The sequence below is a fragment of the Apodemus sylvaticus genome, chromosome 1 (assembly GCF_947179515.1).
Source record: "Apodemus sylvaticus chromosome 1, mApoSyl1.1, whole genome shotgun sequence".
NCBI classification, from domain to species: domain Eukaryota; kingdom Metazoa; phylum Chordata; class Mammalia; order Rodentia; family Muridae; genus Apodemus; species Apodemus sylvaticus.
The window spans coordinates 56,406,958-56,682,787 of record NC_067472.1 but is presented as its reverse complement, the minus strand read 5'-3'; the positions used below and the strand labels follow the sequence as shown (position 1 = coordinate 56,682,787).

Below are 275,830 nucleotides of genomic sequence, written 5' to 3'. Positions count from 1 at the left end.
TGGTCCCATGCCTCCTGGTACGGTAGGTGCTGGAGATGCCGACTGAGCAGATGGACGCTGTAGTCTGGCACTCTTAGGCCCAGACCTTTCTCCATCCCAGGTGCTAGCTTAGGATGGAAGGGGAGGGCAGGCTGGCCCTGGCCGGGGTCTCCTCCATCTGTCTCCACCAAGCTCATAAAAGTCTTTAATGGTTCAGGGAAATGTCTCAACTCAGAGCACACGCAGCTCTCTCAGGTCCAGTGTCTTGACCCTGTTGACTTGAGGTCTTTCTGCAGCAGACACTGGACCTATGAACAGCTCTCCTTGCCGGCTCCCTCCCGCTCTCCTCACAGACACCTCACTGCCTCCAGGACACCTGCCAGTGTCCCTAGAAACTTGTTTGAGTCACTTGCTCCATCTGCTTCCCTGGTGCAGGTGGCCTATTAGTGACCCTGTCACACCCCATCACTAGTGTCTATTTCCTTTACAACCTGTAGACCCTTGGGAGGGACAGTCATTGACTTTGTTTCCTGTAGTCTCAGAGACTAACACAGGAAGTACTTAATGTTTATTGGAGGACCCATCACTTGTGTGAATAGATTCCTGGGGAGAAGTTATGAGGAGGGGTTGGCATAGTGCCTGGGGACAGAAGATCCCGAGGCGCCATTGGCTGTCTTCCCCACCACTGTCAGCAAGGCACACACTGAGCTGCTATGCTAACTGAGCATCCCAGGAACATCCTGACTCACATTCCCATAGTTAAGGACTGGCCAGTAGGGAAAGGTGTCTGAGCTGGACGAACGTGACCATGAAGCATCCCTGAGAGATAAATTTGAGTTCAGCTTTTACTGCAGTGAAGGGTGGCAGTAGGCCAGGAGCACAGACATACAGAAAGGGGAGAAAGCCACCAGACCAGACAGCTCCTGGAGGCCGTAGCTTGCTTGCCCTTCTGCAAGCCTCACTCCCTAGAATCACCACCAGGGGGCGCCCAAGACACCTCTACCAGCTGGGCCTCTTCCTTGCCCCAAGACACCCTTTCTGCTGTTTCCTAAGCCAAGGACAGCATCTCCCCAGGGTCTCTCCTGGCACCTCTGAGCTATACCCAGCCACGATTTTGTCATCCACTGAGTGGGTTTGAAAATGCAACCTAGTGTAATAACCACATACCGGGTGGCCACTGTTTATATACAGGGAGTGGTGTGGCTGGGTCTGACCAAGTTCCCCTAAAGTTTATGAAACCCTAGTTTATTCTTTCACTACTGGACAGAATTCCGTTATATGAATGAAAATACAATTATTTTTACATCTTCAGAATAAATGGACTTAGGACCTATTCTCCTTAGGGCTAGCAGCAGCAGGAGCCCAGAAATCAGTCTCCACCTTGGGAGGAGGGTACACCTAGGTTCAGGCCACTTTGTTTTTCTTTTTGAAAATTGTGAAACTTCGGAAATGTTGCAAGAACAGAACAATCAACAACCATGGACCCTATATTTGGATTTGTGGACAGCTGGCGTTCTAGGGTAACATCTGCTTCCCCTCTCTCACTCACACACATATTTTTCCTGAAATACTAGAGACCAGCATACAGATCATGACCCTTCACCGTGAGATTTTTCAACATGTATCTACTAAGAAAATATGATACCCTTACACAACCACAAAGTTGCCAAATGTAGGTCCGCCCCACTGACGCAACCCTGTTCTCACTTCACAGTCGGCTTCTAGATGTCACCGGGTGCCCTGGCCAGCTAGGGCCTGCTTGGGTTCCCTCCTTAGTGCCCCCCCCCTCTTGTCTTTTAATCTGAAACCATGAGATTTCTGATTTTTAAATCCCTTGTTACTATAATTAATAATATAAAATAATCATCATCATCTTATGTATACTGTAGCTGTATGCTGCCCATTGTACACACCAGACACACCAGCTTTAGGCACACCAGACAAGGGTATCAGATGTCAGTACAGATGGTTGTGAGCCACCATGCAGTTGCTGGGAATTGAACTCAGGACCTCTGGAAGAGCAGTCAAGGCTCTTAACCACTGAGCCATCTCTCCGGGACATTATTTTTTAATGCTGAAGGAATAGAGACCAGACTCTACTTCCAAGTCCATCCCACTAACAGCAAGGCTGTTTCCTCACCACAGTGGGAATGATATTACAGCTCCATTGCCTTGTCTAATGGCTGCCGGATCCCCTCTCTGCTCCTCAAAACTCTGCCTTTCTTTCTAGGCTGTCTCCATCTTCAAATCAACATGAAGAAATGTTCTTAGCCCTGCAGCATCAGGGGTGGAACCCAGGTCTCCTGCAGACAGATGGCCACCCAGTTGCACCCCACCCACTCTATCTTTTAGTTAAAGTTTTAAAAAATATATTTTATATGTATGGTTTTGTGTGCATGTATGTCTGTACACCATGCATATGTAGGGCCCCAGGAAGCCAGAGAGGTTGTCATGCACCCTGGAAAATGAAGTTATAGATGGTTCTGAGTTGCCACGTGTGTGCTGGCAGTGGAGCCCAGCTCCTCTGCAAGGGTTAAAAATGTGCTTTACCTCTGAGCTGTCTCTTCAGCTCTTTAGTTTTTATTCACTAGTTACTATTTGTGTGTGTGTGTGTGTGTGTGTGTATGTGTGTGTCCTTGGTGGAAGGTTGCAGTTTCCTCTCTCAGATGTCACTGCTGCCTGTACTTCAGAGCAGGATAATCTGGTGGGAGGAAGGTTCTGTGGGACCACAGGGACGGTAAGCCAGCCGGCAGTCTGGCCAACTGCGAGGACTATTCATGAGCCATCTCACATTTGCAAAGATCAATCTCTGAAGGGGTGAGGGAGGGGAGTGTTGAGTCCATGGAGGGGCTGCACAGCAGCTTACACAGCCTGGCCCCTACTGAGGTGTGGCTGTGAGATCCTGGGCCACAGGGCAGAAGGGCTGCACTTGCCACGGGGCCCAGGTTCTGGGTCCTGGTGCTTTCTGTGACACATGACTGGAAACACAGCTACCCTATTCCTGAACTGTGAGCCTCACAGGGAAGCTCAGTGTAAGCGTTGACCTTGGAGGAGACAGGATGGAGAAGCCATGTTCACGGAGATGCAGAAGAGGGCAGAGACTGCTTTCATGAGCTCCTCAAGACACAGGCCAGAGCCACCCCCAGAGTGCCTGGAGGGGGCACGCTTAAACATGATGGAGCCGAGCTGGGAAGCCACCCCTGCACTTCATTTGTGTGTGTATACATACATACATACATACATACATACATACCATACATACATGTACACATACACACAATTTTTTTGAGACAGCATCTTGCTATGTAGTCCATGCTACAATCTTCGTACCTTGGCCTCCTATGAGCTGGGATCATAGGTGAGGACCACCAGAGCCCCCACAGCCGCCATCTTATCGTGTAAATTAACAGGACCCCAGGATCCTGCCCCTCCTTTATCTTAGAAGGTGGAATGTTCCTGTTTCAAACAATAAGGCACCACTTCCAGGAGTCCTGCAGGCTCCGTGCTGCACCCTACGCTGGTTCTGCTGTTGCTCCGGCTTCAGCAGTCAGAGGCCTAATATTTAACCTTAGCCTATCACTTAAGTGGTTTTGGGTTGGCCTTTTTAAAGATAGATCTCATGATCCTATCCAAATGACTGAAGGCTGGTTTTGAATTTCATAGGTAGCCAAGCCCTGAATTCCTGATGCTCTTGCCTCCACCCTCCAAGTCCATCTCCATGCCTGTTTTAGATACTGTGCTGGTGTACAGGAAGCCATGTTACATGAGGCAAGCCCTCCACTAACTGAGCGACTGGAACCCTGAACTGCCGCTTGGCTAAAAGCATTCAGAGGAGTCTAGTCCTTAGCTTCCCGAAGCACTGTGTGGGTGCATGTGCACAGTCAGGTACAGGTGTCACCTGGGGCAGGGGCATGTCAATGTGTGAGGTGCAGAGCAGCTGGTGAGCTTCAGGGCAGTCCCCTCTAGCCTGCTCTTTAGAAAGAGGCTCTAAACCTCTGCTTTTCCACCTGCAGGGCTGTGGGATGGGCCTCAGTGTAAATGGTTCAGATTCCAAAGGTCTAATTTCTCCTTCAGGCCTGTGTTTCTTAAGGCAAATCACCTGACCCCCGGTGCTCAGACTTTTTCCTTACTAGTATTTGAGAGCAACCAAGAATCCAGTCAGCACTGAAAAACCCATTATGTGGAGGAAGAACAGACCCCCTCCACCCCCACCCCCATCCCTTTTTGAGTACAGAAATCAGTCTCATCACATAATTCTGGCTGGTCTTCAACTCACTATGTAGACGAGGCTGGCCTTGAGCTCACAGAAATGCACCTGCCTCTGGCTGGGATTAAAGGCAAATGCAAGCACACCTGGATCCACGGTCAGTCTGTCAGTCTGCCATTTGTGTGTTTGTGCTCAGAGGTTGGAGGAGAGCGCCAGGTGTCACATGTCCATCTACCCCCCCCCCCCAACCCCAAGCAGGTCTCCTGTTGAACTTGAAGCCAGGCCTTCTTTGCTATCACAGCTCCGTGGTTACAAGCTTTATGAGTGGGTGCGAGGGAGGGATTTGAACTTAGGTCTTCATGCTTTCTTGGCAAGGGCTCTTAGCAGCTGAGCCATTCCTCCAGCCCTGTTTACGTTTTAATAGAACTGGTCCGCTGCCAAACCTACTCCCAACTGCGGGAGCAGGTCTGTGCTTCTGCACAGACTTCCTAAGTGGAAAGAGTGAGCCACTGCTCAGCAGGGAGAAACCTGGTTCTGGGCTTTCCCCAGCCCATTTCTTTTGCCATATTTGGAGAAAAGCTCCTCCACTTTTTTAGAGTTGTCTTTAGGGAGCCTGACATAGTGGCACACACCTTAAATCTCGGCACTCAGGAAGCAGAGATAGCTGATCTCTGAGTTGGGGGCCAGGCTGGTCTACATAGTGTTGGGCCAGGACTACAGAGTGAGACCATGCCTCAAAAGTGGCGCGGGGCAGAGGAAGTGGGACAAGATGGGCTGGCTCAGCGGTTAAGTACTAGATACTCCACAAGAGGACCAGGCTTTGATTCCCAGCATCCCACGATAGCTCACAAAAGTATCTTTAACTCTCACCCTCCCCCACACACACACATATCACTGGCAGTGGGCAGAGTTTGTGAGGTAAGGAAAATACTTGAATCTTGCCCATCTGTCCTTGACTCGGGCAGACAGAAGGCCAAATAGTAGAGAAAGCAAAAGTGGCTTTCTCACTTCTCCCCCCCACCCCCCCATAGAGTGCTGGCTCAGAAGTGGGAGGGGCTTAGGAGTGTGGCAATCTGGGACATTACAAGATAGGAAGGTACCCAGGACCTGGGCAAGTAGGGAATTGATTTCTGGGCCCCTGGAGCCTGTGTGAGGGAGGAAAGAGGAAGGGTGAGGATCCCTCTAGCCCTCTCAGTTCCCTGGACAGAGCTAGTGAACACATCCCATTTCATTTATAAATAACCCAGGAACATTTTGTTTTCAGCTTTCTGGGGCTGGGTTTTCTCAGCACACAGGACTCTGGGGAGACATGGAAACCGTGACTGGCTAGTGTGAGTGTTACTGGAGACAGAGCGTGTAGCTATTCAGCCGTCTAAACAACCACCTCATTTAGGATCCTCTGCCTCCGGCTCTTCTCTGATCCAGCCCTGAAATTACATCTCCGGGGTGGACCCTCATCTAGGCTGTGTAGGAGGCAGAAATCATTTGGCTTGCAAGGCTGACTGAGGTCTGGACTGGGCTTGCCTGAGGCTCCTGTCACGAGTTTCTTTCTAAAAAAGGGGGCCCATGACTTCTGTGTCTTACTGTGATGGATGGAAAAAAGGCTAATGTCGGGACGGTTCAGTGGGACAACACACTTGTCAGGACTGTAGAGACCTGAGCTCAGGTCCAGGGGGTGGAAGGAGAGAATCGTAGAGGAACATCTAAGTAGTATATGCACGCCTCACCTGTCGCCTGGCCTATGGGAGAAGAGGAGGCGGGAGATGCCTGGAAGACGGAAGGAGCAGGCACCTGAGCAGGGGAACCAGCCACAGGAAGATTTACATTACTATACATGGGCTATATTTACCTATGGCATAGTCAGAGAAGAGCCTAGCTTAGGGCCAAGATCTTTGTAAATATATTTTTTAGTTTTCATCTTATTTCTGAGAGCATGGGGCTGGGAGGAAGAGCCAGGGTCTAGCCTCAACAGAGAACTCCTGAAAGTTGTCTTCTGACTTGTACCATGGCACACTCACAACACCCCCATGACACAATCACATACACACCCATGACACAATCACCCCTCATGGCACACTCACCCCACCCCCCATGACACAATCACACTACTCCCCATGGCACAAACACACACCCATGGCACACTCACACCATGCACCACCACACAAACAAGGAGAAACTCCAGATCAAATAAGTCACGGCCCAGAGCCTGCAAGCAGGTTGGACTTTGCTCCTCTCCGGCAATGGTCTCTGAAGTGCATGACCAAACCTCCCGGCCTTGCCTTCTCTTGATCCCCCAACTGAGTTCCCTCGATATACACACTGCTCTACTTTCCAATGAGAGTCCTGTTTTCTCCTCCCAGCCTAGTTTCTTCCCCCACATAGGTGTCTAGCTCACAGGCTTCCAAATCTCTCAAAGCTATCAAGTTGGATCCAAGGCTTTCAAGTTCCCACAACTTTTTGTTGGTCCTAGTGGTGTTGAGGTGGGGGGGCGGGATTGGCTTGTGAGAGCTAGGCAGGCACTCTACCACTGTTAGCCTCGTTGATAAATTTGTGGTTTTGTTTTTGTTTTGTTTTTTTCTTTTAAAGACAGAGTCTGCTGCCAGGCTGGTCTCACGTTGGTGTGCTCAAGTGATCCTCCAACCTTTCCAAACAGATGAGACCACAACTGTGTGCTAATTCCTCAAGTGCCTTTTAGACTTCTCCAATGGCCCTTAGATCCTCCTGCCACTTGGGTGACCTGCTACTAGTTACCTAACAATCATAGTCCCCAAATCTCTGACATCACCCACTAAAAATTGTCACCAGCAGACACAGCCAAGGGGGCTTAGGTGTGGCCAGGGACGATGGCGGGGGCCATGAGCCCCGCGGAAGCGCTACCAACGGGAAGGAGGTTGGGACTCAGAACGGAACAAGAGATGGCACTGGTGGTGTCCCTGACAGGAAAGCGGAAATTTTGGGGCTTTTAATTTCCCCTAAGTTCCCACAACATTTAATTGTTGCTCAACACTTCCCCTCTCCCTCACAAAGGGAATTTCCGATTTCACTTCCTCCAAACTCATCTAGCCAGAAAGCTGCAACTTCTTTACCCCATTCTGCAGCTGACACCGCTTCGGTGAGAACTGCCTGCTAGGTCACGTCAACCGTGTCCATTGCTGTGTCCCTCTCCCATCAGCCTGAGTGGCGTCCCAGCGCACTCCTCCTTCCTTACCGAAATTCCTCTTCCCGGGGTCCTGCGCCCCCTCGGCTTTCCCTATTCCCGCTGTCCTGTCCCTCTCCAGAATCGCTAAAAGACCAAAGGGTGAGGCTCCCGGTGCTTTTGGGAGTTCCTAGCCAGTGGAAACACTGCAGTTGGGGGGCGCAGTTGAAGTACTTTGGGTGTCCATAAGTCCACAGGCGATAGTACATCTTGACCCCAGACTCTGGAACCTGCAACTGCGGCACTTCCGCGAGCCATCCCTCGAGGGGCGGAGCAAAACAGGTGCGGTTGCCAAGGCACCGCAGCCCACGAGCTCGCGATATTTGAAATCAGCCAATGGGAAGCAGGAGAGGACGTGGCGCGCGAGTGGGGCGGGGTCTGGAGGGTTCTTCCCTCGACTGCTCTCGGGCCGGCCCGAGGCGGCGGCCCAAGAGCCAAAACGCCAGGCTCCCGCTGGTAAAGGGGCCGCTCGGCGAGGCACGCGCGACCCTCAGCAGAGGGCGCTCTCGTGGTCCGCACGCCAGTCCTCGAGCCTGCGCGTGCGCGGTGCGGGCCGCGCCCCGCCCCCTGCCCCTCTGCCCTCCGCCGGCCGGCCGGCCCCTCCTCGGCCGCGCGCCCCAGTCCCGCTCAGCCGCCGCTCGGTCCTGTAGCAGCCAGCTCTGTCTCCGGCAACATGTTCAGCTGGGTGAGCAAGGATGCCCGCCGCAAGAAGGAGCCGGAGCTCTTCCAGACGGTGGCCGAGGGGCTACGGCAGCTGTACGCGCAGAAGCTGCTGCCGCTGGAGGAGCACTATCGCTTCCACGAGTTCCACTCGCCCGCGCTGGAGGACGCTGACTTCGACAACAAGCCCATGGTGCTCCTGGTCGGCCAGTACAGCACCGGCAAGACCACCTTCATCCGCCACCTGATCGAGCAGGACTTCCCGGGGATGCGTATCGGGCCGGAGCCCACCACCGACTCCTTCATCGCGGTCATGCATGGCCCCACCGAGGGCGTGGTGCCCGGCAACGCGCTCGTCGTGGACCCGCGGCGCCCCTTCCGCAAGCTCAACGCCTTCGGCAACGCCTTCCTCAACAGGTACCCTCCCCTTGTCCCCCAGCGCGAGGACCCCCCAAGGGCCTCCGGAGCCATTGCCCCCAGCCGGCCTTTGTCTCCGAGAGCCCCCGCCAGACCCTAGGCGACCACTCCCAGGGACACTGGCCTTGCTGAGTCCTACTAACTACCCGAGAGTAGTTAGGGAATACGCATCGTCCACTCTTCTGGCTTCAGCCATTCCCAGAACCTTCCAGGTTTTCTATTTAACTCTGAAACCCTCCTGCAGACCCCAGACCTACTTCCCACAGAGCAGGGGCCCGCTGTGAGAAGAGGAGCCATTGCTGTCCTCCCTTGCTTGTTCCTCATTCTCTCGGCAAGCTCCCTCCGCCGCCGCCGCCGGGGTCTGTGTTTTAAGCGTCATGGGAAACCCCGGAGACTTAGATGTTCTTTTTGCTGGTGTGTCACTCTCTGCTTCACATCTCCAGGGACCAGTGGCGTGTGTAGGAAGGGCAAGGAGGATATGCTTTGGTCTGCTGATTTGGGGGCAGCCCCTTTTGAAGGCAGGGATGACGGAGTCTCAGTACCCCTTCTACGAGCAGCACTTAAGTGAATTCCAAGCCAGCCAGGAGTACATGAGACAACCCTGTCTCAAACAAAACAAAAACCACAAAAAACCTTAAGGTGGTGTTGCTTCAAGAGATTTCAGGGGGTGGTGACACTGTGACTCCTAAATGACCAGACCCATACTCTACTATAGAGTTGATAGATGTTTATGTTCCTCCTGGAGTCGCAGCTTTACCAGTTAAAGGGGTGAGGTGAGTTAGATTCAGCCCCTCAGGATGCTATGAATGAGTCACAGAGCCTGCCTGAGGAGCTTTAACTCCCAGGAGTACTTTAAGGGCATTGGGGCATCCCAGACTCCTCCCCCAGGAGGTATGACAGGACTCGCAGACCCTGCCCTCTCTGCTCCCTCTTTCAAGGAGTGACTCTACGTGCCTGCATTCAGCCTAGGGGAACAGCCTTGGAAAGAATCTGAGTCCTGCTTTCCAGGTCTCCGCCCTGTGTGAGCGCATTCCTCTGCAGACACTGTCCAGCGGACAGGGCGGGTCAGCATGATCTCGAGCACGCTTGCTGCCAGGCCCGCCTCCTTTCACGGAGCTGATCTTTAATGTCTTTTTGTTCCTTCTAGGTCCTTTCAGCCTGTCTTGTTTTATGATGATGGTGTTTGCTTGAGCAGCATGGGTTGAGTACAATGCTCTCTAGGATGTTTTAGCTTTGCTGCCCCTGTAGGTGGGCATTGGCTCAGACTGCAGTTGGTGGAAGCCATGGGTCTTGTGAGAAGTTGGGCTGCTGGGCGAAGGAGCTCATCTATACTTTAGGCGTGTGCTTCAGGAGGGCCAGGGAGGCTGCTCCAAGTGCTGCTGTCCTGTGTCTTCCCCTCACGGTGAGGGCAGACTGCTTTTGAAGTGAGGAACATGGCACCTTCTCAGTTTCCCACCTGTGGAAATGCAGAGCTTAAAGAGCTAGAAGGCTCTCACATGCTACCCCAGCAGCCCCCGCTCAGTGACTCAGGAAGCCCAGGCCTGCGGAACTGTCAAGGCTAAGGCCGGTGCTGTGCACACACTACTACTTCTGTTCCCCCAACAGGAACAACTCAGGAGCTCCAGCCTGGGTCCAGGGATCCGAGAACTGTACTTCCATTTCTTGTCACTACCAATTCCAGAGGGTCTCTAAATGCTGGTGAAGTCCAAGACCGGAGCTGTGTCAGGATGTGCCTCTGGCCAGGGAGGACACAACAAAGGGGGCTTTTCTCTGACTGATACAGCTTTTCCTGGCACTCTTAAAGGGACCCATTGAGTCATGAACTTGATTTATTAGCCCCTCACCCACCCACCCAGGGCTGCTCAGAGATAGAGGAACAGATGGAGACAGGCATAAAGCAATCCCAAAAGGGGTTTGTGAACGCCCCTGCTTGCATAACTGGACCCACCCACTAGTCCTAAGGACTGAAGTCCCCATCCACGTTGCTAGGGAGCCATCTTTACAGCCTCCTGACTTTCTTGCTGTCCACTTACTGGGCCTTGCAGAGTAGTGGCTTCTCGTGGGCCTGCAGGTGCTCCTTATGGGACCTGTAGAGCCAGCTCCACTTCCACTGGGGAGCTGCTGTCATTCTCTCCACTGAGTATGGCAATGTCTTCCCACGAGGGGAAGTGAAGTCTGTGCAGTGACTTACAGCACTGCGGTCTGCTACACTCGGACACTGTCTTTTTACTGTGGCCTGTCTCTAGCCTGTGGGGAGACTTATCACCATCATTGGGGGGTGTGGCGCCACAGGAAAAACTCATGTGCTTGCTCGCCACAGGCAGACGTGGGTCTGTATTGTATTTGCTCAGAGAGGTTTTTTAAGGAGCCCTTTCTCTGTCCGCTAAAGAGCCCCGCCCTTTACAGCCGATAGCTGCTCTGAGCTGCTCTGCTAAACTCTTAGGTCAACATGAGCTCAGGTATGCAGCTAAGCCCTCAGCTAGGGCTCACCCATAGCCCTCTATTGTGGTTTCCTCTTCCTAGGCTGGTTTTGACTTTGAAAGAATGGTATGTCTGAACTCTTTCCACACCGCTGACTACTGGCGGCCCATTGTAGCTTCAAGCAGCTGGCCCCAACAGCAGGGCCTGTGGGCGCTCAGTGGTAAGGTGAGGACCTGCGTTCAGACTTCCAGCGCGCTTGTGCACATTGTAAACACTGGGATTGTATTTGCAAGTACAGGGGTTGTTGGAGTAGGGTAGCAAGCAGAAGAGACCAAGGTGCATCCTGGGGGCCACTCGCCAGTCAGCCCAGCTGACTCTGCGGGGGTTCTGACTTAGTGAGGTAGAGGAGACACTTGAGGCTGTTCTCTAGCCTCTATGTGCACCTCTACACAGACACAGAAAGAGCCACTCTTCTTTTAGTGTGTGGGAGTTTAGCCAGATGGTTGGGGTTTCTTTTGTTGTTGTTATTATTATTATTATTTTGTTTTTTTAATTTTTTTTATTTTTTGAGGGTCTCTCTACATCACCCTGGTGGTCCTGGAACTCACTCTGTAGACCCAGCTGGCCTCAAAGAGATTGCCTGCCTCTGCCTCGCCTGTGCTGGGCCTGCAGGTGCCCACCGTGCCCAGCTTTGTCGCTGTCTTTACGTTTATCCATTCTGTTGAGCACAGCTGCCCTGGCACGTACAGTCAGTGGATGCTGTGGAGCCGTTGTCTCCTTTCAGGGTGGCTCTGAGGACTGAACTGAGGTCATCGGGCTTGGTGGCAAGGGTCCTACCCACCTTCACTAGCAAGCTAGCATTTGGGAAGCTGAGCTCTTGAGCTCTGGGGGAAGAGAGTGGCAGGAAGGGAAGGACTGTGGCTCTGAAGTTGGACACTTCTGATAGTGCTTCCAGTTCGTTTGTCCCAGTACCTGGATTAGTGCCTGTCCTGCCCTCATGTCTCTGGCGTTGCTGTCCTGCAGGTTCATGTGTGCCCAGCTGCCCAACCCAGTACTGGACAGCATCAGCATCATCGACACTCCCGGGATCCTGTCCGGAGAGAAGCAGCGCATCAGCCGAGGTAAGCAGGCTCTGTTGGAGGGCCACACCCGTGCTGCCCTTCAGGCTTCCTCCAGCCCTAGGCTTTAAAACACTGTAGTGTGTTCAGGTGACAGACTTCTTACCTCATACCTCATCTACACAGTAGTGACCTGAGGGGCCACAGCCGCCTCGCTATGCTCAGGTGGCCGGAATAGCCCAGCCAAGATCACGGTCTATCCATGCTGGATGGCCAGACGCTTTTGATTGAACCCAGGCTTAGATCTCCGGCTGTGAAGCAAAGTAGCAGGACATTGCCTGATACTGGTGCCTAAGTGCCCCAGTCAGCACTGATGTCCCTTTGACCCCTTGTCTCTGTTTGCATAGGAACAGTTTGTCTCCCAGTGTCATATAAGTTCCTAGGAAGTTCAGCTAGAGTGCACCAGCCAGCAAAAGGAGAAACTTTTCAAGATGTGCGTGCAGCCTGCCCGGGGCAGGTGGCAATTTGCTTACATTTGCTTAGCCCTTGCTAGTCAGCAGACTCCAGGGCCATCTCCAGGCCCAGGGTTCCTGTCAGGCCCCAGGGCCTTGACCAGTCCAGTTGTTTCAACTGTGGCCAGCTTTGCCATGGTTTCTTTAATTGTCTCGTATATTACTATCCAGCCACAGTTTTCCCTCCCTCCTCTTCTTGAAGTCCCCTCCTCATGTCCCCTTTTCCCCAGATTCACTCTTCTTTGTTTTTTTTTTTTTTTTTTGGCGGGGGAGAGCGGGTTCAAGATGGGGTTTCTCTGTGGCCCTGAACCTTGCTTTGTAGATTAGGCTGGCCTCAGACTCATAGAGATCCACCTGCCTCTGTCTCCCGAGTGCTGGAGTAAAGGAGTGCGCCACCACCCCTAGCCTTTTGCCATACTGCTGCTTTTCCTTTTTCTTTTTTTTTTTTTAAGTGACATAGAACTTTATTTCTATAAACATAAAGATAGCACCTTTCAAAAGTACTTAGAAGAGGCTGGGAGGACTGTGGGTGTAATTCAGTTACACCCCAGCATGCAGAACCCTGTGAATGTCATAGCACATGCTAGAATTCCATCACGTGGGCTGGAATAGAGCGAGAGGATCCGTAACTCCTGAAGGATCCATTACACAGTAAGTCTGAGGCTGGCCTAGTTTACATGAAACCCTCATCTCAAAAACAAAACCAGACCCCATCTCAAAGAGGGGCTGGGGCCTCAAGAAAACAGTCCCCAGGATGCATTGCAGCACAGAGCACCGAGCAGGGGCCTCCCGGGTGGTGTCGCGTTGCTCGAGGTCCTGGTTCAGGATGAGCCTGTCTGTGCTTCATCCCTGGCCCTGTGGTAGAGGCACCAGCCATTAGGCTGCAATGCCTTCTAGGAGATTGCAGTCTGGCCAGATGTGGAGTTTGTGGACTTAGGCACTGCAAAGGAGCAAATGAAATAAACAGCCTTACTGGAGATGCAGCCCATGGGGAGAGAGAACCGAGAATACACAGGGCCCTAGGTTCAATCCCCAGTACTGCCGGAGACAGAGAGTCACAGAGAGGACGGGGTGGGGCAAGCCAGGATATAAAGGTGTCACACCTAGTGACCTAAGGTGAATCCTTGAAACCCATATCATGGAAGATGAACCAGTTCCCACAAGTTATCCTCTGACCTACATATGCATGCTGTGGTGTTCACACGCACGTATGCAGGTGTAATTTAGAAGTCTGAGAGAAAGAAAAGGGAGAGATACAGGAGCTTGATGGAGCAGCTCTAGTCTCGACGTTCATGAGGTTGAGGCAGGAATCTTCTGTCCATTCTCAAACTCTACACACACCAGTGGTTATAGTTTGTTTTTTATTAACTTACTCTTCCTTTGGTCTTGCTGTGCGGTGGGGGATGTTAAAGCCAGCGGCCTGCCACCAAGCGCTTGTCTCTGCCATGGCCGCCTGTGCGAGGCGTGGGCTCTCGCCTGTTTTCTACAGTTGTGGGGGCCCAGCCAGCATGGTGTTGCATCAGACTGCAGCGCAGTAAGCTGGCTGTCTCTAATCAGGTTAGAAGCTGCTAGATCAGCTTTTGCTTTTGAGACAGGGTCTCATGTTGCCCAAGCTGACCTCCAGCTCTATCCGTCTGTCTCACCGTCCCCCGTGCCGGGGTTACATGCGGCCTCTGCCTGCCTCTGCCGAAGCTTTCAGCCTCACCACTCTTCATGAGTGACTTTTTTGGAAGTTCAGGGGTGTAGATTTTGGGATCCTTTGCATCCTTTGGGGCCACATTTCTTCTTCAGTTATTCTGACCTGTTTTTAAGAGGCTGTGTATTCAGCAGGTAGCACAGCCTGTAACCCCAGCTACCCGGATGGGAGGATGGGAGACATCACAGGTAAAGGCCTGCCTGGGCTACAGTGAGCTCGCGCACTTCAGTGAGACCTTGTTCCCACATAAAAGTCAGAAGGTGGTTGGGGAGATGGGCTAAAGCTGGGTCTAGCTGGGTCTAGCTGGGTCTGCCTGTACAAGCCTCTGAGCCCGGTCCTGGACTAAGATGCCTCATGGCCACGTAGTCTAGTCAACTTAGCGAGTTCCCGCTTCAGTGAGAGACCCTGCTGCCAGGAAACAAAAAAGGAAGGCACCTGATACTGATCCCTGGACCCACAAATATATAGACTCCTTAACATGTCCACACACAGAGAGAAGGAAGGAAGACTGAAAATAATAGTGGTGAGCCTTGGCTAGAGTGCGTGAGGCTCAGCTCCCATCACAAAAACCAAAAGACAAGAACAAGCGTGGTAAGCACTGCACTGTTCTTCCTGGTTTTGTGTTTTTTGCTGGAATGCCATTGCTCAGGACCTTCAGGACTGGAGTTAGGATGTGGGAGGGAAAGGTTCTTACTGTCCTGGTAGGCTTATAAGACCAAAGTAATTCATCAAAGCCAGAGGAGAGCTGGAAAATCCAAGTAAATTGCTCTTAAATAAGAGAAGTGCAGGAGATGCTCACCCAGTCATCCTGGGAGGAGCTGCGCTGCTTGTTTGAGGCCTGCAGACTTATCTTTTGGCTGAACCAGACTCCCGCAGACTAGCTGTGTGGTGAGAGCTTAGCCTCAGATAAGGACAATGGCTTACCCTCGAGCCTTATCTTGCCAGAGCTCTGTTGTTTGTGCTGACTTCTGGCTTGGAGGAAGGGGTGCGGTATGGAGGGTTTAAGGTGGCCTGCCAGGCGTGGTGGTGCACGCCTGTAATCCCAGCACTTGGGAGGCAGAGGCAGGTGGATTTCTGAGTTTGAGGACAGCCAGGGCTACATAGAGAAACCCTGTCTTGGGGGGGGGGGGAGAACCAAAAAAATAAATAAATAAAAGGTTCTGAGAAGGTCTGCAGCATGCCTCAGTGTGGTGGTTCATCTGGTCTGCTGTCAGTGTTCTCAGGCAAGAACAGCTTGGACTTTATGCCCTGGGGTCCTCAGCAGGCCCCTGGGGCCACAGGGGTGTGTCCTTTCACAGTGCTTTCCTGTTAAGAGAGACTTGGCAGGATCGTGATGGAACCCAGAGCCTCCAGCCCTGCAGTGTTTTAACTGGGGCTAGAGAGGATACCAGCATACTTAGACTGGACATTCTCAAGGAGCCTGCAGGTGACGTGATACACTAGGCCTGTGGCTTACTGTGACTCCCAGGTGGCAAAGGTGTCCCTGTAGCCGGCTTATTCTATATTTGCAGAAGGCTCCCTCTGATTGAAGGTGGGTTTTGCAGTTTTTCTAAACCATTTTCCTCCATAGTCCTGTAGTCCCCATTTAAATGTTACCCAGTTAGGAATTGGAGTGAACTTTCTTTCTTTTTTTTAAAAATTAGACTTATTTATTTATTTCATGTGAGTACACTGTCACTGTCCTCAGACACACCAGAAGAGGGTATCAGAAACCATTACAGATGGTTGTGAGCCACCATGTGATTGCTGGGAATTGAACTCAGGACCTCTGGTAGAGCAGTCAGTGCTCTTAACCGCTGAGCCACCTCTCCAGCCCCCTGGTGGGGGGGAAGAGGCGGGTGAACTTTCTATGGTGGTAAGGAGTAAGATAGTCTTGTGACCCCAGTTAGAGGTGCTGTGTGGGTTCCAGGGTAGATTGCAAGCTTGTGGGTGAGGGCGGACCCTTCTCAGACCTTACCCACCAGTCCTTCCTGGTGTACACAGGGAACCGGGGGTGGGGTGTGGTATGGTGGGTAGGGGGTTATGAGCCTGTTCTCAAGTGGAAAGCAGGTGTTTCCCCTCAGGAAGGTAGGTCCTGAGGAACATGGGTCTACACAGATGACAGCCTTGCTGCAGTCTGTGGTTGATCTTAGGGAAACAACATCTCTGCAGAGGTCACTTGGACGTGAACCTTGCCAGTTCTCTGGGTTCATTCCCACTCCATTGTTTTCCCATTCCCCTCCTGATTTTCTATCCTTCCTCCCATGGTCCCTTATGTGTGGGAAATTCAATCTAGAGAGGTAAGTGGGAGTGGCATAGACCCCAGTGTCAAGCTACCCTGGCTCTGCTAGGGACCCCTGACATTTGTGTCCCTCTGGGGTCCCAGGCTTGGCTTGCCTGACCTGCTAATCTGCTGCTGCTTGAGAGATAACATTCTCTTGTGTCAGCAGGGAATGGTGGCCTTTGGGAGCACCATTTATTCCTGAGTGCCACCCGGGTGACTGATAAAGGGATCCAAAGGGCATCCCAGGCCATGTGAAGCTGGCGCACTTGTCTTCCAGGGTCATTTCTCTGCATAGTCACACCATGCTTAGGATTGGGGTCTTCTTGTATGAGTCCTCTGTGGGCAGTGGCCATGAACGTGCAAGTGCCCTTGTCACCATTGTCACTATATGACTGTGGCCGGAGGTGTAACTTTTGTGCCTTGCCTGACCCCAAGAAAATTATATCAGCAAAGGGAGTGTGGCTTCAGCTTGGGTTAACAAGTAGCATCCTGTCTGGCCTGGCGCCTGCCTTCTTGCTAGCATTGCTTGTCTGTGTGCCCCACTGTTTCTTCTGTAGCCCTGTATAGGAGGAAGCCAGTGTTTTTCTGATGGGCGCTCCATCTGAGGAGATAAGCCTGGGGGACGCAAACCTGGAGCGGGCTTGTTGCACACCTCTGTGTAGCCCAGAGAAACTGTGTCCTGGACTCTGAGCTGAGGGCAGGCCCTGGTGAGGCTGTTGCTAAGCTGGGCTTCTTAAACACAGGCCACCATGGGCTGACCGTAATCCAGAAAAGGAGAGAGGCTTTGGTGGCTATCCTGTTATCCTTTGTCGTCCCTCTGTGCCCTGCCTCTAGCCAGAAACCAACCCAGGCTCCACATGGAGCTTACAGAGCTCGACCAGCTCCCTGGGTTGTCACCGCCTTCCTACCCAGTGGTTCCAGACTCTACCTAAGCTGTTCTGGTCCTAGAGGTTGGATGGGGCTTGTGACCCAGACTCCCATGCATGCATCCTGGAGCCCAGGATCAGAAGCAGGGCTGCACCATGGGTAGCTTTTCTATTGCACCATCCCCTGAGATGCTTGCCGCAGACACGCTCCAGCCCAGTCTCAGGATGTTTAGTAGACCAGAGGACGAGCTGAGGGATCATAACTGAGCCAGGCTCAGTACTATATCCTGGTTCCACAGTGTCTCCCACATAGGGCGACACAGGTTTAGCTTCCAAGTAAGTACTGCAGGAGCCAAGTGACCAGAACACCTGGTCCTCTTAGAGCTGCTGATAACTGTGATGGGGACTTCAGTATGCTGGGCTCTTACCTAATGTTTGGCACATAACTAAGTGTGCAAAACGAATATCTGCCAGTTAATGATGATACTAAAAACTCCAGGGTTTCCCAGACTTCACTGTTTTCTAAGTAATGTCTCAAAGGAACCTTAGGCAATACTGCCTCAGCCAGCCTTCAGACTCCTCAGTCCCCTGAGGGCTGACTGGGCCCAAAGCCTTCAACCCCTGTCCTGCTCTGTCTCCCCCTCTCTAGGCAAGCTTGCTGCTTTGGCCTCGCTTTCTGCTGTGGGTGCGCCGACTGCCTGTGGAGGCGTCGTACCAGGCTGTGCTGGCCTTGGCACCTGTTCCTCAGGCTGCTAGTCGGCGGTGTACTAGGGAGCAGCTGGCCCGAGTGCCTGCAAATGTTGGGTTTATATTTGGGGTACAGCATTCTTTGTGCCCTAGACGCCGCCCTTGCCTACACATCCATCAGATATGAGCTCCTTGGGCCCAGTACAAATGCCTCAAACAAACAGGAGCAAACATTTACAAAGTGCCTGTCGTCTGCCAGGCACGCACTACACCCAACCCTCCCAGCAGCCTCGGGGTGGGAACTTGCTCTTTCCGTGTCACAGAGAAGGGTCTGGGGATTCAGAGAGGGTAAGTGACCTGCTGGAGTGGCCCGGATGCCTCCTGAGTGTAGGGAGTTGGAGGTTGAAATGTGGGCCCACTGGAGACCCCGTACTGTTACTTATTCCATTATGTTATAGGTATGTTAGATTATACCTATTCAGGGCCAGGTTACATGTTGATGAATCCTTTTTTGCAACAGCCATATCCCCCTGGCTACTAGGATAGAAGCATCCCTTGAATTGGAAACGTTCCCTGTGCAGTCCTCCTCTCCCTATCCCAGGACCTCAGTTGTCTTTGAAGCTTAAGCTTGCCTTTTCCAGAGGTCCCTTAAATGGAGGCAGACAGTATAGACCCTTAGTGCTGTTCATTTTCTTTGATGGCTCCTGACCCTTTTGCGATTCATCCATATGTTTAAGAAGGTCAGGGATTTGTGCCTTTCAGAAGCAATTGTTTCTGGGGATGGAATCAAATCCTGGAGCTTCATTTTCTTCCTAGAAGCTCTGACTGGTAGGCCACACCGCAGCCCTTCTCTCTGGAGAGGGTGGCTGTTCTCTCTGGAGAGGGGTGGCTTCCCCTCTGCATCGCCATGCGCTGTATCACTTCTATACTAGAAGGAAGTCTGGGCTGTCCGTGCTCAGATGAAGCAGTCTAGACTCAAGCTACCAGGGTCATCTGTGTCCTGGACTCACTGTGGACCCAGCTTGTTTCCCTGGGGCAGAGGCCCCTTGCTGAGCCTCTGTGCTGTTTGGAGTGAGCCTTCCTTAAGTTAATCAGGAGTCGTCCTCTCTGTGACGCGTCCAAAGTCTGGGCTCCTGTCTCCAGGGCCAGTGCCACTGGAAACTGTGATGTAGCTCTTTGGTGAGAAATATGAGACCCGTGCACTTTGAATGACAGGAAACAAGTGTATGGGAAACAAACACTCCATTGTTTTATGTTCTAGAAGTTTTTGGACTGTATGAAGCAACTCTCCCTGGCTGATGGAACTACCTGTGTTCGTTGGGAAGTGCTGCTGTGGGCTGGGTGCTTTTTCACCACCCAGGCTCCCAGCCCTGACCTGCTCCTGTCAGCTTCCTGACACCTAACTTGTAGGTGGGCCACCAGCGCCTGGGTGGGGTTGGGCTCCCTTCCCATGGTAGCAGCAGTGGGGGGCTTGCTTGGGACAGCTCCTGTGCCACCTTCAGTTCCTGTCCGCTCTCCCAGAGCTGCACTTCCCTGAGGCTCCACTCTGCTGCTCCTCTCTACTCCTCCTGCTCCCTGATGTGGATTTTATTTTTTTTAATTATTATTTTATGTTTGTGTTGCTTGTATGTATGTTTCTGTGACATGCCAGGTACCCTTGGAGGGCAGAGGAAGGTATTGGATCTATTAGTTCTGGGCTGCCATGTGAGTGCTGGGAATTGAACCTGGGTCTTTCAAGGGAGTAGCCGGTCCTCTCACCTGCTGAGCCATCTCTCCGGTCCTGATTTGTAATTTTTTATGACAGGATCATCCCTGGATGGCATCAGCTTGCCACGGGCTGAGTGGCAGAAATGTCGAGTGTGCACCACCATACCTGTCTTATGTTTGTGTTTGTGTTTTTAAAGACAAAAAGCCCTGTGTGGGGCTATAGGCCTTTAATCCCAGCACTTAGGAGACAGAAGCTGGAGGATCTCTGTGTTCTAGGCCAGCCTGGTCTACGTAGTAAATTCCAGGACAGCTACATAGTGAGACCCTGTCTTAAAAAACAAATGGAATGTCATACAGTCTGGGCTAGCCCTAACTACTAATCCCCCAAGGATGTCCTTGAATGCTTGCTTCTGCTGCCTCTGCCTTCTAAGTGCTGGGATTAGAAATATGCATCATCACACCTGAATTTCCTTTATTTTCTAATTGTGGAGAAATGTACCTAGTATATAAGCTGTACGGGGGCGGGGGGGGGGTGCTTCTGCACTGCTGTGAGCCATCATATCATACTGTCTTAGAAAGTTCCATTTTCTCAAAACTTTTTAGTAAACACTCACACCTTGCCTTCCACCCTGCACTGGCTCCAGTGTCCTCTCTGCATGTGACCCCTGGCTTCCTCACAGATGGGTCTGTGGTTGCTGGGGCTTGTCCTCATAGGCTGCTTTCTTTCCCTTATTTACACGGCTACTTGTTCCTTATCTGAGATGTCTCTGGTTGCCACTGAAGTCCCTCCCCCTGCAGGTTGGCTTCTCTGTCTCGCCCATTCTCTCAAGCTGTGTGTTCTGTATCCTTGGTGGAAACTGGTGTCCGCTCTCTCTAGCCAGATGGTGGTGTAGTTCCCCTGTTAGACGCTCTTTCTCCTTAGGGGCCACAGAGCTCCCTTTATGTTGTTGTGTAGGTGGGACTGACATGGTACCTGGTGTACCGGGAGGCTGAGGTCCAAGTCACCAGGTTTGCTGCCCCGTCACCGTTGCCTGCTGACCTCCTTGACAGAGAGTGCTATGAGGCTGCTCTGGCCCTGCGTGGCTCTCCTAAGCTCCACACTTATTGCCGCTCTCTGGTGGCCAGGGCTCCTGGACACCAGTGTCTTTTCTCTAAAGCCATATGAGACACCTCTGAGGTAATAAGGGACAGTAGGTTCAAGAGCCTCAGATGGAGGCCGGGCAGTGGTGGCTCACGCCTGTAATCCCAGCGCTTGGGAGGTAGAGGCAGGCGGATTTCTGAGTTCGAGGCCAGCCTGGTCTCATAGTAAGTTCCAGGTCAGCCAGGGCTACATAGTGAGACCCTGTCCCTCAGAAAAAGGAAAAACAAACCCCAAACCAACTAGCCTGAGAACTAGGCTTGTGGGATAGGAGCAGGGAAAGGACCTCCTCCCATTTCTCTCATTTCAGAGTTCCCTTCCCCCACCAGAGGGAAGATGATTGGGGCCATAGTGCGGAGGGCTTGGGAAGGTGACCTCAGCTTCCCAGCTGCGGGCCTGGCTGCCCAGCCAAAGCCAACGGGACCAGTGGTGCTTGGCCTGGGGTTCCCCTGTTCCCAGGAACTGGGATTTGGCCTCCCTGCTGCCTCAGCTGTGTGAAGTAGCTTCAGCTTTGGATGAGGCCAGATGAGCTGACAGAAAGGAGCAGAGGCCTCTCTGGGTTGAGCAGGAATGTCCTAGTTCCTGAGTCAGCTCTTCTTCAGCATTGCTGCGTTCCTAGACTCACAGACAGGGCCTCAGGGCCCCAGGCAGGCTCTGGGGCTTTGCTGGGGTAGAGCTCAGAGCCCTGGGCAACAACTGCCTCTCCTGGCCTCTGCTTCCCCACTGTTCTCTGCTCTAGACCTTCCCTTCTGGTTTTCTGCTGACAGCTCGCTCCTCGGGTGCAGGGAGCACAGAGGGCCTTGCACTTTGGACCTGGCTGCCTGCTGGGATGCAGTGTGACCTGACCCTTGCTGGAGCTGTGCACTGAAACCTGAAGCTCTGACACTCAACGAGCCACGCACAGGAGAGGCCCTTCTCTGTCAGTGTACCTCCGCCTTTGCAGTAGCCCCTGTTGGCTGACCAGTGTGCCCCAGGTTCCTGTGTGCCAGCACTACAGAGGTCACAAGACAACCTTGTAGAGAAGGTTCTCTCTCCACCTTCATATGGGTCCCAAAGATCAAACTTGCTGCCAGGCTCGTATGGAAAGTGACTGTGTCTGCTGAGCCGTCTCATTGGGATGGCTTTGTTTTACTTGTTTTGTGGTATCGTCTGGAATTGAACCCAGAGCTTTGTTCCTGCTTGTGCTGTCTAGCCTAACACCTCTTAAGTGCCACCACCCCAGCTTTATCCACAGGATGAGGGAGCATTGAGTGATGCCTCCCTAACTATACAATGCAGTCCCAGCAGGCCTTGATGAATGGGGCGGTGGGGGTCATGTGCCAGCATGTGTAGTCGGGGACACTGTCCTTCCCTCGGAACTTCCCCCTGTAGTCTTTCTGTCTTCTGCATCTAAAGATTGTGCATCAGCGCTCCTGAGGCGGGGCTCAGAGGGGCAGTTTTCCCAGACAGTGCTGGAGCAGTCTGTGAGGGAACAGCCCAGCTGGACCAGCCTGTCCCACACTGTCTTCTCTCTGAGTTACTTCTCTGGCTCATCCTTTGGGGTCTTGGCAACTTTCTGGAAAGTACTAAGTGTTGCTCAGAGAGCTGACCTACATTTGGTTGACCCAGAACCTGTGCATATTTGGTGAGTGACAGGAAACTAAATCCAGGCGAAGAGCGAGTGCAGATTCCACTGGAGAGGCCAGGCTGCTCTGAGGCTCTGTGCCGCTGTTTCCAGTCTCTTGGCTCTGCTGTGCTCCTGTGGAGACCAAGAGGACAGCTTTCCGTGCTGGCCCCTCTTCCTTCCTCTCTGGGTTCCCGGGTCATGTCATCAGCGCACACAGCAAGTGCTTTTCCACACTAAACCATCTTGCTGGCCCAAAGCATACTTTTTGGTAGGGGTATGTTGGGGGGGTGGAAGGGAATGAGGGATATTTTGTTTGAAACAGTTGCATGTCACTTAGGCTGGCCTTAAATTTGTTCTGTAGCCAAGGGCGACCTTGATCTTTCTGCCTCTGCTTTTCAAGATTTCCAGGATGTACTGGCCACCATGCCTGGCTCATAGTACTGTACTTAATGGGGAAATTCACGTATGTCTCTGTCATAGATGTCATAGATGACAAGGACACTTTAATTGGGATGGGAAACAGCATAGAGTAAGGTTTAGGGCTAGAGTCGGTAACTTGGCTTTAGGGAAGCATTTAAGACCTACAGAAAAGGGAAATGGTCTGTGGTACTTTTGAGGGCTTGTTGGAGAAGAAAGGTCAGCAAACCTTTTTCTTGAATTAATTTGTCAACTATATAGAACTTTTGGTTTCTGATGCAACAATCGAGCTCAGCTATTACAGACAAAAAGTTGGCTTAGCCATCTAACTGAGTGCCTTTGTTTCAATAAAACTTTATTCATACAAGCAAATGATAGGCCAGTTTGGGTCCTGAGCTTGCGAGCCCCTATTGTAGAAATGAGGGAGGCTTATACCAGGATCTGGCATTTGGACACTGGGTAGCTGGCAGCTGCAGGTACGGTGCTGCTGCTTATTGTCACTGCTGTTTAAGGCACAGAACTGGCAAGTTTCTCTGTGCTTGTGGTACTGTGCTGAGTGAGCTGTTGAGTGTAAACTTTGTGGCTTGCTTTGGCTGAGCATCTGTGCATGTTTGTTTGTTTTTTGTTTTTGTTTTTTTCGAGACAGTGTTTCTCTGTGTAGCCCTGGCTGTTCTGGAACTCACTCTGTAGACCAGGCTGGCCTTGAACTCAGAAATCCGCCTGCCTCTGCCTCCCAGAGTGCTGGGATTACAGGCCTGCGCCACCACTGCCCGGCTTCTGTGCATGTCACATGGGTAAAAATACCCCTTAAGGCGAGAAAGACCAGTGAGTCTGCCTTTGGGCTGCAGTAGTGTTCAGATCAGAGCATTTTAGGAATTTACAAAATAACCTCCGGCCTAGAACTTCCAGCCACACTGGTGCTCAGAAGCACTGGAGCAGCCTGGGCCTCTCCGAGCCATGCTCAGTCCTTTCCCACTCTTCCCTCAGGTTATGACTTTGCGGCTGTCCTTGAGTGGTTCGCAGAGCGTGTGGACCGCATCATCCTGCTCTTTGACGCCCACAAGCTGGACATCTCAGATGAGTTCTCAGAAGTCATCAAGGCTCTCAAAAATCATGAGGACAAGATTCGTGTGGTGCTAAACAAAGCTGACCAAATAGAGACGCAGCAGCTAATGAGAGTGTACGGCGCTCTCATGTGGTCGCTGGGGAAGATCATCAACACCCCTGAGGTGGTCCGAGTCTACATTGGCTCCTTCTGGTCACACCCACTGCTCATCCCTGACAACCGGAAACTCTTCGAAGCAGAGGAGCAGGACCTCTTCAAAGACATCCAGTCTCTACCGAGAAATGCTGCCCTCAGGAAACTCAATGACCTAATCAAGCGAGCCAGGCTGGCCAAGGTAGGTGCAGGAGCTCTGGGACTGGCAGTTTTAGGCCCAGTTTACCAAACAAGCATCACTTTACCTGTGTGTCCTGTACCACTGAGCAGTCTGTGACTCACTAAGGTCCTTTACCTGGGTCATCTGAACTTGTTCTTTCTGAGGCTTATGCCCTACCTAGATCAGAGAATGCAAAGAACATGCGTACACCTTAGAAACACCAAACAAGAAATTGCTACAGAAGGGAAGGAGGCCACAGCCAGTGGGGTGTGCTGGCCTGCTTGGCGTCAACGACCCCCTGGGGTATGCTGCAGACTAGTGTTCTCAGGTTGGTCCCCACTCACGCTTTCCTGGAAGAACAATGCACATACTAAGTAGAGCATTGGATGTTTGGTGCTGCTCAGCAGGCACAGGGTCTGCCTGAGGAGAGATCTGGGGAGCCATCCTGGCGGGATGGGATTTGGGAGGCCTCCGAGGGACCTGCTGTGTAAGCTGGGAGGGGAAGTAGCTAGAGAAAAGATGGTGCCAGTCTGTGGCCCAGAAAGTGCTGGTCCCTGGAGGCTGCCGTCTGCACAGGCCATATCTACACCTGTTTCCATGTGTGGAGTGAGGCTGTGCCTAGGCTCAACACAGCTTCTGAGGTGCATGCCGCCTGGGCACCTCAGTGAGAGCTCAGAGTGTCCAGAACCAGGAGATGGAGCTTAGTGCCACCAGCGGGCTAGGGTAGGAGGCTGCAGGGGCGGCCCGGATGACACTGGGGGACCGTCCGGTAATGGCTCAGGTGAGCCCCTTGAGCATGAAGGCCTGGCGTGCAGTGGATGCTAGGGGAGTGAACCAGTCCAGACAGCTAAGGTTCCACTGGCCCTTCTGGGTCTGGGACATAGTTCAGTTTCTTCAGAAAATGGATAGACTCTAAGCAGATGTCATAATGAACCCATCATTAGACTATTCTGGAGGCTGAGGCAGGAGGATCCCTTGAACAGTTTGAGACTAGCTTGAACAATATAGCAAGACACTGTCTCAAAACACAAAAGTGGGTTCTGGCCTGGCCCTTCTCTTGAAAGGGGTTGGCTTTCAGCTCAGAAGACCTGTCCTATGAGCTACCCTGTCTTCAGGATAACATCTCAAAGTGTGGGGTGTTTACAGCTGACTGGGTCACATAGAGGGGGAGAGATAGGCACCAAGTGCCTATAGCCATTGACACAATCCTCTCAAGAACAGAGAAGGTGCTCCCTTCCCAGCCATCCCTGCCCCACTGCTGTTAATATACTAGATCCCAGGCCCCCACCTCTGCTCAAGGCCATTCATGGAATATTTGGGAGTGCCTTGGTCAGGGAACCAAGGCTGATGCTTTGTCCTTTACTACTGCCAAGTGTCAGCCCTTGTCACTCTCAAGTACCCTGGCTGGCCCGGTGGCAGCTTATGGCATGTCCCATCGTCTTTACAGGGTCCGGGCTGGGGATTTTTCAGTATCTCCAAATGTCTAGACATGTCTGGCCACCTCGTGAGCTGGGCATAGAACTCATGAGAATACCCACGAGCCTGCCCAGGGTCCTAGGGAACTGTCAGCTAGCACTCAACTCTCTAGGCCACAGGCTTCACACCTGGAACCCCTGTGGTCTCCAGGCTGCTCCACATGCTCTTAGCCTTTTGCTTGCCTTTCCTGGAGGGAAAGTGACTCCTTAGCTTGTGCAGGCAGAGGTGTGACTGGGTTTGTTTGACCTGCCTACCATAGCTTTCTTGGAAGAACCTAGATGCCAGCCCCAGGATTGAGAAGGGCTGCCCCGGGCTGAGCAGAGAGCAGTGGAGGTGTTGAGGGGAGCTAGGAAAAGCTTTCGTGGAATGTTCCAGTCTTGAGTCGTCCTGGCCTCTTTTGATGGCACATGGCATATCATTCAAGTGCGATTCTGCTTGGGTCTCACACACACACACACACACACACACACACACACACACACACACACACACCCTTACCCTTGTACTGTACAGATCTGTCTGGCAGAGGCTCATTCACACACACACACACACACACCCTTGCACTGTACAGATCTGTCTGGCAGAGGCTCTCTCACACACACACACACACCCTTGTACTATACAGATCTGTCTGGCAGAGGCGTGCACACACACACACACACACACCCTTGCACTGTACAGATCTATCTGGCAGAGGCGTGCACACACACACACACACCCTTGCACTGTACAGATCTATCTGGCAGAGGCTCACACATACACACACACACACACACACACACACACACCCTTACCCTTGCACTGTACAGATCTGTCAGGCAGAGGCTCATTCACAGCAGTCTCTGCAGTCTCTGCAGTGTGTTGCTTATATTATTGGGATGGGGCAGCTCGGGAAGAACAGAGGATGAGAAGTGGGCAGAACAGAGTTGTAGTCCACTTTCTGCAGTCCCCATGGCAAGCCTTTGCCTCCGAGCCTTCCTCTGGCCACAGTAGATATGGATACATGAGAGGGGGTGCCTCTTAGGACAGACTATAGAGTTTGCTGTCTCTAGAATGTCACCATGACTACTTGTACAAGAATGGATTGGAGAGATGGCTCAGGAGTTAGCAGCATTCAGGTTCAAGTCCCAGCACCCACAACTGTCTGTAACTTTAGCTCCAGGGGATCCAGAACACAGGCATACATGCAGTCGAAACAGCAATGCACAGAAAAAGGAAGGAAGGGAGGGAGAGAGAGAGAGCGAGAGAGAGAGAGAGAGAGAGAGAGAGAGAGAGAGAGAGAGAGAGAGAGAGAGAAAAGAAAGAAAGAAAGCAGGCAGGCAGGCACACAGACACACAGACGGTTAATCCCAGTACTTGAAAGGCAGAGGCAGGCGGATTTCTGAGTTTGAGGCCAGTGTGGTCTATAGAGTGAGCTCCAGGACAGCCAGGGCTACACAGAGAACCCTGTCTCGAAAGACAAAGACAAGAAAGAGTGTCCATCATCTGCCCCCAGTTAAAGGTACCCTTTCCTCTCCTCTGTCCCTATGGCCATGAGCTGTCACCCCGACAGCACGGAGTGTCATCACCGGGTAGCTCCAGCTTCACTTGGACCTCTCTGCTTCCCTCTGCCCAAGCACTGAACGTGAGGCAGTAGGGCCTCGGAGACCCTGAGGGCAGCCAAGCAAGTCCTGATGCCCGCTGCTTCCTCCCTCAGGTCCATGCCTACATCATCAGCTCCCTCAAAAAGGAGATGCCCAATGTCTTCGGGAAAGAGAGCAAGAAGAAAGAGCTGGTGAACAACCTGGGGGAGATCTACCAGAAGATCGAGCGGGAGCACCAGATCTCCTCCGGCGACTTCCCAAGCCTTCGTAAGATGCAGGTACAGTCACCAGGCCAGCCTGCCCCGTGCTGGCTATGGTTCTGGAGGGAATCCCAGCTCTATAGGGCAGGGCCTCTACAAAAGGAAGCAGCTGGGTTAGTCACCAGTTCCCTATCGAGTCAGAGTTGACCTAGGTCGAGACACTGACACGAGCAAGGGGAATGTGGTGACTCAGCTTTCGGGTGGGGCATGGCTGTCGGTGAATCTTCATAGCAGCCCAGCACAGTGCTGCTGTGACCTCATGCAGAGGGAGGAGCTCAGGCCTGTAGCACTAGCTCAGAGGCCTGAACTGGTAAGTGGAAGCCCCACTCCCCCACCTGGATAGTCTAGCTCAGCCTGGAGTCTGGGAGACTGTCCCATCTAGGCCTCGCCTTCCTTCTCCTATGCTCAGGAACTCCTGCAGACCCAGGACTTCAGCAAGTTCCAGGCCTTGAAGCCCAAGCTGCTGGATACAGTGGATGATATGCTGGCCAACGATATAGCTCGGCTGATGGTGATGGTGCGCCAGGAGGAGTCCCTGATGCCCTCCCAGGCCGTGAAGGGCGGTGCTTTTGATGGCACCATGAATGGGCCCTTTGGGCATGGCTACGGCGAGGGGGCTGGCGAGGGCATCGATGATGTTGAGTGGGTAGTTGGCAAGGACAAGCCCACCTATGATGAGATCTTCTACACGCTGTCTCCTGTCAATGGCAAGATCACGGGTGCGAATGCCAAGAAGGAGATGGTGAAGTCCAAGCTGCCCAACACAGTGCTGGGCAAGATCTGGAAGCTGGCAGATGTGGACAGGGATGGCCTGCTGGATGACGAGGAGTTTGCCCTGGCCAACCACCTCATCAAGGTCAAGCTGGAGGGCCATGAGCTGCCTGCCGACCTTCCCCCGCATCTCATCCCACCCTCCAAACGGAGGCATGAGTGACTCCCACACCTGAGATGCCCCACAGCCCCAGGGCTGCTGGCACTTTCTATCCACCAGCTCCTTGTCTGCCCAGGTGGGCTGGGGCCTGGGGGCAGAGATGGGGGAGGGAAAGGGTCACCATCTTTCAAGGTCCATAAAGACTGAGCGGTGCTTCCTCAGCTCCTGAGTAGGAAAACCACCATCTTTCTTTAAAGCTGTCCGGGGTTCAGCGGGAGGCATGGGTGATGCTTGGATGTGAACAGTGGGATTTTGTGCACAAGAACCATGATATTTTTAATATATAACATTAGAGGCAGCCTTCTTTCTTGCCTCTTCTGTCTGACAGCCCCACACTCAGCCTCTCCCCTATCCAAGCCAGACAGCGACAGTGACTCAGAGCCACCTCTCCAACCCACCCTGGCACCCTAGCCTGATAGCCAGGCTGTGTGAGCAGGAGGCCCAGCTCCTTCGCTTTGTTTTCAGACTGGGGCTTCCTCATGGGGCGGCGGGGTGTTTCCTACTAGCTGTGTTCTGTGCTTGGGTACGCTGCTCCAATCCTCTGCTGTGGTGTGGGGTGCATACCTTCCCTTTGTCCACGTCCCCTGACACCCCAGCAAGCACAGCAGCCACAGGTAGAAGACCCAGCCACTGTTTATGTTGTGGAGGCTGGAGGAGGTGGGAGACAGTGTCTTCTAGGAAAATGTGTAAGCTAGTGTTCTGTAAAGTGACACTTTATACTTGACCAAGATTTGAGTAACATTTATATCACTTGTTCAGAGCTGTGATTTTTGTCTCCTCTTTCCTATTCCCCAGCCTTGGAGCATTCCACCCCACAGCCAGCAGAGAGCAGACATCCTTGGGCTTGAGTTTGCTTTCTGGCTGAGGGGAAGTCATCCCAGCTTCTGCTCAGAGGGCTCTGACATGGACCCCCTTGAGGTCGGCCCTTATGGCGGCTCCCTGGAGCCCATCTCTGTCTCTCGGCAGGCAGTAGCCCTGTGACCCGAGGGTAGTCTGCGGCTGGTAAGAGGAAGCCTGTGGCTCTGGCCTGGGTGTAGTGTCCATGCAGCAGGACAGGGGAAAACCCAGCCCCTTCCCTCACCCTGTCATTTCCTTCCTCTCCTCCTCTGCTGAGCCAAGGAGGTCTGGGTGTCCTGAGAGCCCAACCGAGCAAAGAGCCTGAGCTAGGAACGGCCACTTCAGTCGCCCGGCCTGGGCCGTGCCGGGCTGTCAGGGTGGGCTTTAGTGAGGGGGATAGGGCAGTGCAGCTGCTCATCTGGCACTGCAGGTGGGCTTCAGGGAGCTGCCTGCCATTCCCCTCCCCCCCACCCGCACTGGGCTGGGCACTGGCCTGGTACCTCCCTGCCTCGGCTTCCCTCCTTGGCTGAGGGTGAGTGAGCTGTCTTCCTCATAGGCTCACTGTTTAAAGTCCAGCGAGCTCTGTCCTCAACTGTAGGGAGAGCGGCTGAGTGAAGACTGTTTGTTTCTTGCATTAAAGAAAGTTTAATTGTGCCAAAGCTTCTCATGCTCCCTTGTCGTTTCCTGGCCAAGGAGGCACCCCTGGAGCCTTGCAAGGGACTCCCCAAGTTATCCATAACCAGCCATCTCCTGTGCATTGTTGGCAAGACTATCTGGAAACTGCCCTTGATGGTGCACACCCATTGTCTCAGCACTTGGGGTGTAGGGAGAGGATGGCGCTGCGTGACAGCCTGTCTCCAAAAGTCCAAACACCAGGAGAGGTTGATGACAGGATAATGCTGGGGCCACCTCCACCAGCTGCACGTCATCACCTCCCTCAGGACTGCCGCAGCCACAGACAGGATGGGCTCCCATCCCCAGTGTTGCTCAGACTGGGCTGTGGGATCCTGTAAACAAAGGGCCCAGGGCTCCTCAGGGCCCCAAGGCAGGTTTGGAGCCAGCAGAGCCAGCTTTGAAGATGGTAGAGGCAGACAGAATCCACAGTTCTGGGTGGGGTTGGTTAGAGCCAGCTGATGTCTCAGATAGGGGACCTGTTTATGACCAGAGAGGAAAGGATGACAAATTGGGAGTGACATGCCCGGAAGGGTGCAGCTGGGAAGTAAGCAGGGAGAGACCACTCCAGGCAAGGTTGGGACAGGAGCCTGGATAGACAGGTGTTTGTCTTCGATCCAGAGCTGCCTCCAGGGTCTAGCTGCTGTGGCTAAGGTGGCCCTGGTAGTCCAGGTAGACTTGGCACCTAGTGTCCCATTCCTGAGGAGACTGTCATGGAAACTCTTTTTAAAGCAAAGATCATTTCTGAATTGCTGAGCCCACTTCACACTCAACTGCCACTCAGGTTTTAAATGCCCCTGGAATGACTGAAAGCTGTCACTGCACCTGGGGTTTTAGATGCTTAGGACTACATGTCAGCTTGAGATGCCCTGTGCTTACTCAAGCTGTGGCACCAAAGAAAATGGGCCCAGGGGGCTCCCTGGAACGCTAGGACCCACCTTCACCCCAGCCTCCACCCGAGGGACTCATGGTATACTGTATGCTCAGCCCCCATCTCCGAGGTGATACCCAAGAGGGTGCCCAGATGGTGCCCACTGAATAAGTTTAAGAGCAAGTGAAGGCGGCCCCTAACTGCTGCCCCTCGACTCAGGTTTGGGTTTCATGATTCAAACTCCTCTGGGCCATGGTGGGAACTGAGGGAGAGATGTCCACTCAGAGGGCTGGCTCTTGCCCCTCTATTCTTTTCTTGTTCTCTAGAAACCAAGATCTATCAGGAAGCAAATACTTACCACCCTGCTCCCAACCCCTGGGATAAGAGGCCTTCAGGACAGTCTGCTATCCTAGCTCACAGCACCACACAAACCCAAGACCCAGGAGGCACTGAAGCCCACCTACAGGCTGCACTGCCAGCTATCTAGTATGCCGAGGTTTCTTGCAGGATCATTCTTAACCTGGTCATAGGACTTGCCTGAGACCAGTGGGCTAAGAAGGCGATGGGGAAAGAGCTGGTGAGAGTAGTTTAGAGCACTGGCTGCCCTTCTAGAGGATCTGGTTTTGATTCCCAATACTCACATGGCAGCTTACAACCATCTATATAACTCCAGTTCCAGGGGATCCAACACTGTCTTCTGACTTTCAAGACTATTTGAATGTGATACACAGACATAAATGCAGGCAAAACACCCATACACCTCAATAATAAAGAGGACGGCCAGCCATCATTCCTGTCCTCTGCTTTCAAAAATCAAAGCTGCAAAGCTTGAGCTAGGGTGATGGCCAGTAAGAAGACCTGAGTTCAAAACCCAGAATCTTATAACACAGCTTATATATATAGGACTTACAAAGACAATGGATTTGATCTCTCAGCGCTGCAAAAAACGAATAAATCCATTGTCATCTGTCAGCAGTTAGCAGTCTTGACCAAACAGCCCTGGGTTTAAATTCCAACTCAGTCACTTGCTGGAGTCAAGCCTGCCTTTTTCCTTTTAAGCCTGTTCTTTGGGCTCTGAAGAGACCCGTGCTCAATGGCTTCCTTCCCTAGGCGCCTTGGTTACAGCTAGTCAAGGGGGTGAGGTATGTGTGGAGCATGGTACCCCACCCAACACCCAGAACAAAACAGAAGGACCCACCCTTCCCTAAAGTAACTCCAACTGGGAGACGCCTTCGAGCTGCAGGGGTGCAGGGTAAGGGGCTTGGGCCTGGCTTCCTGCGCACCCGGAGAGACTGGTAATTGCAAAACCACATGGACTGCTGCTGAACAGAGCAGAGCGTGGGAGCTCCTGTGGTGAGCTGGAGCAGCCTAGGGGAGGATTTGGGAAGAAAACCCAGGATGATGAAACCACCATATGTCCACCCGTTTGGAATGTTGGACATTTCACAGGAAATACCCATAGTGCGGCAGGTAGGAAAGTGGTGCGGGAGCCGGCACAGGTTTAAAAGTGAGGGGTGTCCACTGGCCCAACAGAAACCTTCGAACAAGCCCGGAACAGTAAAGGCTTTCTGCCTCAGATGGCCCCTATGTTATTCCCAGACAGAAATGTTACAGACACCAATAGGAGACCCAGGAGGAAATCATGCTACCTAGTGTCCCTTGTGTCCAATCAGGTACCTCTCTCCATTGTCCATAGAAGATGTTCAGACAGAGGATAAGGAGACTGGCCCAGGGTATTATACCTGGGCCACAGTAAGCAGTCCCAGGGGACCCCACAACCAGCCTCCTGTCCCCAGCTCTCCGGAGTCGAGAGGGACAGACAGTCGTTCTTGGGATGCAGAGTCAGAGCTTTTGCACTACTTCTGAAACTCGGGCCAGGAGACTCCACCACCCCACCCCAAGGAGCTGAGCTTAGATGTTAGATGGGGAACTGCAAGCCTGCGCCCAGGAAGTCTGAAATGTGGTCACAGCAATTACAGGCACGTTTCTCCTGGCCCATCTTGTATCTGGGTTCCCTCCAGACTCAAAGGGTGTCAGAAACAAGGTCCAAGTCCCTTCCCCTTCAGGGTCTGTCCCTTCTGGGAACTTTGTCTATTTCTCCTGGGCCTGAGCTCTGAGGTGACAAGTTCCTTCTCTTTATCCAAAGCCTTTTACAGGAGCATTTACCAAGCCTGACTAGAAAGGCCTTGCTTTGTTCCTTTATATCCCACAGCCCATGGTACCCTCTTGCTGCTGGCAATGGAGAACCAGGCGCTCAGGGTGTGGACTACAGGAAGAGCGTAGAGCTGTTTGTCATTGCCTCCTGGCCTCCCTGTCAGTCTGTGAAGGAGGTGGATAACAATACACCTGTGAGGTAGAGATCAGAGATCTGTGTCCACTTTGAAATGACAAGGAGCTCCTTAAGAGGGCAAGGTGTTATCTGTGACCAGGGCCTCTCCCTGAGAGCTGGTGCCAACACCTCCACCAGAGACTTTTGGGAGACAAGGGAGGGCTGCAGTGGAGGGAGCAGGTCCCTCCTGCTCCCTGGTTGAGCCTCCAGGAGGCAATGGCCGCACAGTAAGCCTTTGGAAGAGGATGCTGCGGGAAGCGGATGTGTGACAAGAGACAGAGGACAGCGGCCTGACTGCTCAGACTGGCTGGGGCTGAGGCTCTGCTGCCGCCAGATTCGCTCATCCACTGGACTACAACGTGAGCCAAGTGTAGTGCTCTGCTGTGGGCAAGGCCAGCCCTCTGGCCCGGGAGCCTAGCTCAGAGATCAGAACAGAGCCAGTAGGACAAAGGTCCTGGGGCTTCTCTGAGAGTTTAGGTTAGAAGCCTGGCCATGTGTTGAAGCCAGAACAGGGTCCATCATAGAGTGAGTCCTTGAGGACTTTTTGATATGTGATGGGGACCACTTATACAGACAAGGAAGCAGCAGCTTGTAAAATCAGTGAGATAACTAATCCAGGGTGCAGAGGATGAGGCTCAGTAGGTTGAGGGATTCCCCTACCCTAGCATGAAAAAAGCCATGGATTTGATTCCCTAAAACTTTGTGACACAGGTGCATGGGAGGAGGTAGAGGCAGAAGGATGAGGTCACTGTCTACCTTTGCTATCTAGACTGTAGAGAATTAAGTCCAGCCCAGGGTACCCATGCTTCAAAATAAAAAAACTAATAAAGGACTGTGTGCTTGAGAGGTCTGGCGTGCCCAGTTGTTTATTTACTTATTGAGACAAGGTCTTTATATTTAGCCCAGGCTATCCTAAAACTCACTATGTATACCAGGCTGGCCTTGAACTCAGAGATCTTTCTGTCTCTGCCTTCAGAGTACTGAGCCACCATATCCAGTCGATCTGTTCAATTCAAATATGAGTCCTGGCTCTGGCCTCGGACTTAGTTTCTCTTCTATTCTGGTGTGAAGTTGAAACCTGCTTGGGGCTGGGATTTTCTCAGAATTCAGCTTTCAGAGAGGTTAAGAGTCTTGGGGAAGTTGATGCAAAGAGCTTGCCAAGCCCAGAGAACTGGGCAGCTGGTCCTTGACTGACCGTGTGGCTGGAGACTCAGCAGTCCAGGACTGGGCCTAGCCTACTAGTTCTCCATGGTGACTCTCAAATACTAGACACCAATTCCTCCCCTAGTCTCTGGCGCCTCCTTGTGGCTTCTTATCTTCTGTGGGCTCCATCCCTGCCCTGGGCTGGGAGGTCTCAGAATCCCTCAGGTGAGAGCCAGTAGGCTCCACCAATCCACCCTGTAATCTAAGAATCTAGGAAGTTGAAGCAGTACACTTGGGAGTTGAGGGAATTCTTGACTAGTGTGTTCCAGATAAGCCTAGTTTATATGAGATAACAACAACAACAACAAAAACCATAAAGCCAAACTCCAGCCTGTCCTCCCCATCCTCCCTTGGCAGTACCATGGGGGCCTAGCATTGAATTTGAGTCCTGAGTCTCCTTCCCAGCCTGATAGATCTGGGAAAGAAATGCATGCCAGTGTTTTCCCCACTTCAAATTGTGGACCCCATGGAGAAGGGGCTTCTATAAAGATCAAATGAAAGACCTGCAGGGTTTTGTTTTCTGTTCTTTGTTTTGTTTTGTTTTGTTTTGAGACAGGGTTTCTCTGTGTAGCCCTGGATGTCCTGGAACTCACTCTGTTAGACCAGGCTGGCCTCAAGCTCAGAAATCTGCCTGCCTCTGCCTCCTGAGTGCTAGGATTAAAGGTGTGTGCCACCACTGCCCGACACTGTTTTTTATAGGAATCCTCTGAGTAACAGCCCTGGCTGTCCTGGAACTCACTCTGCAGACCAGGCTGGCCTAGATCCCAGAGATCTGTCTCTGCCTCCCAAGTGCTAGGATTTTTGTTTGTTTTTGTTTTTTGGGATTTGGTTTTTTCAAGACAGGGTTTCTCTGTATAGCCCTGGCTGCCCTGGAACTCACTCTGTAGACCAGGCTGGCCTCAAACTCAGAAATCAGCCTGCCTCTGACTCCCAGAGTGCTGGAATTACAGGCATGGACCACTACTGCCCGGCAAATGCTGGGATTAAATGCATGCACTCCCACACCACTACTTGTCTTAGTCAGGGTTTTGTTTTTTGTTTTTGTTTTTGTTTTAAGATTTATTGATTATATTTGTAGGTACACTGTAGCTGTCTTCAGGCACTCCAGAAGAGGGCATCAGATCTCATTATAGATGGTTGTGAGCCACCATGTGGTTGCTGGGGTTTGAACTCGGGACCTTCAGAAGAGCACCTGTGAGCTATCTCTCCAGCCCCTTAGTCATGGTTTCTATTCCTGCACAAACATCATGACCAAGAAGCAAGTTGGGGAGGAAAGAGTTTATTCAGCTTACACTTCCACATTGCTGTTCTTCACCAAAGGAAGTCAGGACTGGAACTCAAGCAGGTCAGGAAGCAGGAGCTGATGCAGAGGTCATGGGGGGATGTTACTTACTGGCTTGCTTCCCCTGGCTTGCCAGCTTGCTTTCTTATAGAATCCAGGACTACCAGCCCAGGGATGGCACCACCCACAAGGGGCCCCTTGATCACCAACTGAGAAAATGCACACAGCTGGATCTCAACTGAAACTCCTTTTTCTGTGATAACTCCAGCCTATGTCAAGTTGATACACAAAACCAGCCAGTACACCACCCAACATACCCTCACAGTGTTTCTAAACCCTGTTTGGTGGGATTTGGGTATCCCACTCATTTAGCCCCTGCAAACATTCAGAATGTTTCCTCCCTCAACGCTGATAACTTGATCCTGTCACATCTCCAGCTTCCAGATGGAAGTCCTCTAAATAGGTCTTCCAATTAAAGAACAAGTTGTTTAAAAGGCACCAGAACACCTTTGGTATCTGGTCTGTCAAGGTTAAGACCAGCACAGATGGCCACAGATGGCCAGAAATCAAAACCTCGCTGGACACAGCTAGCACCTCCTCCTTCTTTGCCTCCATCAGCTCATCTCAAACTTCTTGTGCCCTCCACGTTCCAGTTCAGGGCCTTGTTCCTGCCAAAGCCTTAAAAATCAGTACCACCTAAGTTCACAGGAAAACCTAGTTTCAGAGACCACTACCCTCAGCTTTCCAAAGCCTCGGTATATTCATGCTAATTGAGTGTGCCCATCCTACCTCAACTACATGTCTCTGGGTTAGTTTTAAGGATTTAAAGGAGATCAGAAACTTTTGGGGTAGGTGGGTGTGTTGCCTTAGCAGCGCTTGCAAACCGGGGCGAAAACGGACTACAACTCCCATCCGGCTTCAGGGCCGCAACCGCCCCTAGACCCTCTGGCCTGGCTAAGAGACAGGCCGCTGGCTGGGTCGCGCGGGAAGTTGTGGTAGGCTCCATCTAGGTTAGTGTCTCATGAGGGTCTAGGTGGCGCTGGTACTGCGGTGGCACGGTGATCAGAGGGGCCTTTTGCGACCCCAAAGGACCCCTTCCAACCCCGCCCAGGAGTTACTTTTCGTGGCCCGCCCTCCCACTTCCTGGACGAGGGTCGGCCCCGCCCCCGCGCGCCTCCGCCTTCCCACCTTCACCTTCAGCCGCGGCTCCCATTGGCCGGCGCGCACCTGCCCGTCCGTCGGGGGCGGGCTTGGAGGGCGTGGCGGGCAGCCAGGTGAAGGAGCGCGGGTGGCGACCGAGGAAGGTGACAGCGGGGAGGGCGGGAGGGTGGGGGGAAGCCGCGCAGAACGAGCCACGGAACCACAGACGGATCGCCGGACAGACGGACGGACGGGGCATGCGGGCGGCCTGGCTCTAGCCAGGAGCCATGGAGCAGCGGCTGCGTGCGCTGGAGCAGCTGGTACGGGGCGAGGCTGGTGGCAGCCCAGGGCTCGACGGCCTCCTGGATCTGCTGCTGGGGGTGCACCACGAGCTCAGCAGCGCCCCCCTGCGCCGGGAGCGTAACGTGGCGCAGTTTCTGAGCTGGGGTGAGTGGTCAGGGCAACACCCGGGAAGGGAGGCTGGAGGGACAACACCTGGAGCTCTGTGCCTCCAGACCTTTTCCTGGGGATGGCATATTCCAGAAACTTCCTCCTGAAGTAGCACTATTTGCGCTGTATCTAACGCTTGCCATCGGACTCCACAGCCCGCTTGCTCACCTGCACCTTACCTCAACCTCCGAGACAGGTACATAAAGTACAGTCCCCACATACTCTCATTGCATTCCCTGCTACAGACCCCAGACATGTTGCCAATACACATCTTTCACAACGGTCACCTCATGCCCTACCCAGAACATACATTCAGGTGGACACCGTTTTGTGTCACATGAACATACAGACTTTCTCAATCTCCTTCGTTCTTCAAGAGATGGGCACTTTGTTCTGGGACCCCTCTCACCCGTCACACACACACACACACACACACACACACACACACACACGCAGACAAGTCTCCTTACTTCAGTCCCTAGCGGGGACTGAGAACCAACCTCAGGCCCTTTGGAGGATGTGGGGGTCTCATTACAAGTGTCTTATTTTTTATTTGAATCCTTGGGAATGGCTGACCTAGGGTGACCCTAAACCCAATGTGGGCACTGATGCCAGCACAAGGGTTCCCTGGACACACCTGGCCAGGCTTTGGTGCAGAGGGCATAGGAGTTGGGCCTGGAGAGTGGGGTGTTTGCCTAGTAGGTGATCAGAGTTCCTGGCGCTCCTGAGCTATGGGCAAGCACAAGGCTGGGCTTAGTACGGTTGGGGGTCTACCATCCAGTCCTGCCATTTCATTCTGAGGGGAGAGCAGTTAGAGGGCCCTGCCCCCATTGCCTACCTGACTCTTACGTGTTATACATGTGTATGATTTGTCATCACTCCCACATGACACCCATACCTCTGTGTGTGTGTGTGTGTGTGTTTATACATATGTGTGTTTCTCCCTGCCTGTCTCTGGCACCTCTGCTTAGGACCCCAACATAGGGGATGTCTGTTGACATCTCCCGAGGTAACTCCAAGGCCGGGCGTGACTCACGCCTCTCCTGCCCCAACTTGTCCCTGCTCCTGCCCAGAGCCCCCACCCCTTCTGGCAAGACAAAGGTACTAGGCATCCTGTCCAGGAGGTTGGGTCTGGGCACCAAGTCCGGCCCATGTGGCTGGTGGTCACCTCTGACAGCTCTACGGGCTGGTAGCCGTTCCTCCTCCCTAGTTCTGTGCATAAACCTGGGAAGAGACAATTAATTTCTGTAGCGAGGTTTCCACACCTCCCCCGCTGTGGGGGTTCTGCCTGATAAACCTGTGGGGCAGCTCTCTGTCCCACCCACAGGCCCGCCCAGCTGGCAGGGAGTTTACCTTCTGGCAGGGGGAAACTGAGGCAAGGTGCCAGATCATAGATGTCCCCCAATCCTCACTGGTCACTCCTGTCTTCATCAGTTTCCAAGACTCAGTGCCCTTCCCCTGGCCTAAGACCACTCCAGTTCTGGGGAGGGCCTGGGAGTGGCCGGACATAGCCCTTGTGAAGGTGGTGGTGGGGCGAACAGACTGTGATGCAGGAGGAGGTTCCTGCCTGTGTGCCCCGTCCAGGGAGGGAGGCAGGGCTCCAAGTGGCAGGGCTGTTGAGCCTGGAAGGAATCCTGTGTGCTCACACCCTCAGGTGCTGGCATTGGGCACCAGGTGAAGTTTTTGGCCCTGTTTGTGTGTCTTGTGAGTACCTGAGCTGACTGGTATCTGTTCCAGGCCCAGGGGCCCCACTTGGGGAGCACAGCATGTCTTTCTGGAGCACTGTAGAAACTGTCCTCCCTGCCCTCAGGGGCTGCCCCAGGCCTTACCTCTGGCCAGACTGCTGTGTGCCTACAGGGTCCCCAGATCCAGGCCCACAGTTCCTGGATGGCAGAGAAGCCTTTCTGGGTATAAAGAATGTCACCTGTCCAGTTTCCCAGATAGGCCCCTGGGCTGGCCTTGAGGGGTCAAAGGCTGTGAACTAGGGGTGAGAGTGGATTGTCTCTAGGGTAACCTGGCTGTCAGGATTAGGCCCCTGCTAAAGAAGACCACAAGGTCCCTCTGTGCCTCAGATGGAGACTACCTGGAGTCTGGAGTGCGTGCCCAGGAAGGCTCTGAGGTGGTCCACAGAGTCAGGACCCTCACCATGCTGTATCATGACCAAATGGCCCTGCTTCTGATCTGTCCCTTGACTGGGTTGTCTCTGGGAAAGTCATCCTTGTCCTGATCTCATGAGAGCTTATAGGGAAAAAAACAAAGCAAACCAAACCAAACGTTGTCCGCTCTGTCCCCTCAGCCAGCCCCTTTGTAACAAAAGTGAAAGAGCTGCGTCTACAGAGAGATGACTTTGAGATCTTGAAGGTGATCGGCAGAGGGGCCTTTGGGGAGGTGAGTCAGTCTTGGCACCAGTGGGCGAGGACAAGGGCCTTGCGCTCGGCCTGGTCTAACCCAGGCCTTGCTTCCTCCCCTCAGGTGGCTGTGGTGAGGCAGAGGGACAGTGGCCAGATTTTTGCCATGAAAATGCTGCACAAGTGGGAGATGCTGAAGAGGGCTGAGGTCAGTCTGGGGTCAAGTGCACCCTACCAGTGGGTGGGGGAAGGGATGCGTGCTGCCCGAAGACGGACGGGGCACAGCTGTCCCTCTCAGTGGTTACCTGTCTCCTACCCTTCACAGTAAGCTTTACTTACGGATGAAGGGATTGTCCCATTCTTTTTATGGATATACTGAGACCCGTTACAAGGAAGCCTGGGCTCAGGTTGGTCCAAGGCTAGCCCAGCCTGGGGCTGAGCAGAGCTGTTCCTTTGGTCAGAGCTTCTGGGCTTTTGAGTCCTCTATTCCCTGAGCTGGTAAAGGGGGAGTTCTGGGAGCTGGCCCCATTATACCCCTGCTCTCCAAACCTGCTTCAGACTGCGTGTTTTCGGGAGGAGCGAGATGTTCTAGTGAAGGGAGACAGCCGCTGGGTGACTGCTCTGCACTACGCCTTCCAAGATGAGGAATACCTGGTGAGGATCTTTGGGTAGTCGGGGAGCCTTGTCAGGGATAAAAGAAAGGACCACTCTTCCATCTCCTGGCCCTACACCCTCCTTCTTTAGCTTTGCTTAAGAGCTGCCCATCTCATGGGCATGGTGGGACACACCTTTTAGTCCCAGCACTTGGGAGAAAGAGACAAATCTCTGTGAGTTCAAGGATAGCCTGTTCTACATAGTGAGTTCCAGAACAGCCAGAGCTACATTGTAAGACCCTCTCTCAAAAAAAAAAAAAAAAGAAAGAAAAAAGGAGCCAGGCACTCTGAGTCCTCAGGGACCGCTCAGCCCTGCCTTCCCAGAGCCCCCCAGGAACCAATGTGAGGTCAACAGGTGTCCTCATCCCGAGTCTGACTCGTGGCTCTGCACTGCCCTCCAGTACCTGGTGATGGACTACTACGCCGGCGGGGACCTCCTCACACTGCTGAGCCGCTTTGAGGACCGCCTCCCACCGGAGCTGGCCCAGTTCTATCTGGCCGAGATGGTTCTGGCCATCCACTCACTGCACCAGCTGGGCTATGTCCACAGGTGGGGCCCCCAGCTCTGTCACTTCCTGGCCTTCCTCCCTAAAGCCCTCTGCTAGCGCTTGCCAGTGGGCCTATCTTACAGCTGAGGAAGTCAGAGCTCAGAGCAGGTAAGGCCCTGGCTCAAACCCACCCAACTCATGGTGGCAGAGGAGTGGCGTGTTACCCATTCAGGGGACATCTGACTCCTGCATCCCCCACAGTGCACTTTGTAGCCCCTAGAATCAACGGTTGCCTTTACTAACTCCCATGTGCACACACACAGGAACATGTATGAGCATGCACACACACACACACACACACACACACACACACTGAGGAACATATGTGAACATGTATACACAAGAGTATGTGTGAGCATTATACACACAGGAACATGTATGAGCATGTACATACACACAGGAACATGTGTGAGCATGTACATACACACAGGAACATGTGTGAGCATGTACACACGGGAACATGTATGAGCATGTACATACAGGAACATGTGTGAGCATGTACACACAGGAACATGTGTGAGCATGTACATACACACAGGAACATGTGAGAGCATGTACACACACAGGAACATGTGTGAGCGTGTACACACAGGAACATGTGTGAGCGTGTATACACAGGAGCATGTGAGTGTGTACACACAGGATCATGTGTGAACATGTACACATAGGACGTGTGAGAACATGTATGCACTGGAGATTGAGCATGCACATAGGACAGGAACATGGATGAGCATGTACACAGGACAGGAGCATGTACACGCATGCACACAGACATGTCTGAGCACACACACCTATCAAGCCTGCCATACTTCCGCCTTCCTTCAGGGATGTCAAGCCTGACAACATCCTGCTGGACGTGAATGGCCACATCCGCCTGGCAGACTTCGGCTCCTGCCTGCGTCTCAACAACAATGGCATGGTAAGGAGCCCACTTAGAACTGGAGCTGAGGATACAGGCCAAGTGCAGGGACATCGGGTCACAGGTAGGGACCTGGAGAGGAGGGTGCTGCCTCCAGGCCTGTGGCCTCATGGCGTCAACACCCCTGACACAGGTGGATTCATCAGTCGCAGTTGGGACTCCGGACTACATCTCTCCTGAGATCCTACAGGCCATGGAGGAAGGCAAGGGCCACTACGGCCCACAGTGTGACTGGTGGTCACTGGGAGTCTGCGCCTATGAGCTGCTCTTTGGGGAAACACCCTTTTATGCAGAATCCCTGGTAGAAACCTACGGCAAGATCATGAATCACGAGGTCTGACTATGTGGCCCTGGGACACCTACATTGTGTGGTGGCAGGTAACTTCCAGCCTGACCTGCACCCTCTTTGACCCACAGGACCACCTCCAGTTCCCCTCTGATGTACCCGATGTGCCTGCTAGTGCCCAGGACCTGATCCGACAGCTGCTGTGCCGTCAGGAGGAGCGGCTGGGTCGCGGTGGGCTGGACGACTTCCGGAAGCACCCTTTCTTTGAAGGGGTTGACTGGGAGAGACTTGCAACCAGCACAGCTCCATACATCCCTGAGCTGCGTGGGCCGATGGATACCTCCAACTTCGATGTGGATGATGATACCCTCAACCGTCCAGTGAGTGACAGCTGTCTGTGTAAGAGGCTTGGCTTGATCCTCTGAGCTATGGGAACCTACCCCAAATGTTCTCTAGAGCAGTGGAAAGGTCGAGGCCTCTGGACCCCTGAGGCTCATGAGAGCTGTAGCGTACCTTAAGAGGAAATTCCCTGCAGCCTCTTGGAGACCTTGAACTCAAAGGCTCATGGGAGTTGTGGTCCCTTTTGATGGTGGCTGTGTTATTCCCCAGGGATACACCCCAGTAAATGCCCAGCTCACAGGCCTCTTCTGGTTCTCACTTGGTCTGTGGCTCTGACTCTCCTTCCCACTTCTGTAGGAGACGCTGCCACCGTCCTCCCACGGGGCCTTCTCAGGCCATCACCTACCATTTGTAGGCTTCACTTACACCTCTGGCAGGTGAGTCTGGTCCTCACACCTGCTGGGAAGCCGGGACCTTGTGTGGTTTGTCACAGCCCCATGGGAAGGGACAAAAGGGCTTCAGCATTTGATAGTCGACACTCCTCAGTTCTCTGTCCTCAGGGTCCACCAAAGTCTTGGGTGGCTATGCCCCTGGGACATGTGGCTATACCAGTGTGACAGACTGTTGAGTGCACTAGATTCATAGCAGAGGCTACCGAGAGCCTCTCCTGTGCAGCCTCGTTGGCTCTGTAAAATGGGTGGGAGCATTACTGCCTCAGATACCTTGGGTTGTCCTGAGACCCAAGAGAGGCACAGATGGAAGGCGTGCTCTGCCGGCACCCTGAGGGCCGTTGGGGATTGGGTGTGGGGCAGCAGGCTCATCCAACCTTGTTAACTGGGTTGATTTTTTTCTTTACATTAACTTATTTATTTGCTTAATATACCTCTATGCATAGCATATGGGCATGATGTATCACCGTGATCTTGTAGAGGGCAGAGAACCACTGTGAGAAGTCAGTCAGTTCTCTCCTTTACCTTGTGGGTCCCTGGGATGGAATCAGGTGCTCAGGCTTGGCAGTAGGCACCCTTAACCAGCTGATACAGCTCACTGGCCCCAGGAACCTTTGCACGAGCCTTGTTTTTGATTGGTTGGTTGGTTGGTTGGTTGGTTGGTTGAATTTTTGAGACAGGGTTTCTCTGTGTAGTCCTGGCTAGAACTTTATATGTAGACCAGGCTGGCCTTGAACTTAGAGATCCACCTGCCTCTGCCTCCAGAGTGCTGGGATTAACGGTTTGTGCCACACTGTTGGGCAAGGCCTTGTTGTTACCTCCATTTTCCTGTTAGAAAACCAAAGTTCAGATTACCCATTGCTTTCCAAGGTCACTTGAGAGCCCCAAAGGCAGGGCGTGGCCTAATGGTTCTCTTCTCAGCAAAGAGCCTAGGGGCCTGGTCTGGAGCACAAGTGCCAGGGTGTCTCTTGGATGGATGGACTATTGGTCCATGAGGATGGTTTTCTGCCAACTGTGTTCCTTTGTCCCCTCTTAGCCCCATCGATGAGAAGAGCTCTGAGTTAATGACTGCTCCAGAGCGGAAGCCCCACTGTGTGAGCATGGAGCTCAGCCAGAAGCGTCAAGGTACAGGGCAGCTGGGCCAGGCTGAGGGGTGGATTGCTGAGGGCCTGGCTACTCACCAGAGGCCTTCCCTTGCCAGAGCCCCTACATGGCCCATTCCAGCCCCAGGAGCTGGTGCGGCTGCAGAAAGAAGTACAGGTTCTTCAGGAGAAGCTGGCAGGTATCACGCACTTCCTGTTCCTAGAACAGCTTCGATCCTTCCTGGGTCCCAGCCCTGTCTCCTGCTCTGTGTAGGCTGTGCGATTGTGGGGAAGTAGACTTTCTCCCTGGCTGTGGAGAAAGTTCTCTGAGATCCTGCACGCAGAATGCTTGGCTGAGGTGGCGTTGTTCTGTGTGCGAGTCTCAATGACTATTTCTGACAGAGGCACTGAGGGACAGCAAGGCCTCCCTCTCACAGACTGACGGCCTCCATGCTAGAAGTCCAGCCCCAAACATCCAACTACAACAGGAGAAGGACCGCCTCCAGCAGGTGAGCACTAGGTGAGGTGAGCGAGTGGCCTAGGGTTCCGTGTCTCTAAGGTCAGCGCTCTGACTTGGCTTTGCCCTTCTTACCCTGGTCGTCAGGAGCTGACTGAAGCTCGGGCAGCATTGCGCGTGCAGGATTCTGAACTGTGTCAAGCCCAGAACCGGCAGGAAGAATTCCTGCAGAGGCTCTGGGAAGCCCAGGAGAGAGAGGCAGCTGCAGCCAGCCAGATCCAGGCCCTCAACTCCCAGCTGGAGGAAGCCTGGGTTGTCCGGAGAGAGGTTGGTGATGGTAGTGCGAGAGGGCGCAGCAAGGAGTTCAGAGTTTTGGGAGCCCGTGTCTTTGGCATCCCATGTGGCGTGGCTGGTTACCTCAGACAGGGCCTGGGGGTGAGATGGGTACCTGGGGCTACCTGTGGTTGCTGCTGGATGAGTCTGTAAGTTGTCAGGATGACACGAAGAGGATTAGATGGTCAGGGTTGGCGTTACCTTGTCCCTGTGCCCTCACAGCTCGAAGGCCAGGTGGCCACCCTGAGTCAGGAGGTGACACGGCTCCAGGAACAATGTAAACAAGAGTCTTCACAGGCCAAGGTATGGAAGCTTCTGCCCTCTGGCAGCAGACAGTTTCCCTTAGAGTCGTAGGAGAAGACCCCTGTCCTGGGCTGGGGTGGACCATGGCTTCTCAAACCCCTGCCTTGCCCCCTCTCCACATTGTCAAGACCGTCCATGCAGCCCCTGAGACCAACGGCATAGGATCTCCTGAGGGTCAGTCTCAAGAGGCCCAGCTGAGGACGGAGGTGGCAGCTCTGAGGGAGCAGCTGGAGCGTGCCTGCAGCCAAGGGTGAGTGCATGCGAGGGGCAGCCAGGAGGGGACAGGGCAGCGCCAGACTGGGAGTCACCTCTTCTGCACGGCCTTCTCCCCCCAGGATCAGTGTTGGGAAAGAGGAGGTTTTGTGCCGACTGCAGGAAGAAAACCAGCGGCTGAGCCGGGAGCAGGCGCGGGTGAGAAGGGGACAGCCGGGGACAGGCTGGGTGCCAGCAGGGTCAGGGCAGAGCTCCAGGGCCCCGGCTGCTGACACACTGTAGCATGTGGGTTTCCACAGGGCTCAGGATGTAGGGGACCCACGGGGAGACCCGCAGGGGGTGGGCAACTTGTAGACCTCCAGGGCTGCGGGGGCCTCTGACTGAGCCCACCGTCCTCCGTGGCCTCAGCTGGCAGAAGAGCTGCAGCTGGAGCTGCAGAGTAAGCAGCGTCTGGAGGGTGAGCGGCGGGAGACGGAGAGCAACTGGGAGGCTCAGATCGCGGACATCCTCAGCTGGTAGGTGCGTGGTGCCTGGGCTGGGGGCTGGGCTGAGGGCCCAGGCTGACACAGAGCATTCCCATTCAGGGTGAACGACGAGAAGGTCTCGAGAGGCTACCTGCAGGCCTTGGCTACTAAGATGGCTGAGGAGCTGGAGTCCTTGAGAAATGTGGGCACCCAAACACTCCCTACCCGGCCTCTGGTGAGCCCTGTGCACACGGACCGTGGCACGTGTGTATATGTGTAGAGGTCACAAGACAGCTGACAGGAAGTTAGTTCTCTCTGTCTACCATGTGGGGCTCTAGGGATTGAACTGAAGTTGCCAGGTTCGAGCTGGGTGGTCGTGGCGCATGCCTGTAATCCCAGAACTTGGGAGGCAGAAGCAGGAGGATTTCTGAATTCGAGGCCAGCCTGGTCTACAGAGTGAGTTCCAGGACAGCCAGGGCTACACAGAGAAACCCTGACTCCAAAAAAAAAAAAAAAAAAAAAAGTTGCCAGGTTCGGCAGCATACCTCTGCCTTTGGAGCCGTCTTGTCATCCCCTAAAGCTCCAGGTTCATGCTGAGGGGTGAGGAGAGTTGGGTCTTTGAGTCTGGCCAGGCAGCATGCGAGGCACAGGCTTCAGCAGGAAGAAAGGAGGGGAGGGCGTCCTTGAAGCTGTCAGCCCCAGAGAGCATCTTTCAGGGGGATACTTGGTTTCTCCCAGGATCACCAGTGGAAGGCTCGGAGGCTGCAGAAGATGGAGGCCTCAGCCCGGCTAGAGCTCCAGTCGGCACTGGAGGCTGAGATCCGTGCCAAGCAGGGTCTGCAGGAGCGGCTGACGCAGGTGCAGGAGGCTCAGCGGCAGGCTGAACGGTGAGACCATGAGCGGCTACTACAGGAGCAGGGTTCATTCAGAGGCCTGTGGTGAGCCATTGCCCTCTTCCCCCAGCCGCTTGCAGGAGGCCGAGAAGCAAAGCCAGGCCCTGCAGCAGGAGGTGACTGAGCTCAGGGAGGAACTGCAAGCTCGGGGGCCAGGAGGTGAGTGCCCGCCTTGGGGCCAGTCCCCAGCTCCAGTCTCATGAGTACTAGGACACTCCCAGGACAGAGAAAGCCACCCCCCCCCCATAGGACCTGGCTGTCACTCAGCACTTCCTGACCACTGCTGTGTGCCACACCTGTATCTTACTGAGGTGGAAACCGAGCCCCCACCCACCCTGGTCCCTTAGTCCTGGGGCAGTGACCTCAGCACCTTCCGCTCTGTCCGCAGATGCCAAGCCCTCTGCCTCCCTCATCCCTCTCCTGGCCTTCTGGAACACAGAGGTAAGATCCAGGCAGACGGACTAGCTAGGGAGGGGTCCTGGTGAGAACCACGGTGACCCTGACTTTCTCCCATCTTCCTTCATTCCCAGAAGGATTCCGCCAAGGACCCTGGCAGTTCAGGGGAGGGCCCAAGGTCTGGAGCAGAAGCAGAGCTGAGGCCGGAGGGCCGCCGCAGTCTGCGCATGGGGGTAAAGATCTGCGCAGGTCCTTGGGGGGACAGGGCAGGGCCTCTCCTCCCGTTCCCTCCTCACTGGCTCGGTCATCTTCTGCAGAGCGTGTTCCCCAGGGTGCCTGCTGCCACCACTACCCCTGCAGAAGGTCCTCCTGCTAAGGTCAGTGGCCAGAGGGGCGGAACAGTGGGACACCAAGCCATTCAGCCCTTCCCCATAATCCCTCTGGGACCCTAGTGGGACTGTGTCAGGCCGTGTTTAGGGTGGTGCTGGTGCTGGTTTTCTGACATGGCCTCCCAGATGAGATGGTGCACCGGGTGCGGGGAGGGGCTGGGGATGCTGACAGCACGCCTTCCTTCACAGCCTGGCTCCCACACCCTGCGTCTCCGGAGTTTTCCATCCCCTACCAAGTGTCTCCGCTGCACCTCACTGATGCTGGGCCTGGGCCGTCAGGGCCTGGGCTGTGACAGTAAGAACCCTTCTCCATCAGGCTCTCCCTCACACCGTACCCCCGCCCCCCAGTATGACCCTGACACACCCAGGCTGTTCTCAACCCAATAGCACCCACGTCTCTTATCAAATTCTCCTACTTAGTATTCCTTTCTCACTCGATGGCATTGGGTGACAGTTCAGGTGGCATTAGCCCCGGGGGAGCTGTCTGGGAAGGCTCAGGCGGCCTGACCTGCTTCATCCTCCCAAACTCTCCATCTCTCCACAGCCTGTGGTTACTTCTGTCACTCAGCTTGTGTGGCACAAGCCCCACCCTGCCCTGTGCCCCCTGAACTCCTCCGCACAGCCCTGGGCGTTCACCCCGAAACAGGCACAGGGACTGCCTACGAGGGCTTCCTGTCGGTGAGCTGTGGCTGAGGGCTGAGGAGGACAGGCTGGGAGCCGAGGACCTGTGCGGCCAGCCCTCCATGCCGTCTTCCCACTAGGTGCCGCGGCCTTCAGGTGTCCGCCGGGGCTGGCAGCGCGTGTACGCTGCTCTCAGTGACTCCCGCCTGCTGCTTTTTGATGCTCCTGACCCTCGAGGCAGCCTGGCCAGTGGGGTCCTCCTGCAGGCCCTGGATCTGAGGTAGGTCCCAGACAGCACCACAGGACAAGTCATGGGTAGTGAGGAGTTCATTCAGGAGTGGTATCTCATGTGTCCTTTGTACCTCTCAGGGACCCCCAGTTCTCAGCCACCCCTGTGTTGGCCTCAGATGTCATCCATGCCCAATCCAAGGACCTGCCACGCATCTTCAGGGTGAGCGCTCAAGGGCAGGATGGACCCAGCCTCCATCTCTTTCCCTGTGCTGACCCTGTCTTGGTTCCTGGTGTATCTCCACTCTGTCCCTCTGCCAGCCACCTCACTCCACATGCTTTCTGTCTATAGTAACCATGAGCTTGCCACACAGCGATCTGGCTATTCCCTGCTTTGTTTACACACCCTTGGATGGCTTCCCAGCACCCCAGGAGGCTCTGAAGCGATAATCTGGGCCACCTAGCAATCGAGCCTGCAGATGCCCTCACCCTCAGCCCTGGACTCCTTAACTGCTCTGGCTGGACCTTGTTCCTTATAGCCTTGAGTTCCTGTGTAACTCCTCCCCAGTCTCATCTCTCTGCACAGCATTGCCAGCACCGCCCAGGCCCAGGACCTTGTCCCCAGGCTCACTAACACTGGGTGGTGGGCTTGTCCCCCAGGCCTGCTCTAGGGATTCGACTCTGCATTCCTGCAGTGCTTGTCCTTCCCGTGTGTGGAGCCCATCCCTGGGCTCCGGCCTGGCATTGCTTGTCCGGCCCCCTGCTGGCTTCCTCCCCATCTCCCACTACAGCCAGCTAGCTCACAACATCGTAGGGGAAGAAGGAAGGAGGACAGACGACTGGCTGGCTCTTGGCTGTAGCCCTCCAGCCTGACTCCCTGTCCACAGGTGACAGCCTCCCAGCTGACAGTGCCACCAACCACATGTACTGTGCTGCTGCTGGCGGAGGATGAGGGGGAGCGGGAGCGCTGGCTTCAGGTGCTGTGTGAGCTGCAGCGGCTGCTGCTGGATGCACGGCCGAGGCCCCGACCAGTGTACACGCTCAAGGAGGCCTACGACAACGGGCTGCCGCTGCTGCCTCATGCGCTCTGTGCTGCTGTCATTGGTAGGTCGCATGCTGAAGGGCTGTCACTCTTGAGTGGCCTAAGGTCAGGCCTGTAGGGAGGCACTGGCCAAGGCTAGTCACAAATGCAATAACCATCGTCTTAGCCCCAGCTGTGGGTCCCACCTTGCATAGGCACACAGCCTCTCAGAAGCCTGGCTTCTCGCCACTTCATTTCTGAGCATTCTGGTTCTCTTTTCTGTTGTTGTTTTGTTTTTTGAGATAGGATCTCTCTCTATAGCCCTGGCTGTCAAGGAACTCACTATGTAGACCAGGCTGGCCTGGAACTCACAGAGATTTGCCTACCTCTGCCTCCAAAGTACCGGGGGTGGGGAGTGGGGCTAAAGGTATGCACCACCACTCCCAGCTGGTTTTCCTTTTTCTAAGGGAATCTCAAGGAACAGAGGTTTTAGGGAGACAGAGATGACCTGGGAGGCAGAGGCAGAAGGAGAGTATAAAGACAGCTACATGTGGAGACCTTGTCTCAAAAACTCAAACCAGCAGGCACGGCCTGGTGCACAGGTGTATCCCAGCACACAAGAAGAAGGGGCGTGTCAGGAGCTCAGCTCAGCAAACAAACAAACAAAAACTGGGTTGGAGTGCTGTCCCAGTGGTTAAGCGTACTGGCTGCTCCTCAAGAGGACCTGGGCTCAGTTCCCAGCACCCACTAGAACATTCTTCTGTCCTCAACTGGCACCAGGCCACACACATGCACAGACATGCATGCCGGCAAAGCACAGCACACATTCATGTAAAGTAATTTTTTGAAAAACATTGTACACACAAACAAGTTGGACTTGGGAGCAGTCACTCACACACACACACACACACACACACACACACACACACACACACACACACACACACACACGTAAATCCAGCTCCAGGAGAATGAGAGTTCAAAGCCAGCCTCATCTGCATACTGAGTCAAGCACAGCCTGAACCATATAACACATGAGATCCTGCTTTGGTAAAACAACACCAACAACCAAACAGGAAGATTACCTCAGACTCATGCCAGCTCAAGCCAGCCACACAGTGAGTTGTAGGCCGGCCCGGAGTCAGACACTGTCTCCACAGAAGGCCCAGTGAGGCTCTGATGGCTTTCTTCCTGGCAGCGATTGAGCAAGGGGGCGGGTGCAGAGCTGTCGTGGGTTCACTGAGGCCCCGAACCAGCTCCAGCTGGCACGTACTCCAGTCAGGGTCACAGCAGAGACCGTGGGTCCCTGGGTCAGCTAGGAGCCAGAGATGGAGGTTTATATTGAGGCTTACCCAGAATCCCACAGCTCAAGGTAGTGGCCCTCAGCCCTGACCACAGTCACCAAGGCCCTTTTTCCTTAGAGCCAGTGTAAACCTTGATCAAGAAGGGCCTAAGGACGGGTGTGTCAGCAATGTGTGGGTCACCAATCCTACTGCCTCAAGAGAAACTGAAGACCAGTAAGGACAGGTGTCACTGGCAGGTGTCTCTGACCTCTGACCTCTCTTCCTTTATCAGACCAAGAGCGGCTTGCCCTGGGCACTGAGGAGGGGTTGTTTGTGATTCACCTCCACAGCAATGGTACCAGAGGGCTGGGCCTGGGTGAGTGTGGGCCTGGGCAGCACGGGCAGCTGTTGCTTCTTACCCACATGCTCCTCTCTCCTGCCCACACCACAGACATCTTCCAGGTGGGAGACTGCCGCCGGGTGCAGCGGCTGACTGTGAGCTGTGCCGCTGGCCTGCTGGTCGTGCTCTGTGGCCGTGGTCCCAGTGTGCGCCTCTTCTCCCTGGCCGAACTGGAGAATGCTGAGGTGACAGGTGCCAAGATCCCTGAATCCCGAGGCTGCCAGGCCTTGGTAGCTGGGCGCATCCTGCAGGCCCGGACTCCAGTGCTCTGTGTGGCAGTCAAACGCCAAGTTCTCTGTTACCAGCTGGGCCCAGGACCAGGGCCCTGGCAGCGCCGCATCCGAGAGCTGCAAGTGCCAGCTCCCGTGCAGAGCCTGGGGTTGCTGGGGGATCGGCTCTGTGTGGGTGCCGCAGGCACCTTCACCCTCTACCCGCTGCTCAATGAGGCCGCGCCCTTAGCGCTGGGAACTGGCCTGGTGGCTGAGGAGCTGCCAGCATCCCGTGGGGGCCTGGGAGAGGCCCTGGGTGCCGTAGAGCTCAGCCTCAGCGAGCTCCTGCTGCTCTTCGCCACTGCTGCTGTCTATGTGGATAGCGCTGGCCGCAAGTCACGAAGCCACGAGCTACTGTGGCCAGCAGCACCCATCGGCTGGGGTAAGGCTGGTAGAGGGCTTGGCAGGGTGGGGTCAGGCACTGGGGGTCCTGCGACTGTACTGTGTCCTGAGCAGCTTGTCTAGGGCTTTCCTCACGCCATTCCCTACCTGGCCCACGGCCGCTAGCTGCTCTGTGACCGACCTTCACATCCCAAGGGCTACCTGTGACCCCTCCCTCCCCGCTACTGCACTCTGACTCCTCTGCCACCTCTCGGTTCAGACCTCTGTCTGGGTCTCATCCTTCGCTTTGTGACTGTTTGTCACCAGGGCCTGTAGAGCAGGCTAGGGCTGGCTCCTTCAGCCTGCCGCCTGGGCAGGCACACCCTGGGGGCTGTGCTTGTGAGAATGAACAAATGGACGGAGGAAAGGCGTGGCTTGGTGTGGTCACTAGTGCCGACGTGGTGGGCTGGAGGAAGGAAGGAGACAGTGTCCTTTATGAGCAGAGGCTCGTCTGTGCTGAGGCCTGGGGTTGAGTGTGACAGAGACTGCCACTGGCCGCTGTCTCCTGTCCCTCACTAGCTGTATGACCTTGACCATTACTTTGAGATTTCCATTACCTCATCTAATGTCCAAGGTCAGGGTGATTATAGTACCTGCTCCACCTGGAGCTGCCGAGAGTGAAGAGAGGACAAACATGCCAAGCATTTGAACTGTGTGGGCATGTAGTGAGGGCTGGCTATTATCTCATCTGTTATGGAGTTGGGTGGAGCAGGTCTCCCTGTGGGACAGAGGAAACAGGCTCAGAGAGGGACCTGGCTTGCCCAGGGCTACACAGTACAGGCTGATTCTCACCCACAGGTTACACAGCGCCCTACCTAACAGTGTTCAGTGAAAACTCCATTGACGTGTTTGACGTGAGGAGAGCAGAATGGGTACAGACGGTGCCACTCAAGAAGGTGACAGTCCTCGAAAAAAACAAATCCAAAAAACCAAAAAAAAAAAAAAAAAAAAAAAGAAGCCAGGCCATGGTGGTGCACACCTGCAATCCCAGCACTTGGGAGGCAGGGGTGGATTTCTGAGTTCAAGGCCAGCCTGGTCTACAGAGTGAGTTCCAGGACGGCCAGGGCTACACAGAGAAACCCTGTCTTGAAAAAAACAAATCCAAAACAACAACAACAAAACAAAAAACAAAAAAAAAAAAAGAAAGAAAGAAAAAAAAGAAAAGGTGACAGTCGCCCCAGAGCACAGGTCAGGTGCCGTGGGGTGGGTGGCATGGCCAGACCTCTGTGTTTTCTGTCTCAGGTAAGACCCCTGAATCCAGAAGGCTCCTTGTTCCTCTATGGCACCGAGAAGGTCCGCCTGACCTACCTCAGGAATCCATTGGCAGGTGAGGGAGTGTATGCCTGCCTACATCTGTGTGTGTTCACAAGTGTGAGCTTGTGCGCCCGCCGCCGGCTGGGACACGTGAGCACCTCCCCGGCTCCCTGATTTTCCACAGAGAAGGATGAGTTTGACATTCCCGACCTCACGGACAACAGCCGGCGCCAGCTGTTCCGCACCAAGAGCAAGCGCCGCTTCTTCTTCCGGGTGTCTGATGAGCAGAGACAGCAGCAGCGCAGGTGCTGGCCTGTGGGGTGTGGCTGCTGGGTGGGACTTTCTGCTCTTGGGGCGGGGTGAGGTTCGCTTGTTCGCAGGCTCGCACGGCCTGCGCCTACCTACACCCGCTCTGCCTCCAGGGAGATGCTGAAGGACCCGTTTGTGCGCTCCAAGCTCATCTCCCCGCCCACCAACTTCAACCACCTGGTACACGTGGGCCCCACGGAGGGAAGGCCCGGCGCCAGGGACGGGACCCAGGTCAGTCCTCTGGAGCCAACTACAGAGCTCCCTGGAGTCGTTGATCCAATCACAGGGTTTGTCTGTTGATTGCTTGGCTGCTGAGGGAGATGACTCATCCCTCTGACACGGACCTCAGTACATCCTTGCCAGAAGCTGAGTTCCCATGGCGTGAGCTTCCTGGTCCTAGCCCTTCTGCACTGTCCCCTGACAGGCTCAGGGACAGAAGAGCAGAGGTGCCCGCAGCTCCGGATCCCAGAGACCCCACAGCTTCTCAGAGGCATTTCGGCGCCCAGTGTCCACAGACAGCGATGGTCTCCCTGGAGACACAGACCCCCGTAAGGACAGCCTTGCACCCTCTAGTTCTTGCCTGCCTCCTCTGCCTCACCCCCCTTCCGAGCCCTGAGATCTGACGCAGGCATTTTGACCTTCTATCTCCCTACTCTTGCCAGTAGTGAAGAGGAAACCTTGGACATCTCTGTCCAGCGAATCGGTGTCCTGCCCCCAGGGGTCCCTGAGCCCTGCAGCTTCCCTGACACAGGTGAGCCAGCGGTTAGGGCTTTCCTTCCCCCACTCAAAGTTTAGGCACTTTCTGGATGAGCTCTGCGTTGGGAGAGGACCCCGTCACCTCTGAGACAGGTGGACTCACCTGCAACGCTTGGCTCGCCAAGCCCTAGCTGTATGCTTCAGTCAGGGGGGCCACGCCCCCTGCGCCTGTCCTACCTGCACACTGAAGGTGTTCCTGTGACAGGTGTGTGAGGCGATGGTACCTCACGGTGCCATCTGGCTCTCTACCTGCATGCCAGAGCGCAGGGCCAGGCTTTCAGGTTGTGTGGCAGTCGCTTTATCCGCTAAACTGTTCTACCTGCTGAGCCATCTCCCAAGGCCTAGAATTAAAATTTTATATATATATGTATATGTATATGCAGTGCTGGGTTCAAACATAGGGTGTTGTTTATGCTAAGCAAACACTCTGCCGCTGAGCTGTGTTTTTTTGGGGTAAAGGGGTGGGATTGAGACCGGGTCACTGTATTTAGTCCGGGCTTTTCTGGAACTTGATATGTAGACCAGGCTGGCCTTGAATTGAAAGAGAGCCTGAGGGCTGGAGAGATGGCTCAGGGGTTAAGAGCACTGACTGCCCTTCCAGAGGTCCTGAGTTCAAATCCCAGCAACCACATGGTGGCTCACAACCATCTGTAATGAAATGAAATCTGACACCCTCTTCTGGTGTCTGAAGACAACTACAATGTACTCCTATATAATAAATAAATAAATAAATAAATAAATAAATAAATAAATAAATAAGTCTTTAAAAAAAAAAAAAAAAAGAAAGAGATCCTGAGCCGGGTGATGGTGGCGCACGCCTGTAATCCCAGCACTCTGGGAGGCAGAGGCAGGCGGATTTCTGAGTTCGAGGCCAGCCTGGTCTACAGAGTGAGTTCCAGGACAGCCAGGGCTACACAGAGAAACCCTGTCTTGAAAAAAACCAAATCCAAAAAAACCGAAAAAAAAAAAAAAAAAGAGAGAGATCCTCCTGCCTCTGCCCGAGTGCTGGTATTAAAGGCATGTGACACCATGCCTAGCCTGAGCTACATTCTTAACAGAGACCCAATCTAAAGACAGGGGGGGAACTCATACGGAAGCAGCCTGTGTTGTCTGGGGTCAAGGAAAGACCTGATGGGCGCTGGGAAGGCTCCCACTCACCCTCCCGCGACCCTCACAGTCACACCACAGCACTCGAGCTCCTGCGACCCTCACAGTCACACCACAGCACTCGAGCTCCCGAGACCCTCACACCACAGCACTCCGAGCTCCTGCGACCCTCACAGTCACACCACAGCACTTGAGCTCCGCCCGCCACTTTCTTTGACACACTCAAACTCTCCCTGCTGCCCCGTCTTGTTTGAATGCTTGTCCCGCCACAGCGCGATGCTCAGACTGCTGGCAACTTTACCTTTAACATGTTTCTGGCCACATGGTCGAGTGTCACTGCCACCGACATCTCCTCTACCATTTTGGCTCCTGTGCTGTGGCCTGCCTTCCTTCCTTCTTTCTTCCCTTCCTTCCTTCCTCTTCCCTCCCTCCCTCCCTTCTCTCCCTTTTTAAAAATGGTCTCATGTAGCTCAGGCTGGCCTTGAACATGTGGCTCTGTGCCTCCACCTTCTGAGTACTGGGATTTCAGACATGCACCTCTACACCCAGTTTGCCGAGATTTTTCTTCCATGCGTGTCTTTTGTTCAGCGGGGTCCATGGTGGTTGGGTCAGTTTTCATTCTTCTGCCTGCACTAAAGCATGGCTTCCGCTGAATGTGGAGTGCAGTGAGTGAAGCAGACTCTGGTTTGTGCGCTGCCGTTTTGGAGTCTGTGAGGACTCTGCCCACACCTTCAGTGTGGTTTCCTTTAGGGTCCTGCTACTGCAAATACTGGGTCCTTTGAGCCTCTGTCCCTTCTGCCAGCTAACTTCCTGTTCTTCCTCCAGGTCTCAGAACGACCCCGAAGTCTCCCTCCAGATCCTGAGTCAGAGAGCTCCCCCTGACGCCCTCTGGCAGTGCCCACCCCATTCCCCAGACAGAAGGACTGAGGAAGCAGAGAGCTTGCAAGACGCCATCCTCCGGCTGGTCCGGGGAGTTTGCGGGATGCCATCCTCCGGCCGGTCCGGGACATGTTGAAATTTAGACTCAGGGAGAGCCTGGGTGGAGGGTTAAGAAGATCAAGGCACACCTGGGCCCCCAGGAATAGGGGTCTGACTCCTTGCCCTATCCCTGCGTTTCCCCTGGGCTTCCAACACAGGCCTACACTGGCCTCTGGGAGTGCCATGGCTCTGGTGCCTAGGGAAGATTGTGCCAAAGCTGTGCTTCATAGGGTCAGTCCCAGGGACGCTGCTAGGAGTCAGCATGAGGAATGGAGGGGCGGGGCCGTGGGAGTATGCTGGTGTCCTGTCTACGCAGCACGGCCCCAGCTGAGGGTGAGACTGGGCTGTGGGCTCTGATTGACTGGGAAGGATAGAAGAGGGAATGAGGTAGGTGAGAGAGGAGAGAGGAAGGTGAGGGAGCACAGGGAGCAGAAGAGGGAGTGACGTAATCAGGAGATGGGTGCTAACCCGAAAAGAAGAGAGAAGGTCGAAACGTGATGAGGAGGACGTTGGAAAGACTGGAGGGGAGGAGGGAGAGTGAACCAGGGGAAAATCCCAGACCCGGGGACTTTTCTCTAGGGTGGGGCTTGGGACTGAGAGCAGGACTGTTGCTAGCTTATCCGTCCAGGAAAAATGGTCGCTAGGCAGGGAGGGGATGGGAGGGTATTTATAAGGGCTTCTTGGTGGGAGATAGACACCCTGCGGGGACCACTAGATATCTCCAGGCACACTTTGGCCCTTCCCAGCAAGGGGGCCCTTTTCTGGAAGCTTCAATCAACCAAGTGTATTAGGGGAACATAGGGGCATTTTACTATTGATCACAGTCATTATTATTGTTATTATATTGGTATTTTTATTAAACCTCACCCTGCTACAGGGTGGGGAGTGAAAGAAGTATTTATCTCTTTAAACGCCACATTCCCAGGAGGGATGGGCTCTGATGCCCTGAGATGTGGCAAGAAACAATAAAGCCAACTTTATAAGCTGCCAGCCTCCCTGCCTCGGTCTGTCCTACCATGCTAAAGTGGGAGTGTAGAGGAGAGGAGTGGTAGGAGCCCTGGACAGCTGAGAGCTGGCCTCTGTGTGCATGCCCAAAGCAAGGCCACAGGGCAACCTTGGATGGTCCCAGGCCACAGGGCAACCTTGGAGCCCCCAGGAGCTGTGATCTTGGGTAGGTTTTTGTTGTTGCTTGGTTCATTGGTTGGTTTTTGTTTTTGAGACAGGGTCCTAACTATGTGTCTCCGATGGCTAGTCTGGAACTTAGCTTATAGACCAAGAATATCTCAAAATGACTCAAAATGAGATATGCCCGCCTCTGATAGAATGAAAGATGTGCACCACTACACTGGGCCACATTGGGTTGTGAGATGGAATCTCTCCTTATTCTCAGAGTTGGTAGCATAGGCTGGCCCGCCGAACTATCCCAGGATTCTGTTTTCCCCTCTGAAGATCTGGGGATAAGATACACCACTATCCTGCTTTCTCACCTGTGTTCTAGGGACCAAACTCAGATTCTCAAACTAGCACAGAAGCATTCCACCAACTCGGCTTCTGCCCAGACCCCTGGCCTGATCTCCAAGAGTCGGATGACAGGCTGAAGAAAGGCTTCAGTGGTTAAGAGCACTGGTCACTCTCCAAAAGATTTGGGTTCAATTTCCAGCCATCACATGTGATTATATAATAATATAATCTATAATAACAGTTCCTGGGGACTTGTTGTCCTGACCTCCAGGCAGCAGGCACACACATGGTACACTTACATACACACAGGCACATAAAATACAAATAAACCTTAAAGCTACATACCTTTAATTCTAGCACTCAGTAGGCAGAGGCAAGCAGGTCTCTGAGGCCAACCTGGTCTACAGAACAAATTTCAGGACAGCCAGGGCTACACAGAAACTCTGTCTCAGATAGATAGATAGATAGATAGATAGATAGATAGATAGATAGATAGATAAATAGATAGATAGATGATAGATAGATAGATAGATAATAGACCTTTTAAGAAGAATCAGATTACATGCTCAAAGAGGGTAAATGGGTACAGTTTGATAATGAAAGGATGACTTACTTATGTGTACACAGTGTTAGGGAGCCTCCCCAGGAGAGTGGTACCCTAGAATCTTAGCAGGAAGGGGCTAGCGCCCCATACTGTTCATAGGAAGACAGTCGTGCTACCTGACAACTGTGGCCTGCCCAAGACAACCTTGGCTATGGCTGGGCAGGAAGTCAGGCCTGAAGGTTCGTCTCTCTTTTTACTCAGTGCCCACCCTCCCTTCTCTTGCTTTCAGGCAAACCCAGCCAGCATAAGAGGCCCTAGGAGTTGAGGTTTGCAGTTGGCAGAAGGCGTGGTCGGTGGAGAGGGTAGGAGTAGATCTGAGGCCTGTTAAGGGCCTCTGCAGCTGCCTTGCTCGCACATGTAAGGCATCTAAGTGGGAAGGGCTTACGGGTGCTTTACTTGTTCTTAGCCAGGGTCTCCATGAGGGGGTAGCATCTGGACCTCCAGACTGAGCTAGACAGAGACAGAGGGTAAGGTCTGAACCCTGGAACCAGGGCAGGCCATATAGCTGGAGGGAAAGAAGGTCAAGAAGATGTTGCGCCACCATCTGGTCGGGAATGAGATTGCAGATGCGCTGCAGAATTAGAGGCCTGCGAAGTGCTGGCTAGAGAGTCAGAGCCAGACTCTGTTTCAGCGCCCGCGCCCACGTGGTGACTCGCAACAATCCATAACTCTCTTCCAGGGGGTCTATTGTCTTCATCTGATGTCTGTGAGCAGCAGGCACACACGGTGCACATACAGACATGCACTTATACATGCAAAATAAAGTTCTATCTCAGCAGGTTCTGTGAGAGTCTGGTGCTGTGGCAATGCCAAACACTCCCAGGCTGTTCCGAAACTGTCTCTTCTATCCATTGGGGAACAGACGGTCTGACTGAGATGTGGAGCAGGGGAAAGGGATGGTCAGACCTCTAGCAAGCTAAGACCTGAACCCAACCCTCATCTAATTGTTGAAATGGCTGCTGCCCTGACAACCAGAGAAAGTTGGCCAAATTCTACTCTCGTTTCCAAGCTCTTACATTTCTTGTACTTTTAATTACATTTATTAAAAGATTTATTTATTTATTATATGTAGGTATGCTGTAGCTGTTTTCAGACATCCTGGAAGAGGGCATCAGATCTTGTTGTGGATGGTTGTGAGCCACCATGTGGTTGCTGGGATTTGAACTCAGAACCTTGGTGCTCTTAACTGCTGAACCATCTCTCCAGCCCCTTTAAATACATTTTAAAAATAGTATGTCTATGGCTATGTGTAAGATGTGTTTGTACTTGCAGGTATGAAGGTCAGAAGATAACTTTTGCAGTCAGTCCTCCGTAAGCTCTAAGTGGGCTCCAGGGTCAGAGTTAGCTCCTCTTGTCTGGCAAGTGTCTTAGCTCACCATTAGTTACATTTTTTTTTTGAAAAGTCAATTTTCCCAATTCTTTCTTTGCTTGTTTTTCAAAACAGAGTTTCTCTGTGTAGCCCTGGATGTTCTGGAACTGGTTCTGTAGACCAGGTTGGACTCAGACTCAGAGATCCGCCTGCCTCTGCCTCCTGAGTGCTGGGACTACAGGCATGCGCCACCCTGCTCAGCAGTTTCTCTGATCTTTACATACATCTCGTGTGTGTGGATATTTTGCCTTGCATCTGTGTGTGCATCATAGACATTTACTGTGCTTGGGCTTCAAAAGGGCGCACTGGGCCCTCTGGGACTGGATTTAGAGGTGGTCAGGAGTGACCATGTAGATTCTGGGAACAGAACCCAGATCCTGAAACAGCAACAAATACTCTTAAATACTAAGACATCTCCACATCCCCAAGAAGACTCTTTTTTTTTCTTTTCCTTATTTTACATTTTTAAATTTTTATTTTACACACACACACACACACACACACACACACACGAGTGTCCTGCCAGCATATATATCTGTGCACCACATACATGGACACCTGGTGGTTACTCAGGTCCAAAGGGAGCATCAGATCCTCTGGAAACAGAGTTACAGACTGATGTGAGCCCCCTGTGGGTGCTGTGAATCCAAATTGGGTCCCTGCAAGGACCACTGAACCATCTCTCCAGCCTGAGGACACATGTCCTCTGCGGCATGATTGCCTTTAATAAATAAGTGTTAGGAGGAGGAGGGGGAGGAGGAGGGGGGAGGAGGAGGGGGAGGAGGGGGGGACTATCCCTAAAGCAGAGCAGTTGTCTGTCTCTGCAATATATTCCCCTAACTGGGCTGCCTCGTCTGGCCTCATGGGAGAGAGGATGTGCCTAGCTCTACAGAGACTTGATGTCGGGGGGGGGGGGGGGGGGGGGGGTATTTCCCGGATAGCGGGCTCCACCCTCTCAGAGGAGAAGAGGGGAGAGGGAGACTGTGTGAGGGGGGACTGGAACGGGGAAGCAGCGATCGGGATGTAAAGCAAATAAACTAATATTTTAAAAGAGGAAAGGAGAAGGAAGGGGAGGAGGAGGAAGATGAGACAATGACATGGGGCCTCCCCAGCCGTATGTTATGTTGTCACTGAGGGAGGGCTGCTGCGCTGCCCTCAGAAGAGATTAGGATAATTCTGTGTGACTCTGAATTATTATTTTACACGATTAAGTTGTTAGGGTGTGCACCCCAAGGAAGCAGGCTCTAGTCAGACAGATAAAAGGTTCCTATGAAGCCAGGTGGTGGTGGCGCACGCCTGTAATCCCAGCACTCGGGAGGCAGAAGCAGGCAGATTTCTGAGTTCCAGGCCAGCCTGGTCTACAGAGTGAGTTCCAGGACAGCCAGGGCTACACAGAGAAACCTTGACCTGGGGTGGGGGGAAGAGTCCAGCTTGGGAAAATAAAAGAGTGCATTCTTTTTCTCTCTCTTTCAGTATGACCTTTTTTTTTTTTGTTTTTTTTTTTTTTTTGTTGTTGTTTTTTCGAGACAGTGTTTCTCTGTGTAGCTCTTGCCTGTTGGTCATTCTCAAGACTGGTTTAAACATACCAGCAGCATGTCACCCCAAGCATAGCATTGGCAGCTGTTTCTAACCACCATGCCTTCCTTTAGAAAGTAGGAAGTCAGTCGGGCAGTGGTGCACACTTTTTAAAAAAATATATTTACTTACTTATGTTTATGAGTACACTGTTGCTGTCCTCAGACACACCAGAAGAGTACATCAGATCTCATTACGGATGGTTGTGAGCCTCCATGTGGTTGCTGGGAATTGAACTCAGGACCTCTGGAAGTCAGTGCTCTTCCCCACTGAGCCATCTCTCTAGCCCAGTGGTGCACACTTTAATCTCAGTACTTGGGAGGCAGAGGCAGGTGGATCTGAATCCAGGCCAGCCTGGTCTACAGAGTGAGTGAGTTCCAGGACTGCCAGGGCTACACAGAGAAACCCTGTCTTAGAGAAAGGAAAAAAGAAAGAAAGAAAGAAAGAAAGAAAGAAAGAAAGAAAGAAAGAAAGAAAGAAAGAAAGAAAGAAAGAAAGAAAGAAAGAAAGTGCAAAGTTTGTCTTCATCATCCACTTCGGTGAGCTTCTGACAGCCGGTGCCTGAGAGGAGGTATTCAGCTTCGTCCTGGCCAACTGCCTAGGAGGTATACCAACAAAAGCTGTGTGAAGTAACTCAAGAGCACTCATGAGCAGCGCTATTACTGCCCCAAGTTTCCAACTCCCTGCCCACAAAACACTGAACATAGCAGAATCAATGCAAACCTGGGTTCAGAGCGCCACCTAGTGTAACAGCTGTGGAAGAGCATACAGATTCTGACCACAAAAGTCTAACGCATTTCGGGAAAGCCAGTTTCTGTGCCCATCCCATGTTCTTTCCAGGACTCGGACGCGACTGGTTTGCTGAATCTGACACACAGGACAGCTAACTGATCTTCTTCAGTAATGTGGAGTTATTCTAAGGCTGGCTGTAGCGGCACATTCTGTAGTTTCCTGTACTCTATAGTTGGAGGCTGGAGGATGGGGCAGGGGTGCAGGTTCAAGGTCATCCTCAACTACCTAGGGAGTTTGAGGCCAGGGGTCACAGGACTACTTCTGTCAAAATTAATGAACCTTGTCTAAAAAGAAACTAAGGGGCCAGAGAGAGAGAGCCCTGGCTTCTATGCCCCTTGCCTCTCTCTTCATTATGTCAGCTTTCCTACCACACTGTCATAAGGTGACAAATTCAAAGGGACTCGCGCCAGAATTGCCACCATGAGCTAAATAAGCTTATTTCCTTAATAAAGTACTCAAGTCTGTGACAGAGGTGAAATGGCATGGCCATGGCGGGCTGGTACATCATTTGGAAATACGTTGTAAACATTGTGAGCTTGGATTACCTATGTAGGATGTTAGGATAGACTAGAGACCTTGCTGGATTTGTGTATGTAAGCCCTTTTATAATAAATTAGAGGGATGGAGAGATGGCTCACAGGTTAAGAGCACTGGCTGCTCTTCCAGAGGTCCTGAGTTCAATTCCCAGCAACATGGTGGCTCACAACCATCTGTAATCTGATCCCCTTTTCTGGTGCATCTGGAGACAGTAACAGTGTATTTGCATAAAACACATCTTTAAAGAATAAAAAATTAAAAATAATTTTAATTTTTTAGTTTTTTTATTGTAGTTTATGTGTATGGGTGTTTTGCCTGCACGTAAGTCTGTGTTCCACATGCATCATGGAAGCTAAAAGAGGACATTGGATTCTTTGTTTGTTTGTTTGTTTGTTTCAAGACAGGGTTTCTCTGTGTAGCCCTGGCTGTCCTGGAACTCATTCTGAAGACCAGGCTGGCCTGGAACTCAGAAATCCGCCTGCCTCTGCCTCCCAAGTGCTAGGATTACAGGAGTGCGCCACCACCACCCTGCTGACATTGGATTCTTTGACACCTGAGTTACAGATAGTTGTAAGCCATCATTGGGACCTCTGCAAGAAGAGTCAGTGCTCTTAACAACTGAGTCCTTTCTCCAGCCCCAATTTTTGTGTTTGCTTTTTGAGTCAGGGCCTCACTCTGTAGCTAAGGCTGGCCTGGAACTTGTACGCAGAGTGCTGGGATTAAAGGTATGCACCACCATGACCAGCTCCTCTTCAAAGAGAATAATATATAGTTTATTCTAGAGCAAAATTTAAGTAACCAGGGTCCAGGAATACAGATTTAGGTTAATCCAAATTCCGTGTTCCAATATGACAGCAATTTCATAGTTTTAAGAACAAAGACACTTAAAAATCAAAGAAACTTTAAAATGCATGGGTAGACGTAGTCGGGGTGGTGGTAGTGGCACATGCCTTTAATCCTAGCACTCAGGAGTCAGACAGGCATGTGTCTCTGAGTTCGAGGCCAGCCTGGTCTACAAGGTGAGTTCCAGGACATCCATGGCTATGCAGAGTAAGCCTGTAAGCCTGTCTCAAAAAAAAAAAAAAAAAAAAAAAAAAAAAAAAAAAAAAAGAAAGAAAGAAAGAAAGAAAGAGAAAGGTTCTGTTTGTAATCTATGTGGGTGTCTTTGCACCTGTGTAAGGAGCTGCTCAGATGTGGAAAACAGAAACATCGAGCGTCCTCCTTTAGGACTCTGCCTTGTCCCCTTTACGGGCTCTCTTGCTGACCCACAGCTAGGTGGGTACGCAGGAAGCTCCAAGGGTCCTTCTCTCTTTAACCCCCACGCTGACCCCATCCCCCACCCATGCCCCACAATGCTAGGATTCCAGATGTGTAAGTGAATTCTGGGAATTTGAACACAGGTCCTCGTACAGGTACAGCAAAAGGCTCTTACTTGCTAAGTCAGCCTCATATACTGAGGTCTTGGTCTCAGACAAAAAGACTTCATTTTGGAAACAGGGTCATTATAGACTTGGAGAGTCGAGATGAGGTCATGGAGGCTTGGGGGGAGGGGGCTGTGCCGTGCGTTCCGATGGTGTGCATCTATAACCCCGGCATGGGAGGCTAAAGTGGAACAGTGTGAGTTTGAGGCCAGTCTGAACTAAAAAGCACGATCCTGTCTAAAGTAAAGCTGACCTTGAACTCCTGATACTTTTTTTCTTTTCCTTCCTTAATTTAATTTTCCATATGTGTGTGTGTGTGCATAAGGCTCCTGCCTGGAGCCTGCAGAGGACCGCAGAGAACATTGGACCTGGCTAAAGACCCAGTTGTGAGCACTTGTGTTCAGACTGGGAACCCAGGTAAGTGCTCTTAACTTGGAGTCATCTCTGCAGCCCACCCTGAGTTTCTTGCCTCCGATTTCAAGGGCTGGTATTGCATCATAGACAAAGCTGTCCTTGAGCTCACCAAAATCCTCCTCCCTCTGCATTCTTTTTAAGTGTGAATGTTTCATCTACATCTTTTCAGAGGTCAGAGAAAGGCATAGATTCTCTGGGACTGGAGTTACAGATGGTGAGCCACAATGTGGGTGTGGGGGCTTGAACTTGAACCCAGGTCCTTTGCAAGAGCAACAAGTGCTCTAAACAGAGAACAGCTGTTTAGAGCTGAAACAGGTCTCCAGCGTCCTAGTAGTATTTTAGAGCAACAGTTTCTCTCACATCTTTTTTTTTTTTGGTTTTTTGGATTTGGTTTTTTTCGAGACAGGGTTTCTCTGTGCAGCCCTGGCTGTCCTGGAACTCACTCTGTAGACCAGGCTGGCCTCGAACTCAGAAACCCGCCTGCCTTTGCCTCCCAGAGTGCTGGGATTACAGGCGTGCGCCACCACCGCCCGGCTTCTCTCACAGCTTAAACTGGCCACAATATACACTCCAGCGGCGCCCCTGTACCTGAGTTTAGTCCTAGGACCACAATCTCCCAGAAGGCACCGAGGAACCTCTGGCGTGATAGTACATGACCAATCGTTGAGGAGCTCTACTTACCCGCCCAGGACTAGCAGGACTACGTCTCCCATAAGCCACTGCGGGCTTGACTGTCATTTTCAGACTTAGGGCGTGGTGAGCAAGGATTCCTGTTTCCCGGCAGGCAGTGCGGCCATAGGAGGCGCGGGACTTCATTTCCCAGCAGGCTTTAGGCGGCGGGCGCCGCGGTGCCTTGTGTGGGATGTAAGCGCGGAGGTGGGCTCGGGGGACCGAAGCCAAGACTCTCCTTGGGACTTGTAGGAGGCTGGTTTGGGTTTGCCTTCTGGACAAGCTCCAGAGGGCTCGGTAGAGATTGTAGGGATCGGGAGGGGCGGCCTTTGAGGGTCCCCAAGAGGTCTTTGGGACGCAGCCTCATCGGGGCTGGGGGTCCCGGGTTTGTAGGGGACGAGAAGGCCCTACAGCCTTGGTTGAAGGGTCTCAGAAACCGAGCCGGTGCCCGCGAGCACAGGACGAAGCGGCTGGCGGAGCAGAATTGTGGCGGAGGGTAGCGCCTTAGCCGAGCCTGGGAGGGGGCTCTCTCGCCGAGCCCGACCCTCCCTCCCTCGGCTCGCCCGCAGGCCACCGCCCGCCGCCATGGGGCTGAAGGCCGCTCAGAAGACGCTGTTCCCTCTGCGCTCTATCGACGACGTGGTGCGCCTGTTTGCTGCAGAGCTGGGCCGAGAGGAGCCTGACCTGGTGCTCCTCTCCTTAGTCCTGGGCTTCGTGGAGCATTTCCTGGCTGTCAACCGTGTCATCCCCACCAACGTGCCCGAGCTCACCTTCCAGCCCAGCCCCGCACCCGACCCTCCTGGCGGCCTCACCTACTTCCCGGTGGCCGACCTATCCATCATTGCTGCCCTCTATGCCCGATTCACCGCTCAGATCCGCGGCGCTGTGGACCTGTCCCTCTATCCTCGAGAGGGGGGCGTTTCTAGTCGCGAACTGGTAAAAAAGGTCTCGGATGTCATATGGAACAGCCTCAGCCGCTCCTACTTCAAGGACCGGGCCCATATCCAGTCCCTCTTCAGCTTCATCACAGGTTGGAGTCAGACAGGTGGTCAGGGGAGCAAATGAATGTCTTTTACCTCTTCTCACGTCTGAACAATAATACGGTTTATAGTCCTTTTGAAACCTGTAAACCTTGTGTAGCCGGGCAGGTATTATTTTTCCTTCACAGCTGTGGAGAGAGAATCCCGAAGAGGGGAATGTCAGAATGACAGGGCTGGGACTGGAATCGGATCATTTGGTGCCAGATCTAACTCTCTAGTCTTTCAACACCCCCAGCCCTGCCATTGAATAGCCAGAGGAATCTGGCAGCCCAGCATATGGGGAAAGAGGGTGGTAGCAGACCGGGGAGGTAGGACAGGGGGGTGGATACATTTGAGACAAATAAGATGATACCTATGAAAAGACTGTGAAAGGAGTCTGGGCTGGAGCTCAGGCAGCACAGTGCTTCTGCTCTCCACACAGTGTAGAGCAGGCCTCTGAGGCCTCTCGTGAGCTTAGCAGGAGAAGAGTGCAGAGACAAATCAGGTAGGGGTGCGGTCCATAGGGTCATGGGTTTGCTCTCTCCCATACGGTCTAAGAGGTGTACACTAGACACTGGGTTAAGTCCTTATGTTGATAGAAGTACCCCGTGTAGAAAAGGGACAGTTTCTGGCTGGGTGGACCTGAGATCCAGGAAGGTCTCCGGCTGGGGTTGGGTTATCGGGAGGGAGATGCTGTGAGCATAAAAGGGTGAAGGCAATGGTAGAGTGTGAGGCTTGGACACAGGCTGGAGAGGTGGTAGAGGGGGCACGGCTCCCTTCCAGGACACAGCTCTCATTACTGCCCTCTTCACAGGCACTAAACTGGACAGCTCGGGCGTGGCCTTCGCAGTGGTAGGGGCCTGCCAGGCCCTGGGTCTCAGAGATGTCCATCTGGCCCTGTCTGAGGACCATGCATGGGTGGTGTTTGGGCCCGACGGGGAGCAGACAGCTGAGGTGACCTGGCACGGCAAGGGCAACGAGGACCGCAGGGGCCAGACGGTCAACGCCGGCGTGGCCGAGCGGGTACTGATTCCCTCCAGCTTGTCTTCCTCCTTCTGTGAGCCTACAGCATCTGAGGGGAGTCAGCTTCCCTGGCCAGGCTCCCCTCAACCCACCATCCCTCTGTGCTTATGTCCCAAGGGGGAAGGCAGATGAACTGAGTTATGTTGCCATGCCTTAGAGCAGGCAGAAGGTGGGACATCCTGAGATGTCTGCTTTTCTCCCTTCCCCAGAGCTGGCTGTACCTGAAAGGCTCGTACATGCGTTGTGACCGCAAGATGGAGGTGGCGTTCATGGTGTGTGCCATCAACCCTTCCATCGATCTTCACACTGACTCTTTGGAACTGTTGCAGCTACAGCAGGTAAGGAGACTGCCCCTGCCTAGGACCTCCCCTTTCCCGTCTGTAAAATGGGCTGATCCTTCTCAGTACACAAAGGAAAGTAGAGCTGAGGGCTCTGCGAGTCCTGAGTCCTAGCCCTTCTGTGTGGAGGGGCCCCATTCCTCTGCTCACCCCTCCTGATACGCAGCTCCCTCCTCCTCACTCCGCCTCTCTCTTTTGGCTCTAGAAGCTGCTCTGGCTGCTCTATGACCTAGGACATCTGGAAAGGTCAGTAGGAGGATATGATGGGATGGGCCTTGGGAGGATCAGGGAACTGAGCGATAGCCTGAGCCTGCGGTCTGTTCCCAGGTACCCCATGGCACTCGGGAACCTGGCGGACCTGGAGGAGCTGGAGCCTACCGCTGGTCGGCCAGACCCACTCACCCTCTACCACAAGGTGAGGGCATCTCAGTGTGCTGGAGGGTATTTCTTGCCTTTGTATGAGGCATGTGTGTAATGAGGGTAGTTGTGTGTTTAAGAAGAACCCTGGGTGCCCCAGCCGAGGACTGCCCGGGCCTGAATTTATCCCACGAGCCCTGCATTTTTCAGCTGCCCTGTATTATCCTGGCTGTAGCTGTGGTAGCACTGTGGAGCTGTTAGCTGGCTCATTGTGGTAGGAGGCTAGTTGGCCTTAGAAGTCTATATGGGACCATGTCGGGGAGAGACCTGCCCAGGCTTGAGTGTCTCCCTGCTTCTTGTTTTGTGAGGGGTCACTACTCCTACTGTCTGCCCTTGCTTTAGCAAGCAGGCTTGTAGATCCAGGTCTGGGATGGAGGTGGGAGGGAGTGGGGAATACCAGGCAAAGGGGCCAGCAGGGAATGGAGCCAGGGTTAGAGCTCTGCAGGGGGACCATTTGGTATCCTCTGTCTGTAGCATGTCAGTGCTGAGGCAGCCAAGGGCTGCCTCCCTGAAGTTCCTCTGCTCCATCCTCCAGGGAATTGCTTCAGCTAAGACCTACTACCAGGATGAACACATCTACCCGTACATGTACCTGGCCGGCTACCACTGTCGCAACCGCAATGTGCGCGAAGCCCTGCAGGCCTGGGCCGACACTGCCACTGTTATCCAAGAGTGAGGATTCCCTTGCCAGGGCCTCCAGCCTGTCCTTTCTCTCTGTGACTTTCCAGTCGGTCATCCAGTTAGGAGACCTTGTCTCAGGCTCTGTCCTCTTTGATCAGCCCCTATACAGCCAAGGCTACCATTTCTTGGGAAGTGAGAACCCCGGGTTAGCTCCTCCTCCTTGTGCCTTTCCTTCACTCCTCTGCCCAGTTTTCCTCCTTTATAGTTAGTTGTGTTAGCCATGGTGCCTCTGTCTCTGCCCAGAGTCTTGTCCGGGCCCCACATCCTGCTCCATAACCTGTCCTTGGACCAATGTGATTACCGTCATCTGGGTGAACAAGGATCCAGCCTCTCGCTCGCCCAGTCAGAGAGGTGTCCCACTGTAGGACAAGTGTCAACTGAACCCTGTGTGTTCTCACAGCTACAACTACTGCCGGGAGGATGAGGAGATCTACAAGGAATTCTTTGAAGTGGCCAATGACGTCATCCCCAACCTGCTGAAGGAGGCAGCCAGCCTGCTAGAAGCAGGCGAGGAACGGCCAGGGGAGCAGGCCCAGGTGAAGGGCTGGGCTCCATTGGTGCACCCTCCTCCTGGGCACACTGATGGCACTGCATGGACAGGATTGGGGATTCTCTTTGGCTGGAGCTGATATCCTGGGGAAGGGTTTGAAAGGACTTTAGGGTGTTTTAGAGCCTTTGGGGAAATGGGTTGATGGTCCATCTTGTTTTAACCTGGGCCAGGCTGTAGGTGAGGAGAGGCACCCTCCTCCCCCCTCACTCACACTAGGGTTGGCTTCATAAAAGGAAGGGGGTCCTAGCCTGCACTGCCTTCCCTGAAGCTAAGGTCTTGCCCAGGTGGAGGGAGCCTGGCCTTCACACTGTGACCTCTGATGTGCTTTCCCTCTTACCCAGGGCACCCAGGGCCAAGGTTCTGCCCTCCAGGACCCAGAGTGCTTTGCCCACCTGCTGCGATTCTATGATGGCATCTGCAAATGGGAGGAGGGCAGCCCCACGCCAGTACTGCACGTAGGCTGGGCAACTTTCCTTGTTCAGTCCCTAGGCCGCTTCGAGGGACAGGTGAGAGGGTCATACCCAGGGCATGGGAACTACAGGTGGTGATAGCAGCTGTGGGGGAGTGAGGTCCTTTTGCATGCTTATGGGTACTGATGAGAAGACACTCCTGGGGGGTGGCCAGGAGCTGAGCCGGGAGGTCCCGCCGGAGGTCCACAACCTCTCACTTGGCTTGCGCTTGGCTCAGGTGCGGCAGAAGGTGCACATAGTTAGCCGGGAAGCAGAGGCAGCGGAGGCTGAAGAACCGTGGGGGGATGAGGCCCGAGAGGGTCGTCGGCGTGGTCCCCGCCGAGAGTCCAAGCCTGAGGAGCCACCGCCACCCAAGAAACCTGCGTTGGACAAGGGCCCGGGCTCAGGGCAAAGTGCAGGGTCAGGACCACCTAGGAAGACGTCTGGGACTGTCTCAGGAACGACCCGCGGCCCGGAGGTCAGCAGTGCTGCTCCGGCCCCCGCACCTGCAGCATCGCCTCCCCCCGAGGGCCCAGTGCTCACTTTCCAGAGTGAGAAGATGAAAGGCATGAAGGAGCTGCTGGTGGCCACCAAGATCAACTCAAGCGCCATCAAGCTGCAGCTCACGGCACAGTCGCAAGTGCAGATGAAGAAACAGAAAGTGTCCACACCCAGCGACTACACACTCTCTTTCCTGAAGCGGCAGCGCAAGGGCCTCTGAACTCTTAGGGATTCTGTGACAAGGCCCCAGCCTGCCCACACTCCCAGCAGGCTTCACCCCAGCCCTCTAATTCAAGCCTAGACTGCCCACAGTCTTAGGGGCCCAGAACTGTCCCACAGTGACTGGAGCCTTCATTTAGCCCCTCTTCAGGCCCCAGAGCCCTGGCTCAGTTCTTAGAATTTAGGTTTCATCTCCCACCAGCCGGCCAATTGGAACCTCCTTGTAGGTCCCTGCAACCAATATTTACAGGTCCAACCCCTCCCCCCAATCTCCCACTCCCAAAAATTCAGTGGACCATGACAGGAACCCTAGTCAAGCCTGAACAGTTTGGCATTCCTTCCACTTAGGGGCTAGATTGACCTTAGCCCCAGAGCACAGTTGCTACCTGGAAATCCAGGAACCAAGGACTCTTCAGTCCCTAGGGGTAGATTTCCGCACTTTATAGAGTTCCATCCTTTGGGAATCCAAGTCCCTTACCCCAAAGAACTTACATATTGCTGCCTGAATTTGGAAATCTTCCTCGTTTCCCTAGCCCTGGAGTCCAGGACGTGAAGCTCCCGACTCTTATCTGTGAATACTGAGCCTCGCCCCCTTCCTGACCAAACTGGCCCAAGAACAGAGCAGGACCTTTTCCAGTCCTCTGGGAACCTCCCTGAAGGTCCCAGGAGGAAATCTGCACGGGGTGGGAGAGGGCCAGTCTCTTCCTGTTTTGTACATAGATTTATTTTTCAGTTCCAAGGAAGATAAATACATTTTGTTAAGAAAAAGAGAGAGATGTATGTGTTTCATCTGAGAAATGGGGATGGGGCGGGAGTGGATATACGCTTTCACTGTCTGAGGATTTTGAACTTCTTGTTCCGCACCTGTAGCGCGTCGAGAATTGGGAGGGGGACCTAAGCTCCGCCCCTACTTCGGGGACTTCCCCGCTCAACCAGGGCGCCTCCTCCCGGCGGAGCAGGCGGCGGGGCATCCCCGAGCTGGCCCCGCCCCGGACTAGCCCCGCCCCTACAGCCTCCGAGTCCCGGCGCTGCCCCTGCCCTCCGGCCCGCTTCGCCCCGCCCCACCCCGAGCCGCTCCGCGCCGGCTCCGCAGCTAGCGCCCGCCGGCCGGTCCGGCGCCGGGCCATGGCGCTGTTGCGGGACGTGTCGCTGCAGGATCCGCGGGACCGCTTCGAGCTACTGCAGCGTGTGGGGGCCGGGACCTATGGCGACGTTTACAAGGTGCGCTGCTCGGGGCTGCGGGACGGGCTGGAGCGCAGGAGGAGGGTGCATCTCCACGTCCCGTCGCGGGAGCCCCGGCCCCGCCCCCTCCTCACCCTGCTTCTCGCCTTGCGCCCCCAGGCCCGTGACACCGTCACGTCCGAACTGGCCGCGGTGAAGATCGTCAAGCTAGACCCAGGTGTGGGCCCGGGTGGGGCCTCTGTGCTCCAGGGAGGCGGGCGGGTGAGCTGGCGGGGGCGGAGAGTTGACATTTTCTAGACCCCCAGCGAAGCCGAGCCCAGGAGAAACGAAGGTCTGGCACCTGCTCGGCAAGGAGAGAAGAACTCTGCTCATTTTGCACGTAGGGACAGAGTCTGGGCTACCCGTGTGCCCCCCATAATGCCTTGTGCTCCCCAGGGGACGACATCAGCTCTCTTCAGCAGGAAATCACCATCCTTCGTGAATGCCGCCACCCCAATGTCGTGGCCTACATCGGCAGCTACCTCAGGTAAGGTTGTTTATCTTCTTACCCCAGACAGCCCTCGTGTGTCCTGCTTTGTGCCAGCCCTAGCTCCCTGTCTCCCCAGGAATGACCGATTATGGATCTGTATGGAGTTCTGTGGAGGAGGGTCACTGCAGGAGATTTACCACGGTGAGAGCCAGACTCCGTGGGACATGGCCTTTCCCAATCCCAACATAGGGGCAGAAGGGCATCCTTCTGGCTAAACTTGGACTCCTCTGTACTTCTGACTGGCTGTGTGACCTTGAGAGAAATACTGTCCTCCTCTGGGCTCAGTTTCTCAGCCTGAACCTGAAAGAAATGTGGCTAACATCCCTTTGCTGTAGTGGAGCCTGCTGTTTTCCACTGTGTAGGGTGGGTGGGGAGGGACAGCATATCTCTTAGGCTCTTTCTCTTCAGCCCTAATTCTGTATGTTTCAGCCACTGGGCCCCTGGAAGAACGGCAGATTGCCTATGTTTGCCGGGAGGCACTGAAGGTATGGGGCTCATAGACAGCACCCATTTTGGAATCCTCAGGAGTGTGGGCCCAACCCATCTGGCAAGTGGGCAATTGGGACCTTGGGATGGGCTGGCTCAGGGGATGTAGGTCCTAGCGGGAGGGGGCCCCAGTTCTGTTGCCGGAAGCAGCCTATTTCCCTCTTGGCTCAGTCACTTCCTGTTTGGGGAGAGGGGTGGAGGAAGCAGCTTGGGTGGGGGGCCCCAGTCCTGAGGAGGGGCTCAGAAGAGATAATTAGTGCAAAGTAGCTGTCCTCAGAGACTTGTGTTTGTCCCCAGGGCCTCCACCACCTGCATTCCCAGGGGAAAATTCACCGAGACATTAAGGTAGGGGTCAGCCAAGGGCATGGTTTAGATGAGGAGGAAGCCGTCAGCACCTGACACAATCCTTTCTGTGTGTCCCCCCCCTAGGGTGCCAACCTTCTGCTCACTCTGCAGGGTGATGTCAAGCTGGGTCAGTACTGGGGGATCCCATGTGGGTGAGGGTTCATCAGGAGCTCATAGCCCATAGAATTAAGTGCTGTAGATCCCATCACTTTACTGCTTGAGCCTGTTTCCCCACTTAGGAGATGTAGCATTATTACTTGCCTGCTGATAGTTGGCTGAGTGAGATTGGATTGGGAGGGATCTGACATGGGATTGTTATTAGACATGGAGGGGTGGTGACCACTCTCAAAAGAGGGCATGGCCTGGCTTGGGACAGTTGTGGCTGGACCCAAGCTCCACTTGGTATAGCCTGGGTCCTGGGGTAGGAGGTAAGTAAAGCCCTGGGGCTGGTAAGAGTCTCTTTCCTGCAGCGGACTTTGGGGTGTCAGGCGAGCTGACAGCATCTGTGGCCAAAAGGCGGTCTTTCATTGGCACTCCATACTGGTAAGATGGTACCCTAGCAATAGGGGTGGTTGCCACAAGAAGGGCATCCGGCCATCACGTGTGTGACCCTGATTCTAGGATGGCGCCAGAGGTTGCTGCTGTGGAACGCAAGGGTGGCTACAACGAGCTGTGTGACGTCTGGGCCCTGGGCATCACCGCCATTGAGCTGGGCGAGCTGCAGCCACCGCTCTTCCACCTGCACCCCATGAGGTCAGCCTTGCACATACCCCTCACCCTTGTCCTGCTGACCCTTGACCCATGAGTTCACATCCTCCCCAGGGCCTTGATGCTCATGTCGAAAAGCAGCTTCCAACCACCCAAGCTGAGAGACAAGACGCGTTGGTGAGGGTTCACCCATGCCTGAAATGCCCTTTTCCAGCCAAGCCCTATGGGATAGAGGCTTTTGCCAAGGATTGACCTTGGTTCCCTCTGTAGGCAGTGGGACAGGAGGGAAGGAGGGGCTGGTGGCTTGTGAGGGAGGCACTCCTGTGGCGCGACAGCAGTACTGCCCAAGCTGCTGCTCCTTTGGTGGCCAGCTGGGGCAATGGACAGGATGCTTCTTTGCAGAGCTGAACTTGGGTTTGGGTGGGTGGGGCTTTTGTACCCACCAGGACCCAGAATTTCCACCACTTCCTCAAGCTGGCCCTAACCAAGAACCCCAAGAAGAGGCCTACGGCTGAGAAACTTCTGCAGGTGGGAGGCACGGGGTGAGCCTGGGGATTTGAGACTCAGAGATAAGGCCTGGAGGACAGGGAGCAACCTTATCACCCCTTGTCCTCCAGCATCCATTTACAACCCAGCACCTCCCTCCGGCCCTCCTCACCCAGCTCCTTGACAAGGCCAGCGACCCCCACCTGGGGACCCTCTCCCCTGAAGACAGTGAACTAGAGGTAAAGGGAGGACTGGGGGCGGGGCGGGCTGGCCTGGTGGGACGGTGGCATACATCAGAACTGTGGTGGCTTGTGGGATCCCAGCAGAGCTTCTCTCTAGTCAAGCCCACTGCACATCCTCAGGTCCGAGCCAGCCATGACTGTGACTAAGCGGTCCTCCTTTCTGTGTGGCCTTTGGCAAGTGTCTTGATGTTTTTGTGCCAGTTTCCCCATCTGTGAAAGAAGGGCTGTTGTATTTCATAGTAATCTTAGAGGGCCGTCAGGACAACAGGACGCCTGCCTGGTGGGTGTCACGAGCTGGAGGAACTCTGGCGAGAGGTGAGCGCTGTGCAAGCCTGTGCTTTGTATTCTTTCTTAGACCCATGATATGTTCCCAGATACCATCCACTCCCGCAGCCACCATGGCCCAGCTGAGAGGACCCCCTCGGAGATCCAGTGTAAGTCTTCCGGTACAGCCGAATGCACCCACGAACCTGGTGTTATTTTGGGGGTCCATTCTGAAACTTTGACCCCATTTTAATCTAATACACTGGTTCCCTAGTTCACCAAGTGAAATTTGGTGCTCCTCGTCGGAAGGAGACAGATCCTCTCATTGAACCGGTGAGGCACGGCTGTGTGTAGAGGGAAGCTTGGGGGGCGCAGGGGGATTGGGTGTGCAGATGCAAGTGGAATATCCAAAATCGTGGCCAGTCTGAAGCAGGAGTTGCCTGTGTCACCTGGGGTCCTGGGCTAGAGGATCTCCTCCGCTTTAGACAGCACTGGGAAGTGGAAGGCTGGCCACACCTTTTGAAACCGAGGTTTCCCAGGACTAAGGGCTCCCCGCTTACTTACTTACTCCTCAGTCTGCCTGTCACAGGATCACGTCATCCCGTCTCCTCATACCGTCTGTCACTACTTCCTTTCTCTGCTCCCACGGCGCCCATCTCTTTGCCCTGCTGCCTTGCTGTCTCCCTCCATTTCCCTCTGTCTTTTCTCTCTTATTTTACTCATTTTGTCCTTTACAAGTCTTTGCTTGTCAGAGTATTCTCCAGTGTTGCTCTGCACTCTGCTGCTTTCTCTGTCTTTACTGTGAGCAGGATCCGCTAACTTACTCTAGCTGGCCTTGAACTCACGCTCAGTGTAGGCATGCCTTGAATTCCAGGTCATTCCTGGCTCTCCTCTTCCATCTCTTGAAACCCCTCTTTTTCTTTTTCTTTTGTTTTTTTTACCTCTCTTCTGGTGTCTCTGCCTTGGTCTCCTCCAGTGGGAGGAGGAGTGGACGTTCCTGGGGAAAGAGGAACTGAGCAGGTGAGTGAGCGGGGCTGGGGAAGCTGAGGCAGATTGGGTCTTATGGAAGACTGACCACTGACCCCTTCCTCTGGCCCAGGAGCCTGCTGCAGTCAGTCCAGGAGGCCCTGGAGGAAAGGTGAGGGACTTATACCTGGGGTGAAGAAGGGCCTCCAGGCCTGGGGGACAGTCCCTCGCACACCCCATCATGCCGTCTGCTGTGTCCCTATAGGAGCCTGACTATCCGGCCAGCCTTAGAACTCCAGGTGTGGACTGGAAGAGGGCAGAGCTGGGAAGTAAGCCGAGTGCTGTGGGGCAGAAGTGCATCCTGGGGCGCCTGCTAATAGCCAGGCTGTTTCTGACCCTCTTGACAGGAGCTGGACTCCCCAGATGATGCCATTGGAACCATCAAACGGGCCCCATTTTTGGGGCTGCCCCACAATGAGTCAGCATCTGAAGACAATGCCCAGTCCTGCTCTCCAGGTGAGGCCCAGGGTTGGCAGGCCATGGGGAATTCTAGGGTAGGCTGGGGCTTGGAGTCACTATGATCTGTGCATAAAGGTACCCTGTCCGCACCCCCAGCTGGGCCTGGCAGCCCCCCACTGCTGCCCACTGCCTGGGCTACTCTGAAGCAACGGGAGGACCGTGAGGTGAGAGGACAGGAGAAGGGTCGGGGTGGGGTGGGGCGGCAGGGGGCCACCTAGGCCCTGACTCCTTCCCTCCCTCACACACAGCGATCATCCTGCCATGGTCTTCCTCCGACCCCCAAGGTGCACGTAAGTGTTCACTGGCTGTCCCTAGGCCCCGCTGTCCTGGCACTGCCACTGGGCCCTCACCAGCTAATCACTTCCTCCCCAGATGGGCGCCTGCTTCTCCAAGGTCTTCAATGGCTGCCCCTTGCAGATCCATGCTGCAGTCACTTGGGTTCACCCTGTGACTCGAGGTGGGTCAGGGGTAGAGCAGAAGCATAACTTAGCTTGGGCCAGGAGCACTTGGCAGCCTCTGACCTTATGCCTATGCCTGCAGACCAGTTCCTGGTGGTAGGGGCCGAAGAAGGCATCTACACCCTCAACCTGCACGAACTGCATGAAGACACATTGGAGAAGGTGAGGCTTGTTGGCTTTGGGAGCAGAGGCTCAGGATGCTGGGTGCTGACCGCCTGTCTACTGTCTCTGGTCCCAGCTCATCTCCCAGCGCTGCTCCTGGCTCTACTGTGTGAACAATGTGTTGCTGTCACTCTCAGGTAGGAGGCGGCGGGTGCAGAGGCAGCCAGAGCACCATCACCCAAACTTTCTCTGAGCCCCGTGTTGTCTTCCCCTTCCGCCTCAGGGAAATCCACACACATCTGGGCGCATGACCTCCCAGGCCTGTTTGAGCAGCGGAGACTGCAGCACCAGGCACCCCTCTCCATCCCCACCAATCGCATCACTCAGCGAATCATCCCCAGGTCAGCAGGTATGGGGTACACAGGAGGTCCAGAATAGCGCCAGGCGAGTGGGACTCCACCCGCTCCTGAGACTGCCAGGGTCTTAGCTCATCACTTAGGCACTTCCTGGCTCTGAAGCTGTTTCCTCCTGGTCAGTAGCTGGTGGCCTCCCCTCCTGTCCACCTGGCTGGTTGAAATGCACAAAAGGATGTGAGTGTAAGTGTGCTCTGTGGACAGTGTAGATGGTGGCCCAGGCCTGGGCCTGGCAGTGCGTCAAGAGAAACAAGGGTCATTCATGGCGGACTGCCTGCCTGGGGGCGGGGGTGGGGGGGAGGACGTAGAGCTGGAGAAAGCCAGGAGGCAGAGACAGAATTAGAGGGTGCATTCTAAGGTTCCGGGAGGGGAAAGTGAGTACAGGTGAGACCAAGCAGCAAGGCCGGGAGAGCCTGTGGTATTTGGCCTGAGGGCTGAGAGCCGCACAGGTGGCTGAACCCTTCCTCTGTGGCCTGGGACTTGGATTCTGTCCAGTGTACAGCAGTGCTCTCGGCATTTCAAAGGATCTTATTGTGTTCTGGTCAGTATGCTTCCTGTGCTAGATGGTTTAGCTCACTGACTAAGAGCCAGGCTAGTGTGGTGGCTCCTGCCTGACATCCCAGCACTAGGGAGAATGAGGCAGGAGAATCTCAAGTTTGAGGCCAACCTGGGCTACATATGTGATACTCTGTCTCAAAAACAAAACACAGCTGGACATGGCGTTGTGCCTATAATCTCAGTTTCTGGGGGGTGGGGCGGGACGGGGCAGGAGCAGGAGAATCAGGAATTCGTGATCGTCCTTGCCTATTGAGTTTGAGGCCAGCCTGGGCTATGTGAGTTTCTGTCTCTGAAAACAGAATATACTGGCCATATCAAGAGCTACGGTAGGTCTGGTATTTGGGAAGCAGAATGGTCAGGTCTGGAGACTAGTGCAGAGGGGCCCACTGCAGAAGCTAAGTAGCCCAGCACTGGCACATGGTGTTAGGTTGCAGCTATTTAGCAGGTAATTATGCAGCCCGCTCCTTCCTTGTATGTTCTTGGCATTGTACAGAGCTCAGGGACATCCATGAACTGAGGGGACCTTTGCCCCTTCTGATGCCTGTGTGTGTATGCATGTGCGTGCGTGCGTGCGTGCGTGCGTGTGTGTGTGTGTCTGTGTGTGAAGGAAGTAGATGGGAGACCTAGAAAAATGAGGCTCTTTGGCAGTGATGGCTCAGAACATACACCATGAGAACAGGCTGAGGAGGAGGACTTTAAAAGGCTGTTTTGAAAGTCTTCAGTGAGAAAGTGCTATTAGAGCCAAGATGGAGGACAAGGCTGAGGCTGTAGCTAACTGGTGAGGTGAGGTGAGGCGGCTTGCCTAGCGTGTCTGAGGCTCTGGGTTTAGTGCCCAGCACTGTAGGAATAACTAGGACTTAGAGGCATGTGGGGCTGGCAAGATTGCTCAGTGGTTAAAGATGCCTGCCACCTGATGATGAAAGGCTATTCCCTGACCTCCACATGTGCACCTTGATATGTACACATGCACGTGCACACACATGTGCGCGTGAGCGCACACACACACATAGATGTGTGCTATGAAAAAAATTTTTAAAAAATCACTTTATGTGCATCGGTGTGAGGGTGCAGGTCAGATTCTCTGGGACTGGAGTTTCAGAGAGTTGTGAAATGCCTCATGGGTGCTGGGACTTGAACCCAGGTCCTCTGGAAGGGTAGCCAGTGCTCTTAACCACTAAGCTTTTCTCCAGCCCCAATAAATGTAATTTTCCAAAGAAGCTAGAGATCTGTAGGGAGGGCTAAGGAGAAGAGACGAGCAGCACAAAGGTCCTGGGGCAGATGCGAGCCCAGCTCCTCAAAGAGGCTGCTGGTGAGGTGTGACTGGCACCGAGGTCCTCACGGGATCTCTGCTGCGGGTGAGGACTGAGCCCCTGGGGAGGGAGGACGTCGGAGGCCTTGGGAAGCCTGTTGCAGTGGGAGCTGGCCAGCAATGGGGCTGTGGGCTGCAGTCAGAGTGAAGGAAGTGAGAAATGCTGCCTGGTTCTCCTTCTATTTTACAAGTGGAGCCAGCAGGATTTCCTGGTAATAGGTGGTGTTTGAAAGAGAAGGGGGTCAAGGCTGAGTGCAAGGCTTTTGACCTAGGTTGAAGGAAGGATGGAGCTGTCACCAGCCCTGAGTGACGTAGGAGTCTGGGCTTAAATTGGTTTTGCCACAATAAGTAAATTGTATGCCTGTCATCTTAGCAGTCAAGAAGTTGAGGCTAGAGGATTACTGGACATTTGATGCTATAGTATGAGACCCTTCTGAAAAGTCACATTTCAAAAGGTGCAAATTCTCTGTGAGTGGGACCTTCCTAGTCCATCGGAGGGAGCTGGAGCCCAGGAGAGTGGGCTGCAGCTCCAACTTTATTATGACCTGGTTGATGGGACCAGCAGCCCTGGGGACAGGACAGCCTTATCTACAGAGCTCACACCAGGCCTGCCTTGGTGCCCTGTGCCCTCTGGGCTCTTGAACCTCTGTTCTGACCGTAACCTTTAGGCAGAGCACTTGCCAGACTTGAACATTAAAAACATGGAATGCTTTTTAGAGGAAACAGCAGATGCAAAAGTATCAGTGCCAGAATGCCCGTGACCTGCCCAGATGCCAGCTGGGGATAGAGTGGGAGGAAGGGGAGGGCAGAGGTCAGCACAGGGGGGGGGGGAGCGGGACACCGGCTTCCTCCAGGGGCTCGTTCTGGCAGGAGCACAGACAGGACCTGAGTCACGGGGAGGAGACTGCAGTGTTAACAGCCCAGTTCCTCAGATGAAGAAACAGGCTCCAATGGTCAGTGCCCTGAGGGCATGGGGGACTCCCCATAAGACAGCCATTCACCTGCCCCACAGGGTCGGAGCCCCACCTAGGTGCAGAAGGCAGGCCATTTGCTGTTTGAAGTCTTTACAGCTCCTAGGCAGGGCCTGTTTGTCAGTCTTAGAAAGGGACTGAGTATACTCAAGCTGGGACTTGCCTCAGCTTCTGTCTCCACACTAGCTGCTCACCTGCCAGTGGGGAAACAGGTAGTCAGGGGACTTGTTAAAACTACACAGAACCTAGAGTGGTGGCTTTTACCAGGAATCCCAGCACATGGGAGACTACAGCAGGAGGATTGCTATAAATCCCAGGCTAACCTGGGCTACAGAGTAAGACTGTGTAAAAACCAAATGAGGGCTGGTACAGCAGCTTAGCTTGTCAGGAAAAGGTGCTTGTTGCCAACCTGATGGCCCAATTCAAGCTCAGGAACCCACATGACAGAGGGGGACTAGTCCTACAAGCTGTCTTCCAGATCTTTACGAAGGTGACAGGATGTGTATCCCCACGGTCAACCAGTCAAAGCAAAGAAATACTTTGTTTACAATTGTTTTAAATTTATTATTATTATTATTATTATTATTAACAGTAGTAGTAGTAGTAGTTTTTATTTGTTTGAGACAATGTCCCTCTTATAGCCCTGGCTGTCCTAGAATTCACTATGTAGACCAGAGTGGCCTTAAACTCACAGAGATCCTCCAGACTGTTCCTCCCAAGTGCTGGACTAAAGGCATTATTTGGGGAGAGGGGGTGATAACCTGTCTGCCACAGTGTGCAAGTGGAGGTCAGATGAGCCCTTACAGGAGTCATCTTCCTGGATATACCACACATACATGCATACGTATATGCATGCAAAGCAAACATTCAAATACACAAAAATAAACTTTAAAAAGAGAAACCCAGAATAAAAGAACAACTCTCCCCCACTCCGCAGAGTGAGTGCCAGGCTGGGGAGCCCAAGATGCCCACAGAACCTCAGGCCCTCACAGCTCTTGCAGGCCGAACCTCCCTGAGCCTAGTGTACCATCCATAAAGCCAGGAAGATGACAGTGACACCTCCCAGGGTGCAGTGGGAGCCTTGCCCGTGGACGGCTCCCGGAACATATGCTGATTTTGACTCCTATAGGCGCTTTGCCCTGTCCACCAAGATTCCTGACACCAAAGGCTGCTTGCAGTGTCGTGTGGGTAAGAGCTGGCTGTGCTGTTCGGGGCGGGGAGAGATGCTGTGAGGCTGAGCCCTGGCCCACCACCTCCTCCCCTCCTGCAGTTCGAAACCCCTATACCGGCAGTACCTTCCTGCTGGCCGCCCTGCCTGCCAGCCTGCTTCTGCTGCAGTGGTATGAGCCACTGCAGAAATTCCTGCTGCTGAAGGTAAGAGACCAGAGGACCCTCGGGTGGCGAGAGGCCTGCAGAAGAAACAGCCAAGCCTCTCTGCTGTCCCCAGAACTTTTCCAGTCCCTTGCCCAGCCCGGCAGGGATGCTGGAGCCGCTGGTGCTAGATGGGAAGGAGCTGCCACAGGTGTGTGTGGGCGCCGAGGGACCCGAGGGACCCGGCTGCAGAGTCCTGTTCCACGTCCTGCCCCTGGAGGCTGGCCTCACTCCAGACATCCTCATCCCTCCTGGTGAGCAGCAGAGCTGGGTGCTGAGGGAAGGGGTGCTTGAGAAAGTCAGAGAGCAGGGCGGGGCTAAGGCGCTTCAGTCCTGGCCCTCTGATCTGGACTTCCATGAAAGATTTCATTAGATTAGCCTGGCACAGCGGCACAGGCCTGTGATCCCTCTTTTGAGGCTGAAGCAGGAGGATTGCATGGACCCACTAATAGATGCCAGCCTGGGTAACATATCCAGCCTGGGTAACATAACAATCCAGTTTTTTGTTTGTTTGTTTTTATTTTGTTTTGTTGTTTGTTTTTTGGATTTGGTTTTTTCAAGACAGGGTTTCTCTGTATAGCCCTGGCTGTCCTGGAACTCACTCTGTAGACCAGGCTAGCCTCGAACTCAGAAATCCGCCTGCCTCTGCCTCCCAGAGTGCTAGGATTACAGGCGTGCGCCACCACAGCCCGGCCCATGTTTGTTTTTAAAGAAAATTAAAAAACAAAAAAAAACAAACGGCATGGTGGTATAAGCACTTGGCTGTCTGTGGCAGGAAGATCCTGAGTTTGAGGTCAGACGGGCTATATTGAGTTCAATGGCATGGGGCTGGAGAGATGGCTCAGCGGTCGTCCTGAGTTCAATTCCCAGCAACCACATGGTGGCTCACAGCCATCTGTAATGAGATCTGATGCCCTCTTCTGGTGTGTCTGAAGACAGCTATAGTGTACTCATATATATATATATATTTCAATGGCTGCCTGACCTACACAGTGTGGTGCAGTTTCAAAAATAAAACACGGCTAGGCATGGTAGCACATGACTTTAATCTCAAGAGACAGAGGCAGGTGGATCTGTGAGTTCAAGGCCAGCCTAGTATGTATAATGAGTTCTAGGACAACCAGAATTATGTAATAGACCCTGTCTTTAAAAAACAAACAAAACAGCCAACCAAACTAAACCAAAAAAATCTCATATGATTAAAGGGCTTGGCAGCCAAGGAAAAGCTGGCTGTGGTGCTTCAGCCGTAGGCAGCAGCAGCAGGAGGAGAGGCTCCCACTCTGCGTGGGGAAGGACACATCTCAGATGTGGAGAAAGCTCGGCAGTGGGCAGAAAAGGAAGGTGCCAGGAACCCCTTGGGATTTCATTCTTAATTCTGCTGCTTTTTTAAAACTAACATTTTTAAATTTATGTGTGTGAATGCTTTGCCTCCACGTATATATACATGCCATGTGCATGCCTTGGAGGTCAGAAGAGGGTGACGGCATTACAAGTGACTGACTGTGCGCTGTATGCGGTGCTGGCAGTTGAACTGGCATCCTTTGAAGAGCCGCCAATGCCCTTACCCACTCAGCATCTCTCCAGCCCCTCAGTCTTCTTTCTTTCTTTTTTGTTTTTGTTTTTGTTTTTTTGAGACAGGGTTTCTCTGTGTAGCCCTGGCTGTCCTGGAACTCACTGTAGACCAGGCTGGTCTTGAACTCAGAAATCTGCCTGCCTCTGCCTTCCAAGTGCTGGGATTACAGGCGTGCGCCACCACTGCCTGGCTCAGTCTTAATTCTGACAATGGCCCTGTAAAATAGGTAACTCATGTCGAGTTACCGAAGAGGAAAATGAAGTTCAGAGAAAGCAAGTGACTTGCACCAGCCACTCTGCATCTGAATCTCACAGCCTTGTCTGTCGGACCCTGGCTGCAAGCTCTTATAGGGTCCTGTAACCACTTCCTAGATCCTAAGAAACCTAAGGGCAAATCCCTGGTTCTGTCTGTGATCCCATGAGGCTGGTGTGAGGTGGAATAAACTGTTGTTTTAGGACTGGCTGTTGCAGGCCTCTCAGTCCCTCGAATGCTAGAGTGGATTGGTGCCTCAGCAAGCCAGGCCTTGCCTGTCTTCTCTGTCCACAGAGGGGATCCCAGGTTCTGCACAGCAGGTGATCCAGGTGGACAGGGACACAGTCCTGGTCAGCTTTGAACGTGAGTGGCCTAGGATCAGGATTGGAGGACAGTGGAGAGAGTGGTGGTGAGGAAGGCTTTATGGGTCCCCCAGCAGGGAGCCAGGTGTACCCCACTCACGAGCTCTCTCCATGTGCAGGCTGTGTGAGAATTGTTAACCTGCAGGGGGAACCCACTGCTGCACTTGCCCCTGAGCTAACCTTTGACTTCGCTATTGAGACTGTGGGTGAGTAAGCCAGATGTGGGCATGGGAGTATCCAGATGTGGGCATAGGAGTATCCAGATGTGGGCATGAGAGTATCCAGTCCAGAGTATGTAACTGGGCTTAGAGCTCAGGATTGGCCGTGGGACCACTGTAGATTCCATATTCTCTTTGGGGAACCACCCTGGACACCCAGCATCAGTGAGGACCCCTGTAGGTTGGTCTGTGTTATTTGGGGCTGGAGCGGCCACCGCACCTTGTGGCCAGGGTGAGGAGATTCGTGGCGTGCAGGGATGGTGTGGGCTAACGGCCCGTTCTTCCAGTGTGCCTGCAGGATAGTGTGCTGGCGTTCTGGAGCCATGGCATGCAGGGCCGAAGCCTTGATACCAATGAGGTGAGTGGCACTAGGTCCTAACTGCCTCCAACTCTGCCCCGTTTAGAAAGGACTGTTGGGATGATCTCAGGGGCCCTTATCTTCCAGGTGACCCAGGAGATAACAGATGAGACCAGGATCTTCCGAGTGCTGGGTGCTCACAGGTAGATGCCTTCAGTTTCAGATAGCATCCCAGGCTCGACTTGGGGTGGGCTCCCCTGGCTTTCCTGCTCACCTTGTGCCTCTTCCCCCACCAGGGACATCATCCTGGAAAGCATTCCCACTGACAACCCTGGGGCACACAGCAACCTCTACATCCTCACGGGTCATCAGAGCAGCTACTGAGCGACCTCCCTGATGGCGCCCAGGCCTCACTTAACACCTCCAACCTCTGCTGGGATCCCAGAGGGCAGACCTAACTCTGAGATGTGTTGGGGGGCAGAGAGGGGAGGTTGCCCACCCACCTCAGCAATAACCGGACCAGAGGAAGCTGTGAGCACCTACCTTCTGTGGAGAGTTGTCCCCAGTACAGGAGGCCCTGGGCAGGATGGGCTGCTGGCCAATGCATTCCACTTTCTCACTTTTCCTTTCCATTCTTTCTGCCAAGAGCCTGTCCCAGGTTCTATCCTGGGCAACATGTATTTAAGAGAGAATTATATTGATATTAAAGCTGGTTGGTTTTATCCCACTAGTCCCTCTGAGGTAGGGAAGTTGAACCCTTACTTTCTCTCCCTTCCTCTTTCTCTCCTTCCTCTTTCTCTCCTTCTTTCCTGCAGGACACTTTTCTTTAAGTACTTGGTTGGTCTCAGGTGTGCACCATGGAAGGACCATCCACTGGTGCTCTGTGGCGTCTAGGCTCAGGTGACATAAGCCAGTGGCCTCTGCCCCAGCACCCCCACTCAGTTGTGCAGATTGAGTCCTTTGCTGTAATTGGCATCTCATGGACACGTGCAGGGGACCTGTCAGCAGAGACCTATCCAGGGCAGCCTGGCTTCAAACAGGAGCTTGCTGTGGTCTGTGGGAGGATGCGGGGAGCTAGCCAGGGAGCTAGCGACCATGCCCACTCTGAGATCTGCACCCTGCCCCTGGACCTGTCAACTGCAGTGTCCCGTGACAGGCCTGTATAATACGGTGAAGAGTCAGCTTACATTGGGAAGATGGATGCGGCTTCCTTCAGTGTTCAGTCACTCTATACCAAGATACACCTCAGCACCCAGGAACCTCATTGGTAGGCCTCTCCCCTGTGGCTTGTGCTTTGTATTGTCCTCCCTCAGTCCCCTTCCCTGTGGTCCCAGACACTGGCTGAAGGCCACTGAAGAGGGGTGGGGCACAGATAAGGCCTGGCCTGGGAGAGCTAAGGGGATGTGTGGAGCAAAGGTCCAGCTCTGTCACCTTCCTGACATTCAGAACAAATGTTGGCAGAAGGTGACTGCTATGCTGGCTGCAAGTACTTGCCAGTTCAGTGAAGCAGTGGGTGGGTGACAGCTCATGAAAGCAGAATTGTGGGCCTTGTGGTTACTGTCCTCTTGACTACCCTCCTCCAAAGCTCTGCTCGGTTTCCAGTGACCAAGAGGTTTGCTTGACTGAAATAGGAAGCCAGAGGAAGGAAAGGGACACAGTGTTTGTCCTCAGGGAGACAGGCCCAAAGTCAGCTAAGGGGCCAGGGGAGATAGGGCTACAGAGCTTCCTATCTCCCTTCTATCGGGGGGATGCTGTGGTAGGGGTGAGAGGTGTTCTCCACCCAGCTAACAACACTTGATCCCAGCTGCCCTGGGACTTTAGACTTTAGAGCAGTGGGCTGGAGACAGTGACAGCTGGTGGCAGGAGTCCATCTGAGAAGGTTTGGGGTGTAGTATGCCAAAACGAGGGGCAGGTGAAAGGCAAGCTCCCCTGATAATGTCTGCTCCCAGCAAAGGTGGGCACCACAAGCCAAAGAGGGCAAGCCAGGAGTATGCACTGAAAGACAGTTTTATTTATGTATTTGTTTATAGCCCTTTTCAAATACAAAATAGATTCTAGGCTGGGCTATGGTTGATGCCTGTGATCCCAGTACTCAGGAGGCAGAGGCAGGACTGTCTGTGAATTGTAGTCCAGCCTGGTCTACATAGTGAATTCCAGGCCAGCCAAGGTTATATGTAGACAAGACTCTTGTCAAAAATAAAACTTGCCTTCTCATTTGTCTTCCAGTGCCTTCTGGAAGTATTTATAATATTTAAACAATTTGACATATTTTTATTCACATGGAAATATTCTATATATCCTTTTGGCTTTTTGAACATACATTCTAGAGATTTTTATCAACCTTGCATTTTTTTTTTTTTTTGTATAGCTAGTGCAGGGCTTTATGCATTTCAGGTGACTAATGTTAACTGAAAGATCTTTATTGATGGAATGTATTTCTACTTTAATATCACAAACCACACTGCAATAAATAACTCCTGTGTCAGAGCCACTCTGTTTGTGGGGATCAATTCCTGAAAGTCATTGCTGGGTTGGAGTGGCTGTGTTTGCCAGAGTGGTGTGCAGAGGTTCTCTGGATATTAGCTATGGGATGGGGCCGCCTTTCATTTCTGTGGATAGAGATACATCAGCAGTTATGGTGACTCAAACCTGTCACCCAGCACTTCAGACTCTGAGGCAGGATTTCCAAGCAGGGATTTTTTTTCCTGTGAGAAAAAAGCAGAACAGAGAACATGGGTGGGCTCGTTCGCGTGCTCAACAAGCAGGCCCGGGCTAGAAGGGCACAAGGCAAAGCCCTGAAGCTGCAGAGGAGTCTCTGGGATGAGAAAGTGATATGGCTCTCAGGGCAGGGGCCACGTTCCCTGAGTGTTCCTCAGGATGCGCCATTGGCTAAGGCAGGGCGATAAATAGTCAAGAAATGTTGAAGTCCTGTCTAGATCAGGTTGGCCTGTGGGCAGGTCTTTAAAAAAGAAGATTCAGCCCACTGCGAGTGGCACTACTCCCTAGGCAGGGGATCCTGGAGTGGAGAAGGCAATTCTTTCTCTGCTTTTGACTATTAATACAAGTGGTTTCTTCAAGTTCCTGTTTCAGTTTCCTTTAAAGGACAGACTAGCTGGACTGTAGAACACACCTTTAAGCACTCAGGAGGCAGAGTTAGGCAGATCTCTGTGAGTTCTAGGCCAGCCTGGTCTACAGAGTGAGTTCCAGGATAGCCAGAGCTATATAGTGAAAAAAAAAAAGAACAGAACCAACCAAACCAACCAAACCCAAAAAAACCCCGAAGGGTTGGGATTTGTTTGCTTGTAGAAAACTTGGCCTAGCATGCAAGAAGGTCTGGGATCCATCCCCCTCAGTGCTTAGAGAAAGCCCATAATCCTAGTACTCTGGAGGTGGTAAGAGGAGGATCCAGTAGAATTTATAGAAGTTTGAAGCTAGCCTGGACAAGAGACCCTGTCTGGGAAAAAAAAGGGCTGGGGGGGGGCAAGCTGGGCATAGCACACAGTGTTTTTGTTTCTTTTTGGTTTTTTGCTTTGTTTTGTTTTTTCAAGACAGGGTTTCTCTGTGTAGCCCTGGCTGTCCTGGAACTCACTCTGCAGACCAGGCTGGCCTCGAACTCAGAAATTCACCTGCCTCTGCCTTCCAAGTGCTGGGATTAAAGGCGTGCGCCACCACTGCCCAGCAGTACATAGCCTTTAATCCCAGAACTAGGGAGGCAGAGGCAAGATCATCTCTGGATCTCTGCGAGTTCCTGGTCAGCCTTGTGTATGCAGCAAGCTCTAGGTAACCAGGACTACATAGTGAGGCTGTCTCAAACAAAAAGCCCTAAGAAGATTCTACCCAATAAGCAGGAGTCTCAACATGTGACCTGCAGGCAGAACCTTCTCTCACTACTTGAACTTTTCTTTACAGCAGGATGTCCTATAGCCAGACTGGCTTTGACAGCCATCTCTGCCTCCATCCACCTCCTGAGTGCTGTGATTACAGGCATGTGCCACCAGCCCTTTGTTCTATTTTTGTAGCACTACAGATAGGACCAGCAGCCTGTGCTTTGTTACAGAGCTGTCAGCTTTTTCTATTTCAAAGGGGGGAGAGAAGCTCTAGGGAGATAGCTGTCAAGAACACTTGCTGATCTTGCCGAGGATCCAGGTTCAGTTCCCAGCACCTACATGGTGGCTCGAAGCTGTCTTATGATTCCAGCTCTAGGAGGATCTGATTGAAAGGCTGTCTGCTGGTACCAGGCATGTACATGGTATACACACACACACACACACACACACATGGTTTTGTCTTTTTTTTTTTTAAGATTTATTATATGTAAGGACACTGTAGCTGTCTTTAGATACTTCAGGAGGTCATATCCTGTTATGGATGGTTGTGAGCCACCATGTGGTTGCTGGGATTTGAACTCAGGACCTCTAGAGAGTAGCCAGTGGTTTTTTTTTTTTTTTTTTTTTTTTTTTTGGTTTTTTTTTTTTGGTTTTTTGGATTTGTTTTTTTTTCGAGACAGGGTTTCTCTATATAGACCTGGCTGTCCTGGAGCTCACTCTATAGACCAGGCTATCCTCCAACTCAGAAATCTGCTTGCCTCTGTCTCCCAAGTGCTGGGATTACAGGCATGCGCCACCACACCCAGCTTTTTTCTTTTTTTAACATTGCAAAAGGATTCAGAGATCCGCCTGCCTTTGTAAACTTAGCTTTGTAAATCTTGTCCAGAGGTTACCATTCTGACTACACCTAGACTTAAATTATCTCTGTCCCAGGCTGACCCTGAACTCAGGAAATTGCATGCATTTATAAGCATAAACAAAACACAAGAAAAACTTAGCTGAGTGGGATCTCCCCTTTGGGTCACCACTCTGTAAATCTTTTGTCTCAGTATCTTTCTGGCTCAGATAGTGCAGCTGCCTCTGTTCCTTTAGATCTATGAAGCCCCGTATGTAATTCATATTACACCCTTATATTTTTGCATAGTTGAGAAATTATATATTTTCAAACTCATGTTTTTAGAGTTCTTTTCCACAGCCTTAAGGGCTGTCCTAAAGGTCCTAGCTTTTACCAATCTGCTGAGACATTAGCTATACCTTCACCTCCCTGACTCAAGCTGTCTCTGAGTATCATGGAGGTATTAACATTGTTAACAGGGAGGACATTCAGAAAACCTGGGGCTTGTGAACAAACCCGTGAAGGTCCTTGCTGACCAACGGCTCCCAGGAACAGGAGACATGTCATTCTGTCCCTACCAAGGCCATGCCTGACTCGGCAGGATGATTGTTTCATTTCTCACTGTTCACTGCAGCACATGGTAAAAAGAAGGCAGCACTGTCCTTCGTCTGACACTGTTTCCAATGAGAGGGTACATTAAGTCTTTTGACCTAAACCCAGGGATAGATATGGGCAGATTAGAATATTATGCAAGACTTACAACATTGTTATCCTGAATTATGGAATTCCTATAATCACTGGGTAGGGTCTCATCTTGTAACTCTTGCTTGCCTGGAACTTGTTACATACACCAGGCTGGCCTTGAATTCTGCTGTGGAGTGCAGGAATTAAGAGTGGCTTGTCATCAAGTCCAGCTTTATAGTTACTTTTCCCATAGATGATCTCATGAATTCTAAAGACTGGAGCTAAGTCCCTAGTCTAAATATCTATCTAGGTATTATGAAAATATGTACACAGTGCTTATCTGCACCCATTAGCAAGTTGGGTTTTCTCTTAAGTAGCATAGTCAAGAACGGTCCCTTTTCCATCAGTACTGCTAAAAGTTATCTCAAGCCTTCTATCCTATACTAATTTAAGACAAGCATGTTAGACCAGGTCACCTCCCACTGATTTGGGGCCTGTGGGTGCTATGTTCACTCCTCAGTGGATTTCATGTAGTTCTCATATGCTTCTTCTCTCATTAGTTCACTCAGCTTTGAACAATCAATAACACAGTGTCAACGTTGGTCAGCCAAGGACCTTCATGGGTTTGTTCACAAGCCCCAGGTTTTCTGAAAGTATGTCCTTGACTTCAGTACCTTTCCCAACAGAGGAGAGCGCACATTTTCCAGAGCACCACACTCACCCGGAAGCACAGAGGGTCTGGTGTGCAGTACTATCCCTGGGTGGGCAGGCTGCAGACCATGGCCTGAATGCTCCTTGATGTTCCCAGTGCTGTGATTGATCGGGGTTCCAAGGGTTGCCAAGCTGTGCCTCCACCACCACGTACTTTTCTTTTTTTTTTCTTTTTTCTTTTTTTTTTGGATTTGGTTTTATCGAGACAGGGTTTCTCTGTATAGCCCTGGCTGTCCTGGAACTCACTCGGTAGACCAGGCTGGCCTCGAACTCAGAAAGCCGCCTGCCTCTGCCTCCCAGAGTGCTGGGATTACAGGTGTGCACCACCACCGCCGGGCTTCACCACGTACTTTTCTATTGCTGTGAAGAGACACTATGACACTATGAAGGAAAGTTATAGAAGAAAGCTTATTGCTTACAGTTCAGAGGGTGAGTCCATGACAACCATGGTGGGGAGTATGCAGCAGGAAGCAGGCATGCCTCTGCAGTAGTAGCTGAGAATTTATACTGAATCAGCAAGTACAAGCCAGAGTGAGGGAGACAGAGAGAGACAGCGACTAAGCCTGGTATGGGCTTTTGAAATTACCCCCCAGTGATACACCTCCTCCAACAATACTATGTCTCCTGATTCTTCCCAAATAGATCTACCAACTGGGGCTAAGCATTCATATAAGTCTAAGGGGCCATTCTCATTTGAACCACCACAGCCTGCTATGGCAGCTACATAATGGTTGCTTTCAGTATTTGGGATCAAACCAATGCCCTTGGCCATACTAAGCCAGTATTCTACTACTGTGCCTTTTTTTTTTTTTTAATCTTTAGATTATTTTTTTTGTGTATAGGTGTTTTATCTATGTGTATGTTTGTGCACCACCTGTAAGAGCAGTGTCTGAGGTGTTCAGAAGAGGGAGTCCAGATTCTCTGGAACAGAACTGAGATGGTTGTTAGTTGGTATGTGGGGGCACCAGGTCCTCTGAAAGAGTATCCAGCACTCTTAACTGCTGAGCCAGTCCCTCCTCTACTTAGTTTTAAAGGCTTCTTTGGGTATTACAGTTGGTTTTCCTTCTACTTTACAGGTCTGCAGATGTAATCTGGGAGTTGCATGTGCTAGGCAAGAGCTCTACCACTGAATTGTATTTTCAGCCCAGACATACACTCACTCACTCTCTCTCTCTGCCACTGTTTTATGGCTATTTCCTCTGTATCTGTCACAGTCTGATGACTTGTACCATCCACCATACTTTCCTGTCTTTGTAGTCTCTCAACTCCTAGATCACCCCAAACTTTGTTTTCTATATGTCTACATGTAAACTTTTCTACATCAATTTTTTTTTTTGTTTTGGTTTTTTGGATTTTGTTTTTTCGAGACAGGGTTTCTCTGTATAGCCCTGGCTGTCCTGGAACTCACTCTGTAGACCAGGCTGGCCTCGAACTCAGAAAAGGAAAATTTTGTTTCATTACTCTTATGTTTTATGGGGCCTCAGATTCATTTACAAGTTCCCTACCATTTTCATAGGTATGTAATTTTAAGGTAACTTAATGAAATTCCCAACACATTGAGATTTCGATGGAAGTGCACACTTTTTTTTGTTTGTTTGTTTGTTTTTTGGATTTGTTTTTTTTTTTTTCCTCCCAGACAGGGTTTCTCTGTATAGCCCTGGCTGTCCTGGAACTCACTCTGTAGACCAGGCTGGCCTCGAACTCAGAAATCCGCCTGCCTCTGCCTCCCAAGTGCTGGGACTACAGGCGTGCGCCACCACCGCCTAAGTAAGTGCACACTTTTGAAATGACCTTTCCCCCTTTCTTCTAAGAATGACCTTGAGCTCCTGATTTTTCCTTTACAAGAGTTAGGATTACGGGCATGTGCCATTGAACCTGGCTTTTTTTTTTCTTTTTTGAGACAGATATACTGTACCTCAGACTAGCCTCAAACTCATGTCAGCTGTCCTTTCTCAGCCTCTCAAGTTCTCGGGTAACAGGCTGCCTTGAACCGGAATAAAATCTTTAAACACACACACCAACTAGCCTATCTTAAAGCCATTCCGTAACACTACTTTTCAGAGAAAACAGGAAGTTCTTCTCTACCTGCAGCGCGACATATCCTGTTCCTCAGCTCGACCCCGCCCCTTCCCCCGCGGTTCCTTGTTACCGCTAGCACAATGACTAACAAGGCTTCCGTTCCGGCGGAGAGACCGCTTGCCCTCCCTACGCATGCGCACCTCCTGCTCCCCGCCTTCGTTCCGGCTTCTCCCGGTTTTCTCAATTCCCAAGCGGCTCAAATCCCCTCCTTGGGGGAGGGGAGTCGTTTCAGCCAATCCTGTGACACTACGACGCTGAGGCACTCCTTCAGCCAATGAGCTAGCCGTTCGCTTTACGTCATAGACTTTGCCCCATCCTATCCCCCACCACTCTGGCCTCAGAGCTCAGTCCGCGCAGTAACAAGAAGTGCGCGCTGCGACACCTCCCAGCTCCCGGCCCCGCCGCCATTTCGTCGCCTGGGCTAACGGTTCGGCCAATCCCGACGCGTATTGAAAAGAACTAGCGCTCCACCAATCCGAGGCCGTTGACTCCGACCTCACCTCGGGCCGGCCCAATCAAGGCCGCGGCCCCTCCGCCCCGAGCCCGCCCCCGCGGCGTCCTCTCTCCTCCCTCTTTGTGCGTCTGGCGCCGCCGCCCGCCGCGTGAGAGGACGGGCTCCCCGCGCTCTTCGGCAGCGTAGTTGGGTCTCCTCCCCCCCCCCCCCAACCTCCCGGAAGGTTCGTGAAGGAGAAGCCGCCGCGGAGGACGAGGAACCGCTACTGCCGGTCCCCTGGGGCGCCATGGCGACCGGAGCGAACGCCACGCCGCTGGGTAAGCTGGGCCTGCCAGGCCTTTCCCCACTTCCTGGGCCCAAAGGCAGCTTCGAGCCGAGCCTGTTGGCGCTCGGGCCGCCGCCGCCCGTGGGATCGCTGGGGGCCCTAACCACGGCGTTGTCCTTAGCGGCGGTGGCGCCGCCGCCGCCCCCAGCCTTGTACCCGCCATAGCAGCCGCCCCCGCTCTTTCAGCGAGGGTCGCCTCTGCGCCAGGACCAGCAGCCGGGCCAGCCCGGTGGCGGCGGAGGTGAGTCGGGCCGATAGAGCGCGAGAGTCGTCGGGCGGACCGGACCGGACCGGACCGGACCGGCCGACTGAGGGGCACGCCATCGCGGTTGTACGCGGCAAGGACGCGCGCGCGCGCGCACGGGAGGCTCGTGCGGACGCGCCACAGGGAACGCGCGGCCTGGTTTGGGAGGCTTCGAGTGCGCACGCGCGTCATGAGGGGCAGAAGGGCGGGAGGAAGCGTTCTTTGCGCAGACGCAGTGAGGCGTTGAGGCTTGGTGGCGCAATTCTGATAGTTTGTGAAGAAGCCACCTGTTGCCCCCTGAGGTCCTGGTATGGACAGGACAGGAGAGTCAGGTCCGTGTAACGATGTGGCGTGAGTGGCTCCCTTGATGGTTTTTAGGAGCCTGAAAAGGGAGGCTAGTCCCGGGACAAGAGTATCCTTTCACAATGAGGCGCGTTCGGAAGGCTATTAGTGATGTTTGAGTTCAATCATTTATTAAGGCTGTTTCTCCTTTTGTTTTCTAGAAGGTTCTCAGAGTGACCAGCTTTCCCCGTGCTGTTTTAAAAGGCCTTTTCTCTGGGCCTGTAATCTGAGAAGTAGAAAACCTTTGTGTGGTAAATGTAGGGAAGAACCTAATAAATCAGAGTTGTGATGATGAGTGTCCTGGTCAGGAAAACCGAATGCTGATGTTTCCATGTGAAAGGATGGTCATATTGAAGGATGCAATGTTTCCCACAGTGATGTGTAGCAAGAGATTTGTGGTGGCTTCTTGGAGCTTGACTTCCAATGCTTTGTGGGCCTCATTCCATCTCTTTTTTTTTTTTTTTCTGCCCCTTAAGGCATCCAGAATTGATAATATGTATCTGTTGACACTTCCATTCTGGGTTTCTATGCATTAAGACTTGGAAGCAAGGCCATGGTGGCTCATGCTTTTAATCCTAGCACTCTGGAGGCAGAGGAAGGTGGATCTCTTAAATTTGAGGCCAGCCTGGTCTACATAGTTTACAACAGCCAGGGTTCTGTAAAGGGACTTTTGTCTCAAAAAACAAACAAAAGATCCAAAGAGTTGGAGATATGCTTCAGTGGTAAAGCTCTTACCCAATATATGTATGTAAAGACTTTGATGTTGCCAGCACTACAAAAAAAAAATTGTTCCTAGATACATTCTCTTGTTTTTTCAGAATAAAAAAAAACTAAATGTGAGCTGTTCCTTAAATTTCTTGACAGGAGAACCTTTATAATGACTGCTTGTTTTCTCTGACCTCTGAGATTTCTTTCCTTTTTAAATTTTAGGTGATTTCTGTTTGGTCTTAATTATGAATTGCTTGTCATCTGGTTCATATTTCCACCTGATGGACTCTGTCTGTCTTTAGACTTCCCAAGTAAGAAGAGGAAGAGGAGCCGATGGAACCAAGATACAATGGAACAAAAGACAGTGATTCCAGGCATGCCTACAGTTATCCCCCCTGGACTGACTCGGGAACAAGAAAGAGCTTATATAGGTAAATACACGTTCTGCATCCAGGTGCATCTTCAGATTGTTACTGCTTATTCTGAGTGATGAACCTGTTGAAAGTGTAAGATTTTAAGTCATGGGAATAAGGAGTGACAAGCTATGCTTTCATAGCCGCGTAAACCGTGATTTGCTTGGCCAGTCCTGCATTTGTAGCTTCTTGTTTGGGCCTGCTCTTAGCAGCAAGTAGGCCTTAGCCCAGCAGCCTACTTCTCAGCTGCTGTTCTTGCTCATTGGTGAGGTGAATGCTATCTTCCTCTCTGGACAGCCCCAGTGGAGAACACGGCAGGTATTGTAAACCAGTTGTTTTGTAGCATGGCCATTCACCATAATGTCATGGTTCCCTTTCCCTAAAAATGTGGTTTTGTTTTTCATAGGTACAAAATAGTTTAAGCAAAAAGTGGCTTGGAAAGTATTTACAATTTACCCATTTTGTTGAATTTAATCCTTCCTTTTGGTATCCTTTTTTCTTTGGTCTTTAGAGAGCTGATTTAAAACAAAGGCTCTTGTAATTTACCACTAAAGGATTCTGCTAGGAAGGGTTTACTGTTTGATTTGAAATGAAGTGGTGGCAGAATTTTAAAAATTAGGTTACTGTCCACAGTAGAATGGAAGTTTTCTATCTGTCCTGCTGTCTCAAAAAGTGCACTTGATACACATTTTCAACTAACCAAGTAAACATCCTCTTTGGGGCAGAAACCTTGTGGGTCCATTAAGCTGTGGCCTTCTTAAACAGCTTGGTCTAAATCTGGAGGGTCTTCATTTCCTGGTTTTAGATTGCTGAGGATTTTGAGGTGTTGGAATGGTTTGCTTCTTACAGTACTACTAATACTACTTTTTCCTGCTGTTTACTCTTACCCAAGCCTTAGACCAGTGTTGGACCTTGTAACTTTGTGAGATATCCTTAGTGCTTCCACAGCCCAAGAACAGTCTAACAGTTAGTACTTTACAACTACCTCTCTTCCTCTGGAGGCCCAGTTAATGCATTAAGCCTTTAGATACTACATCTTTTATTGAAGTAAATAGACTAGTTAGAAGCTAGCATACGTTTTTACTTCAAGAGAGGTAGCAGTCTTTTCTGGTTTATTTTTCAGTGCTGGATGTTTCTTCAAGTTAGAGCCCACAAATTGAGGCTGCCCTATGGTATTTTTTTACATTAAGTTTCTGAGCTTAATGTCTGACTGCAAGCCTAGAACTTGTTGGAGTAAAGGAGCTGGGAGAGGAATGGTGTCTATCACTTTTTTTTTTAAATCAGTGGTTTAGCATGGAGATGTTGTATAGTCTTGTGAAACATGCTTTAATACAGATAATTAGAATTTTCTGTACTTAAGGTATGTATTAACCCTAATTGTAGGTAAACTGCAGTTACTGCCTTCTCAGAGACTTGGGTCATGATAGAGATAAAGGAGAAGCAGTAACACGTCATATTGAAGAAGCTACTCTAGGTTTGCTATCCTACTGCTGTGTTATATTTTGCCTGAGTTACTGGCAGCTTTTATGCATTCTCTTTGACCTTCACTTAGCATCTACACACCTTCCTAGGACATCAGTAGCTGGTCTGAAAATAAACTCATAGATGGTGAGGTAGTGCACACTTTTAACTCAGTCATTGAGGCAGAGGCAGGTGATTTCTGGTTCTAGGCCAGCCTGGTCTGCACAGTGCATTCCAGGACAGCCAGAGCTATGTTTTTTGAGACCCTATCTGAAAAAAAAAGGGGGGAAAATAATAAAGCTTATAACATCTTACTTAAAGGCCCATTGGATTATGAAAAAAGGTATGTGGTTTGTTCAATATTCGAGTGAAGGTGCAGGTATTGGGGGACTCTTAATATAGACTTGATTGTACAGAAAGTATACATATAAATTTTTAAGATGTTAAATTGGTTATTAAATGTCTTGCTTAAAGAGTTTTAAACCTGGTCTTAATAAAAATGATCTGATTTTTGCTCAACTGTTATTTTTGTTGTCCCATGTTAATTGAATAATTTTGGGCTGTGTTTAATACTTATTAAAGAAATAGAAATTTAAGTTTTGCCCTGAGTTTGATGGGAAGCAGGTATTGATGATATCTTAAATGCTGTTGGTTTGGGGTACCAATCGTAAGCAAGTGTTGGTGGGGAAGGGAGAGGTGAATACCTCTTGATAATTGCAATTGTAAGCTGTAGTGAACAGTCTTAACTGCTAACCCCTCTTCCAACAAACTGTTTGCTTCCTTAAGTGATAACCATTTTGAAGTGGAAATTAACTATAGATGTAGATGGACTCCTGCGCTAGGTGGTTGGGGGTTTTTGCCTCAGTGTGTCACTGATCAGTCATCCCTTTCAAAGTCTCCGAGTTCTTCATGCTTGTTATTGAGATTTGAGATGTTTTTTGGTAACATTGTCTTTTTTCCATCCTTTTTTTTTCTTTCCTAACCTGGTTTCTTCCAGTGCAACTACAGATAGAAGACCTGACTCGTAAACTGCGCACAGGAGACCTGGGCATCCCCCCTAACCCTGAGGACAGGTTGGGAAACAGTTTTAACCAGCTGACAGTAACGCTTTTACCTTTTTTCTCAATATGTTTTTACTGGTGGCAACATATTGTGTCAGTTCAATAAAATCCTAGTTAAGATGACTGGTATTCTGACCAGGATTTAATTAGCAGAATGTATGTTCAGTCAACAGTTAGAAAAGTTCTCTTAATGGGAGAATAAGTTCAAGAAAATGGGTAACTGGTTTCTAATTGGTAAGCATATAGATTTTAACCTGGTAATTTGCCCACCCCTAGGGACAGTGAGAGGTGGCCATTAACCTGCCTTTTCACTGGCTGCTTTGGCTGAAAGCACAGGGGGTAGTTTTTCTCATTGGGTATGTTATTCAGGGATTTGATAGTATTTTTAACCATCACTGAATTTAAGCAGGCCAAAGCTTGTTGAAGTCTTCCCTGCTTGTGGTTTTGAGATTGTTTTAAAATCAGGAGATTTCTAACCAACTTCCTTCATTGCCAATTAATTTTCAGCCTTGGCCATTGCCTGCGGGTTTTGGGAAGGGAAGGCAAGCAACCAACCCCCTAAATTATTACTTTTTTCTTTTTAAAAGGGAGTGTGGGCCTCAAACAGCTGTGGTCATGCCATTTCAGTTTACAGTTTGTCACACCTCTGAAAAGTTAAAATTTATGTGAAAGAGGAATGTTTTAAGTGGAATTTTATTGGCTGATAGGTATTGAACAGCTAAACTCTGGTCATTTAATAGACAATAAGCTTCCACTGAAATCTTTCTTAGTGCATATAGCATAGTTGAAAAGATTGCTTTGAAGGTGTTTCTGGCTTTTGTTATCCTGGTCACATGCAGTTCTACTGCCCCATTACCATGAAACAAATGATAATGATTTCTCCATTATTGACTTTCTTTTGCTTATCAAGTTTGTTATATTTTTACATATAGATTTTGGTTGGAAATTTTATATTTCTTTTTTGATTTGAAGATTTTTATTTTTTAATTTTTTAAGATTGACGTTATAGGTTATAGACCACAACTGTTTAGTGCCTTTTTGGCCTTTTCCCCTTTAATGGTATGTCTACAGGTTACCAGGCAATTCCTCCAAAGGTTGAGTTTTTAACAAACCTTGTTTGCTTCCTGGAAAACTGGGATTAGAGTGCAGTTGATGTCTCTGATGCCTCTTCTAGGTGAAGAAGTCCGCCAGTCTAACCTCTAGATTGCTAGCTTTTGCTTTTCACTTCCACAGTTTGGGAAGAGGTTAAATGGTTATGAAGCCTTTAAAAGGCTACTTTGGTTCTTGTACAATTTGGTAATTAGCCAGAAACACTGGATTCTAGATAGCAATGGGGTGGATATGCTAGAAATGAGTAAAACCAGGGCAGGGTTTTTCCTCCCTGTATATGCTCAATTTTGAAAGAGGCCCTAATGCCTGATTGCTTTTTAAGCCCAGGTTGGAGGGAAATACATGAGTTTCTTACCTTAATAAGATGATTTCTTAAGAAGGTGTATTTCAAAATAAAGCCACTTTGTGCTGTTTTGATGTTACTTGACTTGCACAGTTAATGTTTTAAAAATTGTTGTAGATTTAAATGTGTAAGATGACAGTCTAATGAGTTGGGGACATTTGTTTGTGTTCACTTTGACTGGATTGTGCTAACAGTTCATACAGATACTAGAAACGGAGGTGTCATTTAGTCGTCATTAGCCACGAACAAACCTGACCTTTTATTCCATCGTGTGTGTAACCTGGTATGACATGGTTCCCTTTAGGCTGAAGACAGTGGGAGCAGCCGAGTTCAGTTCTTGCTCTCCAACTAGGCACAGTTCTCTCAACTAAACCAAGGGTGTAGGAGTCGGGACTCTTTTCAGGATGTTTTTTAAAATAACCTGATCCACATGGTCTCTTCCCTTCTTGCAGCTGCTACTAAATTTTCATACAGAGTATCAAGCCTATGTCCTTTTTGTAATCTTAACTCAGTTCTAGGAGTGTAACTTCTCTTTTTTGTTACCGCAAAAGTCTAGCTGTGGTAAACTGACCATTTTATCATTACTATATATATACACATATTTTTTTCATTTTTGCTTGTAACATCAGCATTTTACTCCTTAAAAATGAGAGAGAAATTTCTGCTTTCTAGACTTGTAAACTCTGGTGGAGAATTGTAGTTCTTTCCCCCTTGCTGTTGGCAGGTTCAGACCCTAGACAAGTGTTTGACCAAATCTGCATTTGCAGCCTCTTCGCAGAGGCTGTGTTAGCACTTTAACGGTTTTCTCTACTCAGACTCCCCACCTCGAGCAGCCAGCCAGGCCATTGAAGGAAAAGCAGAGACGAAGCCTTGCACCATTTCTCTCCATTGTGGGGGCCAAGTAGCTAAAGTAGCTTGAGTCCCAGCTGCTTTGGGTGAACGAGCTTGTGTTCACTATGTGGCAGGGGGGTACAGATGCTCTTTCTGATAGGCATAGTTCACCTAAACTTGGGTTTCTGTGGTTCATCAAGTTTGGTTATTACATATTTTTTCAAATGAAAGAGTCATTTGGCAAGAAGCCTCCAGAGGATGATCCTGTTCTTGCCACTTGTGGTCCAGAGGTTTCTATTTAATAGACCCTTCCCTGGTCACTTAGAAGTAAGAGCATTTTCCCCTTTCTCACATACACCCCAGTTTGCTTAATGTTAAGTCAGATTCCATCTCCCGCATTCCACACGATCTTGAATAACACACGTTATGGTCGGTTCCTCCGAAGAGTGTTGCTAGGATCTGAGAGGCAGAGGGGCTGGGGAGACATGTTATAGTCCATGTGGGAGCAAGGTGAGTGGGAGTCAGAGCAGTAATGGGAATCTGTCTCCCACAGGTCCCCTTCCCCTGAACCAATCTACAACAGCGAGGGGAAGCGGCTTAACACACGAGAATTTCGTACACGCAAAAAGCTTGAAGAGGAGCGGCACACCCTCATTACGGAAATGGTTGCTCTCAACCCAGACTTTAAACCACCTGCAGATTACAAGTAAGCAGAGAACATATTGCAAGGGCACATTGAGTTCATATGTGACCTGCTGGGACAATTCTGGTCTACCTATTCACCTTTTGGCCCAAACTATCCTTAATTCTCACATAGTATATATACTCTCTTTATATATAAGTTAAAAAAGGAGCTTGGGTTGTGTGCCAGCTCCCAGAAATAGTGATGGTTAAATAGTGATGGTTTGTTCTTCCTTAGGCCTCCAGCAACACGTGTGAGTGATAAAGTAATGATCCCCCAAGACGAGTATCCAGAAATCAATTTTGTGGGACTCCTAATTGGGCCCAGGTGAGTAATTACTAGTCTATGGCACCCAAAACTTCCAGGATTTTAGGTTTTGATTATATTTGGGTTTTGTTGTTGAATTTGGTGTGGCATTTGTTTTGGCTGAATGATGATTAAACTTGATTTGTGTCAAGGCACCCCCACCCCCACCTTACCCCACCCCAATTTTCTGTAGAGAAGTAAAATCTTGATGTTATAACTGACCTTAGTGTAGAAGTCTCAACAGAGTCCTTGGTTAGGAGATCCCAGGCTCTGCATTTTACAGTTTCCCACTAATGCCTACTCAGCCCAGCCTTTTTACTGAAATAGGGGTTTGCAGAGGTGTTGTGTAAACAGTCTTTTCTGCCTTTGATAGAGGGAACACCCTGAAGAACATCGAGAAGGAATGCAACGCCAAGATCATGATACGGGGAAAAGGATCAGTGAAAGAAGGGAAAGTTGGGCGTAAAGATGGTCAGATGTTGCCAGGGGAAGATGAGCCTCTTCATGCTCTAGTCACTGCTAATACAATGGAGAATGTCAAAAAGGCAGTAGAACAGGTGTGTGGTGAGCCCAGGAGGGGGCCTCTTGTTGGAAACCTAGGTGATGGCCTCAAGTACTTTGACAACTAACTGCTGTTGCATCTTAATAGATCAGAAACATCCTGAAGCAGGGTATTGAGACCCCAGAGGACCAGAATGACCTACGGAAAATGCAGCTTCGAGAGCTGGCTCGCTTGAATGGCACTCTAAGGGAAGATGATAATAGGTTAGTGATAATGTTGAGAAGACTGCATAGAAACTTAACCTTTTGAAGTGGGAAGGTGGTCTCTACAGGTGTTTTAATTGATTTCTCCACCTCAACAGGATCTTAAGACCCTGGCAGAGCTCAGAGACACGCAGCATTACCAATACCACCGTGTGTACCAAGTGTGGAGGGGCTGGTCACATTGCTTCTGATTGCAAATTTCAAAGGTGAGGTCTGGCTGTTGAAGTGGCTCTCCAGCAGGCACTGGTATTCAGAATCTTTCTTCTTACACTGACTTATGCATGGTTCATCTCATGGACCAGAACAGCATCCTTTGTGGATGTCTCTATCTGGGTGATGTGAGTTAAAACTCAAGACTACAAATGTGTATTGCTCCCTTGGTGTTGTCTTTTTTTTGTCTTGTTCAGAAACTTACATTCTGGCTATAAATGTTTCCATTGGGTGCATTATTAGTTTACCTTAACTGCTTAAGTTATAAGACTAGGGTGTTTTTGTTTTTGTTTTTTTTTCCCATGAGGTCCTTTTTAGGGGAAGAGGGATATAGTTTCTCTAATAGTATAAATTCCCTTCTCTCAAAACAGAGAAGATACTATAGTTATATTCATTGAGTGTTTTGCCCACATGTATATCTGTACTGTGTGCATGCCTAGTTCCTGTGGAGATTAGAAGAGGGCTTTAGATCCCTAGACCTGGAGTTACAGATGGTTGTGAGCTGCTGTAGAATTGAACTCATATTCTTTGTAAGTTCAATTGTGGAATTGAACTCATATTCTTTGTAAGAACAATAAGTGCTCTTAACTGCTGAGCCATCTCTTTAGCCTCATTTGATAAAATGTAAGAGAGATAAGGATGGGGCTGGAGAAATGGTTCAGTGGTTAAGAGCTTTTCCAGAGGTCCTGAGTTCAATTCTCAGCAACCTCATGTTGGCTCACAACCATCTGTAATGGGATCTGATGCCCTCTTCTGGTGTGTCTGAAGATAACTGTAGTGTACTCATACGGGAACCTTGTATAATCATTGGACACTGGATAACTTTCCAGTAAAGGATTAGGAAAGGGGGTCACACTAGAGCTCAGTTGAGTATTTTCTTTTCCTTACTTTGTGTTTCTGACCCTACTTTAGGCCTGGTGACCCTCAATCAGCTCAGGATAAAGCACGAATGGATAAAGAATATTTGTCCCTTATGGCTGAGCTAGGGGAAGCTCCTGTCCCTGCATCCGTGGGTTCCACCTCTGGACCTGCCACCACACCCCTGGCCAGTGCACCAAGACCTGCTGCTCCTGCCAGCAACCCACCACCACCGGTGAGCCCCAGGACAGTTCTCTGGTCTAGCTTCCCTATTCTCTTCTGCAGAGAAAGGGAGCTATGGCCAAAGGTTTGGGGTAAAGCTTAGAGGTGGATGTAGTTGGCAACATTGTTTTTCTGGGATGTCTGACCTCTGTGGGGGTCTTTGCTCATTTTGGGAGGACTCTGTCCATATGTTCTTGGTCCTCTGACATAGTCAGAAGAACAATGTTGCCACCAGGGGGAGCAGGCATGGACGTTGGCAAGAAATGCTCTCATGTAGTCTCTCATGTCTACAACTCAGAGTCGCCCACCCTGGATGAATTCTGGTCCTTCAGAGAATCGGCCCTACCATGGCATGCATGGAGGTGGTCCTGGTGGCCCCGGAGGTGGCCCCCACAGCTTCCCACACCCATTACCCAGCCTGACAGGTGGGCATGGTGGCCATCCCATGCAGCACAACCCAAATGGACCACCACCACCTTGGATGCAACCACCACCACCACCGATGAACCAGGGCCCCCACCCACCTGGGCACCATGGCCCTCCTCCAATGGGTAAGTAAGTGTCAGACCAGAAACCTTGGGGTTTGGGAGGAGAAAATAGGTTCAAGTAGCTGAGAGCTGTAAACAGTGCTGATTGGCTAGCTAGTACTCTGAATCATGCTGAGGTCTAGGCCCATGGAAGATGTGAGTGGGGAGACCCATGAACTTTTGGGAGGCTAATGACTAATGACTCAAAAAGCTGAAAAGCTATTTGTGTGTGTGTGTGTGTGTGTGTGTGTGTGTATGTGTGTGTGTGTGTCTTACCTAGCCAGTTCAAATGTCCTGCTAAGTCCCTACTCTTTCCTTCCATCAAGATCAGTACCTGGGAAGTACGCCTGTGGGCTCTGGGGTCTATCGCCTGCATCAAGGAAAAGGTAATACTACTCACTTGAGATCTCTGTCTAGGATTAGGAACAATTGCTGTTTCTAGCCCAGGACCCTGGTCTCTAAAGCCCAGAACCCTGGTCTTTTTGTTGTCTGCAGGTATGATGCCACCGCCGCCTATGGGCATGATGCCGCCGCCTCCGCCACCTCCCAGTGGGCAGCCCCCGCCTCCTCCCTCTGGTCCTCTTCCTCCATGGCAGCAGCAGCAGCAGCAGCCTCCACCACCTCCTCCGCCCAGCAGCAGTATGGCTTCCAGCACCCCCTTGCCATGGCAGCAAAGTGAGTGGAATATTTTGGGCTTGTGGGGGTGGGTGGGATGTGGGCTAGGGCTGAGAGGAACAAGAACCTCATGATTTCTTCACGTGGGCTGGAGACACCTTCAGTGAGGAGACTCTGGTCTCCCAGCAAGGGCAGTGGGGTTGAAAGCCAGGCCGCCTGGCCCAAAGGAATGTCTTGGGGAGGAGAGCTGATGTTTGGTGTGGTTGTGTTTGGGAGAGACTTGGGAGGTCTGGAGGGGAGCTTGCTGTTATAGAGCACCAGAGGTCCAGGCTAAGCTGCTGAATGAGCTGCTGGTTTGGCCGTGCCTTGTGAGCAGAGTCCAGAGTGGGATGGTGCATGCATGTTCTGGAGGGGCTTGTGATTGGGCCTGAGAGACTGCAGAAGTAAGGGAAGGGGGCTGGTGGGGAGAGAGCAGCTGTGGGCTTGAGGTCGAATGTGCCGTTCGGTGGTGGCGGCGGCTGGGCGGAGGGATGTCAAAGCCGGTTCTTGTGTCTGGAACTTACCCCTTAGCCCCTCCAGGGGCATTGGTGACAAAGGGCTTACTTTGTTAAGCCCAGAGACCATGAGGCTGACCCCAGGGTAGTCCTGCCCACCCCTCCACTCCCATCACCAGGACAGCCCCGCCCGCCCGCCCCCCACCACCGTACAGCATGCCAAGCAAGGAACAGGCGCCCCTCATCCCCCCCTGTCCCAAGGCAGCAGCCGCAGAGAGCCGCGGTGTACCCCCGCGCGTGTGACCTTGGGCTTCTTTACTACCCCAGATACGACGACTACCACCACGAGCGCTGGCACAGGGTCCATCCCGCCATGGCAACAGCAGCAGGCGGCTGCCGCAGCTTCTCCAGGAACCCCTCAGATGCAAGGCAACCCCACTATGGTGCCCCTGCCCCCCGGGGTCCAGCCGCCTCTGCCGCCCGGGGCCCCTCCCCCTCCGCCGCCTCCGCCACCTGGTTCCGCCGGCATGATGTATGCCCCACCCCCTCCTCCTCCGCCTCCCATGGACCCTTCTAACTTTGTCACCATGATGGGCATGGGGGTGGCGGGCATGCCGCCCTTCGGGATGCCTCCAGCTCCCCCACCGCCTCCACCACAGAACTAGACTTGTTTTTTTGTTTTTTTTTTTTTAAGAAAATATATATTATATACATAGAGAGTTGGTCTCGTTTAAACACACGCCGAACCTCACCATATGGAGCCAGACATTGGGATGCACGCATGTGATTGTGTGTGCACGCATGTGTGTGTGTGCACGCACTGGGCTGGGCCAAGTGACTGGACTCGCTTGGGAACGGGCAGGTGGTAGTAGGGGCGCCAGCTTGGGCTCTTCTGGCGCCCTGTAGCATCGAGTGTCTTCTTTGTCTTCTCTCCTCACCCAACTCCCTTTGCCTCTCCCCAAACCGGGCCGCCAGGATCCCTCCCCGCGGCAGCGATGGCCCGAGCCATGAGAGTGAGGACTTTCCGCGCCCATTGGTGACCCTTCCAGGCAGACAGCCTCAGCAGCGCCCCTGGTGGACAGGATGGTTCGGCAAAGCAGCCTGAGTTATTTTTGTGGACGGAATCGGGAACACGCTGGCTCCATATCGTGAAATTTTTATTAATTTTTATCTTTTTCCTTTGTTATTTCCTTATCTTTTCCTTTCTTCAGACTCCGTCCAAGGAGATGCTCTCCCCGGTCTTCTGCTGCAGATAGGATCCTTCCCCTTGTCTCCATTCCTCTCCTCCCAAGGGGAGAGGGGCAAATGGTTTAGGCACAGGCTTTGGCTATTAATGTCAGGCTTGGGAGTGGGGGTGAGGGGTCCTATGGTTCTAATTGTTGAAGGGCCTCAGCCACACTCTAAAGAAAAGATAGGTGGTTTATTTTTGACATCTTTTAAAGAGTCTTGATAATTCTGACATTGTTCAATAGGGTTACTCTAGCAGTGGGATTCACATCTTCCAGCGCTCCTGCCAGCAGTATGCAAGCTGCCAAGCCACCATAGGCCAGCCTGGAGTCTTTTCCATGCTCTGATCACCTAAGCTGCCTCAGAACCCATTTGCTTCTCTCCTTCCTGGAAAGCTTCCCTTTGTTTTATTTTGACCCCAGACGTCCAGATGTTTTGCAGTGTCTGGGGCCTGTGCCCCTTGTTCTTCGTTCTGCTTCTTTGCCCCTTCCCTCTTCATGGAGTGATTATGTTGACAATAATGTATAACGCGCGTTCTTTTCACTGGTTTATCTACAGAAATTTCTCTGGGCCTTTTTTCTGTGTTTGATTCAACACTGCACTAAGGGGGGAATGTTCTATTGAATAAAAGAGCAGTGTGGTTTTCCGGGTCTGTTTCTTTTCTTTTAAAACCTCCTTTCTCGACCAGCAGCATCAAGCTTCCCCTACCTATCTTGTTTTAACACCCGGCCCCAGGTCCTGCATGTGAATTGCTTCAGCCCCTCACTTTTTCTAGTTTCTAGAAAGTTTCTAGTTGATAGAACTGGGAAGCAATCTCACTGCCCATCTCAGGTCTTTGTCATTTTGACAGCCTTTTCCTGAGACTCTCCGACCCCCGTATTTGATGAGCTCTAGTTATGATTTGTGTCTGCTAGCTGCTGCCTGACTTAAGGACCTGGACCTGGGAGGCATCAACACTAAAGGTCAGGCTAGCTAATCCTGCTTGTCAGGCACAGAGCTGCTAAAATTAAAACTGCCAAGTGGCTTTTTTTCTTTCTCTGCTGGTGGCTCTCAACCTGCCAACACTGCAGGCCTACAGGAATGGTGTGGATGGAACGTGGTGCCCTGTGCTAAGTGGGCATCTCTACAAAGGGTCTTCTGCAGTTATTCTATTTAGGGTAGTGGGTAGTGTGCAGATGGCACCAGGAAAATGGCCCCTTCTGTCTTTGTAAGAGCCACATCTTTGGGCATGAGGGTGAGGGTGGGCAGAGCTACCCTGCTGGTCTGGTTTGTCCAGTAGCTTGCCTGCAGTTACTGTCTACCCTTAGGTTTCCTAACCAAGTCCAAAACTAGAGGTTTTTCCTTTTGTTCTTTTTTTTTCTTTTTTTTCCTTTTGTTCTTAACAGTGTGGGGGCAGGGCCTGGCCACCCTTTTCGACCTTGGCTTTACCTCACTGCTTCCCTCAAAATATTGGTTTCCCTGGTGGGCTCATTGGGCGGTTAATTAGCTCTTTGAAGCTCTGGAAGCGGCAAAGTGGCGCTGTGTGGGTTTTAGAAGTAAAATCAATAAATGACTTAACCATGGCTCAGCCATCCTCTGGTCTTAACGCATTCCCTGTGCAGTGTGCTCTATGGCCCCTCTCACCCGGCTACCAGTCTTTGTTACAGTTTCCAGGAGCAAGTTTGAAAGCCTAGCTACAACAAGCACCTGTGTATAGTGTCAGTATTTAGGAGTTGGGAAATATCCATTTGGTCTATGACATCTTAGGAAACACACAGTCTTATTATGTCAGGGTTATTCATCACTAGATACCGGTTTTTGATGCTGGCAGCAGTATCCCTACCTCCTCAGACTGGCAAGGGATATACCAAGTAGAAACAGCATGAGGTCTCTGTTTATTTCTGAGACTAAGACAAGTACTTTGCAGAAACTCACCATTGGTTCAGGTAGGGAGGCCAGGTTTCTAATTAGAAGCAGACATAACTTCAACTTCGTCTGGGTTAGATTTATTTTTAGGATTCTGGGAATGAACTACCCATATCTCTGAGTAAAGAAAGGTAATGAGCCTGCAGGTCTTAGATAAGAGATAGGGTGTATAGAATAAAGGAAGGGAGAGCCCTGCTTTGGAGACTGCAGAAAGTCCTGGATAACATTTGTGGCAAGCATGTGTAGCCCTTAGACTTGGCAGGGCTGTCCATTGTAACATGATGTGGTCTGTAAGCGTATTGGGCTGTATTTACAGCTCTCTTGCTGTTGGGTTGCAGGTTGTATTAGAGAAGGCATGGGGGGCTGGAGAGATGGTTCAGCCCTTAAGGGCTGCTCTTCCAGAAGTCTGTTCCCAGCATTGTGCCTCACAACCATCTATAGTGTGATTTTTGTTGCCAAAAATGGAGTGTGAATTGGTAATATGGGTAACAAGATTTGGTTGGTGACTGAGGAAAAGCTCCTGCCACCTTAGCCCTCCTGGGGACAGTACAGCCAAAGCTAGCTTTAGAGTGATATATAGTAGAAACAGGCTGGAAACCATGAAATGATGGTCAGCTGGGTGGTAGCACTTAGGAAACAGGTAGGCTGGTAGACAGCAAGTTGCAGGGCAGCTAAGGCCACATGAGGAAATCCTGTCTCAAAAGCAGAAATCATGCTGCTTTGACTCTTCAAACGTTGCCAAGTATTAGGGTCTGTGTTTGGTTCTTAGAACCGAAATGCTAGTTCTAAAGCTGGTTGCAGGGGTGCACCCTTTAATTCCAACACTTAAAGGCAGAGTCAGGAGGATCTTTGAGGCCAGGTTAAGTTTTAGGCTGTTAAGAAACCCACCATGGACCAGGCAGTGGTGGCACATACCTTTAATCCTAGCACTTGGGAGGCAGAGACAGGCGGATTTCTGAGTTCAAGGCCAGCCTGGTCTACAGAGTTCCAGAACAGCCAGGGCTACACAGAGAAACCCACCATGGTCAGCACAAATTAATAGCAAACTTATGAAAAAGTTGCCACAAAATAAGGCATGTCCTCAAGAACTAATACATGTCTCCTACCTGGGGAGGTAGGAGACATGAGGATTCCTGCAGCTTGCTGGCCTGCTGAGGTATAGTTAGTTCAGGCCCCCCAGAACTACATAGTGGAATCTGCCCCCCTCCCCCCCCCAAAAAAATCACTGTGATGGCTTGCAGTGGTGGTGCATACCTCTAATCCCAGTACTCAGGAGGCAGATTCTAAGAACCTGTATGAAATTGGCAAATGCAAGATAGATGGAGTTTGCTGATCACTATCCTAACTCATTGTGACCTGTCCCAGGAATGGGGTGGAATGTGATGCAGCAGGATACTTCATCTCTAGCACGCACACAAAGTCAGGGAGGCCCTAAAACATCAAAAGCTGGAAGTGAAGAGGAAGCCTGTTTTGTAATGCTAGATGGCACTGTGCAGGCTGATGGGAGAGAACACTTGCAGCTGTGCAACAGGGACAGCCTCTTGGAAGTAATTAACCACTGTTTGAAATGTGAGACCTCCACAGGAAGAAATTCACATATGGTACTGTAAGCTTAGTTAAATGCTCATGATTAAGGAGAATATAGGTCCTACTTGGGAAGCAACTGCTGTAATTTAGTGAAATGGGTTGAATGGTCTCATCAAACTGCCTTCTAAATAATTGTGGCTATAGATTAGTGTTAAGGTTAACTTCAATTCACAGAGATCTGCATGGCCTTGAGTTGTAGAACTAAAGGTGTGTGCCACCATGCTCAGCAAGTTTACTTTTGTGTACACATGTGCCATATACAGCTGCCTGAGGATAACAGAAGTGGGCATTGGGTTTCCTGAAACTGCAGTACAGGAGCTACTGACAAGACATGGGTCCTCAGGAAGAGCAGCAGGTACTCTACCTGCTTGGGCCATCTCTCTAGCCCCAGAGGCTTTGTTTTGCATGAGAGGAAGGGAGCACAGTGGTTACTGCAGATATTCCTTACTGGTCAAAATGCTGAGGGTAAGTGACTTGAATGCTCAGTCATAAATGTATTACCCCAAGGCTTAGAGGACATGGGAGAACAGGGCACAGATAGGAGCTGGAAGATAGAGTGGGGTATCATTTCTTCAGGGCAGTTGACCTCCCAGCAGCTGTGATTTCCTACATAAGACTGGTTTTGCCAACATCCTGTTTTGGAAGGGGATGAGATTCACAAGGCCCTACCCCTCCCTGATGATAAATGAAGAGTTGGATGGTTGCTGAGGAAGGGAAGAGACATTTTCTACAGTGGTGTTAAGATGCCCATGCTCGGGCAGGAGAGATGGCTCAGTGGTTAACAGCACTGACTATTCCAGAGGCCCTGAGTTTAATGCCCAGCAACCACATGTGGCTCACAACCATCTGTAATGGGATCTGATGCCTCTTCTGGTATGTCTGGTGTGAAGGCAGCTACAGCGGACTCATACATAAATACTTTTTTTTTAAAAAAAGACATCCATGCTTCTGTAAGCCAGCAGCCTTAGTGCCCTAGTGGTTTTCACTGGAAGACAACACACACACACACACACACAAGACACAGAAGCAGACTGGTTAGTTGAGAATCAGATCAAAATACATTATATAATGAAAGCCATTATTACACATAGTGCTAATAAACATCTGAAAAGTGAAAATTATGGAAGACTTAATACGTGACTGGCAAGATGATTCACTGGGTAAAAGCTCAAGCCTGATGACTACCTGAATTTGGTCCCTGGAACCCAAGATGGAAGGAAAGAACCAACTTGCCAAAATTGTCCTTTGACCTCTCTATGTGTACCCCTCACTCAGTAGTAAATACAACTTAAAAAACTAAAAATGGAGCCGGGAGGTGGTGGCACACGCCTTTAATCCCAGCACTTGGGAGGCAGAGGCAGGTGGATTTCTGAGTTCGAGGCCAGCCTGGTCTACAGAGTGAGTTCCAGGACAGCGGGAGCTACACAGAGAAACCCTGTATTGAAAAAAAACAAGACAAACAAACAAACAAAAAACTAAAAATGGAAGTAGAGCTGGGGACGTGGCTCAGTGGTAGAGCACTTGCCTAATATGCACAAGATCCTAGGTATAAAAGTCTAGAGAAAAATGTTCATGTTACATTCCCACTCCATCTTTGTAAGCATCGGTGTTTTCTTCCTGGATGCTATATTTGATAACCTGGCTCCAGGATATGAGCAGGGCATTGTGCGCATGGTAGGGGCAGAGTCAGAGCTTAGCCTGAAAAGATCTGAGTGGCTTGCAGCTTTAGGTCACCCAGTTTGAGCAGTCTGGGGACTCCAGAATCCCACCTGCTGGAAGGCAGAAAGTTCTCACAAACTGCTTGGCTATCCCAGAGCCCAGTTCAATAGCATCCTGTAGTTATCCAACTTCTTGGCCTTCAGAGTAGAACACCCAGTTCTTCTCAGTCAGCCTGCTACTCTGGAGGCACAGCCAGCTTTTGAATTAGCCTGAGGGCCTAGGTTCTGTTCCTCAAAGAAGCAGGAGCTAATGTCTGTATTCCCCCCCCCTTCCCCAATTAGGAAGCAATAACTCATGAAGCAGGGATTTTATTCAAGAGTATACGTTTAATAAGGGAATCCAATATTCAGTCCAGTAAAACTGCCAGCCTATGGACACAGCAAGATAGTGTTGGGACCAGTCCATGAGCTGCAAGGGTACAGGAGAGCGAGCCTCGAGTCAGCTGCCTGCTATTGTTACCCAGGAGTGGGTTGGTTCTTTGGGTTTTGTGGTGGTAGAAACTTGAGTGCAGGACCTAAGCCAGCTCTAACATTGAACTATAGCCCAGCTTTATTATTTTGAGGTTGCTAGATGTGGCACAAGCCTTTAATCCCAGCACCTGAGAGGCAGAGGCAGGCGGATCTCTGAATTCAAGTCCAAGCCTGGTCTACAGAATGAGTTCCAGGACAGCCAGGGCTACACAGAGAAACCCTGTCTCAAAAAAACATAAGCAACATGAAAACTAGAAATAGGGGGCTAGAGAGATGGTTCAGTGGTTAAGAGCACTGACTGCTTTTCTGAAGGTCCTGAGTTCAAATCCCAGAAACCACACGGTGGCTCACAACTATAATGAGATCGGATGCCCTCTTCTGGTGTGTGTGAAGACTGCTACAGTGTACTTACCTATAATAAGTTTTGAAAGAAAGAAAGAAACTAAGAAGACATGAACTTATAGTCCTACTGTATCAGCTTCCTAAGTGAAATTCCAGGCTGGTGACACCCCATTTATCCCATGTCATGAACTCCTGGGGATTGTTGTCTATCACCCCCGCAGAACACACGACTATAGCTCCCAGTAGCCCCTGCAGCCTCAGCCAAAGTTGCCCTGTAATCCGACCATCCCTTTGGAAAAGGTCACTTTAGAGCTCCTTGAAGGACAGCGACAGGGGGAAGCTCAGAGGCGCTGGGCTTGGGTGGGGGTGGGGTGAAAGCAGTGGCTCTCTCCCTCAGGCGCCTATCCTCCCCCACAGCACTCCCTGCAACCCAGGGCCTTGGTCTCGTCACAGCTGCCAGCCCCTTCTGGACTAGCAGTACCTCTGTGTAGGACACACTCATTCTCAGCATGTGGCTCTCTTGCCCATGCTCACAACCTCCCTCTCTTCCTGCAGCCATGAACTCTGTTCCAGCCAAGTGAGAAGTGGCTGTGACCAGCTTAATAGCCACTTCATCGTGTCCCTGTGGCGGTACTCTAGGCACAAGTCCTGCTACTCAGAGAAAAGGAGAAAGTGTCCTGCACTCGTGACAACCCTTTGGCCTCTCTAAAGAGGGTCTATAATCCAGTCCCACCTTTCATCTGTAGCTCAAGAAGGGGCCCAGATTAGATAATGTCTTAGACAAAGTCTCAACCAGAATGCTTTAGGCAAGCCTCAGGCCTTCCAAATTAGTCCAGCTCTGTCTGAAGTACCCTACTTCAATCTTCCAAAAGCCAGGGGCCAGTAGACAAGGCCAGAAGGCTTAGGAAACCTGGAAGAAGTGGGTCAGCTGTGAACACACCCCTCCCTGGGCTATGGGGAGCTTGTTCCTCCCTCCTCTCCACTTGCCCCCAAAATAGCTCCCTGAGCTTCAGGGCCAAGACCCTCCCACGTCCGGGGAGGCGTGGCATGCTGCCCTGAGCCAGGCTTTAAATCCCCTCCACAGCTAAGCAGCTCCACTCCCTGGTTGGAGGCACTGAGGAGGAGGTCATCATCTCTCCAGTTCAGCCCATCCTCCCGCAGCCATGTCCAGGCCTCTTTCAGACCAGGATAGGAGAAAACAAATCAGTGTTCGTGGCTTAGCTGGTGTGGAAAATGTGTCTGAGCTGAAAAAGAACTTCAACCGCCACCTCCATTTCACCCTGGTCAAGGATCGCAATGTGGCCACTCCGAGAGACTACTATTTTGCCCTGGCCCACACTGTCCGGGACCACCTCGTGGGACGCTGGATCCGCACACAGCAGCATTACTACGAAAAGGACCCCAAGGTGCTACAGGAGGGGACACTCTGGGTGGGAAATTAACTGGGAGTAGGGCCTGGCAGGGAGCTGAGACATCTCAAGCATGTGGCAGTCCCTTCCTGAGGCCCAAGTTTTCTACAGCAAAATAAATTGCTGTTTTAGGAGCCTGGGATTGGAGGATCTAGGGGTGTTGGACAGAACACTGAAGAGAGAGACCTAAGGGTGCTCAGAGTAGGCAGGCTACACGTGCTAGACATGGGTGCAGGGGCTTCTGGTGGGCAGGAAATGTATACCCCTGTGGCCCTGTTTGGACTTGGCATGGAAGGACATGTCATCAAATGTATGCATGGCACAGTCTGCTTGTGCCACAGGCAGGGCAAAGCTGAAGCAGCTGGCGTGGCAGGTATCAAATATCTGGTAGGGTCACTGGTAAATGTCAGGAACCTAATACCCCACAACCGGAGTGGGGGAGGGGCAGGGAGAGACCCAGGGACCCGGGAGACAGTGCCTTCAGCATCTTCATGCTTCTGCTCATCTCCGGACTGAGGCTTAGGGGCCAGGGGGAATAGCATTGCACGGACAGAAGGCAGTTCCAGCCCTGAGTCACCGTGTGACCTTGAAAATGACTTTTTCCTTTGGGCCTTGGCAATGTCTTCTTGGGGAGCACTCAGAGCTGCTTCTCAAGGTCCTGACTTCCTGATGGAGGGTATGTACCTCAAAAGGGGTTGCCACTTGTCACAAGCACCTTAATCCCTGAGATTGGCCTGGCCAGCCTTACCCTCTAGAAGAGGAAACAAGCCAGAGGGAAGTGCATTTCAAAGGAATACAGGGACCAACCCCTTTCTTTTCTGTTGGGCCCCAAAGTCTGAAATAAATAGTTACTCTGAGCAGGCAGAAAAGAACTGATGACAGAGATGAGGCATGTGGCAGCAGGCAGGTGGGTGAGAGGTCCAGACGCAGCTGTTCCTGCCTGGATGTCAGTGGGGTGGCCCTGACCCCTCTTCCCTGTTTGCCTGTCTCTGGGCAGAGGATCTACTACCTGTCATTGGAATTCTACATGGGCCGGACGCTGCAGAACACCATGGTGAACCTGGCCTTGGAGAACGCCTGTGATGAGGCCACTTACCAGGTGGGGGAAGCACTTAAGGTTGGGGGGTTCTTATGCCGGCACTTGGGCCTGATGGCTGCTGCTCCTTCCCTTAGCTGGGCTTGGACATGGAGGAGCTGGAGGAGATCGAGGAGGATGCGGGCTTGGGCAATGGGGGCCTGGGCCGCCTGGCCGGTGAGTACACAGCTGTGGGGGTGGGACAGGATGCCTTCCATCGGATCTCCGATGCTCACTTCCCTGTACTCATAGCTTGCTTCTTGGACTCCATGGCTACACTGGGGCTAGCTGCCTATGGCTACGGGATCCGCTATGAGTTTGGGATTTTTAATCAGAAGATCTGTGGGGGCTGGCAGGTAAGCCTCCCAGACCCCAGCCTTGTGGTGCTTAGTCACAATAGAGAGGCTCCCCATCTGGTCATCTTCTCTGGATAGGTCCAGAGCCCACCCCAGCTCCCTAGATAAATATCCTTTTCTCCTGCCCCTTGCTTCAAAGCCTGGTGACCCCTGTGGTCCACCCCTGTGGAATGCTTGGGACATACTATGTCCTGCTGGGCGACCCGCTCTGACCCACTACCCACAGTATGTGAGTACCCGGACCTCGTGTCACCTACATTCTCCCCAATCCTCTAGATGGAAGAAGCTGACGACTGGCTTCGCTATGGCAACCCCTGGGAGAAGGCTCGCCCAGAGTTCACGCTGCCTGTGCACTTCTACGGTCGAGTGGAGCACACCAGCCAGGGTGCCAAGTGGGTGGACACACAGGTGAGGATGAGCATGGCCACAAGTTGTGGGAGAACTCAGTGACAGGCAGAAAGGAGGGGAGCTCCCTGAGAAAGCAGGACACAGGGAAGAGGTGATAGGGATGAACCCACTGCCATTTTACAAAGGAGGGCACTGAGGCTCAGAAAGGTCAAGAGAGTTCCTGGAGTCACACAGCCAGAGCAGGGAGATGCCAGCCAGGGTTATCCAGGAGGGCCGGCGAAGTTCAACCCTGGAAGGAGGAATGAACTGTCGATCCCTCTTCCGCCAGCACTTCCCCCTGGTGCTCCTCTCCTCCACACAAGACTTAGCGCAGTGATTGTAATCACCTCTGATGAAGGCAGCAGCCCCGAGAGAGGCAGGCAAGAAGATGGCAGGTTCTCATGGGTGGTACTGGCATGCTCAAAGCCACACAGAAAGTTGAGGGAGTCTGAAAGGCCACCTGTCACCTGAAGGATGCTCCAGTCCATGGCTCCTCCCACACGTGGCTCCAGTCTGTGGCTCCTCCCACGCGTGGGTGCAGTTATCAGTCTCCTCCGGGGCTGCATGGGAACCCCTGGACCTTCGGGAATGGTGTTTCCTGCTCTTTCATCTAGGCCTGGGCACAGTCGGGGCTGCTGGTGCTGCGCAACCCAGGCGCCCCAGGCAGCCTGGCACACTCAGTTCTGGCTGGGAAGTCGCAGGTCTGGCTCCCTCAGGCTTTCAACCGGCTGTCTGTTCAGACAGTCCCTCTGTCTCTCTCACCTGCATTCCCCTCTGCCCCATCGAGAGTGTCCCTTGGCGTCTGGGAGGCAAGCTGAGGCCCCATATAGGGACTCCGCTGGAGGTGCCACTGGCGTGATAGCTGGCAGTTCTGTGTACCAAATTGGTTCTTGTAGATCATGGGAGGTAGGGCTGGCTGGCATTGGTTACTGCTAACTAGCCCAGTGGCTACCTAGATGGATAGAACTGACCCTCTCCTGAGTCCAGTGCCCTCTCATTTGATCGGGCCAGGCTGTGGAGCAGCCACCAACAGAGAGAGCTTTGGTTTCTCCATTTGTTACTCTTTCCCTTTCCATAATCCTCATGACAGTCTGAGGTGGCAGGTGTTGGGCTTTCCCGTGGGGGATGCCGGGGAGGCCTTATGTACATACTTACTGCAGAGCTGAGGACTGAGAGGTCCTTGCCCCTGTTTGGCCTTGTACCACTGAGCTGTATCCTTAGCCCCTTTTTTATTTTTTACTTGACAAGGCCCCGCTGCATTGCCCAGACCAGTCTTGAACTCACCCGGTAACCTAGGCAAGCCTTGAACTTATGATCCTCTGGCCTTAGCTTCTGCAGTGGCTGGGATTCCAGGCCTGTAACAGCAGGCCTGACTTCTTTTTATAGATGAGGCTCCTAGAGGCTCCACAACTTGCTTCTGGGAACCCAGCTAGTAAGCCTCACAGGGGGAGCCGTAGTCTACCTCGGGCATTGGCAGAGTTCAGTGACAGCGATTTGAACTTCAGCCTCTTGGTGGGGAGGCTCCACAAACCAGACTCCGGAGCTGGACTCTGGCAGCTTGTCTGGCTTCTGACTCGGGTACCTCCTGTAGGTAGTGTTGGCCATGCCCTATGACACTCCTGTGCCCGGCTATCGGAACAATGTTGTCAACACCATGCGCCTCTGGTCGGCCAAGGCACCCAACGACTTCAACCTCAAGGACTGTGAGTCCCTCTGCTGGTAACTGGCAGCCTTGTTAGCCCTGCCTGGCCCATGCCCAGCCCTGGCCTCACCCTGACCCACTTTGTCCCTCAGTCAACGTCGGTGGCTACATCCAGGCTGTACTGGACCGAAACCTGGCTGAGAACATCTCACGTGTTTTGTATCCCAATGATAATGTGCGTTGCCCTTCAAACTGGAGACTGGAAGCCCAAATCCCTGGGGCGGGACAGGGGAGCGGGGGACCTTTGCAACTGTCCCAGTCCTTTATTACTGTCCCTGTGTGTCCTATCAAGTCCTTTAAGTAGGAAGACACCCGAGTCCTGAGGGAGGGGCTGGGGTATGACATTTCCTGAGAGCTGTTTCCCTGGCTCTCAGGACTCCTAGTTCATCTATGTCTTTCTGATACCATCTGCTATAGTTATTTGGTGGGACAAAGACCCCTGGGTCCAGAGGTGGGGGCAGTTTAGGGCTCTGGGACATTGTGGGGTAGGGGCTTTCCTGAACTACACCCAGTAGTTTAGGGTCCCTCTGCCATCTCAACTGCACTCTGCCTTGCACCTTAGTTCTTTGAAGGGAAGGAGCTGCGATTGAAACAGGAGTACTTCGTGGTAGCTGCCACCCTCCAGGACATCATCCGGCGCTTCAAGTCCTCCAAGTTTGGCAGCCGTGATCCTGTGCGCACAAACTTTGATGCCTTCCCTGATAAGGTAGCATGCTGGTCTGCAGGCCTCTGTCTCCCTCTCTCCAGTCCCTCGGTCTCCTCCTTCCAGACTCACTTCACAGATGAGTGGAGACTGGGAGTGTAGGGCGTGGCTAGCTCAGTTCAGGTTCTTCAGGCGCCAGGGATCCCACTGCAGTGGCCACGATGGTCCCAGCCCAGCCACAGAACTTCACCTGGCCTTCTGGGAATTCTGAAGAAGCAAGGAGCATTTCCAGTAGTCCTGGGTCTGGAACCGATCCTGACTGGCCACTCCTCCCTGACAGGTGGCCATCCAACTCAATGACACTCACCCCTCTTTGGCCATCCCAGAACTAATGAGGATTCTGGTGGACCTGGAACGACTGGACTGGGACAAGGTGGGTATCGGCCACTTCACCCCTACAGCAGCCACTCTGTTCCAGGGTCTCCTTCCTAGTGTGAGGAGGAAGGGCAGCACTGGGCTGCACGAGGACTGTGGACCAGAGGGCTCGCTGAAAGGCAGCTGGCCCCTGGGGGAGTCACACGCTGCACAGCGTGTGGACAACATCTTTCCCGACTTCCTGCATTGCACACCAGGCCTGGGATGTGACAGTGAAGACCTGTGCCTACACCAACCACACAGTGCTGCCTGAAGCCCTGGAGCGCTGGCCCGTACACCTCATGGAGACACTGTTGCCCCGCCACCTGCAGATCATTTACGAGATCAACCAGCGGTTCCTTAACGTGAGCTGGGGTGGCGTGGGAGTGGGGCCCCAGCCTTGAAGTCAGGAAGCCTATGGGCTTCGTGTGAGGGGTTGAGGGAGCCGGGCTGGAGGCCAAGCCTGGATCCGGATCCTGGTGTTAGCTCTTGGCTATTTGGGTGCACAGCGGGTGGCGGCTGCATTCCCTGGGGACATAGATAGGCTGCGGCGCATGTCACTCGTGGAAGAAGGAGCGGTGAAACGCATCAACATGGCACACCTGTGCATTGCTGGCTCGCACGCAGTCAACGGTGTAGCTCGCATCCATTCGGAGATCCTCAAGAAAACCATGTAAGCCTTTCTCCACAAGCCCCGCTAGACCACACTTCCCTGTGTGTAGGCCCCGCCCCTTCACCTGACCCCAGCCAGGATTTCCTGGGCAGACCCCTCCTCTGAGTGACCTTCCACCCTGTTTGGTGACCTTCCACCCTGTTTTGGCCACTCAGGGCAGACTTAGCAACAAACAACTATAACGTTGAGCCCTCTCGCCCCCTCACGGGGTGACCCATTCTTAGAACATACTACCATCTTTTCAGTACAATCCTGTCCCAGATGTTCCCCTCTTACACATAGCACCTCTACCTGCCCCAGGTCGACACCTGCATCCAAGCCTCTTTCAGGAAAAAAATTAAAGTAGGGGCCAGGTAGGAGGGTGCTTCAGAGGTTAATGGTGATCCTCGTCCAATCCCAACCTGCAGCTTCAAGGACTTTTATGAGCTGGAGCCTCACAAGTTCCAGAACAAGACCAATGGCATCACCCCTCGGCGCTGGCTGGTTCTGTGTAATCCTGGGCTGGCAGAGGTCATTGCTGAGGTGAGAGGCAGGACCAGTATAGGTCACTACAAGATAGTTAAGTGGAGCCGGGCGGTGGTGGCGCACGCCTGTAATCCCAGCACTCTGGGAGGTAGAGGCAGGTGGATTTCTGAGTTCAAGGCCAGCCTGGTCTACAGAGTGAGTTCCAGGACAGCCAGGGCTATACAGAGAAATCCTGTCTCGAAAAAACCAAATCCAAAAAACCAAGATAGTTGAGTGGGTAGCTCCCCATACAATGGGCCAGCTGAGGACTACAGTCTTGTTCTGGGTTCCCAAGGCTGGCATCCACTTGGAGGAAGGGGCGCTGCCTTCTCACTTGAACGGGCATGCCCTCTGGCTAATGGAAGACCTGGGTATATAGAGGCCAGCCTGCTGGAGTTCTCAGTCACATGTGGAACGTGTTGTCACATAGGAAGGGAGATTGCAAAGGGGCAGAGGTTTGGTGGGAAGCTAGACCAGGTCATGACAACAGAAGGAAGGGGCAGAGGTCAGGAAGCCTGCTGGGGTCAGGTAGAGCAGTCACCGGAGGGCTCAGTGTTAGCGCCGGGAGAAAGATGTCTGTAGTCACATTCCTCTGGCTAGGAGGCTTTGGGAAGAGAAGTCCAAGATAGAAGGGTTTAGTTAGCCTAGAGGACGGAGGCCAGGGTGGGGTGGTCTTGGCTGAAAGCTGCCTTCCCCATCTGCAGCGCATTGGTGAGGAGTACATCTCCGACCTGGACCAGCTGCGCAAGTTACTCTCTTACGTGGATGATGAAGCCTTTATCCGTGATGTGGCCAAAGTGAAGCAGGTGGGGAGGCCCCGCAGCCCAGAACCTGGTCATCTGGAGAGGACAGGAAGGGGCCTGACGGCTGGGTCAGGCATGGCCGCTGGAGCCCTTCTTGCAGGACATCAGTGGTGGGAGGCTATCTGCTGTCGTGGAGAGAATGCTGGCAATGATTAGTAATGTCTGCCTTGGTGCAGGGGCTGAGGGAAGTCGAGGCAGACAAGCTTCATAGCATCTGCTTTCCTGGGTCTGTGTGAAGGGAACAATGAGACGGGAGGGTTTTCTGAAGCTAAAGCTCCTGGTGAGTTCTCTGCCTCCTCAATTTGTAGGAAAACAAGTTGAAATTCTCCGCATACCTCGAGAGGGAATACAAAGTCCACATCAACCCCAACTCCCTCTTCGATGTCCAGGTGAAAAGGATTCATGAGTACAAGCGCCAGCTTCTCAACTGCCTTCACATCATCACCTTGTACAACCGTGAGTGCCTGGGACCACCCAACTGTCCCCAGGGCCTCGCCTCTCCCACAGTGCATCTTCTGGGGGCTGGTGACCACCCTTAGATGACGTGGTGGCATTCCCACATCTTAGTTTCATTTCCTGTTGCTGTCATAAAAGATCCTCCAACCAAAGCACTTAAGACAAAAAGGGTCTCTCTCCCTCCCTCCCTCCCTTCCTCCCTCTCTTTCTCTCTCTCTGAGGTAGGATCTTACTATGTAGCCTTAGCTTGCCTGGAACTTACTGTGTAGACCAGGCTATCCTTGAGCTCACAAAGATCTCTCTGTGCTGGTGCTGAAGGCATGCACTAACCTGTCAGATCCTCCATTTTTAAATACATTTTTAAATTTTTACTTATTTATTTTGTGTTGTGTGTATGTGTGCATGCCACAATGCGTCACACTGTGGAGGGCAACTTTCAAGGGTTAGTTCTTTCCTTCTACCTTGTGTGTCCTAGGGTTTGAACTCCGGTCTTTGGACTTGGCAGCCAGGGCCTTTCCCTGCCAACCCATCTCACTGGCTCTGCTTTCCCCACTCTCACATGGTACAGAATACCCCACTTAGGGAACAGGGTCATCCCTCCATTAATATAATCGAGACAGTCCCTTACTGACATGGCTGCCTCCCCCACACCCCCCCAGGTGATTATAGATTTTCTCAAACGAACAGCATTAACCACCACACCCCACGTCACAGAACAAACCGAGGCTTGGTGAAGGAGACTTGACAGACACAGGACAGAGTGGTCAGCCCACGCTGGCACTGCCTCCGTCGCAGCCCTGACTGCGGCTGCCTGTGGTGTTAAGCATCCAGGCCTGATGCTTCTCTTTTCCACAGGCATCAAAAGGGAGCCCAATAGGTTCATGGTACCGAGGACCATCATGATCGGAGGCAAGGTGAGAAGCCTGTGGCAGGCTGGCCCCAATCCTGGACATGTGCCTGGGCAGTCACAAGACTGACCCCAGGCTGCCCCACAGGCTGCACCCGGGTACCACATGGCTAAGATGATCATCAAGCTTATCACTGCCATCGGGGATGTGGTCAACCACGACCCCGCGGTCGGAGACCGCCTCCGAGTCATCTTCCTGGAGAACTACCGCGTCTCATTGGCTGAGAAAGGTGGGTGCTGCGTTGGGTGCATGGCAGCTCTGGCTAGTTCAGTGTCGGAGGAGGCTTTAGCCATCTTTTCCTGGCCAGTGGTCAGGGTAAAGAAGAAATCAGAGGGGGTGGGGAGATGGCTGAGTGGTGAAGACCACTGGCCGTTCTTTAGATGATCTGGGTTTGATTGCCAGCGCCCACGTGGCAGTTTCCAGCCTTCTGTAAATGCAGTCCTAGGAGAACCTATGCCCTCCTCTGGCCTCTACAGGCATGTGTGCATGTGGTACATATGCATGCAGGCAAAATGCCCCATCCACACAAAATAAACTAAAAAGTATTTAAAAAGTAATAAGATGGAAAATGACTGAGGAAGACTACACATCTACACACATGCACACACACACTATACACACAAACACGTATGTGTGCAGATGCACACCATACATGTACAAGGAAATCAAATAAAACCTGAAAAAACTATATCAATGAAAAGATCACACAATTTGTTTAAGGCTAGCCTGGTGCACACAGGGAGTTCCAGGTTAGCTGGGGCTGTACAGTGAAACTCAGTGTCCAACAACAGAAACAGTCGAGGGATAGGCTCAGGTTGGAATCTATAAAGGGGCTGGGTTGAGGATGAGTCTTGAATGGGAAGCTCTCGTAGGTCTGGGCCCTAACTCACCCCGGCAGGGCTCTTCCTGGGCTGACCTTGGGTTTCTGCCACCACCCTGCAGTTATTCCCGCCGCTGACCTCTCAGAGCAGATCTCCACTGCGGGCACCGAGGCCTCAGGCACTGGCAACATGAAGTTCATGCTCAACGGGGCTCTGACCATCGGCACCATGGATGGTGCCAACGTGGAGATGGCAGAGGAGGCAGGGGAGGAGAACTTCTTCATCTTCGGCATGCGAGTGGAGGATGTGGACAGGCTGGACCAGCGAGGGTATGGTCAGGAGTGCAACATCTTAGTTATGGTTGCTGGGACACTGGAAAACTAGGAAGGGAGCTGTGGCAAGCAGGGCTAGAGAGGGGAAGAAGGACGGAACAGAACAGGAGGAAAGAAAGCCGGGTGTTAGCATCGTTGTGAAATTGGAGGTAAAATCAAACCATTAGCTTTCTGGACGCGCAGCAGAAGGGACAAGAACCGTCGTGCTACAGTGACCCTTTAGAGCCAACACTTTCCTGGCATTATCTGTTTGTTGGTTTTTCTTTTTTTTTCTTTTCTTTTCTTTCTTTCTTTCTTTTTTTTTTCTTTTTGGTTTTTCGAGACAGGGTTTCTCTGTGTAGCCCTGGCTGTCCTGGAGCTCACTCTGTAGACCAGGCTGGCCTCGAACTCAGAAATCCACCTGCCTCTGCCTCCTAGAGTGCTGGGATTACAGGCATGCCCCACCACTGTCCAGCTAGATTTATTTTTTATTTTGTGTAAATGAATACACTGTAGCTGTCTTAAGACACTCCAGAAGAAGAAGGCATCAGATCTCATTACAGATGGTTGTGAGCCACCATGTGGTTGCTGGGAATTGAACTCAGGACCTTTGGATGAGCAGTCAGTGCTCTTAACTGCTGAGCCATCTCTCTAGCCCATGAAAAATTTTAATAATAATACTTGTGTGCCACTTAAATCACATAAAAAGCCAAACTCGGTTCCATCTCAGCTCTAGGACAGCAGAGGGAAGAGACCAGTCAGCCTAGCGCACTTGATAAGTCCCAGGCCAGCGAGAGGCCCTGGCTCAAAGATGCAAGCAACTTGAGGAACACCCAGAGTTGACCTCAGGCCTTCTACACATGCACAGCTCGCCACGAGGACCAAAGATTGGATTCCCAGCATTCATAAAAGCCAAGCATAGCAAAGGCCAGAAAGCCCCAAAGCAAGCCTGCCAGCTAGAATAGCTGAATTAGCTAACTCAGAGTTCAGTGAGAGACCATGCCCCAGAAATTAAATACACCTATTGTCTGCCTCTGGGTACGAATGCACACGCACACATACATCCACACATACATAGTGTCAATGAGACCCTGTCTCAGAAACAAGAAAGAAAGGTGAGGAGCCCCTGAAGCTGTCTCCCTGGTGAGGAATGCTCACACCCACGCAGAGACAAATGTGAGAGTCCCTACGTCTCTGGCACAGAGTCTCATATGCTTCTGGAAGGAAGGCTGGCACCAGGTTACACTTCCACAGCAGCTTCAGGGAGCTGGCATTTACTGCTGAAAGGGCTTTTTCCTAGAAATTTCAGACTCTGAATGGGGCACGGTGGCACACGCCTTTAATTCTGGAGGCAGGGGTAAGTGAATCTCTGTGAGTTTGAAACTATCCTGATCTACATAGAAAGTTCTAGGCCAGACAGGGCTATGTAGTAAGACCCTGCCTCAGGAGAAAAAGAAAAAAGAAAAAAAAAAAAGAAAAAAAAAAGGAAAACAAACCCAACAAATAAAAGAAATTTCAGATTTTATTTTCTGGGCCCAAAGGTGCACTGAGTGAGGCCTGGGTTGTTCAAGACCAGACTCCAGGCTTCAAAACAATCTGGCTGTAGAGGGCAGGGTAGCGTGCCAGTGTGGAGACTGCTTGAGCAAGGAGAGTCACAGAAGCCGGGCGATGTAGGGGTCTAGGATCACTGTTGAAGGAGAGTCAGGGTGGGAGGGCAGGCTATCTTTGTGCAGTGTTTAAGATAGGGGGTGAATGGACATTACCTGGAAAGTGAGGGAAAGCCGGTACCAGCCTGTAATGCGCTTGGTCTGATGGTGGGAGCTTAGAGGCCACATCCAAGGATGTGCCACTTGGAGATGGGTTTGGGACAATGGAGAAAAGACATTCATGGAAGGTTTTGTTTTGTTTTGCGGTAGAGCTGGGGATGGAAGCCAGGGCCCCTCACATCCAGGCAAGCACGCTGCCTGATCTCCAAGCACTTGGAAACCAAGACCTGTCTTTGTGTTTCCTTTTTTTTAAAAAATTAGGGGTGTGTTTGTATGTAGGCAGGTGCACTAAGCCATCTCTCCAGCCCCAAATTTGTCTTTCGTCCTCTCTGGGCTTGAGTGTTTCTAGCTACGAAGTGATTGGAGAAAAGCTACTGTGCATTGGAGCTAGGGAGGCCCTGGGCCTCAGGTCTTCTCTGGGAAACTGGCCACCCCTTGGCAGGGAGCTGATCACAGGTATGCTCTGGCAGGTACAATGCCCAGGAGTTCTACGACCGAATCCCGGAGCTTCGGCAGATCATGGAACAGTTAAGCAGTGGCTTCTTCTCCCCCAAACAGCCTGACCTGTTCAAGGACATCGTCAACATGCTTATGCACCACGACCGGTGAGCTGAGCCAGCGGGCGGGCGGGCGAGGCTGCGGGGAGGCCTGGGTGGGCAAGCGGGCGGGCTGGGCTTGCAGCTTCATTTACTCCTTCTGCACCTGTGCCACGAACTTGGCCTTTGACCTCCTGGAGCTCTGGTCTCTCCTTTCTCCTCTAGGTTTAAAGTCTTTGCAGATTATGAGGAATACATTAAATGCCAGGACAAAGTCAGTGAGTTGTACAAGGTGAGGCCCATCGGCCATGGCCCGGCAGGTCTTCCACTCTGCCTGGGATGAGGGGGAGTGGGGCCAGCCTGCAGAATGAACCTAGAGATTCCCTTGCTGTCTACAGAACCCGAGAGAGTGGACACGCATGGTGATCAGGAACATAGCCACCTCTGGCAAGTTTTCCAGTGACCGCACCATTGCCCAGTATGCCCGGGAGATCTGGGGTGTTGAGCCATCTCGACAGCGCCTGCCAGCCCCAGATGAGAAGATCTGAAGTTCCACGACAGACCCCATACCTGCCCTTGAGTCTGTTTGCTGTTCCTGGGATCAGGCCCACTCCAGGAGATGGGCCTCTGGAATTACATCCCTACCCTTCCCCCTTTGGAACCCACTTTCCCAGTCTCTAGGTCCTGATGCCCGGTGTGACTAAAGACCCTGCTCTCTTCATTCCCCTCAATTCCCTACCCCTTTTATTTATGTATGGGGTCTAACCAGGTGTACCCACTCCCCAATAAATCGACTCCCCCCCCCCCCACCAGCTTCCTTACTCTTCTCTCTGTTACAAAATATTTTTAGCTCTTCGAGAGCTTAGCAGCTGCTGCGCAATCATCTCCTTACCGCACCCCCTACACACACCGCGGCAGGTGCATCCTCTGTATGGGGAGAGAGGGGCGGCCCATAGGCGGTGTCTGGGACTCAGTCCCTTTTCCGGTGTCGCCCTCCACGCCTCTCTTCCCAGCACTGTGTCCATACTAGGTCAGCGGCCAGCTTAGTTAGTCGGGGGCGGGGCGTCTGTCTGGGTGGGGCCCACCGGGTCAGGGAGTCGGTACTCGGGCCGAATCCTCCCGGACTACGGAGCTTCCACGCTGTCTGGGGAGGGTCCAGAGGAGGCTTGGCGCCTTCTTGGCTCCGCCCCTAGCCCCGCCCCACTGCGGCGTTTTTTAAGGTCTTTTAGCAGGTGGCTAAAATAAATTAAAAACCAGGGGAGTGTCAGGGCTTAGGGCATTCGCAGACCGTATAGGCGAGAACAGAGGTATATTCCCGGTTCTGGAGAAACAGGTCTATAAGGGGCGTCTTCTGAGCCTCACATAAACCAGGATTGGAGTACAGAGGACTGCTTCCCTCGCCCAAGGCAAGGAGGGGCAATCCTCGGAAGGGGTTTTGGGGCCCTGGGTTTCACAGTGAGTCTAACTGGCCGGAAACTGTTACCTATTCCTGGGCTGGCGTGTGAAGGACCTAACTGCTTGTGGCTGCCCCTCCCAAGTTCCTCGCCTGGGCCCATGCATCCAAGGCTTCCAGTTCCGAAACTGCAAATCACCTACCCAATTTGTAGATGCCCCTTTCTCTCTTGCCCAGTGGGGTGTCCCTCGCCCCATCTCTAAACATCGAGCTTGGGTTCCCAGGGAGCCGCGTGTTCGTTCATTCATTCCTCGCTTTTTGAGGCTCCACTCAACCAAAACCAGCTCGCATTCAGTCCCAGCCCCTCCCCCAGGCCATCGCAAGGACCCGCAGCCCCACGCTCGCGACCTCCACCACGCCCGGGCCTCCGCTGCCCTCAGGAAGACGCCCGGGCCCGGGCAGGGTGAACCCCGTGGGAACGGTTTGTCTTGAAAACAGGAACCCGGACCGGGGGGCTGGGCGGGGCGCCCCTTCCCCACCGCAGTCCGCTTCCTGCCCCTCCCGGTTTCCTCCGTGCGACACCCAGGCGGGGCGCAGAGCCCGGGGGTGTCGCGGTGGGGGAGGGCTGCTGCACGCGGTCCCAACGCCACCAGTGGCGCAGCCCCCCGCCCGCGGCTCAGCTCTCTGGGGCGGCAGGGGAGGGGTTAAGCTGCTGCAGGGCCCGGAGCGCGCGGGGCGAGAGGGGGAGTCCCCCGTGGAGGAGGCGCGGCGCCGGCTGCAGGGGCGGGGAGGGGGCGGGGCGGCAGGGCGCTGGGCCGCGGCGCGGAGAGCGGGCAGGAGCCGCAGCCGCAGCGAGGCCAGCGGGCGGGAGCGCACGGAGGTGGCGCGGGCCGGGCAGGGTTCGGGCTCCGCGCTGCGGGTCCCAAGAGTGAGTGAGCGAGCACGCGCGCGGGCGTGGCGTGGGACACAGAGGGTGCGGCGCCTAGGGATCTCCTAGGGGCAGGCTGGCGGGGACTGCGGGTGGGTGGGGAATCTGCGATTCTGGGTGGGACAGAGCTTGCGGAGGGGGTAAGGCACTTAGAGCGGCCCGTAGGAGGGGGGCGTCTGTGGCATACCGGTGCTCATCTGAAGCGTCTCTACCAGGCTCTTCCCTGCAAGTCCCCATTTGACAGATGGGAAAATTGAGGTTCAGGGAGGCTAAATGATTCTCAAGGTCACCCGGCCAGGAAGCAACAGTCAGGAGGGAATGACTCTGAGACTCTTGCATTGAGGACTCCTTAATGTAGGGCAGTCTGTTTAAGGGCGAGGTCCCTTTCTTTGGGGCAAGGTTTTGGCGGAGTCCAGGAATGTAAACGCAGAACCCCAGGCTTTGGGACTGCGTGCCCTGGAGCCTGGTCGAAGGGGGAGGGGCGGCAGAATGGGTGTGTGCGCAACCACAGGGGTATGTGGATGCGTGTGGGAGTGTACATGCGTGGAGATGAACTGTCTTTGCGTGTGAGCACACGTGTTCAGATGTCAGAGCTACTGTGATCGATGGATCAGAGGCTGAGCTGGTTCGAGTGAACAGGTCTGGGAGGTGAACTGCTTTCGGGTTTGCATTCTGAAGTGAAGGAGTTGGGTATGTGTGGCTGGGGGGTTTCACTGCAGGTGTGCATGGGATGTGGGTGCCATTGTGTGTGATCAGGATGGGAGGTGTCTGTGACCCCGATGTGTGTGAAAAGGGTCTTCTTGCATTTAATGTAGGTCATTGGCCTCCGGCAAATACCCAGTCTAGAGAATAGGTGTTTGTTCCTGCATGGGTGCTTTTATAGTCCCCACTGATGACCAGGGTTATTAATGGTGTCATGCAGGCCATGGCGCTAGCGGCCCCTTCTGGGCACCCTACTCCATACTCTCAACCCCAATTTAACTATTCAGCAGGGTGGGTGGGAAGTCGGGAGCCCAGGTTGGGAAGATATATGGCAATTCTGGAAGGGCTGAGACGGGACTCCTGGGACCTTAGTACTTGTGGGTTGGGAGTCCGCGGTTCCCAGGCTCTGGCTTCCCACTGACGTCTCCCAGCCGCAGTGGGTTACCCCCACCCCCGCCCCAGGAATGTTCTTCTCTCTAGCCCTCCTCCCCAAGGGCAGGCCCCTGGGGGATGCTACGGCCCCGCCTCCCACTCGGGGAGCCCAGGAGGGGGTGATGTAGGCAGGACGCCTGGGTTCCCTCCTCCTTCCTTCCATCCTAGGGAGAAATTCCTCCGAGGTCCCCTCAGGCACTGGGTTCCCAAAATAACCCTGCGGGGGAAGGGAGCCTGTGAAGGGAGGGGAAGCGGGAGGAGTACAGAGTCAAGCTGTGGGGTGCTGCAGGTGCCTGTGGGGAGCAAAGGCAAGGAGAGGAGGGCCCGCCAGGAGGCTTGGGGCACTAACTAACCCCTGGGGTCCTGGCTCGTCCTCTATTCTCGTAGAACCCTACTACCCTCCCGCAACTCCGCGGGTGGGCCGGAAGCCTCTCAGCTAGTCCATTTCCCAACTAGCGAGTTGCACCATCCCGGGGCAGGACCGTTTAACCCCGGACGGGCAGCAGCAGGCAACTCCACCCCTGTCCAGCAGGGGGCGTGCCCACTCCGCCCCGATCCTGCGCGCCAGGCCGCTCCCTCGCCACCTCCCGCGCCTCTGCTGACTCCCACTTCTCCCAGGACAGGGGTCCGAATTGAGCACCGTGGGAGGCTCTGAGAGTGTAGCTTGGGTCTAGCCCACTGACACCGGCAGCCATGGCGAGCACTCTGGACCTGGACAAGGGTTGCACCGTGGAGGAGCTGCTCCGTGGCTGCATCGAAGCCTTTGGTGAGTTGCATGCAGCAGGAGGGGTCACGCCCAGTTGGACCCTGAACAAGACTCCGGGTCAGAACCTACCCAGGCTCCTATCTTGAAGTTTATTTAAGAAAAGCTCCTCGTCTTTGCCTCAATGTACCCCTTGTCCAGACGTCAAGGAAGGGGCCTCGGGGTCCCAACTCTGACCTGGGAGGGGCATTATCTGTCTCCCTGGGGGATCCGGAGGAACTCTCTATCTCTAGCCTGGGAACTGTTTCCGGCAGATGGGGGTTGGTTTATCGGGTGAAAGGGGTGCCCCTTCCCCCAACACTCAGGAAATGACCTCTGGATTCTTGACCCCGGGGAACCCAGGCTCCTTCCGCCCCAGATGGTTCCCCTCCGGAAGATGGGCTTGCTCCAAGCTCTCCTCCTCCAGCCTCTGGATCCTGTGTTACCCCTCGTCCACCCAGACTTATTTCTCAATTTTCACTCCTGGCTTTGGAGGGTTGGGAAACACAGTAGGTGGGTGGGGTCGGGAGTGCAGACCCAGGGACCTGTCACCGGACTGCAGACTAGGCTTAGGCATCTGAGCCTCCAGACCAAGGGTCAACTGGCTTGTTTTGGACTGTTGGAGCAGATGACTCCGGAAAGGTGCGAGATCCGCAGCTTGTGCGCATGTTTCTCATGATGCACCCCTGGTACATACCTTCCTCTCAGCTGGCTTCCAAACTGCTCCACTTATATCCTTGGCGGGGGTGTGGTTCAAGCTTGACTGCCCACGAGCCCATTCCGCTTGGCTTGCTCAAGACCCTGAGCATGGAGTGCAGGCCCTGACTATATCCCACATTCAGACACTGTCCGGTCTTCTAGGAGCTAGGCTTTGCCCGGTTCCTAGGTGAGGACTTGGGCTCTTGTTACCTAGGCTTGCTTCCCCTAAGGCCTTGGGTCAGCCCCTGCTCTGCCCCGGCCTTCTGTTGCTCTTCTTTGAGGCCAGGTCCTCCTCTCCATTTATGGTGAAATCCAGCCCTCTTCCTCCATCTATACTGCCCCCCAAAGAGTTCATATATCAGGGCTCCCTTTTCCCATGCATCCTCCTGGATTCAAAGCATCCCATGCCTCAGAGCCAGGTCCCTTCCCTTGGGGGCCCCTCTGCCCTTCTTCCTAACCATAGGCTTCGGTCTGTTGTCCTTAACCCTCCTTTACCTATCAGCAGTCCCGGAAGGACAACTCCAATTCTCTTCAGGTGAAAACGTGTCACCTGGTCAGGTGAGTCTGGCCCTGGCCCCTTCTCTTGCTGCCCTTTTGAAGCTTCCTGTGGGCTGCAGGAGTGGGCAGCATTTAGGGACCTACCAGGTGGGTTTGCTAGTGAACACTGCCCATGAGTGCTGCCCGCTGGCCTTGAGTGCCGCCCGCCGGCTTTGTCTTTTTCTGCTGGTTGTGGATGGAGAAGCAAAGATCTGGGATGAAGGGGTGGACATGGAATGCACCCATTCCCACCAGAACACAAGGCGCCTTGAAGATGCTTTGCCTTACTCTTTGGGGGTGGATCCCTTGTCCACTTGGGGGTGGTGGGTGAAGGAAAGGCCGTCTTAGATGACTTTTCCTGGGCCTGCCCCTCCCCTAGGTACTGGATCTCAGCTTTCCCAGCAGAGTTCGACTTGAACCCAGAGCTGGCTGAACAGATCAAGGAGCTGAAGGCTCTGTTAGATCAAGAAGGGAGCCGCAGGCACAGCAGCCTCATCGACATCGAGAGTGTGTGCGTGGGCGCGGGGCGCGGGGGCACCACGCATGCTACACCATTCGTGCTTAATAAATGTCTGTTCAATTGAATGAGTGAGGGTCATGTCACTCTCTTGCTTTAAAACCTTCCACGCCCCCTAGCTCCTCCAGAATGCCCGTCCAGCTCTTAAGGCCCTTTGTGATGCCAGGCCCGCCTGCCCTGCCTGCCACACAGTTCATCCTGCAGCTCCCGGGGTTCACTCCCCATTGTCTGTCCTGCATCCTTCCTCTTCGTGGTGCTCCCTCTTGTTACCCTGTCTCCTCCATTCTCACCAGACTCAGCACAAGTGTGAAGTCCCCTCCCGGTGAGGGTGCTCCCCTCTTACAGAGCAGAATTTGCGATTCTTTGCTGTATTTCCCCGGAGATATGCTCGGTGCAGAGTCCTGCCCAGAGCCCTCGTGCGTGGGTCCCGCTGCTTGGTGATAGTGTGTTTCTGTGTCTGTCTCCCCCAGTAGATTGTGAGCTCCTCGAGGGCAGGAACCATGTTCTGCTCATCTCCGTACCCCAGCGCCTGGCACAGCGCCTGGCACGGAGTACCTTGTCCATCAGTGTGTGTTTTGAGCTCCTGGTGAAGGGGACACGTGAGGGAGTGGCTGGGTCTTGGGGATATTAATACTTAGGATGGTGGCTCCTGCTGTTTGGGTCCCAAGTCAGTTTGAGTGGCATGTCTGAGTGAGAGTGGGGTCATCAGGAACCAGGGGACATCGCCAGCACAGGGCTCACTACCCCTGCCCCCCCTCCCCCCGCCCCCAGCCCTACCTACAAATGGAAGCGGCAGGTGACCCAGCGGAACCCTGTGGAACAGAAAAAGCGCAAGATGTCCCTGTTGTTTGACCACTTGGAGCCTATGGAGCTGGCTGAACATCTTACCTACTTGGAGTACCGTTCCTTCTGCAAGATCCTGGTGTGGCCTGAAGGCTTGTGGTTGGGGTGCAGTATGGGGCTGAGAAGGGAGTTCCGAAAAGGGCTAAGACTCGGGCGTGTGCTGGCTCCCAGGGATGGCTGGGTGGTTTCATCAAATAATAGCGGGGGTGGGGTGGGGTGGGGTGTGGGGTGGGGTGGGGTGGGTGAGCAAGGTGGACAGCGATGGGAGAGGCCAACAGGGCACCCAGGCCAACCCCACCTGTCCCCAGTTCCAGGACTATCACAGCTTTGTGACTCACGGCTGCACCGTAGACAACCCGGTCCTGGAGCGATTCATCTCTCTCTTCAACAGTGTCTCTCAGTGGGTCCAACTCATGATTCTCAGCAAGCCCACAGCCACGCAGCGGGCGCTGGTCATCACACACTTCGTGCATGTGGCTGAGGTGCCCATCTTCCCCAAGTGTCCGTCAAGTCCCGCCCCCTCCCTCCTGAGGGCTGCTCGGTGACAGTGACACGCCCGCCTCACCTCTCTAGCCTCCCTATTTGCCTTCCAGAAACTGCTGCAGCTGCAGAACTTCAACACACTGATGGCCGTTGTGGGAGGCCTGAGCCACAGCTCCATCTCACGCCTCAAGGAGACCCACAGTCATGTCAGCCCTGACACCATCAAGGTGCCTGGTTTCGGGAGGGGCCTGTGCTTCCCAGTTGCTGGGGTGTAGGCGCGCCTGTCCTTGCCTGACAGTTGAGGAAACAGGCTTGAAGGAGGGAGCAAGGCCTCTGACTGGACAGTGCAAGTGTCTGTGGTGGGCCCTCAGGCCTGCTTGGTCCCAAAGCTAATTTCTTCTTTTTATTTTATTGTATGTGTGTTTGTATAGTGTGTGTATGTTCACCGGTGCATGTGGGACACCGAAGCTTGACATTTAGTGTCTTCCTCTGAACTCCATCTTATCCTTTTAAAATCTAGAGATTTAAAAAACGCTGTGTCTTAAAAGGATGATTGGTGACCTCTGCCCAAACAGCAGGACTCAGGGTCAGAACCTCAGGACGAGAACTTTCCTTTTCTCCCTAGCTTTAGTGTGTGTCCTCCAGAGCAAAACTCTGGGGGGCTTTTTGTCGCCCATTTCCACCGTCCTCCGAGTAGACACGTGGGATTTTCCGTCTCAGATGGTTTCATTCTGTGTGGGTGGGAGGAGCTTTCTATCCTGTCCTGTGGTGATCATTCTTTTGTTGTTGTTGTTGCGTGTTACTGTCTGTCCTAATTTAGTATTTATTGTATTGTTGAAAATTTGAGGGTTTTCTTCTTTATTATTATTTTGTTTTGTTTTGTTTTTTCGAGACAGGGTTTCTCTGTGTAGTCCTGGCTGTCCTGGAACTCACTCTGTAGACCAGGCTGGCCTGGAACTCAGAAATCTGCCTGCCTCTGCCTCGCAAGTGCTGAGATTAAAGGCATGGGCTACCACTGCCCGGCTGGTTTTATTCTTTATAAATTAACTTGTTTAGTGTGTGGATGTTGCCCATACATGGGTGCGTACATGTGGCCATACCACAGTTCTTGTGTGGAGCTCAGAGGACAGCATGCAGGAGTCTGTTTCTTCCTTTTATGATGAGGGCCCTGGAGAGTGAACCAGGTCTTCACGCTTGGTGGCAAGCCTCTACCCACTCAGTCATTTTGCTTGCTTCCCCCTTCTTCTTCCTCCTTCCCTCCCTCCCTCTCTCCCTCTCTCCCTCCTCTCTCTTTTTCTCTTTATTTCTCTTTCTTTTTTTGGGTTGGGGTATCACTGTGTAGCTCCAGCTGTCCTGGAATTCCCTATGTAGACCAGGCTGGCCTCTGCCTCCCCAGTCCACATCAGGATCTTGTTTATTTTTGAGATGAGGTCTCATATATTCCAGGCTGTCTGTGAACTCACTGTGACCTTGTCCTCCTGCGCTATTGCCTTTACCTCTGGTCAGAGACATTGACCGCCATGCCACACCTGATTGATGAGGTGCTGTCGGTCAAGCCTGGGCTCTCTGCACAGTAGGAACCACTCTACCAACTGAACTGAGTTCCAGCTGAAGCATCTCTCCCCTCCCCCATCCCAACCACGTTTTGAGACATGGTTTTACAGTGTAAAATGTTGGCTACCTTGGCACTCACTGTAGATGGGGCTGGTTTTGAATTTACAGTTATCCTCCTGTGTCTGCCTCCCCACCGCTGGCATTTTGTGATCAGGCTCATCTTATTAAGTTATTTTCCCCCAGTGTTTGCCATCACCAGACACACTGTTAATAATATCCTTCTTGGTCAGTGAGCTGGTGTTTAAATGCTGATAACCATGCTTGTCCCTGGTGTGTATATGTATGTATGGTAGTTGGCCATAGTTGTTTTCTTGGACTCATGACCTGTGAGCTTTGACCCCTAGAGTTTGAGAGAGCAGTGCTGGGAGCCGAGGAGGGAGGATTTGACCTTCTTGCCTATCCTTGACCTTGCTCCCCATCCCTTCCCACGGTTCCAGGGCTGAGGTGGGAGGATGGTTGGGCGGGGTGCATGAGTGACACTGTGCCTTTCCCCCAGCTCTGGGAAGGTCTGACAGAACTGGTGACAGCTACTGGCAACTACAGCAACTACCGGCGCAGGCTGGCGGCCTGCGTGGGCTTCCGCTTTCCTATCCTGGGAGTGCACCTCAAGGATCTAGTGGCTCTGCAGCTGGCCCTGCCTGACTGGCTGGACCCAGGTCGGACCCGGCTCAATGGAGCCAAGATGAGGCAGCTTTTCAGCATTCTGGAGGAGTTGGCCATGGTGACCAGCCTTCGACCACCAGTGCAAGCCAACCCCGACCTGCTGAGTCTGCTCACGGTGAGGGGCTGGGCAGGGTGTCTGCGTTTGCATCTGGTGTGGCTGTGTGCTTGCTGGGTTCTGGAGAAGGAGCTGAGGTTTAGCTTGGGCTCCGTCTGGGGTCTGGGGCTTTCTCTGGACTCTGAGGTGATTTCAAGGTTGGTCTGAAACACAGGCCTAGGGTCTGATCTCAGGAGGCTGTTATGTGGTTCGTGGGCTTGGTCTGAAGCTGGGCCTGGGTTCTTGGTCCTGAGCTGAGCTCCTGGCAGTGGTTTATATTCAAAAGGTGGGGACTAACCTTGGATTTGTGGGTGACATGGGAATTTCTAACATGGCCCTGACTCCTGAGTGAGGCTTTTTTAGTATTTATTACTTTTGTTTTTGAGACATGATCTCACTTTGTAGCCCCGGCTATTCTGACTTATAAGGGAGCCCAAGCTAACCTTGAACTCAGGAGGTCTTTAGGCCAGGTTTTGACCTCTACGTCTTGGCTGATATTTTGGCAATGAGTTGTGTTTAAAGTTTGCTCTGTGGGCCGGCTGGCATGGACGTGGTTGTGGTGTTTTCTGGCCTTTGTCCTGAGTCTAGCTTTCGTCTAGCTTTCACATTAGGCTCTGGGCAGACTGGTAGTCCTGTGGCCCCGGGTTTGTGTCTCCTGTGTGAGAGAGGACCAGGGAGCAGAGTGTATGACCACACCTATGTGTCCCAGGTGTCCCTGGATCAGTATCAGACGGAGGATGAGCTGTACCAGCTCTCCCTGCAGCGAGAGCCCCGGTCCAAGTCGTCGGTAAGGGAGCCTCTTCACCCCTCCCTCTGCACTTTAGGATCCTAGGGTGCAAAGACAAATCCTATCTGCTACACTCACCAGCTTGCCCGACAATGGAATTCTGGGAGTGGGAAGTGGGGGTGGCTTTGGGCAGACTCTCTTTCCATTTCCTGGAGCCTTAGATTCATTCCTGCTCTGGCCCTGGCTCAGACCTGACCCTTTCCACAGCCAACCAGCCCCACCAGCTGCACCCCGCCTCCCAGGGCCCCTGTGCTGGAGGAGTGGACCTCGGTCGCCAAACCCAAGCTGGACCAAGCCTTGGTGGCAGAGCACATTGAGAAGATGGTAGAGGTGAGAGGCCTGGAGGCCGCGGGGTCTGCTGGAAAGAGGGGTCTGTGAAGCTGGTTTCCCCAGAGCCTTGCCCTGGAGCCACTGTTAGTGCCAGTGCAGACCACCCCCAGGTCACGCCGACCTCTGTAAGCTAGTTGCATTATGGGCTGGTGAGACAGGACAGAAAAGGAGCAAGGGAGACATCTCTTTACAGTGTAGACGGGGCTCGGAAGTTCCTTCTAATTCTCCCCTCTCCTGGCCTTGTGTCTTCCTCTGTAGTCAGTGTTCCGGAACTTTGATGTGGATGGGGACGGTCACATCTCTCAGGAGGAGTTCCAGATCATCCGGGGCAACTTCCCTTATCTCAGCGCCTTTGGGGAGCTGGACCAGAACCAGTGAGGAGGACAAGGGCCTGGGGGGGGTGGGGTAGAGGGAAGACATCAATCCACTTCCCCCTTGGGCTCCAGTTTCTGCGTGTGCAGTGCAGAGAGCAAGGCCTCACCCAGGGAGCTGCCCGTGCCTTGCCGTGCCGTGTGTGTGTGTGTGTGTGTGTGTGTGTGTGTGTGTGTGATGTTTAGGGGTGGAGGGAAGCGCCAGTCACAGAGGGATAGTGTTACTTTGCTAGTTTGGACAGATGGGGGAGCCCCACCTGAGCCTGGCGAAGAGAACACTTTTATTTGTAGAGCTAGCACATAGCTGCCAAGAGTGTGGGCAAGTGGAGCCCCTGGGTCGCTGGCTTTAATGAGCAGATAAGAAAGGCCGTCATTAGCAGCACCCAGTCGCTTAGCCACAATTCATAGGCTGACAATTTGGAAAAACATCTCGATCTCTGAAGCAGGTTGAATGTGCCCTCTGTAGCCATGTATGTCTATGCCCTATTTTTGCTGAGATGACAAAAACCCAGTCAAAATTTATAGTCCATCCCAGGTTGGTTTATTTTTAAATGTGACCTGTATTCAAAAATCTGTGGTTTGGGGACTGGGAATGTGTCTCAGTTGGTAGAGCATCTGCCCAGCATGTCTGAAGCCCTGGGTTTCATCTCTGATGGCTACTAAGGAGCAGACTGACACTCTCCTGGAATCCCAGCATTGGGGAGGGAGAAACAGGAGGGTCAGAAGCTCCAAGTCATCTCCAGCTACATAGCAAACTTGAAGCTAGCCTGGGCTACATGAGCTCCGTCTAATTGTCCCCACATTACAAAAATTTTTGGCAAGAACAAGATCTAAGTAATAAAATAAATAAACAAAGTGTTTAAAGTAAGCAAATATTAAAAAAGGAAGAAAAAAAGCAGGGCAGGGGTGGTGTAACCTTTGATCACAGCACTGGTTGGGGGAGGGGCAGAGGCAGGTAGACTTTGAGGATAACCTGTTCTACCTAGATAGCCTGTTTCGACACCCCCACTCCCATCCCTACTGAAAAAGTAAGCAAATGCTCCTTTCCTCATTATATAGGCTAGGATGAACTCATACCTCAGGCTGGCCTCAAACTCAAAGCCCTCCTCCCTTACTGTCCCTAGTGCAGGGATCACAGGCCTATGCCCCCATGCCTGGCTGCCTCCATCCTTTTTGGCATCCATGTAAAATGGATGTGGATTTTGTCTGAAGTGAGTTTTGTGGACAAACAGGAGTCACGTGTGGATCTGTCCCTACTGGTGGCTTTGTGGCTTCTACTAGACTGTAGCAGAAGTTCCCTGTTTCCTCCTTGGGTTGGTGGGTGTTTTTTGTTTTTGTTTTGTTTTTCTTGTTTAGCTTTTTTTGGGGGTCAAGGGGGGCTTATTCAGTGGGATGCAGCTCTTTATAACCTCGGAGGCTGTAGCTTCGGGAGTCTCTGCCTTAAGACACAACCTTATGTAAACCCGGACCACTGATTGGCCACCAGACGCCAGTATTGGGCTCATAAAGTGAGAGGAGGCCATTTACCTGGGCTTAGGTCAGTGGCAGCGTGCCCGCAGCCCTGGGTTTTACCCCCAGCTCCCTCAGAAGAAGAGCAGCCGGCTCCCCTTCCCAGGACTGACAGTGCCAGCTTACCGCCTCTCTTGAGTTCATTTTTTTATCCCTGCCTCTCCACCCCTTCTTCTTCTTCTTCTTCTTCTTCTTTTTAAGTTTGTTTGTTTGAGATTAAGACAAGGTCTCCCCATGTAGCCCTGGCTGTTCTGGAACTTGCTCTGTATATCAGGGCCAGCCTCCAGCTAGCTGTGGTGTTGAACTCCTGATTCTCTTGCGTTGGCCTCCCCCTCCCCTCCGGTGGAAGGTTTACAGTTGTGTGCCACATCTGGCTCCCGAAGTGCTTTCTTTGCTTCTGGAACTTGAAGATAGACTCCTAGCTCTTGCAAAAAACAAAACAAAACAAAACAAAACAAAACAAAACACAAAACAACAACAACAACAACAAAAACCAAATCCCTGTTGGTCAGTTCTATTATTATTATTTATTTACTTCATTTTTTTGGAGACAGGGTCTCACTCTAGACTACATTGGCTGGGACGTTACTATGTAGCCCAGGCTGGCCTTACAGCCTTAGCCACCAGGGTGTTGGGATTCCAGGGATGAACCATTATGGCCCACTTTTTAGTTATTTCTGCGCAGGGTATTGAACCCAGGGCCTATGCATGTTAGGCAAATACTTTCATCTCTGAGTCACATCCCAGGCCTGTTTTTATGTTTGCTTTCTGTTATATCACAAGCATCTTCCTTCCATGTGGATTCATGTAGGCGTGCACTATTTATTTATTTAGGGTTCTGGGTGTGGAAACTAGGGCTTACATGTTTCAGGAAAGCCCTCTGCCACTGGGCCGTGATATCCATATTATGTCATCCTTTAGAGGACTGCGCCGTGTGGCTGGCTGCCCCTCACCTGTGCCTCCTCCAGATGATGCACTTGTAGACCCGACCAGAGCTTTGCTGTATTTATTCGCCCTGCTGCTGGGGAAGTCTTTGTGTCCACTTCTTTGGGCCAATGTTTCAGGAGGAGAAATTCTTAGAAGTGGGATCACTGGATCCAAAGCAGCACACATTCTAAGTTAGGAGGGAGAGACTGCCAACCTGACCTCGGAGGAGGTTGTGCCAGGTTGCACCCCAGCAGCCGTGCCCAAGTGCCTGTGTCTCAGACTCCTTGCCAAGAGCGGCGGCGGCTATAATAAGCCTTACAGTTTTGCCAGTTGAGTTGGAAAATGGTGTCCTTGCTAATTTGCATTTCTTCAGTTCGATCGGGGACTGTCTATTCATATGTTTATTGGCCACTTATATTTCTTCTGTTAATTGTTCATATTCTTCGTCTGTCATCCTGCTGGGTTTGTGCGTCTCCTTCTCATTGATTTTTAGAATCTGTACTAATGGATGTTAACCCCTTGCTGTTGAGTGTGTTTGCAAATATTTTCTTCTTGTCTGTCACCGATGTTGTCTTTTTCCATATAAAGTTATTTTTAAAGCTTTGTGTGTTTGATAAGTCAACCTTTCCTTTGTGGCTTTTTTGGATTTGTATGGTGTGTAGAAAGGCCCCCTGCTCAAGGTCACGGAACGATTCTCGAATCTTCCTTTCATGGTTTTATGTACTCATCTTTGTCTCATTTTGGGAGAACGTAATTTCCATGCAGTTTGGATTATGTCATATAAAGTCTATATTTTAGTATTTGTTTTCTAAGTCACTAGGTGTCCCATTGAGACAAAGGCTCTCTAGTGTCACATCATAGAATATCAAGTTTCAAATAAGGGCCAGCTGGTGCACAGCCACCAAGAAGTGACCAAGGAGTGGGGTGTGGTGGCCACATGTCTGTAATTCCAGATTCTGAGAGGCTTAGGCAGGAGGATCAGGAGTGTTCAAAGCCAGACTGGGCAACAGTATCGAGTTTGGCCTCGGCCACAGGAGACCTGCCTCAGAAAAGGAGCCAGGCAGGGTGGCTCAGGCCCTTAATCTCAGCACATGGGAAGCAGAGGCAGGCAGCTCTCTGAGTTCTATCCTGGCTAGGAACATAAGGAGTTTCAGACCAACCAGCCTACATAAGGAGAGCTTGTCTCAAAAGACAAGCAAACAGAAGGCAGGGGCAGGTATCTCAAGTTAAAATGTAAAAAGTAGAAAGAAGAAAAGTGACCAAGGACCCACCTAGCCACCTGGACATTTTGTATGCATTTTCTCCTTTGACCCTCAACAATACACGAAGCCCAGGAAATAGGATTATGGGTAGATGGAACCTCAGGCACTGGGCGATTAGTCAGCCCCCGGTCACGGGGTTGTGAAGTAGAGCACGGATTTGTTTTTATTGCAGATGGGAGTGTTGAGACAATTTCTCTATGTAGTCCCGGCTAGCCTGGAACTCACTATATAGACTTGGCCAGCCTTGAACTCTCATCAAAGGCATGTGCCACCATGGCCAGTTAGAGCTGGGATCTAGAGTGAGATCTATGCCCAGAACACACATTCTGGCATCTAAAATACGTTACTAGATGAAAAGGGACCGTTGGGATGTTGGAAACCCCGGATCACAGGAGCAGCTGCTCCAGAGTACCCCAATTCTCAGGCGCCCTGCAGGTGTAGCGTAGCACACTGCCCCCCAGCTTCTTTAGCTGACGCCCTGTCCGCGAGAGTCCCATTGTCCTGAGGAGGAAACCCTAAGGATGTAGAGAAGAGGCCAGGCCCACACTAGTTAGTAACAGATGTTCCCTGGACTGAAGGAAGGTTCAAAGTCATGAGCGGGGTGGAGACCTTTTCCTCTGCTCGTGGGATTAGGGAGGCCGGCCCTTGCCCCAAGGGAGGACCCGAGCTGAGGTGCCCCCACGCCCACCAGGGATGGCTGCATCAGCCGGGAGGAGATGATCTCCTACTTCCTACGCTCCAGCTCGGTGCTGGGAGGCCGCATGGGCTTCGTACACAACTTCCAGGAGAGTAACTCGCTACGCCCGGTTGCCTGTCGCCACTGCAAAGCTCTGGTGAGCGCCCCGCTGCCCAGAATTGCAGCGCCTCCATCATCCCTCCAGACCTGGCCTGCCGGCCCACGCCCCGCCCTTCTGCTGCTCCACCCCGTCCATACCGGAACACTAGCCAATCCGCGGAACACCTAGAACTCAGACCCTGTCCTCCGGACCTATAAAACCCTAACCCCCAAGCATGGCCCCTCTCTTTATTGCAGATCCTGGGTATCTACAAGCAGGGCCTCAAATGCAGAGGTAAGATGGAGCGAATGGCTTCTCTGCTGGATCAAGCTTTGGGGGTGGGGGTGGTACTGTTGTAGGGATTTTTATTTTGATGGCGGCAATTTCCAGGAAGTGAAGTACATTGTAACCAGAGAGGCATCCTGACTGACAGGAGGGGGTTATCTTTTTTAAGAGGCTGTGGTGAGCCAAGCTGCCTAGGAAAAGAAACTTTGGAGAGTGCGTAGTTTGGTATTAAATGAACAGGAAGAGAGCAGCTTGGGAGGAGGAGGCTTGTAGTTTGATTGGGGTGGGGGTGGTTTCTCAGGAGTAAAGGGGGGCACTGGCTTGAAGGATGGGATGGAGAGCGTTCTGACCCAGGGCCTTTGCTGGGCTCCCTTCTTCCCTTCCTCAGCTTGTGGTGTGAACTGCCACAAGCAGTGCAAAGACCGCCTGTCAGTGGAATGTCGCCGCAGGGCTCAGAGTGTGAGCCTGGAGGGCTCTGCGCCCTCTCCCTCACCCACACATACCCACCATCGGGCCTTCAGTTTCTCCCTGCCTCGCCCAGGCAGGCGCAGCTCTCGGCCCCCAGGTAAGAGGGCCTCCAGGAAGGCCTATTAGCTTAGCCAGGATGGTGGCTGCTTCAGACATCATGGTATCTATCTATCTATCTATCTATCTATCTATCTATCTATCTATCTATCTATCTATCTATCTATCTATCTATCTGTGGGACTATAAAGAAGGGTTAGATAGGTAACAATGCCACAAAGTGCCCAAAGAACTTCTGACTTTCTGAGGATGGGTGGAGGGAGGCTCTGCTTCCCAAGTACTGGGATTAAAGGCGTGCACCCTAATTTTGAAGAAGCTTCAGGATCTCAGTTGTACTTCTGTTTGGTAAGGGGAATTGGCATTCCACCAGTCATTTGCATTTCTCTTTTTGCCTGCCATCGTAAAAGTCTCTTCCCCAATAACCTCTGGGTGATTCTCTTGGGGTCTCTGTTGGTTTTGATCAGTTTGCTGAATGATGATTTGCCAAATGATTATTTTCCCAAGGACAGTTAAACTGAGGTCCAAGGCAATTTGACCACAATCATTTGGGTTGGCGTAAGTCCTCAAAAATAGAAAAGAGAAAACCATTTGCAGTGAGTCTTCAGATGTGCTGGGCTCTAAACTGTGCAATATACACAAAATCGACATTTAAGCAAACTGCACCGGCAGAGACGTGGCTGTGGGAAGAGCTTCGGTAGAAAGGAACGAAGAATAGGCCTCAAAATGGGGCCGCTCGGTTGTTCTGAGAATTGATTTTTGGAGGCTGGGTCTGCTTCCAGGATGAGGGGGGGATGGGAGCCTCTTGTGATAGGAGATGGCTGCTGGGGTCACAGGGACCCAGGGTTGGGTTGGTGGACAACTCTCCCGTCCCTCTCCACAGAGATCCGTGAAGAGGAGGTGCAGACGGTGGAGGATGGAGTGTTTGACATCCATTTATAAGATGGTGAGCCTTCCCTTTGCCAGCTGCCGCCAGGGTCGCCCCACAGAGGGAGGGCTGCGGCGGCTTATCGGAAGGGCCTGGGCAGGTGGGCCATCTGACAAGAGGTTCCTCATAACTTCTGTTTTTTTCTCTTCTCAGCTGTGACTATCAAGGACTCGTTTTTTGCCTCGGAGGAGAGATTTGGAGCAGAGCAGGGGGCCAGGGATTCCGGGGCAGGAGGTTGGGGCTGGGGGTGGGGTGAGGGTGGCATGCACTGGACAGGGCCAGGGCGGTGTCGCTAAGGTTGTACAGACTCCTGTGAATATTTGTATTTTCCAGATGGAATAAAAAGGCCCGAATAATTAACCTGGACCGTCAGCCTAAAGCCCTCAGATGCTGTACTTCTAGCTTACACTGTTGCGGTCTAGAATCCCATAGGGTGGATAGATTGGAACCTGATTCTGGTGATGGGGTCTTAGGAGCAGAAAACCTCAGACACAAAGACTCTTGGGAAGAATGGGTCCCCTGAATCTTGGGGACCCGACCCTTGGAATTAGTGAGCCCTTGCACCCTAGAATTGCTGGTACTGGTGCAACTAGAATTTTCAACCCAGAAGCAAGATGCTCCTGCCTTCCAGATAATCTTTCAGGCTCTGGTTCAATACTCCAGTGACAGGACTTCATGGCAGGGAGAGGGCAGCCCAGCTACTGGCTGTGGAGCAGAGCTGAGAGCCAGGAGGGGTGGGGACAGCTGGAGCTGGTGTGCCTCAGGGCGGGGTTCGACTTCCTTGGTTTTGCAGCCTCCTGGCCTGGTGCTGCCGCCAGCCGGAAGGACAGCGACTTCCAGAGGAAATGCATATTGATCCTGCTCAGCTCGGAGGCCTCTCCTAACCCAGCTTGCCCTTCCCTTCTGAGCTGACAGCACCCCGAGAACTTGGGGGGCGGGGGTCACCACTAATTAAGGCCAAGGCCATTTCTAAGACTGCTTTGGGACAAGAGGGTCGACTATGGGAGCTTTCTAGAGGATCTAGAGCCTGACCCTGATGTCCCTGGGGTCAGGAGGTACCAGATAGCAATGCTGAATGGAAGCAACAGCCCCAGATTTCCACACTGCAGGGTGCCTTACAGCAGCTTTTGGGTTGTTCTGGGGGTTGAAAAGGAGCACCCTAAATCCCCCTAAATCCCCCTAAATCCCTGTCTGTACATCACTCTATTCTGTGGACCTGGCGGTGGCCTCTACTATCTTGGAGGGAGCACTGTCTCAGAGCCTCCAATTCCTGCCTGTCTTGACCTTTTTGACTTCAATTCTCCTGGTCTTCTAGTCCTTATTTTGGGTCACCTCATTCTCCTGCCCTGTCACAAGGATCAGCCCCAGCCCTGTCCCTTATAGAGTCCCCTACACTGCCTCTCCTTCTGTCCTCAGCCCCCTCCCCCTTCCCCCTCTTGAGGCTGTAATATCCGTTTCACGATTTGGGGGCTGAGTTGCTATAACAACAGACGGCGATTGTGTTGTGAAGAGCAGCTCTCTCCTGCTCTGCCAGCCTGCCTCCCGCTGCCTCCATCCCTGCAGCCTGCTCGGCTCCCCAGCCCACCCCAGCCCCTGCTCGGCCTCTTCCCAGTGTGTGGTGTGGCCTGGTGTTCTGCTCTGCCTCATTTGGGATATGACCTGTACCTGTCTTTCCACTGTCATTCAAATGTGTCAGAATCGGGTTTTTGGCCCTCTCACAGTGTGTGCCTGAGCATACGTGTGTGAAACCTGCACCTGTGTTTGCCAGGGTTTTCCTCCCTCTATATCCCTGTTGGCCTGTGTACCTGCCTAGAAGGGTGTTAGCTCTATGCTGCCCACCAATGCCCATATTGCGTGTGAGCCTGTGTATTTGAGGGGTGTGTTTTGAAGTGGTGGGGCCCAGCTGCCTTGAGGGATCTGAATCTGGGACCTTCCTTGTAGAGGACAGGGGCAGGGAGACGTAGCCGACTCTGGTGACCTTTCCTGCCCTTGATGGGAAAGGCTGAAGGACGGACAGGAGAGCGGTGTTCGTCCTTGCCGCCCTCCCCACGCAAACTCCCAGGTTTTGAGCCTTGTCACTGGGTCACTGCACCTGCTCATCTGTTCCTCTGCATTTTGGTGTGTGTATGTGTGGCCTGCAGGAGGAGGAACAGCAGAGCATGGGTGGGGCAGTGGGCTGTGGGGTCAGAGAGGCCTGACTCAGCAGTTCCTGTTCTGCTGCTTCCACTGGCCTTGGCAAGGGAGGGGGGCAGCCTGAGGGTCTCTCCAAGGTCAGAGTAGGCCCCAAGTCTGGGACGTTGCTCAGGAATCTTCCTTTCCACTGCCTAGAAAACACCCTCTGCAGCTAGGTCTCCTCCGATCCCCCTTCCAGGCTGTCAAAGGAGGTCCTCTCTAAGGAGGGGTGGGGGGAGTGTCTGCATTCAATAACTCAGGAATTGACCACTCTGCAAAGTACCTTCCGATGGCCAGGGTGACTCCATGGGCAGGTCCCCTGTGAGTGCCTTGGGTGTGGTTTACCCTTGATTGTGCAGGTACCTGTGTGTGCACAAGTATGCAGGTTTTTGAGTCAGTGTGGGTTTTTCCCCCTGTGATGACTTACCGTGGTGGGGCATTTCTGCAGTGTCCCTTTGTGTCTCTTGGAAACGCCGGGCACACATGGATAGGTGTGCATGGCTGTGTGCCCCCATGTTATCTGCATACATTAGTGGTTGGACGTGTTCTTGCATATTGCCTCTGGCTAAGGAAATGCCAACTGCTACCAGCTGTGCAGATCACAGGCCCTGCAACAGAAATCAGGGGCCTGAAGAGAACTGGCAAAATGCTCTGCCACACACCCACGGCCACACCCACGCCCGCACACTGCCTCATTGAGAAGCCCTGTGTCCAACTTAGCTAATACACACCTAGGCGCTGGATCTACCTTTTCTCGGTGGAGTAAGTGAAGAGGGGTGTGCCCTCCTCACACTCGGACACAAACACGGCGATGCAGACATTCTTACTGCAGAAGACTTGCACCCCAGGACCACACTGAAACCCACAGCTAGGGATAGGAGCTCAAAGGGAAAATTCTACTATATTTGCATTCAGTAACAGGGAGTGGGTAGCTTCTGCCCCGCCACTAGCCTTTTCCTACCCCAGCCCAGCCTTCCACAGGGGTGTGAGACTGGTTCCAAACTCTGGGATTCCCGTGAGTCTAGGCTGGGAAACCCCACACCCTCAGGTCTGTTCTGTCTCTAGCTCGGCGCCCCCGCCCCCCATTCCAGCTTCATCCTTATCTCAGCAAAGCCCCTAGCTCTACAGTTCCTGAGGCTTCCAGCTAGAAGATACTGAGACAGTGATTGGTAAGGTCTCTGCGAGCTACTGGAAAAGCCACTAGCAGTCCTGGGGTGGGAGAGGCTTCCTTGGCTTCGGTAGCCCAGGTCAGCCCCCAGACGCAGCCAGCAGAGGGCGCTGCGGCCCAGGCCCTGCTCAGGTTCTGCTCTCTCGGTGCCCCAAGTCGGGGTTCAGTCCTCTCCTTTGGTTGTCCCAGACCTGGGCACTATCTTCCGGACCCACCGGCAGGGGCGGGTGGGTGTGGGATCCAACAACCCAACCAAGGGTAGAGGGGGCTAGGGTACCTGGATCCTCAAGACCCCGAGGCGGGGGAGAGCACCTGCTGGGTTAAGAGGCCTGGACGTCCGGGCAAAGGTCTTGAGAGGTGGGAAAGGGCTTGGATGCCCTGAAGCCGGGACGACTGGGTCCTCGCGGAGGAGGGAGGCGGGTCATGGAGCCGCGGGACTGGTGGCTTCTGCACCTTCACATTGGCCGCGCCAATCGTCCGTCAGTGTTGCGTGGTCCAATGCGTGTGCTTGGGGGGCGGGCCCTGGTGCTGATGCTGCCGTCAGTCGGTGTTGCAGGGATGCGGCGGCGGGAGCAGCCGCCCTGACTCTCGGAGCATCCTCCTCGGAGCGGCACCGCGGCGGGGCGGGCGGGGACGCGGCGGGGACCAGGAGGCGCGAGGCAGCCGATACCGCTGGCTCCGGATCTGTTACCTGCCGTAGACCCAGCGGTCTCGAGGCTCGGATCCCCACCCTTCAGCTCCTGGCGCCCCCAGAACCAGGTATGGGGGGGGGCTGCGGCGGAGACGGGTGGGGGGCGGGAGCCAATCGGGGGAGGGGAGCGGGTCGGAGGGGGCGGCGGATGCAGAAAGGACGGATTGGGGGGCGGGGGCGCCGAGCAGATAGGGCTGGCTGGGTGACAGCGAGGAGGCGAAGCCGTTTGGGGAGGTTGGGGGACTCCCTGTGGAAGGGGCATTGGCCCTGAGCTGGGGCGAATGCAAGGTGGTGAGGGAGGGTCGATGGGGGAAGGGATGGGGTCTGAAGGAGGTGCATCCATAGGGCTGTAAGAAGGGCTCTGAATTGGGGGGAGGTCCCAGTCTATGGTGGTCCTAGCTGCTGGAAGCAGTGATTGACCAGAGAGGCTGCGAGCTGTTGTGGTCTGAAGGGTCTGCAGGGGAGAAACCCTGGTCTTAGTGGGAGAGGAGGCAGGCTGGAGAGAGCTTTGGGAAGTGGAGAGGGAGGTCTGGGGGCAACCACTGAAGAAAAGACTACTGGGGGATGGGAGCCAAGGGGAGAAGAGGTTATCAGGAGGGAGCAGAGGGGAAGATGCTCAGATGCTCAAGGCATAGATGAGTCTGTGACGGGGAAGAGCTGGACAAAATGGGGGGCCTGAGGGAGAGGAGAGAAGCTTGCTGGGGAAAGCCGGGGCTGACAGGGAAACCAGCAGGAGGAGGCTCTGCTTGGGTGAGAAGATACTTGAGGGCAGCGGTAGGGTTCTGGTCATAGAGTCCTGGAGGGTAGAGGAATCCTCTGGGCCCGGGGCTTATCCCCCCACCCCAAAGAGGTGGGGACCATTTCTGATGCTCCAGCCTGCTCCCCCAGAGGGAGGAGCAGCCTGCCTGGGTTCTTTGGGATGGGGGGTATGAGCCCTGGGTGGGCTCCTGGAGGTAAAATTGGATTTGTGTGTGTGGGGGCTATTGGGCTGTTACAGTCGCCTGTGCTGTCACCCCCCTCTTGAGTGCTAGGAGGCGTCCAGGGCCTTAATGAACCGGCAGGGATGGGAGGGGTAGTTTCTTGGTGCTCCACAGTGGAAGGGTGCCCAGCTCCGTAATGCTCAAGAAGATCTGAGGGGTGGGTCTTGGGTCTCCAGCCCCCCTTGACTGCTTCCGGCTTTCGTGCACCCTCGTTCTTTGCACATATTGTGGGTGGGTGGGGTAGACAAGGACCAGTCATCCCCACCCCTCCCTCTTGTCCACCTTCTCAGTGTCTGGGCGTTCCTTCTGGGGGAGAGCTCTACATCCTCTGTCTTCTGCTAGAAAAAGAGAGAGAGAAGGGAGCAAGAAGAAAAAAAGGGGGGGAGATCGGCCAGTCGGAACTGCATGGAGGGCCTTCTGCTTTGGGGGTGCTTCAGCTACTCAGGTCCCAGCTCGCCACCCCAAACCTGGGGAGGGCTCCGGGATGGATATGCCCGAGACAGAGTAACTTCCATCTGTAGCTGGGGGAGCAGGGTCTGGCTGGGAGGCCCCTTGCCTTTGCTAAGGGAAGTGTGCTCAGACTCCGGCCATCCTCAGCCGCCTGCCGCCCGGGTGGGCGGGACTGATCAGCTGGCAGTGGCTGCTGGGGAGCTGCTCCTTGGTTGAATCCACCTGACAGCTGCCCCTGAGAGGAAGGGACAGGGCTCTAAAATAGCCACTAGGGACCTCCGTGTCTCTCCAGGCTCAGTCTTGACTCAGGTTCAGCTGCTCTGTCCTGTCCACCCTTGCCAGTGACACAGACATCCTGACCCTGATCCACACACTTGGTGGCACTCGCCCAGACACACACCTACACAGGCGCACACACCTGCGTATACAATACAACTCCCTGGCAGCAAACCACCCACGCTCTGCTCCCCGCCCAGAGAGACTGCCACCTCCTGCCTGCCTCGGGGACCTCCTCCAGGAGCCCTACTTCAGCACGAGGCACACGCAGAGCCCCTAAGTGTCCCCAGGTCTCCTGACAAGGCACTGCCTGCCAGCCCTTGCCCTCAGAGGTGCACAGCGTCTGTCACTGTTCACAGAATCAGGCTCGCAGACGCCTCAGGCCCACTTGCCCTCCTGGCACGCGCTGCTTCCTCTCCTGAGCACACCACGCCTACACACTTTCCCAGACACACCAACCCCTGCCTGCCATACCTCACGCACCACATGCTATCCTGGAAGGTGGTCACGTCCTCTCTGCCTTGACCCAAACCCCACGACTCCCACCTAACTCCCTCTCTGTCACTCTCTTGTTGTTAATGTACTTCAAGAAAGCTCTTAAACCCACTCCTACCTCATCTTGACCACAGTCACTCCAGGCCGGCTTTGGCCTTCTGCAGAACCTTCCATTCTGCTCCAGCATTTGTTCCCCCACACAAGGCTCTCTGCCTGCCTGACACTGGAGACATAATGTCCGTCCCTTCAATTCAAGCTCCCGCTCAGCCCCCACGGGGACTCCCAGAAGTGTGTCCTCACACACCACCCACCCCTTGTGGTTCCATCTGTTGGTGTAGTTCTGTCCTGGTCGCTTCCACACAGACAGGCCTGTGGACTTGCTGAGATTCATTCAGTAATGCACATCTTACTGTCATCTTCTGCCACTGACACCATTCGACGTGCGTGGATGAGGGTGAGGCCTCACGGCCTGTGCCTGGCCCACCAGCGATCCTCTTTTTCCTTATGTGTAAAAGGGGTGTGTTCCCAGACACACAACTGAGACATGTCTCAGAGATTGGCTGAGAGGGTTTTGATGACTATAATCATAGTAGCCACAATTGTATTTAGTAGGCACTTAGTATGTTCCTGACTGGGAACTTTTCTTTCTTTTCTTTTCTTTTTTCTTTTCTTTTTTTCTTTTCTTTTCTTTTTTTTTTTTTTTTTGAGACAGGGTTTCTCTGTGTAGCCCTGGCTGTCCTGGAACTCACTTTGTAGACCAGGCTGGCCTTGAACTCAGAAATCCACCTGCCTCTGCCTCCCAAGTGCTGGGATTAAAGGCGTGTGCCACCACTGCCCGGCTGACCATGAACTTTTCAATCTGGTGTATTTTCGGGCCCTTGGAAAGTCCCTAATTAGAGACATGTGTTCAAATATTTTTTACATTCATTTATTCCTTTTTGTGTATGTGCACATCATGGTACACATGTGGGGATCAAAGGACAGCTTGCAGGACTTGGTTTTCTATTCTGTGTAGATACTGATGGCCACGCCCTGGGCCATCCTGCTGGACCAGCAGCAGCAAACTTTTTTTTTTTTTAATCATTATTGCATCCTTTTCTGCAGTGCACGCACACACCTGTCAGACACCTTCAAGAGCATTCCAACCACTTCAAGCTTACTCACGAGGCCACCCCTGGAAGCCGTCTGTCTCCTCTGCATCACTGGGGTGTTCTCAAGTCTGTGTGTCATAGGGATGACGTCCGTGCTCACCCCTCCCACCACTCACCCGGGGCTCCATACACTCGGGTTCCAGCCCCGTGCTGTCAGGCCATTCGCTGCACCCCAGCCCCCAGCCCAGCCACCACACAGCTCCACCCGCTCAGCAGCAGCCTCACCATGCACACACTCACAGCTGCCTCTCTTGCCCTCCGTCCCAGGGACACAGATGACACCTGTCACTCATGCTCACCTGGCCTCAGGTTTCTCCATCCTTTCTCCCTTCTTTCTAGGCATGATGAGATATTTAAGAGAATGGAGAAGGGCCCAGAGGCAACATAGAATCAAACCGGAGACTGTCCCAGCTCTGTCACTTAGCAAGTGCCACCCTGTGTGGCCCCATGTCTTGTAAAAGGGAAGCTCACTAGGATCCACTTTGCTTACACCCCTCATCAGGGGAGTTCTTTAAGGCCCTGGCAAGGATTAAAGTAAATACCAGACACATGCAGCTGTGAAAGGCCGAGAGGTTCTGGAAGTGATCATCAACACAACACACACTTTACCACACTTCAGAAATTTCAGCCATGCTGCATCTTACACATCTCCTGATGGTCAAAATACTTTGATTTACTTATTTATGTATTTATGTATTCATTCATTCATTCATTCATTCATTCATTCATTCATTCATTCGGTTTTTTGAGACAGGGTTTCTCTGTGTAGCCCTGGCTATCCTGAACTCACTCTGTAGACCAGGCTGGCCTCGAACTCAGAAATCCGCCTGCCTCTGTCTCCCAAGTGCTGGGATTAAAGGTGTGAGCCACCACTGCCCGGCAACAATACTTTGATTATTCTGAAAGAAATGGGAGCTGAAAGAGGCTAGCTAAGAAACTTGCCAGACGTCGCCCAGATTGATAGAGGTAAACCTGGCATTAGAAGCTAGGCTCCTGAGCTCTGACCATTCACACTCTGGCCTGTTTTGAGGCTGTAGTTTGGATGTCTGTCTGTCTGGGTCCTCTCCTGTCTTCCCTAGGTCACCAGGGCTATAAAGGAGAGTAGGAAAGAACACAAGAACTGTTTGTAGCCTGTGGATGCTGTCAGCCCTGCCTGGGGCTTTGGTGGGAAAGTGTCCTTAGAAACCATTATGAATCGAAGGGTACCTTGGGCCACACTGTCTGATGTCTGATGTCCCCTTGTTATGACTCAAGAGCTATCCCCTTCCTACGCCCGGAGTCTCTGAATAGCAGTCATCCCTCCTCAGTTTGTACACCTCCACAGATGGGGAGCTCATCCCCACCCCCTCTGAGGCGGCCTATTCCACTGTTGCGTGGCTTGGACCTCTGGCAAATTTCTGTAGCGCTTGAGCCAAATTCTTCCCCCTCAAAACACGCACTTCTCCCACCTGTCCGTGGGCTGTCTTCTGGGGTCACCAGAATGTGTGTAAACCCAGCTCTTCCTCCCTGGCGCCTGGGGGAGGCCCCTTCTGTGTCTCTCCCAGCTGGCATGAAGCAAGGAGAACCAGAGAGAGGCTGGCATTCGCAAGGCTGGAGGTGTGTGTGTGTGTGTGTGTGTGTGTGTGTGCGCGCGTGCGCGCGCGCGTGTATGTATGCATGCATGAATGTGGGGGCTGGCCAGAGAGCCAGCAGAATGGATGTTGGAAGAAGGCTGCCGGCCAGGCTGGGCAGGGAATTGGTATCTGTTTTGCTCAGTCTGCACTGGGAATTGTGGAGCCCAGGCAGGAGAGTCCAGTTGGTCAGGACCCGCTGGTCCAGTGGGAGTATTAGGAATAAGAGGCTGGTGAGCTCTGCTCTAGTCTTATTCCTGTGTCAGCACTGACACCCTGCCCCTCTCTGTGTCAGCACTGGACACTGCCTCTCTCTGTGTTAGCACTGGACACTGCCCCTCTGTGTCAGCACTGGACACTGCCCCTCTCTGTGTCAGCACTGGACACTGCCCCTCTGTGTCAGCACTGGACACTGCCCCTCTCTGTGTCAGCACTGGACACTGCCTCTCTCTGTGTTAGCACTGGACACTGCCCCTCTGTGTCAGCACTGGACACTGCCCCTCTCTGTGTCAGCACTGGACACTGCCCCTCTCTGTGTCAGCACTGGACACTGCCCCTCTGTGTCAGCACTGGACACTGCCCCTCTCTGTGTCAGCACTGGACACTGCCCCTCTCTGTGTCAGCACTGGACACTGCCCCTCTCTGTGTCAGCACTGGACACTGCCCCTCTCTGTGTCAGCACTGGACACTGCCCCTCTCTGTGTCAGCACTGGACACTGCCTCTCTCTGTGTCAGCACTGGACACTGCCCCTCTCTGTGTCAGCACTGGACACTGCCTCTCTCTGTGTCAACACTGGACACTGCCCCTCTCTGTGTCAGCATTGGGCACTGCCCCTCTCTGTGTCAGCACTGGACACTGCCTCTCTCTGTGTCAGCACTGGACACTGCCCCTCTCTGTGTCAGCACTGGACACTGCCCCTCTCTGTGTCAGCACTGGACACTGCCCCTCTCTGTGTCAGCACTGGACACTGCCCCTCTGTGTCAGCACTGGACACTGCCCCTCTCTGTGTCAGCACTGGACACTGCCCCTCTCTGTGTCAGCACTGGACACTGCCCCTCTCTGTGTCAGCACTGGACACTGCCCCTCTCTGTGTCAGCACTGGACACTGCCCCTCTCTGTGTCAGCACTGGATTCTCTATGCCTCTCTCTGTGTCAGCACTGGACACTGCCCCTCTCTGTGTCAGCACTGGATTCTCTATGCCCCTCTCTGTGTCAGCACTGGACACTGCCCCTCTCTGTGTCAGCACTGGACACTGCCTCTCTCTGTGTCAGCACTGGACACTGCCTCTCTCTGTGTCAGCACTGGACACTGCCCCTCTCTGTGTCAGCATTGGGCACTGCCCCTCTCTGTGTCAGCACTGGACACTGCCTCTCTCTGTGTCAGCACTGGACACTGCCTCTCTCTGTGTCAGCACTGGACACTGCCCCTCTCTGTGTCAGCATTGGGCACTGCCCCTCTCTGTGTCAGCACTGGACACTCTCTGCCCCTCTCTTCAGTCCTGAGCCATATTTCCAGCCCAGTCTCTGCTTCACTTTAGGGAAAAGATGAACTGAACTTCACAAATGGTGTCATCTTGAGGCGGGTTTTGAGTCTGTCCACGGGGAAGGCCAGAGGCAGGTGGACTTGGGAGCCTCAGGTCCTGCCTGGTGGCAGTACAACAATGAAGAATGCCATCGAGCTTGGCATCAGTAGACTCAACGTCTGTGCCAGAGACCCTGCCTCCGCCTTTGCTTGGTTTGTGAACGTGGGTGGGTGATAACACTGCTTCTTAGGGCCAGGGAGAGGCACAGGGTGGCACCTCAAAGGGCCAGCCTGGCAACTCACAGAGCAAGGAGTGCAAAAAGGGCTGCAGATCACACGATGCAATGGAGCAGACCTGGCTGTGAGAAGATGGAGGCTGTGTGGGTCGGCAGGATGAGTGAATGCCGTCAGTCACCCCCCAGCTCCCCCTGCACCACACCGTTTGCCTGTGTCTATCTGTGGGTGGGGGTCCTGGGATGATGGCAGGGTGCTGAATCCAGTGAGGCTACGGGAAAGGTCAACTCCCCAGAGGACCAGTGGCTCATGGCCAGAAGGGGCTGGCAGAATGGACATCTGTAAATAGGCAAGAGCCCCCGGGGGCTACTTTGGCTGGTGTCCCTGCATTGGAGAAAAAGCATGGGTCTTGAGGAGACAGTGCCTGGATACTGTGGGTCCAAAGCCCAGGAGAGGCGCCTTGCCTGTATAACTCTCTTAACACTTTTACCTTGATGTAGTTGTATAGGGCAGTGGAGTAGCTCTCTGGATCCTGAGTTGTTGAGGTTGTTGTCTGCATCCTGAGGAAGACTGTCATATCCCAGAATCCCTGTGCACTAGGAGTAGAGGTGTTTGGAGGCAGAGCCAGCAGAAGCAGATCCGGCTGAAGGAAACGCTGCAGGGCAGCCCAGAGCAGCAGGTGTCCCAGGCACCGTGGGGTGAGGCGGAGTGGAAAGGACCCAGGTGTCTGTTTTGCTCTCTCGGGGCTGTTTCTGCCTCCTCGCAAATCTGAAGCTGTCCCAAGGGCCCCTGGGTCCCCAGAGAGGGGACTCCAGGAGGGCTGGGCTTCGTTGTACTTGACCCTGGTGCAGAGTCAGGAGGCCTCTATTGCAGAACTGTGAGGAGAATGGACAATGAGCATGGGGGGTCTGCAAGCCAGCCCTTGCCCTCCCTCACTCTCCCTAGAGGGCCTGCACAAACCCAGCCTCTGCCCAACAGCTGCCTACACACAGGCGCTTGCACCTGGCCGTTCTCTATACAGACTGGCTGGAGTCACCCGTTTCTGGACTCTCAACCATTCTACATCCCGCTCTCAACCAGATAACCTGTCATTGGCTCTTAGGACCCAAGCCCCTACCTGGGGAGTCTCTGGAATCCTCCCCACCTTCCCCCACTCTATCCATCCACCCTCCTTCAACTCCTTGACTGGACAGACAGAACAAGACATCTTTCCTAGGCTTTTCCTCTGCTATTGCCCTAGAGGGCTGAGTCTCTGGGCTGTGAGCATGACAGGGGACTGGGGTGGGGGTGGGGCAGAGGAAAGCCACCCCTCCCCCCAGGCCGGGGGTTTGTGAGTGGACAACAGCACACAATCTCATTCCTTCCACCAGTGGAAATCAATAGCTAATTAATTCTCTCCCCAAAATAGTGTCCGGAGGTGGGGGTGGGGGCTAGGAAAGAGGCAGACAGAGGCAAGGCTGGGCCAGACTGAGACTGAGACCCTGGAAGAGGAGGGGGAGGAGATGAGGTGGGGATGGTCAGTCTTTTGGGCACCAGGGCTGGGCCTCTGCTGGGGGGGTCTCTGGCTGCCCCTTCTGGAGAAGAGGAGCTTTGGCTTTTTCTATGCTCCAGCTTCAGGGTCCCTTGTCCCTGCCCTGGGCTGGAGGTGCATGCGTGTGTATGTGTGTGTGTGGGGGGGGGGTGAGGGCGTCAATCAGGCTGGAAGCAGGTGCTGCATTTAATTTGATTGGCTAATTAGTCCGCGCATGCTAATTATCTCCATTACCCAATGAGGAGAAGCAGTGGCTCGCTATATATAACCAACAGCGTTTGCAGGGAAATGGGGGCTGCAGGCCTGGCTCTCTTCTCCCTGACTGGGAAGGGGCTGTCCTAGAGGGGCGCAGTGCAGGATACTTTGGTTCCTCCCAGTACCATCTTATCCTGTAGGACTCTGGGTAGGCAGCAGCAGAAGGGGTGAAAGAGCTGCGGTAGGGGACTGGCTTTGTAGCTGTATTTCAGTTGTCTGCCTAGCCGCTCCCGAGGGCTTCAGAGCCCTCTCTGCTCATCTTTCTTCTGACCACTGGTCACTTTGGCCACCTGCCTTCCCGTCACTCTCTGTACACCCTGGATGTGGGTCTTCAGTGTAGCCCTGCCGGCTTCTTTTTATGTCTCAGCTTCCTCCCAGGTAGCTCTCCGGTTCTCCTGCCCCGAGTCACTGTCCTTCCCTCGGGAGCTCACCTGTGGCTGTCCTGCTCTCTGTCTCTATCGTGGGCACTTGGAGTTGGACAGACTTTGGATTTGAAGCCTAATATGCTGTTGGGTGTCTGTGTGACCTTGGCCAGGTCTCTAGACTTCTCTGTAGGGTCCCTCAAGGGTGAACAGGAGTAATGGAACTCGTCGAGTGATTAAGTTAAACGACATTTGTAAAAATGCCCCGGATCCAGGGCCCTGACAAATGCCATTTGAATATGGAATTTAATTTTCTCAACCTTCTATTTCTTTTCTCCCCACCAGCCCTCCTCTCCCCTCCATTACTCTTCGACCTCCACCAGTTTTCAGGTGCTTCTCTCCTTCCTCTCCTCTCCTTTCCTCTCCTCTCCTCTCCTCTCCTCTCACCTGTCCCCGGCTCCTCCGAAACTCCAGCCCCTCCCTGCTCCTTTCCCAGGCTTCGTATCCCCTCCATCTCTCCCTCCTTCCCACCCTCCCTCCCCAAAATAAAATCAATGCAATATTCAGGAGGGTTGTTGGATATAAATAATTACGACTTGGAGTTTAACGAGATGCAAATTCCCCTCCCTGTCGTGGGGTATAAATTGCTCTCTGACAGCCCGTTACAAGGGTAATCATTTCAGAAAGGCAATTTTATGCAAATGAGCCTGCCTGCCTCCTGGTAGCTCCCCCCAGGCCTGGGTGGGGGGCCTGGAAGAGCTGAGTGCTGAAGAGAACCCCAGTTACTGGGACCTGAAGCTGAGGACCGGAATCTTGGGGAGGGGGAGGGGGACTCACCCTTAGCTTGAGAAAGACCTGGGCAAGTGGAAACTGAACATTTGACAGTGGGCCACCAAGTAAGGTTGGGAGTTCAGAAAGTGTGTTCAGGGAAAATGGAGGCATGGAATTGGATGTCTGTGCTCTCGAGTGGATGGATACCTGGGTCCTGCCTGGCTTTTCTCCCTTGCCCCTTCCCAGCCTGGTAACCCCGTGGTACCATTGACGAATTGGCATTTAATTAATCCCAATGAATTATTTAACAACTTCATTATCCAACACACCAAGAGCTGATGAAAGCCTGATCCCTGGCTGAAAGCGGGAGCCAGGCCCAGAGGTTAGGCAGCTCAGAGAGGTTGGCTGGGGTTAAACTGCAGGAGGAGTGCGCCTCGGCCCCGCCCCTCGGGGAGCTGGCCTGGGTGCTGACTCTTGGACTTTAGTGAGGGCTTCTTCATTGGGCTTCGTATAGACTCTCTACCGTGTTACTTTTCCGCCGGTCCACACCTCAAACCAATAATGCCCATATGAGCACCACCTCAACTGTTAGCCCCCCAGTATATCCAAGAATGATGCTTTCTCTATCTTGGAGCACCTGTGCAGGTCAAGGCGAGCTGAAAACCTCAAGGGAGCTGGCCATGCTGGACCAGACTTGTAATCCCAGCACATGAAAGAGGAGGAGGTGGAGGCAGGAGGATATCAGAAATTTCAGGTCATTTTCCGCTACATAAGGAGTGTGTGGGTGTGGGTGTAGCCTGGGCTAGATGAGACTGTCTCCAAAAACCAAAAAGTGCGAAAAGGAAACAGGTGGTCACCTGCTAATTTGAGATTGAGAGCCAGACACCGACGACACCCCTTGAATCTGAGCCCTCGATTAAACCTTTCCTCTCTGTTTCCCTGCAGGCGTCCCTCCCCCACTTTCCATCCGAGCCCGCCGCGGGGGAGGGGCTCCACCACCACAGCCGCCGTCGTTGTCTTCCGGGGACGTGGATACGTGAGCCCCGGCGGCTGGGTCCATGGCACTGTGAATCGGCGAGGGAGCCCCGCTCCGCGCGAGGGGCGCCCGGCCCCCTCCCCGCCCCATGCGCCCGCGGCTCTGAAGCCTGAGCGGGGCCGGGGGCCGGGCGGCGTCGGGGCCGCCGGAGGCATGGCGCTCGGGAGTCGGTGGCAACCGCCACCCCAACTGCTGCCGCTGCTGTTGCTGCTGGCGCTGGTGGCGGGCGTCCGTAGCTTGGAGTTCGGTGGCGGCCCCGGGCAGTGGGCTCGCTACGCGCGCTGGGCGGGAGCGGCGAGCACCGGCGAGCTCAGCTTCAGCCTGCGCACCAACGCCACGCGTGCGCTGCTGCTCTACCTGGACGACGGCGGCGACTGCGATTTCCTGGAGCTGCTGCTGGTGGACGGGCGCCTGCGGCTGCGCTTCACGCTGTCTTGCGCCGAGCCCGCCACGCTGCAGCTGGACACGCCGGTGGCCGACGACCGCTGGCACATGGTGCTGCTGACCCGCGACGCGCGGCGCACAGCGCTGGCGGTGGACGGCGAAGCTCGCGCCGCCGAGGTGCGTTCAAAGCGGCGCGAGATGCAGGTGGCCAGCGACCTGTTCGTGGGCGGCATCCCACCCGACGTGCGCCTCTCTGCGCTCACGCTCAGCACCGTCAAGTACGAGCCGCCTTTCCGCGGCCTCCTGGCCAACCTGAAGCTGGGCGAGCGGCCGCCGGCGCTGCTGGGTAGCCAGGGTCTGCGCGGTGCGGCCGCCGACCCCCTGTGCGCGCCTGCGCGCAATCCCTGCGCCAACGGTGGCCTCTGCACCGTGCTAGCCCCCGGCGAGGTGGGCTGCGACTGCAGCCACACTGGCTTCGGCGGCAAGTTCTGCAGTGAAGGTGAGCCCCGGCGCGGCCGCGAGGAGGTAGAAGGGTGCGTGGGCCGGGGCCTGCTAGGCTGTGCTGGGGCGGGAGGCCGAGTGAGAACGTGCTTCAGCCCGCCATGGTTGCACGGTGGTGCCCAGATTAGGTTTTACTAAACTGGCGCCAGGGCGTGAGGGTGGGTGCTGCTCTAGAGTAACCCTCCCCACCCCACCGCAGCGGATGGTGTGGGCGTGGCCCTGGGCGTGGCCAGGGTGAGAGCTAGCAAGACCGGTGAGGGGCTTGTATGGTGAGGTCCAGAAGGGGCTGAAGGCCCGGGACCTGTGAGTGGATGGATGGTAAGGTCTTGCGGGTGGGACCTGTGCAGGCCGTGGCTGTGGGAGGGCCTGTGAGACAGAGTAGGGACCGGTACCTGGGGCGGGGGCTTGTGTGGCCTGAAGCAGGGTTCGGCCTTTGATAAGCGGTGGAGGGATCTGAGTGACCCAGGCCTCTGAAGAACTGGGGTACTGGCGGTAGCCACTGTCTTGTGAGAAGGACTGATCTGTGAGACTCGGACAGAAATCCGCTTGAAGACCTACACCGGAGGGTGAAGAGGGAGGTGGGGACAGAGAGATTCTGTCATAGAAATCTCCAGAGTTGCATGAGAGGGTGGCTGAGGTTCCTGACTAAAAGTTGACCTTTTTGGTGATGGGTCTGGATGCCACGCAGTCTCTCCCAGGTTTGAGAGCGGGAGGGGAGGATTGTGTTTCCAACTCGGGAGCGCTTTCCAGTTTGGGGCTGGGCTGGAGATGACAAGGCTGGATGAGCCTTGCTGACACCCTGGAATAAGGTGGGACAGAATATGGGGACTTGGAAGGAAGGCATTGGGGCCTCTAAAGCACCCCAGTTTGTAAGAGAGGTCACATGGCTGAGCCCACTGGCAGGCAGGAGAAAGAACAGAGGTTGAATTGAGGGCAGCTAGGCTGTGCTTTATAGGGACAAAGGAAATAGCTGCTTTTATTTTGGTGTGACTGGTCAGAGGAGAAATTTTCTGCATTGATTTCAGGGTGGCAGCTCATCATCCAGCAAGTGTGTGTGGTAGCATTTGTTTTTCTGTCTCTACTGTACAAGTCAGGGGTTGGTTTGCAATTGTGTGTGTGTGTGTACACGTGTGTACATGTACATGTGTGCACCTTCAAAGAGGTGGAGTCTTTGAGGGAGTATTTGTCCTCAAACTAGTGTGGCCCTGGGGATGGTGTCCCTGAGGGTGTGTGTCTTCAGTCAGCCTGGGGAGGGTCCAGGTCTGCAGATACAGCGCTGTTACGGGAAGCCTGTTCTTCAGCATTTCGATTGTGTATTTGCAGCTATGGTGGGTGAAGGAGCCAGGTGTGTTGGCGCACATGTATAATCCCTGCGTTTGAGAGGCAGAGGCAGGAGACCAGGAGCTTGGGGTCATTTTCAGCTCCTTAGTGAGTTTGATGGCAGCCTGAGCTATATGAGACTGTCACAAACAAAGCAAAAAGGCAAGCCAACAGAAAACTTAAGGCGGGGTTTAGGATTTTGTGGAACTATGTTCGGGACACATCTTTAGGAACTGAGTATATTAACATGACACCTTCTCGCCTTTTCTCCAAGGAGCTCAGGCGCTCCCTAAACTGTGAAACTGTGCAGAGGCCCCGAGCCTGCCACCGTGGTTTTGGGTGCCTATGTGTGAATGGGTCCATTTGAGTGTCGCTCTGACCGCCTGGAGACCAGCACCTAGCAGAGTGGCCAGGGCACATCCAGGAGGGGCTGAGGCCCTGTGCAGGTTCCCATGTGTGTGTTTCACTGAGGGACTTGGACAAGACATTTGGAACTTATGAGAAATTTCCAGAGCCTTAACTTTATTCTCCAGTTCCTATGACCCCCTCCTCACCTAGCCTTCCTAAGAAAACAGGATGAAGTCTGGGTAGTGGTGGTGCACACCTTTAATCCCAGTACTTGGGAGGCAGAGGCAGGTGGCTCTGTGAGTGCAAGGCCAGCCTGGTCTACAGAGGGAGTTCCAGGACAGCCAGGGCTACACAGAGAAACCCTCTCTCAAACAAACCAACACACACACACACACACACACACACACACACACACACACACACACCCTAACACCCCCCCCCCCCCAAACAGGATGAACTGCCTTTCTAATTTAAGGGAGGGGAAATTCGAGCCACAAAGAGGCGGTAGTAACTGCTGCACAGTCCCGCCACGGTGGAATTAGGCCTCAGTATATGGGAATTGTACTCAGAGGCATCTCTGCCAATCCATTCACTGAAAGCATCCATTGTCCGATGTGTCCAAGTTTTTGTAGGTGAGAGAGATGGTTTTGTTGAGTGGATATGCGAGAGTTAAATAAATGTTTGGGTCGGCAGAGCTAAGAAAGATGGCTATGTGCATCTGACCCACTGTTGGTGACAGTTGGCATGGGTAGGGGTGGATGTGGTGTGTACATATCGCTGTGTGTGATCCGTTGAGAGAGGTGCTTTGTCTGATAAAGGGCAGGTTGTGTCTGTGTCTCTGCACTGAATCGAGCGCACGGCAGCTAGTGGGTGTTTGATTAAGACTTGGGGAATGAATGGAGAGATATTAATAAGTATTTGAGAGAACAAAGACTTGTGGTAAAGCCATATGTGTTGACGAAAACTCACAAGTGTATGTTTTGGGATCTGCGTTGTGGGTGGGCGTGGGGTGGAAGACACTGACTGTGTGCACCTGGAGTCGGCAGGTGCAGCAGGAACTCCTGACCCCTCCTGCCTCCCCCTGCCCTCAGTCTGCTCCTTCTTAGGCTTGTTCCTGAGTCCCTAAGCAGTCTTTGTAACGAGCAGTGCTATCACTTCTAGCTCATTCTTTGTGTGTGTGTATGTGCGTGTGTGTGTGTGTGTGTGTGTGTGTGTGTGTATGTGTGTGTCTGTGTGTCTGTGTCTGTGTGAGTGTGTGCTTGTGCGCCACTCTTGCTATGTAGCCCAGGCTGGCCTCAAACTCATGCTTTTTCCACCTTGGTTCCCCAAGTGCTGGGATTGTAAGTGTGGGCCATCTTGTCAGGCTTTTCTCTAAGACACGCTGAGGATGTCAGAAACAGCATCTGCTTCTTCATTAAAAATTAAGATTTTATTTATCATTAGTGTGTGTGTGTGTGTGTGTGTGTGTGTATACACACGCATGCCCAAATGTATGTACGTGCACCATGTACATGCCTGGTTCCCTTGGAGGCTAAGATGTATGTCAGATCTCCTAGAGCTGGAGAAACAGAAGGTTTTGAATGAAGCTGGGAACCTAATTCAGGTCTTCTGGAAGAGCAGTAAATACCACGGACCCACCTCCCCAAACCTCCATTTTATTTTATTTTTTTAAATCCCACTAATTTATTTATTGTGTGTGTGGGCACTCATGCCACAACACTTATGTGCTTGTCAGAGCACAGCCCACGGAGTTGATTCTCTTTCCACCATGTAGGTCCCAGCGATGGAACTTGGGTCATCAGGCTTAGAAGCAAGCACTTTTTATCTACCAAGCCATTTTTTCTGTCCTTCTAGCACATTCTTATCCACCCAAGGAGGAAGAACATGGCCTCCCACTGTGAGTTACTGGGGCTGGGGGCAGGAAAGCTGAGGGGACCAGATCCCGACAGATCTCTGAACACTCAGAGTCAGGGTCCTTACCCTCCTTTGGAAGCTACAGTCACTTCATTATTACCTGCTTTGAGTGCTTTCCATCTTTTTCAGAAACCAAGGACATTTTTAAAAGTCAGTAATTCACAGTACAACCTTCCAAAGAGTTAGTTATTATTTTTATATGTGTTTATTGGGAAAACAAATGACTCTAAGCTCTCATGAATTCAGAAAAGCTTTTAGATGACTTTGATGTTGTATTCACCATTGTGGTTAATAAAATATACATTAGGAGAAATAGTTTTAGCTTTATAGGCAAGATGTACCAAATTGCCTTGAGATGTTTGTATACATATGGATCTGCGGATCTTTTGGAATCTCCCTGTAATTTCCTGGGGTCTTGGCTTACCCAGCGACCGAGAGCCCACATGGCGGAATGTTTGCCGCTTGCTTTCTCTGGGGCGACTGGGCACATGTAATTGCTGACAGAGCTAAGGATGGCTCGCCGAGCATCAGTGTTCCTGCTGCTGACGGGGTGACAAGGTTGGGGTAGTGTAGACAGGGATTTTGCCATCTGCACTTCCCCATGTCATGTGTGCATGTGGAGAAGAGCAAGAATGGAAGAGAAAGAAGGGTTGTGCAGGCAGGTGTGGGGACCCCAGATGGAGTCAGGGCGCAGATGCACTGGGCCGAGTGTCAGGTGCTCACCTCGATCAGGAGACAAAGGAAGAGACTGTCACTGTGCATGCTGCGGAGATGGACACTCTGTGTTGTTGGTTGGCTGGCAATTTAATTCAACAGGTGGTGATCAAGGCCCCTTTGTAGTGTGCGGGGCTCCGGCGTCGGAAGTTCAGTTGAGGAAGTAGATACAGAGGCAGGGAGTGCTTAAGCAACTCTGCATTCAGGCCTCTTGGCCAGTGACTTCATGGCTTACTTGAGCACCCATCTGTCTGTCTGTCTGTCTGTCCGTCCGCCCGTCTGTGAGGTGATGTAATAATAGTACTTGCCTCAAAGAGTCGCTACAACAATCTTGGTGAGTTCATATAAAGTCCAGAGAGTGGCATGTGGCACAGAGAAAATGCTCAATAAGTACAGGCTTCAGTCCAGAAACCTCAAGTCTAAAGTGCTCTAAAGACTGAGATGCTGAGGGGTACGGACATGATTGCAAGAGGAATCTTCTACGCCAACCTCATTTGATGGACTAAAGGGTAAGAAAAAATGGATGGAGTGAAACCACTGTATTAAGTCACCTGCACACTATATGCATAGGTGTATTAAAGGAGTGAATATCCCAAGACATCTCATTATATATATTCAGCCTTCCTAGAATTAAAAAAACAAAAACAAAAAAAGAAAACCCCAAAATCCTGAAATATACTTCCAGACTCAAACATTTCAGATAAGAAATAATGCTTGGCTTGGGACTGCAGAGACAGCTCAGTGGAGAGCATTGTTCTTGCAGAGGATCCAGATTTGGTTCCTAACACCAACATAAGGCAGCTCACAGTCCCCTCAAGCAATTCCAGCTCTAGGGAAGCCGAGGCTTCTGGCCTCTGTGGACTCTTGCATACATTTGACGCACAGAAACTCATTCAGGAATACGCACATACATAAAAAGAAATAGATACATACTTTTAAAAAGAATATTCAACCTCCAATAACAGTAAATAAACTAAATCCAAAGGCGCAATTCACAGTGTGTTACTTGCCTGAGATATGGCAGGCGCGGTAGGGTAGCGATTCCACAATAGATTGCTCTCCAGGTATGGTGTATTACTAGCATTTGGGGACCACTGCTGAAGAAACACTACACATTTGAAGCCAACTTAGGCGACATGGCAAGTTCCTCCCCATCCTTAACTATATAATGAGACCCTGTGTCAAAAACCAAAATGGCTCCACAGTAAAGGTGCCTGCCACCAACCTTGATGACCTGTGAAATCTCTAGAACCTACATGGGAAGGAAGAACTGACTCTTGCTGGTTGTCCTTAGACCACTGTGCGAGTGCTGTGCCAAGTGTGGATGGATGGATGTGCACTAAGTAAAGTCTGTCTCTTGTAGGCAGCATAGTACTGAATCCTGTATTCTTTTTAAAGCTCATAGGGATAGACTCTAAATAGATTTCACCATATTTATTTATTTATTCATTTATTCATTCATTCATTTATTTATTTATTTAAAGAGAGAGAGAGAGAGAGTGTGTGTGTGTGTGTAGTATGTATATGTATATGAGTGGTAGATAATTTGTAGGAGTAGAGTTTTAAGAATTTTTATTTTATCAGTATTGGGGATCGAACTCAGGGCCTAGCACACGTTAGGCAAGGGTTCTAGCAGTCCGCTAAGATCCTCCTTGCCATTCCTGTAAACAAAGGACTCTGGGGTCTCAAGGATGGAGAGGGTTTACAAATCAAGAGGACTGCTAATCGGGTGGTGAAATATTACTTGGGACTGGCTCAGGAGAGGCCAAGCCAGGCAAAGGGACAGCTATTAAAGAGGCATGGGAGGGAGGGAACGGGCGTGCCATCCGTAGAGGAGGAGAAGCTGAGGCCAGGCCTTGGGTGGCTGGTTCAAGTCACTCATGTGACAGTAGATGTGAACTGGCTGTGGAGACTGGCGAATGCACACAGGGTCTGAGCAGGTAGGCGATGAAGGTGAGAGCCGTATGTGGGAAACAGGCAGTAAAGCGTAGAGGGACTCTGTACAGCAGTTAGATGGGGCAGAAACCATTGGAAGAGAGTTTGAACGAGGTTTTAATTACATTTATTTGTGTATGTGTCTATATGCACATATATGAACGCATGTGCACATATATGCATGCAGCCCCAGGATAAACTCTAGTGTCACTCCTCAAGTGCCATCTACCTTGCCATTTTTTTAAGGCACGGTCTCTCTCTCTCTGGTTCTAGAATTTGCTGATTAGACTAGGCTATGCTTTTACCTGAGTTCTGCAGAGTTGAGCTCATGTCTAATGTTGTGTGTTAGACACACTTTACAGAGACGCCTCCTGCCCTGAATGTTGATTGTTTTGGAGTAGCCAGGAAGGGTGACAGCAGCTGTGGTGGCCATTGGGATAGCTGCAGTGACAGACAGAGACTGAAGCTGCGAGCTGACCCCGCCTCTGTGGTGGAGGTGGGAAGGGAGGATTCAGAGAACAAGAAGCTTCCGTTTTGCAGGTTGGAAGGGTGGTAGAGAGGTGAGAAGGGGAGGGGTCCGGAAGGGCTTGGGTTTGCCCGTGTGGAGTGGAGTGGCCGTGGCCTTCCTTAGGCACAGCTATCCCAGTGCTCTCATTTCTCTTGCTGTGATGAAAGCCCTGAAAGGGTTTATTTTAGCTCATAATTTCAGGTTATAGTCCATCACTGGGCAGGGTGTGTGTGTGTGGGGTGGGGGGGCGGCAGGAACTTTTTTAATTTAATTTTTTTATTTATTCATTTTACATTCCTCAATGCCCCCTCCCTCATACATTCTTCCCCTCTTCTCCTCTCCTTCTCCTCTGAGTGGGTGGGGGCCTCCCTGTGTATCCCCCCACCTGGCACTTCAAGTCCCTGCAAGGCTAGGGCCTTCTTCTTCCACTGAGGCCAGACAAGGCAGCCCAGCTAGAAGAACGTCTTTCTTTTTTTTTTTCTTTTTCTTTTTTTTTTAGGCATGGTCTTTTTTGTTGTTGTTGTTGTTGTTTGTTTTTTGTTTTTTTGGATTTTGGTTTTGTTCGAGACAGGGTTTCTCTGTATAGCCCTGGCTGTCCTGGAACTCACTTTGTAGACCAGGCTGGCCTCGAACTCCGAAATCTGCCTGCCTCTGCCTCCCAGAGTGCTGGGATTACAGGTGTGCGCCACCACCGCCCTGGCTGGTCTGGAACTTACTATGTAGACCAGGCTGGCCTTGGACTCACAGAGAGTCCTGGGACCAAACACCTGCACCACCATGTCAGCTGTGTGTGGATGTTTTAACTGCATGTTTGCGTACTACCTGGTGCGGCACCCAAAGAGACCAGAGGATTTGTTGGATCCCTGGAACTGGAGCTACAGAGAGCTGTGAGTCACCGTGTGCAACTGAACCTGAGTCTCTGGAACAGCACCAGTGCTCTTAAGTGCTGAGCTGTCCCTCTGGCTCCGTGGCTATTGGCTCTCCTTAGAGGTAACATTTCCCCAGAAGCCAGTGACTGCTTCAGATCTCAGGGCCACAGGTTCTCCCCTAAGCCAGGCATGCGCAGGGCACCCGTGCGCTTGTGGGCCTGCTGGGCTGTTTCAGAACGGCATCCATCCCTGTGGTGCAGAAGCAGGAGAACCTGTGTTCTGAGCTCTTGGGAAAGAACTCACCCTGGAAAGCCAGGTCATCACACTGAAGCACAAAACTCACCAAGGCTGAGAATGGCTCAGTGGGGGAGCTTATCACCCTCTCTGCCTCCCTGAGCGTCCCCCCTGAGGACTCAGGGAGGCCATGAGTTCCCTCAGGTGTCACCATGGTTTCTCCCCTGGATGTGACCCTTCCTGCTTGGCTGTCCTTTTCTGAGGACATTGTTTTTAGCCCTCCTCCCCACTTCCCCCACCTTCACTGATGTCCATAACTATCTGCCGGAACTCTGGGTTCCTGTTAGATGAGACAGTGCTGTCTCTGTCCTCAGCCAGGTCACCGAGTACACAGGCATGTGCAGGTTGGGATTAGATCAGAAATGTGACAGCAACAGCTTCCAGGGGCGGAAGGGATGCCAGGCAGAAGGGGCGGGCCTCTCTGGGAGTGGCGCAGAGCTGAGCAGGGTGTTTTCAGGGAAAGGCACAGGATGGCTGCAAGGGCTGGCAGCTTCGAGGCTTCAAGGCTCCATTCTGCTACTTGCTGGCTCTGTGAACCTGAAACTGACCGAGCCGGAAGTCGATGCTCTGGCAGCTCGTCCTGGAGATCAGTAGGTTCAGGAGGCCTTGAGGAAGAGGTGGTACTAGGCTAGACCAAGAGGGCAGAAGGACGCCAGGGCTTCCTTGCTGGGGGTGTGGGGTGTGAGGGAATTGGTGTCTCCAGCAATGGTGAGGTGACAAGATTGGTTGTGCTTTGTGGGAAAATACAGTGTGGATTAGCACTCCAGAAGCTTCTAGCAGTTTTGACTTTTAGGTTAAGAAAGTATCTCTCAAGATGCTTCCATTCCAGTTGGGTGGTGGTGGCGCACGCCTGTAATCCCAGCACTCTGGGAGGCAGAGACAGGGAGATTTCTGAGTTCGAGGCCAGCATGGTCTACAGAGTGAGTTCCAGGACAGCCAGGGCTACACAGAGAAAAAAAAAAAGTGCTTCCATTCCATATTGGGTCAGGGTAAGGCTGGGTAGGAGATGGGACTCAGGTTTGTTTTGTAGTTTAGACTAAGCTCACATAAGATATGTGGTCAGGCATGACCTTGAGCTTTCTAATCCTCCTGCCTCCACCTTCTGAGTTCTGGGATGTGCCACGGTGTCTCGTTATGTAATCGGGGACTGGGGTCAGGCAAGCATTCCTCCAGCTGACCCGTAGCAGCCCTTGCTGCAAGCTTGAAGCTTAGGGGATTTAGATTAAGTTTTGTTGGTGTTTTTTTTGAGACAGACTCTCTCGACTTAGCCCTGGCTGTACAGGAACTCACTCTGTAGATCGGGCTGGCCTTGAATTTACAGATATCTGCCTGCCTCTGCCTCTCAAGTGGTGGGATTAAAGGCACGTGCTACCATGCCCAGCCTTGGATTAAATCAATTATTGATTTTAAAACTTTAAGATATGTATTTCATTTTATCTTATGTATATGAGTGTTTGTCTGTGTACCACATGCTAGCCTGGTGCCCCCAGAGGCCAGATGAGGGCATCAAGTCCCCTGGAACTGGGGTTATAGTTGTCAGCTTCCATGGGGTGCTGGGAACTGAACTCAGATCTCTGGAGAAGAAGTCACCGCTTTTACCTGCTGAACCCTCTCTTCAGACTTTGAGATGTTATTAAAAATTATAATTATGTGTGCACGCATAGTGTGTATGTGTGCACGCATGTATACATGATGTATGTTGGAGTGTGTACACCATGGCACTCATGGAGAGCAGAGGGCAGTCATTGTGGAATTAGTTCTCCCCTCCCATCTTTGTGTAGGTTTCAGGGATGCGACCTACTGAGCCATTTTGCTGGTTCTCCAGATTCAAATTTGATTGCCACCAATAGTGTGACCTTAGATAAGTTGCTTCTGCATTTTCCCCCATATGCGTGTATGTGGTATTCGTGTTTGCATATATATACATACATATATATACACATACACACACACACACACACACACACACACACACGCCCACATGCACACACACACACACACACCACACACACTTCCTCACTTGCTCTCTACCTTATGTACAGAGGCAGGGTCTTTCACTGAGAGCTCACCATTTTGAATACTCTGACTAGCTATTTTGCCCTGGGGATTCTGTGTCTACTTCCTTCTGTGTTCTGGGATTATATGGGCCGCCTGGCTCACCTGGCTTTTGTGTGGGTCCCGGGAACCTGACCTCTGTCGTCACAGTGGTAGGCATGAGTCATGTATACAGCTCTGCTTCTGCTTTTGGACACTTGGTTTCTTCAACTCTTAACAGAGGCATAGTCATTTGTATTCAAGGGTTATAATAGTAGTGGCGGGTACAGGAAACAGCACACAACAGGATCCAGGCCTGCTTTAGTGCTCAGAACACAAGAAGTGTTATTATATTATTCACTCAACAAACATAGCCATGTCTTCTTACAAGCCAGGAGCTGAGCACGCAGCTGGGGGGAGAGAGATGAATGAGACATTGTTTTGTCTCGTACAGTTTTGCAGTCCCATCAGGAAGCCGAGTTGAAATTACAGTTGCATGTAGCTTTAACAGGGGCAGTGGTAAGATGTGTGTATCCCAGAGCTGGCCCAGAAGAAGGTAACTGCTGCTCTCCTGTGTTCAGAATGCACAGGTATCAACACGGGTCTTGAGGGGAAACTGGATTTCTCAGACTGCTGTGTGTGTGTGTGTGTGTGTGTGTGTGTGTGTGTGTGTGTGTATTTTGGGGAGAGTAGATAGAACATGGCCTGTTAGGGGAATGGAAAGAGGCTGGGTGTGGCTGGAGCCTGGATTGTTGCAGGCCAGGAGATTGAAGAGGGAATTTACTGAGATGTGTCAAGGAACTTAGGTGGCATATGGGCATAAACTGCAGGGTGAAGTAAACTTCACTGAAGGGAGGTCCTCTCAGAGGCCTATCTAAGCTCCCACAGACAGATGCGGCCTTAGCTGGGCTGCACTGATGGGGGATGGGAGATTTAGAAGGAGGAACCCACAAGTTCTGGTATGAAAAGGGGGAGGAGTGCATTCTGGGTGTCTGGCCCAATCAAGACAGGAGAGGGCTTGAGGGGGAGGGTTCCGAAGCCACCTCAAGACAGGCCAGCCAGAGGCAAGAATCCTCTGAGAGGAGGGAGTGTGGAGTCTCTGATTGGCACCTGGGTAAAGGGATGGTGATGGAGAGTGTTCCAGATGTGTCTCCTCCTCAGAGAGGAGGGGTATACCATGGAGCCTGCAAGGCTTGCAGCCAAGCTGATGTAGAATGCGACAGATGAGGTAGTGGGGCCTGACTCTAGCTTAGATAGCATTTTGTTTTGTTTTTCTGAGACAGGGTTTCTCTGTGTAGCCCTGGAACTAGGCTGTCCTGGAACTCACTCTGTAGACCAGGCTGACCTCGAACTCAGAAATCCGCCTGCCTCTGCCCCCCAAATGCTGGCATTAAAGGTGTGTGTCACCACTACCCTGCGGGACACTTTTTAGAGATCGAGAATTATAGGTTGAAAACAAGGCCTTTGCCCCAAGGCATCAAGGTGAGCTATGGGTGAGAACATGGAGAAAGAGATGTGGCTAAGGGACAGGGAGGGACAGCTGGAGGGGCCTGTGGTGACAGGCGAGGGATGCCGACCACGCAGAGCAGATGGAGCCTGCCGTCTCAGGGGCTCACTGGTTTCACGTTCCCGAGCATACTTTAAAATTATTCTTTTAAAAAATATTTATTTTACTTTATGTGTATGTGTGCGTCCCCGAGGACAGGTGCTTGTACCACATGATGCAGTGTCAGCAGAGGTCAGGGAGGGCCATCAGATCCCTTGCAACTGGAGCTCATAGGTGGTTGTGAGCCACCACCATGGGAATGCTGGGAACGGAACCTGAGTCTTCTGTAAGCACCCCTGGCCACTGTTCATCTCCCCAACCCATTAAAAAAAATTAAATTACATTCCACTGTGTGTGTCTGTGTGCAAGTATGTGCACATGAGTGGGGGTCCAGGGAGGCCAGAGGCATCTGAGCCCGTCGCGCTGGAGTTACAGTTGGTGGTGTGGGCCGCTTGCTTTGGAAGCCCAACGAGGGTCCTCTGGAAGAGCAGGTAGCTCTCTTAACCACGATCTTTACAGCCTGGAAATACTTTTTGAAATATCTGCTATGTGGAACTGTCTAGAAATCAAAGCGACTTGCACAGGTGTGGCAGCTTGGGACTGGCTAGGGTCTTAGCATGTTAGGACCAAAAAGTTCCAGCAAGGCGTTCTCAGAGCACTCCCCCAGAGTTATGATGAGGCTCGGTAGCTTTAGAAGAATCGTGGTCTATACAGCACTGGTGGTGTACCGGTCAGGCCAAAGCCTCTCTGTTGGGTACTGTAGAGTGTTTTTGTAATATGGAAGCTTGTGGGTGGACAGAGATGGGTAGGTGGCAAGACGACTTGTGTTTCCTGGGGGCGTGTGGGAGTGGGGGTGATGCATCGGGAGTATCGTTAGGCTGCTGTGCAGGTGCTGGCGTTTGCACTCTGTCTCTGCATGTGTGTCACAGGTGGGATGGTGTGCGATAAATAATATATTTGTTTTTGCAGTATAATGCCCCTCTCTAAGAACCAATCCCATAGAATGTGCTCACAGGAGGGAGGACACAGCATGTATGCAAGCATGTGAATTGTCTCCGTCTCAGGATCTGAATGTGTGTTTTTCCTTGAGCGTTTGTGTGCTTGCAGGCTGTGGAGTTTCTCTCTTCTGCCTTGGCTCCATCTAACATCCTCTCGGTCAGTGGATGAGTGACATGTTTAAATCTGGGAGCTCCTTGGTCCTCTTACAGAGTGGGCCAGAGTGAGGCCTGTGTGAAGAGACGTGGCTTGGCTGAAGGAACCGCTCACAGCCACTTTCTCTCTCTCCACATCAGGTGTGCCCCAAGCTCCAGGCCAGGCCCTAAACAGGTGAGGCTGATGGCCCATAGGTTGTAGCACAGCCTAGAGGTCCTCAGTGTGGTCCTCTGATTTTGACTGAACTTAAGATAACTAACTATCCAGCTGGATACACTTTGTTTCACTGAATCATTTAGAGGACGTTTTGGCTCATTTGGGAGGTGGAAGGAAGCACAAGGATTAAGACATTAGGGCTAACCTTGGCTACATAATGAGTTTGAGGCCAACCTGGCCTATTCAGTATTTTGAAACAAACAAGCTAACAAATAAATAAGCAAACACATTCTGGAGTTGGAGGATGCAGCTCAATCGGTAGAACATGTGTTTAGCATGCACAAAGCTTTGAATTCAACCCCCCTAAAGCTGTGCTTAAAGCTGAGCGTCGTAGTGCATGCCTGTAATCCCAGCGCTAAGGAGGCAGGAGGCTAACCCTCCATTAGAGGCTAGAGACCACAGAGTTAGTTTCAGGCCAGTTTGGATATAGAACAAGACTGTGAAACACTCAAAAATGAAAACAAATAAAAATTCCATGCAGAGTGAAGACATTTCTCCCGATCCCAGAGGCAGAGCCAGGGCAAGAAGGGACAGTTCACCCGCTCATCTGTGTAGCTGGGGTGCAGAGAGGCTGAGTGACTTAGCTGGGTAGTTTGGGGCAGAATCTGATCCAAGGGTTTTCTTGGATCTGACCCAAAGCCCAGCTCATTGCCACAGAACTGTGGTCTGACTCGGTGCAGATGCCTGTTTTTTTCCTGGGTGGGTCGTGGGCTGTAGGCTGGCCAGATCCTTACTGGAACACTATGAGTGTGAGCTGTATTGAGAACCAAGTGCAGGAGTGGGCCGTTCTGTGCTTATGTGTGTCAGTGTGTCACTGAGCGCGAGTGTGTCTCAGCGAGCTCAGTAAGACAGTCTCTGGTGCGAGCATGTCCCCATCTGTCTCTGAGCTGCAGTGGAATGAACGCGGGAGAGGAGCCTGCCTCAGGGACTAGGGAAGCCAGGCTGGCGGTCGGTGACTGGCTGCTCATTGCCCTGCTGCAGACCTGCTTCCTGCCTCCCTGTGATCTTGGGTTGTCATGTCCTTGCTCTGGGCCTCCATTTCCTAGTATAATAGGATCTAGTGCAAAATGTAGAGGTCCCTCTCAGCCTTCCTGCCCTTGCTCAAGGGAGGACTCATTCAGGGGACAGTGTGGCCATTGCCTCGTCCAGGGCAAAGCTGCTCCCTGAGATTTAGGGTTTCTAGATTGGGTTATTTGTGCCAGGGCCTTGGTGGGCTTGGGAACCTGGAACCCCTTGGTCTTAAAGCACATTTGCTAACAGGCTTCCTTTCTCTTCTCTCCCTGCTCCCTTCTCTGACCTTGGCTGACTTTAGAGGAACACCCCATGGAAGGTGAGTGGAACCTCCTTGATCATTAGGGTAATGCATATTTCCCCGTGGGGTCCATTTAAAGGGGTGTTGTTGGCCATGCAACAGCTCCCCACCTGCCCATATTTGCGGGGTGCCCAGGGGGAAGGAGGTCTGGGGCCTCCTCCATTGGACTGCCTCTTCCCGGGCCTCTTTGCTCATTGACTGGGGAAGCTGCTGGGTAGAGGGCAGGTCCTCCTCCTTCCCCCACGCTGCTCCCAGCCTTCTGCCTTGCAGTGAAGGGAAGAGATGGTGAGTGGGGGAAGTGGCATAGCTGGTACTGTTGGAAGTGCCCAGAGGGAGTAGTTAGACACCGCTTTGCCCAGCTTAGGAAGTGTATGGTGGCTATGTAAAGAGAGTAGGGGGTGGCAGGGTTGGCTGCAGAGAACTCATGCTGCTACATGCCATTGGGGGTGTGGGCGAGAGTGCAGGCAGGGTCGGGTCTGCCCCACGGTTGGGGTGTGTGGGTGGGGCCGGCTCTTCTACTCTGCTAAAGGTGCCCGTGGCTTAAGGAAGAGATCAGCTTCTTCATTCAACCAGTCCCACAGCAAGGGTGGCAGTGGGCGTCTCTCAGATCTCCGTCTCCTCTCTCTCTCTCTCTCTCTCTCTCTCTCTCTCTCTCTGGTCATTGTCTCTGCCTCTCTTTCTCCAGGGTTCTGTCTGTGGACTTCTCTGTCCCTGTCCTTCCCCAGATGCTCTGGGTTCTGTTGTCCTTAGAAACTTTCTCTCTATCTTTGCTTTTCCTTCTGTTTCTTCTTTGGGGTGGACTAAGATTGAGGGTAGGATGGTCTACACTTGGAGGCTGGATCACGTTGATCTTCTAGGTCACGACAGTGAAGTTGGCGAAATGATTACGAGGGAAGGCCTTATCCTGGTTATCATCCTGCGCCACAGTCCCCTGTCCCGGGAAGGGAGTGGGTAGGATGCACTCGGAGGAGCACAGAGACACCAAGGGTGTGTGAGTCCTGGGAAGGGCAGGCAGTGAGGGCTGTAGGTCCGGGTCTGAGTGGAACCCATTTTCCTCGTGGTGTCCTCAGCTTACCTTGTCTGTGTTTCTTCTCTCTGGGTCTCCTCGGGTGCCCTGGTCTCAGCAGGCCAGACCCTGTGTCTGTATCTGTGTGTGTGTGTGTGTGTGCGTGTGTGCGTGTGTGTGTGCGTGTGCGTGTGCGTGTGCGTGTGTGTGTGTGTGTGTGTTGTGTGTGCACAGATTTATGTGGATGTGGCTTGGCTGTCTGTGTGGGCGTGCTGGGCACCAGCTTATTGTTTTGTCCATGGAATGGCGTGTGTCCATGTGTCTCTGGAGGAGCCATTAGAGCTTTGTGTGTCTGCATCTGTGTTTGCATCTCTGTGTGTCATTGTTTACCTAGGTCTGTGTGCATGTGAGAGAGAAGGAGAGAGTCTGCACATCCAGGTGGACACAGCCATCTGAGGGCTGGAGATAAGATTTAGTGACTTTAACTTGCTCTTGATGTCTCCTCTGGAACAAAGGGAGAGATGGATGGAGGGAGAGAGAAGAGGCAGGGGAGGAGAGAGGCTTGGGAGGAAGGAGGAGGGGGCACAGAGACGGAGAGGAGCAAGTGGTGGGATTAAAAAATGCTAGAGAGAGAGAGCGAGAGAGAGAGCGAGAGAGAGAGAAGAAAGGAGAGGAACATAGATAGCAGGGAGCCTGGCTGAGAGGGAAGGGCAGAGGCTGCGGAGGAGCTTGGAGCAGGGAGAGAGAGGAAAGGGGTGAGAAGATCAAGGGAAGGCCAGCTTTGGAGACAAGGGGGTGAGCTCTGTGTGGGGTGTCCTGGTAACCTGCTGGTGTGGGTGTGGGCCTGCACATCAGCAATAGTACAGGGTATATATGGGATGTGATGCACGCGAGTGTGTATGTGTGTGTGTGCGCGCATGCACACTTGTACATAGGTAGGAATGTGATCCTTCCGTGTGTCCCTGTACATGTCTGTCTGTGTCTCTTAATTTTGCTGTCTTTTTCTTTCCATGGCTGTCCCCCTGGGGTCTGGGGACAAGTCAGGGGTGAGACACACAGACTCAGCCGGACCTCCCTGAGGTCCCTCTTCAGATCTCTCAGGTGTCCTTTGCCTCTCCTTCTCTGTCCTTTCCTGCTGGGATGCTGGGCCTAAGGCCTGGCTTCCTCCAGGAGCCCAGGTGTCCTGCTGCGCAGTGCCCTGAGCACCATCTCTTTCTCCTTCATCTCTTCTGAGCAGGCAGAGGAGGCCCAGACTAGCCAAATAGAACACCCGAGGGAGGGCCGTTGGCATTGCCATCCGTCACTGCCAGCCTGTAAGGGGAGTGGAAGGAAGGGCAGGATGCCACAGGTAGTCATGGGGGAGAGAGAACCCAGGGCTACTGGGGCCAGGACAAAGAGCAAGCTAGAATTGGGATGAGAGAGGAGACAGGTTGTAGGGAGGGATCCCTCCGTCATCTGGTCATCTGAGGATGAGCCAGGAGCAGACAGGAAGGGAACGGGTCTCCCCTCACCAAGATGGCTGGTGCTGTCACGCCTGAGGGAGCTGAGCAGCTGGTTGCCTTGGTGACAGAGGGAGAGTGCCGCATGCTAATGAGGCTGGCAGAGAGCTGGGCAGCGGAAGGGTCTTGAGGGTAACTTTGTGGCTCCCCAGCAGTTGTCAGGCCTAAGGGGCTGTAGGTGGTGGGGGCAGAGGACAAGAAGCTGAATCCATGGGCCCTCAGACACTGGACTGAGGGCAACAGAAACCTGGATTTCTAGGAGCAGGGCCTCAGGGAAAGGCTGCTGCTGGCAGGCAGAGTGGGTGGAGGGTTCAGGGCCCCTGGGCCTGAGTTTTAGAAAGAGGCGCTGGAATTTTGTGGGCTCAGAGTGGGTGGCAGGGTAGGGGCTATCTGAAGCAAGGAGTAAAAAGACAGCCTAAGTGCTTTGAATCAACCCTGTGTCCTGAGAACTGTGTGGTCCTGATGCTGTCCCCACTTGCTGTGGCCTCCTCCCTCAAGCTAGCCTTCGACCTAGAGGTGAGATAAAGGGAGGAGACACTGATGGAGATGGAGAGGAAGCTGCCAGGAGCCGTGTGGCTCTTCCCCAGGGCCCAAGCCCTTCCCAGCCTCCTCAGCCTCCTCCCCACCTCCCGGGCACTGGCTACCCTGGTACTGCAGCTCTTCAGTCTCCACCCCAAGGTTTAGCATCTCATGCCACAGGAGCTGGGATGGTTTCCCTGACAGCAGACTGTCCCTCCCCCACCCTTTTGGCCAGACCCCACAGCAGGGAGGTTGGGCAGGGAGCAGGGGTTTGATAGGGCTGGTTGGTCATCTCAGGGAGTCCAGCAGAATCAGTTCTGTTGCTGGTCTGGTGATGTCAGCCTCTCTGGGGCCTGGGGGCCTGGTGTAGATCATTCTGGAAGGACTCAGGTTAAAGAGGGTTACCTTAGATTACGGTTGCCAGGGCTTGCTAACTGGGCTGAATTGTCCTCAGCAAGGGCCTGGCCAGGGAAAGGGGGACCATAGGGCCATTTAGGCATGAAGGGTTTGATCTTCCAGAGTGCTTGGCCTTCTGCCCAAGAGTCTTGGCTCTTCAAAGGCACACAGTTTCTAGATTCCCAGATTCTGAAAGAATCACACCATCTTTTGCTCCAGGGTTTCCATAGACTCAGTTTACTTCTTCCAGCTTCCTTGGTTCCCCAGAAACAAGTCGGTTTTCTCTCTCCATGTGTGGCTGGAATGGGCAGCTGGAAGAGTTAGGGCTGTAGAGGATGCTTTTCTAAGTCCCAGTGTGAGGTTTCCTTTAAGGCCCAGGTTTCTATACTACCCACTTTCCCCCAACGTCATGTGTGTGCGTGCATGTGTGCATGTGCATGGTGTGTGTGTGTGCACACGTGTGCATGGTGTGTGCATGTCCGTGGTGTGTGACGTGTGCATAGTGTGTGCATGTGGTGTTGTGTATGTGTGGTTCGTGTGCGTGTGCATGCATGTATGTGTGCGCGTGTGTGCGTGTGGTGGTGGTTGGCGTCCCTTTGCCCACTTAATCCCACTCTAACGGGACACTATCTTTCTCTCCAGGTGGCTTTGATTTTTTGTGTTGTGTTTTATTTTCTCCTCCATCCGAATTGTTTTTTTCTCGTTGACCGTTTTTTTTTTTTCTCCACCTCCTGGAAGAAAAAAAAAAAAAGAAAAGAAAAAAGAAAAAAGAAAAAGGGAAAAGCTCCCCTCTCCCCAGTGCCATGTTTACTTCCTTTTCCTTTTCCTTTTTTCTTTTTTTTTTTTCCGGCAAGAAGAAAAAAAAAAAGAAACCAAAAAATTCTCTCCCCCCCCCCCCCCTTGCAGCAACGCCCTGCCCTCCTCCTCCGGCTCACGCGTCTCTCCCTTCCCCTCCCTCTACCCTCTGTTTCCGCATCGGGCCCCTTCCCTCAGCTGCTGGGCTGGGGGCTCTCCCCCGATGTCTGTCACAAGTTAAAAGGGTTTTAAATTGTGGCAGCAGCAACTTTCCCTCCCTTCTCTCTGGCGGATTTCATGACTGGTGTTTCTTTGTTTCTTTCCTCTTCTCTTTCTTTCTTTTCTTCTTTTCTTTCTTTCTCTTCTTCCCCTTTCCAAGGTCCGGCTCACCTGACGTTAAACAGCGAAGGTATGGTTTGAAGTTTTGGTTTCGTTTGGATTGGACTGGATTGCCCCAGACTGTGCCTGGCTTTTCTGTTCTCTGCCCTCCCTCCTTCTCCTTCACCCCTCCTGCCTCCCTCTTTCCTTCCCTTCCCTTTTCCTTGGCCATTTCTTTATTTGTATGGGGTGCCTGGCGGGGGTGGGGCTGGCCCTCTCCTCCCCTTCTCCGCTCCCCTCCCCGGGTCCACTGTCCACCCTCGCGTCACCTTGGTTTCTGATGTCAGGTGTACACTCTCCTGCCGTTGTCTCCAGTATTCTTTCATTTTTTTCTCTCCATCTTCCTCGTGGTACATCTTGCTTTTTCTTTCTCATGCCGGTGTTTGATTTGCATCCACTCATTCTGCTCACTCTTTCTTTTCTATGAATGCGAGTAAGAAAGAAAGGGCCTGCCTGGGCTCAGAAAGGATTCGAGGCAGCGCCTTCCTCTTCCCTGCTGCTGTGGAAGACACCACGTTTAATCCCTGTCCCTAGAATGGGCTGAAAAGAAAAGATATGGGACTGGAGGTGTAGGATCCTCCCTTCCCACAATGCCTTGCCCTGTGCCTTTCCTCCATTATCTTTTGAGTCTCTTATCGCTATCTGACAGATGACAGTATACCAGAGACAAATGACAGGCTATTGTGATTGCAGAACCTCACCAGCAGGCATCACAGCCCCACCAGGTGGCATGGCTGGGACTTGTCCTTTAGCTTGCTCCTACCCTTGGCTAAGTTCCCTCCCAGCAGCCAAAACCCCAGTACTGGGGGCCGAGGCATAGCTAAGCAGTAGTCTTTGCATACATGAGGCTCTGGGATCTAACCTCAGGATTGCAAGGGTAGAGGAAACCTGGCATTAAGCAACCTGGAGGGGAACCCGGGAGTTCTGACTGACCCCCTCCCGCTGTGACCTCCCTACCATCCATGTATCCACCTCTATGAGCACCTTCAGTGCTGCTGTAGCCCGAGAGACAGGGTTGTGTATTTAACTGAGAGCTGGTGGGACCACGTCTAGGCTGCAAGAGAGTTTTGCCAAGATCTGAAATTTGGGATGGATTTAGGTCTGATCAATGCGGGCCTGGATTTTGTGCAGGCGTGGGAAATTATGGCCAGAAGAGAGCAGGAGGAAGTCCCATGCAGGAAGTTAGGAGGAGGGGCCTGGCGGACTTGCTCACACCCTTCTCTTCTCGAAGGCCTTTGTTGGCTGTGTTCAGACGTTCAGGATGTTTTCTTGAAGGGTCCCAGAGATGCCTCCCCTCATCTGAAAGGTTCTGTAGCTCAGATGTTTGTTTAGTTTTAGTTCTGGGGCTGGGGGCTGGGGACTGGAGTTGGAGGAAGAGCCCAGAAAGAAACTTCTCCCTTTATCTCTGAATTCACCTCATTCCGTGGATCTAGCAGTAGGGCTGGTTGCCTGGTTGCCAGGCTCCGGAGAGCATGTGTTCACTGGCCAGGGCGGGTGAAGCTCAAACCAGCCTGGAGCCCAGACATGGCAACCTGTGCCTTTGGGGGTGCTGGAGCTAGGCCCTGTGTGGTGAACCAGGGAATGAGGCTGAGAACTGATTTCTGAGGAAGATCTAATTGTATCCCCTTGGGCCTAGCTAGGACCTCCTTGGGTGGACACAGTCCTCCTGTGAGTGTGCTGAAAGGACAGGCCTGGGAAGCCTCATAGTTTATGTGGAGACCTTCAGAGCACCCACTGCAGGGACTGAAGCAGTTATAGGTGGCCTATGAGAGGACAGGCACAGAACAGGAGGGCTTCGGTACCTGGGTTGAGGTATAACACCAGCGTAAACCAGGCAAAAGCAGGTTGACAAGAATATTCTCGAACCCAGCAGAAGATGTGAGCAGAGATGCTCAGTGAGGGAGGAGCACGAGCCCCAGGGATGTGGCAGTGTCCTACAGGGTGACAGGGAGCTGGGGTACAGATGCTCAGGACCCTGCTCCCCAGAACCGCCCTGCTCCCCCAACTTGGTCTCCTCACCCTAGCCTGACTCATTCCTCACCTGCAGCTGGTGGCCTTTGGACTGTCACATGGCTCCTTCTCAAGAGACCTTGAAGGCCAGGGAATCCCCAGAGAAGCTATCCTCCCTTGCCCATGCCTGCAGGCAGCACTGTTGTCCTGGATAGGGCCTTCCATCACCTCAAGAGACTGGGATGGGACTGGCTGCAAAGCCCCTGTGCCTGACTCCCCAATTCTGCTTCTCCAGTAGGGTCCTTACTGTTCTCCGAGGGGGGGGCCGGGAGAGGAGGAGCCGGCGATGTGCACCAGCCGACAAAAGGTCAGTGATCCCATGGTCCCCAGACAGCCCAGCCCTTGCCCTGCCGTAGGCTAACTGCATTCTGAGAGGCTGAGGAGTCTTCACAGCTGTATGGCATCCCCCTGTGTCTTGCCTCCAGGCCTGCAGTAGGTCTGCACTTCACCGCCATTCCTAGGGGCACAGGTCCCTGCCCTATTGTGGAGGACCACAACCTCCATCTCTTTCCCAAAGCTTAGCTGTCCTGATGACCTACCAGAACACAGATGCCCTTTTCCATGGCAACGGTCAGGCCTATCTCTCGAAAGTGTTTCTGCGGTGGAGTGACAGGTGACAGGGCACCATCGTATTCCAAGAGCCTGCCAGGTGCCTTGCCTGGGGGAAACGGCCAGCATCTGCGATCTCTGTGTGTCACCTATACTGTCCCAGTGAGCCACAATGGCATATAGTGGCAGGCATCATTGCTTTCGTAGATGGGGAAACAGTCAAAGCCCCAGAGGCCAGCACAAGACCCCTTAGTGTCTTAGGACACTGGGATTCCAGCTCACTTTTTAGGCCAGAGGCTACTTCTCTCAGGACTCTGCTGAGAAAACTGCAGGACACCCTGACAACTCTCAAAGCTCTGTATTCAAGCCAAAGCCACATGGTGTCACCTCCATCCTCTAGCCAGTGTCCTACTGTCCGCCTGGGTTTGCACCATTCCGAGCCCTGCTCTAGTCCCTTGCTGTCTCTTAGAGCCAGGTTGTGAAAAAAGTGGTCAAGTCTGTCTTTGCTGGCTATCTCCCTGAACTTCTGGGCCAGCCTGGACACTCCTGGGAGCCCCTCTGTCTACATCTCTTTGGAATCAGGCATACACATCTTGCAACTGTTTGCCGCCCCTCCTGGGGCTCCCTGAGGACAGGATTTTCATTGTCTCTCTCCACGTTCTGCACAACTCTTGACATCTATGTAGGAATGAGCTCAGCACATTTAATTAATCAATTATTCATTTTGATAGGGTCTCCCTATGTAGTTTTGGCTGGCCTGAAACTCGCTATGTAGACCAGGTTGGCCTTGAGCTCATAGAAATACATCAGCCTCTGCCTTCGGAGGGTTGGGATTAAGGATGTGCACCACCACACACAGTTCACAATTATTTAAAGTGAGTGAATGGTCACCGTTCCCAGCGTCTTACTGACTGTGGTCCGTGTAAGAGCACAGAGCTGTAGGCTTTGTTCAGAAGAGTTAACTTATTTATTCACTGACAGAAGGGTGCACCTTCACAAACTTACATCCAGGGGCAGAGTCATTTATGGATTGTGGGCTGTCCTACTCATCATCTTTCTAGATTCCTGGCGCGACCTGGGAGGTCGGCTGACAGGTGGTTCCTTTAGCTCCCAGAGGAGAAAGCTTCTGTGGCCGAGGCCATAGAGCTGGTTGGCGGAGCCAGCACCAGCACCCAGGCCGGCTCTCTCAAATCGCATTTCCTCCCGAGGGAGCTGTACAAGATGTCCCTAGGCAGTTCCTAGGCAGTAAGTGCCAAGTGAGCAGAACACACAGCTGTAGCTCCCCAGAGCCAGGAGGGTCAGAGGGGCTGGAGATCTTCCCAGAGGAGGCCTTTGAGCTGGGTCTGCAAAGGGGGCAGCTGTGTGCCCTCCTTTCATGGCACTTACAAACTCTCTCAGTTCTGCCCACATTCAGCTTTGTGGGGAACACTTGTGAGGCCACAGACTCCCTGATGGAGAAGCAAACAAGTACTGGCAGTGACTCCCTTCCTACACTCTTAAGAGTTGTGGCTTCTCAGGTGCTGATGGGAGTTGTAGTTTCTGTCTGTGGCCTGGCCACTGTGGGTGATGGAGCAAAGCGCCCCCTGGCGCTTCAGGATTTGAGCATCTCAGATCCAGCTCTTGCTCCAAGGAGCTCTTAGGGCCACATCACATCACAGCACACATTCTGATCCCTGGAGTAACAGTCTCCACGAGGCTCCACCTTTGCATCTCTCTCTCTCTCTCTCTCTCTCTCTCTCTCTCTCTCTCTCTCTCCATCTTCAGTTTTCTTGCTACCGTTGCCCACCTGCCTACCATCACTCTTCTTAAATGCGTTCAGGCTTCCTTAGACCTTAGAAATATTTTTCCATTTCTAGGTCAGGAGGACCGAGGTCCAGTCAGCTCAGGCTTGCCGCATGCATAGCTGGCTGCGCCTCCTCGGGGTCCACCTGAGGAGCCCAGGAACCGCCTCATTTCTGTTCTTTGCTTTGGCAGCCACAGTCCAGCCTCAGCTCCGCCTCTCCTTTTTTTTTTTTCCCCTGGCTCCTTTTGTTTGGTCCCAATCACTTTTTCAGGTGGCTGCCTCATTTTCCTCTCCTTCTGTCTGTGTCCTCAGCGATGTTGTTTGCTTTGACCGCAGTGAAGGGGAGGGAGTGGGAGGGGAGGCCTGACTTCTGGGCGGGTCTAACAGTATGGGTGGTGAGACCAAGGTCAAATGCGGCCCCTTTTCTGGTGCTTGAGCCCCCTGGCTCTGTCAGTGTCTGAGCAGCAGGCCTGGTTGCTATGGAAACAATAAAGCCCCAGAAAGCCTTGGCTTCAGTTCCCCAGAGGTCCCTGTCCCTTTTCTATGCTGGCTGGCCCTCCTCCTTACCTGTCCCCTCTGGGTTCCCTCCTGGTCTTTATCGATAGGGTTCCATGTGATTGCTCTTTCCCTTACAGCCTGTCTCCATGTCTCTTCTGTCCCATTGAGGGTCCATCTTTGTCCCCGTCTACACTGAGCACCCCACATCACCATTAACTATGTCCTTGTCTCTGCTGGTCACCTCACCGTCCCTTTGGGTCCCCTACATAGAGGGAGGGATTCAGATGGTTCCGCTGTGGTCCGTGCCCTGCCCCCCTCAGCTTGCTGCCCTGTGGCCTCAGGACACAAGGCCCTGCCAGCTGCAGTGAGTGCTATGCCAGGCACTGGGGCAGCAGCTGGTGCCTTGGCATCCGGATGCAGTGGGGCAGTGTGGGCAGCTTGCCTGGAGGAAGAGAGCCAGGCTGTGTGCAGGAGAAGAGTCCTACAGAATCTGCAATGAGACCCCCCGTGCTTGCACATGGCTCTGCTCCTAGGGGAGGGAGGACAGGGGCCCATCTCTCAGTGCCTACCCTTCCCTGGGCTTTGAGAACATCTCCCAAGAAGCTCAGAGTTCAGTCTCTGCCTAAAGACCCTCACAACACAGTCCTGTTTGCCCCTTACCCATGAAGGGAGGTTGCAGGATCAGTATTTACTGACAGGGGACGGAAGTCACTGTCTGGGTGCAGGGCACCGGTCTCTTTGGTTTGGAGTCTGGTTCTCTGCCTGGGCTTGTGCTCTGGTGTGTGAAATTGAGGGGCTGGACCTCAACTCTCTATTTTTCAGTCACATTCTTCCTACTTGTCATTCACTTGCAGACCCCTCCCCACCCCTGCAATCCTTATGGCCCCCCGGGAGTTGTGGCTTCCCATCTAAAGAGTGCCGGGAAACAGGAACTTGGACTGGATGCTGTGTCCATGTGTACACATACACAAACACATACGCTCACACATGTGCATACACATGTCATGTACATTCATGAGGACCATGCAGGCACGAGAGCCAGGCAGGCCTTCCCCTGCCGCTCGCCTGGCAGTGTGGGGTGTCTTAGGTCGGAGGAGGAAGTCGAGAGAGGAGGGAGAGCTGGCATGGCGAGCCCCCAGGTAAATGTGGCAGAGTGGCTTGTCACCGGTGCATATCCATGTCCCTCGCAGTGCCTCCTCACATGTCTTAGCCCTGTCCCTCTCCACTCCACGGCTTCCAGTCTTCTCATCTGCGCAAGGCTAGACAACAGGTCCACTGTTCTCATCACTTACAGGAAGGCCTGAGAGTGCCCCTGTCACTGGGTCCCCAGGATGGCTGTTGCCAAAGAAGAGGGGAGAGAGAGGAGAGAGGAGAGGCGGGCTGCTCAGACACTTGGTGTTGCAGTCCCCAGAGGCCTCCCAGGGAGAAGCCCGCAGAGCCTCTTGTTCTCCCCCACATGCCGTTGTTCTGGGTGGCAGAGGTTGAGAGGATTGGTAGGGAGGAGCCGGTGAAGCCAGTGGCTTTGTCTGGCCCTGTGGCAGCTTAATTGTCAGCTGTCAGAGTGAGAGCCACTTAGCAGCCTCCTGCTTGGGAAATGGACCTGGGGGACGTTGACTTTTGGTAGCAAAGACAGCAGGGTCCAGGGTGACAGCAGGTAGGAGGGGAAGAGGGCCTAAGTTTAGAGTTGGGACCGCAGGACCCCAGTGTCCAGGACCCGTGCTCGGGTTGCTGGAGGAGAACGGGGAGGCTCTGCATACCCCACCCACTCAGCCTTCTCCCGTTTTCCCAAACCATGGCGTCCAGGCAAGGAGGAATTTGTGGCAACCTTCAAGGGCAATGAGTTCTTCTGCTACGACCTGTCCCACAACCCGATCCAGAGCAGCACTGATGAGATCACACTGGCCTTCCGCACCCTGCAGCGCAACGGGCTGATGCTGCACACGGGGAAGTCGGCTGACTACGTCAACCTGTCCCTCAAGTCCGGGGCTGTCTGGCTGGTCATCAACCTAGGCTCAGGTGCCTTCGAGGCCCTCGTGGAACCCGTCAATGGCAAGTTCAACGACAACGCCTGGCACGACGTCCGGGTTACCCGAAACCTGCGCCAGGTAGGGGGAGCAGGGAGAAGGCCAGGGCCAGCTTTGTGTGGGGCAGGACATACACGGAGGACAGAGGCATGTCTTGGGTTGGGGTGGGAGAGAGCAGGGCTGGGCAGTGAGGTGCGATTGGGGCAGTACGGACCTGAGGCGTGGCCTCCGCTATGTGACCGGCTTCTGAGACCTTGTCAGCCAGGGACTGAGCTAGGAGGAGGCTTCAGAGCTGTTCCTGGGCAGAAGCCTGAGGCCAGGAGTAGGGCTGGGCTGAGCATGGCGGGAGCAGCTAGGGTTCTGAAGCCTGGTGTCCAGGGGCCAGGCGATGGGCAGGAGGCTGCTGCAGAGTTGGGGGGAGGGAGCTGGAGCCTGACCGAGGACACAGTGTGTGCTGTGGGGTGTGGAGGGGTCCTGTCGCATGAGCAGCAGCACGCCATGGAAAACAGATAGACACTTCTCTGGGAGTGCTTGTTTTCTTCCTTTTTGACAAAGCCAGGCTTTCCTTGATGTCCATGTTTACCTTCTTCTGGCTAGGCCAGCCTGCATGGGGGGACGCAAGAGGGTTGTGGGGGCCAGCTCTTGCATATAGGATGCCATACTTCTCTACCTTGTCCCCTGAACTTTCAGACGATGCATGTGTCCTGTTAAGAGTGGCCTTCTTCACCAGGCCACTCAGGGTCCATCCATGGCAGTTACTGCAGAACTCTGGTAGATGGAGCCTGTGGATAGTTTCATCCTAGAAGTCCCCGTGTCTAGTCACACTGATCTTTCTCTCTTCGGTAGCAGGTGAGGCCCCTGTGCAGTCCCTGGGAACTCCTGTTCCCCTCTCTACAGTGACTCACTGTGGGCACAGTTCTCCATTCTCTGGGGTCCCCAGTCTTGCAGTCAGCAGGCGGCAACCTTCACCTTCCCACTGCTAAACGTGACCAAGAAAACCAAGTGGTTCTGCCTGGGATGCTCTGTCGCAGGGCTTGGTGGCCAGTCTCTTCCTGTCTTAACCTATTGTCGCTCCTCCCTCGTCTCCTTTCTCTCACTGGAAGCCCCTCAGTGGGGCTCAGAGAGTCTGGCTGGCCTTCTAGCCCTCTCACCTGCTCTTCTTTAACACCACTAGGGGTGATCTAATGGAGGCTCTCCTTGCTGAGACAACGGAGTGGCTAAGTGCACTGTTCTTTCCAGAAGCCTGCAGCAGCCTGTTGCGGATCTGTGCCGATGCGCTATTCTTAGTGCTCCCCCTTCCTGTGGAGCCACTCCTTCTCCATGCAGCCCCCCACGCCCATGTCCTATCACTCCATCCCCCAGTCCGAGCGCCTTTTGAGCCTTATGCCCATTGGAGCAGATGGGTGTGCTCAGTGCTTCTGAGACACATTGAGGTGTCACACACACTTGGGGGGTGATTCAGGCAAGCTCCTTTTGGTGCCTTTTGCTCCCTTCCTTACTGTTCCTAGGACCAGAGCTGTCAGCTGCTGCTGTCTTCTGAAGTCTCTGCAAGCCCACAGTCTTCATCCTCATGCTATTTGGCCAAAAAGATAGTGCGAGCCATACGGGGTACAGAGTGAAGGGCGAAGCTCCCTGCTCTTGAGACAGCATGGAATTGTTCCAAATAAACAGAGCAGGGGCTGGGGAGATGGCTCAGTGGAAAAAACATACTGGTCACGCGAGTGTGAGGGTCAGTCAGAGTTCAGCTCCCCAGAACCTTTGTAAAAGCAGGGCAGTCATGACCACCTGCAATCCCAGTGCTTGGGAAGTAGACACGGGGGATCCCTAGGGCAATATGACTAGCTAGACTATCTAGAATTGGCAAGCTCTGGGTTTGGTGAGAAACTTTATTCAACAGAGGGGAGAGTGGCTAAGGGAGCACCTAGTATCATCCAGTGACAGCTTCAAGACTCCACATGAATTCACACATGTATCATGTACACATGTGAACATACATACATACACATGCAATCATACCACACACATGCAAAATTCAATGAAGACACAAATAAATGAACAAATTAAAAAATGACTAGAATGAGGCCACACACCTGTCCAGTGCACCCTAGAAGCAACTATGGGAATTGGGAAGATTTCCAAGAGGAAGGAAAGGTCTGTGGTAATGCTGAGCCACCCTTATGGATGCAGTGACACATGACCTTAGGACACAGTGTAGAGAGTGACCCATGTTCATCTCTTTCTGGAACATGTAGAGTCATGGGTACAAGTTGGTAACGGATGGAAATTCTCTACTCCTGGATTGTTCTATAGGATGGCTCAGAGTGTGGGCAGAGCATGTTGACCCAAAAGCAGGGATGATGGGCCACAGAGAATGTCTGCTTAAAGATCTTGATGGAGAGCCCTCTTTCCAAAGGGCTGCTGAGGAATTTCTTTCACTCCAGAACCCAGTCTGTACCCATGGCAAGAGGTGCTGGAACCACATTTGGAGAATTCTTCTCTGCTTACCCCCAAGACCCTGCTCTGGAGTTGCTGCCCTCACCCAGGGCCTCGTCAGTGCCAACCCCTTTATCTGAATTTTCTGAGACTTCCAAGAGAAACTTCTTTGTTCCTGTTGCTCCAGCATTATCTCTTCATAACCCCTTCACACTGTGCAATATCTGGAACTCTTTCAGATTGTCATAACTCAAGGAGTGCTACTGGCATCTAGTAGGTAGAGGCCAGGAGTTGAGTCATCACTCTAGTTTGTAATATAGCCCCACAACAGGAACCATCTGACCTCAGATGTCAGAGGCGCCTGTGGGAAGATACTCTCCACATTCATCCAAGTGTGTAGACAGCCAGATGACATCCCAGGACTTGAAGAATCCTGTTGTATTCATACGGGTGTTAGAGGGTAAGGAGTAGGCCAGGGACATAATGTAAGAAATGACCCCCATTAGACTGGGGGTGTGTGGTTCAGTGACAAATACTGATCTAGCATGCACAAGGCCATGGATTCCATCTTTAATACAGTGTGGGGGAGTAAAGGAAGCAGAAATGACATGGAAGATGGTCAGAGTCCAGAGTGCTACAGGTTCATTAGTTTCCTTGTGTGACTGGAGTGGCCTGCCTCCAAATCATCTCCTGTTAATTATGGGAGTGGGTCAAAGGCTAATTCCAAAACCTCCTGGTTTGGATGATCATCCCTGGAATCATTTAAATGGTCTTGGAACACAGCAATTGGGACCAGAGGAATTCTTAGTGACACAACATGTTCTTGAGGCTATTTTGATAGGTAGTCCTCTTGGGGGACCTTGGCAGGAACAATTGATTACCCCTGAGGGTTCCTTGAGGTTTAGTTTTTAATCCTATACTCACTCACCTTTCATATCCCCATATAATTCCAACTACTACATAAGAATGTGCAAATCCTCTTATCTCTAGCCAACACCAAACTGAAAGACAAACTGGCTACCAAAACATGGCGTGGTGTCTCTCTTGATCAGCTCAGATGGTGCCTTTTCTCAGTACAGATACTTTCAGAATTTCTTCTGGGTCCCAAGAATGGAGTTCATCAAGGACCAGTTCCCCAGGGAATAGAGTCTATAATAATAGGATGACCCTGGATCCGATCCTCAAGGATCAAGTCTCCAAGGCTGCAGTCATCAAAGATGGCGTTCTCAAACAGAATCCCTTACAGAATTCTCAAAGATGAATTCCTCAAGGATGGAGTCCTGAAAAATGGAATCTTCCAGTTCTCAAGGATATTCCTTCAAGGATAGAGTCTTCAAAGATGGAGTCCTCAAGAATGCAATCTCCCAAGACTGCAATCCTCAACGATGGAAGTTCTAGGATGCATTAATGATGCATTCAGGACTCCAAGGATGCAGTCCTGAAGGATGGGATCCTCCCAGATGTAGTCCTCCCAGATGTAGTCCTCCACGCGTGGAATCTCCACAATGAAGTCCCCTGTGTACTGAGTGAAGCACCCACTCAATGATAGAGTCCCCAACACATTTGGATTTCCTATTCTCTTGCCTCCTATCCCTCATAGCACACAGCCTGTCTCAGATCCTAGATTTGCAACTTTCCAGACCTGTCTACACTGCCTTTCCTTGTTCTTCCCGTGGGAGCTTTCCAAAGCTTTTCCAAACAGGCCACGCATTCACCCTCTGTTGGCAAAGTCTAAGAGCTGGGATTTGAGTCAGATAGTTGTTAGTCAAGTTATGCAATCCCTGAGCTTCAGTTCCCCATAGGCCAAGTGGGAAGGAGCTGCTGGTGACTAACTGGATGTAGTGGAGGTCTTACCACACGCACTGCCTGGCCTGATGTGGCCGCTGAAGGGCTCCTGCCGCCATGATCATTAGCTGTGCTTCTTTTTCTTCAACTGAAATGGCTCAAGCTCCCTTCAGTCCACCCCAAAGCCAGCTCTCTTCTTTCCTCTATCGAGTCCATGAAAAGTTGTATTTGGCCCTCTCACATTTTACCTGTGTGCTAATATTTGTGACTATTTATCTCTACATCCAGGTTGTAAACAAATTGAAGGTCTAATACTAGTAACTATTGACCCTATTAGTTATTTTTCTATTTTTTTTCCTGGTTCATCTGGTTTCTTTCAGGAAGCCTTTCCATCTTTTAGACACAGTATAAGGATGGAGACCGGGGCCCTGCACAGACTAGACAGGGACTGTATCACGGAGTTAAATACCCAGCCTGTTCATCTGATCTCCTCCATAAACCCAGTTGAACAGATTTGGAAGTGAGGATCCCAACCAAAATGAGCAGATCAGCTGCTTCAGACGAACTCTGTCACTGGGTATTGTGGCGCACGCCTGTCATCCCCAAAGTCTGGAGACTGAGGCAGAAGGATTGCCATAAGTTGGAGACTCTGTTTCAAACAAAAACAATGCCTGAATATCTTCTGTCTTCCTAAAAGAGCTCTGATCTGCCTCACAAGGGTAGTGCAGCTTGTCCTGCTGTTGAGTGCTGTCCTGTCAGGGTGTCTCTCAAACTGCACTGGGATGTATCTTCATGTTCAAGGGTCTCACTTATCACCTAGTGGTGTGTATGTGTGCGTGTGTGTGTGTGAGTGTGTGTGTGTGTGTGTGTGTGTGAGAGAGAGAGAGAGAGAGAGAGAGAGAGAGAGAGAGAGAGAGAGAGAGAGAGAGAGAAGACATGGTCTCACGTAGCTTTGGCTGGCCTTGAACTTGTCATGTAGTTCAGGCTGGCCTCAGAGTCACAGAGATCCACCTGCTTCAGTCTCCCAAATGCTGGGATTAAAGGTCTGCACCACCACACGTGGCTTTACTGAATTTTTATAAAATTCTGTGAAGGGGAGCCCTGACTTCCATTTTTTCTGATGAGAAAAATTAGACCTAGAAGACAATCTGTCTGGTTGGCGTTAGGAGGCCTTGGAACTTGAAATCGGAATCAAAGCCACTTCATTTCTTTGCTTCCACAGGTGTTTGCTGGCTTGTTCTCCATGCAAAATGCACAGAGGCTGTAGTCCTCTGGGCGTCTGACGTCCCTGGACATTCTCAGACGTCAAGACCTTTTAAACAGTTTGAGCCTCTTGACTCAGGGAGTGAGGGAGGGCGCCCCTTCCTTCATCCCAAGCTGAGCTTGTGCGAGCTCACAGGCTGTCCTCAGCGCAGACGGCTGCATTTCAGTCTGTAGTGCTCTCGGCATCTTTCTGGGGCTAGGATGCACTCAGGGTTCATGGTGGAGATCGGGCATAGTCTTCTCCGAAGCCGTTTAGCCATGGCAAGTCCTCTTGCTTTAATGACTCATTCCCCTCTGTCTGGGGCACCTTCCTCATGCCTGGCATCTCTACACTTGTGCTTCTGGGCTCTAGAAGTGGATGAAACATTAGGGTTTACTTGCTGGACTGAAACATCAGTTCTATAGATCTGGGCCTTTGTGTGTGGGCCACCGTACCGCAGGAAGCGCCTCTAATGGAAGCTCCATTTTAGTATTGAACGGTGGGTACCCCACAGTCACCTTCATCCTCCACTCTTAGGTCTAGAGGGCTCTGTTCTCATCTGCCCCAACCCTGCAGTTTCTTGGGAGAGTCTGGATCTCTTGACAGATTAGTAGGCAGCCTGGGATTTGAACTCACATCTTTCCCCTCTCTGTCCTGGCTTTAACCTACTGTTCTATCCATCAACACTAGAACTTCCTTTATGAATTCTGCTCCCCTACTACTATGTTATTTTCTGTAGCCAGTCAGAACAGTTCTTGGATTTTTACCTGTAGTGTCCTTACCCCAATCTTGTTCAAGTGCTACAGTGACATCAGACGACTCAACTCTTGGGGTACCATCCTGACTGCCCTAAGTTGATTGCTGATTGCTCCGACTAGCTGGCCTCTCCATTTCACTACATCCTGCTAGCTGTCAGTACAAATCCTCTTGTCACGTCACAGGTTATCACCTTGCTCCAATCATTGTACGTGTGACTAGACTCTTTTTGTTTTTGTTTTTTTTAACTATGTAAACTGCTTCCCCATACCCAATAATATTGGCTACTCAGCACTTCTAGCATCTAAGTATTGAATTCTGTTATTTTTAATTATACGACTCCCTTGTTAATCGTCTTAATCAATTACTCCTGTGGCCACTGGTTACAAGAACTCTTTAGCTAACAGTTCCCCAGATCACCACTCCCCTAATCATGGTCTCAAGTCTGCTGCTCAGTATTTAATGGGCACCAGGCAGCTACATCCCTCTGTCTCTGAAGATGAGATTCTGAAGGTAGATATTGTCTTTGGCAGTGGGAGGGAGAATGGAGGAGAGAGGTATGCTCTTTAGAGATGGTGTAGAAGAATGTGGCTTATAGTTTGGAGAAGATAAGGGGATGCTGAGGTCCCAGGGCTTCTCTGTACTTTTTCCTGTGGGTAGAGGGGGAGTGAATTTCTGGCTCTAGTTGTGGGAAGTGGAGGTCCAGGGGTCTGTGGGTGTCCATGGAAGGAGCCTGGTTCCTGGGAGACCACTGCCTGTTCCAGGGTAGCTGAAGAACTCAGGGGAATTTGGGAGGGGCTTAATGGGGCCTCTGGACAAGTCAAAGTGGGCAGGCAGGGGGAGCCAGCTAGGTGTGGGACCTGGGATGAAGGGGCAGAGGGAGGAGGGTTTGGCATGGTGTGATCATGAGCCCTCCGCAGTCTGTGGAAGGCTAGCTTCACTTCCCCAACCCCACTGGGATGGTGTCTGATTCTCCAGGTCTCAAGGAAACAAACAATGGAAGGGGGAGCCCCTCTTCCCCAATGATCCCTGGGTCATTTTGCCCATCCTCTGTCCCCAGGAAAAGCAGATACCCATGTCTCCTCCCATGCTGTCTTTGGACTCCAAATGAAATTGCCTCCTGTCCTTGCCAGTCCTGTGATTAGGGGCGTTGCCCACTTGTCTCTTAACTTGCCAGCCAGCTGGCCTGTCACCAGCCGGTTAACCCATTAACCCGACATGTCCACTGGTCAGCCAGTTGGCCAGCACCATTTCATTCCTCAGCCAGTGCTCTGGAAAGCCATCTGGGTGACCAGTCGGCCAACAAAGCCATCCATCCCCTCCTGAGTCAGGGCCACTCCTTCTCCATCCCACGCTCCCCTTCCCTCCCCTAACTCCCTAACCCCTCAGCTGTAGGACCTACTAATCCCGCATACTGGGTCTGCTTCTTCACCCTGCTCCTCCTCCCCCATTCTGTTGGAACCCCCCTCCCCCCGTTGCCAACTCTGTGTGTGTTACTAACACGCTTATAACCCAGGGGACCAAGGGATGGGCAGGGACAGGTGGGGCCAGGTATGAGTGAAAAACCGAACTAACTTTCTGTCTCATCTGCGGAATGTCGGCCATCTTTAAGTCTCCGCTTTCTTGGTCCAGTTTTATTTTTTGTTGTTGTTGTTTTCTTCTTTACTAACCAAGGTCTCTAACTGTTCCCCTTCTCTGCAGATGCCCTTCGGGTGGGGATGAGGGAGGGGAATGAGGAATCCAGAGGAGGGGCTGGGGAGGTTCCGGGAGAAGAAGGGGTTTAATTTCGTGTGTGTGCGTTCTTCCTCCATTATGATTTTTCTTTGAGCCTGTGGTGGGAGGGTGTGAGCCAGCTGTATCGCCTCTCTCCGCGAGTTTCACAGTTGGTCATTTTATTTTTCTTTTCTTTTCGTTCTTTTCTTTTGTCGTCCTTGTTTCCTTCCTTCTTTTCTTTCCTTTTTTTACACCCCTCCCCTCCCCCTCTCCGGTGAAGCACGCAGGGATTGGACACGCTATGGTAAACAAACTGCATTATCTGGTAGATATCACTCTAATTGTCTTACCGTTTGGTTTGCCGTGGGTTTTTTAACTGTTCGATTCTCCCACTTTTGTTTCTCTCCTCACTTGGTTTTTGCTCCCTAACTGCTCTTGTTTTTTTTTTTTTTGTTTGTTTTTGTTTTTATTGTTTTGTTTTGTTTTCTTTTTCTTTTGTCCCAGGCAATCTTTAAATTTTATGTCTTCTCTTTTAGTTTCCCTTTTCTTTCCTTTTTTCTTTCTTTTTTTTCCTTTTTTTCTTTCTTTCTTTCCTTTTTTTTTTTTTGATCCAAACTCAAATCCAAAAGATGAATGGGAATCCAGGCCCTGGCCTGCGCTCCCACGTCCTGGCAGTTCCTAGCCTGAGACACCTGGGGCAGGTTCCCTTGCACATCAGCTCCGGCTAGACCAGCCCGATGCTGGACTGTTTTCTGTTACTTTCTTCTGTTCTCCCCCGAGCTCCTTGGTTTTGCTTTTTTGCTTTTGTTTTTGTTTCTCTCTTTGATTTGGTTTCTTTCTTGGTCTCCTGAAAATCCATGGAAAACACCATCCCATGACACGCTATGCTGCGCTCTCTGTCAGCTCCAGACAGGGGCCCCTCAAGTTGGGAAGACGCCTGGGGGTGCCAGCTCCAGTGCAGCCAGCTGGGCATGTTCCCCAAAGTGGTAGGAGGATGGCCTGGGACCTCCTTCAAGTTACCAGCTCATGTCAGGCTGCCCTGTGCTGGCTGTCACCCCCTACCTCCCAGCCCTGAGGATTCCCAGGTCTGTGTCCCTCACATTTTGCATGGCATGAGTGGTCTCTTCTCCCACCAGGGATAGTGTCCAGATCCCCCCACCGCTCTGCTGCTCTGACTAACACTGTGTTCCACACTGTCTTCCTTCCCCTTCAGCCCCGTCCCCTTTATGTCCCCTGCCTCTCCTGCATGGCCTCTGACAGGGCTTGGCTTCCTTCCCTGTTGAAGGCATGAGAAGAGGAAGCCCAGCGGGGATAGAACGGGGCAGCTCTCCTTGGCCTTGCCAAGCTCCTGTGTTTGGGTTGGGCTCATTCCTGGTGAATGCTGTTGTGGGTGTCAGTGTAAAGGCAGCTGGTGTGTGTTGGTGTGTGGGTGTGACTGTGTGTAAATGTTGGTGTGATATTTAGGGGTGTTAGTGGGAAGCCGTGCTGTGTGTTTGGGAGACTGCTGATTCTCTGCATGTGTAAGTGCTGGTGGCAATGGGGGCTGCAAGCTTGGATAGGTTCTGGGACCTGGTAAGGATTCCGTATGGAGGCGGGCTGGTGGGGCTCTTCAGTGCAGGTGCGATGCCTGATAGGCAGAAAGACAGAGAAAGGGTTGGGAGGGCCTCCTCCTCCTCCTCCTCTTGCCCGCCTTAGAGTGTGTGCCCTCAAGCCCTGCAGTGTGAGATCCCGTGGGATTCCCTCATGCCTGCCCAATTCCGGCTCCACAGCAGCCGGTTAGTCATTGCCTATTAATAATGCAGAGTGATTGAACACCAGGCTGGGGACCCTGCAGATGGATGTGTCTGCTCTCATGGGGTGGGAGGGGTTTGGGGCAGCTGCCTGGCTTGCCCAGCCTGCCAGGTCTGCCTGGCTGGAAGGCTAGAGAGCAGGGAGGTGTCAAGGCTGGCCCGTCTAGCCTGAGATGCCCTTTATGCCCCTCACCAGGCTTTGCCTCTGAAGCCATGTCAAGCCTTTGCTGACACATTTGTATGTGCGTGTTTTCCTTCACCCACAGAGGCTAGTGTCCGTGGCCAGTGCCTCCCCGGCCATGGCCAAGCTAATACCTTGTGCAGGCTTGCTAGCTTCCCATGAATCAAATGGCTCTTGCCCTGAGGTCTGTGCTAGCGTTTCACGGGTGCTGTTCCTCCAGTTGCTGCTTTTGTGGATTAGTTGCTACCCACTGCACTGTTCTTGAGAACCTGCCAATATGAACTTTATCAGCTGACAAGATGTCTCACCTAGTTAAGATGCTTGCCACCAAGTCTGATGACCTGAGTTAGTTGATTGCTGGAACACACACAACAGTGTGTGTGTGTGTGTGTTCTTAAAAAAAACTACACAGTAAAACAATAAAAGAACTTTCTTTTTATTGGACAGTCAACCTGTTACTCTGGGGACAGGGAGCCAAGATTATCCCAGGTGATATATCCATGTCCCTTGGTGGGGGCAGGAAGTACCACCCTAGCATAAGGAGCCAACAACCTTTCATTCTAGTCTCCATGGTAAAATGCTTACCACAAGGGCCCAGGCCAGAAAAGCTCGGTTCCCTCAGCTCCCAGCGGGCTTCTATAACAGGGTCTATGTCAAGATCAATTGAAGCAAGTTCCATCCTCTAGAAAGGAATTATAATTTCATTCAGCTTAATAAAGCGCTGGGCAATTCCCTCTGTCACCAGGGCAGGGGTGTTATGTGGAAAGTGGTTCCCTTCCTGTAGCAGACCCTGAGGAATAGACATGTCTGGTCCCACCGGAGATCCTATTGCAATCCCTTGTTAGGAACCAGTCTCAAAAATAACTTCATGAAAGCTCACAGTGCTTCAGGGATGTGAGGAGGAGAGAAGGCAAAGGGCTTACTTCAGTTGGTCAAGAAGCCAGCAGCCCTGCCCGGCTTCAGCGCTGATAAGAAAGAACCTGCTAATTTCTGAGCCTACAAGGTCCACACTTCCCTGCAGCATCAGCACAGATAGGAGAACAAATCTGTTGCCTTGTGTGTGACCTCAGAAACCCTGTCAAACCTGCCCAAGGGATTGGCTCCTTTAGGCCCAGACTGAAGTTAAAAAAAAAAAGGGGGTTCTCCAGGCTCTGACTCTCAGGATACCCCTCCTGGATTTCATGTAGTTTTGTGTCTATTTTTCTAACCCACTTATTAGGTTTCTTAGTATGAGCATTTCTTTTGCTGAGAGAGTAGAAAGAGAAGAGGCTTGCTCAGATCTCTCCACTGGTTGAGCACCATCAGGCTGATGAATGCTGGTTTGTAAAGCTAATGTTGTTCATGCATGCATTAGACTAGGGCCTCAAAATAGCTTTTGCATTTGGAGTTTCTTCAAAATTTCTTACATTAAAATATCTATTTTTATTCTATATGTATAGGCATTTTGTGCATATATATATATCCCCTATTTGCATGTTTGGTGTCCCAGGAGGCCAGAAGAGGATGCCAAATCCTATGGAACTGGAGTTACAGTCAGTTGTGAGCTGGGTGTGTGGGTGCTGGGAACTGAACCCTGTCCTTTGTAAGAGCAGCGAGTGCTCATTACCACTGAGTCATTTCCTCAGCTACCCCCACTCCCCCCACTTTTTGAGATAGGGTCTCTCTTTTTTTTTTAGCCTTGGCTGTTCTGGCACTCACTTTTTAGACCAGGCTGGCCTTGAATTTACAGAGGTTTCCCCCTGGATCTGTCTTCCAAGTACTGGGATTAAAGGCCACCGTGCCTGGCTTCTTCTTCTTCTTCTTTGTGTGTGTGTGTGTGTGTGTGTGTGTGTGTGTGTGTATTTAACCTATTCGTGTGTCTAGGAAGAATGCCATGTGTGCATGTGTGCACAGGTCAGAGGTTAATTTATAAGCGTTGGTTTTCTTTTTCCAACACTTGGGTTTGGGATAAATCTCAGGTCATTAGGTTTGGTGGCAAGCACCTTTTACCAGCTATCTTCCTGGCCAACATTTTGAATTTCATTTACACTTTATGATGCCTGGATTTTAGGCCGGAGGTTGAGTTTATCCCACTAAGCAGATGGGGAAGCTGGCGCCCAGAGGAAGCACCTCCCTTGGTACTACAGAAGGCTTTATCACTCTCAGTTAACACGTCAGATACTCAGTCGGCTGGAAACAGATAGGAGGATCGGAAGTTATTAGGCTCTTTTAAAGATGAGAGTCAGAATGGCAAAATTGTTCTGGGAAACAGCAAGTGACAATAGAGAACCTGCTATTTCCTACCTGAAGTCTTTCCCTTCGAAAATTCCTGAAGTCTGAGTTCAGGGCTGAGGCAGAGCTGTAAATACTGCCTGTGCCCAAGACAACACTAGGAGTTTAGCAGGGCTGCCACCTCTCTCGGCCTTGTTTGCTGCCCCACTTCTGCCCATACTTCCCGAAGAGGATGCTGGGAACTTTTTTATGAACTAGCTGTTCTTAACCACGACAAGCCTGTGGAGCCCTTGGAGCATATGACAGCAGTGTGGTCCACCAGGAGACGGCCCTTTGGCTCAGTGCTACATTGTCATGGCTCAAGGAAGTCCACTCAGCCACCCACTGAGTGGGTGAGGATGTTAATAACCTCGTGAGCTGTGATCATGCTAGGCCCCTGGGAATGGCTCCTGAGGGTGGTGTGAAAGTTCCCTTTTTTTCTTCATCCTTTCTTCCTGGGACACAGTGGGTATGGGACACTTGGTCTACGTGGTTTGGACTTGGATTCCCATCCCATCCAGCCTTTCTGCACTGAGGAAGAGGAGGGGCTGGCAGTTCCCTTCAGGCCACAAGAGGCCCCTTGAACCCCTCCCTGTTCCTGGAGAGCATGTGGGGATGGGCCTAGGCTCATCTTCTGGGCAGACGCCCCACTCGTCCCCCCCCTCCGGCTTCCTCAGAGCCCGCCATGTTGAGTGGGTTAATGTGGTTTGGTCCTAGGTCCTCTGCTGTGTTCTTGGGGACCTAGCTGTGTCCTCCGGGCTTTGAGGAGAGGAGTCTTCTAGGATGTGTGTGTGTGTGTGTGTGTGTGTGTGTAGATGTGTGTGGGCTGATGATTTGTGGTGAATGGCTTACGAATATATGAGGAAGACGCTCAGGTCCGATGTTTCGTTCACTGTCAGTCCCTGAACATCTTTGACCCAGTGGTTGCTCTCTCTCCTCTTCAGTGGAAGGAAGCTTCTTCCTGCGCTCCACAGCTCTCTTGCCGCCATCTTTGCTCTTCCCCATCTCCCCTGCCCTGCATGCCTTCTCGCGCGCGTGCTGGCCGCTTTTCTCTGTCTGCCTGGACAGTGCCTGCTCTTCTAACCTGCATGGCTCCCAGCTGCTCTGTGTGGCATGCTCTCCCTTTCTCCCCTCCTCCCCTGCTGGCCCCACCCCTTCCAGAAGCTTCATGGGGAGGGGTTGGGGGGCAGGGGCATCGAGAACCCCTGGGGTGGAGGGGGGCAGGGGAATTGTTCCCCTGTTTCCTGCTTTTACTAACGAACCTGCCATTTTTGTGTCTGGACTGATTTGTCTGAGGGAACAGTCGGGTTTTACTAATCTAAGCCATCTCCCTCCCTGCCTTCCCCAGACACCTTCCCCCAGTCCCTCTCTCCCCACTTCCTCTCCACCTACTGCCTTGTCCTCACTCTCCCTCACCGTCTCCCCACCTACCTGGCTGATCCCTTCCTCAGCAAACCTCCCAGTGTGCCCCGAGCTAGCCTGTCCCCAGCCATAGGTCACCCTTTCCCAATGGTGTCCTCCACGGTTGATCTGAATACAGATACCAGGCAAACTGAGATTCACCCCAGCCTGGAAGGGGATTCAGGAGGGTGTCTTGGGTCTCCATAGTCTGCTTTAAGTCAGAGCCTTCTAACTCAGATAGGATAAGGAAGGGCAACCCTGATCTCAGCAAATGCAGTGGGGTGAAGAGAGCCCACAGCCCGAGGGAGTTCCAGGATGCTGCCCTGGCTTCAGAGGCCAAGGAAAGGAGACTTCCTGAGGAGCTTTGGGATCAGGAGAGAAAGGCAGAGCATGATCCCTTATGGAAGGGGCTCTCACCAGTCCTAGGCTGCTGAGGGTTAGGGTTTTAGCTGGAGAGCCTGAAGGAGTAAAAACGATGATTCGGTGCAGGAGTCAGTGAGGGAGTCAGTGGACACGGACATGGTATAGAATAGAGTTTATTCAGAATAGGGGATGGGAGTTAGTGGTAGAGAGAGAGAGAGAGAGAGAGAGAGAGAGAGAGAGAGAGAGAGAGAGAGAGAGAGAGTGTGGAGGCGGCCGGCCATGACCACGTGGAGAGGGGGGAGAAGAGCCCCAGGGGCAGAGAGGTGAGAGTAAGTGGGAGAGCGGTGAGCAAAGAAAGAGAGGAGGAGCAAGTAGCCCTTCTTATAGTGGGCCAGATCTCTGGGGCGGGGCATACCTGGCTATTACCAGGTAGGTGTGGGGTGGAGCTTACACAAAACCCCAACAGAGCCAGCACTAGGTCTTGGGGCAACTGGACGTAGACTTTTCATGACCATGTCCATGTCCCCCGGGCTGGGCAGAGGTCATTGGGGACTTCAGGGACATGCTACGCGTGTTTGCTGGCAGCCTGGCTAGGTTGAGCCTGCCTAGGCTCGGGAACTGAATGGCAGCCCAGTTCAGTGTTTTAGGACAGCAGCAAGGGCCTGGAGGAAGAGAGTATATCCACATTGCCTTAGAGAGAGCCACTCACCTGCCTCACCTTCCCTGATGTACCCCACCCTTCCATTCTGATTCCTTCTTCCTTTCTTCCCTTCCCCTCTGCCCAGTCTAATCTCTAACCTTGTTTGCATGTTTTTGTGACTAACCTCTCTGACCCTTCCCTTTTCTACCCAAACCCCTCTTCCTAGATTCAGGACAAGGTGGAGGGGAGAAGAAATTCATTATCATGACCAGTGCTCCCCTCAAAACAAGACTCAAAAGGATTCAGACAGCCCCCTCCCAAGACACCCGTCTCCTCCTGTCCTTGAACCCAGTTCTTCTAGCACAAGGTTTGATGGTTCGCAGGAGGTTGCTTCTTCAGTCTATGCCCTGTTCAATCCCCCCCCCCCCATTCACCACGAGGCTCCAGCCGAGCATGGGGAGGAGCACTTTGGGGTCCCCTGCTCTTAGGAGTTCTATTCTACCCTTCTGACACATAATACTGAAGGCCAGGAGCTGGAAAATGGCTGGTGGCCTATGCTGCAGATTAGAATAGGGGACATCGTAGTGTGTGACTGGCAGGCTCTTACCTCAACACTTTAACTCTAAGGGGATACTTCTGAAATATATTTGGGGAGCAAGAAGGGCTCCAAGATGTAGCCTGTGGAGGTTCAGGGTGGGCTCTGCCCCTGAGCCAGGTCCTTATGGCCTCCCTGACTCCGAGAGGAGCTGGTGTTACCCCTGCCATTGGCTTCTCCCCTTCAACCTTGCTGTGAGAGAAGCCTCGCTGAGTTGTCCTGGGGACTAAACCTTGCAAGGACCAGGTGAACATTTGCTGAATTGCCCCAAAGGTGACATGTGCCCTTCCCAGCCCAGTGCACAGGACCTCTCTGAACACCAGGTACACCCCTGTTCTGCCCTTGGCATCTTGCTTTCTTGGATGAATTCTCCACCCTGGGAGGGTGTTTCCTTAGGTTAGCCCTGGCCTCACGTTCCTAAGGGTAGAACAACAAGAGAACATCCTTTACAGAGAAGGGTGAAGGTGACTGGGAGACTCAGGGCTGCTCCCTTTGTAAGCAAACTGGTGACAAGTCCAGGTGTGTAATCTCATTACGTGAGAGCAGGAGGCAGGGGGTCTGAGGCCAAGGCCAGCTTAGGCTTCAGAGCAACTGCTTTTCTCTTTTCTTTTCCTTCTCTTCTTTCTTTCTTTCTTTCTTTCTTTCTTTCTTTCTTTCTTTCTTTCTTTCTTTCTTTCTTTCTTTCTTTCTTTCTTTCTTTCTTCGTTTCTTTCTTTGTTCCTTCCTTCCTTCCTTCCTTCCTTCCTTCCTTCCTTCCTTCCTTCCTTCCTTCCTTTCTTTCTTTCTTTCTTTCTTTCTTTCTTTCTTTCTTTCTTTCTTTCTTTCTTTCTTTCTTTCTTTCTTTCTGACTCAAAATATCAGGATACCTTTGATCTTGAGTGGCAGAGGTAAGAGCCAGCCCTGAGAGAAGTCAACTCCTGTCCCGAGACTAGCAGGCTAAGGTCCTCCCCATCTCTGCTGTTACCCCAGCCAAGGCTGCAGCAAAACTGCACCAAACAGAGGGGCTGTGAGTGAGGCTCAGCACTGCTACCCAGGAAGGCAGGGGCAGGCAGGGGCAGGCAGGCTCTTCTCCCTTAGAAAGGCTGAGAAACCACCCATGTGGCCACAGCGCTGTGTTGAGACAAAGCTGAGGGTGCACCTTGCTCTCCCCCTCTCTAGTGCAGAGCCTCCTAGTGCAGAGCACCTCCCTGGACTTGCTTCCTGAGCCCACCATGGTGAGCGCCCCACGCCACCGTTAGGCTCCTGCCTGCAGAGCTTGGGCTGTGGGTCGTGCAGGGCAGGCCTTAACCACACTGAAACCATCAAATCTTGTGCTGTTCCCTCTTCCTTCTTCCTCCTCTCCACCCCTACTGTTCCGCCTCCAAGACAAGCAGACATAAAAATGGGGGTCCCCCTCCCCTCACCGCCCCCTGGTCCCTCCCTTGCCAGCCTGTGGCTCTTCCCAGGGCGCTGATGCCGGTTGTCTCCTGTCTCTCCCCCTCCTCGGGCTGGGCAGGTGACCATCTCGGTGGACGGGATCCTGACCACTACAGGCTACACGCAGGAGGATTACACCATGCTGGGCTCTGATGACTTCTTCTACATTGGGGGCAGTCCCAACACAGCTGACCTGCCTGGCTCACCTGTCAGCAACAACTTCATGGGCTGCCTGAAGGATGTGAGTAGAGCTGCGGCTGGCCAGCCTGCCCCGTGATTAGTCCGGCCCGGCCCGCTGGCCCTGGCCTCTGCTCCTTGTGAGTCTGTAGTGGGATGTAACCCCTCCTTAAAGCCGAAAGCTATCGACTCCAGTTGAGGGGCGTCATCACCCCTTTTTGTTTCTTGGACCTTGGAACTCCCTCCCCCCAGAGGCTCTTCAGAACTGTGGTCCACAGGGAAGGCTGGTGGGCACGAAGACTGAAGGCCGAAGCACGCGTCTTCACGTGTCTTCAGGCACATGTCTTTCCCTCGCCATTCTGTTGGCCAAGTCACTGGACCTTGTAAGTTGGCTGATGTGTAGATATAGGGTTGTTTCTTACGTCAGTCCTTGTACAGAACACAGACTGAAGTTAATCCATTAGAAGATAGCAGGAGCAGGACCTCAGCTGACAGACGCCTGTGCAGCACACATGCACACATGGGTTCTATCAGCACACTTCAACCAAGCCTGGTGGTGCACATGCGCAATCCCAGCTTGTGGGAGGTAGAGGCAGGCAGATAAACTCAAGGTTTATAGTGGATTTGACTCCACCTTGAGCAACAGCTGCCCGCCTTTTTGTCATTGTGAATGACAGTTGAGCTGGACCCAGGAGCCCACAGAAGGAGCTTCCTGGCCAGGGTGGGACTGGAAGACAGGACGGGAGCAATGTAGCTTGAGAACCGAGGCCTGAGCCCTGTGCGCTGCCGGTGCTGAGCTTGGGGCCACTGGGATGGGTGGGTGACGGCGGCCCATGGCAGCCAGGGAGGGGGACCCTTGGGGGTCAGACCCAAGGCTGCTCCCACTTCCTTACCCAGACCCCTCTCCTCCTCACAGGTGGTCTACAAGAATAATGACTTCAAGCTGGAGCTGTCCCGACTGGCTAAGGAAGGGGACCCGAAGATGAAGCTGCAGGGGGATTTGTCCTTCCGCTGTGAGGACGTGGCTGCCCTGGACCCTGTGACCTTCGAGAGTCCTGAGGCCTTTGTGGCACTGCCCCGATGGAGTGGCAAACGCACGGGTTCCATCTCCCTGGACTTCAGAACCACTGAGCCCAACGGGTTGTTGCTCTTCAGTCAGGGCCGGCGGGCTGGGGCTGGGGCCGGGGCCGGGGCCGGGGCAGGCAGCCACGGCTCTACCCAGAGGGCCGATTACTTTGCCATGGAGCTGCTGGATGGCTACCTCTACCTGCTGCTGGACATGGGCTCCGGGGGCATCAAGCTGCGGGCGTCCAGCCGCAAGGTCAATGACGGCGAGTGGTGCCACGTGGACTTCCAGAGGGACGGGCGCAAAGGTCAGGAGGCCTCTGGACCCTCCCTCCCCCTCCCCAGATTTCATTTCCTGCTCCTCCTCGTCCCCTCTCCTGCTCCTCCCTTGGCCCTTCTGTCATGGTGAGCAGACAGAAGCCCAGGGCTCTGGGCTCATGCTCCACTCCTTGTTTGTGACGGGAACAATCACCCCCGTCACTGTGGATGGGAGAGAGCTTCGCGACTGGAAACACTGACATCACACCTAACGGAGAGATGTCGCAAAGCCAGGAGTAGTGGCTCATGCCTGCAATCCCAGCATTCGGGAGGCAGAGGCAGGGGGAACACCATAAATTTGAGGGCAGTTTGAACTATCCAGGGAGGTCTAGACCAGCGGGAGTTGCATAGTGAGGAGACACTGTCTCAAAACAAAACGAAGTGTTTTTCTAGCCGCTGATCCCTTTTATTCAGAGTCTTATTTCTTTAACTTAACAGGAATTGGCTTTCCCTCACTGTCTGGGAGGGGTGCTCCTAGGACCCCCAAAGACACCTAAATCCCTGCTGTTCAAGCACCACATAAAAAGACGTGCAGTATTGTGTGTCAGCCGTACATATCCTCCTAATTTGTTATCTCTAGAGTCCTCAAAATGCCTAATGGAAGGCAGGCGCTGGGGCAGGGGATTGCACAATGCTTAGGTTCCAGGCATGGTGGGATTCTACTGTAATCCCAGTACTAGGGAGGCAGGAAGATCAAGAGTTCAAGGTCACGTTCAGGTACATAAGAGGTTTGAGGCTAGCTTCGGCCTTCTCAAGAGAGAGAGAGAACATAACACTATAGAGTAGTTACATAGTTTTATGGTGGTCATTAAGTTGTTTGGTGAATAAGGACCAGCAGTATCTGTGTGTGTTTACTACAGACAGTTGGTCTCTGAAATATTTCCATCCACATTTGTTGACTGAATGCAGAGCCAGAGCACACAGAAGCTGCCTGGTTTTCTGGGCACTAACGGTGTGTGGGCTGACAGACTGGCCACCTCCTTCTGGCCATCACAGATGCACTGACTAGGCCACCACACCTGCCTGGCCACGAGGGTTCCAAACAAGGGAACAGCTGGCTGGCTGTAACTAGCCAGGCCTCACCCCAGGCAGCTTCCAGGGTTGGCTGACATTGGATACACTCGGAGTGCGAGTGCGACTGTGCACGACTTTTCGGAACTTCTGTTGTGCTGGCCGCCCTCTCTTCCACCCTTCCCTTTTGGCCTCCCGCTCTCAGCTCTTGTTTTCTGCCTGCTAATTCCCTTGTGCTTGCCTCCATCTTGTTGAACCCAAGAAAGAGAATTGATACAAATGAGGCCTGACACATTATCCAATTTAAGTGCTTATCAACGTCAACTAAATGTTCTCCTTCCAGCAGCCGTCACCACTGCTGGCCTGCGAGTCAGCTGTGACCTCCTCTGCTCACTGCCTGGGAGGAGGGGACTGCCAGGCTCCCAGAAGTGAGGCCATGACAGCATTTCCTACCTCTCCCCTACTGCCCCTCCCCCACCGTCCACCCGGAGAGCCAGAGAAAGGCCTGAGAAAGGACTTGAGCCCCTAGCTCTGCCTCATGCTGACCGGCTTAGGGTCCCACACAGGTGGCCGGCGACCCATCCAGGAACTTGGGGTGGCTGTTTCCACCTTCCCTTGCTTTTCCTGCATCCCCACACCCCAGTGCTGACTGACAGTTGAAGCCTGCTCCTGCTGAGCCACACCCCAAATTCCTTTTTCCTGTTTTTGTATTCATTTAACTGCGGCCTTTGTGCCACAGCACCTGTATAGAGGTCCGAGGACATTCTGGGAGCTGCTTCTGGCCTTCCACTTTCTGAGAAAGGATCTCTCTTGTTTCTGCTGTTTCCCACTGTAGCCCAGGCTAGCTGGCTTCTGGGTGATGGTGATTGCCCTGTGTCCACCTCTCATCTGGCCATAGGCATACTGGGGTCTTGGCCATGTGCTTCACATCTTCTTGTCTGTGGGTTCAGGGGACACAGCTTGGTTTACCCACCTTGCACAACCAGTGCCTGCTCCCTGGCCTGACTCTGCGACCCTCCCACATTATCTGGCTTTTGATTCTTTTTGAAACGATGGCAAATGGCACATCACACAGATTTCCAGTCTTTGTCATCACTCCCGATGGAGCACTGATTACACTCATGTTGCTGCACAGCCCTCACCGTGGTCCAGGTGCAGTTTTCCCATCTTCCCACACTGAAGTTGTCTCTATTAAACATAAGCTCTCCTCTCCCTGTCCCCAGCCTTGGGCCTCTATCTCTGTTTGAACCTGACAACTCTGGGTTGTCACACGGTACTTCTCCAGCCTCGTCTTTCTCCATCTTCATGTGTTCGTGTACATGCTTATGCATGTGTGGAGGTACACATATGTGGGTATACATGCTTACGCGTGTGTGAAGGCACACATATGTGGGTATACATGCTTACGCATGTGTGGAGGCACACATGTGTGGGTGTACATGCTTACGCATGTGTGAAGGCACACATATGTGGGTATACATGCTTACGCGTGTGTGGAGGCACACATGTGTGGGTGTACATGCGTGTGAAGATCCAAGGCTAATGGAAGAAACTGCCTACTTCATTCTTTCAGTCAAATCCAAAGCTCACAGATGTGGCCAGCCAGCCTCCTAGGGGACTGCTTGTCTCTACGTTCTAAGGGTGATATTATAGTTGGGCTAGCACACCCACCTGGCATTTCTGTGGTTTCTGGGGATTTGAACTCTGAGCCTCACACTTATACAGCGAACACCACAGAGCCAGCTTCTCCTTCTTTCCCTCCCTCCTTTCCTCCCTCCCTCCCTCCCTCCCTCTCTCCCTCCCTCCCTCCTTCCCTCCCTCCCTCCCTTCCTTCCTTCCTTCCTCTCAATACAGAGTCTCACACATAGTCCAGTCTAACTTTGGAATGACTTTGGGATGGAGAGCCTGTTGTCCTAGCCTTCCAGAGTGTTAGAGTCTCAGGCATGCACCACTATACCCAACCTGTACATTTGTCTTCTTTTTTTTAATGACTTATTTATTTCTCTTTGCATGCATTGGTGTTTGCCTGCACATGTACCTTAGGGTTCCGGATCCCCTGGAACTGGAGTTACAGACAATTGTGAGCAGTCATGTGGGTGCTAGGAATTGAGCAGTGGTCCTCTGGGAGAGCAGCCAGTGCTTTTAACTGCTGAGCCGTCTCTCCAGGCCCTGCGTTTGTGTTCTTATGCCCAGCTGTTTGAATGAGTAGAGTGTCTTTCCTGGTTGTCTGTGTGGCAGTGAGTCAGAACTCCCTTCCTCTTGAACACTGAATAGCACTCGGTGCTGTGCCCACATCTTGTTTATCTCTTCTTCTGTGAATGAATGAGTCAGGTGGCTCCTGTTCCACCCTGGGGAGTGACTCTGGAGCAGAGGTCAGAGTTCACTTCAGTTCCCTCTCCAAAACTCTTCCTTTCCTCCCTTCTTCCTCTCAGCACAAATCTCTTGCTGACTCTTGTTCCAGAGTGAGCCAAAAGATGGGTCACGGCAGGCTCTGGGGCCTCTGGCCATAAATAGGGATACAGACGATCACAGGAGACACATTTGGGACCAGCGGGACCCCGAAGAAGGTGATGACTTGTCAAGAGAGAACAGGAGGCTTGGGGCCACAGTGTTGACGAGCCCAGGGCTGGTGGCATGGCTCATCAGGTAAAGGCTCTTATTGATCACACACACACACACACACACACACACACACACACATGCGCGCGCGCGCGCGCGTGCGCGCGCACGCATACACTCACATACACACAAACACACACACATAAACACACACACACACGCATACACTCACACACACAAACACACACACACACTCACATGTACACACATGCATATACTCACACACACAAACACGTGTGCACACATGCACACACTCACACACACACTCACACACACAAACACACATGCATATACTCACACACACAAACACACACACATATACTCACACATACATGCACACACACACACAAACACATGCGCACACATGCACACACACACTCACACACACACAAAACCACGCACACACACATGTATACACACACACACACTCACACACACACAAAACCACGCACACACATGTATACACACACACACACACACACACACACACTCTAGCATGTGGAAACAGTTCAGCACGCTGCTCTTTCTGAGGATGAGAGTTCCTCAGCTCCCTGGATTCAGCTCCAGGGACCAAACTCCTTCTGTCTTTATAGGCATGTCCACACATATACACATAATAAATAATAAAACAATCTCTTAAACAACAGCTTGGGGTTGCAGATGACCTACATTTGGTTCCCAGCACCCACATGGTGGCTCACATCCCTTCATACATGCGGGCACACACACATATACACGTAAGGCAAAAATAAAACATATTAAAAACAAAACAAAGCAAACCAGTACAAGGGAGCCTGGGAGAGCATCTCTCGTCTTTGGGTCAGGAAGCTTCTGAGGGAGGGACTGGGACTGGCTTCAGGTGGGAGCTGTGTCTGTAGAGGGGGTTTGACCCTCCCGTTTGTGCCCACTGCTGTCTCTGTGTTCACATCCAACCTTCAAGCCCTTCCCTCCCTCTCAAGGGCCCCGGCCACGCCCACGCCTAAGATGCCCAGCAGCTCCTCAAAAGCTTTGCTTTTTATTTTCATGTTTTATTTTTTAATTTTTTTTCTACACAGGATCTCACTGTGTAGTCAGGGTGGCCTCAGGCAGTCACCCTGTCTCTGCCTTCTGAGTTTCAGAGCCACGGGTGTGAGCCACCGGACTTGGCTACCACTGCACAGCCACCACCGCCACCCGCCTCCTCTTCTTCCTCCTCTTCTTTCTCCTCTTCTTCTTCCTCCCCCTCTCTTATTCTTTTAAGAGTTTGTCAAAACCTGAAAAGGGAAAGCATGGAATAAAACTTTGGGGCTTTCAGGTGTAGTGGGACTTGCCTTTAATCCCAGCATTTGGGAGACAGAAGTGGGTAGAGCTCTGTGAGTTCAAGGCCAGCCTGGTCTACAGATTGGGTTATAGGCCAGTCAGGGCTGCACAGTAAGACCCATGCTGGTGTATATATTGAGGTTGCTCAGTGGTTAGAGTGTGTACTGCTCTTGTAGAAGTTTGTTTCCTACACCCCCATTGGCGAGTCACAACTGCCTGTAGATCCTGGAGTATGATAGGAGTTTCTACCTTCTGTGGGTGTCTGCACTGCCATGCAAACATACATACGCATAATTAAAAAATCTGTAGACCAGGCATGGTGGCACAAGCCTTTAACCCTAGCGCTAGGAGGAGGAGACAGTCTCAGGCAGCCAAGGTTGTAGAATGAGACCTTATCTCAAGAAAAAAAAATCTTTAACAAGCTAGGCACAATGGTACAAGCCTGTGATCTCAGCACTTGGGAGATGACATAGGTGTCTAAGAGGTTCAAGGGCATCTTTGGTTACATAAAACCATTCTGAGATGTGTGATACCCTGAATAAAAAGACATCCCCCAAAAAATCCTGAACCAACACAATCAAACACATACACACACACACACACACACACACACACACACACGCAGAGTGTGCGAGGAAAGGGGGTGGTCCACAGCCTAAGGTTACAATCAAGGCTTAGAAGCCTCCACCATTTCCCAGATCTTTTTTCTTTTTTTCTTTTTTTTCTTGTTTTCTTTTTCTTTCTTTCTTTCTTTCTTTCTCTTTCTTTCTTTCTTTCTTTCTTTCTTTCTTTCTTTCTTTCTTTCTTTCTTTCTTTCTTTCTTTCTTTTTTTTTTGTGTTTTTTTTTTTTTTCGAGACAGGGTTTCTCTGTGTAGCCCTGGCTGTCCTGGAACTCACCCCATAGACCAGGCTGGCCTTGAACTCAGAAATCCGCCTGCCTCTGCCTCCCAAGTGCCCGGCTCCCAGATCTTTTTCTAATGTAAGCCCTGTCTCGGTCTGTTTCCTGAAACTGAAGAGCGGGGTGAGCATTCCCTCACAAAGGACACAAGGAGCCATGCCTCACTGTTTAGCGCCCTGCTTTCCCGAGGGACTCACTCCTGAGCCTGCCCTTGAAAGAAAGTCACAGCTAGTGACCTCATTGTTAAAGATCCCATGTCTCATGACAACCACAATAGCAGCCAAATTTCAACTTTTGGAGAGAACAAACCATCCTAAAACCACGCCATCAGTCGTCTTTCTTCCTAAAGAACTCTTCCAGCCTGCTGGTTGGGGGTGCATGTCTGAAGCCAGAGGCAGGAAGATTACTATGAGTTTGAGGATAGCCTAGGCTACATAGTGAGTCCTACACCAGCCTGAGCTACTCCATGAGACTCTGCTTCCAGTATAAAATAAGGGGCTAGAGACAGTTCAGTGGTTAAGAGACTGACTTCCTGTTTTGGGCCTTAGCACTTGTGTCCCGCAGCTCCCGACTTCCTGCAACTCTAGCTCCAGGGGCTCAGACCACCTTTTCTACCCCCTGTAGGTCCCCTCACGCACACGGACATACAAACACTCACAGACACATAAGTAAAAAAAAAACATTTTTTTTAAAGCAAAGCAAACAAACCAAGAGCTGCCAAAACCAGAATAAGACAAAATGACTTTGCTAACTTTGCAGCCCTAGGCCCAGCTCCGCCCTGGCTCCCCGGCCTGTAAGGCTGGCCTCCTGTTCATCTTGCCTGCTGGCCACAGAGCCAGTTCCGGGCAGTGCTGTAGGACTGAAGGGTGGACAAGGCAGTCTTTGCTGCTTACAAGGGACTTTATATTATGTTCCTCCTCTGCTGTGGTCCTCGGGCAGGTTCCCCAATTTCTGTAACTGGTTCAAAACTGGTCTGTAAAGAACTAGGTCCCTGGAGTGGCCATGAGGCTTCAGTGATGTGTTTGAAGCCATGGCTGCCTGGCCCACCGTTGTAAGAGCTGCTGGGTGTTTGTTTTGTGTAGAGGGCTTTGAATTCGATTGCTTTGGTCTTCTTCAGGTTCTCTGCCCCCAGCTCCTGGTCCCAGAGGCTGGGGGCCAGAATAACCCGGTTTATGATCTGACCCTTTTTAGGGATAGGATTTCTGGGTTTCTGTGCCTCCTGTATAGTCTGGAGGCCTCTTAGGTGGCTAGGAAGGGTCTGGACAGAGGCCTACAGCACGCTGGGCTGGCTGGGTGTGGCTTCGCATCTGGACCGCATGTTCCTGGACTTGTGGACTAGTTAGGTAGTTTGGGAAGAGTTAGCCAGTGAGGCTAGACCCCAGGGCCAAGGCAGTTGCTCCTTGTTCCGAGCCTACTGTGGGGCACAGGATGCAGGGGTCCCTCAGGAGCAAATTCAGGACACCCCTTTCCAGACCATGACTTCCCTCCGCACTGAGGCCTGCTCTCCCTTGGTCCCCAGGCTCCATCTCTGTGAACAGCCGCAGCACGCCATTCTTGGCCACAGGAGAGAGTGAGGTCCTGGACCTGGAGAGTGAGCTGTTCCTGGGTGGCCTCCCTGAGGGGGGTCGAGTGGACCTGCCTCTGCCCCCGGAGGTGTGGACAGCTGCTCTCCGGGCTGGCTACGTGGGCTGTGTGCGAGACCTCTTCATAGATGGACGGAGTCGAGATCTCCGGGGCCTGGCTGAGGCACAGGGGGCTGTGGGCGTGGCTCCTTTCTGCTCCCGGGAGACCCTGAAGCAGTGTGCATCGGCCCCCTGTAGAAATGGGGGCATCTGCAGAGAGGGCTGGAACCGCTTCGTCTGTGATTGCATCGGAACCGGCTTTCTGGGTCGGGTCTGCGAGAGAGGTGAGGCGGGTCCTGTGTCCTCAGAAGGACGCCATTTTCACCCCCATGCTTCCTTCCACTTCAGAGTAACCCTCAGGCCAGCCCCCCACTTTCCTCCCAGTAACGACTCTCTTGCCTTCTCTCTTCACTTTCCATGTTTCCTGTCTCCTTTGCCCCTCTTCTCCTCTCCTGGGGCAGAGGCCACGGTCTTAAGCTATGATGGTTCCATGTATATGAAGATCATGCTGCCCAATGCCATGCACACGGAAGCGGAGGATGTGTCCCTGCGCTTCATGTCCCAGAGGGCTTATGGACTCATGATGGCCACCACCTCCAGGGAGTCGGCCGACACTCTGCGTCTCGAGCTGGACGGGGGGCAGATGAAGCTCACCGTCAACCTCGGTAACCACCCTGTCCCCGGCCTCCTGGCCCCTCCCTGGCCCGACTCTGACCGACATGCCCCTCTGTCTGGAGAAGCTGGTGGTGGCACCAGCCAGAGGTGACCTCAGCAGTTTAGAGACAGGTAGCAACATCCCAAATATGAGCTCCTGAGGGCTGTGTTTGTTGATGCACAACCTAGAGCAGCGGGCCATGGCTGATCAGACTGTGGGGCTGGTGACCATACCTGTCAGAATGCATCTGAGTATGATAACTGTTCTCCCAGGTCACTCCTGTGGAGTGCTGGTGACATCCGCCCGTGTGACATCCGCCCTGCACACACAAGATGGCACATTCATTTGCTCATTCTCTGGCATATTCATTATGGAGTTGCTTGTTGACACCTGCTAGGAACAAGCCCGTGCTCAGTGCAGCCCAGTGTCAGACAGAAGGACGACAAACAGCCGGCCTCTGCATGCAGCCATGGCAGAGCTGTCTCTGCGATGTTGTGCACAGGTTTATGTGTGTACTCTGGGCACAGGAGCATACTGCCTCACACCTGTCTAGCTAGCATCTTGTCCTCATGGCTGAGTCCCATGGCTGTCCTGGGAAGACAGCAGTTCACCCTGTCTTAGAGATTATGAACTCTCTTTGGAGACAGAGTCTCACTATGTAGTCCAGGCTGGCCTTGAACTCACAGAGATCCACCTGCTCTGCCTCCTGAATGCTAAGTAGATTAGAGGTGTGAACCACCACTCCTGGCCCAGTCATGAAATTTTTATATTGACTTGGCCAATACAACAAAGCTAGTAATGGCTGGGGAGGTGCGTGTGTTGAACCCAGTCCATGGGCTGTCATGTTCAGTTTTGGGGTGGGGGCTGTCAGGCTGCTGGTCCTCTCCATCAGACTACTTCCTGTCTCTGCTGCTGCCTATGGGTAAGAACAGGCCCTGCCTACACATCTCCAGAGGCACAGGGATATCACTCTCAGGTTATCCTATTAGGTTATTGTGGGCCAGGGCTTTTGAAAGAGAGAGCAGAGTTACTCATTTGGCTGGTGGCAGAGTGTTCTTGTGAGGGCCAGCTATATGCCAGGTCATGAGCCAGAGCCAGGAGGGCACCTCACAGACTGCAGTGTAGGACACCCTGAGCGGAGAGGCCCTGCAGTGTCCAGGCTGCTGATGCAGCTGTCCATCGCTCGCTATGAGAGCACCACAGCCGAGGACTGCCCCGCAGAAGCCATCAAGCCCCAGAGTCTAAGCAGAGCCCCATGTGTTCTGGTCACAGGGCAGGAGCGCTCTCTAGAACACAGAGCTTTGAGCTTCTGAACATGGGCCTGCACTCTCATTCCAGCCTTGATCTCCAGAGCATTTCTGGGATAGATTGTGGACTTGGGGTGGGGGAGGCTTGCTCAGATGCCTGAGCTTGCTAAGAGGCGGGAGCTGGGAGAAGAGGGGTAACCAGGGCCTGAGGTTGATTTGAGGTTCTCCCAGCTCTGCTCTGACCTAGAGTCACAGCTCACTGAGTGGGTGGCAGATGACAGCTTGGCCAGGGGATACAACAGCCCTGCCCCCTCCGCTTTGCCCTTGACACTGTCCTAGAAAGAAGGTCCTGCAGGGACTCCTAGGTCCTTCTCCTTCTCAGTCTTTAGACTGCGTGCCCAGCACAAGATCCCTGCTGTTGCTGAGCTTGTGCCTGGTCTCACGTGGCGAAGCTTCCTGTGCTGTTTGGTGGGACAGAGCAGGAGAAGCGGCTGGAGCTTTTGCTCCTCGGAGAAGGCCTGCTTCTGACCTCTTTGGACTGTTCTTGATCTCCTGGGAAGAAGCCGGAGTTTCTTTAGACAAGAGATGGCATTCTTGGCCAGGAAAATGTATCTTGCTGGACCCTTGGGACACAACCCTTGGGATTCAGCCTACGTCGTACAGGCTTGCCTTGCTGTCTGTGTCTCATAAATCTCAGAAGTCAGAACACGATCCAGAGAGATCTAGTTTGGATGTCTCAGACTGATGACAGCCAACGACAACCTCTGCCCTACACCTCTGGCTCTGCCCTGCCCCCATCTGCAGAGACATGGGTGCTGAGAACTAATCTCTAGCATAGCTCATGACAAAGCTGAGACCAGACACTTGCTGCAGACATCCCACTGCACAGAGGTGTGTAGGCATGGAATACACTCCAGTGTGGCACATCAGCCTGGGAGAGGGACCCACGCTGGAGCCAGGTTCAGGAGCTTGCTTCCCTGTAGCATTCCCAGTACAGCCTAGAATTCCTTATTTCTCATCCTGTGAGCCACCCAGGGCCTGCTGTGCTCCAGACAGGCAGCAGCATGGAGGCTGGGCTGGACTCGCTGCCTAGGAGCTAGAGCTCAGTCTTTCTAATGCTGAGACCCTTTCATACAGTGAGCTCCTCATGGTCGGTGACCCCCAACTGTACAATTATTTTTTATGCTACCTTTGTAACTTTGCTAATTATGAGTTGTAATGTATTTTCACATGGCTTTAGGTGACCCCTGTGGAAGGGTCATTCAATCCCAAAGGGGTCACGGCCCACAGGTTGAGAACCACTGAACTAGAGGATTCTTGCCTCTGTGTAGGCACTAGAGATACAAGCTGTCTCTTGTCCAGTCGTCCAGCCTGGAGCTGAGTGGGAAGAGTTCTGGGTTTGGGGCCAGAAGACTCAGGGTCTAACTGTGGTACTTTTCATGACTTGATAAGTTAATTCCTCTCTCCAAGTCTGCTACCCCTCTCCCCATTTAAAATGGGGCTAGATTCTTCACCCAAGGGTCTGAGAAATCAGCTCAGTTGGTAAAATGTCATACAAGCGTAAAGATCTGAACTCCATCTGGGGAGACAAAGACGGGAAGATCTCCAGGCTTACTGGCCAGCCTAGCATAGCTCCAGATCATGGTGAGACGTTCTCAGCAATCAAGGTAGATAGCTTCTGAGGAATGGACACCCGAGGCTGACCTCAGTGTGGCGTCCACATACACTCCAGTGTGGCACATCAGCCTGGGAGAGGGAGAAGGAGCTCAGTGTGAGGGCTTGCTTCCACAGAGCACCGCCAGTGCAGTCCAGGCCAACCTCACTCTGCTCCTCATCCTGTGAACCACTCAGGGCCTGCCAGGCTCCAGACAGGCAGCTGCATGAAGGCTGTGGTGCTGGGCTGGGCTTGCTGCTAAGGAACTAGAGGTTTGGTCTCAGATTTGTGGTCTGTGTCTGCAAGCAGGGAGGACAGAGGTTCAAGAGGTAGCCATACAGTTCTTCAGGCTCCCAGGAGAGAAAACTCAGAGCTGTGCCTGAAGGAGGAGCAGAGGTACCAGAGAAGGCCCTGGTAGAGGGGGTCTTCTGGGATGGTTTCCAGAGCTGGGAAACCTACTTAAGAGAGGGCCAGCTGTGTGTGTGTGTGTGTGTGTGTGTGTGTGTGTGAGGTGGCAGTGGCCCAAGCCTTTAATCCTAGCATTGGGGTGGGGGAGGGCAGAGGCAGTTGGATCTCTGTGAGTTCAAGGTCAGCCTGGTCTACAGGGTTTTGGCTCTGGTCTACAGAGCCAAAGCTATATAGAGAAACCCTATCTCAACAGAACAAAACAAAACAAACAAAAGACCCAAACCAACCAACCAACCAACTAACTACCCACCAACCCACCCACCCAACCAACCAACCAACCAACTACCAACCACCCACCCACCCAGCCAACTACCCACCAATCCACCCACCCACCCAAACAACCAACCAAACAACTACCAACCAACCAACCACCAACCACCCACCAAACAACCACCAAACAACCACCTAACCAACCAACCAACCACTCAACCAACCAACCATACAACCAAATAACCAAAACACAACAACAAAAAAGAGAGAGCCAGCCAGAAAGGCTCTGATACCTCTTTGCAGACAGAGGAACCAGAGGACTGGAGAGTGGCCTCCCCCAGCAGCTCAGCCTCTGAGCCCAAGCAGGGGAGCTGGTCTCTGCCTCTAGGAATGCTAGTGTCCCCTGGATTCTTGACCCTGTTGCAGTGTGGCCTATTCCTTGCTGCCTACCCTGGGTCTGGCCTCTCCCCAGGAAGTGCCATGATGGGCCTAGTCTGAGCCACACGGGGCTCTCCTCAGCCTCTGCCCGTGTGGATTTCCTTTTCCACTCAGAAGCTGCTGGTGTCCAGAGACGCCCACCTCTGAGGAGGACATTCTTGTGTTTGGGCTTTTCCTTAGTGTCCTCGGGCCCTTCTCAAAGTTCCCCTTGCTCCTAAGTTCTCACTGGTTTTGCTCGTGTGGACCTTTCTCATGTTTTAAGTCACGGGAATGCACATGACATCTCAGAACCCTTTAGCTCCTGGAGCCATGAGCGCTCACTGCCTTCCCACCAGGGGCGGGACTGTGACTGTCTATAGGCTGGGGGTCTGAGTAAAGATGGTACCAGGGCAAGTGCTCTGTGCGATGCCTCTTGAGAGAGGTGGCTGTTTATTGAGGCTCCTTGAATGGAGCTGGAAGCTCTGTCTCCACCCCACCCCCACCCTGGAAGTGAGTTGGACCAAATCAGGAACCATAGCCTTTCTATTCATTCCTCTCTGTGTGGAGTCCTTCCCCTCCCCTCCCCTTCCCCTTTCCCCTATCCCCTCCCCTCCCCCTCCCCTTCCCCTTGTCCCCTCTCCTCCCTCTCCCCTTTTCCTTGTCCCCTCCCATGCTCACACCACCAGCCCAATCTCTATGTCCAGCATCAGCATGGCCACCCATTCTCTGCTCGTGAGGCACCGGCTGCTGGCCAGCGGGTTACTGATTCTCACGCTCTGAACAGCATTTTGGAAATGTGTGATGGAAGGGCTGCTTTCTCCAGCCGGCTCTGTCCCTGCTTTCCTTGGGGAAGGCTTGCCCCACCCCCATCCATCTTGAAGGAGGCCCTTGAGGGGAATCACTGCAGGGTAGGCTGGAATTGTCACCTCTTCTCTGGACAGATGGACACCAACACTCCTTGTATCTCCTCTCCTGGGGACAGGAAGGTCGAGCTCTTCACTTGGCTCTGTTCCTTTACAGGAGACTGACCTGCACTTCCAGCCCCCCTTTTTCCTTTTTTGGACCCTTCATTGGTGAAGACTCTGCTGGCTTGGAGAGAGCCCCTGGGACCTGACTCCAGGGCCTGGCACCCTCCCTCCTCATCCTCACCAGCCTCCTTCCTCTGTTCCTGCTTCTTCTTCTTTTTTTTCTTTGCCCTTCCTCAGCCTTCTTCTCTCTCTGTGACCCCTCACTTCCTCTGTTCTTTGACCTCCCACTGCTCCCGGTGCCCAGGCTGTGGCTCAGGGTCCCCGCCGCTCCCTTCCACTCTGCTGTGGTTGACAACGCGTGTGGAGCTCAGCTGTACTGCCCCAGGGCCCATGACCCTCAGAGCCACAGTGGGTGTTTGTTTACCACCAGTGCAGGAACCTTCCGAGGCCCCAGGGATGCCAGGTGCATCCTGGGCCACGGGGCACCCCGGGCAGAGCTTGTTGTCTGAACAACCCACAGGAGTCCAGGGCATCACACTTAACCAGGGCTAGAGATTGCCTACTCTCTGAAAGGCCAGGGTCAGACCAGGCCTCACCTGTAAACTGCTAGCCTCTCAACAGTGAGGAAGAGATGCCCAGGCTCAGAGAGAGCCGTCTGAAGTCACTCAGTGCGTGTGGAGAGGACTGAGGCAAGGACCCAGTACCCCTACCCCACCCCCACCCCCACCCCTAACCCACAGCCCCAGGAAGTCCCATCACTCCAAGCCTGGCCAGGGCTTTGGACTTATGAACTGGTATGGCACCCCAAGGGCATTTCAAATTTCAAATGACCCAAGGCTCTCTTGAAGGGCTAGCAGACTCCCACCAACCAAAGGGTTGATCAGAGGCTCCTACTGGCCTGGGATGCAGGCTCCGTGTAGACACGTGTTTTCTAACCATGAGAAACCCTTTCAGACTTGAAATTGGGGGATAGCCCAGGGCAGGATTGAGGGCCTCTGCTTATCAGTGACTTGCATTGTGCCCAGAAGTCACATTTTGCAGATCTTGGTGTCCCTATGGGAGGCCTCAGCTCCTTAGAAAAATTGACAAAATACTAATTCTTTGGGGTGAGGGAGTTCTTCGACCCCTAGTGGTAGCTTGGTGCCCCCAGGGCAGGGACAGATAGAAGGAAGGTTCCTGTTCAGGTGGTGGCTGGCCTCTGGGGCTTTGGGAGGTTTATGGCCTTAGGAAGGGGGCCCTGGGGCAGACCCCTCTTTTGGGCTCAGAGCTGGAGGAGTGATTGTCACCCCTGAGCTCTAAGCAGGGTGTCGTCCCAGAGCAGGGGGTGCAGGGACCCTGGCCTTCCTTACCCATCTCCCCCAGTGATTGGGTAGATGTGGGGTTGGTCAAGCCCTCATCCCCTGTATCCCCTGTACGGCTGGGATTGCCAAGGTGCCCGTCTCCCTTAGACATTGAGAGGCCTGGGCCCCTCCAAAAGGGGGACACAAGCCCTCTTCCCACCACCTGACTGCCCTGCCTCTTGGCTTTAGGGAGGGTTGGAGCCCTCTTGAGGGCATGAAAGACAGCGGTCCAACTGAGGACTGGGAGAGGGCACCTGGGCACGCGTGGTCCCCAGAAAGTGGCCCTAGGGGGGAATCCCCGCCTGCAGATACCCCTCCCTGTGAAGGATGTAAAAAAAAAAATACACACAAAACCTTGTTTTTGCCTTTTTTCTGCCTCCCCCTCTGCCCACCCCACGGCCCCCCCAGACTGCCTGCGCGTCGGCTGCGCACCCAGTAAGTGGCTTGCCTCTTCTTCTGCAGAGACCCAAGAGGTCTGGGAGGCTGGACATTGGGATTTAGGGAGAAAGGGATGGAGGGAGGGGGAAGACATAGTTTCATTATTGACTTGTGAGGGGATTGACCAGGGCTGCGGGAGGGGAACAGGTATGGTGGTGGGATGGGGAATTGTGGGGGGCAGCATGGACAAAGTGAAGCAGAACCAGGAAGAGGTAGCTGGTAAGGATGCTTATGGATTCTGGGAAATGGAGGGCAGGCAGCACCTGCTGCAGGAACACAAAATCTGGAGACTTAATGATGCATCTCCACTAGTGGCCACAAGGGGGCAGGCGAAGCACATGGGAAAGCCGATTTGGGTAGGAAGGGTAGGGGCCTGCCCAGAGCCTCAAAGTCTTTTAAGTCCTTGTAGTGCCTGAGTTTGCAGAGTTCCTACCAAACCCAGAGTTGTTAGTGGGGGCTGTATGCAGGAATTAGAAGGGAAGCCAATGTAGATAGGTCCAGGTCTCTCTGTCACTGAGCTAGGTTCAGTCTCAGTTCCTGCAAGTTGTGCCTAGATCACCTAAATGAGGAAGTGGGCATGGAAGGGCACAGAGGAGAGTTTGTGTGCTCACTTGTTTTACGTAGTTGTGTCATAGAGTGTGCACACACCTGAGGCCCTTTATGGTCAGCATCCCAAACCCCAGGCAGACAGCATTAGGCACCCCCCCAGAACACCTGACACATGTGTGTGTGGACAATCATACGTCCATCAACTGTCAATAAATGGTCCCAGATTCCAGGAAGCAGAACATGCCTGTGGCCACGCAGGCTCTTTGAGCACTGCATGGGGGGCGCAGTTCCGGGGGTAGCGTTAAGCCGGAATATACAGGAAGGTCACAGTGGGTCCGAGCTGGCTTGCGCACATGGAACGTGAAGCTGCGGCTGCCCTTCCTTTGAGTGTCAGGCCCGAGAAGTCGGCTGCTAGTGTCACACTGTAGGTCCTTAGGAGGGCAGAGGAAGGCGTGTCTATGTTCATGGCCACCGTTCCGTAACCAGCGATATCCTCTGCAGTCACACAAAGTGGCAGGACTGGATGGGGTTTGTGACTCCAGGTGTAGAAGATTTGGCTGCATGCACTCCAGGTGTGTGGTGAGGGTGTGCACAGTGGCGTGTGCTGGAAGTTGAGTGTGTTCACATGGGGGTGGGCCGCCTCCTGCCTGGGGCGCTGCCTGACGCTGCCTGTGACCCTGGGTCGCGCTATGCTTACTCCCCCCTTGGTGCTGCAGGTAAAGGCCCCGAGACGCTCTTCGCGGGGCACAAACTCAACGACAATGAATGGCACACGGTGAGGGTGGTCCGGCGTGGCAAGAGCCTGCAGCTGTCTGTGGACAACGTGACCGTGGAGGGTAGGTGGCCTAGACCCAAGATGCTGGGCGTATTTCTAGAGAGCTGTGTTTGCTAACTTCTCCCTGGGTGGTCATTCCAGAGAAGTTATTATTGCGGGTCTGGACTCCAGGGACCACCACAGCTCCACACAGGCAGCATCTGATCCACTGATCCCGCAGCTTTCTCCAGAGTGGTGGGATGGTAGTGCTGGCCCGGGACATCTAAGATCCCTTCCTGTGGCCCTGTTGGAGGAGATTTTGATGCCCGTCCCAGAGGTGAGCCCGTGTTTTATACAGTATCCCCTCATGCTGGTCTTCTGTCCGGAGCAGGGCAGATGGCAGGAGCCCACACTCGGCTGGAGTTCCACAACATTGAAACGGGCATCATGACGGAGCGGCGGTTTATCTCTGTGGTGCCCTCCAACTTCATCGGGCACCTGAGCGGGCTGGTGTTCAATGGTCAGCCCTACATGGACCAATGCAAAGACGGAGACATCACCTATTGTGAGCTCAATGCCCGCTTTGGCCTGCGTGCCATCGTGGCTGATCCTGTCACCTTCAAGAGTCGTAGCAGCTACCTGGCGTTGGCCACGCTTCAAGCCTACGCCTCCATGCACCTCTTCTTCCAGTTCAAGACCACAGCCCCCGATGGGCTTCTGCTGTTCAACTCAGGCAACGGCAATGACTTCATTGTCATCGAGCTGGTCAAGGGGTGAGGGGACGGGCACTGTGGTGTTCCCCTGCTGACCCAGATAGAGCTCTCCTTCCTGGCCTCTGGGGAGGTTCAAGGCACCCAGACATCGGGTCAGGAGTCACATTCTGAGTCATCATCCAGGAGGGCCCCTCTGCAGCCAACATGGAGAAGCAGAACCCTGCTTCCAGGCTGCTGCCCCCCAGCTACCTCCTTGCCAGGGTCCCCGTTACATTCTCTCTCTGACCACTGCCCTCTCTGTGGCAGAAGTAAGCCCAGCCTTTCTCTCCCCCTAGAGAATTGCACCCTCAAGTGGCTCAGACTCTGCTTCTAGGGGACCCCTACTGTATTACCAGGACTCCCCCTTTTGTCAGGTCCTCTTTTGGGGTCCAAGAGCAAGTGCTTCCAGGACCTCCCTGGGACAAGACTTAATGCCACAAGCTTCCAATGCCTTTTTTTTCTTCCTATGGGATCCCTTGTCTACCCCTCCTTCCCAGGCCCCTAGTTTTTCTGACAGCAGTAGCTCATTCTGGCCTGGCATCTCAGTGGTGTCCTTCTGATCTGGTGTTTCCTCCCTACTGTGGGGCAGGTACATCCACTACGTGTTTGACCTGGGAAATGGCCCGTCCTTGATGAAGGGAAACTCAGACAAACCAGTCAATGACAACCAATGGCACAATGTGGTGGTGTCCAGGGACCCAGGCAACGTACACACGCTGAAGATTGACTCCCGCACGGTCACGCAGCATTCCAACGGTGCCCGGAATCTGGATCTCAAAGGTGGGGCTGGAACCTCTAGAGAAGGCCAGCCTTACCCCAGCCCCCCTTTCTCCACTGAAATCAACCCCCCATAAGGGGATCAAGGCTGCTCTCCCTCACCCCTCTTTCCTGTTCTCCATGGTGTCTGGCTGGCATTTCCTCCCTGTGGCTCTCCTGTGAAGCCACCTCAGATGAGCTCTGGCCAGGCTCTTTCTCACCAGGGTCCCACTGTCTCCAGTGACTCTACAGACGTCACTGAAATGGTCATTGCCACTTCCCAAAGTAGGTTGCTGAGAGGAAGAAGAGGGGGAGAGGAGGAGAAAGAATAACGGACGGGTAGGGGGAGAAGGAGATGGTGGACTGGGCATTGACACAGGAGACGTAGGCTGCAGCTGTTTCAGAGCCATCGGGGGTCTATGAGACCTCCTTGCACACACACGCCTGGAGCATCACTTAGCTCCACAGGGCTCCACGTGTGTCCATGCAACCCAAACTGTCTAAACCTGGGGAAGATCTTCAGAGACCAGTAAATTCACCTCCTGAGTCCCCAGACCCAGAAGCTTGCTTGGCAGTGCTGCAAATTCACCTTGTGCCCAGGAGAGGGCGATGTGTTAACAGAGAATCAGAAGTGGCCGCAGACTCAGGGACCAGGCTTCAGCTATGATGTCCATTGGACATGCAGGAGAACTGGAGGCCGTGTGGGAGATTAGACATCTCTGAGGAAGACCTCCTCCAGGAGCCCCAGTTGTCAGGGGGACATTAGAGGGGAGAAGGCTGCTGAGTGAGGAGAGGCCTGCAGTTCTGGGAAACAGTCTTTAGGAAGGAGGCAGCGGGGGTGGGAGGGATACGGAGCTTCGCATCCCTGAAAGGCCCTGATTACGGGGCCGGAACTGGAATCAAACGTGTAGGAGAGAACATGGAGCGGGTCCCTCCAGCTGCCCCCCACCCCCACTTCCCCGGGCATCTGGCTTCTGAGGGAGGGGAGCAGACAGATGGCGAAGGGAAGGGAAGAGGAAGAGGTGGTGTTGGTGGGGAATCTGAGGTGTCACCGTGTCTGTTAGGTGTGTCCGGGAGGACCCAGTGGTAGGATGTCAGCATCCTGGGACAGGGGGGGACAAGGATGGCGGAGTGTTGACACCGCTGCCTTTGCAGGGGAGTTGTACATCGGCGGCCTGAGTAAGAATATGTTTAGCAACCTGCCGAAGCTGGTGGCCTCTCGGGATGGCTTCCAGGGCTGCCTGGCGTCTGTGGACCTCAACGGGCGCCTCCCAGACCTCATCTCTGACGCCCTGCACCGCATCGGGCAGGTGGAGAGGGGCTGTGACGGTAAGTGTGGCCAGAGTGTGGGGCAGTGAGGTGTGGCCCTGAGGCTAACGGGGGCCTTCTCAGGTCTTGCAGTAGCCTTGTCCCAAGAACTCCGGGACAAGGCGGGCAGGCAAAGGATAACAACATACTCTCCCTGTTACCTCCCACCCAGACGCCTCGTGGTCTTTGAGTGCCCCTTTTCCTATTCCATCCCGTCACCCTAGTTAGTATCTGGTCCTTCTAGAATGATGGATCAAGGGCAGAGCCTCTGGCTGGCGGGGGCACGTCTGCAGCCCTGGGCACGTGGCTAAGCCTGGGGCATTTCTCCTTCCCGCTCTTTCCAGGCCCCAGCACCACCTGCACCGAAGAGTCTTGTGCCAACCAGGGCGTCTGTCTGCAGCAGTGGGACGGCTTTACCTGTGACTGTACCATGACCTCCTATGGCGGCCCTGTCTGCAATGACCGTGAGTGCCAGCAGGGCTGGGCTCTGGGTGCTCCCATCCCATCCTCAGCCACAGGAACTGCCTAGGTGGGAAGAAAGAGGGATTTTGCTTCCTTCTGCTCCATCACCACAGAGGCCATAGAGGCTAGTGGTTGCTGCCCCCTCACTGCTGCCCGAGTCTTTGGAGCCATCGATTGGCAGGTGGCCTGCAGGTGGCCTCTCCTGGCTCTGAGCTGGCCTGTATATCTGGTTTCCCTAGACACAGGTCCTGCTGTGCCCCTCTCTCCCCAAGAATCCCAGCTGCAGGCTGTCCCCTCGAGCCACAAGGTCAGTCCCTAGCATTCTCACTTGCCAGCTTGCATACTGTTGAGGCCCCTCCCCAGAGAGAACAGCCTTGACAGCATTTTCTAGTCCCCAGAGGTTGGTGGCCATCAGCTGGTTACGGCCTGGCAGAGGGAGGACAGCTGGGTCAGCCGTGGGGGCATGGTGTGGGTGTGGAGGCTTTGGCCTTTCTCTCTGATGATTGGGGATGGGGTGGGTGACATGCAGAAAAGACACACACCTGGACACACATAAGCCTTCTCTGCTTTTCAAAAGTTAAAGTGAGCCAACAGGCCTGCGGACGCCTGGGGCTTGTTCCAGCAGGTCTAGGTACCACTGTCTCACCGCCACTCCTCTGGCTCTGTGTCATCGGACGGGAGTTCCGAGTCATACCAGGGGATGGGACTCCTGGATGGCTGTTGAGTTTTCCTTTGATAAGATGTCCGGCCCCCTCTCTCTGCACTTCCTTGGTTCTCGGGTGTGGCCAGCCCTCCCAGCTCTGTCCCCCAGGGTTCATCTGGCCTGCTGTCCTATGGGCCTCCTCCCTAAAGCTTCCAACCAGCTTAGGACCACCTCAGCCTGCTGTGTGTTCTGCTTGGCTCCAGACGGCACAAACCTGTTCTCTGTCATCACCCTTCCCATGCGATCCTTCACCGAAACTCAGGGATGGAACTCTGCCAGAACCTGGGGCAATTGGCTGTCGTGGTCACTCCTGCTGCACATGGGTTCCTGGGAATGGGGGTGATGCCCATGCCGGGCTCCTCTTGCCCAGGATTTAGGGAATCTGGTCCAAGTTATGGCTGTCCATTCACGGCCATATGGAGAACACAGGCTTCAGGAAAGGTCTAGAGCTGGAGGCGGGGGTGTGTGTGTCTAGGGAATCGGTCTACTTTTGGGCAGGGGTGGAAAGAGAAGGTTCTCTAGGGTCTTGGCTGGGAGAAAGAAGAGACACCAGAACTGGGGAGTCCAGCCTTATCCGGGGGGTGTTGTCATTCCGCACACTGCTCCGTGTAGCTAGTGGCATAGCCTGAGCTAAGCTATGGAGCTAAAGAGAAGATGGTGAAGCCCGGCGTCCCCCCAGGGCTCAGTGCTGTTGTGAAGCTGGCTGGAGTTGCTCTGGGGTCTGCCCTAGTGCCAGGGCGGAGTGAGAGACTGGGTGGGGTGTCTGCGATGCCCCCTTTTCTCCCAGGGCCTCTCCTCTGCCTGGGTTTTCATGCAAACTCCTTCTCGGAGCCCTGCACACTCCGAACAGAGAGCCCTGCACACCGTCAACCAGCAGTCAGGAAGGAGGCGGGGTGTCTGTGAGGAGGGGTGGGGAGCACGGACACGGGAGCAGCGCAGAGTCGGCGGCCCTGGGGGGGGGGTGTTCAGAACGGCCTGTGTGGAGAAAGAATAGGAAGGGGAGATCTGAGCTCCAGGCAGCTTCTTCCTGCCTTTTGCCTCTCTTTCCCCATCTGTATAATGGGAGCTTTGGGTGGGGGGCGGACTCTCAAGAGTCAACTCTGGCCGACTTGGAGAAAAAAGATCAATCAAGAGGCAAGTAGGGAGAATGAAAAGGGGGTCATTCAATGAGAGAGGCGGGGCTGGGTGGAAAAGGGCGTCTATACCAACGCCCCGGGCTCCTGCTGTCTGGGCAGCTCTGGCCTTTCCCAGCCTGTTTCCTCTCACCATGCCTGCGTCACCACCTCTCATCTCTGCAACCTCTATTGATCTCTCGCACACCTCCATCTCTCTTCTCTCTTACCCTCTGTCTGTGTCTCTCCCCGCCCCCACCCCCAGATCACTCCCTCCGGCTCTTTCCAGTCCCCACTCACTGATATCGATTGGCCTCTGGGCGGCTTCCCTTCCTCTGTCACCACCAGCAGCTCCTCCCTCTCTCCCTCTGGGGCCATAAATGTTCTGCCTGCTTGGAGCTGTGTCCATCTGTACTCCAGAGCCAGGGCCCCAAGGATGGGAGACAGTGGGCAGGGGGACGGGGCCTCGGGAACCGCACCCCACTGGCTTTTCTCCCCGGTGAGGCTATGCGCCACTTGAAGCCTCCTCTTGGGCACCACCAGGGATGCTCTTCACATTTGAAGCCCATGATGATGTGTGTGGCCCTGCCCCACCACCTCAGCAGTCCTGAGAGAACTTGTTTCCTTCCTTCCTTCCTTCCTTCCTTCCTTCCTTCCTTCCTTCCTTCCTTCCTTCCTTCCTCCCTTCCTTTGTCTCAGAAACAGTCTCACTGTTTCCCAGGCTAACCTCTAGCTTGAGATAGTTTTTCGGTACTGGTGCATCAAGTGCTGGAATTCTAGACCTTAGCACCACACCTGGCTTGTCCTGGATCTCCACTGCACCCATGAGCTCACCATGACAATTCTGCACCAGAGTGGGATCTGGAACCAATAAGTGGGATGGGCTCTCCCCTCCCACTCCTCTCCTCCCGGCAGGGCACCTTCCCTCTACCCACCTGCCCAGCTCGGGCTCAGCCAGGGCCTCTTCCCTCCGTTCTCCTTCCCTCCTCTGCCTCCTGCATTGCTGGCTCCGCCCACCCCCACCCTGCCCAAGCAGGTGGATGTGAGTGTGAAGGTTGCATGGGGGGGGGGCGGTCGGATTTTATCTGCATGTGTCTCTGGGGCCTTGGCAAGTACTTCTGAGCCACCCCCAAGTTTGGAAAGCAGATCCCAGTGTAAGGGGGCCATCCCAAGACAGAAAGGTTTCTTGAGTGGGATGTGATCAGACCTGGAAGCTTTTGTCCTTCTGAACAACTGTCCTGGAGAACCCCGGGGAGCTGGGGCTGAGGCTAGGAGATCTGGGGAGGGGAGGAGGGAGGGCTGCAGAGGAGGAAGGGGTCTGGCATAGGGGTAGACAAGCACCTCGGCAGGCAGGTGTGTGTGTGTGTCTGTGTGTCTGTGTGTGTGTCTGTGTGTCTGTGTGTGTGTGTGTGTCCAGTGCCTTTGGGGCTGTGGATGGGTTCTCTATGCCCATGCATGGCTGTCTCGGAGGCTGAGCTTTAAGGGGGTGGGGAGTTTGTGTTGGCCATACATTGCCTATAATCAAACATGTACGTGTCTGTTTCTCTGCAACCATTTGGTATGCCAATATCTGATCACACACATACATATATGTGTCTGAGCTGTGTGCCTCCCGGCACACTGGCACCTATAGGGACTGCTCTCATACCCGAACCGGTCCACAATCCAGCGTGCACATGTGTTTCAAGGGGGAACAGCGAAAGAGGGTTGTGGCCATATCTCTGCGAGCTGGACCAGCAAGCACTTTTGGGTTTTGTCCAGATGGGGGAGGGGGCGGCGGCGGTCGAGGAGGAGGTGGAGGAGGAGGAGGAGGAAGAGGAGGAGGAAGAGAGCGGCCTCTCTTGCTAGCCTCAGTCCTGTTCAATTATTCAGCAGGGCCCCTTCTCCCGGAGGGTGGTGGCGGCGGTGGTGGTGGTGGTGGTGGTGATAGTGATGGTGGAAAGCGCGCTCCCGAGCGCGGGGGAGGGGCGGGGCGCGCGCATAGGAGAGGCGAGCGCCGAGCGGGCTAGCCAGGTGCCACGCCGCGGAGCTGCCCAGCGCCGCCCGCAGATCGGGAGCCGCTCGGGTCCCTCCGCCCTTCCCCCCTCCTCCTGCGCTTCCCCTCCCCTCCCTTCCTTTCCTCTGTCCCTCCCTCCCTCCCTCCCTGTGTCCCTCCCTCCCTCTCCCTTCTAGCCCTCTCAGCCTCTGCAGCAACACTCCGCTGCCTCCATCTCTCCGCCGGAATCTCGCAGGCTCGCGCCTTTCCTCTGCTTGGCCCCGCTCCCCTCTTCTCCTCTCCCCTCCTCTCCTCTCCCCCCACTCCCCCATCACCCGGATTTGCTTCCCTCCCCCTCCTCCCGCCCCCCTCCCCCGGCCGCTCCCTCCTTCCTTCTCTGGCCTCCGTCGGGCAGCGGCGGCGCCGGGTCGGTTCCGCGGGGCTCTTGCTTTCGGGGGAGCCGGGCCTCCGTCGCTTCTGCGCACCCCATCTCCCGCCCCGCTGGGTTTTTCCGCAGGATTTCCCTACCGTCCCCTCCCCAGCACCATGCCCCCACCCGCTGGCCGCTGACGGCCCTCTGCGCCGGCCCGGCCCCGGCCTGAGGGGGGACCCCTAGCCGCCCGCGATGGATCCAGGCTCCACGGACCTTGGCCTTCCCGCTGCGCGTACCCCGGATTCCCCGGCGGGATCCAGTTGATTTGCTTGGCTCCGGACTGAGGCTCGGGCTCTGGTTTTCCTCCGCTTCACCCCTACCCCCCTCTCGGAGCTCGCAGCCGGAGGGGGGCTTCGCGGGGCCGCGCAGCCCCGCGTCCCCGCCCCCGGCCATGGGGCTGTGAGGTGGCCGCCCCCGGGCCGAGATGCCCCCCGGGGGGAGCGGGCAGGGGGGGTGCCCGCGCCGCCCCCCCGCCCTGGCCGGGCCCCTGCCGCCACCGCCGCCGCCGCCGCCGCTGCCGCTTCTGCTGGGGCTGCTGCTGCTGCTGGGGGCGGCTGAGGGGGCCCGGGTCTCGTCCAGCCTCAGCACCACCCACCACGTCCACCACTTCCACAGCAAGCACGGCACCGTGCCCATCGCCATCAACCGCATGCCCTTCCTCACCCGCAGCGGGCACGGTAAGTGGCGCCCCGACGCCGGTGGACTGGCTTGGGGGGGGTGGGGGACTTGGGTGCTCCGCCCAGGCCCCGGGAGCCCCGAGGGCCGCACCCCGACTGTGCACTCGCGGAGCTGGGCTTTGCGGCGGAGCCCCTTCACCTCCCATCTCCAGCTCCCATCATGCCGGGCCCCACCCTCACCTCCATCTCTCTGTTCCTCCTGCTCACCCTCATCCCTGTCTTCGTGGTGCTTCCTAGTCTCACCTGCACCCGCTCTTCCCCACGTGCTTTGTTAGCCTCTGTCTCCCGGAGCCCTATCGCCTGTCCTTTCATCCTCTCTCGACCCTCCTTAAATCCCTCTTCCCTGTCACCTCCACCGGCGGTCGGTCAGCCGGCTCATGTCTCAGCCCGTCTTCCCCTCACCTTCCGCGGCTGCTGTGCAGCCTTCCTGCCTGGCACCCTTCCCCTTTCTATTCCGTTCCTGGCCTTCCACCACCTCTCAAACAATTCACTCGGTCTGGTGTGCGGGGCCGGCATCGGCACCCCTCGTGCTCGCATCTCTGGTACCTCCTCACCTTCCATCCTCATCTCTGCTCTGCTTCCAGTTGGGACCCTCCCCATGTCACCCCCGGAGCCCAGTCTCTCCCTGTCACCTGTCCTGTGTCAGCCCCAACCACTCCATTCACTGCCACCCCAGTCCTTCATCCCCTGTCCCCAGGCCCTTGCCTTTCCTTCTAGAACAGGCACCATCACTTTCCACTTCTGACTCCATCACGTCCCCCCTAGACCTTAGGCCTTCATTCTTCTGTATCTGAGACCCCCCCACCCTCCAGGACTCTCAGGAGGCCATCTCTGCCCAGCTCTGTACCTGTCACCTCCTGTCTATGTCCCCCAGACTCTACGAGCCTGTCCCTTTCTATTACTGTACCCCACACATCTATGCCGGGTGCCCCATTTCCTGCCACACCTGCCCATTGGCAGTTTCACCCCAGCCGCCCTTGTCTCAGGCCCCCCTCACATGCCATCTTAGGACTTCAGCCGCCTCCCATCCGGAGACCCCATCGGCTGTCGGCTGTCGGGTTATTCTGTTCACCACTTCCCGCTCTGTCCTGCACCCCAGCTCCCTCTCTCTGCCCCTTGTCCTCCAGTTAAGCCTGACCACCCCATCTCCAGCCCTTACCACCTCGCGACCCAGGCCCCTTCCCACCGCGGGACCCTCCTCTCCCTCTCTGGCTACCATCCCTGCTGTCTGGGCACCATGGTCCCCGTGCTCCTTTACACGCCCCTCAGCCCTCACTGTTCTCCCCTCTCCGGGCTTCTGCCCCTCCCTCCTGTCTCGGTCCCTGGCCACCCTCATTTCTGACTGTCCCTCAGCCGTCCTGCTCAGCCACATTGCTGTCCCTCCACCATCAGCTACAACCACACTGTTGTGTCCCATCCGTTCCCCTCAGCGCCTCCCATTTCTGCCCTGTCTCTGTTTTCCCATGACTGCTCTGTGTCTGCAAGAAGCCCCCTGATCTCCATGCCCCATGTCATATCCGGTCTTTCTGTCCCTGTCCCTCCCTGCCCCCATGTGCCACTACTCTGTGTCCTCCATTTCCCAGGAGCAGTCTCCTCAGGTCCCTCTGTTCCCTCTGCCATCTCGGCCACAGTCCCTGCCACAGGCAGCACTGCTGTCCGGTTCCTCTCTCCCACATCCTCACCCTCGCCATTCTTCTCATGCCAGCTCTGCCCCTTCAGGGTCTCCCTTGTCTGTCATTCCCCGGCCTCTGTGCTGTTCTCCCCTAGCTCTCCTCAGGCCTAGTGTTGCTCCCAGAGGTGCCCAGACAGAACATGGGCACTCTAGGTAATGATGTGAGGTGTCAGGAAAGGGGCCCCATGGGGAAAGAGGGGCAGACATGAAAGAGGAGGCCAGGGAGACAAGTGCTGGCCCGGATGATGGGCAGGTGGAGAGGAGGCCCAGGAGCTGCCGAAGGGCAAGAGTCAGGCAGAGGGAGGGGACAGGAATCCAGGCTTTCCTGAGCCATGCAGGAGACTTTATCCCTCTAAAGTTTTAGGTCTCCCAGAAGGTTTTTGTCACAGCCCTTGATGCTGCAGGGACACTGTCAAGAGAATGGGGCCAACAAGTGTAACATGTTGGCATGGGCATTGCCTGGTGCCTTCTCAGGGCAGGAGGAGGTCTGGGGAAGGGGGAGGGCAGCCTGGCACACCGATGAAGTGGTGGGGAGGCTAGGAAGGATTCAGGGGGGAAGGAAAGGGCTAAGGAAAGCTACAAGAGGAGAAACAGTTTCTCATGACTGAACCCCTCTCTGCTCACCTCAACTATGGGGAGATGAGCAAACGGCCTCCCTGGGCTGGAGCCAGCCAGCTGTCCTCCTGCTCCGAGGTCCCCTGGTGTGAGGGCAGCTCTGTGCACAGACACCTGCTTCTCTGCTCAGTCCCTTGCTTCCCTCCTCACTGCTTCCTCACTTTCCCTCCCATCCCCCACACCCCCCTCTTACATAATGTCCCTACCCACCTGCCATGGACATTTCTGTACCTAATGTCACTGTAGGGTATGGGGTGACCAGCACACCTGGGACCTAAAATGGACGGAGGAGGTGGCACCTTCCTGGTCGTGGACCCATCCCTTCATCCCAGTCCTGGTCTCTGAATCCTCGATGAGCTTCTTTCTAGTTCTCCCAAGAGCCAGTCAAGGCAGACTAACCCCCTGCTCAGTTCCCAGTCAGTGGCTCCCAGCCCAAGGGGCCTATCGTGTCATTTGGCTCTGGGGATGGGTATATAACTTAGATTCCTGACTGAATGGTGTATGGCCAGGGTGAAGCTATGAGCTGAGGTAGATGAAGAGAGAGTTGAGTTTAGGTGTCTGGGCCTGTGCAGAAGCCCCACCCCCTGGTTGTGGTGTCCTCCTGGGAAGATTTGTTACTGACAGAAAGCACCTAAGACCCATGCTTTTCTGGATTATGCAGAGACCTTATCCCTTGGCCGCTCTAGATCTTCCAGAGAGCTTTTGTGCTAGCTTCTGATGCTCCTGGCGCCCTGCACACAGAGCCGCCGCACATGGGCTTGTTTAGTCCTGGGGCAGGAGTGCAATGGGCATTTTTTAAATGGAATAAATTCGGTGAGTCTGGGTTCCTGAGACACTGTTAATGGTTAGTTGTTTTCTTCCTAGAATGTAGGTGTGTGTGTGTGTGTGTGCGCTCGCGCGCGAGTGTTGACTATATGATCATATCTAGTGTTTTACAGCTCTGTGAACTTCTAGGAAACATTGAGGTGGCTGTGTTGGATGTGTGCAGAAGGCGACATCTTATGTCTGATTAAAAACTCTTACCATGGGCTTCCCGCGGGTGGGTCTGGCCAGCATGCTGTGCACAGTCAGCTCCCCATGTCCCAGTGTGGAAAAGAACAATTGGTCTATGCCAGTCTTGGGCAACGCTGGTCTGGGGTTTGCTTTAGGCCCCTTTGCTTCTCAAGTCCTTTCTGGATGCTGTCAGAAGTTACAGATGTGGAGTGTTGTCCTGGGCACCAAGGCTGGCGTGCCTTCTTGGGGGAGGGCTAGAGAGTTTGCTTGCCTGGCAGAGCTGCGGGAAGCGCCTCCCGAGCGTGGCCGGAGGGGCGGGACTTGGCAGAAGCTCCGCCTCCTTCACCCGACCTCCTCGTAAACCAAGCCCTCTGTCTCCGCCCGTGCGGGAGCAGTGGTGCTGGGGAGAGAAATGTCTCCCCGGGGTAATTACTGCAGCCCCAGCCCAATAAACCATTCATCCTTTCCCTCTTCTGACCAAGAAGTGTCTCTCCACCCTGCTTCCTCCCCCCCAGTATAATAAATGCCCTTCGGCTTTTACAGGTCCGCTCAGCACAGTAAACTGGCTGCAGTGTGAGAACAGCTGGATCATAAATCCTGGGGGAGGCCGGGGCTGGGGAGTGGGAGAGCTGGGGCGCAGGCGCCTGTGTGCACCTCGCGGGCCCCTGCCCTTGGCCGCCCGCGGAGGCCTGTCTTTGTGCGTTTACCGCCCTATTTCCCTCGACTCCTGTGGCGGGGTCTGCCTCTCCGGACTGGGGCTTTGTGTGCAGTTGGGTGCGTCGCGGCCCGCGCGTGGGTGTGGGGTCTAGGTGTGCGTCACTCGGAGCTATGCCTCCTTGTAAGGGCTGAGACTTGGGTTGTTGGCACACATGTCAGATCTCCTCGCCTTTCCTGTTCGGTGCTTTAGGAGCAGGAATGGCGCTGTCCATGGTGATGAGCCTGCTGCTGGCATCCAGCGGGAAAGCCGGCAGGAAGGGCCTCTTTCTTAAGACCTGCCAGACTCCATGCAGATAGAGGTTCCTTCCCTGGTGTTAAAGGACCAAGCAGCCTAATGAAATACCCCTCTTCTTGGGAGGCCCTGGAACCCAGGGGTCAGGGAATGTGTAGAGGAAGGTCAACATCTCTGCTCCCCAAACCCAATTCCCAAATTCAACATGCAGCTTGTGAGTGAAAGGGAGAGGGAGGACCCTGGGTATTATGGTTGTCATGGAAACAGCCGATTTTCTGGAGTGCTGCAGTGTTGGGAGCTGAGAGACTGTACTGGCTGAGGCACAGCCGCTTGGCTTTGGTCTCCAGGCCCAGCCCTTCTAGGTAGGCAGGTAGCCTGCAGTGAGTACAGAGGTGATGTCCACTGTATCCCCCTCACTGGAACTGGCTCTCTACTCAACCTGAAGGCCCAGGCTTCCTCACTGTGCCTCCAGGGCCTGAGGTAGAAGGTACACCTGCAGGGCCAAGGGCTGGTTTTCCTCCTGTCTGCTGGGTCGCCTTCCAAACTACAGGCTGCAAAAAGACGACAATTTTAGACACCCACGTGGCTTTTCCACATCTGCCCTGCTCCTGAGGTCCCTCCCCATCCTTACTCTGTCAGGAGGGTAGGAGACAAGGAAAACACTCAGAGAATGGCAGGGGACCAGGGTCTCCTCCTTCTGTTCTCGCCTCACCACCCCTGAGGCCCAGAGTGCAGCCTCCCTTCCCTTCCCAGCCTCTCAAAGCACGCAGAAGTCCCCTCCCTCTCCTGTGGAGACCTAGAGTTCCTTGATGGGTCCCTCTTCCCACCAGACTGCCCGGACTACTAGAGGCCTACTGGGCGAAAGAGCCCAGGCCCTGCTTCCCCTGGACCAGAGTCTCCACTGCTCTCTGCTGGCTTGCTCCAGGCCTCTGTGCTCAGGTCCATCTGCACCCCTTTCCCCTTGGCTAAGTCTTCCCTTGAACCCCTTTCCCCATCCCAAGAAGGGCCCTGAGAGGAGTCGTTAGTAGCGGATCATTTAACCAAACCTTGTAGGAATCTCATCTGCTCTGTGTATGTCCTAAAGTATGCAAGATGAGTCTCCCCTGCAGGCCCAAGAGTCTAGTCCTTCAGGACTCCCAGTCAAGGCTCCCTTCCCGGAAACTGGGTGACCAGCCCCCCTCCCACTCCCACCTCCACCCCCAGGGAGCTCAGTCAGCCGCAGGAGGGAACATGGCGACTAATGGGGTTTATTTTGGGGCTGAGATCGTTAGGGACCTAACACCCGCCCCCGGCAGCCGGATGGCGAAGAGGAGAGAGGGTGGGGTGGGGGAGGGCTGGGAGAGGCAGCCTCCGTCTCAGGCTCCCACTCTCCTGCTTCCCTTACCTACATCCCTGTCTGTCCTTCTCTGTCCATCTGTCTCTCTGCCTCCTTCCTCCTCTGGCTGACAACTTTTCCCCACCCCCCACGTTCGCCTCTTCCTTTCTGGGCAGGGTTCCAGGCCTCTGGGCTTTGGCACCTAGGTACCCTTGCCTGAGGGTGGAAGCAAGGATCCCTGGACAGGCCAGGAAGACTCCCAGGGGAGCGGGAGGGAACAAAGGGGCTGGCATTGGCAAGGTGCCAAAGAGGAGCTGAGTCAGTCCTGAGCTGCCCACAGTCCCGCTCATCCTCGCCATCTCTCGAGCCTCTCGCCTCCCTGCTGCCTGGCTCAGGTCCCCAAGAAGCACTTTGGAGAAGCTGAGCTGGTCAGAAGCAGACCCCAGGTCCTTCTTCCTGCACAGGATATTCTTGCTGTCTGGCTCTCCTTGCAGCCTCTCTCTGGGCACAGTCTGTGCCACCTGGATCCCTGGAATTAAAGCTAGGTTTTTTTAAAATTTTTTTATCTTTTTGGTGTTTTGATACAGGGTTTCTCTGTGTAGCCCTGGCTGTCCTAGAACTCACTCTGTAGACCAGGCTGGCTCAAACTCAGAAATCGTCCTGCCTCTGCCTCCCAAGTGCTGGGATTAAAAGCATGCACCACCACCGCCCGGCTAAAGCTAGAATTCTCGAGGCAGCTACATTTGTCAGTGTGCAGCCTGCAGGCCCTCCCCTGGGCACCTGGAGCTATGGGGCTGCTGGCTTTTCTGAGGCCTTCCTAGCTGAGGTCCTAGTACCCTAACCCTGCTGCCTTCAGGCTCTGGCCTGCAACCAACTCCAAGGCCCTACTGACGTTTCTCCTCCTCTCTCCTCTCTGCAGCTGGGACCACGTACATCTTTGGGAAGGGGGGAGCGCTCATCACCTACACATGGCCTCCCAATGACCGGCCCAGCACTAGGATGGACCGCCTGGCCGTGGGCTTCAGCACCCACCAGCGGAGCGCTGTGCTGGTGCGCGTGGACAGTGCCTCCGGCCTCGGGGACTACCTGCAGCTGCACATTGTAAGGATCGGGTCTCAGCGCCCATCCCAATCCTGAGCCCCAATCCTCTCAGTCCTCAGTGGTGGTGAGGTCACCTCACCACTGTCCTTTGTGGGAAGAACTCAGGGCCCAATTCCCTCATTCCTTGAAGTTTTTTCAGGTCCAGGCCCCTCCTGGTCACTCAAGAGCCACCCAGTGCTGGCCAACTGTCTTCCAGTCATCCAGAGGTCTGAGTTTTCCAGGCTATTCCACTGCAGCCTTCAGAAATGTCCTCACCTTTGGATGTCTCCGGGCTGTTCACTGCTGCCCCTGTCCTCTCCCTCACACCTTCTTGCCCAACAGTGGCCACCTGTGCCTCTTTATCTTGACTTTGAACCCCATTCTGCCTTTGTGTTTCCGTGTCCTTCGCCATCACAGCAGACCCCTGAGCAAGTCTTTCTCACAGATTCTAGTCAAGTTCATTCCTCACTGATATTCTGGCTGAGCCTCATGTTCCGTTAGTCTATTGCTGGTTTATCCCTTTTTGTTTCCCTTTGCATCCCCCACACCCTTCCTTGTGACCTCTAACCCCATAGCACACTCTTCCCTATGACCTCTGACCTCATTCCACATCCTTCCCTGTGACCTCTGACCCCACCCCACCCCTTCCCTTTGACCTTTTTCCCTGTCTTACATCCTTCCTTGTGACCTCTGGTTTTGCCCCACACCCTTCCCAGTGACCTCTGACCCCATCCCACACTCTTCCCTGTGACCTCTGACCCCACCCCACACCCTTCCCTGTGACCTCTGACCCCATCTCACACCCTTCCCTGTGACCTCTGACCCCATCTCACACCCTTCCCTGTGACCTCTGACCCACACCCCACACCCTTCCCTGTGACCTCTGACCCCACCCCACACCCTTCCCTGTGACCTCTGACTCCACCCCACACCCTTCCCTATGACCTCTGACCTCATCCCACACCCTTCCCTGTGACCTCTGGTCCTGTCTTACATCATTCCCTGTGACCTCTGGTCATGCCCCAACCCTTCCCTGTGACCTCTGACCCCACCCCACACCCTTCCCTGTGACCTCTGATCCTGCCCCAACCCTTTCCTGTGACCTCTGGTCCTGTCTTAAGTCCTCCTCTTGGCCTTGTCATATTTCATTTCTGAACTTGGCCTCTGCCACACCCCTTCCCTCTCTATGGTCTTTTTTTTTTTTTTTTTTTTTGGTTTTTTGAATTTGTTTTTTTCAAGACAGGGTTTCTCTGTATAGCCCTGGCTGTCCTGGAACTCACTATGTAGACCAGGCTGGCCTGGAACTCAGAAATCCGCCTGCCTCTGCCTCCCAAGTGCTGAGATTAGAGGCGTGCGCCACCACCGCCCGGCTCCTCTCCATGGTCTTAAGCCCCAGCCTCGGACCTCAGCCTCCAGCTCTTGCTAGGTTCCTTTCCCCTCACCTGCTGGCCATGGCCAGAGCCTTGAGCTGTGAGGGTAGAGTGGGCTGGCCAGGCTCTGTGTGCCAGGTGGAAAGGGCTGTGTGGGGAGCCCTAGGTGTTGTGGATGGAAGAATTGGGAAGAGGGTGAAAAGGAGGCTAGGGTAGGCTCTGACCTTCCCCATCTGAGTAAGGAAGGGGCTCTGGCTGCTCCCACACCATAGCTCCTCCCACACCATAGCTCCTCCCACACCATAGCTCCCCCCACACCCTAGCTCCCCCTACACCCTAGCTCCTCCCACACCATAGCTCCTCCCACACCTAGCTCCCCCCACACCCTAGCTCCTCCCACACCATAGCTCCTCCCACACCCTAGCTCCTCCAACCTCAAGTTGTGAAGGGGAAGGCATCCTATGAACAAAAGCATGGCTGATGACAGTGGTGGGTGACAGGCTTGGTTCCCAGGAGGAAAGAGCAGGGGCTGAGGCAGAGGCCAGGCTTGGAGAGGAGGCCTGCAGTTGTGTGGCAGCCTATGCAGAGAGATGGTGAACTGTGGACAGCAGTGTGGTGGTGGGCATGAGACAGTTGTGGCAGAGATGGCTGTGGGTCAAGGTGACCCAGAGAGACCCTGTGTCAGTGCCCTAGGCAGAGTGTAGCTGTGTGCTTTCATTTTCTCAGGCTTGTGGTTTCAGTCATCTGTGTGTGTGGTTGGGGTCACCATGTTTCCCTGAGTCTTTTTGAGCTGTCCCCTTTTCTTTGTCCTGTGAGGGCACGTGTGGCTTTGGAGCTGATGGTGTGAGTTTGAATCCCAGCACTTTCCCTAGTTTTGTTTTGTGTCTGTGCAAGTCACTGCAGCTCTCTGAGCCTCAGTTTCCCCAGGTGTGCCCACACTGAGAGGGCAGAAGGCTTATATGGGAGATGTGTGTGTGTGTGTGTGTGTCTTCTGCCCTCATATACATAACTGCTTATTGCACAACCAGGCTGGTGGGGATATTTGGCATCCTGGTAACCTCTGACTATTTGCCTTCCTGGGCTTGGAAGTTTAGGGGATGATGCTTCCTCTCAGAGCAGGAAGGGCCTGAAGTCTGTGAGGAGAGAGGCATCTTTCTTCCCTCATGCCTCCCCCGATGCAGCCCTGTGAGGGAGCTAGGCCTAGGTGCTGCAGAGGATGGGGAGGATTCTGAGAAGGGCGGAGGTCCCTAGAGATGCAGGCAGGAAGGGGGAGTTGGGTACCAGATGGGCTCACAGTCCCTTGGGGGCAGCCCCCAAGCCCCCTTTTCCCCCAGTGACACATCAGCTCCCACCACAGCATGGTTAGCAGTTCTCAGAGAGTGGGGAGGCGGCAGCAAAATAAGAGAAAAGCAATTTGACGTTTCTAATAAAGCGTCGCTCCACTTTGCCAAATTAATTTTGACTCCCATAATTATTTGCTGTAGGAGCGGCCGCGTTCTCCCCACCGCCGCCTAATGAGGTAATTGGGGAATTAGGAATTAATGACTTTAACAGAAGTGACAACTGACTTCACATCAGGAGCAGCTCTGGGGAGCTGCCTCTCCCCCGGAGTGCAGAGCTCCAAGCTGCCTCCTAGGAAACCCAGGTGTCCTGCCTTCAGCTCCCCCAGCCTGTCCTCTGACGGTCCGTCTCCCAGCCTGCAGTGCCCTTGACCATTGTCACTGCCCGGGTGGAGTCTTGTGAGGGGGAGAAACCCTCAAAGACATCCAAGGGGCTGAGACTATTCTGGGTGGTATCATTACTAACAATAGTAACCAGGAGGCTTGGCTGTTCCCTTGCCTGTGTAAGGAGCAGATGATGATCGCGTCTCCCTGGGGATGTTGTCAGTCCGTGGGTGGTGCATAGGTGGGGCTTGCTAAGATGGTTAGGCAGGGCGGCCTCAGTTTCCTTGCTTTACCTCCTTGGGGGCGGATGACAGTGTCTGTGCATACAGGTGTGTGTGGCTTGTGCAGGATCTTGGGATAGGGAGTACTGGACCCCACAAATAGATAGCCATGGGGTTCATGGCTGCATGTCCTGCTTCTCAACCCTCACCCCCTGAGCCTCTCCTACCCCCACTGCCAGGCCTTTGAGCTTTCTTTCAATGTGGCTGATAACCAAAAGGCTTTTCTTGCTCAGGCTGGATTGGGAGTTTTTCAGTGTGGTTTTGTGTTCTAGTCAAGGTCTCTGAGAGTGACCCAGGGGTCCAAGGGATCCTTGTGTCTGCCCTGTGTGTGTGTGGGGGGGGGGAGGGTGTTAGGCTGACTCTTGTTGTGTGTGATGGCTGCTGGGAGATGCAGGGAGTAGAACTGAGGCTTAGCTGTGGGTTTAGTGGGCCTTCCACTGGCTTGGTGAGGCAGGCTGGTCCTGGAGGCAGGCTGGCCTGCAATCTCTCATGCTGGGCCCCTCCGCTCTCCGAATGAGTGTCTCCCCGGACTAGTGGGCAAGGGACAAGAACAAGGGCACTGGTTTTGGAGGGAGGCCAGTTGGGACTCAGATGCTAGGTCCTCTCATGTGCTGTGAGACTGAGGTGTGACTTCACCCCCAGCCCTACTTTCTTTCTGGGTAAAATGTGACACCACAAGTTTCCTCAGGGTCACTGGGCATGTTCTGAGATCTAAGCAATGCCTCTCTTCTCACTCCAGCACTGCTGGCCACAGTATTTGTGGGTTGGACCTCGGGCGGCCGTTTCAGGCTTCCCTGTGGGCCTGGTTCCTCAGGTTGCAGGCTCTTCGCTTCCTTTCCACAGGTCTTTACCTGTCTTCTTTTTGTCCGTCAAATCTCCAATCCCATCCCAGCACCCCAAGATCCCCCTTAGTAAAGCGGGCATAGCTCTAACCCTAGTAGAACCCTAATTCTCTTACTATCGTGGCACTTCCAGGGTCCAGGCCACCCCTGGCACTGCAGCTGCAGAGGCCGGGCTTGAGACACTGTGCAGACCTGGGGATTGGGAGCAGGCTGGAGTCTGGGGGGTGGGGGTGGGGGTGGGGGGTGGTTGCCGGCCTCTGAACTTTCCTATTGTGATCTCTTAGAGAGACTGCTACATCCTTGTGATCCTTACGTGGGCCCTTGCATAGCATAGGCACCCATTTTCAAATATTCTGTAGGAGCCTGAGGGCCAGAGACAGAAGTGATTAGTGGAAAGGGCTCCCTGTCTGGTGCTGCAGTCCTAGGTGGTGTCCCCAGCTGATAAGCCTCCAAGCCACTCTCTTGCCTCCAGATGCTAGGGGCAAACCTGCCCACTACTTTGGGTAGTTGAGACCCGAAGAGGTGTCTTATAAAACCTGTGAAAGCTGTGGAGGGAGGATTCTGGGGACCTCAGACAGAGTTTTACAGGGATACTTACCTCCTCCCCATTGCTGACCCCTATCTCCCCGTCCCCAGGACCAGGGCACTGTTGGGGTGATTTTTAATGTGGGCACGGACGACATTACAATTGATGAGCCCAACGCCATCGTGAGCGACGGCAAATATCACGTGGTGCGCTTTACTCGAAGTGGTGGCAATGCCACCTTGCAGGTGGACAGCTGGCCAGTCAACGAGAGGTACCCGGCAGGTAGGTGACACAGGTCCACAGAGGAGGCAGAGCGACAACAAGGTGGGACAGGGTGGGGCCTGGCAGCCTTGGATATGGGGCGTGGCTAAATCGAGAGGCTTCCAGCTGTGGGGAAGGGCGTGGCTACAGAAAAGACTTGATGGCACCCCGGTGGGGAGCGTGGCTAAGGAAATGTTAGGACCGCGGTGAAGAAAGTGTATCATTTGGTGGATGAGGTTGCAAAGCCAGAAGCTAGTTTGAGGATGAGCCGAGAAGACGAAGGAGCGTAGAACTGGGGAGTATCCAATACCATTGAGGAAAGGGTGAACTTAGAAAGGAGGGGCAGGGTGGAATGGCGAGACCTATGCGGAGGGAAGATTCATGAGTTAAATGGACACATCGTGGTGTGAGGGTGAGAAAAACAAACAGGCAAAGACCCAAAGTCAAGGACCCATGTCAGCCCTGTAGACGCGGAGAGACGGATCCCAGTAAGAGACATGGTGGAAAGGAGAGAGACAAGACAAGTGTGCGAAGGAGGGTCAGACACCTTCAGTGGCCTGGGGACCCAGAGAGGAGGACACAGAGAGCCTTAGTTCCTCGGGCTACAGCTGTGCTGGTCAAGGGCAAATCAAGGTCTTGGGAACCCAGGGGAGGGAGGAGGATGAGGCTCTGGAAGAAAAGGAAGCCCAGGAGGGAGCCAGAGGAGGAGTGATGGAAGGTTCTGGAAATAGTCACAGAGACATCTGCAGAGATGGAGGCAGCTCCAGGATTGATGCACAGAGATGCAGAGCCACGGACACAGACTCAGCTAGGGAGAGGAGAGGTGGACAGAGCCCAGCAAGAGGCAGACCAAGAGGGGAAGAGGGAGGGAGGGAGGGAGGGAAGGAGAGTGCAGGGAGAAGGGCAGGGATCAGAGCTGCATGGGCCTGGTGCCCGGTGCCCATCACAGCATCAGGATGACCACCTGTGACCTCCATCGCTCCTAGCCAGAGTGACAGAGCACACTCTGTCCTGTGTGTGTGGGCTCACTCACAGTCGTGGAGGCTTAAGCCCAAATGGCCGGCTGTGGGCAACCCTGAGATGAGAGCTTCCCGCATTCTCCTACTAAACAGAGGTTGGTGTGCCTATAGGCCAGCCCAACACTCAGATCACCTCAGACACTCTGAAGGTCAGATGGATCCACAAGAAAACAGCTCTGTGAGAGATGCTGTCTACCCCAGAGTTCTGGGCATAAGGGGTCAGCTATGCCAACTCTCCTACACAGACTTGTCTATGTTCCCTTTACTCCTACTGATAAACAGACAGGACAACCCTGGGTATCAGAGTTTGCTCTCTCTCAGGGGGGAATAGGTACGTTCTTTTAGTAATGGGGACATTGACCTGTGCTGGACAGGGTGTGAAGTTTCCTCCATGCCCAGTCAGGCCTTGTGCTCAGACATTCATTTCACCAGGCCAGAGGAGGAAGGCATGGCTGCTGTCCTCGGCCAGGACCCCTGGATAGGTATATGGAAAGGCTGTCTGGCATGCCTTCCTATAAATCTGGGTATTTTTAAATCTTGGGGTGGTGGAGCAGGGCAGGCTCTCTCTACATAGTTCTCTAGCTGTCCTAGAACTCATTACATAGGCTGGCCTCAAATTCCCAGAGATCCACTTGTCTCTACCTCCCAATGCTGGGATTAAAGGGGTTGTGCCACCACACCCAGCTAAATCTGGTATTTTGAGGGAGGGCCAGTTGCTGCCTTGTGCACTGTGTGGGTGGGTCCTGAGCGAGATCCCGAGTCACCGCAGCAGGGCGCACGGACCCTTCGCATCACTCTTTGTGTTTGAGATAGGGTCTTACTCTGTAGCCCTGGCTGGCCTTGAACTCACAGATGCCCACTTGTGTCTGCCTTTAGAGTGCTGTTGTTAAAGGTGTGCATCACCATACCTGGCCTCCCACCCGACTCTCAAAGAACACAGAGATCTAACCTATGGGTTACAACTCCCGACAGACCATGTGACCTATGTCAAGCCGTCCAGCCTCTGAATCTATAGGAAAGGCAGAGTGTCATGGCCTGAAAGTGCTTAAGAAGGCATCCTGCATGTCCCCATGAGCACAGGCATATAATGTCCCAACAGCCTTTCATGAGCAGGCATAGGCCTGCCCTGGCTTCTGGTTAGACTAGTGTAACCTTGTGGTGCAGACAGGAGGGCTGCTCCTACCCCAGCACAAGTGGTTTAAATGAACAGAATGGCCAGGTTTTCAAAGGAAATCATGTCCCTGTCCACTGTGGTAGGTTAGGAGCACCCACAGTTCACAGAGAAACACCGAAAGACACTTTCTGTATAGGTGTGCATGTACACCTTTGTAACACATGCACACATGCGCATGCACACACACACACACACACACACACACACACCCTCCTTTCTTGTCTCAGAGCTTGGAGCTTGAGCATGGAGAGAACAGGTGGGTATCCAGATGGAAAGCCAGGGATGGAGAGGAAGGGCGGGGCTAAACCTGGGGAAGGAAAGCTGTCTGAGGGAGAAGGGCTGAGGAGCTGGTGGGGTCTGCAGATGAGGAAGAAGAGTGAGGCAGAGCTGGGGTCTAAGGGCGGAGAGGTGCAGAAGCTGGCGTTACACAGAGAGCCTGAGCAATATTGAAACTTGAGATGGAGAAGGCAGGCAAGACAAAGGCTGGGGCAGAGCCAGGATCAGAGGTGGGCCAAGGTTGCCGGCAGGAGATGGGCTGGGAGGACCGTGGAGAAAGGGGCGCGGTCTGGGTGAGGACCAGTGGTTATCAGGGACACCAGCAGTGAGGTCCTGGATCTGTAGAGAAGGCCGTCTCATGGGCTCATGAATACTTAGCAGTTGCATTCATGCACACACAAATATAGAGGGCATATTTATGGAGGTATTCCTGAAGGCTCATGGGAGACGTGCATAGACCAAGTTCTGGTCTCTGGGCAGGCGAAGAAAAGTAGCAGAGAGTTTAAACGCCGAGCTCCCATCCCCGCCCCATGACTCTCACCCCATTACCTGTGGGCACAGGGAGCCAGGGCCAGGTGAGCAGGCAGAAGCAGCTTTGCAGTGAGGAGGTGTAGGGCGAGGGAACCGCGTGAGGTGGAAGTGTACGGTGGGCCAGGGCTGTGGAGGGAAGAGGGAGCCGTGAAGAGACAGCTGTGAGGAGACAGTCCAGAGGATGATGGGAGTTGGCAATGACTTTGAGAAATGGTTTAAAGCTCTGTGACATAAGTATGCCGGGCGCCCCCTTAAATGCCACATAAATCCCACTTAACCTGTCCCTCCCACTTCTAAACCACCCTCTAAATGCAGTAACCAGCTGGACAGCCCCCTAACTTAAACCTGCTAAATGCCCCGCCCCCACCCCACCACCCCTCTTTGGGATGGTGAAGGAAGTGGGCCCCAGCCTCAACAGCTTGACTAGATAAACCTGTTTAACCTCTGACCCTCCAGCTGTGGGTTTTTTTCTTATTTTCTCTTCTTTAAGCCTCCCTTCCCTGTTCTTGGTTTCCCCTCTCCTTTGGGTTCCCCTCACCCCCAAGGGTGGGGCTGGCTCTGGATGGAGCCTAGGGAGGGGGCCCCGAGAGAGGAGGGGCCCAGCATTCTGTCCCTGCCTCCCCGCCTTTCTGTTGGATGTGGCTGCTTGCTGGGGTCTCCTGAGAACTGCATAATTACTTTCTAAAGCCTGTGGACTGCGCTGCCTGAGAAACCTACTGTTTTTCTAAACTTTTCCAAGGAAACTTTGATAACGAGCGCCTGGCGATTGCTAGACAGAGAATCCCCTACCGGCTTGGTCGGGTGGTAGATGAGTGGCTGCTCGACAAAGGTAACTAACCAGAATTAACTAACTAACTAACTAACCAACCAACTCTAAAACACCATCTTAAAGGTGCAGAGCTCTCTCCCCCACCCCTTCGCCCCTTTGCCATGGCTAGCCCTGAGCCGAGCCGAGGGTCTTATCTGGGCAGGATGCTTTCTTCTGCCCCTGTGTTCAGTCTGTTTCTGGGAGGTGGTTGGGAGCAGGGAGGAGACAGCCTGGTCTTCCTAGAGTGATCCTCAGTGCCTGGAGTCGGAAGGAAGCACCCTCAGCCTGTGCAGAGCTAAGGCCTCTGCAGCAGGAGGGGAACACGGGCTGGAAGAGGGGCTCTATGGCCGAATTCACCTCAGGGGTTTTTAGTAAAGGGCTGCGGGGCACCTGGAGGTAGGAAGGTCTGGGAAGGAAGGAGGGCAGAGCCAGGGAAGAAGTGCCCAGAAGGGGTATCTGGAGGAGAAAGGAAGAGATGGCACCTCAGATGGTACTGAAAGGCCCCAAAGGCCTTGCCTGGATTCAGGCGCCCTAGAAGGAGTGCAGGCGGATGGCCGACTGGACTAAGGGAGGAGGTGGTGGTCTCTTAGGGACGCCTAGAGGTCTCTGCCTGCTGGTCTGATGAGGACGACAGAGCAGGTCCCTGACAGACCCTTAGGCCCAAGTGAGGTGCTGCTGCTGTGTGAGACGGAGAAGGGTCTTTGTCACCACAAGTTGGGGGCCAAGGGCACAGCCATGTCATTCCTGTTGGAGGAGGGGCAAGCTCTGTACCTCTAAGGCTAAACTAGTGGGGAGCAAAAGTGCTAACGCCCACTTAACCAGCTGATAACTGCGTTAAATGTCCACGGGGCTTTCCCCGGCTAAATCCCCCAATGTAACCTCCAGCCCCTGCACCCAGGGGCCTAAACATGCTGATAACCAGATGTCATAAACCCACAGCAGGACAAAAAAGTTAAAGGGACTGTAACAGACATCGCTAAAACCTGCAGCCCCCAGCCACACTGGGCCGCTCTCTCCAGCGGGGTGAACTTTAACCCTTTGAGGCGTTCATGGCAGGCGGGGGCGGGGCCACAGAGGCCATAGCTTCCTCTCCGTTACCCACCCTCCCCTCCTGTATCAGAGAACCTGAGGGAGGAGCCGGGCTGAGGCTAGGACAACTTGTGATACAACCCCCCCCCCCATGCTTCCCAAGGTAGGTTGGGGGTGCTGTTCAGAGAAGAAGATGATCTAGGGGCCAAAGAAGGGAAGAACTGCTTGCTTCCCTCTGCGGCAGCCATCCCTTCTCCTTAAACTCGCATCTACTCTTCTAGAAAACGGCAGGTTGAGCTTCCCAAAGCGGAGGCCCGCGCTCTTGGTTTGGCTGAGTACTGACCCTGTGAGCCTAGCTCCTCCTTGGTCTTTGCCCAGACCGCTCCCAGTACACCAGAGACAGGAGAATAGGCTCGTCTAGGGCAGGGCAGGGTGTTCCTGGAGCGGATATCTTATTGTGAGTTACTGGGATACAGTAGGTGCTCAATAAATGTTTATGGTGTGGTTCCATTTTGTACTTCCAAAACATGCCTGGAGCAGCAGTTCCGGGGGCGCCTCACAGCTAAGAGACCTGTAGTCAGATGGGTTTGGAATGGAACAGGCTTCCACCTTTTAGAAGCCCACGTGTACCTTAGTTTTATAAAGGCTCCGAGGAGACTTTTTCAGAAGGGAATCTGCTTAGAGGAGAACTCATCTGATCCTTCCCTCCTTTGTTTTCCTTATAAGCCTTCCGCCTTTGTGGGCTGGGCTTGGCTGTAAATGAGAAAGCACAAGAGGGGATGTGTCACTTCAGCTAGAAGTAGGAGGGCCCTGGGGGAGGAGCGTCAGAAGTAGGAGGGCCCTGGGGGAGGAGCGTCAGAAGTAGGAGGGCCCTGGGGAAGGAGCGTCTAAGTAAGGAGCCCAAGGAGACACACTTGTGACCCATTTTTGGCTGGACAGGTGTTTGGGGGTCCCGGAGAGCCTGTGTTTCTAGAGGGGTATGTGTCACAAGTTGGACTGTCTCAGCCCAGGTTTGGTGGGCAGGGCTCCCAGGATCCTAACTTTAAACCAGATCTCTAACGAGGCACTAACCAGAAGCTAACAAAGGCTAAGCCAGGTCTTAAATGAAAGCAGCTAAAGGTCCGTGGGAGAATGGGGCAAAATCATAGTCCATCCGCCCCCCTCCCCAATAACATCAAAACCAAAGTTAAATCTAAACTTAAACATAATAAATGTCTTTTCTAAAAAACAAACAAACAAACAAACAAAAAAACAAACCAAAAACAACAAACTCAGAGGGTTAAACTGACCCCCAGGTCTACTAAAACCAAAGCCAGCAGCCAGGCCCCACGCAGGGGTCATTCAGAGGTATCTACCACTGCCACGTGCAGGGCCAGATCGGAGCTGGAGCAGTTATTTTGGCTGTCAGCGAGCGAAGCAAGGTCCCTTTAACATTTTCCATATCCGGGCTTGCACATCCATCTTGGGGGAAGGGCTCAGCTCCCTGGGGCCTGCTCCAGGGCAGTGGCTGGGCCTCAGCAGCTGGGCCTCAGCAAGGCAGGAGAGGCTAAGCAGTCTGGCCAGCCATCATTGGGTACTAGTGGGCGGGGCCAGCCTGGAGCTGACCCATACGATCTGCCCCTTGCCTTACTGCTTCCTCTGCCCACACTCACAAACTCCACTTTGGCCTGGCAGAACCCCTCCGTGGCGCTCTCTGCCGCCACTGCCTACTGCTTCTGAGGACACCATGGCTTGAGGCTGGGCATGGGGGGGTGGTGGTGCTTGGGAGAACAGAGAGAGAAGATGGGGGTAGAACTGAATGATAGCCCTGGAGCGGGATCATTGGGGTACAGGGGTAGATGGAGAGGCGTGTGCATGGTGGGGATAGGGGGTGACCAGGCTCCCTCTCCCAGCCCATGTGTGCCCTGGCGACCCTCTCCTGTGGGGGGTCCCACAAGGCCGGGCTAGGGGCTCTGGTTAACTGTGGCTTTCTCTTGGTTGTCTGCCTCTTCCTCATTCCTTTCCCCACCCATGTGCTGGCCTCCTCCTGGCTCCCACAACCCTCCCCCTCTTCTCTCCACTCTCCATCCCTTCCCGGCCTCCCTGGACTGCCTGCCTCTCCTCTGTCTGCCCCCCTCCCCCCATCCCCAACCCTCAGGACGCCAGCTGACCATCTTCAACAGCCAGGCTGCCATCAAGATAGGGGGCCGGGATCAGGGCCGCCCCTTCCAGGGCCAGGTGTCCGGCCTCTACTACAATGGGCTCAAGGTACTGGCGCTGGCCGCCGAGAGCGACCCCAATGTGCGGACTGAAGGCCACCTACGCCTAGTAGGGGAAGGGCCGTCCGTGCTGCTCAGTGCGGAGACCACTGCCACCACTCTGCTGGCCGACATGGCCACCACCATCATGGAGACCACCACCACCATGGCCACCACCACTACTCGCCGGGGCCGCTCCCCCACAATGAGGGACAGCACCACCCAGGTGAGACCCCTCTCGGGTCTGGGAAGGTCCGAGGGGTGTTGGGGTTAGGGTGGTTGGTTCTGGAGATAGCAGTTTCTCACCTAGTGGTCACGGTGATGGTTTAGGACAGGGAGGCCTTCACATAGTGATCAGGGATATTGACTATATGCGGCGATCACCGTTTCTAGGAGGTGTAGAATTGTGGGCAGTTAGCTGGAGAGGCCTACCCACCCACCCTAGCCAGGGGAAGGGACGATTTGATGAAGACTGACAATAATGAGGAGGGTGACCATGCCAGAGCTTAGTGGGCCAACTAGAGTTGGATAGTGGCTTCTTAGCAGAGATGATCCATTGGAGTGGTGACATGCAGTCTCCGGGGGCGGGCAGCTGCTCTCACAGGCCGGTAGAGGCCAGGGGCAGCCTCTCCCTATGTTGGAGGCACTTTGGGTGAGACCCCTTTGCCCTCACAAAGCTTCTGCATGTGACTTTGAGCAAACACCAAGTGCCATAGCTTGGCTGGCCTTGGCCTTGTCCTTTTAGTAGCTGTGCAGAGCTCCCTGTGCTTTGCCCCGCACTAGATCATCTGCCAGCTCAGGAGCTCCCCGGATCTGGTGATTGCCTAGTGAGGACCACACATGGGAAACAAAGCCTAGAGGAGCAGGCAGGCCTGGCGTCCTGAGTACAGGGCTGCCCAGTAGCTGGGTTCCCGATTGTCACCAATGTCTGAGCTGAGTACTGGCTATGGAGAGCTTAACCTGCCACAGTGACCTAGCTGGGCCACCTCAGCCCCACAGTGCTTTTGGCCTCCCCACCCCCACCCCCAGTGTCACTACCTTGGCTATTGAGCCTGCAGGCCCAGAGGAATCTTGGGGTGTGCATGGAGACATGTCTTTCCTCAGCACCAGTCTGTCTTTAGCTTGGGCTGGGCTTGCTGTGTTCCAGGCTCTTCTTTCCTGCAGGGATCCTGGGGCTGGGCTCGCTGGCAGAGAGAGACAGATATAAGCCCCCCTATCTATCTTCAATGCCCAGAAAGCTGAGCGATCTGGATGCCCAGGGGCTTTCCTCTAGGGAGTGGGAGCCCTAAGAGAACGGCCTAGGCTGGCTGCTGTGCCCTCCAAATGCCATCTGGTTTTAGGAGAAGAGGGTAGGCAGACCAACCGTGTGGTAAAGAGAGTGGACGGCCCCAGAGAGATCCTCGGTTGGGTAGAAGAGAGAGAGAGGGTCAAGGATATGGAAGGGAAGAGGAGTCCAGGCCTCTGTCCTTGGGCTAGGGCTGTTGGGTGAAGAGGAACTTGGGGAGCTGCAGGTTGGAACCCTGTCACCCTGGCATCCTTGGCCTCCACACTGCCTCTGCTCTTTCCTAATCTGCTGTCTCCCAGCTCCCCGACTCCTTGGACTTTGGGTCTCCCTCCTTGGCTGTCTTTCCTAACCCCGCTGAACTTCCCCTCCCCCTCAGGCTCAGTCATCTCAGGGATCCTCTTTCTTTGCAATCAGTAGAGAAAATGCTGACAAAGTCGACTCCTGTTGTCATGGCAACCATAGTCCTAATTATTGTGCAGAGCTTGGTTCTCTCTGTGGAAGGGGGTTGGGAAAGATTGAGAAGTGATGGGGTGGGGAAGCTGGAGATGGGAAACCCTCCAGACCCTGTCCCCCACCCTCTGTGTCTGAGCCTCCTTCATATCCCCTGCCCCTGCCCAAGGCACTCTGGACCTCTGGGAAACACCTTGCAGCCCAGGGTTGGCATCCCATCCCCTGGCTCCCTACTGTAAGGGGCTCAGCACTGCTCTGATCTTTGGGAGCCACAGGGCTGGCTCTGTTTATTATCCTTTAGCATGGGAAATTGAGAGGCCAAGTCACCGAACAAATGATTGGCCTTGGTCCTGTCTTCTGTGCTGTGCTGTTCCATACACACCTTGGGAAGCAGCTGTGGAACCTGTTCACCCACCGGAACCCTCTCTTTCCCGTCTCCTCTTCTTACCATCCCTCCCCTGCCCCAGAACACAGATGACCTCCTGGTGGCCTCGGCTGAGTGTCCAAGTGATGATGAGGACTTGGAGGAGTGTGAGCCTAGTACTGGTGAGTGCCTTTCCCCCCTCCCCTGCCCCGGGGCCCCTGCGACGCTGCTGGGGAGGGGGGCGACTCTCTGCCACCTGGCCCCAGCCCAGGGCGTCCTGTAGGCTTTACTCTCTCCTGCAGTCCCTTTGTAACTTAGAAGACCCCAGGTCCCTCACATGCCCTCTGATGAGGCACCTTTTGGTGTCTCATCCTTGGAGATAGTGAAGTCTTTAGCCTGGGCTCCTAGGGGAGGAGAGCCAAGAGGAACAGTGAGAAAAGAGGGAGATGTGGCTATAGAAACATGAGGAACTGCAGCTTCCATGAGTCCTGAAATGGGAGGTGGGGAAACTATAATTCCCATCAGGCCTCAGGGCCAGAACTACAATTCCCATCAGCCCTGAAGCCTGGTGCTCTCTTGGCCACTCATAGAGGTCTCTGTTGGCACTCCCTTGGCCTCCTACTCAGCCTCAGGGACTCATCTGGTGTTCTTGAAGGGTCCCCAGGATTCCAGGTCAAGCAGGGCAGTTGCTACATGGGACCTCTATAGCTGGCAGTGCACTAGGTGGAACTGTCCCTTAGGCCAGACATGCAGTCACCTAGGGGAGATCCTAGCTTGAGAGGCGCTGCAGAAGCTGTGGGAAATGGCCTCCTGAGCGGTGAACACAGGAATTCTGCTTAATGTTGCCAGCCGGAGCCAAGGCTTCAGCTACAGACAGCGACTGGGGCGAGTTGGGGGTGAGCTTCGCATGCTGGCTGAGAGCATGAGTGGGGCGGCCTAGTGGTTGCCGCTCATCTGAGCAGGTTGGCAGTGGCAGACAGGAGCAGCAGGAGGTGTCCCTGGGGTTGACAGCAGGACTGGTAGAAGGACTGGCTGTGGCTGGTGGGAGCTCCCAGGAGGGGAGCACAGGCCGCGGTTGCAGCCTGGATGAAAGGGGTGGAGCGGCCTCCCACACCTCTTGCTTGGCTTTCCAGAGGCTTCTTATATTGCCATGCCATGGTGGCACCTGAGCTGTGGGCTTCATCATGCAAGACTGCGGCAGGTGCATGCAGGGATGGACAGGGGCTGTGACTCCGACCTGAGGTCAGGGGTCTGGAGGGTCTAGCAGCTCCACAGGAGACACTGAAGCTGAGAGTGGGCTACCCCAGACAGAGTGTGGGGTGATAGGTGGAGCCTTAGGGTCCTGGTCCCAGACCAGCGGTGGAAGCCCCCATAACCAGAGGCTGATGCCCCTCACCTCCGTCCCTTTCCTCCCCAGGAGTTGGGAGCTGAGTCGGGGTTGTTCTGTGGTCCTGGGCTGAGGAGCATTCGTGGGAGGTACCAGCTGCTAGGCAGGAAGGACCTCACTGTCCACAGCTCAGGGCCTGTGCCCCTGGGAACAGATGCTCTCCTCTGCAGGAGGCCCCTCTGCAGGAGCCACACTTCCACCTCTTTACCCCGCAGCCCAACTATTACTTTGGGAGACTTTGGGCATGTGGTAGAGTCTGCCCACAGCACCTCTCAGCACTGCCTAATCCATCAAAGCTATATAGGCAGTGTGTGGGAATACCTACAGGCTGACACAGCCTCCAGCAAGGTTCACTCCAAATGGCTGCAAGGAATGATCTCTAGGTGTTCTGGGATGGGACCGTGCTATGGGGAAGGGTAGAGCCTCCCTTCTCATTCTGGGACACAAACTCAGTGCTGATAGATTTCTGCTCTCCCTCAACTCTGCAGAGCCAGAGCACAGAACACAGATATCACACACACACACACACACACACACACACACACACCCCAGGCTGTCCTAGGGCTATACTGGGAGGGTTGAGGGTTCCAGCCAAGACTCTGTCTAGAAGAATGGGCTTGTCCTCCAGTGTGCTCTCTGGTATCTGGAGCCATTTCGTGCTTTGTCAGAATAGGAGGGTAAGGTAGACCTGAAGTGGATGGGTCAACCGCCCCCAGGTCAGGGCTCCCAGAGATGACTGAGCATTGTGCAATTCTTCTGTAAAAAAGAGCCACCATGTAAGGGGACGGTAGAGGTGGAGAAAGACCAGAGGCTGGGGTCTGGCCCAGCTTTGAACGTAGGTAGGGCCGAGTGGACCTTGCAGAGCCTGGTGCTCGCCTACATCTCTTAGTCCACAGCTCCGAAGTGCCTACGGTCCTCATCTCCCATGGGAAGTCAGGCCGGCCTGGGCCACGTTCCTTGTCCCTCTCATCCTGGCCTCCACAACTCGAGTCCATTTTGAGGCCCCAGGATAAGGAAACCTTTCCTAGTGAGCATCAGGCTCCTGGCGAAGGAAGAGGCAGCCTGGCTAGTAACAGGCTGCTCGGAGCCTGACCCTAGGTGGTCTGCCGTCCACACTGCAGATCTTCACCCTGGGTGGGAGTGTGTGCCCTGGAGTCATCGCTGTTTGGCACATTCTCCTCCTCATCCCTCATCCCCACAGACTCCAGGCCCTGTCCTCCTCCTCCTTCAGTGAGCCTGTCATCTAGCACATTATTTTCCAGGAGACTGGAGGTCCAGTCACACAGAATATTATTAGAATTCTCCCCAGTGGGAGTGCCTCTAAGGGACAGACACCTACAGTTCGTGATGTGACACACCACCCTGCCAGCCCAGCTGTCCTGGCCCACACATTGTATTTCCAGCCCAGCCCTCGTAGGACTGTGGACTTTGCACCCCTGAGATACATAGGAGGAATGCAAAGATGTCTATCCACAGAGGCAGGCGTCCATATGCACACACATGTGCTCCAACCAGTGTCACACTTGTATACCTAAGATACAGATTCACAAACTACCCAGAAGCTCACATATTCACACACACACACACACACACACACACACACACAGCCTCAAACCTAGAAGAGTGCATGCAATTTTTACACTCAGATCAACAGAGGCACACAGACATTTAGACCCAGAGAGTCATATGTGCCCAGATACCCTGAAACCAATATTCAATACACTCCTAGGAAATCCAGAGAAACACAAGGGGATACAGAAACACAGCCCCACAAAGTATGCTCTGTACCAGAGTCTCTGAGTGTCTCATGTGCATGCTTAGAGATGGCCAGACTCACAGGTGCTCACCTGCTCAGCCCTCAGAGAACCACACCTGCACACCTCATGCTCAGCTGCACAAAGGCTCCCACGTTCAGCGCTGTGAGCCTCGAACCCACTCAGGTCCCTACAGATGCTCAGAGCTACATGGAACAGGGTTATGCGTCCGTGCTCAGTTCACAAGGGCACACATCTGTGGAGTGAGCCCCCTGTGTAATGCTTGCTCACACATGTGTACAGACCACATATACATTCAGATGGCCACATGTTTCCTAAGAACAGACACGACCTTTGTGTTCAGGCATGTACACAATTTGTTCACACTCATGGAAGCATGCATGTACACATATCCAAAGATGTGCCCTTCCAGACTGTGTGTATAGGACTTATGCTTCTGTCCGTGGATATTCACCAAGACACGCATGTCCATCTCTGGAGGCATGTGCTCATGGATCCACATGTTTGTCCCCAGAGAAGGGGCTTCTACACATTGATGTCTAAGTATGTACTAAGACCAAAGGAGCATGGATACATGGTATCCAAGTAGGGTGTAAGTGCTCAGGTCCCAGAAGTCTATGCATATGTACACATTGGTTCAGCCTCCTGGATCTGCGCCCCTCCTCCACTGCCAGCCTGAGAGGGGACCCTGAGATGCACGCTCATATATGTACATGCATACTTACACACACTTGACCTCAGACCCTGTGAAGCATATGTACACAGATACACTTCGTTTCACAACTGTATAGTCCACAGAGACACACATGTTGTTGATCCATACATAAGTATGTCCACATTCATTCAGACCCCCAAAGAGGGGGTGCACATGAACACAAATACACACACACACACACCCCTCATTAGGGGTGTGTGCCTAGGAGCATGCAGCATGCAAACACAAGCCTTCTTACGCATACGGGTTCATGCATGCCAGATGAAACTTGCCTTTACTACACACACCCCTCCTTAGTGTCCCCATCCATAAATGAGACCCTAGAGCCATCTGCAGGCTTCATTCCACCGGCACACACATTTGATCAGATGCACAGCAGCATGTGTTCGGATTCCCAGGAGTTTCCAGAGCGACACTAGTTGCTGCAATGACACTCTGCTTCTGTGGTTTAACAGAGACCTGGCTTGCAATGCTCTGATTGGTGGGAGCCTCCCAGTAATGACTCAAAGTCTCCTTCCATCCTGTGGCTGTGTGATCTTTAACTCATGACTTCTCAAGGTGCAAGAATGAGCAAGCGGCCAGGAGTGGAAGGTCCCCCAGGCTGGCCCCAGGCAGGCTCTTCTGGCTCACATGCATTCCAACCCAGAGCTCAGCCTTGGGACCACACTGAGCTGAGATGGTCGTAAACCACCTCTTCCTAGGCAGAAGCGCAAACAGATTTGGGGGTCAGCTAGAGAATGTTTTGCTTGGGTTTAGGATGCCCAGCCACCAAAGATCTATTTCATTTTACATTCTGTCCCAGAATGTCCCCTGCTGCCACTCCAAGGATGGCACATGTCTCATCTCAGGAGGTTGTTAATTTCAAAGTAGTAGATGGTAGCTTACTCTGATCCACCCAGACTTGCTGCTTCTGGTCTGCAGACTATGAACTGAGAGATAATTTATCTTACTACTTCCAGCACACCTTAGAGTAGAGTGGTTCTGTAGAGGTGACCCCTACAACAAAAGCTTGTCACAAAAGGAAGAGGTTGGGTGTAGACGTGAGCACCTGTGGGGTAGAGGCAACAGGGTTGCAAGTTCAAGGTCAGCCTGGAGTATAGCAAGACCTGTCTACTCCCACACCCCACAAAAGAGCTGAGAGTAGGGAAAGCTGGACACCCAGGCCTGAGCACAGGAGGAAATGCAGCAGGCCTTTGCTCCTGCAGAGGTTTAGACGAAATCTCCAGTAACTCCTGCTTCCGTCTCAGGGAAGGCTTTAGGCTGCCGCTCTGCTGGGCAGAATGTCCCATCCTTATCCTCCATGGCTCTTTCAGAAGTGAGTTTTGGGAGACTTGTTCTTGGCTGTGTGTGAGTGCAGACATCCCGCACCCGCTTGCACACCTCTGGCCATTTCCAGACTTAGTCCCAGCAGCCATACTGCAGCCCTCTCCTAAGTTCTGACCTCCATTCTGGTGGCTTCTCCTGTTTCTCTGCCCCTGTCCTCTGCACAGAGCCATGACTGTCATGAGAATACTTTAAATGCTAGGTGGGGAGACCGCTCCTAAATCTGACCCTCACTCAGTTGAGGTCTCTGTCATTGACCCCTGTGCCCTTTCAGCCTTTACCCCTGTGTGGCTTCTGAGAGCAGTGGCTCTTCTGACCCCTGCAGGGACCACACCTTTCCTCCTCAGCTCCCTTCCTGCAAGGCAGCCAACCCTCATTTAAGTTTATGTTGTAACACAAGTTGGTAAGGCAGAAGGTAAGAGGTGACCTTCCTGGGCCCTGTCCCCACGCTTCCCCTCAGCAGCTCTGCCTCAGCAGGTTGGCACAAGCAATGTTTGTACCAAATGTTTTAGACACAGTGGCTTGTGGGTCTTCATCTTTTCCCCCTCCTAGCCTTTCTCTGGATTGTCAACTTGAATGCTATGACATCCATTGTAGGGGCCAGAGCCTGTGTAAAATGACATTCATCTCTGTAACAGATAAGCCCTGAATCTCAGTGGTTAATGCAAGAGAACTTTCTCCCTCAGATGTACGCTTCCTGGTCTGCCCAGCGGGCATGCTAGTAATCCACCCTCCTTCCATCTGTGGCTCCTCCATTTTTAACACAGCATGTCCTAGGTCACTGTTGGGGAAGAGTGTGGAGGACGGAGCTCTGGAGGCTCTTAGGGACAAAGTACCACAGGGCCTAACACTCAACAACTGAGCCATACTCAATTGCTAGGAATGTTGGCAAATGTAGTCTAGATGTCAAGGTTCAGAAGGAATGTATTTATTTTATGGGGTAATATATATACTGCTTATGCTCAGAGTCTAGGTATTTAGCTTTCAATTCTGAAGGGTGCATTCACACAGCATGGACACAAAGGACATTTCCTCAGACTCATGGACAGCAGACGTGAGAGACCCATTCCCACGTACACATCTGCTCACACTCACTGACACACACAGGCACCTCAGATCCACGAAGGCTACTGTGCTTAGGAATTTATTCTCATGGATATAGAACCACAAACCTTCACAGGGGGTCCGCGTCTGAGTGTGTGTGCTCATAGACACGTGCACACATCCTCCCGTTGAGTAGCTCACTGTCTCTGACCGTGAAACCACTCTGGCCTCGCCCTTGCCAAGCTGGTGTTACAGGTGCGGAGGGATGCCATCCTTCAGGCCACGCCCACGCTGGCCTGCTTCTCTGCTCCGGCAGGTGAGTAGGGACGAATCTAGCCAGTGTCCTGTTGGCTCAGCGGTGTATCCTGGGCCCCAAGCTGGGCTGCTTTTATCAATATGGTAGGCATGTGGCTTGGTAAGTTGTGACCTACAGGGCTGTTTTCAGGTATAAGAGCTGCCTTTCCCCTAATCCACTGAGATGCTAATGTTCGTGCCCCTCCCTCAGCACTGGGGGATGGGCTCTATGCCAGCAGGTGTCTTAGTTGGGTCACCCAGAACCTCAATTTCAGACTCTGCTGTGGGGTAGACTTGTTCTGACTGGATAGAAGTTAGGGTTCATAGGTAGACTCTTTATGTTTTAGACAAGGTCAGACACTGTAGCCCATGCTGATGTCAAACTCATGGATTCATGGCGATGTCCCTGCCTCAGTCTCCTGAGGAATGGAATTGACAGGTATGAGCCACTGCACAGAGCTTCGTGGATAGGTTTCTAGTCAAGGCCCCTGTGCCTTGAAGGTTGAAAGGGCCCAGATTTCTTTGTGTGAGTGCCCTAGAGAGGGAAGAGTTGGGACAGAAAAGCTGCTTGGGAATGGCTGCTGGAGTCCAGTCAGAATGGAATTCTCTGGCGAGAGGACCCAGCGTACATGGAGGTGATCCGTTTCCTTAGGATAGGAAGAGCAGAGGGTGAGTGGGCCGTGGCTCTGATAAACATGCACCTCCTACCACTGCCAGATGTGAGAGGGGGCTGAAGGCGGCCTGGGGCCCTTGTCAGAGTCCAATGGCTTCAGGGGCCACAGTCTCCTGTTTGTCTCCCAGTGATGCAGTGCTGATCACAGGACTCCCCAACATCATAAGTCACCTTGATTGTCCCCCTACTCAAAAGCCTAGGTGGGGGCAACAGTGGGACGTCCCAGGCAGAAGCCTCTGAGGCATCCTCCCTGCTGACTCATGCCCAGCAGAGTTTTCTAGATCCTTCCTGGGCCAGTGCCCATGGAAGTTCATTGATGACTCCGGGTGCCCCACAGTCCAGGCCAGGGTGGTATGGGGAAGCCATGAGAGATTCGCCATGCTCTATCTCTTTGCAAGAGGTTTGTGTCGGGGTGTCAGACACACAGGAGTAGTATCAGAGGAAGACGCTGCTATGTAAAGAGCACAATGGTGGAATCGTGGGAGATATGGTGGCAGCCCGTGGATAGAGACAAGCTCCCAGGGGCGAGGACTGCAGGATATGGCTGAGATCTGAAAAGGGAGCCAGGGCAGGTTGTGGGGGCTGGAGGACGGTGATCTAGAACACCCGCGTGTCCCAAGAACGAGTGCGTTGGGCAAATGGTTGTGGGACTGCACGGGCGGGGCAGGATATGTGTGGTCCAGGCCTGAGTCCACCATCTGCCCTCTCTCAGCTGGAGGCAACAGGTTGGTAAAGAGCCAAGATCTGTGCCCTCGTCATTCTGATGAGCTAGCTGCACTAAGGATACTTCGCTGTGTCCCTAGTGATAGCCAACTGATTGGAGAGCATAAGCCAGGTTATTGACCCTGGAGTTCCTGAGGGTGCTGGTAACTCAGTCTAAGATGCAAAACGTGGCAGCGCTTTTTGAGGGGAGGAGGCAGGCCTGAGGGCATGGAGGAAAGACTGCCAGTAGCTCTCAGCAGTGCCTGTTGCCCAATAAGGTGGGGCAAGGCTGTAAACTCAGTCTATAACAGGTGCTCTGTGCTTCCCCACGGACCTGTCCCACCTCAGAGGGAATGAATGCTAGGGGACTTGCCGTTCACTTCCCCTTGAAGAGCTCTGTGCCAGGCCTGCGCTGGCTGCTAGTAAGATCGGCAGATGGGCCTCAGGCCTGTGGGCCTTCCCTGGCACTGAGTCCAACTCGAATCTCCAAGAGCAGGAAGACGGTGTCAGAGGCACCAGGAACGGAGGGCATCTTCTGGGGTCTGTGGAAAGTGAGGTATTGGCTGATTCTGAGCGTGTGTGAGTTATCCACAGGGAGCCTGTTCGGAACAGAGGGCAAAGGTCAGGAGACAAGCGGTAGTGTGGATGGGCAGAAAGGACCTGGATGAGCTCACTGCGCATGCGGGGAGGAGCTCCTGCTATGATTAGGCACACGCTGGTACTACTGGAAGGGCCACAGGCTAGCCTGTAATCAGTTTGCCCCTGTGCAGGGCTGAGGACACTGGGAATGGGAGGGATGTGGGAACAGAAGAAACACCGTGGCACCACATAGACTAGAGAGGCCATCAGGCCAGCCTTTGGTCAGTGTGATGACAGGCACTTTAGGGAAGGACACGACCCTAGCATGGGACTGACACTTCGCTGGGTCTCCAGTGATGGTCAGCTGGTTGCAGATCATAAGCCGGGTTAGGGTAAGCATTGACCTGGGGTTCTCAGTAGTGGCTCAGTCTGTGATGGAAAACATGAAGGCAAAGCTGGCAGAGGGTAGGCCAGGCCAGTGGATGGGAATGAAGCCTTGTCAGGCTAAACAGGCCCAAAGCTCACTTCCTTAGTTTATTTATTTTGGTTATTTGAGACAGTCTCACATACCCTAGGCCGGCCAGAACTTGCTATGTAGTTGAAGATGACCTTGAACTGATCTTCCTGCCTCCACCTCCTGAGTGCTGGAGTCACAAGCTTGTGCCACCATGCATGACAATACTCTAGATTTATAGAGGAGGGCTGGGACCCAATGGGGGCAGGACATGTGTGTAATCACACAGGAATTCAGTCGATATGCATGTAGCCTCCGGGTTGGATTCTCAGGTGAGCAGCCTTGCCAGCCTCCTAGAAGGTGAGGGTGATGGCCCAGGCTTCCCTGACCCCCTCCTGGCTTCTGGGAGTCACAGAAGGGACTGGCTGGTTCATTTATTCACCTCACTTGGAAGTTCTGCCCTCTCTAGGCCCCAATATCCTCATCCACTACAAGCTGGGCTTGAGGGTTGGTATCTATTAGTGATAGAGCCAGAGTACTTTGCCTGGTATCCTTGAGCTTCTGGCTTCCATCCGTGGAACTGGGCAATCCGCTCCTGGGCCAACATGTCATATGGCTAAGTCTGTAGGCGTAGGCGAGGAACTCTTGGGCTCTAAACTTTGTGGCGTAAGGGAACCTGATGGGAAGTATGCTTGAGGAGCTTGGTAAGGTTTCTCCTTCAGTGGCGAGATTTTGCTGTGGCCTCCGTGAGATTGATGAAGCCGTTGGAGGAAAGGTTCAAAGAGGTGTACGAGAAGTTAAGCCATCAGGAAGGCTGGGGTAGGCAGAGCAGAGAAGGCTCTGGGTGCTTGGCCTGGCTGCTGGATCTGCTAATGGAAGCCCTGGGATGATTAGGAGAGAAGGGTGGAAGACTGTGGGTACAGACTGCAAGTAAGTGCTCAGGTAAGGATTGGACACAGGCTGAGCTGGAGGTAGAGCCAGAGAGGAAATCTTCAACTCCATAGCCGAAAGGACCAGAGGCAACCTCCAAAGCCAGAGTTTGAGCCCACCTTCCAGCCTAGAGCTTGCTTATTCAGCTTCTATCTACCGGAGGTCAGAAACTTGCAGCTCTTTTGCTTAGGGAAGAGGCCCAGGAGGCTGATGGGAGTTGTAGTTGTTGACCCAGAGACAGATGGGAATTGTAGTTCGTGCCCCTGAAGGGCTAATGGAACCTATAGTTCCCGCCCACAGGGAGCTGATGGGAATTGCAGTTTCTGCCCAGGGTACTCGAGTTATCAGACCTTAAAAGAGAAGACAATACCCACTCCCTACCACAGACCTTCCCAATTAGTTATCCCGGGCCCTATTTTAGCTAGCGTGCCCCTCCCAGATGGCTGTGTATGTATTTTCTTTTCTTTTTTTGCTTTTTCCTTCTTTCCGTTATTTTATTATTGTTTTAACAATAATAAGAGGGCCAGAGGCAGTCATAACCTGGCCAGGTTCTGGCGGTCCATGGGGGTTCTGGGGAGGGGGTGGGGGGAAGTCAGTGGGGGTCAGAGGTGGAGGGTGAAGCAAGAGGAGAGTTAGGGGGTAGCTCAGTAATCACGTGACCTCCGCCCTCACTCGCTCTCAGTTCTCCCGCACCCGTTCCCAATCCTCCCCACCTCCACGCATCTTCTGAGCTTTCCAGCACCTCCCAGAATCCTAAGGGACAAGACCCAGCTCCAGGGTGTCTGGTCCTCCCTGCTCGCTGATCCCCACAAGCATTCCCGTTCAAAGTTTCCTCTGATGGCCACTGATATTAGCCCCAAGGTCCTTTCCTTGGCCAGCCCCCTCCCTCAGTGTTCACACCCACACAGGCACGCCATCGTCTCTCCTTTCCGTGGCCTCTCCACTGACCCTTCCTGTTCCCACGGTGTCACTGAACGGCGCCACTTCCCCAGACCCAACCCACACGCACTGTGCAGGTCTCAGTCTCGCGTTCAGAGAGGGGGAGAGGGCTCGAGAGAGGGAGGCGAGTGAGCTTTCTGGAGGAAGCAGGCTGTCCAGGGAGTAGATCAGGGAGGGAGAGGCCAAACAGATAGACAGAAAACGTTGTACGGAAAAGTTGTTTTTTCTTATTTTTTTTCGGGAGAACCCGCTTACACAGCTCTGTTTGTAATTTTTTTCTTCATGCTAAAATCACACGGCCTATTTGTTGATGTAAGTTGCCTGAATTCCGTGGTATGCTATCTTCTTTTTTAAAAAACAAAAGCAAAAAAAAAAAAAAAAGCAAAAAGAATATATATAAAAAAAACCCTAAAAGATATTGTTGTTAGGTTTGTTTAAATGCTGCTGTTGTATGTTTTTAAAGCCTTAAACCAGTAGAAAAAAAAATTCCGTTTCTTTTCAATTTCCTTTCCTTTCTGTTCCGTTTGGTTTCTTAAGACGAAACAAAAAGACCAAAACTCAGAGTCGCAGAGCCCGCGCGTGGGGTGCCCAGGGCATCCGAGCCGCAGCCCGCTTAAAGCGCAGGCGCTGGCCGGCTGGCGGGCGGGCCCGGCCCGCGTAGTCTCCGCCAAAGCCAATTGAACCGATTTGGGTGTGAGGCTGTTGTTTCTCTCTCTGTGCCGGCCGCCCGCGCCCCGGCCCTCGCTGACGCCCTCTCTTCTCTCTTCTCTTTCTTTTCCTAGGAGGAGAGTTAATATTGCCCATTATCACGGAGGACTCCTTAGACCCCCCTCCCGTGGCCACCAGGTCCCCCTTCGTGCCCCCGCCCCCCACCTTCTACCCCTTTCTCACGGGCGTGGGTGCCACCCAAGACACCCTGCCTCCGCCCGCCGCGCGCCGCCCGTCCTCGGGGGGCCCGTGTCAGGCCGAGCGCGACGACAGCGACTGCGAGGAGCCCGTGGAAGCCTCGGGCTTCGCCTCCGGGGAGGTCTTTGACTCCAGCCTCCCCCCCACGGACGACGAGGACTTTTACACCACCTTCCCCTTGGTTACGGACCGCACCACCCTCCTGTCGCCCCGCAAGCCCGCGCCCCGACCCAACCTCAGGACAGATGGGGCCACGGGCGCCCCTGGGGTGCTATTTGCGCCCTCCGCCCCAGCCCCCAACCTGCCCGCGGGCAAAATGAACCACCGAGACCCACTGCAGCCGCTGCTGGAGAACCCACCCCTGGGGCCTGGGGTCCCCACGGCCTTCGAGCCGCGGCGGCCGCCTCCCCTGCGCCCCGGCGTGACCTCAGCTCCCGGTTTCCCCCGTCTGCCCACAGCCAACCCCACGGGTCCGGGGGAGCGCGGCCCGCCGGGCGCAGTGGAGGTGATCCGCGAGTCCAGCAGCACCACGGGCATGGTGGTGGGCATCGTGGCGGCGGCGGCGCTCTGCATCCTCATCCTCCTCTACGCCATGTACAAGTACCGCAACCGCGACGAGGGCTCCTACCAGGTGGACCAGAGCCGGAATTACATCAGTAACTCGGCCCAGAGCAATGGGGCGGTGGTGAAGGAGAAGGCCCCCGCTGCCCCCAAGACGCCAAGCAAGGCCAAGAAGAACAAAGACAAAGAGTATTACGTCTGAGCACCCAGTCCAGGCACCGCGCCCCACTGCCAGCTGCTCCTCCCGGGAGGGCCCGGAGGAGGGTGCGGCCCTCTCCCTGCAGGGGGATCTGGGGACCCTCTCCCCGGCTGCCTCAGGCTACTCCCACGAAGAGGAAACGCAAAAAAAAAAAAAAAAAAAAAGAAAAAGAAAAGGAATATACCTACTACGTGCTCAGCCCCTTCCCTCCCGCTGCCCTCGGCGCCGCACCGTCAGCTCTGGGGCTGGCTGTCCTCCGCCCTGCGCCTGTCAGGCAGGGCACGTGCTCACAGCCCTGGGTTGATTTATTTTTTTAAGGGGGGGTAGTTTTATTTTGGTGGGGCTGGGCGGGAAGGAAGGCTGGGGTTTTGTAAAGTGTCCACTGCGCCGTTCGTTTATTTCCCTCGATTTTCTTCTTCCTCCCGCCTTCCTTCTTCGCAGCCCTCCTGTCGGTTCAGGCTTGCTGTGTCTCTTGTCCCTACCTCCTCCCCCCAACCCCCTTTTTCTTTTCTTTTCTTTTTTCTTTTCTTTTCTGTTCTTTTCTTTTCCTTTCCTTTCTTTTCTTTTCTTCTTTTTCCTTTTCATTCTTTTTTAAATTCTGTTTCCTCTGCTTCCCTTCCTTTGGGTTTCCAGAGTCTCTGGGAGAAGGGTGGGCGGGTGGACCCAGAGCAGCCTAGATTGGGTGGCTGGGGCCAGACAGTGGGGTTCATTCCCCTAGTGCCCCAAGTCCCCTCGTGAGGAGAAACTCCTGCCTGGGGCTGCCCAGGGATTGGGCTTGGACCTGGCCAAGGCCTGTTGTGTGTGTCGCTGCTGCCGGGCAACGTGCATTGCTGGGAAGCCGAAGTCGCTGGAGGAGCGGGTGGGGGGGCGGGGGGAGGGAAAGGCAAATGCAGATATATATTAAAAACAATTAATCGAGGTACCAGAGCTGCGTCTGTGGCACCAGCTAGCTGCAGGTGCAGAGGATGGCGGGAGTGAGGCTGTGTCTGCGGATGGCTGGGGTCACTTCCCCGCCCATGGGCTCCCTGCTCTCCCCCAGTTTTTTTTCTCTTTGTTAACAAATGTGTCTGAGTCTTGGAAAACACCCCAAACCCGGAAATGTGTGGGAAAAAGAAAACAAAAACTTTCCAAATCCCACCAGTCCTGTGTAGTTTGTTCCGGGAGGGCGTTCTTAGGTCAGGGCCCTGGCCCGTGCTCAGCGCTCAGTGGGTGCACCTGAAATATTTAATATTCCTCTAAATATTTAGTGTGTGAAGATGTGTGTGCCATTAGAGGACCTTTTACAGGGGTCGGTTCTCGCCTTCTGCTCTATGGGTCCTGAGGAAGAGATTCAAGTTTCACTCTTGATGACGAATGGCCCTGTCCAATGCACCGTCACTGAACTTTCTCTGGATCAGCCCTCCGACTTTTGAGTTGAATACGACATTGGGCTCTTGGACAGTGTTGAACATCTCGTTCGCAGGTGTCTGCTGGGTGGGGCTGATGGCGAGAGACAGCTGAGGCTTGTGTGGGAGGAGGGAGGGAGATTGGCGTTTGGCTGGGGCTCCATGACCTTAGCTTTCCGTTGGCGTCATGTGGCCCTCTTTTCCGAGGCTGCGCACCGACCACTCTTTTCCTACCAGATAGCTGACATCTTGTCCCATATTTGGAGGGAAGTAGCCTCTCCTGGTGGTCAGGGGCTGGCAATGGGTAGTTCAGGGCCTCAGGTATAGCAGTGGCCGAACCCCTCCGAGGACTTGTTCCTCTGTCCTGTGACTTTGCCTGCACCTCTCTTGCTCTGCGCCCCCAGCTCTGTAGCACGGCCACCAGCCTGGAGTGCTGACTGTGGGGTGGCTCTCTGTGAGTGTGGCCTCTCCTTGGCCTTCTGAACCTACTGACTTCCATCCCTGCTTGCCAGCCCTGCAGCTTTGGTCTGGGAGTCTGAGGAGATCACACTGACTCTTCTGTAGGAGTCTGGGGAGGCTTTGACACGGGGCAGCGCTGCCAGGGTGTCCTGTCCCCAGCTGGTCGTGGCCTTACTCCTGAGGCTGAAGTGTTACTGTTCCCTTCTGGAAGCCTGGCCTAAGTTCCCTGTTCTCACCTGCACTGTCAGTCACAGGAACCAGCAGGAGTTCCGGGGACAAGCTGGAGGGAATGCCTTCACTCTCACTCTGACAATTGTTACGGTGACTCTGACGGTGCGGCAGGATGTACTCTAGGAATTGAAAGGATAGCTTCATCACCCTGGTTTCCATGTAACTGGCACTCCCTCTCTGCATCAGAAGGCCGAGACCTGTCACCCACGGGCTTTGCTTTCTAGAGAAAGAGTTCCGGATGCGGCTCTTGACTCAGTTTACCTTTCCAGAAGGTTCTCTTGATCCCTCCACTGTGGAGATGTCTCAGCAGCTTCGACGTTAGAAACGTCCAGAGTAGGCATTAAGAAGAGGATGTATCTGAATGGGTGTGGCTACAGCCTAGAGCTTTGTCAGGTGACTCTAGACAGTGATGTCCTGAAAATTCTAAGCCACCTGGATAGCCAGGGGTGGCCATTCTGACTATAGACGGAGGAATAACTTTGACCTAGAGAGAGGAACATCCATCTCCACTGAGCTCTGTGTTCTGGAAGTTTCTAGACACCCTGAAGCCCCAAGAAACGCAGCTGAACCTACGTTCACACAATAGAGCACAATAGATCAAGTTTGTCCTGAGGCACTGGGCAGTATAAATATAACCTTAGCTCTACCATTTGTCACTAGGAAGTGTGTGTGTGTCTGTGTGTACGTGTGTCTTGTGCACGTGTGTGTGCACAAATGGCCAAAGGACATAGTCTCCCAGAGGTTCAGGAGCTGCTGCCAAGGAGCAGGACTTCAGGACCAACATCTAAGACAAGGGCTGTTTCCTGTTTCTTACCCTCTTTTGTGTGTGTGTGTACAAATGTGACTGTACTGTATCTGCAACTGTACACATTATGTGTATGCTTCCATGTACATGAAGGTGGTGTGTGTGTGCATGTATGTGCTTTGCATGTATGCACGTATGTGCATGTATGTGGTGTGTGTGTGTGTGTGTGTGTGTTGTAGCCTTCCTCTGATGTGCCTGGGAACAGCCATACAGGTAGGCGCAGAGACCATCTAAGTATGGCCCAGGAAATGCTATCTGGTGTGCTAGCTACCGACCTGCTGGGCAGCACACTGTGTCTGGGATACTGCATGGTTTTTCCTGTGAACAGCCTCAATTTACCCCAAAGAACCTTGGCTGATTCTGAGAGGGACAGAGGACCTGCTGCATGCATCCCTATCTGCCTAAATGGCACCGTGGCCAGAGCAGAGCTCAGGAGACCTACAGACAGGCACTTGGCGTTCACGATCCTGCCTCCTAGCTGGGTGTTAGGGGCAGTCTGTGTTACGGGCCTCAGCCTCAGTTCTATCTGTGAGAAAGGACAGCACTTCACAAGATGCAGAGAGGCACAGCATGAGAAGGCCCAGGAAAGGGGCTGGCAACAACAGCCCCCAAACTTAGCCTAGACAGGAAAACCAGCCTTGGCACAGTCTATCTGGTGAGGAGCGCCCCAGCCCTTTCTCCTGCCCTGCAGACTCTTGGAGAAATGAGATCTGCATTTCTTGGCTTGTCACTCATCTGGTTTTTATCTTTAGCCTGTCCCTCCAGTCCAGTCCCTCTAGCAGGTCCTATGTGTGACTGAGGATGTGGGGCAGGGGACCAGTAACCTCAGAGAACTTACCTGACAGAGGGTGAGGAGTGGCAAATGTGTGACCCTAACCATGGTTCACAATGCCATCAGAGTCATAGGTTGTCCCTGAACCCTGGAACGAGGCCCCTGGGGTGGATCTAGAGGGCCTAGGAGGAAGTCAGGTGGGAAGGTGACCCAGGCAGAGGTGGACGGGCATGTGGAGTGAGGAGAGGGTGGAGAGCGACCAGGCCGGCTGGCCAAGGCCCTCTGTGACCCCGACACGCTGGTGCTTCTTTGCCTGTGCTGAGGTAAAGAAGAGGACACCCAGTTCTGAGTCCTGCAGCAGGCTGGGTTGTGGGCAGCAAGAAGGTCCCCCCTCGTCTTGCCTCTCTCTGGTATGCAGCTGCTTGGGGGAGTGAGGGTAATGCTGGCGTTGGGGTAGCTTTCTGTCTTTCAGCCTGTGGTTGACCCAGACAGGGAGACCCAGAAAGGCAGCCTCCAGTCGGGCATGGTGGCTCACGCCTTTAGCCCCAGCTCTTGGAAGGCAGAGCCAGGGGCTGAAGAGATGGCTCAGCGGTTAAGAGCACTGACTGCTCTTCCAAAGGTCCTAAGTTCAAATCCCAGCAACCACATGGTAGCTAACAACCATCTGCAATGAGATCAGATGCCCTCCTCTGGGGTGTCTGAAGACAGCTACAGTGTACTTACATATAATAAATAAATAAATCTTTAAAAAAAAAAAAAAAAGGAAGGCAGAGGTAGGTGGATTTCTGAGTTTGAGGCCAGCCTGGTCTACAGAGTGAGTTCCAGGACAGCCAGGGCTACACAGAGAAACCCTGTCTCGAAACAATAGCAACAACAACAAACCCCAGAAAGGCAGCTCTAAAGGAACCCCTGAGGTAGAGCTCTTTGCTTCCATGGCTGTCTGCAGGGCCTGGAAGAAGCCATCTCCTCCTCCTCCTCCTCCTCCCTTCATCCCCTTGCTCCCTCTCTTCCTCTGTCCTTCCTTTTCCTTCTCCCTTTCTTCCTCCTTTTCATTCTTTTAAAAATTATTTATTTGTGCGTATCCCTGGGGGCGGGGCATGTGTCCATGCGGAGGTCAGAGGACGACTTTGTGGAGTTCTCTCTTTCTTGCCATCCTGTGGGCTCCAGACAGTCAGGCCTGGAGGCAGGCGCCTTTACCACCATCGCCAGCCCTGCCCTCTCCCTCCCCCTTTCTCCTCCTCTCGCTGTTGTGGCTGTGGTCCTTCTCCAGGAAGCTACAGCCGGGTAGACATCAGGATGGAGCCATCCGGTGTGCTGTGTGTTACCTCCTTCATTGACCTGTTCAGGAAAGACAGCCGTGTGACCCTAAGGAGCATACATGACCCTGACTCTTGACCCGTGTCCGTGCTCGGGACTGAACACCCTGCCTGGGGGTCAGGTCTGGACTTACAGAGCATGTCAGGGTAGGGTGGGCTGTTCAACCCTGTCAGCCACCAATGGCTTTAGTGGCAGAGTCTGCCGCCTGTGAAGCCCCCAGCCACACCCATCACCCCCAGGACCTCCCCCTGACAGGCACCAGCTTGCTCACATACACTCTCTCCCTACACCTCTCTCTCAGTGGGCCTGGAGGTGGCTGGGCCACTTTCCCTCCACACGGTAGGATGGAGGGCAGGGTTAAAGTCCACCTGTTGCCCTGGCCCCACTCCCCCAGCGTGCTGTGTAACTCTCCCTTGGCTTGTTCAGTGAGAAGGGTGAGTTGAGTTCCCAGGCCAACCTGTTTTGGGCTTCTGTGGAGGGAGGGAGGAGATCTGGGAGACAGGGAAGGGGGGAGTGAGGAGGTGGTCCGCAGGCCGCTCCACTCACTGTTTCTGGATGTCTTGGATGGTGTCAGGCAGTGGCAAGTTCTTGGTCTCAGGTAGCAGCAGTGCAGCGAGGCCACTTATCACCGGCACCAGTCCGTACCCCAGCAGGGGCAGCCAGGACCCATAAACACTCAGCAGCCGCACCAACGGCCCTAGCATGGCCCCCCCTCGGGCTGCCACCTGGCCCAGGCCCACTGCAGTCATCCTGTAGAAGGACATTTGCCTGTGAGTCACACTGCCAATCTACAGCCTTGACCCCACTAGGTCGAGGGAGGCCCAACGAATCTGGCAGGGTAGAGACCATACAGGAAACCCATGAGGACCTGGGGGCAGCTCCCCTCTAGGCTATAGTGCTCTCCTTGAGCCCATGACAGCCTCACCTGATCACAGTGGGGAAAAGTTCACTGCTGAAGATGGTGACACAGGTGAAGGCAGCCCCCAGGGACCCCAGCCCCAGCACAGCCAGCGCTGAGCGAAGGACGCTCATCTCTGTGAACAGGAATGGCGTCAGCACAGTGGGGTCCAGTGTTCTCTGTCCTATGGGCTGGTCTGTCAAATGTCTGAGTCATCCCTCCGGTGCTCACCCTGTGTCCTATGTAAGTAACTTGTGGCCCCAATCTATCCACTCCTAGGCCCTTAAAGCCAGATCCAGGGAGTCCCCCACCCCCTTCCTCTCCCATCCATATCTATTAGTGAGTTCTCTGTTACTATTTCAGCTTTCCTGATCTCCCCTAACATTCATCTGCTCTCCGCTCTGTCCACTACCCTCTCTCTGTCATTTCATTCACTCTCTATTCTGGTTCCCCACCCCCCCAGCCCCAGGGAGGGTAGGCGAGCCTCAGCTAGCATGTCACGTGTTTGCCTTCTCCTTGCCCACAGCCAGACCACAGCTCACCTTGGGGCACCAGTATGTTGGCCAGGATGCAGAGTCCCGGCATCACCAGGGAGCCGGCCTGGCAGAGGCGCCGGCCCAAGCGACTGAGCAGCAGGAGGCTGCCTGTCTTCACCGGGAGGTCCACAATCCCAATGAGCGCCTGGAGCAGGAAGATATTACTTCCTAGGGTGTGCAGGTCAAGGGCCAGGCCGTAGAAGGTGAAGCCAAAGGCAAACCTAGGAGTGAGGGTGGATGGATTAGCCTGGGCTAGCTAGCTGCTCCTCTGTCTGCCCTGTTGGCCTGGTCCAGGCTCACCCCAGGCACTGGGAGAGAGAGGCTAGTGGCCTCTGAGTCAGCCTATAGGAGACTGGGTATTTCTCTCCTGTTCTCTCTGCTCAGGCTCTCCATTTGGGATGCTATCCCATTGGCTCTCGAATCCACTGAATAGACCCTCCTACAGAGTCTTCAGGATTTGATCTTTGTTGGGTGGCCTAAACTTCGAGCTTGGGCAATAGCCTGTGCATGCCCGGTGTCTCTAAACAAAATGGAGCAGCCTGTCTGCTGCGTTGCTTTGTGCCTGATTCGCCTCTCCAGCTTTTCCGGCATCCTTGTTCTGAATCTCCTCAGTCAATTCCTTCTAGGCACTTGGGCCTGCAATCCCTGTTCACCAGCCCACCCAGCCTGGCTTGTCTCCTCTGGGAGCCTAACTGTAGACAGCTAGGACTTTGAGCTAAGGGTCATCCTAGAGATGTCCCTAGACAGAGGCCCCATCCTTGGCTGCTGGGCACTGGCTTGACTCCAGGCTTCCCTGTGGCTGGTAGCCTCGGGTAGAAGGGCATCTACCAGCACAGCATGGAGATGAAGGTTCGGAGGCGCAGCCCAGGCGTGTGGAGTAGAGCACCCAGATTGGCAGCAGCTTGGTTCCTGCTTGGTTCCTCCTGCATGGCTGACCGCAGGACCTGTAGGCATAGGGGCTGTTAGCACCAGGTACCCACAGGCCCCCCGTCCCCAGGGGCCTTTACTTGACCTCTGAGGGAGCTCCTATACAAAACCAGGATGAGTATCTAAGGGACAGGGTTGAGGGAAGGCCTCGCCCGGGCTTGCCTCCATGGTCAGCTTGTCTCCCTCTGCCTTCCTCCTGTTGACAGCAGCCACCCTCTGTAGCTCCTGCAGGCCCTGGTCCAGCCTGCCTACCGTGATGAGCCAGCGCGCCGATTCCGGCAGCCACCTGAGTGGAGGGACGTGGGAGGGGTCACTGATTGCAGCCCCCGTTGCCTGGCCTGGGTCGCCCTCCTTGTGCTTCTGTGTCTTCCGCCTAAGAGGGTGGCGTCATGGGGATTGGAAGATCTGGTCTCAGGCTGCTGAAGTCAGTGGAGGCCGGAAAGGACAATGGGACTACAGTGTGTAGCCAGGTCACCTGGATTGCCACCGCACTAGCAGGGGGTCCTCCTGCCTCCTTCCTCTCTGAGTTTAGGGGGGCCCAATGCTCTCTAGTCCCTGAACAGGCTCTGGATACGGAGGAACTCTGTCGTCCCTTCCTGCCTTCTTGTCCAATGTCCTCTCCTCAGCCCCACCCATGAGCCAGGCCTGGGTGCAGTAAGGACCACAATGGCTGCCGAGGTGTCTTGCCACCATGGTGTCTTTCCATGCTGTATCCGTTCCCTCCTGCCCTGCCCCACAGTTGTATTGTCTTCCTGTTACAGTTTCGCCAGCCCTGCCTGGTCTCAGGCTAGGACTGGTGGCTGTAACATCACCAATCCCATTCTGTCTGCATGCCTGGCAGCCACCATCCTTCGACCTTTGACCACATTGTGCCTCACTATTCCCCTGGCCTGAGTCAGCTGCGTCTGTGTCAGGATACAGCTACTCCACACCAGCTTGCTTCTCTCTGTCTCAGAATCAAGCCTCTCTGTCTCTGTCTTTGTTTCTCTCTGTCTGTCTCTCTGTTTCTCTCTGTCTCTGTCTGTCTGTCTGTCTGTCTGTCTCTCTCTCTCTCTCTCTCTCTCACACACACACACACACACACACACACACCACACGCACACGCACACACACTCACTTGCTGCACTAAACTGCTCAGTCCCCTGAACCTTTGGTGACCACCACACACTACATCCAGGTCTATGATTACAAAAATTCCTCCCCTCCAGAAGGACACTCTGTCCCCTTAGAACAGCAACTGGGAGGAGCCATGTGTCATACCCCTAGGACCCTGAGCATCCCTGATTTTGAAAGACAGCAGAGGGGAAGGGAACGAGAGTACAGACAGTGCCGGTGATTCTCAGTGGACTGTTGGATTTGGGAAGCAGCGGAGGGCGAAAGGCATCCTGGGAAGTAGTGAAAGGAGTCAGGGGTAGAAGTCAGGCCAGCAGTTGGAGACCCGAAGCTGGAGACAGGAGTCAAGCTGAGGGGAATGGGGAAGGTTGGGCAGGGGTGGGATGGACAAGCAAAGCAGAGATTTGGGTCTACAGCATGTCAAAGGGGCTGGAGCTCTCCCCCTCCTCAGGGAGGGAACATGGACTGTGACCCCGGTTTGTTGCTGGGCCACAGAAAGATGGCACCTGGCTTGTTGCGGGTGAGTTGGAACGGGGGTGAGGGAGGGGGCACCTGGACTTTGGACAGCAGTGGTGAACATCCTGATGGCCCTTGTGGCCATCTTGATGCCCTGAGAGTGGGCAGAACCTCTCTCAGGGAGGAGACTGCAGCACCCACCATGAATAAACAAAGAAGAGGAAGAAAGGGGCGGAGACAGCCAGCTGCAGCATCCTCCAGCTGCGCACACCGTAGGCCACAGAACCGGTCAGGACCTGCCCGAAGCTGAAGCCCAAGGCGTTCAAGGTCATCATCAAAGGGCTACCCTGGGCTGATGTCCACTCCATCACTGCAAGGAGTAAGGAGGGGGTCAGTCCTGGGTCCTGTATACAGCCTGCCCGACCCAGCGCCAGTCAGGAGACATACAGAGACTGGCCGTGTTCATCATGACTCCCGCCACTGCGGTGGCCACCAGGAAACGGAACAGGCAGTACAGGGGGAAGAAGGGCATGAAGGCTGCCGTCATGCCGGACACGGACACCAGAAGATAGCTCCACGTCAGCACCCTCCTGCGCCCGAACCTGTGGTACACATAGGGAGGCACGCCATTGGCCAAATAGCGACACAGACACAGCAGCACACCTGGGGCCTCCTGTCCTTGCCCTCTGTGATGAGGAAGGCAGAAAGTCACATGACCAATAGGAGGGTCATGAACATGAGGAGCGTTAGCGAATGAATTCCCCCTTAGCAGAGGCACCAAGCAACAGCTGAAGTGGTGTGTGTGTGCCAGAGAGGATTTTAGGAATGAATATTCAGAGAGAAGCAGTGGCCCCCACAACCCTGGAGAAAATTGGTGAGCTTCTGGCTTGGAAGGGATGTGGGGTTCACTCAGTAGTGCCTGCCTGGCCGGGGTGGGGGGACACACTCACCTATCTGAGGCATGGCCGCACACTGCAGATCCCACGAGGATTCCAGCCAGGAAGATGGACTGGGCCATGGGTCTCAGGGCCTGGGAATCACATACCAGGTCCCACTGGAGGGAAAGAGGGGCAGAGCTGAGATCAGGAGGGGCAGTCTGAGCAGAAGGAGTGAGGGAGCTAGAACGGGACTGGGCGAGGCCCGGGCCGTGTGGGGTTCGTGAGGGCACCCACAGGCTTAGTAGCTTGGCTTCTTAAGGAGTATCCTGTCACCCCTGTCCTGGGCCAAAGGTGGAGAGCCTGTAGCTTCATCTCCTCCCTCTTGAGCCGTGGCCCTTAGCTGAGAAGCCTCCCCTTGCCTGGAGGTTTGCTTCCTCTTGTTCCTCACTTGGGGTCCTTCCTGCTTGCTGGGACAGCTGTCCCTCTCCACTAGCATAGAGTATCTGGCTTCCCCTCCCCCATCTCTTTTTGGGTTTTTCATCTCAGGGCAGGATTTCTCTGTATAGCCCTGCCTGGCTATCTTAGAAATTACTCTGAAGACCAGGCTGGCCTCAAACTCAGAGATCCACTTGCCTCTGCCTTCTGAATGCTGGAATTAAACATACACCACTACCCGTGTGGCTCCTCGTCTTCGTGTGTGTGTGTGTGTGTGTGTGTACATGCATGCGTGCGTGTGCATACTCCTTTGCATGGCGTAGCGATTGTGAAGGTCAGAGTTCAATCTCTGGCGCTGTCTACATTGTTTTTGTGAAAAGGTCCCTCAGAGACCCTGGGGCTCGTGGCTAGGCTGGCTAGCTGGCTAGTGAACCCTGGGGGCCCCCTTGTTTCTGCCTCTCCAGAGCTGGCGTTACAATAACACCACTGGGCCTGGCTTTTCCCTGAGCGTTGGAGAGCTGAGCTCAGGTCTTCATGCTTAAACAACAGGCAGTTTGCGGATTCATCTCCCCAGCCTGCCAACATCTCTTATAAGAGGCCAGTGTTTGTTCAGAGCCTCTGTGCTCAGCCCCAGAGACAGACAACAGGTTCCTGTGTCTGGGTGGCCTGGAGTCATGGCTGAGGTTCAGCTATGGGTGAAGCCATCGGGTGATGCAGAAACAGGAGTACCACCCCAGGCCAGTCTGGAGAGACATACCTCACTGTGTGGCCCAGGCTGGCCTCAGACTCATGATAATCCTCCTACCTCTTTAGTACTGGGGTCACAGGCATGAACCACTAAATATGACTTTGCAGATGACTCCCGCTGCCCAGTCCCCTGTGAGCCCACATGGTTGCCCTCAAGTGAGGGGACTTGGGGAAGGGCATGCTTTTTGAGACTGGACCGCTTAAGTCCAGCCAGCTGTGACTGTGACTTTGGCCTCCCAGGTGCTGTTACCGTGGTCACGATTGTGGACCTGAAGGTACTGTGGTCGTAAACCCAGCCATCCTCACATGGCTCGGTGTCGGCGTCACTCCAGTTGGTGGCCGTGGCGTTGGAGTCTATGAGCTGCCATTGAGGTTGTCGGAAGCGGAGGCACTGGTGGGGCTGCTGATCCGGACCAGGCGGGATGGAGACAGCCAGCAGAGCATCCGGTCCAATGTCCCCAGGAATACTCGCCCGGGAGGTGCTGTTGTCCAGGAGAGGCACCCAGCAGCGGTGCTGGGGAATTGCAGCCGAGAAGTTCTCCAGCATGTTCTGGGTGGTGACCCACAAAATGGGGGTCACCAGAGCCACCGTCTGGAAGAGCTGGAACCTGCCCAGTCCCCCGACTCTGTCCAGGAGTTCAGGAAACGCCATGGGTTTCTCCTGGGTACCACCACCACACAGCTCCCACGTCACAGAGGATGGCCCAGGATCACCGGGTCCTTTTGATGAGCCTGCTTCTCCCACGGCTCTACCCACATCAGCCTCCTCATGTGCATGTCACACAGCTGTGTCGCTGAGTCACGGCCAGCCAAGGCTCTTGTGTATCTACCTGCTGGCTGTCACCCCGAGACCTGGATCCCTCTGTGGTAATCTGGAGGCCATGGGGACCTCTCAGAGACACAGAAGACTCTGGCTCTCAGGAAAAACCAAATTTGGGTAGCAAGGTGGGTGGAGAGAGAAGTCACTCTGGCTAGAATTAAAGTGTGACTAGGAGCCATTTAATAGAAGAGGGTTTAGTAATCATTTCTTCAAAGTTTAACCAGGCCAACACCACTGCAGATGAAAACAGCAATTTTCCCCCACCTGTCTTCATATCCCTGGTCTCTGTTAGGATGTGACAAGATCTGGGCACTGGCTCTGCCACTAAAGGTGTTGGGGCTGCCATCCCTCAGTGCTCCTGCCTGCCTTCCAGGGGACAACATGACTGTGCTGTGAGCTAGCCCAGAAAAGGGTGAGCCTGGGGGTCCTCCCAGCCTCAGAGCTGGCATAATCCTGGCTCGAACGGTGGCTTCCTATGCTTGAAGATTGTGTGTCCCATGTCACCCAGCCTCTGGGCCTTACTAGCCTCTTGAAGCTGCCACTGCTCCTGCCCTCCCTTATTGATGCCCTGTACTGAGCCTCACTAAGTCGTTTTGATGTTAGCATATGCCCCTGTACTCTTCAAGACAAATATCCTAAAGTACTGAGACCTCTGTCTCTTCCCCGGGTCTCCTTGTCTTAGGACCCACTTCTTTGGCCTGTAATTACATGGCCCTCTGGCTGGAATGGAGCCACAGTTCACACCCTGGCAATCCAGCTGCTAGTGCCATGTGTCTCTAAGCCTCCTGATTCTGAGGACTTCCCCCTTTGCCTTTGCTCTGCTCTGTCCCCTCCCTGACCTGTCTCCCTCTGCTCTGTCCCCCTCACTTACTGCTGCACTATAAAACCTCACTCTAAAGCCTGCCTTAAACACCAAGGCCCTAGTCCTCTAGAAGAAGAGCAAACACTTAACCAGGAGGCATCTCTCCAGCTGTTTGACTGCCATTTGAGAGATTCCCTGACTCCTGGGAGGGTGAAAGCCTGACAGAGGGGAATGTGTCCCCTAGGAAGCCATGGTAGTGACCGGCCGGAACAGAAAGGTAGTGAGGGCTGGTGCAGAGAGGCGGAGAGAAGTCTGTGGGTACCAGGCATACTGACTGGTTTGGGTTCAAGGTAGTTTCGGAGAGTGGAAGAGGAAAAACTGATCAGGTGGCAGATGATGGGATAGAGGTGTTCATACCATTCCTGCCACAGATGTTCTTTTAAAATATTTGTAGTGTGTGTGTGTGTGTGTGTGTGTGTGTGTGTGTGTGTGTGTGGCTTGTGCATGTGAGTATAGGTGCCCACAGAGGCCAGAAGAGGGGTATCTTATCCCTTGGAGCTGGAATTACAGGCAGTTGTGAGCTGCAGGATGTGGGTGCTGGGAACTGAACACTGTTCTCTGGAAGGGCAGTGGACATGCTCAACTTCTGAGCCATCTCTCCAGAAGCTTCTTTCTTAGTTGTGTAAAATCAACATAATTTTTCAGTATGTGCAAGTTGGTTGCAACTGATTGGTGGATGGCTGTCCTTCAAGGGGAGTCTGGGAATGCAGCCCTGTAACTGTCACTGGAAGGCACTGGACATGTGTCAGCCACAGAGTGTAGGCTTGGAGTTTTCAAAACCTACTTTACTTATTCCTTAACACGTCAACCTCCCTTCTAGCCCACCTACCAGAGCTGGAGGAAAAGAAGGGTTAGTAGGGAACAGGGGTGGGGTGGGGTGCGGTTGTGGATCTGTTTAGAAGTAGTTTTTGGGGGGAGATCCCAGTCCTTGTTGTCAGGATATCAGCAGTCCAGTCCACTATCAAAACATCAAACACAAATCAGCAGTGGGAGTTCAGTCTTCTCAATAAGCACCAAACACGAATCAGCAGCAGTAACTCAATCCAGAAGAAACCGACAAGCTCTGCCGATTGGCAGGAGTCCACAGAAACCACTGGCCTATCACGAGAAGTTCTTTGACAAGTTACCCTCTATGAAGTCATGGCAAGCAAAGATCAGCAACGTGGTGCAAGGTAACCAATACAAGAGCGTCGCCATGGACATATGGGGTCATATTTATATTCTTTCTAAACCACACATCCTCTCACATGTCTGCTTCAGCAAAACATCCTCTCACCTGTGTCTGCTTCAGCAAAATATCACATGACATAACTGAGTCCCCCCCAAATCCAGACATTTCTACTTCAGTGAAGGGCAAGAGAGGATGGTGAATCAACCTGATTTGGCTCCTGTAGCATGACCTGAAGGTGACACACAGTAATTCTGTCCTTAGTTCAGTGATGGGAGTTAGTCAAGGCCACCCCTAGACAGTAGGTGGAGACATGGATCCAGCCCTACACTGGGAAGCTAAAGGAGGATCTGTGGACAGTGAGCTGTTATCCTCTAGGGCCAATAGGTCATTAGTGCTTGATTTAGAGAAGACAGTATTGCCAGCTCCTGTGCCAAGGGGGGGGGAGTCCCTAGTTAGAAACTGGGATCACAGTGATTAGTAGAAGTGGGGACATTGGTTGAAGCCAAGTCCTTGAGCCCCAGAGGGTCAGGTCTTGAGTCCAGGAGGGGATGGTCCAGCTGCAGAAGTGGGTGCTTCTGGGGCGCTGAGGAATTGCCCTTGGTTGTTTGGGAAGACAAGGAAGGTTGGTGACATAAGAAGCAAGACAGGCCGTGTGGGGAATGGGGACACTGAAAGTTTGACCACAGAAGAAATGTCTGTCTTTGAGGATGCAGCTGGTACCCTCTCAAGGCCTGTGGTAAGAGTTTGTAAGTCAGCCCTGTGGCCTCTGCAAACTGGCTACCTTTTGGAATGGCACTTAGCGGGTTTGGCTCTGTGACCAACAAAAATCTGGAAGTGTGCATACTCAGCTGCAACTGGAAGGGTGTGTCTTTTGTCCCTGGTCCTCAGAGTTGAGTCTGTTGAAGAGGGCAGAGCGGGCTGAGGATGCCGGGAGAAGAGAGGAAGGAGAAGAGGGTTTGGGGCTCAGGCCAGCAGGCAGCAGAGGCAGCTGTTGTTGGTCTGGTTCTAAGGAGGATGTGAATGCAAGGTAGAGAAAGGCTTTTGGGGAAAGAAAGGCCCGAGAGCATAAGTGAGGAGGTTAGACCAGGTTAGACTAGAAAGAGGTGGGGACACTGAGTTGCTGAAGACCTTCATGTTCCTGCTGCCTTGGGCAGCACTAGGCTGTAATATGGGAGCCACACACGAGCCACACACCAGCTCCGGCTCCCTCTCTCCTTCCTTCCTTAGACCTGGGGTACATGGTGGGCATCTTGACTTGCTGGCCTGATCATGCAGCAGGGGTTTTGGTGTGTGCGTCCTCCTGGTCCCTAATATCCTACGGTGATGGCAGATGCCTCTGGCCTCCAGCCAGGCAGGAGAAAGGGCAGGCCAGTCTGGGAGAGCTGACTGTGGGTGACTCAGCAAAGCCCTGGGGCCAGGGCAAGACTAGTAAATCCGGGAGGCTAGGGGAGCCTGCGGTGGCTGCGTGACTGTGTAACTGCGTGGCTGCGTGGCTGTGGTGACTGTGTGACTGTGTGGCTGCAGAGCAGGGTGTCACCAGAGTTCCAGGGCTGTGTCCTCAGAACTCTGAGGAGCTGAGAAGTTCACACTGCAGGAGAGGAGCCTCTGCTAAGCTCACTCAGTTTGACCATGGAAAGGTCCTCCTGGAATGGTCTCTGAGAAGGGACCTCCCAGCCTGCTGCTTGTCACCTTGAGAGGACCATTTGTGTGTGCTTTGAAACATCGTCTCTCGTAGCCATGGCTTTGGAAATCACTGTATAACTGAGGCTGACTTCAGACTCCCAAGCTCTGGATTGTGAACACACAGCACCACCCCTGGTTTTGTGCTGCACTGGGCAGAGAACCCAGGATGTCACGTGTGCTGGCAAGCCCTCTACCCACTAGTCTGCACCCCAGGCCTGAGCAGAGCTTTTTGTGGCTGTCCAGGGCTTCAGAAACAAGGTCATAGTTCCTGGTCTTATTTTCCCTCCCTTCACGGCCTGGTCTTGACCCCCTGGGCACTGACTCTTTCCTGGCACACACACACTCCCCCGGCCTCTGTTCCTTTCTGTCCCTCTTACTAGAGTCCTCCATGTCCTCCCAAAAGGGTTCCCTGCTGCCTCTGCTACATCTAACTGTGGGGAGAAACACCTGTAGCTGTGTGGCCCAGGTAGGTGTCTGGGGCAGGTCACAGGCTTCCAGTCTCCTGATGGTCAGGTCCCAGCCACTATGTTCCTAACTGTGCCCCAGGCAGAACCAAAGGCCAGCCTGCCTTTGAAAAGGCCAGGGTGTCTGGAGGAGAAAGGCTGGTCTCTCGTTTCCCCTCCTCCAGATGTTCAGTGTCTAGATGAGGCGACGCGGGGCCTCAGACAGTCCCTCCCGACCTTCTGAAGCCTGACGCTCCTCGGTATTGCTTCCTCTAGATGGCTCTTCTGGGATGTTCCAGAAATCCAGGCCATTGCCTTTCCGTAAAACACCACTGGCTCCACTCTCAATGGCTACTGAGTGTGTTCTGGGCATGACCTCAGGATCACCCCGAAATTACCTACCGAGAACCCAAGTGCTGCTACCTTCTGTGTTAATGATGGTGACGATGGTGGTGGCAGTGATCCCAGGGGACAGGTGATGATGGTGGCGGCTGTCTGGGCAGTGATATCATAGTGTAATGATGGTGATCATGGGGATGAGCCTAGTGGTTACAAAGGGAAAGATAGAGATGAGGTGACAGTCGTGCCGGTGAAGGGGGGCGGTGATAAAAGTGAGGGAGAGGATTGTGATGATGGTGGGGATGGTGGTGGTGGGGGTGAAGATGAGGATGTTGGGGTGATGGTGATGATGGTGGTGGCAGCTAATGGCCGCTGACTCTTCAGAGTCCTTTTCCCTATGCCTGACCTATTGAATCCTTCCGACGTTGTTCCTGAGCAGACAGAGCATTCCTGTACACATATTTATAGAGGTGGATCCTGAGCGCGGTGAGAGCAGGTCATCTGCGGCCCGTGGCAGAGGCCTGCCCTCCTGTCTGAGCCCCCAGACACCAGTTGGCCTGAAAGAAGGCTTGTGGAGGGAGTGGTCTGCGGAGCCACGGAGCTATGCACGGGCGTGTCTGCCCCAGCATCTGCCTGCCTTCTTGGGGGTCATTACTATCCTCTCTCCCTAAGCTCCAGGGTCCATGTCTCCTGATCCTCCACCTCTCCAAGAAGCTCTGGGAAAGTCCCTGCGGTGTCCTCGGTGGCTGGGAAGGCCCACCTTTCCTTCCATAAACCACTCACTTAGCTTGCTCAGCTCCTAAACCACATTCTAGCTTTGTGTGCCCAGGGACCCCTAACATGCTTTCTCAGACTAAAGTGGCCCCTTTCCCTAAGCTGACTTCCAGGGCCACCCATCCCCAACAGCCGTTTCCTCCCTGCACCCTGCCTGTCTGTGCTCCTGGCTAGCGCCCAACAGACACAGGGCCCCCACAACATTTCTGCTGATCCCAGTAGCATTTTACAGCATTTCAGAGCATTTCCCCTGGGCCCAGGCAATAGCTCACTTCCTGTGTGTCTTACTGCCCACCTGGAGGTTGTATGTTGGGGGAAAGTAGCTGGGTGGCTGGGCACAGGTAACTTGGCATCAGCTGGATAGGTAGCCGGATGATAGGTAGTTGGGGCCAGTGTACCTGTGACTTTAACTGCCCCCCCATGGGAGCGCCCCTTTCAGCTCTTTCTGCCCCACTCCCTGGCTCCCTGCCACCGAGGAGGGCGCCTGCGGCTCACTGAACAAATCCACCCTAAGTAGGTCAAGGAGAGCTCTGAGTGGCTGCCTCCGCTCTTCCTTTCCTGTGCCCAGCGGCTCCCGCAAGTCTGGCCTCTCTGCTCCAAAGGGACTTTGCTCTCCTTGCCATGTCAAAAAGATATTTCATGTTAAAATTCAACGCAGGATGTTAACCAGCCGTCGGAACGAGGCTGTCAAGACAAGGGCCGCTCAAACAGGTTGAACTTCAGGCCTGCTTGTGTTCTGATGAGGGTCCTGCCTGTCCTGGGACCAGCTGGTGTGTTTGGACAAGGTTAGGAGGGAATACTCATACCCTAGGAAGGTACCAGGTCTAGACTGGCTATGGGAGGGATGCAGAAGTAGA

At 53.3% G+C, this 275,830-nt stretch overlaps 9 protein-coding genes across 43 annotated transcripts; 8 read left to right on the top strand and 1 right to left on the bottom strand.

Annotated features, from left to right (window-relative positions):
- Positions 1-7,842: 7,842 nt before the first annotated feature.
- Positions 7,843-29,955, top strand: Ehd1 (EH domain containing 1). The gene is made up of 5 exons (XM_052191709.1): positions 7,843-8,459; positions 11,904-12,001; positions 23,818-24,230; positions 27,382-27,546; positions 27,938-29,955. The coding sequence occupies exons 1-5, from the start codon at positions 8,056-8,058 to the stop codon at positions 28,460-28,462; spliced, it is 1,605 nt and encodes a 534-aa protein (XP_052047669.1). The 5' UTR covers positions 7,843-8,055; the 3' UTR covers positions 28,463-29,955.
- A 7,035-nt stretch (positions 29,956-36,990) lies between these two features.
- On the top strand, positions 36,991-56,901 carry Cdc42bpg (CDC42 binding protein kinase gamma). 3 transcript variants are annotated; one of them, XM_052191697.1, is made up of 37 exons: positions 36,991-37,240; positions 39,540-39,631; positions 39,716-39,799; positions 40,150-40,245; positions 40,646-40,794; positions 41,618-41,711; positions 41,845-42,045; positions 42,129-42,377; positions 42,694-42,773; positions 43,822-43,910; positions 43,987-44,067; positions 44,270-44,376; positions 44,472-44,651; positions 44,880-44,960; positions 45,089-45,210; positions 45,296-45,371; positions 45,582-45,688; positions 45,758-45,872; positions 46,376-46,524; positions 46,601-46,689; positions 46,919-46,971; positions 47,064-47,159; positions 47,244-47,303; positions 47,505-47,610; positions 47,860-47,993; positions 48,077-48,216; positions 48,306-48,387; positions 49,052-49,268; positions 50,761-50,823; positions 50,920-51,519; positions 52,317-52,414; positions 52,761-52,845; positions 52,957-53,077; positions 53,195-53,312; positions 53,506-53,629; positions 53,744-53,832; positions 55,770-56,901. In XM_052191697.1, exons 1-37 carry the CDS (start codon positions 37,081-37,083, stop codon positions 55,824-55,826), a joined length of 4,644 nt encoding a protein of 1,547 aa, XP_052047657.1. In that variant the 5' UTR covers positions 36,991-37,080; the 3' UTR covers positions 55,827-56,901. The 3 variants fall into 3 exon arrangements, with proteins under 3 accessions (XP_052047657.1, XP_052047648.1, XP_052047644.1); XM_052191688.1 differs by having other exon boundaries at positions 47,061-47,159; positions 53,747-53,832; XM_052191684.1 differs by having other exon boundaries at positions 47,061-47,159.
- Positions 56,902-64,890: 7,989 nt separating this feature from the next.
- On the top strand, positions 64,891-70,731 carry Men1 (menin 1). Of its 2 annotated transcripts, none has more exons than XM_052191670.1 (10): positions 64,891-64,971; positions 65,334-65,794; positions 66,598-66,806; positions 67,016-67,144; positions 67,350-67,390; positions 67,472-67,559; positions 68,097-68,233; positions 68,643-68,778; positions 69,134-69,298; positions 69,480-70,731. In XM_052191670.1, the coding sequence occupies exons 2-10, from the start codon at positions 65,350-65,352 to the stop codon at positions 69,960-69,962; spliced, it is 1,833 nt and encodes a 610-aa protein (XP_052047630.1). In that variant the 5' UTR covers positions 64,891-64,971; positions 65,334-65,349; the 3' UTR covers positions 69,963-70,731. The 2 variants fall into 2 exon arrangements, with proteins under 2 accessions (XP_052047630.1, XP_052047619.1); XM_052191659.1 differs by having other exon boundaries at positions 64,892-64,959.
- Positions 70,732-70,995: 264 nt separating this feature from the next.
- On the top strand, positions 70,996-85,798 carry Map4k2 (mitogen-activated protein kinase kinase kinase kinase 2). 2 transcript variants are annotated; one of them, XM_052191644.1, is made up of 32 exons: positions 70,996-71,182; positions 71,303-71,360; positions 71,579-71,669; positions 71,749-71,813; positions 72,102-72,157; positions 72,456-72,503; positions 72,588-72,630; positions 72,974-73,046; positions 73,125-73,256; positions 73,326-73,388; positions 73,658-73,739; positions 73,829-73,936; positions 74,295-74,373; positions 74,478-74,536; positions 75,180-75,223; positions 75,303-75,341; positions 75,435-75,468; positions 75,577-75,685; positions 75,785-75,852; positions 75,937-75,978; positions 76,061-76,145; positions 76,229-76,308; positions 76,385-76,445; positions 76,532-76,649; positions 80,629-80,687; positions 80,770-80,873; positions 80,947-81,124; positions 82,990-83,058; positions 83,177-83,263; positions 83,563-83,633; positions 83,721-83,776; positions 83,870-85,798. In XM_052191644.1, exons 1-32 carry the CDS (start codon positions 71,087-71,089, stop codon positions 83,955-83,957), a joined length of 2,445 nt encoding a protein of 814 aa, XP_052047604.1. In that variant the 5' UTR covers positions 70,996-71,086; the 3' UTR covers positions 83,958-85,798. The 2 variants fall into 2 exon arrangements, with proteins under 2 accessions (XP_052047604.1, XP_052047597.1); XM_052191637.1 differs by having other exon boundaries at positions 75,764-75,852.
- A 6,241-nt stretch (positions 85,799-92,039) lies between these two features.
- Positions 92,040-105,553, top strand: Sf1 (splicing factor 1). Of its 18 annotated transcripts, XM_052191627.1 has the most exons (14): positions 92,042-92,480; positions 94,085-94,213; positions 96,654-96,729; positions 99,555-99,707; positions 99,921-100,010; positions 100,363-100,546; positions 100,639-100,754; positions 100,853-100,960; positions 101,877-102,057; positions 102,322-102,595; positions 102,898-102,957; positions 103,067-103,246; positions 104,008-104,212; positions 104,656-105,553. In XM_052191627.1, the coding sequence occupies exons 1-14, from the start codon at positions 92,450-92,452 to the stop codon at positions 104,783-104,785; spliced, it is 1,917 nt and encodes a 638-aa protein (XP_052047587.1). In that variant the 5' UTR covers positions 92,042-92,449; the 3' UTR covers positions 104,786-105,553. The 18 variants fall into 18 exon arrangements, with proteins under 18 accessions (XP_052047507.1, XP_052047516.1, XP_052047493.1 ...); XM_052191547.1 differs by lacking the exons at positions 96,654-96,729; positions 104,656-105,553 and adding an exon at positions 92,675-92,729 and having other exon boundaries at positions 92,040-92,480; positions 104,008-104,397; XM_052191533.1 differs by lacking the exon at positions 104,656-105,553 and having other exon boundaries at positions 92,041-92,480; positions 102,343-102,595; positions 102,903-102,957; positions 104,008-104,397.
- Positions 105,554-108,041: 2,488 nt separating this feature from the next.
- Pygm (glycogen phosphorylase, muscle associated) lies at positions 108,042-124,499 on the top strand. The gene is made up of 20 exons (XM_052191511.1): positions 108,042-112,336; positions 113,337-113,438; positions 113,513-113,591; positions 113,667-113,770; positions 114,047-114,178; positions 115,749-115,860; positions 115,952-116,034; positions 116,422-116,565; positions 116,843-116,935; positions 117,135-117,281; positions 117,426-117,589; positions 117,997-118,111; positions 118,798-118,899; positions 119,205-119,352; positions 120,208-120,266; positions 120,348-120,489; positions 121,203-121,410; positions 123,629-123,763; positions 123,920-123,986; positions 124,093-124,499. Exons 1-20 carry the CDS (start codon positions 112,094-112,096, stop codon positions 124,240-124,242), a joined length of 2,529 nt encoding a protein of 842 aa, XP_052047471.1. The 5' UTR covers positions 108,042-112,093; the 3' UTR covers positions 124,243-124,499.
- A 466-nt stretch (positions 124,500-124,965) lies between these two features.
- Rasgrp2 (RAS guanyl releasing protein 2) lies at positions 124,966-141,404 on the top strand. Of its 12 annotated transcripts, none has more exons than XM_052191476.1 (17): positions 124,966-125,100; positions 127,773-127,915; positions 128,520-128,622; positions 129,086-129,148; positions 129,507-129,638; positions 130,416-130,566; positions 130,796-130,969; positions 131,081-131,197; positions 133,081-133,362; positions 134,051-134,128; positions 134,336-134,458; positions 134,717-134,832; positions 139,219-139,360; positions 139,561-139,597; positions 139,977-140,153; positions 140,994-141,056; positions 141,192-141,404. In XM_052191476.1, exons 2-16 carry the CDS (start codon positions 127,843-127,845, stop codon positions 141,050-141,052), a joined length of 1,827 nt encoding a protein of 608 aa, XP_052047436.1. In that variant the 5' UTR covers positions 124,966-125,100; positions 127,773-127,842; the 3' UTR covers positions 141,053-141,056; positions 141,192-141,404. The 12 variants fall into 12 exon arrangements, with proteins under 12 accessions (XP_052047436.1, XP_052047391.1, XP_052047442.1 ...); XM_052191431.1 differs by having other exon boundaries at positions 127,768-127,915; XM_052191404.1 differs by lacking the exon at positions 124,966-125,100 and adding an exon at positions 125,888-126,015.
- Positions 141,405-155,896: 14,492 nt separating this feature from the next.
- Positions 155,897-259,055, top strand: Nrxn2 (neurexin 2). 3 transcript variants are annotated; one of them, XM_052191372.1, is made up of 21 exons: positions 155,897-156,626; positions 170,791-170,808; positions 175,385-175,414; positions 177,629-177,700; positions 182,027-182,328; positions 190,458-190,481; positions 198,893-199,054; positions 199,907-200,363; positions 207,720-208,106; positions 208,284-208,487; positions 215,190-215,216; positions 216,485-216,604; positions 216,914-217,295; positions 217,864-218,054; positions 219,186-219,359; positions 219,683-219,802; positions 231,164-231,345; positions 236,118-236,289; positions 243,243-243,568; positions 245,545-245,623; positions 257,621-258,097. In XM_052191372.1, the coding sequence occupies exons 1-21, from the start codon at positions 155,897-155,899 to the stop codon at positions 257,923-257,925; spliced, it is 4,464 nt and encodes a 1,487-aa protein (XP_052047332.1). In that variant the 3' UTR covers positions 257,926-258,097. The 3 variants fall into 3 exon arrangements, with proteins under 3 accessions (XP_052047332.1, XP_052047340.1, XP_052047348.1); XM_052191380.1 differs by lacking the exons at positions 155,897-156,626; positions 170,791-170,808; positions 175,385-175,414; ... (11 more) ...; positions 219,186-219,359; positions 219,683-219,802 and adding exons at positions 223,769-224,700; positions 240,008-240,097 and having other exon boundaries at positions 257,039-259,055; XM_052191388.1 differs by lacking the exons at positions 155,897-156,626; positions 170,791-170,808; positions 175,385-175,414; ... (11 more) ...; positions 219,186-219,359; positions 219,683-219,802 and adding an exon at positions 223,770-224,700 and having other exon boundaries at positions 257,039-259,055.
- A 3,793-nt stretch (positions 259,056-262,848) lies between these two features.
- Slc22a12 (solute carrier family 22 member 12) lies at positions 262,849-269,533 on the bottom strand. The gene is made up of 10 exons (XM_052191500.1): positions 269,132-269,533; positions 267,772-267,875; positions 267,269-267,423; positions 267,023-267,191; positions 265,415-265,538; positions 265,154-265,269; positions 264,332-264,546; positions 263,817-263,925; positions 263,438-263,641; positions 262,849-262,912 (listed from the first exon to the last, which is right to left on the bottom strand). Exons 1-10 carry the CDS (start codon positions 269,531-269,533, stop codon positions 262,849-262,851), a joined length of 1,662 nt encoding a protein of 553 aa, XP_052047460.1.
- Positions 269,534-275,830: the final 6,297 nt, after the last annotated feature.

Excerpts from the sequence above, each read along its gene's own strand:
- Nrxn2 (XM_052191372.1), top strand. The coding sequence starts at position 155,897 with ATGGCGCTCGGGAGTCGGTGGCAACCGCCACCCCAACTGCTGCCGCTG. Across the intron at positions 190,482-198,892 it reads CAGGGATTGGACACGCTATG|GTGACCATCTCGGTGGACGG; the intron begins GTAAACAAACTG and ends CGGGCTGGGCAG. Across the intron at positions 215,217-216,484 it reads GCGCGTCGGCTGCGCACCCA|GTAAAGGCCCCGAGACGCTC; the intron begins GTAAGTGGCTTG and ends TTGGTGCTGCAG.
- Pygm (XM_052191511.1), top strand. The coding sequence starts at position 112,094 with ATGTCCAGGCCTCTTTCAGACCAGGATAGGAGAAAACAAATCAGTGTT. Across the intron at positions 112,337-113,336 it reads ACTACGAAAAGGACCCCAAG|AGGATCTACTACCTGTCATT; the intron begins GTGCTACAGGAG and ends GTCTCTGGGCAG. Across the intron at positions 114,179-115,748 it reads CCAAGTGGGTGGACACACAG|GTAGTGTTGGCCATGCCCTA; the intron begins GTGAGGATGAGC and ends TACCTCCTGTAG.
- Sf1 (XM_052191525.1), top strand. The coding sequence starts at position 92,450 with ATGGCGACCGGAGCGAACGCCACGCCGCTGG. Across the intron at positions 94,214-96,653 it reads ACAAGAAAGAGCTTATATAG|TGCAACTACAGATAGAAGAC; the intron begins GTAAATACACGT and ends GGTTTCTTCCAG. Across the intron at positions 96,730-99,554 it reads CCCCCTAACCCTGAGGACAG|GTCCCCTTCCCCTGAACCAA; the intron begins GTTGGGAAACAG and ends TGTCTCCCACAG.
- Rasgrp2 (XM_052191476.1), top strand. The coding sequence starts at position 127,843 with ATGGCGAGCACTCTGGACCTGGACAAGGGTTGCACCGTGGAGGAGCTG. Across the intron at positions 128,623-129,085 it reads GCTTCCAAACTGCTCCACTT|CTATCAGCAGTCCCGGAAGG; the intron begins ATATCCTTGGCG and ends ACCCTCCTTTAC. Across the intron at positions 134,459-134,716 it reads ACATTGAGAAGATGGTAGAG|TCAGTGTTCCGGAACTTTGA; the intron begins GTGAGAGGCCTG and ends CTTCCTCTGTAG.
- Ehd1 (XM_052191709.1), top strand. The coding sequence starts at position 8,056 with ATGTTCAGCTGGGTGAGCAAGGATGCCCGCCGCAAGAAGGAGCCGGAG. Across the intron at positions 12,002-23,817 it reads GAAGCAGCGCATCAGCCGAG|GTTATGACTTTGCGGCTGTC; the intron begins GTAAGCAGGCTC and ends CTCTTCCCTCAG. Across the intron at positions 27,547-27,937 it reads CAAGCCTTCGTAAGATGCAG|GAACTCCTGCAGACCCAGGA; the intron begins GTACAGTCACCA and ends TCCTATGCTCAG.
- Map4k2 (XM_052191637.1), top strand. The coding sequence starts at position 71,087 with ATGGCGCTGTTGCGGGACGTGTCGCTGCAGGATCCGCGGGACCGCTTC. Across the intron at positions 76,446-76,531 it reads TGTGTTGCTGTCACTCTCAG|GGAAATCCACACACATCTGG; the intron begins GTAGGAGGCGGC and ends CTTCCGCCTCAG. Across the intron at positions 83,059-83,176 it reads AGTCCTGGTCAGCTTTGAAC|GCTGTGTGAGAATTGTTAAC; the intron begins GTGAGTGGCCTA and ends CTCCATGTGCAG.
- Cdc42bpg (XM_052191684.1), top strand. The coding sequence starts at position 37,081 with ATGGAGCAGCGGCTGCGTGCGCTGGAGCAGCTGGTACGGGGCGAGGCT. Across the intron at positions 41,712-41,844 it reads GTCTCAACAACAATGGCATG|GTGGATTCATCAGTCGCAGT; the intron begins GTAAGGAGCCCA and ends CCCCTGACACAG. Across the intron at positions 47,611-47,859 it reads TCAGGGCCTGGGCTGTGACA|CCTGTGGTTACTTCTGTCAC; the intron begins GTAAGAACCCTT and ends ATCTCTCCACAG.
- Slc22a12 (XM_052191500.1), bottom strand. The coding sequence starts at position 269,533 with ATGGCGTTTCCTGAACTCCTGGACAGAGTCGGGGGACTGGGCAGGTTC. Across the intron at positions 265,270-265,414 it reads GAGACAAGCTGACCATGGAG|GTCCTGCGGTCAGCCATGCA; the intron begins GCAAGCCCGGGC and ends CTATGCCTACAG. Across the intron at positions 262,913-263,437 it reads ATCCAAGACATCCAGAAACA|GTCAATGAAGGAGGTAACAC; the intron begins GTGAGTGGAGCG and ends TTTCCTGAACAG.
- Men1 (XM_052191659.1), top strand. Across the intron at positions 68,234-68,642 it reads ACTGCCACTGTTATCCAAGA|CTACAACTACTGCCGGGAGG; the intron begins GTGAGGATTCCC and ends GTGTTCTCACAG. Across the intron at positions 68,779-69,133 it reads GGCCAGGGGAGCAGGCCCAG|GGCACCCAGGGCCAAGGTTC; the intron begins GTGAAGGGCTGG and ends CCTCTTACCCAG.